Below are 285775 nucleotides of genomic sequence, written 5' to 3' on the forward strand. Positions count from 1 at the left end.
CACATCTATTTTTTTTAGTACAAGTCCATTTAAAGTACAAAATTAACTGGTGGATTTGGTGGCATGGAAGCAACCACTTTACAGTGAGGCTCACTAGCAGATCACTTTGAAGTTTTAGTTAAGACTGTCAGCTTCATTTTGCAGGGATTTTCATCCATATCAGATGAATTATGCCCTCTTTGGAAAACGTCTTCATCACCTCTAAAAATATTAAGCTGTGACTTCCCTTTCAGTCTTGATTACTCCAAGACAGCTCGTGGTTGGAGGACAAAAAGAGAAAAAGTTATAAAAAAAATTTAAAAAAATTCCTGAGTCATACAGCTGGCCCTGGATCAGTATATCCATGCCCAGAATTACATAAATAGCTTTGACAGCTATTTCTCACAGGTACAGCTGAAATCGATGGAGAGATTTGTTGAGGGGGAAAAAGCCACAAAACTTACCATGTTAAACCAAATTATTGTTGCAATATGTATTCAGATACTCACTTTGAGTTCTCCTGCTAACATTGAACCCAGAAATGTGATTCAAGCAGAACAATTACTCAAATTAAAGCTAAAAAACCTGACACGATGAGGACATGTAGCCATTGCACATGCTCGTTTTGCACTTCTCATTCAAGATCAACTGGGTTGACATAAAGAGCATACATTCTAAACCCCTAATTAAAACAACCTGGCTACACAAAAAAATGTGATGTAAGAGCAGTTTTCATATATTTCACAACAGTTAACACTATCTAGTCTAGGTATACACCAACAGGAGTCATCAGCTACAATATTCTCTAGTTTTCTTCAAGACATGACTTCCTCAGATGATTCTAGGCCCCTTTGTATTAGTTAACTTAGTGACTAAATTCAACTATTCGAGTAAATGAGTGAAAAGAAGCCAAAATGTGGTAAATGTGCAGACTGGAGCCAAACAAGATGTTCTCACTAATGAGCAGGTACATTTGAACCTTTATCATGACGCTAGGGTATTGGGGTCTGCAGGAAAGCCTTAGACATCCAACAAAACTGTATTAATTCACCAATATCCGCTTTGACAAATAGGTTGTATGTCAGAAGCAATTTTTTAATAAGAGTACCATCAATAATATCAGAAGAACAAGGTAGTCATCTATGGCAGGCCCTTTCATTTATTTTTTAAGCCCCCCCTCACTGCACCTCCTATAAATGTGTATTTCCACAAATTCATTGCTTACCATTGTAGATCATAGCTGCCATGCAGGGAGTCCAACAGGTGTAGTAGGCTGCCACCACAGGCACAAGCACTCTGGATGCCATATTGTGTCTGCTGCGACGCGCACAGTTGTATTTGCGCAGTTTAAGTCTCTGTCTCTTGGCAGCACACCACACTCTCAGGTTTGCATATGTCATGATGATGGAGCAGGGGGAAAATATAAAGCAGGTCAAGCTTAGAGTGTATCCAACATTTGTTGAGTAGGACGGATTGCAGACCAGGGATGCAGTAGAAAAATGAACCTCGATGATGCCATCTGGAAATGATATTGGCAACAGTAGAAATGGAGGGAAGCACCAGGCGAAGGCAATCAGGAGCAGTGCCCTTTTTCTTGTCAACATAAATGAGTATTGAAGCGGGTAAAACACTGCAATGTACCTCTCCAGGCTTATCGTGGCCAGTGTATACATGCAGGTGGAGTAGACGGTGGCATTGCAAAAGGCCACGAGATGACAAAGAGCGTCTGGCCCTTCAGTGTAGTCCTTTAGCAGACTCACCCAGAGATTCAAGGGCATGACCAGCAGTCCAAACGCAGAGTCTGCAGCAGTGAGAGAGAGGAGAAAATACCGAGAGTTTCTTGACCAGCCAGCCACGGAGGAAGTAATAACCAGGAGAACGGCAATATTTCCCAAAGTGATCATCGCGCCCAAAACGATAATTATGCTTATTTTGACTGACCGGTGAGTCAGCTCCAGCAGTCTTTGAGGGTCAACACCTGACGTGTTGGAGTCTTCGGAAGTTGACAAGTTGAGCGTTGAATACATTTTTCCTCACAGTGTAATGGGTGCGACAAAAACATAAGGTACGAAAGGCAAAAAAATGGTTTGAAAGACAATTAAAGTAGGCTTCACAAAACTGTAAGCAAAGATGTGGGGTTACATTAGAAATCAGCTCTGCTGCTGCTGATGTTGGCTTTTGTTTTACCTCAACAACAAGAGGCACACCTGGTGCAATTAGTGGTGATAGTCTACCTCGCCAAAAAGCCTGCAACAGTGTCGCAATTTCTTTAACTGGTATCTAAATCATGTCTTCTTAACTAAGTTCATAAATGTAATTTTGTAAATTGTATAATATGTCTCTCATTGGTAGTTCATTGTTTGTTGTTTCTAAAATAAAACACATTGGCTTTACGTTGTACAGTATATTTGGATTTGTACAGACGGTAGCCTACAACTTAAATCATTTTCCAAAATATAAATATACAAATTGTTATTTGTACATTTAGTTTAAAGTACTAAAAAGGCAATTGAGGTTGTACAACATGAATTGCAAATGGCAGATGCAATTTTTCATCAGTCCAAAATGGCTTTATTCATACATGTATTTATAAAATCCAAGTGATATACTAATGCATGTGCATGTGTATATGCATGTGTATGTATACATAGTAAGATTGATATACAACCAAGATAAAACATGTAACTTTAGGGAAAATAGCTTAGGCATCAAACAAGAGGGGCTTATAGCAGGACGGAACATTATGATGGTTTGGCATAGGATAGGATTGTATCATCTCCGGCACATCTTAATACAAATTCACATGCCATAAACAAGTTAAGAGAGTTATTGGTTGCTGAAATAATTTCTCCTGTTTTTATTAGTCATTGTCCTTGCGTGACTACTCTCTGAGAGATGGAACAAAGTTCACAGCCCTTGTTTAGTGCAAAACCAATTTTTTTATGTTAGTCCAATGAAAGTTTAGCAGTCTGAGTTAGCCAAATCAAGTTAACCATAACTCCCAAAATGTACTCATGGCAATTGAATGTATTGAGGTAGGTATACTCTGCTCTTTACTGATTTTTGCACTTCTGGTGAGATGCTAAACTGCATTCCGTTGTCTCAGTAACTCTCCTCTGTACAATGACAATAAAGTTTAATCTAATCTACAATAGACAAAATAGATAGAAATAATCTGAAACTATACTTTAAGGTAGTATTTAGGCACACAATTAAACAGGAATCCATCAAATCTTTACAGTGAGGTTATATCCACATTATGCATGTGTGCTGGGCTAATCCACACTTCAGTGATACTATGTATCTGTGGCTTTATTAATTACATTTAGCAAGCCAGTTTCAGCCCTGCAGGGCTTTCATAACATCCAGTAGGGTTGTTTTATTAATTGGGATTAATAAAGGTGGTATGTGAGAGTAAAGTGTGGCCTCTGCAGTAAATACGCTACTCACGAATAATCTATATGACAGAACTATTGTAGTACAAAATACCTTGTAAAACAGAGCTACTTTGATGTTTTTTAATTAGCATTGATATTTTTGAAATGGTTTTGTTTGTTAAAAATAAAAATGTTTGACACTATTGGCACTATTGACTATTGTATTCACAACCACCCATTCAGTTAAGCTCCACGTTTGCAAGGCAGCCCACCTTGACAGGTTTCATCACCAACAAAAACAATGAGTCAGTAAACAATTCATCACTATTGAGGTCAAATAAATGCATTGTCATAGCCATGGAAGCCTGACATCTTTCAACAAATCATGGTTTAATTTCCAGGACCACACACCATCAGTGTCAGGCTTTCCTCCACCTCCTGTTCCAGTGACAAGCTTAAGTGTTTTTGTTTTTAAAGTGGTGGCTGCCAACTTTTCTCCTTCAAAAAAAGACACTACATGACACAAGGGCAGATAAAAGGGCAGGAAATATTGTCACTGATCTTTTCCACTCAGGTACCCATCTGTTTCAGAGTTATTCTTCTGTGTTACAGTCAGTCCATTAAACAGCATATACCGACACACACTTCCTGGGCACATTCACCCACTTTCTTGCATCCCCAGGAACACTAATACTACCCATGATTTATTATTCCCCTAGGAAACAATAAAACAATTTTACACATCTTAGTGTCTCCCATTTACATGAAGACAATTTTAAACCTTGATATTACAGTAAATTTATCATGTGACCTTGAAGAAAAATAGCCTTTGTGGAAATGAATATATCATTACATAATGTATACATCACCAGAATGAACAAATATGGCTGGACATTATTCCAAAAACATTTAGATCAATGAAAAAATTCAATATTTGTATGTAGAATTCAGGTAAAGAAATCATTTTTTATCTCCATGATGACATCTCCCTACAATATGTTCATGTATACTGTAACAGCAGCATAGCAGCTGCTATAGTTTGCTGGAGGAGGAACCTTTCCTGTAAATACTATAAAACAAACACACACACACACACACACACACACACACACACACACACACACACACACACACACACAGAGAGAATAGACTGTATACAGTACATGGTTCAAAGCTACACAGCTTTTCTGTTCTGCTACCACGGCAGGATCCCCCAGAGGAGAACTGACAGCTATCTGCGTTTGATACATGTGTTTCTTGCTGTCCTAATGAGCGGATTTCTCTTGGTGATGTCTAACACAAAGCCTGGAGGGCCTTCATGTTTATTGCATACTCCTTACCTGATTCTGTCTCATTTTGAAAACATGTGAAAGCAGCAGAGTCACAGACACAGCACAATACGATGTGCTACATATATTACTAAAGTGCAAAGAGTGAATGGTAGCCTATTTATTTTCAGGAGGAAATTACCTGATCCATTTATTTCTTCTCCAAATTCTTTCCAGTTTTGCTCCATTAGCTGTCCTCGTGATGCTACAGAATTGATTTAAAACCATAAAAGTGGTTTGTCGGCCAATGTTTGTTTAAAAAGTGTAACCAAATGCACATTTAAAAAAAAGAAGAAAGTGTACTTTGAACCATTTTCTTCTCCACTCATTTCATTCATAAATCCAGCTGCTTTTAAAATATTTCTGTGTGGCACAAAAATCATGAGATGTTTTTCTGTGACAGAAAGTGAGTCTGTTTTTCTATGTTGGGTCTACATGTGTGGGTGTGCACACACCAGCAATACTTGCCCAAAGGTGCTTTTGTAAATGTAGTTGATCCCATGCGAACATGAGTGAGATAGAGAGAGGATGAATTTGTACATGCTTGCAATTGAATATCCTGTGAGTGGGTGGACTCCTCCATTGGCCAGATACAGTACAGCACTTCCTCATGTGGAGGTAGGTAGCTTGATTTTATTGGTCTGTGCATGTGTGTTTGTGTGTGTGTGTGTGTTTGCGTGTGTGAGTGCGTGTGCGTGTGAGAGTGTTTGTGTGGGCAGCAACACTATGTAATTCTACCAGTCAGGGTTGATGCAGGATGTTTAGGAGAGATTGTATAGCAGGGTGATTCTGTTTGATTTTGTGAAAACTTGATGTCTGTCTTGACAGTCTATCCAACTGATGAGGGGCTGCTGTCAGCACAGACAAAACCAACCTGACAGGTTGGAAGTTATTAAAGTGGTGTTTAAGGTATATTTTCTTTGTAGATACACACCAATGTGTACTCCTGTGGTACTCCAGGTGTCAAACAAAGCATGGCATCACCATGCTGTGTGCATAGAAAAGTGCAAAAACTTAATTTGGGAAGTGGACTGCTTAAACAAAACCATGCATTGCATATCAAATATAAATTAAATATATTCAGATTTGACTCCATACAAACAATATCCACATGCTGCTGTTTATTCTCCCATTCTTGGATAGCTTTAATCAAAAGACTGTTTAATGTTAAATGTTTTTGATGAAATGGGGACAGCATGTGGGAGGTACCCTTTGTATTTGGAAGAAGGTATACCAGAAATGAGACAGAAGCAACAAGACAACTGTAGGAGTTTATTGATCAAGTTCAGTCAAATAAAAAACACTAATTTTAGGGATTTGCAGAAAACAGGCAGCTTTCCTCAATGTGATTTGTGGACTAAAAGATAGCAATCTGGTGCTCCACATTCCTAAAACAATCCTAGGTAATTTAAGCAGCACATATTGACCCTGTTACACAATGTTTGTATGTCATAGTGCCTCTGCTTCTCTCCCTTGTACAGAAATACCAACAGCGAGGTTTAGAATTTCCGCATTGTATAACAGCCATTCACCCCTTATTTATAAGGTCTGGTTATTGAATATCATTTTAGATCTTATTACATTTAGTATTTTTCATAAATTTACCATTGAGTTGAATAAGTGTACCTCTCTGTAGTTGATATTATGCAACAGGGGTTTTATTCTTTGTCTCCTCAAAAAAGGGTTGCCTGACACAGGAAAAATGACCCGCTGCCAGAGAGGCCAAATCCTGCTTTAGTACTGCTGTGCATCGAGCGTTTCAGCATTATACTAGCTTTTAACAAAATGGGTGAATGAACAAAAGTGTGCTGTATGTGAGTCACAGGGTCTCTCTGTGCTCTCTGTGTGGTAAACATTTCTACATCGCAAATGCAAGCTGTTTTACTGCCAGAATGGCTGTACCCATTGATTTGACCTTTAATGCTGTGCAAGTAGTTGCCACTTGCACACATCCACAAAATCCTTTGGTAGGCTTGCTGGTCAGCAACAAAGCAGCTTTATTTTGAAGCTCCCCACTGACCTGGAATAATGTCGTTATATCAAGTAGAAGTTTGTAATGCTTTTACTGAAAGTAAGTGCATCATACTGTATCTCTTTAAGTTCTTTGGAGTGTCATGGCAAGTGTCTACAGTAGAAGAGGCAAGCATTTTAATTATTTCAAAATTTTAATTTACCAACATGTAAAGTATCTCCGCAGCTGCTTTCAGTCAAATCTAAAATAAGATCAAATGGCAGCTGTAGTGAATTGCACCAAGGGCCCATCCCACACGTAATTACATGACACCAATACAAAATACATTTCATCCAAAGCTTCCGGTCCATTGTCAACATACAACATCCTCTATGTTGCACAAAATAAAGAATAAAAAAAACACATTACAGCAGCCACAACACGATAGTGTAACCCATTAATTGTCCAACTAGAACTAAACATGTCATACATAAAACAAAACTATAGCCATATGAAAATAAATAACTTAGTTAATAAATAAATAAACAGGTAATGTCACTTCTGAACAGAGAATCATTGATACAAAGCCGTCTTTCTTTTAGCCCATGCTTGTTCTGTTTAAAATCATGATAATATGCACAATACAAAGAAAAATGAACTTAATTTTTAATTTCATTGAGATCACATAAATAAATAAACGTAAATAAAGTCTGTCTTCCTCCCTAGTGCCCAACCAATGACCTGTTTCAATATTGACAGGGAGCATACCAGACCTAAACTGAGCACACAAAGATCTTTTCACCTTGGACAGATTATATTTCACATATTTCTGAATACAAAACTAATTTTTCATCAACCATAGGTTTTAAATGTTGTCTTATTCCTAATCTGACCAACAGACCACTTTTCTTTTAACTGCTGAACTCCACCCATCTCCACCCATCTGCATGTCCCATTTTAACATTTTCTTTCATAATCTTTTGTCACTCATGTCAATTCTATTCCATAATCTGCACATAGATACTAGTTCACAAGGTTCCCAACCGATGTCTCATGTAATAGCTAGTGTAGGGGTGTTATTAACGTTAACATTATTAACTCCCAGAAAATGCCTTATTGCTCTATTATGCTCTTGTTCACATCCCTTATATGTTTTGTATCTACAAACCCCAGCAACATATCCAACACAGAACAGACACATGTATGATATAGTTTAGTACAGGTGGAGGAACCCACATTTCTTAAAGTTTTAATCTTGGCTACGACTCCCCTTAAAGCCCTCCAAGCAGACTCAGAAAGCACGTGGTACCCATGACCAAATGTAAATGCTCATCAAGATAAAAAAAAGAGTTTGTGTAATTCAGGTATTTATCTCCAAAACAAAATTTAAACTTACTTAGTGACTGTAATAAAGACCTAACATCCAATCCAATCCAATCCAACTTTATTTGTTAAGCACTTTAAAACAACCAAGTTGACCAAAGTGCTGTACAGAAAAGTTCAAAAGAAACATAACATTATACCACGAGTAAAAATAAGACCTGCACAATAAAAACAATTAAACTAAATAATTAAATGCAGTATATGAAGTCAACATCTTGCTACGTGTCAAAGGTGGAAAGAAGAGGTGGGGTTGTTTTGCCAGGTTGTTAAGATCAGAAGATGTATAGTCAGAATTCTGTTTTGAAACCATTCAAACTTTTTTCTCTTCAAATGCTATGAAACTGAATAAAACAGCCCAAATTCAACGAAAGTAAACATTAAATTTAACAAAGACCATCCATGCATCGATATTATTTTTAGGCATTTTGGTTGAAAGAAACTTCAGGTATAAAAAAACTTTGAAAACGTTTAATGTGCAGAGGCCGATCATTCCACAATTTTGGAGCAGACACTACAAAGGCACGGCCCCCTCTGAGCTTCCGCTTAGTTTAAGGCATACTCAGGAGCAGCTGATCATCTGACCTGAGAGAGCGTGTCAGTACGTAAGGGTGTATAAACTCAGCAAGGTAGGGCGGGGCAAAACCATTCAAGGCTTTAAAAGCAAATAAAAGAATTTTAAAATGGATCCTAAATTGAGCAGGCAGCCAGTGGAGTGAGGCTAAAATGGGGGAAATGTGCTCATGTTTACGTGTGCCAGTAAAAAGACGTGCAGCAGCATTCTGTACCGTCTGGAGACTGGCAGTCTAGTGGTAACAAAGGCGTGGATTACCGTCTCAGTGATGTCTTGACAGTATTGGCTTTAAGAAACTTGATTTGACAACAGCCTTGTTCTGACTGTCAAACTTAAGCTCCATGTCCACTTTAACCTCTAGATTTTTGATGCACTTCCGTCTTTTCATCATTCAAATTTAAAAAGTTCAGAGCCATCCAGGCCTTTGTGTCATTGAGACACATGCGTAGCAATCTGATGGAGTATGCATCTTTCTTTTTAAGAGGCACATACATCTGACTATCATCTGCGTAACAGTGGATTGAAATACCATGTGCTTCCTATGTATTGATCCAAGTGGGAGAAAATAAAGAGAGAAAAGGAGAGGGCCAAGACCTGAGCCCTGTGGGACCCCACACGAGAGAAGAGCAGTGGAGGATATACAGTCACCAAGGCTAACACATAAAGTTTGGTCAGTCAAGTGCGATTTGAACCACTCCAGTGCTATGCCCCTGATGCCCACCCATTGCTTCAAACACGTGATCAATATTTCAAGGTCCACTGTGTCAAATGCAGCCTAACATACATTATTTGAGATTTCCTAACATTAATTGAATATAATGAATGTATGTAGTAAAAGTGTAGAACATAGGCAAACATGTCCTTGTTTAAAATACCATCTCTTTTCTTTCTAGCAATTTTGTGCAAAAAGCACATAAAATATCATCTCCTAAAATAATGTCTCTCAGTAATTTTTGGATGTGGACTTTTGAATTTTGCCAAAGTGTGTTTTGAACAAAACAAAACAAAACACTGCAGTTAACATTACAAGTAAAACAAGAGCTAGCAGGAGATAACGATGGTTTATTTCAGTGAAGAATGTACACTCGCCTTGCCAGTGAGTTTTAGAATTGTAAAATCTGTTGATGCACAGTGTTTTTTAGTCGCTGATGTGAAAACCTTTTTACACTTGGTCCCCAGAAGCACATGACACGATATGACTATTCTCTCTGTGCTAGTGGAGGTCACCCATTGCTCTACAGTCTGTCTCTAAAATCCAACCCTGCCCGGTTCACTCCACTCCAGAGGAAATTGTGATTAAAAATACTGTTGTGTAACTGTAATACTAAAACCTTGTGTGTGAATCATTTTGATCACTGAAAAAATTACCAGAAGTAAGGTCTACAAATGTTGTTCTTGTATTTTCCCAAACAGCAGGCTAAATATTTGGCTCCTCACAATCTATTTAAGCCATAAAACATGACTCATATTTGGTTTGTTAAAGTTTAACAGTGAGATGACACATTTCATGTGTGAGGGTGAATATATGCTCAATCATAAACGGAGTGTATCTGTCTGAAAATGTGAATGGGAAAAAGCAGGAGAAAGCATTAATGTTCTTCAAATTGTTTAGTTTCTGAATATACCTTGCAGTAGTCAACACCCATACCATTGCCATCATGTCACAGTGGACAAAACGTCAGGCAGGGGAGAAAAAAGTTTGCAGCACTACCACTTATAGGTAAGATGTGTTCCAAACAGTGAATAATAAACCAGATGGGAATTGAACATGTATGTCATTTCTATACAGTAATACCCTGTTGTATGACCAGTTCCGAACTGAATTCCCAAAACAGATGACAATACTGGCGAGCTTAAGTAAAAGTCTCCTTCCTGATTGCCCTTTCTGCAGAGCTGATGAATTTCTCTTTTATCAGTTGGTTCCTGTTGATTATGCAGAGAAATGTTTATTATTTGACGTCATCCATGTGTGCGTCAAACCTTTGATGCTGAGTAACATGCAGTGAATGACAATGAGCCACTGAGTGGCTAAAAGGGCTGCTAGTTAACGTTATGATGTAGTTACTTGTGAATCCCAACCTATGGAAACATAAAAATACTTCAGTTACTGAAATGCAGTCAAGATCATGAGCATGGCGGTAGTTTTACATTGATCCTAATCAAACAAAGTAATAATATAATAAAAGCCACAGCGCATGAGATTAAAGAAAATCAAAAAGAGATCTTCTTCCTCTGTGGACAACAGGGTGTGCAACGAGAACTGTAGCTTGAAAAAAAATTACAAATAAGACTAGAAGAGCACATAGTAATAGCTCTGTGGGGCTATAACATGAGCTAATTTCTAATATCAGAATGCTAATATGCTCACAGTGACAATACTAACATGTTGATGTTTAGCAAGTGTAACGTTCATGTTCAAGATCTTAGTTTTGCATGGAATAAAGTCATGTGAGGCTGAAGGGAATGTCATTAGTTTTGTGAGTATTTGTTTATAAACAAAAGTATGTACAAATGAAATTAATGAAAACTTTGGCCACAAGGTGACACCAGTTGAAAGGTTAGGGGATCACCAATGTCCTTAGGATTCATCCTGAGGGGAACATGAATACCTGTGCAAACTTTCATGGCAATCAATGCATACCATGTAGACTCCAGCATAATGTATGATTCTTCTCCCCCTACTCACGCATGCAAAAATGCACACACACACACACGCACACAATCGCACACACCCTCGCACATAAAGTATGTTGAATTGGCAGATACAGAATTGTTTATTTCACGTTTTGAAGACCACATACAAAAATCAAAAGCAGTATCAATGTAATGCACGCACCGTCAACCTTTTATCCAAAGCTTCAAGACTGCTGCCAAGCTTAATAATGAGCATTTATTAAATCTGTCTGTTGGGTATAATTACTTCATTTACCATTCAAACAGAAAGTCAGATTGTAGCAGGCACAGATGAAATCTTGCCGCAGAAAACAAAAACACATCTAAATGACATCCGAATGCTCATTTGTTGCCCAGGTCTTTGGCACTAGACTATGATAAGAGCTATTTTCAGGATTCATCTGCAGGCTTGGAATGAAAACTGTTATTTGCTTTATTACCTGATGGGATGGCCCCAGTTGCTGTCAAGATTCAGTAATGGTGTTCAGCCAACAATGGTGGTCAGACAACACAGCTTTTATTGTACATAACATAGCATCTAAAAGGTTTTTCCAAGTGGTGTCATTAATTTCTACACCTAGAGTATTTTGCAAATTTCATTTGCATTAAATTAAACTTTAAAGAGTTGTAAAAGACCTTTTACTAAAAGCCAAGGATGCCAACTTGGTGGTGTCATTAGAAAAGCCAGGAATCACCAAAGTCAGCAGAGTTCGGTTCAAGAAACTGGATCTACTTCCTGCGGAGGCTTAGAGGCTTCAACGTCTGCAACAAGATGCTGAAGATGATCTACCAGTCTGCGGTGGCCAGCGATATCTTTTATGTTGCTTTATGCTGGGTCCGGAACGTGAGACCGAGAGACAAGTTGGTCTGAAATTCCAGTTCAGGGATTGGATGAAGAGTTGAGGTGGTAATCACTGAGTGAATGCTGTCCAAGTTGGTTAGCATCCTGAACAATGTCTCCATCCCCCTCCATGACATGCTGGTTGAAAAGAGAAGTATCTTCAGCTTTTATCCCCAAGGTATTCCACTAAGCCGCACAAAAGATCATTCCTGTGTTCCCAGTGGCCATCAAACTTTACAACACACCACCTCTTTACCTTTTAAATTATAATTAATTTTCCACATTTATATGCATGCACAAGCTTAAAAGGCATACTTTTTCACACCCACCAGGAATAAAAAAAGTATCATCGATCCATTCATCATCCTCTGGAGACCAAAACTGCATGGAAATTCAGACACATATTTTGGTATGGATCAAAGCAGTGGATCAACCAACTGACTGACTGAAAGACATTGCTCTCCAGAGCTATGCCGCTAGTGGCTAGTAAAAAAATAAAAAGACAAATTATCCTTTTTTTTTGTACCATACCACATACCAGCAATATTTCCTGTCAGTCAGTTACATAAATGGTTAGCCCTGGTGGCCCCTTTTCATGCCACATTTGTAAAAAATAAAAAAAATAAAAAAATAACAGACAACAGTCACTTGATGAGTTTTTTTACATTTGTTGTGTACAGATGCTGAGTGAAAAAAAGCCACAAAAAGTGAAAAAAGCAAGAGTAATGCACAAACCTTGACGACTATGTGTGCTCATAGGTCTGATGACTTCAGAGTAGTTCAAATTACAACGGTTCCACATTAAGATCATCATTCATACGAGAAAAAATCCTACACTGTCTCGATCGAAAGACAGAAACACACCAAAAAGAGCAAAACACAATATCTTCCCCCACCCCACATCCGCACTTGTCGGATCCATGGTTTATCTAAGCTATCAGGTAAATCAAAATAATCAGGATTCATAGTTTATTTCTTGTTACATTCAAAAGTGCCCTGTCATCTATAATAGACTGAGAGTATGGAGAGGCAACATTGATTTCTGTATCCACATCCCTAAAAACAACCATCTCTACTGGAACAGCTGTATACTAATAGAACAGGTTGCAGAAAAATCCCCCAGGATTTCATCTTTATGTATTTCTTGTTTACCATTCACATATTGGTGCCCTGTTCACTATCAGTATATAGCTCATGCCTTAGAGTGTTGTGGAGAAATAGGGAAAGATGGATTTCTGGTATCCAAACATTATAAAAAAACAACACATTCTCTAACTGAAAAGCGAGACTGACACTGGACCATTCTGATGTGGTTGACAGTATACATTATGGAGTTGGCAGCCCATTATTGAAAGAGAGCTTGTCAGTATGATGCAGTTTTGCTAAATCTACCTGGTTACTTAAGGAATGACATTGGGTTTATTGTAGTTTTGTTACTTTTCTTTCTCCATCCACCATTCTGTCAAAACCACAATCTGTCACTTTCAGGTTGCACAAAACCACAGGTACAGGATCTCTGTGTGTCTGACCTATGGAGACATCAGACTGTCCTGTGTTCCATTGGTAAAGAAATGATTGCGCTGTGTATAGAGATTGCATAAATTCATATACGGATTATCGCATAGCTCAGAGGTTGCATAGGCTGTTATACAAAGAATGTTTTCCTAAAGGAATATTTCCCCCAGCTGTTGATGATATCTCCTTGTGTACACCACTCAAAAACATGACATAATATAATCTTTTAGAATAGATATGTCTATATTCTGGTAAATCAATTTAAGAAAGAATATTAGAATGTTAACCCATTTAGAATAATCGCACACAAGGAAGTGTGTATGTAGACATCCAAATTAAATATCCTTTTAATATTCTCAGGCAAAGTCAGGGAAACATTCGCTTAGGTACAGCTGTTTTTGATAAATTTCACATTTAAACTTAGCATAGCATTTTGCAAAAACAAGTTTCAAAGTGATTTACCAAAAGCAGAAATTACATGCAATAAGAATGAGAAAAAATAACATAGATAAAAGACAATGAAAATGATTCTTAAGAATAAATCAATGAATAAAAGCATAAAAAAAAAGAAAAATCTTAATTAAAAGCCATTTTTTAAAAACATGTTTGGAGTGAAATAAGTGAAATGATATAAGTTTTAAAACAGGACACTGTGGGAGCTTGTCTGATTCCCAAAGGTTGTTTATAATTGCGGAGCCCTTACACCCATTGCCCCACCCTCTTTCTCAAGCTTTGCCCTGGAGGCAATTGGTCTGCAGATCCCAGAGTTCAACAAGGGGTGTAAGGGGAGATTTAGAAACATTGGTCCCAGTGAATTGTTCACTTTAGAAAATGAAGAACTAGCTTTCCAATATTTCCATAGATGGAATTTATCCTGTGATGGTTGGGCTGTGAACAAACTGACAAGGCAACAGGACACTCTATATTGGCTCCAATTAATATAACATTACACTAGAACCACCTGAGCTGACCAGAACCACCTGAGTTTAAGATTCCCTGTGGTTTTATCATACAGACAATCCAAAACTATGCACTGTTGATCCAATAATATAACGTTAGTTCCCATGTGCAGAAACTGTATGAACAAGTTAGTAAATTTTTTTCTTTTGGTTCTAGATACTTTTTACTCATCAAACACACTAGTTTTTATCAAGGCTGTCATTCATACACTTGCAGTTTACTCAGTCATGAACATCATCTCAACACAATCAAAAAATAAATCTGTTAATGTGTGTCTACTGTTAATCACATCTAGCTGCTGCATTTTAACAATGCACTGGCCATATATAGGCTGATATTCCACAAATGAGTCCATTTATTAATCATTAACACAGCAATCCCATGGCAGCCATGGTGATAATGAATATGGATGTTGGCAGCATCACTTCTGTCAAATGGAGGCCTCAGTATGGGCACGCTGGGAATGGAGCAAGAAATGTGGTTTTTGGCTGCTGCTGCTGCATCCCATGTGTCACAGATTTGACTACTCTCTTTCATCCCCCCATTTACTGTCCTTTCCACTTGTGCTCGCCAAAAAGAATATGAGATTAAACAAACAAAAATGTGTCTGTTACTTTACAATCATTTGGTGATTAGTTTGAGGGAAGAGAAAAGAGCTACTATTCAAACTATAAGTGTAGTTTGATTATGATGTAAAGCTCAAAATGATAAAAATCGTTTTTAATTCCAAAGTACAATGATGCAGAAAAGAGTATATAACTACTGAACATTTCACTCATAATGGTTTTTATCTGACTGAGACACATAAGATAACAACACATATAATACGTATAATATATATCTTTTTCTTCACAACACAAATAACAAAAGAAGTAATTACATCTCACTATTTGTTTGTTTTTTATCCATATTACACATTTTTATGTAAAAACACATTCGAGATTTTGCTCTGACTTCACGTTTCATTTGTGGCTTGGGGAAAATATTTGTAAATATTTCTCTGAATTAGTATTTCTTAACTATGGTTCTAAAACAACAACGTCAGTTGATTTAAGAATTTCTGCTCTATGCAACGTAAAGCATTAAAAATGTTCTGCCTTTGAAAAATCGCCTTGTGTTTTCTCCCAGTCACATTTCATTATTTAGTTACGTTTTCCATACAAATTAAGCAGGATAAACTCAAGTTTGCAGACCCTGTCTACGGTGTCTATAGTATTGAGTGTTCACTGCCAATCAGAAGGTTGGTGGTTCAGTCCCTGGCCCTGCAGTCCCATGTCAAAGTGTCCTTGGGCAAGACACTGAACCCCAAGTTGCTCCTGATGCTGTGCATCACTGTGTCAATTTTTGTGTTTTTTGTGTCAATGTTTATCTGATGGCACCTTGTACGGCAGCCTCGGCCACAGCGCATGAATGCGTGTGAATGATGAATGGTTCCTTAACTATGTAAAAGTGCTTTGAGTAGTCATTGAGACTACAAAAGCGCTACATTAGAACACTCCATTTACATTAGTGGGCAAGGATGGTTTTTTGAAGTAGGAGACCACATACTCTTTAGAATGTTTTCAACAGCCTTGACTTTTCTGCAAGTCTTTCATATTGCAGCCTGAATATGAAAATGATTATTAGATGAATAGAGTTTAGCTCTATCAACCTGTACTGAGGCCAAAGTCTCTGTTGGATCAATATCTTATTGTGTGTTTGTTTTGTTTTGTTGTAGGTTGACTCATTTAGGAAGATAATCTGACTCCCATAGATGCAATTCCAATTAGACTATGTAAGCAGATATAAATACTGAACTAAGTCTCAATCTCTTGGGTCATGCATTTCTCAGATTTGTCAATGCATTGCCTGTCTTTCTAATTGTCTCCCCAACTCTTCACAACAAGCAACAAAAGTGAAAACATGGCCATTGTTTGCTTTTAGAAAGAAGGAAAAAATGCATGTGTGTATCTTTGCTATTTGAAGAAAAAAAGGATAGATGGTAGAAGGGCAAGTTAGAGATGACTTGTCTGACGGTGGATATTTGGAGGCTAAGATGCTACTTTGAAGAAAACAACTACATGAGCCGCAATTAAAAAACAACTTCAACCATCAAATCAAATGATATGCCCCGGCTTAGCCCTGTACTCCCTGCAAATATTTAACACAACAGATTGTTTTGCTATCTTAATGATTATCTGGCTAACAGAAATAGAAATATTTTACCACATAAATATTCAATTTAATCAACATCGTTACAGGAAAGATATCTTTAATGGAGAGAGTGACATCATGAGCAATGACTAAAGCTGTGTTTTCCATCTTATTTGTAATAAATCAAGATGTTGTGATTATTGCTGCAGCTTCAACATATGGACTTGAGAAACATTTCATGTGGACTGCAATCTCCAAAGACGTCTGCTCCTTTGGTTTAAAAGAAGCACATATAGAAATGAGTCAAAGCCCACTGATGTCAAGTAAACTGATTTTGTTATATTTTCTCAGTATAGAATAACAAGACCTTGTCCACTTTCTAAATTACTGATCACTGGAGCATCTGGAAAATAAATCATATTCTAATATCAGGATATGAAATACTGAGATTAATGTTAGTGAAACAATAGGCAATCTCAAGTAAAAAAAAGAAAAAATAGACAGAAAACAAAATAATGAATGACTTTGAGAGTGAATGTGGAAGGAGACTTGAATGGAAATGAGACAAAATTGTGAAGGATGGAGCTGTCTGCCACTGACCAATGACTGCATGATGATGCAGTAACCCTAATTATCAGACCACTTATTTAGTCTGACAGAATGATTCACAGCCACTGGAAATATATGCGCTGTATCCATGGGGAAACTCCATTACACACACACACACACACACACACACACACACACACACACACACCAGAAATTGCTACTATATTGATTGAGTGGGTATAGAAAGTAGAGAACTAGCCAGCTTTCTTTTGCTTTCTTTCTGTCATGAAATTTAAAAGTCTTTTAGTGGAGATCCATAACTTTGTTTTTTAAACTGTGCAATTAATTAAAACTTTTTAATTCTTCTACAGTTTGTTAAAATTGAAAATTCCATCTTAAAGTAAGGACAAGAAATTGTTGTGTTTTGTTAAGAAAATTATACAAATACCCCGGAGACCATTGTCCCATCCATCTCTCTCTCTTCATTTCCTTTCATGTAAAATATAACCAATTGATAACCCTTATTTTTGGCAAGTAATGTCATTATGGAAATAGATAGTCAGTTTGGTATGCATGAGCACTGTCTGAAACTTTTAGAAAACATTAAATAGTCACGTCACATTGATGTTACTTTCACTTGCTTTTGCGTTTGCACAAGAGAAAATAACATGCACCAGGGTATTACAAAATCAGTTTCACTAAACCACAAACATAGAAACTAAAGTTTGAAAGACATCATCAATTCATACCAGTGTCACCAGCCCATGGCCAACTCCATTGTGCTAACTTCAAAAACACGGTTGAAGCACTGGCAGTGATGACTAACAAATGTCCAGCACTTTATTTTCCTTTATTTCTCTATGAAAGAGCTCAGTACTTAAACTTGAATAAACTTGTGCTCTGTTGTTATTTTACATTTATGTGTGGACACATTAGATTAGAAGCATTCATCAGAACTTTCTGCTGGCTAAATATGACTACATTTTAACACACCATTACTGTTATATGGCTAAGGCGAGATTTGGTATTGTAGCTGCAAAACCAAATAGTCTTTACTGAGTCTATTCTTATTTACTTTGTTCCTCTAAAAAACTTTTTTGAATAACAAAAGAACATAATTGAGGTCTGGCAATTGTTTTGGTAGTATTGTACGTGAACTATTTCATTGTATTACTCTTTAACTAATGTATGCGAAGTAAAAAAAAAAAGATAAAAAGCCATGGTAAAATGCAAAAATCTAAAAAGAGATTTCATAGGAGATGCCCTAAGGTACTTTTACGGTGGCCAAGACGGTTCAACACAAATACAAAAGCTACAACACTAACGCAAAAGCTACAACACAAATACATAAGCTACAACACAATTGCATAAGCTACAACACAATTACACAGGCAACAACGTGAAGTGAGCGTGTTGTTGGCAAATGGAGCCGGAGGAGGAAAGTTCTTCTATGTTTGAAAAGTAAGTGAAACACGATTCTTGGCTAATTATGATTACTGCCGGTATATGATTGTCACAAATAAGCAATGTTGTTCAATATCTTTTTATTTTTTTTATTTTTTTGCACACACACACAAACACACACACACACACACACACACACACACACACACACACACACCACACACACACAACACACACACACACACACACACACACACACACATTCCTTCGTAGCCGAATGGCAGAGTACATACATATGAAAATAAAAAAAAGATGTTGAACAACATTGCATAATTGTGACAATCACGTAGTGACAATAATCATAATTAGCAAGGAACCGTTTCACTTACTTCTCAAACGTACAAGAACTTTCCTCCACTGCCAGCTCTGTTTGTCAACAACACACTCATTTCCATTAGCCAGCCAATGAGAGCCTGGCGATCAGCATCCTTTACTCAGCGCAACTGGGAGAGCTCATGAATAGTAATGAGCTCAGGCAACATGACGTCAAACTGACCAGATTTTGTAATTAGCATGATTTCTCCACTCATTTCTTTTCAGTGGCTAGAGCTGACAGAGGAGGTAGCAGTTCATTTTCACATTCAAGACATAACACAACACATATGGACCTAACATTTCAAAAAATGCAAGTAAAAACGGTTTGGTGTGGCAGGGCACCTTTAATGTTGGTCCGGTCCTTTACAACCTAGATAATATAGCATTATGCTACTTCCACTACTGACAAACAGTCATATTTCTTCCTCAGCCAAGAGATCAGGCGGGGTGAGGACTTTTCTTCTAGAATAATTTCCTTTTCTTCAATTCTTTCTCAAATACCTTTTGTTTTTCTCAGGTGTTTCTCGGCAGGATTCAAATCTGCCCCCTCATCTGTTAATGGACCCTCTCAGCCCTCAACACCTAGCAGCCCCAAATTTCTACATTTGATATCATTGCCCTCTGAAGTTCTTTTTCCTGCCTCGAGATCTGATTCATGCTTTCAGAATATATGCAACTTTCATTTCCTCTGCAAAGAGCCTTTTTCTTCTCTTTTTCTTTGTGATCCTTTAGCACCTATCGTTTTTTTAAAGCTATTTCCTGTTTTTTCTTGTTTTTTTTCCTGGGGTCTCTGTGGCAACCTCAAGGTGTAGTTGTTCAAAGGTTCCTTCAGCATTGTTATTTCTTCCTTCACCTCTTTCAAACATTTCTCAGTTGACCTGTCTTCTCCTGGAGTATATATTTTGTGTCTGTCAGACGATGTTTAAGTGCCTCCACCAGTCGCCAGGGATATGGTCGTCTGTCTCTCTCCTGCCTTGCCCTGGTCTCTTTCTGGTGCTCCATCTGTTTGTGGAGAAAGTGTGTTTTTTTTCCACCTGTCCTTCTAGCTCTGTGACAGACTCAATCACCTCATTTTCCTCCAAGAGGCTGTGGTTCTCAGTACTTTAGAGTTTTAGCCTTTCACTCTTCACTTTTTTTATGGAGCCATCTTTTCTACTGCACAGTCCTTGAGCTGTCTGGCCAAATTGAAGGCACCCGAGCACCTCTGGCTATCAGCCTTGTCCGTCATGTCCTCAGTGTTTGGCTGGGTGATTTAGTTTCTAATAATTCTTTCTGCGGTTGCCGTCTGCAGTGGTGTTTCTCTGATGAAATAGCGGCCTCCTTTCAGAGCTGCTGCAAAGCACACAACACGCAACAAATTAAGCTGTTTTTTTGTTCAAGTTCAATTTACATTCACCTTTTCTCAAGTTTTCCCGTATAGTTTGTTTCACCCTCCCGTCACCTCTAGACCTGTAGCACACAGAGTCATCAATGGCACACCTTGCAACCCAAAAGTAAACAAATCAAGTAAACAAAAATCTTAAACGTGTTAAATCAACACGTTCAGTCCTCTATGTCTGTTATCACAGATCGTGTTAACTGGGGACACTTTACTCACTCATGGCGTTGTCTCTGCTGTCCAATGATGTTTAACCCACAATGGTCGTGTGGTCTGGTTTTTGGGGAAAGGAATTTGTTAAATCCAACCAAAAACATAAATACTTATTAGACTACAGTCAGAATTGTTCTTTAAAAGATTGCCATCCTTATCTAGACATACAGTAAAGATTGAACCACACAACATACTTTTGACTCAGGTTCTGTCCAGAGGATATGTTGTTTTATATTTATGGTTATTACAAATTAAAGTGTGGTTTTAAATGTGGGTTTCTTACATTTGGCAAAAGTTCCACGTCCACCTCAAGCTGTGTTAGGCACTTCATTTTTGGCGTTGTTGGGCAAAATTTCCATCTTAGAGCATATTGTGAGTGGTCTGAGATAAAGCTAGACTTTTGCAGCTCCTCTTGGCTGTGTTTTTGCGCTTTAGAAAATCTAACTCTCGTGGGTGACTGTCACACAGGTCATTTTAGAGAGAGAGCATTCCTATTGGCTGTTCTTTGCATGCATTGCCCATGTGAAAGGAAGGGTAGAGGGAGTGCTGTGAAGTGAAGAAACCTGCAAGCACAGAAAAATGACAACATGGATCATGTCATGGATCATGATATCATGTCACACTAGTGCAGAAAGAATTCATATCAACCATATCATCTTATCACCAAACATTGCCAAAATATCAGAGTGCTCCTCTAAGATTTGCAGTGTCTAACCTATCATCCAATCATAAAAACTAGGGATGTTTTGGTACTGTTCAGGTCTTCTTACAGCAAGATCCACTGTTGGCTCTATATTATTTTACCACATTGGGTGCAAAAATAGAAATATTACTCATTACTGAATGAACAATCTGTCAACAATGGAAGTGTTTCTTTCCAATGACATTTCCAATAGCAATGGTACATGCAAGGCTGTTTGATGGCAGGAACCTCACTGCAAGTCGCTGAAGATCAAAAATTCATTTCAAGGTATTGCTCCTTCCCTTGCAGAAATGACATTTTGGAGGATTTAGACATCTGTATTTTGAAAAGGTTGACTTTGTAGATGATTTAGAGGAAGGACAGACACATGATTGAAAGGAGCTAAAATATGACAATTTTGAAATAATTCCTGGTAAACCACTGAATGTCACAGTTGTACAGAGCTTTTAGGATTTGACAAAACAAATTTGACAAATCAATATCAAGTAATTTCAAACAAACAAACAAACACAGAGTGCATCCTAATGATTAGTGCCTCATATTAAACAATGTACATCAGGAAATATCAACTACAGAACATGTATTGGTTTCAAGAAAACTTTCCACAATGAAGTTTTGTTATGCACCCAACGTTGCTGAGTGTTATCTTTCAGAGGATCAACCTTGTCCCAGCTGGCTCCTGCTTTGTCACCGGGACTCATACCAGACCTTAAACAACCCACCTGTCAAATTATGTAAATAAAAAAATACAGTTAAAATACAGTTGGGTATGCATGCTCTGCTGCAAAAAGACAAAGGATAAATTCACCTTTTTTGGACCATGAAGCACAAAACATGGATTACATTTGAGGCCCACATTGATTTCCTACCTTCCACAGACCCATTATCTATTTCAACACACTACCACACTAAACCAATTTGCAGAGACATGAAACTTGAGATAAGCAATCCATCACTATGAAACATTTGTCACTTTTAGTCTTTTGTTATATTACCAATGTAGTGTGTTGTCCACATTCTGTCTTGAAAGACGTTGTTCAAGATAACAGAACAGTATTCCAGACCTTATGCCTAAAATACAGTGAAGATTTAGAGAGAAATGTGTCAAAAGATGCACAAAACATCTTGGGTTTTCCTTTTTTTTGCATTAGCACAACCATGGAAACTGTGTTGACACTGACACAGTGTGGGACATCATTCCTCACTTGTTCAAGAGGTTAGGAATGAGCACACACCACCGTGTTGCTAAACAAAACACAAATGTTTGAGGCACATTTTAATTAGGAATTTTAATAATAAAACATTGCTCCTCTGCCGATTAAGTAAACTATTATATTGTTTCCAAGTGAATTGGTTACATGAGTCCATTGCACGGTGTTATATCCTGAATGCAGCTCATAAATGGAATAAGACACAGAGAAAGTGACCACCGTTGTATTACATGAGGGTGCTGCCTTATGCAAAGTTCATGCTGCATGGCAGCGTCTTGTTGTTGGTGTTTTGATAATTATCAGGGAGTGAACTATGGAGGTCACTGACTCAGACCCCTGAGGAAGCTTCTTCTGTGTGAGTTCAGGTGGATGACAAAGCCTGGAGCCACAGCCACAGCTTTCCAGCTCAAAGTCACCTGTTAACATACTTTCTACCATCACCAAGCTGTTTGACCGGGAGGTTTAAGATGTCTGAAGCACTTTACTGACTGAGGCTGAGTGTTGAATAGTCCCTCGGTGTTGCTGACGCACGGACACTGTTTATAGCAGTGCAGTTTTTGTCAGTCATGGCCCATTTTCATCCCAGTTTTTGGGTTGGACTTAAGCTGTTTACTCAGATTGAGTGTGCTTGCATCCTGGCAAACAGCACAATACAAACAACAAGAACAAATATGTGTAGTATCAGATTGTTTCTGTTTGGTCAGCACGTTATAAATGTGGCTTTACACCCTCACACTTGCAAAGAACTGCCCGTCTGTCCACTAAAAGTGACACAAAATCAGCTAAGCAGTCAAGCTGGGGAATAGTGATAGCAGAGACAGACAGGGTAAAGGCATATTGAGCTAGCTCCACACATGATATTCAGCACACAGTAGACCTGTGGAGAATCAATGGCATTGATCACACCATTTTTGTACAGACTAGGAAGTATAGGAAGTAAAAAGAAAATCAAGAACTGGACCAATACGGTGCTCGACTGAAAAAAAAAATACAACTTGTTTTGCTCTCTAGATAGACAGACTGACATCCCTGATGATCAAATAATTCTCAATAAATTATCTTGTAAATTCTTTTGGTTTGTTATACCATTGGAAGAAAGCTGTCATGGTTTGTTTTGCTGAGCGTTAAATTCATCACACGCTCTTGGACAATCTCACTTTTAATCCCACCTTTAAACATTTTGTGACTGATGAACAATTACCTTAAAATCACGTCACTTTAGTTTTGTGCATATTTTTGTCATCAAAACCTTTTTTCTTTGGGATGATGTTTCACCACATCTAAACAAAGTGCTGTACCTGATTCCATGTGAGGGGAAATGAGACCTCTGAGGAAATTTAAATTAAATAACAGCGGGCATATGGGGAAAGTCAGAGGCTTGTAACGGTAGTTTTCATTCATTCATGCGGTGGGTCAGGGAATAAGTACCACAGCACCGAGGCTTTTTCCAGGAAGTGTAGAATTACAAAAATTCCACTCTCCTACTACCTTCTCTCTCAGCAATTCAGTGCTCTGACTAGTTCTCACTGAGATAAGAAGGAATCCTTTGCAACTGCTTCTGATTGTCCAGGGTAAGCAGAAATTTGATCCATAAATTGTTTAAATTGAATCGACTTAGAGGAGCTGCAGGAAGTTACTGGGGAACTGGACACATGGTCTTCTTCTCTTCTTCATATCTTGCTGGACCAGTTAACCTGAGTCACATGCATCTAAACAATAATGTACAGATAAAAAAATTGAGACAGCAGCACCGACAAAGCATTTTGAATTTTTTCACCTCTCTTATTCTCACCTCTGACCGCCTTTTTCTCTATGGCAACAGTGGCTCATGGGTATTGTAGTACTTATAGCCATCTGCCTTGCTAAAATGATTTATCTGAAACAAAGCGGAAATAATTAGAACTGGAGGTGAAAACACAAACCTACACGCTTGTTGGCGCTTTTGGAAGAGCCCAAGTGGAGAAAGATCGCTGAGTATACAATGTGCTGATGATTGGTGAATAATCGTTTGGCGACACTGAGACACACACTGTAGATAAGGACCAATATAATTCTCTGACAGGTGTTCAAAAACAGATTTGGAGAGGTTTAACGCACCAGCCAACAATACTAGTAGCCAACTCTACTTGACCATTTGTCTCTGTTTCTCAACTTAACTAACTTCATACAACTAACTATGTTTGCACTTGTGTGTGTGTGTGTAAAATAGAGTACAATTTTGTGTATTATCACATCTCAGTGTTTGTGCAGTCAAAGCCATGGCAATAACTTGTTTGTTGACACAAAGCTTATTCTGGCCCCCAGATTAATCTATAATTAAAATAAGACTCAGAGCCCTTTACTCCATCAGGACATTTTGTGCTTGCAAAACACAGACAGTAAAAACATGACTGTGGCCATAAGTGCTAATGTGGGACGGCACAAGGGATAATGTCATTAAATCACAACAGACAGTCAGTCCCAGATGAAGCTTTGACTTTTGCCACATACACACAAGGACCAACATTAAATGGACCAACAGAACAATTATGAAGCTCCTAATGGATTATTTCTGTGTGCCACCCACTTGTCCCCTGATAATTCATGACTGTTAGCATTACAAATCTGAATTAATGTTGCTGAAAAGAGAGGGTTAACTTTAGTCGAAGAAGTGGTCCAGTTTAATTAAAGATATTCTTTCTGGGTTATTATAACAAACATCTTAATATCGGGGATCTTATCTCTATAAAGCATCTAGTTATCAGAGTCATTATCACTGAGAGTTTAATAGAGGGACATAAAAGTAAAACACAGTTCCATTTTCTGACCTCCTTTTATTTCTCACACAGCTCATCTTTTCCAGGTTTATGTATCATAAAGTTGCACAAGTAAATGATGAGGGTAAAATCAATTTATCTGTACTCTGCTGATGTCCTTTAAAAAAATCGAAAGGACACGAGCCGTACAGCACACGTTGAATGCTGTGAGATATGGCCTCTATAGTTTCAGTCAATGACACCACTTGATACTGTCTGCAGGCATACACATCAGATCCCTCTACAACTAAAACACAACCCCATTCACACATATGAACAGGATGTGGTTGTGAGTCTGAGCTAGGGAAGGACCCCCATGCATATAGTAGAGGAGGTCAAAAAGATAAAAAGTAAAAAGATTTTCAGTGATTTCTTGAAGAAACGGGACAAGAACAGCGGTCTCCTGGCCCTGTGTTTGTTTGACCCATCCATCCACCCTGATCTCATCCCTGCGCAGACTTTGATTAGAAACCTATTAGTAATACATCAAAGACAAATGTAGTACTGTAATGCTGTGTTTCTGTTGTGTTTGTAATTTTTAGGGGGAACCGGGCTGGACATGAAACAATGTAGCATAGCGAATTCATCATTGTCACTTGAATGAGTACATATAGAGATAAACCAGTAAATCTACAACTGGGCTTCCGGGTTTACTTCCATGATATGCGACCCACTGAATGTGTGCAGTAGTTTGTCCTGCTGGCCTCGTCCAGGAGTTCCTCTCTTGGCTCATAGACTTTACATTGTGGCGATGTCACAAGTTTTTATGTGGCTGTTCTCGGCTGGTTTTTCAAATATAAAAATTCCATGGATTAAAAAAATAGAAAGAGTCATAACCACCTAGTTTGCAGTTTGAGGTGTCATGACAATAGTTTAACAGATTCTTCGTTGCAATACTGCCAGCGGACGCTCAACAAAATCAGCAGAAAGGCTGAGCGCTGTTTTTGGGGGCCTGGCTACAGATTGTCTCGAACCTCACCCAAGCATACTTGGCTACGTGACCTGTCCTTCTTACCAGCTGTAACTGAAATGCTGGTATTGATTTTCAGCTTGTGTGCATCATAATGGCAAAATGTGGTCCTGGAGACACCTACTGTAGTGGAAACCACCACAGTGGTTTCATGTACTTTGTTAGGTAAATACATTCCTGTCTGACACAGACAGCTTGCTAGACTATCTGTCCAATGTGAGTTTTCTGTTGCACAACTAAAACAACCTCTGTACGTACGTATGTATACATGTTCCACCAAAACAAGTTCCTTCCCGAGGCTATTTTGCAGCAGCATTGTGCTTAGTACCGCCCATGACAATTGTGATTGGTTTAAAGGAATGCCAGAAACCACAGCACGTTTTTCTCCCATCCCGGAATGCTGTGTGGCCTGCTGTGAGCCAGACCATCCTCTGCAGTGCTGTGGAGGAAGGTCTGGCAAAGCGAGACTATGCCTGTTGTTTCCATTGCAAGATGGTCTCTAGCATATACCTTGTGTCTGCAGCACTGGGTTACTTGTTCTACTATTCTTACCAATAGTCACTACAGTACTTAGCAACTGCTCTAGTATGAGAAGCTCTTCTTGACCTGTATTACCAAACAGCAGACAATAAAGCATTAATGTTGGTGTCACTGATGCTGTCAAGAACTGAATTTTTCCATTTGGGTTTCTGCCAGCTAAAAGCCAGCAGCCAGCTGTGTTACTGATCAGAAAAGCATAGTATAGCATTTGCTAAATTATACTGTAGCAATGCATCTTATTGTTGGATTCAGACTGTAAGAAAACAAGTGCTGACACATTATTGTTTTCAATTTTTTTTAAACAACGTTTTGTCGCAGCAATAAACTGTTAGCATCCTCTGTGATAGAGTGAAGAACTGTGATAAATAGCAACACAAGCATGTGGTCTGTTCCAGTAAAAAATAGTGACAGATATATTTATCAACTTTTTCAAGTCTGATAGATGGCACCTTTGTCATTGGCTTGCAGTTGGAGGCAGATACCGTCAGTGGCCATTAAAAGAAAATTACTTGTTGTAAAGTTCCCCTCACACATTGCTCAGGGACATTAAGGGAAAGATGTCAGTAATGCATTACTCCTACAAGGGATGTGCTTGGTGAGGACAGACTGCTCTGTCATGTGGACAGCACACACACAATAAGTAGTACTAGCTGTCTGGTTGGAGCATTTGTCTCATTGTTGGTTTAAGAATATGCAGCATAAACAACACCCTAAATCAGATGACTAAAATAAATCAAATCTCAATAGTACAATAAGTGACAACAGGACTAAAGCTTTTAACTCCACAAAAGATTAGACCTACACAAAAGCCAGTAAATGAGAATGCAGGCATAGAAGTAGCTCCGTAAAGGTCAGCAGAACAATACAGAACCTCTGCCCATACTCATGTTTAATTACATTTTCACTGTTATGACCAAGATCAAGCCGGTTTTTTAATAGGCTTTTCCTCTTTACGTGCTGGAATGGAAACCGAACAGAGATAATTTGATCCCACTTTATTACACTACAATTAGCTTCTCAGTAAAAATCAAGATCTAAAGATAATGATCTCAACTTTTCAGTGAAGTGGAATCATTAATGAAATTAAGAAATATCCATTTGATTTACAGCCTGCGATCATCCAACCAGTAGAGTACATTACTGTAACTGACTGTAAAAAATGTAATGTCATTCTGTCTCCTGTTTTTTCTGTCACTTTGTAATGTACTTATAGAAAAAAACAGGACCCAACTCCAGATGAAAGAGTTTCTATCTGTTGATGGGTCTGAATTTTTTACATTTGACCAGAATTTGCCTTCAAAAAGGCTATTTAACCGCCACTTATACAGTGCCACAGTTACCACCCTTCTCTTTCACATAACCAATAATTGTTAGAAAATAAAACATGTCAGAATGATGGGACTCCAGTGGGAAACCTGGGGTCACTTTTCAAGGCCTGAAATTTACATTTCCCTTTTCCTATAATTTTATCTTCTGTTTATGTCTGTGTGACTTTTTTGAGCAACAGAAGTTGCTCCAACTTTTGGGGGCCCTTTTATGTTTAGTTGGCTTTCTTGTCACGTATGTGACTTGATAGTTATTGGTTTTAAATAAAAGATTCACATGCAGCAAGAAAGAAGATTTTTCAGTCGGGAGCAAAGCATAAGAGCGTCAAACTCCACAAAAGGATGAAGGTTGGGGTCATATATTCTAGGTCACATGCGTAAATATGTCATGTCCGTGAGCACAGAAGTAAAGTAACGTGATAAGTGTCCATGATTTTGTCCCAAACTACAATCTGTTTCTAAATTTAACAAAGTTGTTTTGTTGCCCATATCTAACCAATTATAATTTGTGCCTAAAAAGCCTGTTTCCTTTAGTGACCACGCCACTGGGAGTGACCTCTACTCCGGATCTCTTCAATCAAACAGTCTTTTCAGTAAGAATCACCTTTGATTTCCACCAACTGCGGAACAGCTGCGGATCCGCTCTAGAACAGCGGCGGAATCAATAGGTTTCCATTAAAGTCAACGTGAGTATTTTCAGCAATCTGCAGCCCTCCGGAGCAGATACGCAGAGCTTCTTTTGCTGGAAGCTCTGCCGCATTTCAGCACAGGAAGTCGAGCACAGAAACAAAATAAAACATCCGGTTAATTTTCAAAATAAAATACATTGCGCTCAAGGCGGATCATATTTTCCTGCATTACACCTTGAAAATGTCATAATGGGCAGATACAGGCTTGAAGTCAACAGGTCAGAGGTTTTGTTGTTCTGTTATAGAAACTACATCTTGTTATATCACGCGAGCATACGTGAATTTGTGAGATCTCGTGGGTCCTTGTGGCTTCAGCTATCAGTCATGGCCGAAGCCGTTTCAAAACTTATCTGGACCTGGAGGGTATTGAAGGATGGCGGAGCTCCGAGCCGACACGCAGCCATTCCGCCGTTGGTGGAAATTCAGGGTCAGTATTCCAAAATGTTTGTCTCCAGCAATGGCTGGGTTGAATCAGATCAACAACACCACACCCCCTCATGTGACATATCAGTCTGGCCCTGTCCATCAACTAACCACGCCCACTTCTCAAAAGACAGACCAGTGATCTTCAACAGGGAGTCCCAGACCACTAGGGGGTCCTCAGAGTCATTGTAAAATACGTCTGAAAATAATAAAACTAATCCATCATATTATAAGCAAAGATAAATCTGCTTAGTCGTGAAAAACAACAACCTCAACACCATTGATGATACGCTTGCTAGCCTATGAGGTAGCCACTATGGTAGCCATCCACAGATACAGGTAAGCTTATGGATTCACTGTGCTTTCCACATGTATGTTTGACATTAAAACATAATGGTATGTGAATATGTAAAATAAAAAATTGAATAGCTTGGTATTCTAAGGCATCATTAAAAATTGTATGTATACAGGCTTTAGGCCTACCTATGCAACTCAATTTTATACAATTTATACAGAATCAGCTTTATTTGCCAGGTATGAGGAAACATACAAGGAATCTTGCTTTGGATTGTACATTACTCACAATGTGCTTAGAAACAATATAGACAATACACAGTATGTAGTAGGGGGTCCCTGCTCGTCTCTCTTTCAGGTAAGGGGTCCTTGGCCAAAAAAGCGTTGAAGACCCCTTCACTAGACTGATATAACACAGCATACAGTTGTGACAATTTTGGAGTTGACTCACAACATTACTGTTACACTTGACACAGATGTATAAATGTGTCTCTTCTTTAAAAAGAACGTGTCACCGTCTGCGTCTAAAAACAGACTTTGACCGGACTGCAGAGCAATTAGTTACAGCACACTATATATTATTCATCCAATTTGTGACTTTGTTAGTTCCTCCTACTTTTTATGGTAAAAAAAAAAATTGTCTCTGCATTCTACACTGTTAGAAATTAAATTTTCATGTCCATTTCTAGGAATCATTTTGTGATGTAATTTCGGATTTACATTTTCTTTTCTGCTTATCTTAGAAGAAACTGGTATTTCTTGAGTGCAGGAAATTTGCTATTTCTCTTTTATTAAACAGACCTGTCAGACATAAAGATAGAGGATATGAGTGGTATTAAACAGCTTTTTATTTATGTTCAGGTCTTGTTTTGCCACAGCATGAGGTAATGACATAATTTCATGCAACCGAAATCTGTAGTTTAATAGAAGGTCACATACAAAGTTACAGCATCTGAGGGAAAATTGTGCATGACAGTTTACTCAGTAAACTCTTGGGAAACCTTAATGTTGAACTGCTCCACCAACTCACTGTTCCTTTAAATTAATCATAATCACTGTGAAAAATGTGTACACATGTACAATCCTAATGCCCACTCCCACAATAGGTTCATGTGTACATAAGATAATTTAACCGGGTTAACACATGATTGGCGATCATCATCTTGGAAGATTCATTGTTTCCTTCGACTTGCATGAGCCTCATCTCTTAGCAATCCCAAAGCAGCCATTGCATCACATATATTACAGATGTTACAACATGTCTCTCGTTTTATTCAGAGTATGAATTATTATTGTGACATAATGCCAGCACTGGTAGACTCTCATATGGGAAGAATTGGTCCCCTCTACTACTTTACTTTACTTTCATTCGGGTTGTTCTGCTTCACTGAATCATACAGCGGTTGCTGCATCCTCATGACTGCATACACACTGTGAATGACATCATTATTCATAGCAGTTGTTTTCAACATATTTGACTCATGGCAGTTTAACATCATCAATACTAATATCTAATGCCGACCCTGCCGCAGGCAACTAGAATGCAGAGTGCTAAACAATTCACAGTAATTTCATTATCTGTTACAGCTCTAAAAATCCAATGTACACTACATGCTTAGCACCAAATGGCAGATGACATAATCAGCAATTTGATGGTAAATTTAATGGGAATTCAGCAACTGAAAAGACAGATTTTCTCCTCATTTATTAAACTACATATTGCATTCATTTTTCTGCAGGGGCCTGCAGGCTCGACACTAGCCACACACTATTCCACAAAGGAGAAAAAACAACTAAATTGTATATGTATTTTTTAAACAAGATTTAATATTACATTTGTGTTTTATAAGTGTTTGTGTTGTCTTTGTTTGTCCTTTGCCACAAATGTTTTCACAACCCCTAGTATTTGTGCAAAATAGACAATTTTAGGCTGAAATCTATATTTTTTTGCAAACCTAATTGCTTGAAATTACACACTAAAGCAGTGTTAAAGGACACAGATTTGGCAATTGAAAAATAATTTCTGTATAATACTTCGGTTTGCACAGCTTTGTATTGGGATTGTCAGCCAGAAAGTTAGCAAGTTGCTACCCTGAGAAGGCCTGTAAAACCACAGTAAAAATGCTTAAAAAAATTGTTTTTAAATTAAAAACTCAAAGTTGTTGTTCTGGCTGCTTGAAATGGGAGAAGAGGACTGCTGTTATGAGTGCAACCCAGAAAATGCCATATGAATGGCCAATCCAACTCCGGGATGCTCACTCTCTGTAGCCCACTAATTACAACCAGGTTATTTGGCTCAGCTGCATAAAAGATTCCCCACATGTGGGTCAGTTGTTTAATTTCATATCAGTCAAGGGACACAAGGCCCACACAGACGAAGTTGTGCAGTTATAGAAGGAGGTTGATGAAGCAGGGACTGAACACTGCTGTGGACAATCAAGAGCAGTCCAGCCTAAATAAATTACTGTATCTGTAGATGTCAGAGACATACAGAGGAGACCTTGAATGAGGCAAAGTCACACTGTCCTGCAATCTGAAAAGAATGGGAATAATTAAAGAAAATAAAAAGTAAGCCCACTTCCAGAGAAAGTGGTAGTTTCTCTTCATAGAGACCCTCCTTGTTAAATACACTGATACTAGTACACATTGTAGTGTCCCTCTTGAAGCTTGCCCTGTTCACACTTTGATGTCAATATGAAAATTCAATGACATCTACAGGTTTACAGTTTGACTTCCTGCTGTGTATATGGTTACTATCGGGAATTTACAAAGTATACTGTATATTTGTCACAAGGTGGTGTGAGTTCCTGGTTAACCAGCAAAAAAGTATTTACACTGATATTCCACCGGGTGACTCATAAATAACTTATTTAAAATAAAACAGGTCACTTGTTATGCCGGGGAGGAAAAAAGACACAAAAGCAGAGAAGAGGGAGAAAGGCGGAAGCAGGTACACAAAGATTTATAAACAAAAAGTCCAAGAAAAACAAGGAGCGAAACCAAACAGCCAAATATAAAAAAGGGTAAAAGACGAGACACAAAAACACACACACACACACAAAAAAACACACACATACACACACACACACACACACACACACACAAAAAAACACACACATACACACACACACGAAGAAACAACAAACACTCAGTCAGGAGTCGGTGTGGAAGGGAACACGGACACAAGAACGATCTGACAAGAGACCAAGGGAACACAGAGGTTAAATACAAGCGGTAACGAGGAACAGATCATACGTCAGGGGAAACACATTAGGGCGCGGCCAGACAGTCAGACAGACAAAAGTAAAGCTTGGCAAGACGAGACAGAACAGGAAACCAGACTATCAACATAAAACAGGAAAAAGAACATACCAACACTCATAAGGGGACACAAGACAGACTAGCACACAAAACCGGGGAGGAAACTAAGACACAAACACGAGGAGACAAGACAGGACCTAAAAAAAAACACAGAAACCACCCAAACCATCACATTACTACAGCACAGCATGAAAAGTACTCTAAACAAAAGTCCCTCCAGTGAGTCACACTTCTTTTCCCTTGTCCTTCATTTTCTGTCTGCACCTGTCTCACATCCACTCTTCTTCTTCTTCTTCTTTGGATTTACAGCAGATGCTGTAGTGGCATATTGCTGCCTACATCAACCTTCAACAAGCACAGCAAACTATCATGTGTCATATCTTGAGCCATGGAGGAGGTGTGGTCCAGTCAATCACAGCTGCTTGTCATCACCTTAATTCCCAGTCCAACATACATTGAATAAAGCAAAGCATATCAACAAAACTATGCAAATATGAACATACAACACATCTACCAATAAAACCCAATGCAAAACACCCGAACACTAACAAAACTCAAATTAGGCAATTAATGTCATAGTTAATTAATGACAAAAAAAGTCTTGAATGATGATGATACTATAACATTTTTGTCCTACTCCATCATCAGTTCAAAATTGAATTTTGTGAATGTGAATACCTCCAAAACTAATTTCATTCCCATCGGCCTTAGCTACATTTTCTGTTTTGTGTTGAATAGCATTTTTAGCATGCTAACACACTATGCTGACTATAGTACACTTGCTAAAAATCTAGCACTGTAATTGTGAGTACACAATCATGCTAACGATAGTATTATCTCAAATCACCGCTGTGCCAAAGTGCAGTCTCACAGAGCCGCTAGCATGGCTGTAGACTCTGAGTCTTGTTTTTAATCTCTTCCAATATTGTGTTGAGGCAATGTACTTATAAACTAATGTTATGAGAAAATGTATATTGAATGTTCACAGTGAGGTTTTTGTTTTGTTCTTTTGCAAGCAGAGCCAATCACTAAGTTGAATCACAAAATTAATGCAATAATTGAAAGGTGTGTGTGTGTGTGTGTGAGAGAAAGAAAAGAGAGAGGATGCGAATGGAGTGCATGAGGGAGCAGGAGAGGGAGATAGCAGGTGAGACACAATGCAAGGCTGTGATATGGCATTGATTGATGCTGTTAAATTTTCCCAGAAGGTCAACTTAACTCAACTAAAAATCACAACTAAAGTCCCTTCTGTCAATCTATTTATACTCTTCTTCTTTAGCAGTGTGTGAGCCTTGAGTTTGCAGATGACTCTATAGACATCTTTCATTAGACTCTATGCATGCTTGATTGACCATGAGTCTCATCTCATGAGTGATGAGAAAGCTGCTGGTGACTTGAAACACCAGAATATTATAATTTTGGTTTTCCTTTTCATAATGTGCTGCATAGCTAAAACAGTGCACTATGCTTGTCACAAATGCATCATTATTTGGGATGTATTCTCAACTTCATTCTTCAAAGTCTGTTATTGTGTCTATGAATATAGGCTACTTGTATGTGCTGTACAGTACACCAGAGAGACAACATCAAAACAAGTTCAAAGGTGTGTGCTGTTCCCCTAGGGGAAGGAGAAGCTACTAAGATTTCCCATTCTCTATCTTTTATTAGTCATTTCCTCATTACAGACAGGCATAAGGCCACCATGGAGAATAAAACCAATAAATCATCTGTGTTTCCTGGTTTACTTTGCCTTCAGCTAGAGCTCACAGCCATACCAGTGTGAGGGAAGCCCAACTGTATTTAAAGGTATTAAAGTGAATCTGATAACATGGAGGCAATGAGCTGATTCCACTAAACAACATCACCTTGTCCCAGGGTGCAAACCTGCTGTTTCATTGCCAGTAAACATTTGATGGTGGTGAGTGTTCTTTAATTATACACATAAATCAGTTGGTAAGGCGCAAAAGGGGCCAGGGAGAATAAGGAAGTTTCTACATGTTAATCAGCTCACCTGAGGCTCACAGTCCTGCTGACATTCACCCATCCAAAAGACAGCAGCTTTCACAATCAAAGCCTCATTGTTTTCATAATAATGTGCGTATGGCCTCCTCCCTCAACACATCCTGCATCTTTGTCCCTGAATCTGTCAAAAAGAAAGGTCTAAGTCTCCCCACAAGTAGGTGTCACCATGGTAACAACCATTATTCAGTGCTCTTAACAATAGCCATTAAATAAAAGGAGCTGTCCGATGGAATTGAAGAGTAGGCTCATTCCCTCTTCCCATGCAATAAGTGCTCACAACATCCACAGCAAAACCACACAAGGCAAATTTGTACAATACAATAACCTACATTTCATCAAGCACATCAGTCTCTCATTTCTATTCATCCCTCCTGTGCAACGGTGAGCAATGAGAAAATGTGACATGAGTGAGTGGGAGTACAGGAAACTGGATGACAAAAGACAGATGTAATATGTAATTTCTAACAAAAGTACAGAGACAGTTTCAGTTAAATGGTGAGATTTATTTACCTAACTGCAAGACAGAGAGCCTAAACTACAAGAACAGAGATTTGTGCAAAAGCAGCCTTGCATATTAGCATATCATAAAACCCAAAGGAATGACTGCACAGCACAGCTTAGCAATAGAAGTAAGCATGCAATAAATCCCTTTCTTCCTTTTTAATAAATCAATTATTTCACTAATGATGCATGGGTTGCTTCTCACCAACACAGCCTGCAGTTACACCAGTTGCATATTAGGGTTATGGGCTGTAAACCTTGTTCTGATTAACAGTGGATGGGTGAAAGAGAAAGAAAAAATTCTGTTTAATTAGTGTGGTGTAAAACCTATGACTTGGTCATTTTGTCGGACAATGGTGTGAGTATAGATAAGGGTAATTAAGCAGTTCAGTGAATTCTTCAAAAAAAAATGTAATCCACAGTGCAAGATGGCCTCATGAACTATTGTCTCCAGTGATTCAGGTCACTGTTGTTGCACCACTGTGCAAGAAATGATGGTTTCTTATTAAAACATGAATGTAGGTAGAGTTCAGGTAGCTACAGGCACACAATGATATTATTGTAATACTTCATACATGATTAATTGCAATGAAATTTGTCACTGAATGAAAAAGATAAAGAATTGAAATAAGATTGAATGTTTGGGGCAAATCTGCTGAGGCATTAAAGACCCATGCATCACTGTTTAACATTTTTAACATTAAACATCTAATACATTTTGTAATTCAGGTGACTCCAGAAGAGCATGACACAAACTGTATGCCTGGCTCATTGTATAAATGTTTAAACTAAGAAAAAACTTGTTTTGGCATTTTCTAATTACTTGTTTAATAACCAAAACTGATGAAAACAATTAAAAAAATAGGAAAAACATTGTGTATATTCTGAGGTCAATTGTTAAATCCCATCTTATTAAAATGTTAAGAGTACAGGGTAATGAACCATATGAGCTGGTGCAGCTCATAACCTGAGGCAAAGTAGCAATAAGGTGTTACAGGTAATAGGGGAAAAGAAGTGCTGATGCCTTTTAGATATTAATATGTGAGCGGGTTTGCCCTTAAGGAATTGTAATATTGACCGATATCTGCACCTCCTGTCTTATTTAGTCAGAACAGGTGGAATAGATAACATGGAGGCAAATGTGCAAAAGCATAAAGCTGGTGGCATAGATATATGCTTTCATTTTTTATGATGGTAATCACATCACCATTTATGACTGGCAACTTTTTGGTCATGTTTTTTGTTTTGTAAATCTTTTGTGAACCAAGAGACCTATAATGCCACTTATATATTCAGTCGTGAGACTAAGAAAGTCCTCCAGCATCATTTGGGTCCATATCTCGACCTGCTAAATCAATCGGCCTCATCCTGTGATCCACTGTGACAGAAGAATCCTCAGTTGTTGTGATCTTCAAAGGAGTTCAGAGAGCAACCAACAACAGAGCAATAGCTGTCTTTAGATGAATTCATGCAAAGCCAACAGTCTGTATCTGGGGAGGGCTGGTGAAGCCCTAGAGGACAAATCAAAGTCAGATTAATGTATGTGGCTGGATATGTGTATGCCAAAGTAGCTGTAAGTACTGGATATTCTTCCAATGCTTTAAATGGCTTTAGGCTAAGTGAATTAGTCACCATTCAGAGTCATTCAGAGCACAGATACACCGTATGAGATAAATGTCAAAACACTAAGCAAATATATCAAGTATAGGCCTGGAGTCATTACTAGAAGAGGCAACAATCAACTGTAGGCCAAACAAAACAATAACAGAATTTTTACTGTATTCTGAACTGCGTCGCAAATGCTTTTCAGTCAGGCTTTTATTATGGGAAACAATAATTTTGCTTTATTCACAAAATGTTTTACTTTTAGGGGACTTATGCTTTCTTTGGATCTAAAAGGTCCACATTGTAGTTCTTTAATGCATTTGAATATTAGTTTGCATGTGCAATCCAAAACCAAGGGAAGGGCAAAAAAATGATCCACTACAGAAAATAATTTCTTCAGCTCTGAGAGAGACTGTTCCAATATATATTTAATTCAAACCTTAAAAATGTTTTTTTCTTCATTTATGCTCTTAGTGATGCTTGATAAATAAATTGTCCAGTCACAGTATACTTTTGAGGTAAAATCATCTGTATATTGGGAAAATTTGCTTGATAAAGCTAAGGAAACCTTTCAAAGTTCCTTGCATAAGTAATGAAAAAGTATATTCAAATATTTTACTTCTTGTTCAGTTGACTTTTTCCCTACTCCTACTGGTATGGTACAGCACAATAGCAAAGCGTCAATCAGTTTTGATTGTGATGCTACTGAAACTGACGCAGCATTAATGTGTTCCTTTGGGAAATACTCATGGCCAAAACATGACACAGCTCACTTGTTACAGTTTGCACTCGAAACACTATGACGAAAATCTGACACAGCCCCGGCAAGGTAGGTGAAGGTTTTATCTTTTTGAATATGATAAATACGGTGAAGATCAATTGAACAGAAAAAAACAAATGCAGCCTCTCAAGTAAACAGTGATCCTTTAGGCAGAAATAAAAAAGAATAGACTGACAAAACAGTTTGTTCTGGGGATGCACAGGTGCCATGGTGACTTTGTTGATGACCACTGAGGAAATCTGGTAAAAATTATGCCTTTTTTATATTAGTAATTTCAGATGTAAACGTAACTGATATAACACATTCCAGAGCTGACTGAGTTTTATAGCACTCACTGTGATCAGCTCTGTGCTTTCGTTGGATCTATCTCTGCATTCACCAGTTAAATCCCTTACAAAACATTGAGTAGAACTAGATTGCATATAAAAAGCAGCAGAAAAAAATGATTAAACACACTGCAGAAACGTGAAGAATGCATGACGGCTGGTTTAGGGATGACAACAATAACGAACAATTTTAAAAAAAAAGTATTCACCTTACATTTAGGATGATTTCCACAGTTTATACCATAGCCACCTAACAAAAGAACAAAAATAGTGTGTGATCACTCATCTTCTTGGGCTTTGTTTGCTCTTTGCAACTTTTGTTGCTGCACAGAAACCCAAACACATAGTTCAACTTCCCAACCGATGAGTTGACTGTATTTTCTTTCTTGCTGTGATTTATTAGCTGACTATTGTAACTGAAAGAAGCATACAAAGAGCCCAAACTAAAGCAAATATCACACAATGCTAAAGTTATGTCACTTGCAGTTTCACAGATGTACAAGCGGAACAGGTCTGAAGGGGTGACACTTTTTGACGATTTTTTGCTGCTGCTGTTTTCTCACCTGGCTTTTAAGAAGGCCAAAATACTTGGGGATTAGCTAATTATTTAACATAAAACACTAATTTGGACACCTTTACCTGCTAACTGCCAAACACACTCAGCATGGCTTGCTTTTGTATTTGCTAGGTAGGGGAGGTGTCATTCGTGGTTTATGCTGTTGCAGACAAGCCAATTTTTGGTTTGTGGAGAATGGCTGGTGCACTTTTGAACAGTGCTTTTAATTTTAGCGATTAATTATAGCTGATTTATGATTTGCCTCTAGTCCATTCTTATGTCAGTTCATGGTAGGTTGACTTGAAATAGGGATGTGTGTGTGTCTGGAAATATTGTCTTTTAAAATAAGGCCAATCCTGCAGACAGACAGACGTAGGTACATGAGGCAAGGCCACTGTAAGATTAGGTCTGAATGTTGCATCCTTTCTTTATACTTCCTGTGATTCATCTATAACATCTGGATTAAGTATTGCCAGTATTTTCAGGTAGAGCAACCTAATTTTGATTGCAACATATGGTACTGCACAGTACATTTTCAAAATGATCTAAATATATAAAATATGGAAAACAGTAGACATAGACAGACAGAGTTGAGCTGCTGAGCTGCTGAATATCATGGGCAGTGAGGAATAATAAGCCTTTATCCGATTGATGGATCAGCAATGAGGGATTGGCCTGCATACATCAAAATTAGGGGTGGGGGGGGGGGAGATTTTCTCCTCAGTCATTCAGTCCAAAATCACGAGGCATGCATCCTTTCTCTCTCTTAGTCTGCTGAACTGGTGCTCTGGTCAAAGCTTGGTCCCAAGAGCAGGATGGGTGGTTATTCTCTTGGGGTGGTGGCAACAGGGCTGAGGATGGGGGTCAGTAAGTCCCTCAAAGGACTCATAGGACAGATGGCCTTATGGCTGTAGTACTCTACTACTTGCTTGGGCACCTCCGCCAGAACACATTTGGCCAGTGCTGCAGGTGAAGCCTGCAAAAGAGAGAGAACAGCTGGAGTTGTCAAAATATCGACTTTGTTTTAATCTGAGAAACAGAACAGTTTTCAGTAAAGCTTTTACATTATATTTCCTGGTCAGGGAAATACCAATGGTGTGTTTGAGGACTACTTTCATTGTTTCAGACAAATTAAAAGAGATAGGTCAGTGTCAGACATTGTATTAGTTAGTAACAGTAATTTCCAGTAGCATAAAACTCATTAGATGGTATTATTCATTACACATGCAATAGATTTCTAACAATTTAGGTGACAAGTCTAGACACATCACTTTGTGAAAAAGATGGGTGCAATATTTAATGTGGCACTTATGATTTTGATTATATTGAATGTAAGTGTTTCCTCAAACTCTTGGTGAATAATATCAATACACATTCAGGTTAACTATACAGTTGGGTGACAACCTAAAGAAAAACAACAACATAGGTGTCTGAAGATATTGGGCCCCCAGCTTCCAGACTGTATAGATTCTCTAAGACTCTGTAACTCTATTGGAGAGATAAACACCTCGTGTTCCTCTATTTGGTGTTCTGATGATGGTGGTGGGAATCATTGTTAAAATCTGTTCAAAATCTTCCAAAGATGTTTAACTGGTTTAAGATATGGTGACTGTGAAGATCATACGATTCAATTCACATCATTTTCATACTTTTCATACCCATCACCTTTCATGACCTTATTTCCTGTATGAAAGTGTCTGCATTTGTTATGTTTCTCCACTCATTTACTCAGTTTTTTTATTTGCCACCTATCTGTATATAGTAAATATTAGGGATGTAAAGATTCACTGATACAAATCGGTATCCGGTTGTATTATCATGATTTGAGCACACTGATACATAGACTACTGAATCGAGCTAAATGGACCAGGAATCGGCCAATGGCCCGATTCTACTTTGCCTGGAATCGGTTGAATAAAGCTTTGTCATTCCAACAAAGCTTTGGCTGTGTGTGCAATGCTGTTGAAAGAGACAAGGGTGTGTGCATGTCTGTGCCTGCACAACTTAGTGGCGTCTTGCAATGAGGTAACGAGAGTTGCGAGCGCAAAAACAGCCTGGAACAACAGTACAATCATACAGTACAATCTGTACAGTATGTGTCTATAAATAAACACAAGACATGTAGTTCTGAATTGATACATTTATCTTCCATTTTTTTCCCCATGCCATAAAGTAACATTTTATAGATTTTGCTTATTTGTAGGTATAATCAAAAATGAATGTGTTAACAATAAACAAATATTAATTGTATCTACTTTGTGATATTTAATCATATCTCATTGAATGAATAAATATATATTATACATCGCACATTTTGGAAAATGTTCCATGTTTAAAACATTATACATCTAGTCAACGACAGACGGCATAATTGCACAGCTGAAATGCAGCTAAATCCAAGAATACATTGTTGTTTGATAAAATTTCTGGATCTCCTCCTGTCCATGTTGTCCAAATGTGGCACTGGCAAAGCAAGCAAAAGCTTCTTATCTGCTCTTAGGATAACAAAATAGGGGGCGGTTATGTAAAAAAAAAAGTAATGTCCATGAGCATCACCAGCACAGCCGTCAGAAGGAGTGGGGTTCCGGCTGAAAGTCAACAAGTGCAGATTGACAGACGGAGAGAAAAACTGACCGTTTTGAAGTCTCTGAAGGGCACGAACTGCACAATGTCCCTGAGGACTGGCTCGCCCTTCGGTGAGCGTAGGACTCCGTCATCTCCATCCAAAATCTCCATGTCTGTGAAGTCTGCATTGCCCACACCAACAATGATTATGGAGAGAGGCTGGTAGGACGCTCGTACAATAGCTTCGCGCGTGTCTGCCATGTCTGTCACTACACCATCTGTGAGGATGAGCAGGATGTGGTATCGCTGGAAGAAGATAAGAGCTTTCAGTGTTTATTAACCCATTTTAACAATTAAGTGTGGTTGTAAGCAAGAACACCGCTTTGTGTGTGTTATGGTCTAAAGTAGGCTTTTCATGCTGTCTTGTATCATTTTAGAGCCTCCACTGAGTAGATAAGTTTACAGTATATGTGTAGGGCATGTTTAATAATATTACACAAAAAACACTTTCAAAAATAGATAAAAAGCATATCAAAAACAAAAGAAATAACTTGACGTAACTACATGTGCCCACTGAACAGGGTTAGGGTCAACATGAAAATACAATAATTGCAAAAATATTAACATGGCACAGAATACTGTAACCGTTTCTGATTGGTCCCATGGTTAGCGGTTAGTTAGTTGGTACCCTTACTGTGTGTTTATGTGTTATTGTGCATGTCTAATGTGTGCCATGTAAGCTTAATTGTTTACTGCAGCTCATTTACTGATCAAAAGAAGGACTTATATTGAGGACTAAATAATTACATAAAGGTCAGTGCAATTGAACAGGTGTAATAGTTTAGAACATAATGTATGTGCAGTTGTTGGGTAATTTAAGATATTAAATATATAAAAGACTTGTGTTCTTTCTCTCAATGATATCAAGGAAAGACAAGGAGCAGAGTGACTCTATTAGCCACGTGTTACATTGCATTTTAACAGAAGTTCATGAGGTAATTTCTAACACAAAAAGGGTCAATGATGTGGAAATATGTCTAACATATTTAACATCAATATGGCACTGTATGACTTCACTCCTAATGTGTTATATAATGGGCACCTTCTTCCCCAGAAGGGGCCCATTATTATTTGCCCCATAGGGCATCGTTACTCCAAACAGTGAGGTGAACCAGAGGCTACTCACTCTGGAAACTCAGTGGGATGTACAACAACAAAGCCTGTATTACATTAATATATTTCTAATAAAGAGACACTCACAGAAGCATCTTTGATGATGCCGTCGCCTGCTGCCAGCTTGGCTATCCTGTTAATGATGGGCGAAACATTGGTTGGGCCATACAATTGGATCTTAGGAAGGCAGTTCTGGTACGCCTCAACCACTCCTTGGATCTCTGATCAAAAAGAGCACAGAGCAAAATGAGGGAAACAGTTATCACGTGTCATTACACAAGCAACAGTAAATTAAAAGATACAGTCGGATGAATTATTTATTGCAGTCTCAAGGATTATCCCAAATATCTTAATATGTTTTCTGCCTAACACAAGTTAGAAAAGTTAAATCCTTTAAATGAAGCAAAGTTTTATTTTTGATCATTTGAATTTTAACAACCAATCAATTATGAAATCCATAAAGCAGTGGTGGAAAGCAACTGAGCACATTTAGTCAAGAACTGTACGTAAGTACAATTTTTAGGTTCTTGTAATTTACGTGGGTATTTACATTTTATGCTACTTCACACTTCTACTCCACTATGTCAAATGTAGTTTTTACATAATTGATAACTTTAGTTACTTTGCAGATTTTGATTATTAATACACAATATAAGCCAGCAATATATATACATATATTTCTGAAATAGGTCACTCTGCAAAAGTTGTATTTTTACTTTTGATACTTCTCTGCTTTTACTAAGTAAGATTTTGAATGCACTACTTTCACTTGAGTATTTTTTACACTGTAGTATTGCTACTTTAACATTTACGTAAAACACCTGAATACTTTCCCACCATAACTATGGAAATATGTAAATATCATAAGTAAGTAACTAAATAAGCATGTAAATATCAAAAGTAAGTCAATAAATAAGTATGTAAATATCATAAGTAAGTAAAAGACTAGTTCAAGCCCGCATATTTTTCCGTCTATAGACTGCTGCAATTCTCTTCTCACTGGCATAAACCATAAATCCGGCCTCCAGCTGGTCCAGAACTTAGCGGCTAGGCTTCTGACCGGTTTTAACAGACGACATCACATCACTCCTAACCTATTCTACATCCTTCCCGTTCCACTTCCGGGACTGCTCTAATGTTGCAGAAAATTCCATGTATTTTACGTTTCCTTGGGTACTGTACTATTGTTGACTGCTCCTCAGATCTTTAGTCTAGTTGGTTGACTAGCTGTCCAATCTGAGTTTTCTCTCCCATGAGTATTTTGCAGCCATTTAGCACTACCTGTGACAATTTTGATTGGTTTAAAGAAATGACATGAAACCAAAGCACGTTTTCCTCCAATCCCAGAATCCTATGTGGAGTAGCCAGACCCTACGGCGACCGACAGGGGCAAACACCCTACAACTTAAGACAACATATGAAAATAGACATAACACAAGCAAAATAAGAAAACAACTTTGTGGCCAGGTTGCCTCAGTGGTGGAGCAGGTGCACGTGTACTGAGAGGTTTATGCCTCAACGCAGAGGTCCAGGGTTCCAATCTGACCTATGACGATTTCCTGCATGTCTTCCCCCCCCTTTCTCACCTAACTGTCCTGTCAAAAATGAAGGGTGGAAAAGCCCAAAAAATCATCTTTAAAAAAAAAAGAAAACAATTTCATAATTTGACAATACATGCGCAGCATTTAGCAAACGCTCTGCAAATGCACACAATCAGGGCATGAGGTTAACTTTTTCGACCACCTGTCACTTTTTACCAGCCACTTTTTTGCCTCATAAAGGTGAAAAACAGGAATTGATGTGTCTCTACAAGCCTACCTAGCTTCACTTCTTTGGCTCCCTGGTCATTTAAAAAATGATTTTCAGATATTATTGATCACAAGCTTGTCAGGGTCTAGCCCCAGCTACATCCTAGAAAGGCTGACCCCGTTCGACCCTGTTAGCAGCCTTAGATCCTTGAGCGGGGCCCTTCTAACCGTTCCAAAATTAAGGCTCAAAACCAGAGGTGATAATGCCTTTTCCATTAGGGCACCACAGATTTGGAACAACTTTCCTAAAGATTAGTCTTGCTGAATAAGTGACTTCTTTTAAATCGCTTCTTAAAACATATTTTTATAGATATGCTTTCAGGTGATTCCGTCTTTCTATCATATTTTTCATTGTCTTTTTACCCTATTACCTGTTAATTTAATTTGGTTTATTGAGTTGTTATTTTTTCTGTCCTTTAAAGTGTCCCAACTTCTATTTTCACTATTATAATGATGTGTATATATGTACGTGTATTGGTTTGAATGTGCTTTTGTCCCTCTGTCAAAGAACTTTGCAAATAAACATTTGTAAAGGTTCCATACAAATAAAGTTAAAATTATTAATGTTGATATTTATTTATTTATTTATTTTTAGAAAAGATGCACTCAGAAATGCTCACAAAAATCAGCACAGAGGATTTTATGGGCTGAAATATGTGCCAACAGAAACTGAATTTAAATCATTTATATTTGAAACTGAATTGATAAACTTGAATTATTGCATTGAAAAACTGAATTTGAATCACATAATTTGAAATTGTGTTGTTTAATTTGAATCACTGCATTGAAAAACTGAATCTGAATAGTATAGTAGTACTGTTTGAAATTGAGTTTATTCGTTTGGATCATCAATGAACATTCAACTCTCTATATATCTTTGCATTCAGCTCTCACAATTCAAATTCAGTTCACAAAATTCAATTTCAAGTTACTGTGACAGACATCCGGGTACTTGAAGGATGAAGGAAGAGCAATTGAGCGCAGATGAATGTGTATCTTTCGCACTCCCAAATCATCTACAGTCTTATGCGCGCAGCTTTGCCGGTTTGTTAAAAAAACAAAAAAACAATGGCGGATGTAAGCGGAGCAAAGCTGAACTGAAGCGGCATCGCTGACGGCACAAAAATCATTTAAATGTAAGTATCTTTAGTTTTTGCTTTACATTTGTTATCACCGTTAATGTGTTACATTAATGTAAAGCTAAACGCTCTAATGCTGGTACAAATTGCTATTAATAATAAGGTAGATACATCAAAAGCTAACGTTACGCTGAGTGAACCTATCATTTAACATTAGGTTGTTAGCTGGGTTGCTGTCTTTTTTTTGTTTGCATTTTCATCTATTTTTATATGCCGTTGCTGTATATGCGTAACGTTAGCAGCGATTTTAAAATGTGTGTGTTTATCAGTTGTAGCTGAGGATGGGAGGTATATCTGCACCTTGTTTACTTTAATGGCAACGTTAAATGAAAGACAAAATGTATGAGTAGATTTCAACGTAAAAAGTATAACCTAATGTCTGTGTCTTTAAGTTTTTAGGTGTGTATATAATATAAACAGTTTTTCAATGTCTATTTTGCCATCAAATTATGACCTGGACACAGGAAGCTTCTAACTGAATAATTATATTCAGATGCTACCTGTTTTTAATAAAAACTCGATATACACTGTATAACTGTGTAACTCGTTATACTCGGTATCCAAGCTCTAAAAAGACATTAACAATATGTGTATCTTCATTATAACGTTAATTTAAACATTACTATATAGGCCTACTGTACACACAAGTATATTCAACATGAAGGGGCAATCAGATTAAGCTGACGATGATGGTGTTGCTTCCAGACTGCAGACAGAAGGAGAAAGCTCTAAGTTCGTCCAGTAGTTATCCAACCTGTCCTGGTAAGATTAGAAGTATATTTAAGCATACTGTAACATGAAGGAACTTTATGTAACTGTAGTGGTGTAGTTTCTTCATCATGGTCTTAACTGACAACTGTTGATCAAACAGTCAACAGTTGTCGGTTAACCCTCATGTTGTCCTCAGGTCAAATTTGACCCGTTTTCAACATTTAAAAAAGTGACAAAAATGTCAGAAAAAACGCTAACCATTTTGAAAAAAAGTGACCAAAATGTGTTTTTTTTTCAAGGTTGACGGGAAGACAACACAAGGGTTAAGACCATAATGAACAAGAAAGTAACACCTATCTTTACTGTGTTAGTGGGTGTATCAGGGGTGTTGTTATTATGACTTTTCATATGTTGGTTGAAGCATGTGTGTCTACAGTTCTATTTAACCTTTCTCACTTGCAATTTACTGCATGTAATGTGGTAGCTCATTAGCTGGTAGTGTTCACCTTGTTGTAGTTAGATCATATTTTGCACTGCATTTGTTAGAAAGCTAGAAGTTACTGAACAATGAGCAAACATTACATGTATGCAGTAAATTACAAGCTAATGTAAACTGCTAGCTACTGTAAGCTTAGTGTAATAAAGATTAATTAATTAATTAATTAATTAATTAATTAATTCTTCTTACCAGTAAGTGTTATGACAACTACAAACATGAACTCTTGTGAGTTTTTAATTTATTGGCAATGGATAAATAAGAGATAACGACTATTGCTTAGATCATAGCCTATCAGCGTTGGTAATGTTACCTACCATCGCATGTTGCAGGCAAAGTTGCCAACAGTAGATTATCCTGTAAGCAGACTGACAATGATTCACCTTCTCCCTCTCAACAAAAAAATTGAACAGCACAGTTCACAGTTCCACAACCATTTCATCCAGTGTTTTGAAATGCAGCGTGCACAAATGATGTGCACTTGCTAGCCTGTTCCATTTACGTGTTCTCCAAATGCAACAGAAGAGCCAGGCCTAGCCTCTGAGGGACCTGACGTGGAAGGACCAGTTCATCAAAGAAGGATCCTTGACTTTGAGAAATGTTGTCTATCTATTGATCTGCGCTCAATTGGTCTTACATCATTCTTCAAGTACCCGGATGTATGTCACAGTAACTTGAAATTGAATTTTGTGAACTGAATTTGAATTGACAGAACTGAATGTGAAAATATATAGAGAGTTGAATTTTCATTGATGATCATATATTATTGGATTTCAGTTCCAAATCAATACATTTACTTTCAATCTATACTATTCAGATTTGGTTTTTCAATGTTTTTTAATGCAATGATTCAAATTAAACAATTCAAATTCAAATATAAATGATTCAAATTCAGTTTCTGTTGGCACATATTTCAGCCCATAAGAGTTGTTTTCAATTTACTTTTGGACTGTATGAAAATAATCATGTCATGTATTCATTTAACTGAAATATGTGATAAAGGACCTGCTGAGTAATACTGATAATTTTCAGGGAGCTTATGAATGTAAAACTTACCTTCGCATTCATCATCTTCTGGGTTGAAATTGATAGCAAAGTCATGAGACACCTGTTGATGGAAAAAGAGAAAATTGTAAAACACTAATTTGGTGTTCGGGGAGGCTTTGTGGTCTGCCACACTTTTTGCGCCCCCCCATGTATCAGTCATGGTATGGAATCTGTGAAGGCCTAGACTTTTTGTCTTCTTCTAGTATTTGCATGTAATTTAGGCCAACATAATCAACATTAAATTATAAATAACATAATTTCTATTTCAACCATTGGTTAAGAGAACCTCACTTTTTCAGGAGTGTTTCACAATAAGACTTGGTTATGTCATGTGTATACTGATTTGTGTGTACTATACTCTGAAGGGTCTGCTTTTATTAATACCCTTCATCACACTGTGCTGTAATGAGCATATAGCATGCACTATATGCTTAAAATCTGGTATCTGAAAGAGTTTGCAACCCCTCTTATTTTATCTGGTCTATTTTTGCCATCCAAACGTCAGATTTACTTTGTTTTTCTCAAAGCTGTTTAATTGGCAATATGATAGCTCCTCTCACAAGAAACTGTATTTTCCACAAGCACCAACTGTCAGCCAGATCGGTGGCAACTGACTCCTCTCCAGCTGGCTACTTTCTTTTAAGTCATTTATGTCTATAATGTGATCAACAGCCTGTATTTAGTCACTGTATAGCTAGATATAAGAAGCCCAGAGAAATTAATAATTGTTTTTGCTACTTTTTTGCTACTTTTTTGTTTTGGCTACTGCAAAGGAGGGGATCTTGTTTTGTATCTCATTTAACAGGCCTGTTTCATGGCAGACTTTTTGACATGGAAGCACACAGGTGTAATTCGTAATACTAACAATTCTATTTAGGTGTTTCAGTTGTGAGGCTCTGGTATTGGGAAGGTTGGTTCACTGGCATGGCTTATAAGAACACTTTAAAATCGTATGTATTAGCTTTGCCTGTTTTCCCAAGTACATAAAAAATCTGTTTGTTGTCAATAGCATCTGTGCAAAAACAACACTCCTTTTAAAGGCACTGAAAACCTTTTGTGTCAGTTGTTTTCTTACGATGAGCAAAACAGCAAACATTTTCTTCCAAAGTTGGAAGTCAGTTTTGTTTTAAAAGAGAGATTTCTGTATTGTTAGATGTACATGTTTTCAACTGTACTTTTCTTACAAGTTTGAAGAAAACAGTGCTCATTTAGAAAAATATGATGTCACATACTTCAGAGCACAAATCAGGATTTTGCAACATTTAAATCTAGATCTGATCACAGTTGTGGGGTATTTACATATGTTGGCGGTGCACTGGCAATCAAATATGATCAAACCACGCACACACAGTCCCAATGAAGCAGATTAACTGAGTTGTTTAGTATTCATTTGGTGGACTTTGCTGGACTGAGAGAAAAAATAATGTTGCCTTTCCGTTCTGGTCCAGTTTGTGTTCAGTGGCTTTTTACAGACCTAAATGCTTCTTATGTGTAATTATGTTCTCTGTTGTCACAAAGAGCTCACAAAGAAACAACTGAGCAATATTAGTATAATTTGCCTAAAAACCACACGTTATTAATACTGCCAAAGTACACAGAGTAGGACACAAGCACAACAAGCTGCAGTTTCAGTTGCTTTTGTTCAAAGGAATTGCATACCTAGACACATTGCTCCCTAAACAGTTTACAATCAGTCATATATATAGTTTAGTTTATATATATAGTAGTTTAATTTATGCTAAAATTACATATCTATTGTCATAAAATCCTGTGGTTTGCTTCCTCATTTACTTTCAGACCACCAACAAACCAGACCAGAGTTTGCTTGGAAGCCAACAACTGGACCGAGACCGCCTGAAAGAAGGCGTCCAAATGAAATAGCAGAAGACAAACACAAAAGAGTCCGTTTTCACAAAACCAAACACTTTAAACCCCTGAGTACCTAATGGAAAGAGATGTTCTCTTCTAAACTTGAGCTTTTAAGGGTGCAACGTTTCGTAGAGACCTTAAATTAGGAAAACACATATTAACACATATACATATTCATTGAAATGTGAGGCTTCCCATTAAATCACACAACTCACTATCTGCTGTATCATTGGCTGACAGATAAACATCTTGGATCCTTAGTTCATGTGTATACTGTATGTTTTCAAATCACACTCAGTATACATAATGCATAATTAAGAAGAATACAAGAGAGCACAACAGCACATACTGAGAAAGAGCCCATGTCCATCAGACTTGCACACAGGTGTGGCCTATAACTTCATAGATGCAGGTCATGATTAGTTTTAATTAGCATTCACCCGCACCACCAACCACAAAGTAAAATAAAGTTGACTCCTGCGGGGCAGTTACTGTCATGGTTAATTTAGAAATTAATAGATTGTATTTACTGAGCCACAAATCTTGGAATGACAAATTGTAACAATGAATGTTTCACATCGGAAAAAAGAGCAGTACGATCTTACATTAAACATAGGCTGTTCTGATCTAATAAATTAACAGCATAGTGATTCACCTCTGTGTGTGTGTGGTGTGTGTGTGTGTGTGTGTGTGTGTGTGTGTGTGTGTGTGTGTGTGTGTGTGTGTGTGTGTGTGTGTGCACGCCTTCTTCACATGTCAGGTCTGTTCAGAATCACTGAAGGCTTTGGGTTCTCAAAGTCCAATTTGCTTGAACAAACTCTCTCACACTCATGAATTATTATGTCAACTCGGCATCAACATTACAGGGGTTTTCTTTTATCATGTTGTTTTCTCAAGACAAGTTGCTATTTTAACACATGGAGCTTGTGAATAACAATAAAATCCCTAATTTGTTAACGTTAAGTCTCAGGGTAGTGGAAAATACCAGGTTCCATATGAGTATGTGAATATATAGTATTAGAATGCATAATATTGTATGTGTGAAGGGAAGGCCAGTGTCATGGAACAGAATAGAAAAAGGGATGTTTAAAATGAGCGAAAAACAGGGAGAGCAGAGATACTGAAAAAGATACTCACTTCATAATTTGGAGGGATTCTGGCACCAAACCCCAAAGCTGAAAATCTTTTGTCACTGAAACAATAAGCAAATTAATCAGTCATTTATTACAATTACTACAGTTTTATCTGGAACACATTTTGATAGTGATCTGAAAGATATTGATGGCTAATCCATTAGTTCACGTTTCCACAGCAAACCCCCGGCTTTTCTGCATTTCATAAATGTTAAAAGCTTAAATTACAATTCGAAATCTCCCTGCCGGCAGTGCTTGCACCTGTTCAAAGAGCTGTTCAGTCTTTACCCTCTCCATTTTTCATCGTACTGTTTAGATGGGCAGATATTACTGTAAGAGGCTCTGCTATGCTGTGCTAAAGGGCAGCGTGCACAGATTTGTATAAATAACAAGACAATGGCTGTCTCTGAAACCACTCCCTGTTTGCACTATATTTACACTAAAAGTAAACTAAGACATGACCTTGTAGTCATCACCTTTCCAGCTGTCGACAACAACAAATGTGATGCTTGAGGTATACAAAGGCAACATTCTACATGTAGATCCACCAGAGAGTGAGGCTCAACAATTGCACTTGGTGGTACAATGGCCTAGAATCAATCAATGTTATACTACATACAAAAAATAAAATGCACCACAAAAGGCTATTTACTGCAGAATTTCTTAAAATGCCTGATGGTCATAAAATCTGAACAGCTTTTGGCACATTTTAACAGCTCTCTTTGTTCTGCTTGTCTTCTTTGCAATTGTTGCAGTACTTCATTTATGTTTTCTTTTTTAAAAGGCGTGAGCTTTTACAAGGCAGGAGAAGTTGCATTACGGACCATACAGTTTACTGCTTTCGACCATTCTCTTTTTTTTAAACTTTTAAATCTCTTGTAAGTCTCCGAACTTTATGGAAGTGTCATAAAAAATGAAGGGAGTACCCCTTTGATTCCATACAGTTAAAGGACCTTCTATATAATAAATACATAGACAACACATTGTGCCTACTGTATCTAAATGTTATTGTAACCCTAACCCTTGTTTCTAGAAAACCTGGTATTTAGGATAAGCTGCAGAGCTGTCAGTGGATGTTTGTCTACAGACAGCTTTCTCCAATGGCAGCCTCCCTTATCAGAACATTTAGTAAACATGCCTTTGTGACTGATAAAATAACCCAAATTCTGCACCCCAGTGCAATCACAAATAACGTCTCCCACTCAACATAATCATAAAATTATGTGATGTGTAATATATTTCCTCCGGACATAGTGTGGGTACATCAAAGGGTACACAGCAAAAAACTGTTGACAAGTATTGATTTACTTGGTGTGTTGACAAGTGTTGATTGGAGAGTTGTTTGTCCACTCATAGATCTAATATGGCTTTGAGGCCGTTTTTTAGAGCTATCAGAAGTGTTTAATTAACTCTAATGGGTGTGGACTTAAATAAACATTGGCAAAATGATGAGTCAGCGTGAGCAATAAACTTTACTTTAAGTTGTAATTGTTCTACTACAATAATTAGAAGCACTGACACTTACTGTTGTTGCAGAAGCAGCACTAGTAACACACCAAAACATCATTATCCATAAGAAATATGGAGGATACTGTGTGTCTTTACACAGAACCTTGCAGTATTATTTATTTTAACGTAGCTGCAAATGGAAATGGCAACGGACTGTGGGCTTAGTTAAAATGACATCACTGAATATGGTGCATTGGCCATTTGAGCACATATTTGGTTACCATCATTATTCTCTATTCCAAGAAAAAAAACTGTGAATGAGTCCAACTTTTATTCTCTGTAATACAACCTCTCCACATGGCTAATGTGTTGTACTGTATCCAGATATAACACACTCTAATGTGCCAAACAAATGAATAGATCTCAGTGGCCAGGTCCTGCAACTGATAGCAGTCAAATTGGCTTTGCTCTAAACTAACAATCAACATGTATAGGTTTTTTCAACTTGCTGTTTTGAATCCATTTTCATCAAAATAATTATGTTCCACTGAATACAGGTCTTACTTCCACTACTGTGACCTTTCCAAAACACTGGAATATGTTGTATAGATGCAAAATAATAGGAAAAAACTAATTATGTGTTTGGTATTATACTGTTTACCAACATAACCGATATAGAGAAAGAATTTTAATGAAAATATTCAAATGGTAATTGAGTTATTCATGCTGAGCCAATTCTATCCTGAGATGTATTGTACAGCACCCATTATCTCGACCTCTAGACTCTTTCCATACTTTTATAAATATGCCCTTGGAGCGTTAATGGATAGATTTTTATGGGCAATTGACTATTTTAAAAGATTACCAAACTCTATCTCCTGGTTTAGAGACATGACACAGTAACTTCAGCCCAGAGAAGAGGGCAGAGAAGTCTACTGACAAGTAATTTTCATCATATGAATTTTGACTGTGAAATTCATGGTGATCTTGGTTTTCTTACTTTGTCAGCACACGTGAGGAGAAACGGGGAGATGTGCTCGGTATAATAGCTCTTTCAGCAAGGTAAACGAGCCTCTGCCCACACAGACAAAAGCTAGTCACTCCAGCTCTGTAATGCACTCCTCTGCAAGGACTCTAAAATCCCACATCACCTATTTTCACTAAAGGCTAAAAGGTTTGCTTGCCCACGTTTTACACCTCAATAACAATTCCAACTTAAGAGGGAAGGGCTGCCTACACTTGCCGTCACTGTTTGCCCAAATGCATGTTTCCATGTGTGAATCTCTTGTGTATATGTAAACACGGAAATGATAAAGCTACAAGGATGAGCTGCTAATTTTGGGGCAGGTTTTCAGTGTCTTGAGTGCAGTGCTCTTACTATAATTAGCCAGACAGTGCTCCCCTGCTATTTAATAGGAGGATCTGCATAAATCAGGAGTTATAGTGTTAATCCTTATCTGGCTTAGTTTATTCAGATGAGATGGTCTTTCTCTAACACATATGATACTATAAATAATTTCCCATAACTAGCAAGTACCCGCAAGCCTACCTGCAATAACTGATAGTTTTTTTTGCACATTTCAGATAGACAATCAGACATTTTAAAACCAACATATATATGTGTAACTGAAGCCAAAAACTGTCATCATTAAACAGGAATTCTCAAACTGTAACTTTGTTCAAATAGCGTTAGTGTCTTTAATGATTCCTCAAACAGGCTTTCTGCCGCACCTTCTCTGTCTTTACATCTGATTATACACAACACTGTTATTTCACCAGCCATAATGACTCCCACTTCTTTCTGAAGTGCCTGCTATCCTGGTGTTATCTTCTGTCTCTGCATGTGTTCATCTGTAGTTTGGGGTAATGAGTCTCTGCAAGCTAAGGAGGGGGACCAGTATCTGCAACAGATGCTCAGAGAAAACTATATCACTGGGTTATTCACAGGTGAAAGCCCATGCAGCCACCACAGTGAGCATAGAGCCTGTGAAGAACATGCAAAACAGTTAGCACTGTCCTTACAAATAGCAGAGGCACAGGCTTGTGTGTAGGCATGCTTTATCAAAGTGATTCCTAAACTAGAATCATGACTTTTGTCTTTCTGTTTCCAAATGTATTTCATACACATACTGCACTTTGACCATATGTGATCTAGTCCATATTGACAACGATTCATTTAAGAGATTGCTCCATTGCCACCAGAAGATCCGCCGAATGTCCCTCACCTTCCGCTTTCTTTATTTTAGCATTCAAAACTCTGGTTGATTTATGAGTAGCCTACTATGGTTAACTGCTCCTCAGATCTCTGCAGGGGGAATCTAGTTTTCTGTTGCACAACTAAAACAACTTTTAAACGAGCACATTCCACCAAAACAAGTCCCTTCCCAAGGTTATTTTGCAGAGGCCCTATTGATGTGTCTGTCACATGAAGAACAAGAATAGGCAACATAGAGAGTCGAGTAGATGTAAAGGCCACATGTCTCTTAACCGCGTGGCCACTAGACGATTCTAGGCCCTTTTTATTTATTTGCTTATTCTTAACCATCCACTTGAGTACCTTGGATTTTCTGTTTTTATTTTTGCCTCCAAGAGCACCAGCAGTTGTAAGGGATAGCGTGCCCTCCGGTTTGTAATTCTATTGGTTTTCTTTGAAACCTGCCAAGGTTTTGAAATATCCTGTGATCTTGCAGACATGAAAACACACAAACTGGACCAATTTGCAATTTAGATCTGAGTGTTCTTTCTCTCTGTGGAAAGAAACTGAAGGTACATGACACAAGGGTATTGGCGATTTGATCATAATAACAGTTTTCTCAATAATAACCATTGATTGACAGTAACATCTAAAAATGAAAAGCAAAGGACAAAAAAATGTAAAGGTATTTGTAAAACGGATTAAGGCATCTATCATAAAAAGGAGTATTATCACTTTGGTTTGTTTTATTGTGTTATTTTCTAAAATAAAAAAACACTATGTGAAAGATTTTTCTGTAAACTGTTATGCAAGAAATAAATTAACACATTGCTCAAAAATCCTTGCTAAAAATCTATAAAGGTCAAAATGTCATCTTTCTGACAGATTGTTAAAAGCTGAAAAATAATTTTAAAAATGAGTACCTTGCCAGACTATCTGCCATGTTGTTTCTAGTTCTTAATGTTTTCCATTCCATTCCTTTTGCTATGGTTCACATGGAGTGGCTCGTTTCAGTGTGAGAGAGCACACCAAAATAACATACAAGGGGAACTCTGCAGCTCTAGTTTACAGAGACCCAGACAAACCCTATAAGCACCAAAGAGCTTACACTGAGAAACAATAGACTAACAAACCTATCATAGTCTTGACAGATCTCCCCCACTGCTATCAGAGCCTTCAGGTACTCGTTGGGCTGGTAAGGGTTGATGTAGTGCAAAGAGCAGCTGTTCCTTGGGTCTCCATTGGAGGCTGTGAAGTCAATGGCAACCTGGTAGAAAGATGTGTTCAGCATGAACAATATGACAGAATCAATTAAGTTTTTCTTTTGCTACTTTACTTTTTATTTGGCTGCTTAAGATATTACAAACAATTCTGCGTGAGCAAGCCTGAAATAAGCATAATGGCAGAATAAATTATCTGATCAGAGGTAAGAACTTGCTCTTTTTACACCCACATACTGTAGATAGAAACAGCTCAAGCTCCCGTACACCGCAGCCAGCTATGTCAACGCGAGGCACTACATCTACAACATCAATCATCATAATTAATATTCACGGATTCAGTAATCCAGCTAGAGAGTGAGAGGTAGCACCACACAGGGCAGACCAAAGGGCAAGAGTTGAAGGTTTGAATGTATTCCACGAAGCTGCCTACAAGAAAACTGTGTACACAGACCAAAACACTGTCGGGGGGTATTTCAAGGATAAAACATATCTTTAAAAGCAGTGTAATGTAACATTTGCTGCATATTGCATGATAATGGACCACCAAACCAAAGTATGTTTATCTATTAGGTATACGATCTTAAACAAAGAAGCAACATACAGAGAATTTGACAGAATCAAGTAATTCCTGCAACCAGAGCCATGTGCATTTAAAAATTCAATGACAGTGAAGTGTCAATGTTTAATTTACCGTAAAGTGAATCTGGCATCCTCCCATGATGTAATCTAAGAAGGAGTACACTCTGTGTAGCTGCAAAAAAAACATCTAGTCAATAAAACAGAATTAACCCAACAAATCTGTTGACTGTAAAGTGTAAAAAAAAAAAGAATTGTGTGAGCATCCATGCCAGTTTCTCATTTTGCTGTAATACAGTGAGAGAAACTAAACAATACAGTTCCATGTACAGTGAATAGATGCAAACAATGGATTATTACTACAATTCATTTATACTGATTCTAAAACTGTTTCATGCAACTAAAAGCTCATTGGGCCAGTTTCTTCAATTCCCATTTCATGATGTAAAATAAAACACTGATTGGTTCAAGTGATTCATACCTTAAGGTCACTGAGGATGACAACTCCTGAATTTTTATAGTTCCTTTTCTTCTGTTTGTACTTGGGATTTACACAATCCCACGTCACCTTAAACAAAGTACATTGAAGACAAAGAACAGGAGCATTTTGAACCTTGGCAATAAATCTTTAGCACCATGACATTTGTTCCATCTGGGATGGATTTCAGTGTTTCAGAGTAAAAAGGAGAGGCATATTGGAATTGGATGAAATGGTTACATGGCTGTCTCTTCTTGGCTCTGCTCAGCCTCTCTACTTACTGACCTTATTTCCACTGGCAATATTCTGCATTTCCCTGAAAGTGGCGTAGAACTCGCCAATGAAGTCGTGTTTCCCCCTGGAGTCATAATCCCACACTAGGCACTGTGGAACACACGGACAACAATGTTTTGTACTGTCTCTTTGTTGGTTTGGTCGTTCACTCATCCCTCAAATCATCAGGAAACGCCTTTATTGTATTCTCGTTAAGTACTGTTTGTACAGTCTCTGACTCCTATGTTTTTTCACTGATGTGGACTTAGTTGCTAAAGGTGCCTTACCTTGAGCTTCCGGTCCTCATCACAGCTGCACAGGGATATGAGAGACACTTTAAAGGGCTCCCACACAGGATTCAGGTTGTTTTTAATCACCTGTTGGAGTAGGAGCACATTACCTATGAGGCAGAGTGGCAGAAAACAGCTGTTTCTTAAACTGACGAAGGAACATGATGAATTTACCTCAGTTCTGTGCACAAGTTGTTCAGTTTCATCGTCATTGATTCGGTATATTTCCAAAAATGGGTCTGACTTACTGAAGAGATCCTGCGGGGGGGAAACAGAATATCAAAACTACTGACTATTATTGTAACAATTAATCCAAAGGGAAGATGATAAAGTTTGATTAAGTATTTCTTCTGGTACTGTCAGGTCAAATTTCTTTCTGAAATTTCTTGAAATGGAATAGGGAAAAGTAGGAAAGTCTCATTGAGATCCAGATGTATTAAACAAGAGACAAATAACAACAAATGACCCACACACAACATCACATTTAACACTAGAGGTTTGATTTCATTTGATTCACCCTATTGAAGCTAACGACTCAGATGATATTTTTTTCAGAGCTTTTTTGATCAGAGATGAGAGTTTGAGAATATTTTACAAGCTTCTGACTCATGCCATTCCCTAGTTATTACATTTTTTCATTCAATCACTGACCTTTTTCTTAAGCCGATAGCATTAATGACCTGCTGTTTTCTCCTATACAACCTTCATTGCAGTTTTAAAATATCTTTATTGATTTCTTCAACCAATATTTGAAACTTGCTAATAAAGAACAGAAACTTTCTTTTGCACTCCATTACTTATTACCGATATGCAAAATGCATCTGAAATGACCCAGCATTGGGTTGATATTTTTCTATTTATATCATGCATTCTATAAACAGTAACTCACTGGTGGCTGTGTCCATTTACATCATCAGTGTAAGTACCATCTAAATTGAAAACGGGTACGATTTTGCATCCTTTTAAGGCTATTTACGATCGCCTAAATCATCCTCTGAGTCTCAAGTACAGGTACCTGAGAGCAGAGCAACACTGATTATTTAGGTCAATTGATTCTTCAGTGATCTACAATGACAACATCAGCAAGAGGTCTGCAGGATAATAAATCCAATAGGTTTAAACTCCCTTACAGCAGAGTCATGACATCAAAGTTATTTTCTAAATATTCACATTTCAACTCATCTAAATAATGACTGTAATATTATTGCAAATCTTTAGCCCTATATACAAAAAAAGTGTGCGTAAAACACACTGCCACACACATACACACAAATGTGCAGCAAGGCACATATCATTACCAGGTTCACAACTCAAAAACCCTGGGGAAATCAGTTCCTTTGACCTGATATACTCATTCAATCAACTCTGCTGTTTAAAGGAACGCTGTGTGTGTGTGTGTGTGTGTGTGTGTGTGTGTGTGTGTGTGTGTGTGTGTGTGTGTGTGTGTGTGTGTGTGTGTGTGCATGTGCGTGCGTGTGCGTGTGCGTGTGCGTGTGCGTGCGTGTGCGTGTGCGTGTGCGCGTGTGTGTGTGTGTGTGTGTCTCACTGGCAGTTAGAGAGGGGGTGCGGGTGTACATCGAATGAGACTGTTAATGCAGCATTTCCCGCCACATTAGCCAGATACATCTCCTCAGGGACAGGAGCAAAAAGAGCCATAGCATCCTCTCGTTGTTGTCATGGCAACAGCTAGCCAGTGGCATCAGCGGCATGGATACAGCTGTCAAAATTCAATCCTAGGCTGGGATATCAATGATTTCTCATCACTAATCCTCCTGTTCATCTAAAGCTAGGCTGTGATCCTTCAATACCTACAGTACGTTGAGGTGACACAGCCGACAAGCAGCTAATTAGAAACACTTTGCTGCTTCAGTCATCAACTTTAGGATAAAACATTGAGCCCATTCAACAAAGCACACTGGGTAACTGGCAAATTCAACATTGGTAATTAAACCTAAACGGCTAATGTAAGTTGAAACTGTCTGTGAGCTTCTCCTGACAATACGGTGATTGTCAGGAAAAGTCGATTGGTTATGACACAAACGTTAGCCTATTTTTACAAAAACGCCTGCTACGGAGCCATAACGTGAGGTATAACATATTGGAGCCTTTTGTATATTGGCCTGTTTCTTTAAAAAATAAACACTGGCCAACAAAAGTGTTTAAACGCTTCAGATGTTAAGTTATTCGCTGTCAAAGTGGCGCCAAAATGAATGGCAGTCAATGGAATGCTAACAGCGCTCGCTTATCCCCTTGGGTCTGACTGGGTATGACACGTTATGCCGTAAACTGTTTGAACTGAGCATGCGCGACTCACATCTACACTCAACTCACATCGGGTAGTGACAAACGGGACCGAAAAGATATTTGAGTCGGGTATGGCTGCAGCCTAGAGAACTACCGTCTCATGACATCCCAGCTGCCCGCTGTCTGCGAGCTTTGACTTTTCAAAATAAATGGTTGCGTCTGGTCTGCTGTGTTTTTGATGTTTTTGAACTAAACAGTAGGCTACGACAATCATCCAAATGAATACAATTATTTTTTTAGCAGATATCTTAGTTACAACACAATGGAACTAGCAAAGCAGTTTCGTGTTTATATGTGCATGCAGGATTTATTCAGTTTGGGAAATTGCATGGTCTCTACAAAGCTACAGTTGCAATTGCCCGGCTAACTAAACAGGGAGGGATACATCTGCTAGCAATGGGGGCAGAGATGGTATAAGTTTCAGCACTTATCTTATTTCTTTCCAATTTGATAGAGAAGTAGTTTGCTTAGAATAAAATAAATTTTAATCTTGCATGCAGCTTTTCTTAGTTTGTTCTGACCAAGTTGCTAAAGGGCTGTTTTTCTAACAAATATGACTTTGTTTGTACATGAACAAAGTCAGTTTCATTTTAATTTTGTATCATTTTTTATATCAGTGCTGTTAGATATTTGACATGAAGCACCAAACTCTCTTTCTATAAACTGCACACACCATTGCTCCACAGTGATGTACCCACATCTGTAATTACATCAGGTTAAACAAAGCAAGCCAAGTCATTTTCACCAGGCAGAAACTCAATACTGCCAGTGGCACACCGGAAATATGAAGCAAATATCACATGCAGAGAGAGATGTCCTTTTTTATCATTTCCCTCGTAAAAGGGTAAGGTTCAATTTTACTGTCATAGTAGCAGGAAACTGCAAACTGCAATTTCAAAAATAAATGTATATGCTGTACAAAGAAATATATTTTTCTCCCAATACATCTGGGAGTCAAGGGAAGCCTCTGAGTGTGGCATCCTAAGGCTCGCTCGAAGAACATGGAGTGACTTTAGATCATCAGAGATGTAATTGGTTGCAAGCTCCTGCTGTCTTTTTGATTGAAATATACCTTCAGCAAAGTTTGGCAGTGTGAGAGCAGTAGCAGTTAAAGTCAATGATATCCATAGTTAAAGTAAAACCATATGAATTCAAAAAGAACAGTAAAAACAAATTTCACACGATATAATGTGCCTTGTGCATTTGTAAGTTGCCAAATGAGTATTGTATAAATGTATGTTAGAGCATAATGTTACTGCAAATAATTGTATAATTTAAACTGTTTATTGATCCCCAGTGGGGAAATTGCAATTTACACTCTGTTTTTGTTAGAATCACTACACATAGGCCTGAAATACACACACATGCTCAGGTGCCTTGCTTAAGAGCACCTGGCAGTGCCCAGGAAGTACTAGCATCCCTCCAGCCAACAATCCACACTCCGTACTTTGGTTGGTGCAGGAACTTGAACCGTCTGGTTCCCAACCCAACTCCCTACCGACTGTGCTACTGCCACCCAAAGATGTGATATCAAGTGTTATTATCATTTTTCTCTCTCCCTGTAACATGAAATTATATAATGATTTTAAAATAATACAAAATAATTAATTAAATAATTTAAATGTGAATCCCTTTAAGGCCAGTGATGCAGTGTGGATACATTCTGAGGTACAGCATCATGATTATCATTTTACTACTATCCCTGTCTAGTGCTACCAAACCATAACTAATTAAATATGAACCGTGTTATTTCCATCAAAACGTTGTGCTCTGCTCACCTTATCATCAAGCTTCTTGGCACAGAAGGAAAGCTCCACATACCCGTTGTTGCCAGAAATTTCCTCAGCGTGCACCTGAGAGGATACAAGATTTGTCAGTTACAATTTGTGCTTATGGGCTTCATTATTTCATTGAAAGAAATCACAACCAAATAATCGATATTTCAGGAAAGAAAGAGACAGCTCATAAAAGTCAAAACTCCACACTAGGATTTTTGTTTTTTAGGTGAATTACATTTGGTTGCAGAGTAAGAGTAAGCCTCTATATTAAGGTGACGGTAATTATCTGCCAGTATTTAAAACAAGCTGCTTTACTTGAGTTTTTTTTTCCTTTTCCCATTCCATTGCTAAAATGAACTTTTACTGTAGTAGCGGTTGCACTGTGATAAGCAGTTAACAAAGTGAAGTGGCTTATACTTAACGGAGGACTGCAGAACATTAAAACTAAAGAGTAGAGAGCCCCATTAGCTGTAAACTAATGGCCCCCCGCTGTTACAGGTTATTGTCTCTTGAATATTCAACTTTTCATGGATGTAAAAGTTACCACATATAGCACAGTGCAACAGTAAAGTTTTGTAAAAGCTCTCTGACGTTACCAAATGCCAAATCTTTTTGTTTGTTTATACCTGTGTTAAAAAGCATCACCGAGCACCCTCTGCTGCTCCTTCTGGCCCACTCAAACAGTACAGAAGTTTGCTCTCTTTCTGTTCTTCTATTAGAAACTAGCAGAAACTTTACATTCAGCTGCCAGAACTGTAGCAAGCACAGCCAGGGTTTGACAAGCCTTGACAGTGATGATTGGCAAAGTAGGAAACATGAACCTTTTATCAGACAGCTTGTCCTGACAGGTACCAAGTGCAGAGAAGCATCTTTATAAAAGGTGTGGGCAGATGATGTGTGCGTGCGTGCATGCATGTGTGTGTGCATGTGTGCGTGCGTGAGCGCCTGTGTGTGTTTTTGTGTGTGCGTGCATACGTGTGTGTGGGTCTCACATTTGAGACCTTAGGAATGAACACATTCTGGTCAAGTTCTGTTTAAAGGTAAATATTTGGTTTTAGGGTTGATGTCAGGATTAGGTTTTGCCTACGTGTATGATACGGGTTGGGATTAAATGATGAGTTTGTCTTGTTCTTATCCCTCAGCACAGGGATACAATTCAATAATATCATTATAATGCTGCCATTGCACAGTTTGTATTTGTATCTTCTGCCATCCTTGCCCATTTCACAGCATATATTTGTCATCTTTTTAAGTGTAGTGTACATGTGTATTTATGTTTTGTCTATTAATTATTTTATGTTTTTATGTCCTTTTTTGTGCTAATGTTTAGGTATTGGCTACATGTTGAGAACCAAATTGCCCCTTGGGGGCATTAAAGACTTTTCAACTTCAACTTCAACTTTATTGAAGAGTGCTTTTATTGGGTGCAGGTCCTGTTATCATGTCCACATTCTGCCTCACTTGTGTATACCAAACAAGATAGAGTGGAAGACTGCACGATCTAGCTCGTTTTTTTTTTATATTATACTACCACCACCGGCTTATTAACTATAAGAGGGTGGTTAATGAACCAACAGCTCCTCTCTTCCACATCTGACACATGAGTTCTTACACATGCATCATTTCCTCTTGCTTCCCTGTGTGATTTGGCATGTGTAGCAGGAACAGAGCCCCATGGCCCCAAAATGGACCCTAACATGTATAAAGTGCTCAGAAAGAATGTATGCTCTGAACAACTACCAACACACACAAACGAAGCAATGCAATGCAAAGCAGAAATATGAAGCCATTCTGTGAACGTGGTGTCTTAAACTTTATCTTTGAGACAGTATTTGGAAAAAAGTCTGAAAACATAGAGCTGCATGATTTAAGGTAATTGAAAACATTTTTCAAAGAATACAGAAATCCTTTTTACCTATCAATTTGCCATTTATTATTTCTCTCAGTGCTCACCAGCCATTGGCTACTAACTTCCATTTTCTTTATGTCCAGCTATCTAGACAATTTCACTACAGCAGGGCATACGCAAAATGTTAGAAACTACCGTGATGGTGGATTTGCCGGCATATTTCCCATACTTCAGCAACAAAGGCTTCAACATCTTCTTTTGGGCCACGATCTGCAAAGAGCAAGATAAACACATTGTGGACTTTGAGCCTTTCTTAGCAGAAAAGAGAAGAGTACAGGGATCTGAGTCATCGACACCAGCGTCAGGTATATTTACCACAAATATTTACCTCCAACATGGTTAAGCTCTTTTATGACAGACACATCTGTTATCATGGCACAAAACTAAATAATACAAGTAAAAAAAATGCGTAAGTCAGACAGTGGCATCTGCCTACCTGGCCAAGAGTGCACTCCACCCCCCCCAGAAAGTCATCATCACGGGTGCCGATGCTATGAGTGCCATGGATGTCGTAGACTTCAAATCGCAGCTTCTGAACCTCCTCAAAGTAGTAGTCCAGAGAGAACACCTTGGCAAAGACCGGGTGCAAGTTGCTCTTGATCACTTCTGTCCTGTCCAGCTGAGAGGGAACACACACTTAATATGTTTAAACATTGTAGCGCTGCTTTTTTTATCCACTGTGTGTGTGTGTGTGATAAAAGCAAATAGACCTTATGGTGTGATAGCACTTTTGCAGATTGTAACAGATATTGTTTTTCAGCAAGATTTGGAATGGAAGGAATGGAAAATATAACTACTTAATTTGGGGAAAAACAGTGTCTACAGAGGGGCAAATGTTATTTTGTCCCATCAAGAGTATAAAGTGAGAGACGACCGGAGAGCTCGGACATTTAATCTCAGCGTATAGAAAACATCCATGCTTGTCTTTCAATGCCTGACAAGGAAAAGCTGAGCTCTCTGTGGCCCCATCTGTTCATGATGTAGGATTCAGCTCTCACACAGCTCCATGGACATTTCTATGCTGCCCAATTTGCCACAAGGAGAGATTACCATTGAACATTATATTTAAGACTATAGAGGTTATTTATTTCCACATTTAACAATGATATCCATGCATCAACATTTCTGCATACTCGGAATGTTCATGTTATAGCCTGTTGTTGTTATGTTTGTGTTTATTGCATGTTTTTATGACCTACACAGAAGAGAACAGACCCATCAATAAAAATGCATAATCTGTATATGATCTATTGACATTAAATAAAACGCACACAAGTGTTCAGTTGGTTTGAGAATCTGCAGACACTGTAGGCAATAAAGCATGATTTATATCATTTTCATACCTATTGAACCATTCAACCCCTAGTTCCCTTTAAAGGGCGGCATTAGCATCACTAAAAGAGACCACTTCTATCGGGATGGAAATATTTCATCATAGAATTATGTAACTTTGTATTGCTTTGCAGTGACCTTCCATCTAATGGTGCAAGTGAAACTTATCCCACCTATATGGAAGCATCGTAACTATCTTCCAGTTTTATTTGTCGCCCATCTGTTATTGCATTACAAAACCTGTAACGTCACTATCTCTGTTTATTTTAGCATTGTGTTTCACATTGTTGCCAGCTCACAAGCTGAGGAAGGACGTCTGCCCGAAACATCCATGCATGAATAAACAATTTAATTGGAGTGCTGTCCTGCTGACTTTACTATAAATTTAGAGAATTCAGCACCCTTCCACACAAAACTCGTTAGCAATTTGCAATTCAATTTGTTCATTGGTAAATATTACATTTGTTGCCCTAAATGTGTTTTTTTTTTCCTGTCACATCTTCATCATTTTGACCTAAAAAATAAACAGCACTGGGTGGAAAATAATCAGACTTTGGTCTCTGTCACAGTAAATACTTGATTTTAGTTCTGTTAACATCCACCTCACTTTTTTTGATTTTTATATTAATAATAATAATTATCATCATCATCAGACAATACCAACTGCAGAGGATGGCTTGTAACAGGGACTGCTCTACTGCTCTACAGTTTCCTTTTCACTCTGGCAGAAATCCTAAAGAAGGAGCTTCCAGCTTCCTCAGCCTCATTCATCCCCATTTATCTTTATTGCATTCTCTTGCCTTCTCCTCTCTTTGTGCCATCTGGATGGACAGATTTGGGATGAGTCTGATTGTTAATGAAAGCTTATCGGAGCAACGGAGGAGAGGTTCTGCTGAAGTCTGTGACGCCTGTTTGTTGTTGGTGGGAGGACAGAAGTATAGAGACATCTCTTACATGGAAAATTGAGGCTTTCTCTAATCAGTTCGGCCAGGTGGGTAAAGCGTTATGTCTGTAGCTCGATCATAACTAGCCCCTTCAGTTTAGGTCAGATATCAGCAGAACAATGAGCTTTTGAATTAACTCGCTATCACGGGAGAACGTATAGTCTAGTTAACACAAAAAGAAGAGAAATCTCTTGTGGGACAAAACACTAAGTCATCTCCGCGCTGTTTTTGTGTCTGTCCTTGGAAGCAAACAGGTGGTGAAATAAGGTAATAAATAAATAAATAAATGCAGTTCAACAAATAGCAGTTGCAAGTCAGTAGGACAATACAGGATGAGCTCAGAAAAGAAAAAGAGGGTGGCTCTGGTATGAGTGGGCTCTCAGCTTCTTACTCAGTTGTTGACGTAAGTAAACAATTTCACAAGGAATGCTGCCTCCCAGTACCAAGGGATCTGACAGGGGAGGGTTGGACAACTTGTGTACACTGTCATGACTCAAATAGATGGATAGATAGATAGATAGATAGATAGATAGATAGATAGATAGATAGATAGATAGATAGATAGATAGATAGATAGATAGATAGATAGATAGATAGATAGATAGATGGACAGAGCTCTCCTTGTAATACTGCATTGTGTTTCTTAGTTATTTTGTTTCACATGAATTTGCTTCGGTTAATGGAAATCAAATTACAACCAAGAAAAATCCACAACTGGTGTCCTTAAAGAACTACTAGGCGAGTTTTTAATCATAATAGTATCTCAAGCTTCTACATTCATTCAGTCCAAACACTACAGTGAACATCTCAAACAAATGGCTCCCATGTGGCAAAAATCTAAGTTACACTTAATAATCATCTCCCATTTCCTTGGAAAGATAGCTTTTGTTGAATGAAGTGTAGCAGGGGAAAAAAATCTATATAATTAGATATCCTCTACTTAATGGAGACCTGTGCTTTGGCTTTCCTTCATGTACTAAACGACTTAATTAACAGGGAAATGAGAGAGCTGCTGCCTACGCATCAAATCAGCCTGGGACCAATCCAACAAAGTAAACATTTTCAGCTGGAACACACCTCATCACACTGCTTATTAACAACCCAGTGTTTGTCCACACATAAAGACCAGTGACAGGGCAGACTGTATAAATTAGTGAAATGTGGAGGCAGACAATGTTCAATCTTTCTCTGTAAATCTTATTCTAAATTTGACATCTTTAATTCTGAGTCAGACAGCTGTTGTGTAAGCCATGATCTTTTCCGAAAGAGTAACAAACAGCTGCCAGTTCAGCAAACCATTAACAGATTTATCTCCCTGGTCGATCATGTATGACATCACAGGATTGGGAATAACTGGAGTGGGACTGAAAATTCATCCCAATGTCTAACGTTACACACATCATCACTGCTTCATCTTCATATCTGAGCTTTTCCAGTATTTGTGACCCTGAACAACAGAGGGAAGGCTGGCCAACTGTGCTTTCCCCAGTGTCTTACTGTATAACAAGCCTGTAAGCATCAAAGTGCTCATATTATGCTTTTCAGCATTTTTCCTTTCCTTTATTGTCTTATATATCTTTTTTGTGCATGTCATAGGCTTCCGAAGTGAAAAAGCCCAAAGTCCACCCCAAAGGCACTTATAATCTCCAACAGAAAATACTGTTCACAAACTCACCTCGGTCCACTGTCCGTTGGTCTGGACCATGACTATGACACATGGGTCTGACTTATTCAGCGTGTCTCGGTCGAGCAGGGCTTTGCAAGACACACGCAGCTCTACTTTACAGACGCAGGTAGCCGGACCGCTGAGGCTAGTCGCAGGGGAGGTGGCCTCCTGAACATCATTCATCCTGGCTCAGGGCAAGAGGAGCTCCCAACCAGCGAAGCAGTGCGATGTGGTGACTCCGTGGGATGGTAAAATGTAGTGGTGGGTCGAGGGATCTCAGTGAAGACTTGGCACACTCACAGGAGACAGGCTCTTTTGACTTGGTACAGTACAAAAGAACAGAGATTCTTGTTGAGTCCCAGGTGACCAAAGAAAACCCCATCTGTTAATACTGCCTGTCAGAGCTATCCCCATGTGGGGAGTATCATCTTACCTCAGCACTGACGAGAGACAGGACATGAAGGTGGTGCTTTCAGGAGCCTCGATCAGATCAACTAGTAAGATTGATTTATGATAGTCAAATCAGGGGTTTCTTCTTTTTAAAAGCTCTTAATTCCAGTATGAAAAATAAGGAGGGTGTCACTCTACGCTACCCACAAAGATAAATACAAAAACATAGACTTGATAATGCCATTTTCTACATACCTCTATTTGTATCCCACTCCAAACATGACAGCATACAGCAGATATCAAACTATTTTAGCAGAACAAAATTGGTATTTTCTTTCCACTATTCAACAATGACCACACATAAAAGTAAAGTGCTAGATAAAATCAGGAATCCAGCAGACACACGGCTGAGTGGCTTTGTTGCCCAGAAGATAACCACAAAACTAAAACATGTACTTTGATTTGTTCAAGCTCCAATGTGGCAAACATCCGCCCTGTTGAAGTGTCCTTGAGCAAAGGATTTATGACCCTGCTTAACTGTTTTAAAGGGGGAGAAAGTATGAGGGTGGGGGGTTGAATTTCGCTACCAGCATCCTTCAATTTAAGTGTCACATTCTTAAACGAACAAGTGTACCATTAGCCTCAGCACCAGGGACAGCGCCCGTGTTTTCTTCTTTTTGCCAGCTGTGAGTCTGGAAACCAGATGTTACCCCAAAGCATCAATCTCAAACTTAACTCAATAAAACTCGGAAGACAATCAGATTCAGAAGCTATAAATAACGAGCCAAGCAAAAGTTATGCTGTAAAAAACCTCTTTGTAAAGCAACACGTCGATTACCGATTCAATCCAACAACTTAATAATGAAGGCGATACAGTAAACGCTCCTATATGGTTTCTTAACAATTCATCCCAAAACATAATTTCCGCTAAAAAAAAAAATCTGTAATCCTTCAAAACCAGTTAACGACAAGGTTCGCAAAATGACGATCTATAGCTTTAGTTGTCTCATAATCACAATGAACAAAGCGCCGTACTAAAAACGAACAGTCTACTTTGATAACACTTGTCGTTTGTCATTGTCTTACTTCCGATAAGAAGACATCCAGCTGATCAAAAAACAAGCAATATCGTACTTAATACCCTCATCAAACCCAATAGACTCTGCTGACCATCAAGTTAAAAACGAGAAACTCACTTCCTACCTGTCGTTGGTCTTTACTCTTGAACACACATGTTTTAATCCTCCCCCATAACACACTGCTTGGGGTTTTTTCTCCGCCGAAACTCATTGGTTAGACTGGCGAGGAGGGAGTAGGCTCGGCTTAGAGAGATGGGGAGTGGAGAGAGCCCAGCTGCTGATGTGAGGATGGCGCTTTCGCTGGGACTCGATTATTTGGGAGTTCGGTTGAAAACAATGACTGGATTCATTTTACATGGTAAAAAATATGGTTGAATGGTTGAAAATCGAATCTAAAAAAAAAAATAATAAAAAAAAAAAACAGGACACGAGGCTATGGAGATGCATTACAGGGGCTTGTTATTGATTAGGAGATTTGGCAGCTTTCACAGAGAATGGAACCCTGAGGTAAAAGCGGAAAATATGGGCACAGTGTTTGTTATTTGCTTCCGGCTAAAAGAATGACGAACTTGAGATATATGAACAAATCAATGAAACACGTTTTAATCTAAGGGTAAGAGATGCAATATCCTTCACACTTCCTGTAAATTGAAGTTAATTTCTTTGCACCAATAATCCCATGCGGGCTTAATTGAGGGGGCTTAATATATAGACTACATTCAGAAAGATAGCTTTCAATCAGATTTTTCTCCAGCTTCAGCCTACTGTAATGAATGTGTCATACTGAGCATTAGCATCATTGATTAGCATTATGATGATGTTTACATATGGTGTACATGGCACAGTTCTGCATACAGTAAGGTGAGCATTTTACACTATACAGTTGTTCCAACTAAATGTTTACAGTATGGGCTCATCATGTGAACATAAAAAAGGAAACCAGATGATAATCCTCTCAGTAGGATCTACTGCATAGTTTGTTAATTTGCACTCAGAAAAGAAGGCAATATGAGCATCTGGTTCTGCCATGCTTTGTCACATCTCAATAACAGGAATGCCAGGGATACAAATGAGACATTTCACAGAAAAACAACAGGAACTTAAAGTCCAGCAGCAGCACATCACAAAGAAATCTCCATGTTGGAGCTTCAGACAGACTTTGTGGTCTCTTAACTTTATTAAAAACCCACACACCCACGTGTTTACTGTACATGCACATACTAATACTCAAGTCTAATGTCTCTCACATTTAAATGAACATGAACTGATTCTTTTGACAGCTATGTATGTTACATAACTTATTGTTTCTACACGTTTGTGCTTGAACCTTTTCACAGTCCACCCACAAATGTATTATTTTCATGAATGTATTTCCAGACATTACATAACGTTTATAGATTTTCAGATTGCACTGACAAAACAGCAGCCCTTGAGTGTTTGCTTTAACAGGGCGAAGGCCATGAAAAGACAAAGGAATAGACCAAATGACTTGGGAAATTTGGGTTCATCAAAATACAGTGCAAAACCGAAAATAAAAGTTTGACTGTTTAAAAGTACCTTCCGTAGTTACAGTGCACTTTATGATAATATACATGTGTAGGCTTCAGCGTTTTTGTTCCTGAGGGCATTGAAATGACATGATTCTGAAGTGTCCTTCAAACAGAAAGAACATTATTATTCATTAGATCTTTGCAGAATTACGACTGTCTTTGATTTCAAGAGGACACGGCTAATTCTTTGAGAGTTGAGCCACTCAGAAGCTTTCAGCTGGTAAAATTATGATGTGTGCAGACATGCAGGTCAATCAAATTATTCCAACAGCTTGAAAAACAAAATAAAACCTTGGCTCCATGCTTTTTCAATTATCTGCTCTGTAAAGCTGATAACCATGCATCTTACACACCAAACAACACAACTACCACATTAATTTCTCCTACAGGTTGATATTATTAGTGAAACTCTTTAATTAAAAGTAACAAATACACGCCTGGATCTGCACTCACTGTGTTTAACGTGGAAACTGGCTGCTTTCTGACATTGCCATCCCCTAAAGTCATGTTCTCTCCTGCAGTGTTTTTCAACCCCACTGCCTCTTCTTCCATGGTTATTCAGAGTCAGTAGGAAGTGAATGCTTTGGGCCACACACCTGAGCCCTGTTACGCCACAGTTCCAAACAACGGCCATCTGCTGCTGCTGCTGCTGATGCTGCTGCTGCTGCTGCTGCGTCAGTTCAGCACCTCACAGGACGTTCCCTGTTTTTACACATGGATTATCTATTCAGATTCCCCCCCGCTGCTTCTCCCCAGTCACTGACCACATTGCGTATCTGGGGTGTTTGTGTAACATCATCCACAGTTTTCCACCAGCTGCTCCCTCGGGCAGAGGTATTTTTGCACATAGGTAGGTTTTGTTTTTAACATTATCGATTCTAAAGTCTTTCTAATTGGTGATGGCAGCTGCAGCATCCCTGTTAACGGTAATCAATCACTGAGCTTGTGTTTCAGCAGGCTCTCCGTCAAGTAACAGCTCACTGAACAGAAACGTGATCTCCACGAGTTACCTCTGTCATCATTACATTTGCCTTACTGACCTACAAACACTGTGGTCAAAATCATCTCAGTTCCCTAATAGTAAACATGCTGCACACTTCAGAGGGGTGAAGCTGATGCCAGCACATGCTACCTCATTGATTTCAGTTGGACAGAGGGATATAATGTAGGAAGTATTTAAGAAGTATTAATCAGAGCTTGTTTGGTGGTTGATAAAATACTCAATCTAATATCAAATTTGCCCATTATTTTTGTTGTCAATACACTTCTCGATTAAGTGACTAACACTTTCAGCTCTGGAACAGTCTTTAATCATATACATTGACTGAACACGATTCTCTCGTCATCCTGTTTCTGCTTATCAAAACTGAGGAATCATGAGGACTTATTTCATCTTGCACCACAAGGGATATTGACTTGTGTACCATCTGTTATTACTATTATTACTATTACACAGTTAATTATAACACATTTGTAACAAACCGGTAACACATTTAGAAAAGGTGGAAAGAGGAAAAGTTCCCATGAATTCATAGTGGCCTGTTACATGCAGTGGTGGAAGAAGTACTCAGATCATTTACTTAGGTGAAAGTAAAAATGCCAGTCTGTAAACATTTAAAAAAAAAAAAACTCCATTACAAGTAAAAGTCCTGAATTCAAAATGTTACTCAAGTAAGTATGATCAGCTAAATGTAAATAATGTATCAAAAGTACTTGATATGCAATATGGATCCTTTCAAAGTGTTATATTATAGAATGTTATATTATTCTGTTTGTATTACTAACGAATACATGTATGAGCATTTTAAGGTTGAAGATTATCAATGTAGAGCACATTTTAGATCATTTGTATACTTCTGGGAAAATATTAGTATTGTACTGAATCCTATGATATGTTTTTAAAATGGAATAAGTAACTAGAAAGTCGAACTAAAAGTGTCAAAAAAATGTAGTGAAGTATTTCCCTCTGAGATGTAGTGGAGTAGAAGTACAAACCCAATTTACTCAAGTAAGGTACAAGTATGACAAATGTCTACTTCAGTACTTGAGTAAATGTATTTAGTAACACTACTTACATACAGTATGTGTTTTAGTAAAACAGATAATTTTGCAGTTCACTATCTTCTGGATAAATATGACCATCTATTTGAGATTCCCTTTTAGCAATATCAATCACCCCTGGTCCAAAATGTCTCGACTGTCCACTCACCTTCAATAACTGAATTATTTATTTGCGTTCAGACAGCTAGAACACAGAGAGACACCGAAGGAGATACAGACAAGGACATTTGGTCTCACCCATCCAGGTTTTTCAGTCTGTGTAACATGTCCAGCTTGCATTTGGAAAATTTAGGAAGCGGATATTTTCTAGCGGCTATGATAATTAATGCATTCAAAATAGGCAATCTTACTCAATAGGGTAGTTTCTTCTTTATTAACTTTTTAGTTCTTCATTGAGAACACCACACCACTTCCAACATGAGCACATAGTTCAGAAATGTCCAGAGTCTTGGTAGTCATGGCAATGTTTCATACTAAGAGTTTGTTTTGGTTCATGTCTGCCAGCTCACTGTATGAAATTTAAAATTCCACTTTGCCCACCGTGCAGAAGCGGAGTGTAAAATTGTCCCACTGGGATGGGATTTTTTCTCGCTTCCTCTGGCTTGTGGGCTGTCATTGACCTTCATTTATATGATCTGTGCATTGACATACTAAAGATAATGTGCAGTTCTCTGGATATTAAAATAGTCTGTCATGTTTAAGAGGCTCAGCCTGGTTCAGACTAGTGCAATAGTTACTTAACTGTAAAAATTCATTGAAAGCAACACGCACAGCAGTTGCGTTGTCTCCTTTGTGGTACAGGTAACACACTTTCCCGAAGAAAATTCCTACACACACAGAAGTGCCAAGTGTGGGTGGGACACTTCATGTTACTTGCACGTTTGAATTGACATGTACGTGCTTCTATCACTGCTTCCTTCTAGCTTAATGACATGTTAACTAAATAAATTAATGTTTAATTGTATGGCAATTACGCTGTCATGTCAGTCATAACTGGCTAACAGAAAATCCAGCTACTGGAAGTAACGGATTTACAATTTCTCAAATCCTGCTCCTAAATGCTGCATTTCCCCATTAATGATACATTTTGTCTCTAGTGCCACCTACTGCTGGAAATTTTAGACTAATATTCTATAGACTCTGAACCCTAATTTAAAATTCTAGTTATTGGGTTGTAAATTTCAGACAGTTTTCAGAAAATCTTTAAGTACTGAGAGTAAACTATTTTAATATTTTGCATTACTTTTGATTTCACTCCATGTGCCCTGGATTCAAATCTTTTAAGGTACTTAAATGCTAGCAAAATAAAATTTGATCATGCAACATTTAGGGCTTTCCTTGAAGTAGACATGACCTGTCACTGCAGGAAAAGCACAGGTGTACATTAAATTGATCATGATTCAATGTCATTTAGTTGATTCAGTTTTAGGGTTGTGGAATTGTGCATGCCGGCTCTTTGCCGTGTCTTACCGACACTTGAATTTAACAGAGCTATTATAACATGCCTTCCCTACTATGACAAGATTAAAAGGTCTACTGGGATAAAAGTCTATTCAAATTAGTATTAGATCTTATTTTTTTTAGCAATCCGTTTCTGCATTTTTTTCTTTTGGTCCCAATGTAAAAATGGTATGGCTGGAATAAACTAATATTCCAAATGTTACCGTTTTTAATTGTCGACAGGTGTGACCAAAGCTGCAACCTGAACCCAACAATTTTAACAAAAAATCCGTAATCTATGAGTACACCATTAAAACTCTGAAAGGATATCATAATCATGACATTATCACAATCTTTTTTTAAACACTTTATTTTGCAAAGTTCCATAGTGACTATTTTCACTTCTTCTTTTCCACGTCCTGCTCGGCAGCCTCTTTGGCTCTCTTGGCACGTATGCCAAAGAGACGAGCATTGGCGCGGGCCATACGCAGGCTGGCGAAAGCCTTGAAGTTCTTCTCATCCTCTGAGATAACCCGAGCCTTCTCCTTCTTGTGCACCTGGGAGAGAGGAAGAAAACATTTTTTTGACCACATGTTGCTTAAGATCTCTGCCAAATAACAAAATCCAGCCAGTTTAATGTTAACTGGTTCAAATAGAAGCCCAATTTTATACCATCAATATTTTTGAGACAATCAATTTGCTTTTCCAGCTTAATTGTAAAAAGCAGTCATCAGAATAAAAGGTTCAAGTGTTTCATCAAAGAAATACAGAGATTCCGGAGATTTATCATCATCTGACTGCTGTGATGCAAATGTTATCTTATACAGTCATCACTAACATGATGGCGTATGAAGGTTAGCTGGTGTGCAATTTCAAGGATAACATTCAGGCTTATTTTCCATCTGAAACTAAATCCCATTCATTCCCAGTGATCTCATTGTAATATTTCCTAAAATACTTTTGGATATAGATGTGTTGACTGCTAGTGGAATCTTTAGAGAATTGAAACTTACTGTTTTGATGGGCATGACTGGACCAGCAAGCTGAGTGGCCATCTTGAGTTCCTCCTCCTGAAAATATTACAAACAGTTAATTCTTCACATAAAAAAAAAACATCCATATTGTTCAGCAAGGCAAGTTATGAGGCAGATAATCAGTCAGCCGCATTTGGGTGTTCTTGGGTGAAATTACTCAAATTAAAAAGCCAGAGTCTGGAAAAAGTTAGTTTAGTTATTCCTTTAAAACCACAGCAATGGGTGTAATAAAATCTTAATGAATCAAATATGGAGTGTAAAGGGATCTGATTTTTATAAGGGTGTAGTTATGAGTGAGGCATTCAGCTTCCATTGTTCTGACCGTACAATGGAAGTTTCTGTAACATAACAGGTCCTCAGTGATGTCTTATCAGCTAGACAATTCTTGATTGAATTTCACATTACCAGTATATCCGCAGTTTTATTAGGTAACCTCAAATTCCATGCAATCAAATAAAAACTCCTGCCACAACCAAATAACAAATGGCATTAGGAATGCAAATTAGCATCTTTCACCAAAGTTCCAATACCACGGTACACAGGTTAGGGCAACATCTGAGTTCCTTCAGAGACAAATCTCTGTACTTTAACATTCATGGGAAATAAATTCACTTTTTTTTTTTTTTTACAAGGTTCTTTTGGATTTTATACATTCCGATTTTTAAATAGTAAACATCTCAAATTTCTAAAAATTAAGATGAATATGGACAACATGCCTTTGATGAATGTTTAACACTTGTTTTTCCTTAAGAATATAAGACCACACGATCAAAAACAAAACAACCAACTACCAGTCCAAACTCAAATCTTTATGCAACAAGAAGACACTTACAGCGCTGTCTCCCTTCTTGGGAGCAGAAGCCTTCCTAGGGAACAGGATAAGCTTGGAGCGGTACTCCTTCAGACGCTGCACGTTGGCCTGAAGAGATTCTGTGGATCTGTTGCGACGGCGAGAATCAACTGCGATGCCGATGGTGCGAGCTGTCTTTTTGTGGATGCCAGCTGCCTAGAGAGGAACACAGCACAAGTTAAACATAAGAAATTAATAAGATACTGATGTTCAATGTTGGACATTCAATTTTGAGTAACAAAAACAGTCATCGGATATAAAGGTTCAAAGTATTCATCAAGTAAATACAGAGATTCCGGAGATTTCTCATCATCTGACTGCTGAAAGGCCAAACATAAGATGGTTATTATAATTAACATGTCATTCAATGATTACATGTAAGCCCAGGTATGTGCTATTTTCTATTCACATGGAAGAGAACTTGCAACTACAAGCCCAGCCTTTACTAGCACATTGGCCAACAATAAGTGTGACTACATATAAATTCATTTAAAATATAGCTACAAGCGGCAATTTGCAAGTTCAAACCTTTTTTCTCAATGGCGACTTCAAAGAAATTTCACATGTGGTCAAACAGTTATTAAACATACCCTGCAATCTTTGTAACGATTGGAAAGCACCCCATAGTGGTCAATTTGAACAATATTTGCAGTGTTATTGTGAGGTCAGACATTTAGAAATTTCAAGTGAATCTGAATTACTTGTGGGGGGCGTGGTCTTCCAAAGTTAGCATTTTGAAGCCTGAATTACAGCACCACCATATGGCTGACTGGAGTTCATTTTTCTATAAAAGCACATGCACACCATTTCCAGTTATTCCCAAGTTTCATGTTTCTAGCTCATTCCAGCTAACAAGAATTTGAGCCAGCTTGGCAGACAATAATAATAACTAAAACAGACAAGGGTTTGTGGCTTCGTGGTTTGAACCCTAAATATGAGCCTAGTCCCGTCTTAGTAAGGATATTGATTATGTGTTTCGTTAACATAACATAGCCTGTACAAGGGCAAACTTTAATATCAGTATTTGCAAATAAAAAAAAAAAAGTGCTCAATTACACCCCATTCATAATGATGATTCAACAATGACTGGTGCACAGCGCTCTCTACTCCTTCAGTTTCTTTAGTGGCCAGAAATATCTAGTGTGCCCATTTTAAAGGGCTGACATTTTACAGGAAATCGGTGTAATGTTCGCTCACAGACAACTTGGCTGATGTGGAGGATCAAACACATGATGGTGACTTTACTACACCTAGGGCATGTGTTTCCTTCTACAACTTGAATAGCATTTGGTGATATAAAGGGTTATCATTTATGAAGATTAGGTCATTTTACAACCACAAATCGGTACAGTATAAGCTGAACAAAGCAGACTTAACAACAGTCACTACTACTGGCATTGGAGCCTACTTCTTATGAAGAAAAGCAACAAACAGTCCAAATGTTCAAACATCATGCACGTCAGTCATTTAGCCTTCCTCCCACAGCAGGCACGTACAGGGGAGGAAAGTAAAGGTGGAGTTTGGCCAAAAAAAAAAGCGCTTTGTTTTCTTCTACAGATGTTTTTTGCTGGGTGGGATGCATGATTCATCACAGAAGGTTGAGCATGATCTGTTTTACATCCACGGTAATGGTCAATAGCATTTACGAGCTGGAGGTCACTTTGATAAAAAGCTAGTTTTAAAGTTTCGGTGCAATGCAAATGTGTTTCTACCTGACTAAATATTCATGGCAAAATCAGATACTTAAGTGCTTTTTGCCCTGTCAATAGATTAATTTGAAACACCGCCCAGTATTTGATAAAATTACTGGTTGACATTGCGAAATAAAAAATGATGCATGTTAAACATTGACAACAAGAAAGTATTACCTTGAGTTCCTCCAGAGTGAAGCCACGTCCAGAACGAACCTTGGTGTGGTACCTGATTGTGGGACACCTCACCTGGGGCCTCAGTGGTCCAGCAACAGGACGGGGAGCAATAAGACGGGCCTTAGCCTGACGAGCCTTTCGCCTAAAGACAGAGGAATCTTAGTTAAACATCTGGTTTGCATATCCCTGATTGTGTTTCCACACATCTCCACAATGACAATAAGGCAAATAACAGAATTAGGAAAAGAAATTTCAGACAAAGTCATTGTCAAAGTTCTGTATTTTAGTGTTGGGTGACTGAGGTATGAATGGATTAAATGAAGTGAGGTGGGAAAAAGGCTGCAAGCGGCAAACCACGTACTGCACCCTAACTATGTTAATCTTGGACTTGATCAATTGGGACCCTCAATATAAGAAGGTACTACAACAAGATAACTGATACTTTCACTGAACACAATCTCAATTTCTTTTAAATGCACATGCATTCACAGCATAGCAGAATCCCCATTGTAAAACTTGGTGTACAATATATATATCTGCTATGTCCTTTCGAAACTCCTGTGAGTTTAGTGTAGTCCAATGGCTGCAAAACTAAAGTTCCAAGGTTTTGACTGGAACAACTCACACATCCCCTACTTTGTTTAAAGTCCACCAAAAGATTAATTGAAGTTTGTATCGCAATGTTAAGGTATGTACACAAAATACATAACTTGACATTTCAATGTAGCAAAATATGATACCGTCTCATTTAATTTATTGACAAAATAGATTTATCTTTGCTACTCTTCCATGTTGCCACTGTAAGCCATGTTAGCTTAAATTAGCATCTTTATTTGAACACAAGGCAGTTCTCACCTGCGGATCTTTCTGGCTGGCTGGTTGAACCAGGTGCGGACTCTTTTCTGCCAGTCCTTGTGGAAGTGAGGGTTCAGGAGCATTCCATTCCGGCTTGGGGCCATGGTTGCCTACGTCTTCCCTGCAATGCAGCATGATAAACGGACATGAGCAGACTGTCATGCCGGCACACCGTGAGTACCCGGGGCTACGTCTGAGATGCTAGGCTAAAAGGTAAACGAGGTTACTGGCTGTTTTGATGGGTGATTGCCGTAAGCGGCTGCTACATCTCATAGTACTAGTCCATGCCACTTCGGCATTCGTTACGTCTGTTTACTTTTTATTTTGAGGATCACTGAAATATGTTGGCCTGTAGCGGCAATGCTTAAAGTCACACACAAACACCACTTGACCAAGGATCCCTACTAATACAGATGTTATTCAGCAACTTAACGAAGAGATCTTAAGACAATAATCACCTTATTTCAAAGGTGACAATACACTCTATTTCAGCTTGTAAGTGAAATTGACAAATACTGTTAAAATACCAAGGATTACACTAGATTCCTTTTAAATATGCAGAGAAAAAATAGCTCACCTACTAGGAAGGAAAATGGCCGAAAGGAAAAAGGAAGTTGAAATGCGGTGGATTGTGGGATATGTGTCAACCAGCCAATGGCCGAACAGACGTTATCAAAGAGTATAACAATAAAAAGTAAAATGAAACAAAAAATGTCCGATTATGAATAGATCATATAGTATTAAATGATTTTGATAAAATATATTATAAAAATACATCATTTTAATTATATAATCTATTTGACGTCTGTAAATTAAGTCGTTATATTATATCTTTGGAAGTGCACGATAGCCTACGTTCACGACCTAAAAACAAAGGTTTGTCAGTATCTTTGCTAATAAAGTTCACATGCGCTCATACCATAAACTGTAAAACCGTGCGAACCGGAAGTAAGAACGCAATGTTACGATCATAGACTGTATATTAACGGTCTATGGTTACGATGCAAAGAAATCCAACATGTTTCAGTCTGTTATGTAGCCTATGCGTAAAAATATGAATTTGCCTACAATTATTTTTTCTAAAGTTGTTGATATGTTGCCTTACACTAACACTTAAACGGCTGTGATTGTTTTTTTTTAATAGACCATTCACGTTTGCAAAGCTTTAGAATTATGTGTTCATCTTGCTACACTTTAAAATGTGTTTTGCAAGTTGATGTTTGATGGAAATATTGCATGATGCCATTTTGTGTTCATTACCCTACATTACAATAATGTAAATTTGTGTTCATAAGTTTGACTTACAATCAGATTTGAAGTGTTTTCACTGGCCACTAGATGTCGGCCTAGCACCCTTCATTAGCAGTCATCAGTAGTCTTGGCTATTGCAGTAGGCTATAAAGGCTTGGAATAGTACATACTGTACTTAGTTATTTATGGTGGAAGCGTATAGTTGTAAGAAATTACCAAAGACAACACTTTCAATCCGGTCATTTCTCTGTGTTAAGTATGATTCTTGAAAGACTAAAGAAAAACAAAACGAGTCAGTGTGTCCCTCTGTTTATAACTGTTATTAGCATTTCTTGTTGGAGAGTCAAAGATTACAGTAAACCGTAGAGATTACCTGCTTTTTTGCCCTTGCTCCTGATCCGTGTCCTTCTGTATTGAGAGAGAATATTATAAGTATGATTCAATATGTAAACATTGCTGTTTCTCTAGTAGGTAGGAGTTGAGTGAGGAGGATTTAAAATCTACAACCAGGGGCCCATTGTCTCCTAATCCATCCTCCTCACATGAAATGAGGCTTGTCTCTCCATGTGCTGTAGGCACAGAAAACAGTGGAAGCAAGCCTGCTCTATATATCAATATGATAAAGTAGAGCTGGGCAATTTATATTGATATTGGGATATGAGACTAATATGTTGTCTTAGATTTTGAATATCCATATGACATAAGTGTTGTCTTTTCCTGGGTTTTAAAGGCTGCATTTCAGTAGTGATATATTTTTCTTGCCAGCCTGTTCTAGCTCTTCTATTTGTGCCTTTATTCACTTAGTTAATATATATTTACATAACTTGAGGTATTTGGTCAGAAATATGGTGATATTTGATTTTCTCCATATCACTCAGCCCTACAATAAAGACATGTTCACTCATGTTCGGTGGTTAGATTTATATCTGTGTATGCTAAAAACTCAGGTGTGTTATATTTAAAAAATGATGACTCGTCCCGTTTATGGGAGCATTAATCAGAAGAGGAAAGCGCTGACCTGGGAAAGCTTCTGTGAAACTTAAGACTTGGATTTTAGTGGGACACAAAAACCAAATGAACATCAACTGTGAAAAACAAAGTCATGTTTTAGGGTTTAACTAGTGACTTTTACATTTATCATTGTTTGTGACTGTCTGGTTCAGGTGTTCTTCCATTATTTTTTTATTTATATCACCCTACAGATTAAATAAAACAATTAATTATACATTGGTATCAGAGACCTCAATAATCAGGACATTTCTGTAAGTCCTGCAGTTTTTTTATTCAGGACAAGACATTTAACGATAATGCACAGCACTGTGTAGAAAAAAAAAGGCCACATTAGTATTTCTTACTAATGCCATGTCTAAACACGTGACTACATTTGTACACTGCTGTCTGAACTTGTTTCTCAGCATCTCCCTGAGTCAGTGTACATTTCAAACAAAATTGACTATAAAAAATAATTATACTGGATGTCTAGATCAACTGAAACCACTTTCATAACTTACTTGTTGCAATGATCTATAATAAAGAAATTAAAAATGGAACCATGGCACCCTCAATCTATAAGCTAAATATAACAAGAAATGGCTGTTAAAATGCATTTTAAGAGAATCATGTTTATTATTGGAGTAAAAAGGTATTAGTACAGAGAAATGCTGTTTTTTGGAAGATGTGAATTATGCACAATTTGGTCAGCACAATATACCTTCTCTTTAGGAAGTTATTGTAAGAACGTTTGGTTAAAATATGTTATTTGATAAAAAAATTATTGTATTATGCAATAAACCATGTGGCAATATTTCAGTAAGTCAGTTTTAGCCCGGAAAACAAATTACAGCTTTTAATTTTCCATTATCAGCCGGAAAGTCCAGTTTTTTGTCCAGTCACTGATTTTAAAACCACTGATTCATTAATCATTGATCAACTGCAATCTCTGCCTATCTTCATGCGAGGGCAAAGGTCAAGGTGTGTGGAAACTATAACAAGCAACAAGAAGCAGCATGCTCTGTCAACATGATATGAACATGTCTACAGTACAACAAAGTAGATATTAAGTTATTTTGTCCTTGTTGCTGTGTGAATTGGAACAATCTTGACACAATTACAACATGTCTGCATGTTTACTGCAGTTGCCAAGAATGAGTTTTATTCATTTTTAAAGCTGTTGGTAGGCGGGGAAAATCCCAGGTGTCAGGACCAAATTTTATTAAATGAATGTGACACGGCTCTTACAGTCATTTGTCAGTCTTTTATGACATTGGTGCACATGGAGCAAAACACGATAAACAAGTACATTGACAGATCTTGAAAGTAAGAGCCCTCAAGGTTGGCTAGTACCTATACAAATTCTAACTGAAGTGGAGGATTTTATTACTTTGATAGCACAATTCTAGTATCAAAATAAATACCACAAATAAGAAAGTGTCACAAGATGTTAGTAACCCTGCCTACTAATCTTTGATTGCAATTACATTATAAAAAAAGCACAGTGAGCTTATCCATTTATTCTTCAAGTGACTTAATAAATTTATCATATGCAGCCTGATCCATGAGGCCTTCGAGTTCTTCAGGCTTTTCAATCGTCATCTTGATTAGCCACCCTGAAAAGTAAGAGTTCAATTAAAAAAATATATATATTAAAAAAACCTGTTCCATGGTTTGGCAACTTATGGTTTATCTTGGCAACAAATCTACTGGGAGAAATGTAGCAAAAAAGAAAAACCGTTACGCCAGTACTTACCCTCTGCATAGCAGGCTTTATTAACAAGTCCAGGATTGTCTGCCAGCTCTGTGTTGATTTCAGTCACTTCCCCTGCCAGTGGTGAATATAGCTCACTGGCAGCCTTTACGCTTTCCAAGGCACCAAACTCCTCTAACAGGCACACAGACAGACAGAGACACACAATGAGAGATACTGCTGGACTAACTTTCAAAAACCTGCAGTGTATTTCATTCCCTTACCCAATGGTTCAAGTCTTTGGCCAACTTCCGGGAGTCCACAGTATACCACGTCACCTAATGCTTCCTAAAATAAAAGAAGAAACTGTATGAATTATACAAAAGTGAGTACAAGCTGTAATCCATGAATGTGTTAAATGTAATGCTGTATTTTGAAACGTTTAGGGCTGTCTCTTTTTGCTAATTGTCAACAAATCCTATTAAAAGTCAGTCTATCAACACTTCCCCAGCCTGTCCAGCCCATTTGTTTCCACTGAAGACTAACATCTTTAAAAACAGGTCACAAATATATATAGATTAACACTATCTATATACAGAAAATACTAAGGATTAAGTCATTGTTGGTTTTAGTCTTTTCATTGGGTTTGTTGACATAGAGAATTTCAGAATTTCCTCTGGACTCTGTCTTGACTTGGACTCAACTGGACCTGGTCTTGGACTCGATTTAAATTGGTCTTGAATACAGCCCTTGATACTGGTATCCATATACAGTATAAACTGGCTGAAGCTATTGTCTGCTACACGCAAGGGAACTAGTGGGATAATGGCTGATTTTTAAATATGAAGCCCAAATGAGACCTGAGACTGTTTTCACACCTGTAGTTCGCTTTGGTTCGAATCAGTTTGTGAGTGGTAAACTTGGAGCGATTTGCCCTTGGTCGGTTTGGTTGGGTTTCACACCTGGAAAAATCCAAGCGTACCGAATTGCATTATTACAAATCAGGCAAGAACGTCCAGTCCTCTTATTGGTCGGATATGTCTTGGGGCGGGAGCAAGAAAATACATACAGGAAGAAAGTCCTGTGTTCTGGTCTAGTGGTCAAACCAGTTCATTTCATTAAAATTATCAGACATTGTTTCGCAACAGACGTTACTACATGAGCCCTAGTCACCGAGACTTAGCTCTGCTCTGCCGGCGTCTGTCTCCCAATTTTAGCGGCAGCTGGTTGACCACGGAGATACGAGTGACGGGCGGCAAGCTTAACCGCAGTCTATTTCTGTGATAGAAACCCTGCAAGCTGCTGCAGTTTGCTGCTCTGCTGCATCACAGACTGCTAAACACACCTGAGTACAGGAGACATCAGCTCAGACTGGTGGAGTATGTATAGTTGGTGTGGTTTGAGTATGCATCATGTTCTCACCACAAACGACCCGCTCCAGAGTTCGAATGAAAACGTGACGAGACCCCTCTTCAAGCATGTCTCGGTACGCTTGTTTGCTCCACTTTTGGTGCGCACCAGAGTTTGATTGCCGCATTCCCACCTGCCCAAACTAACCGCACGACAAACGAACCAAACTAAAAACTGTCCGTGTGAAAACGCCCTCAAATGTGCAAGATGTTCTACTAAACTGATGTGCGATGGGAAAACAATAATCTAGACTCCATGCCTACGTACACATCATGTAGGGATGTACACATGTGTGGACCTCACAGTTTCAACACTCTCACTCTGCTAAAGAAAATGTCTTTGCAACATTATTGGTATTTATCAAACGTGTTAATGTTTGAATGATGACAGCTGTCTGAAATATGCTTTGATTAATATACCTGCACAGCATGTCTCATTTACTACTTCTAAATAACCGCTTATAGTCAAAATGTTCCCTTTAGAGACTGTAGGAAACAAGGACACTATTTTGAGACTCTGAAGTTACTGAAGCCGTTTCAGACTAAAAAAAACTGAGTTTTAGAGAACTTCAGGAGAACTGACTTGGTCACTATTAAACCAATTTGTTTATACCTTTAACACTCCATGAAGACATGGACCCAATCCCAAAGTCTGGACTCACAGACTTTGGTGCACGTTCGTTTGAGTACACACTTACCGAGCCCTTTCCGTGATTCTGCATCGATGCAGACATCACCAAAGGAAATTACCCACAATTCAAAGCGTTGTGACGTTTACCGCAGAGATCATAGGTAAATCCAGAAATTACAAAAAGGTAAACAGCACAACATGCGAGCGACCACGGAACGGACCTGTTGTCCAACTTGTAAAACGAGTTTGAAAAAAAAAAATTGGAATCAGGCAGCCGTCTCCTGTGCCTTGGCCGTGTGGAAAGCAACAAATTTAAAGTGAAAATACCAAAACCGGCAAGTGTCAGCAACATCTCGTTATTAACGTGGCCAAGGCTACATGTGATCTCGTGAAGTGCTGTCCCAATCCCTTTAATACCTATATGAGCCCTTGTGGCCTCACACACTCACTTAGCACCTGAAATCAATTAAGTCTGAGTTTTTACCGTACGTTTATGGGCATCGGCAAAACTTTTTTTTTCATCATTCATGTCACTTCCTGTGGGAATCAGAGATGGGAAACTCAGGCTAGATTTTGTTAACAGAGTTTTCCAGTTGGTGACACGTTGACAACTGACGTTTGATGTAGGCGACTTTGGTTCACTGAAAATATTTTACTGACAATAAACTTTTTATTGTGGACAAACACAAAAACTGAGTGAGTTTAGCCTACGGAATTCTGTAAAGGCTATTTGTTGGCTTCTTGAGCCATGTGTTGTCAATGTGCACGTGTGTTTGAATTATGTTTTCATTTGCTTTTACAATCGCTTACCACTGCCAGGATTGTAACTGAAATAATAGGCTAAAGAAACAACAGTTTATGGAAAGCTCAAGTGTAATTATGGTCAGATCTTGAGCCTGACTGATAGGGACGTGATATAAGCATTGTGATTTACGCATTTACAGCGTCTGCTTTTTTTTGCCAACTTTCCTTTATGGCTTAGGAAGCAGCGTTTTGCTTGTAAACCGTGTCTGTTCTACAAATTTATGTAGAATTATAGTTTGCTCTTCTGATCTAAAATATGCAGCTCTGGTAGATGTTTGCGTTTGGTCATGCTGTGCAAACACTGCCTCTTATGTATGTGAACATGAGCATCTCTAGATTGGAAAATACTGGGTTGATTGAACTATTGTTAATCACCGTCGTGACACAGCTTATGCTGGGCCGTGGTTGTTAGGGTTAGTGGAGCCAGGTAACTGAAAGAAATCCAGGGCATGTTGATCTTGATTTGTAGTATAGGCCTTGGATGCTCTAAGCTACGCCCAACAGTTGGTAGCAGTCATGCAACAAGTTGTTATGCCAGACAGAAGAACACGCATCATACAAACACCGGCATTTTGAAAACCAACGTAATCACGGGGGCGGCACCTTTTATTCCCAGGTGGCATGAACGCACCATTTGTGCTTAGTCTTCAGGGCTCACTCTGGGATTGGGCCTATTCACCTTTTGAGAGTGGGTATAACACATGGTCCGAGTTCTGCTCAGAGTTAACATTCCCAACCAGGAAAACGACGCCTCCAAGTACAGCAATTGATTTTCTAAAAGCTGCATTAACACTGAAGACAAGACACCTGCCTTCATTCAAAGCTTCAAACGTCTAAAGGTAAGTAAGTGCCTGCCTGTGCAATTTTCTGCACACCACTGCAGTTTGGCATTAATCAATTGTCTCAAACAATAGTCATAAAACAGTAAAATTAGCTTGTTACATTATAGTACAGGTGCTGTAGGTGAGGACAAAGTACAGTACTGAACTACAGACATTAGCATATCCCCATTTTTAGTAAACCTCTGAACCAAGTGTGTCATAAATCAAATGATTAGTAAGAACATTCAACAACCTACCTGGGCATAATTGCTGATACCAACTACGCCAATTCCACCTTCCACTCGCACCCACTCATGCTTATCTGTGAACTTTAGGGCTGTGGAGAAAACAAGGGAATAATTTAGCTTGCAACAGATTAATTAATTTGTGAATCAACAACATAAAACCATATGAATCTTGACTATAACATGGCTCTTGCAATGATGAAAAATAAACACATTTGTAAAATACATCAAGAGAAGCCCACCAGCGTTAAACCAAGGCTCGCCATTTTGATGTCCAACGAAAATCTTATTGTACTATGGACTAAAGCTGAAGAGTAGGCTGTTTCTTATGCAACACCATGTGCTGTCAATTATAAAGAATCTGTAGTTTACTGGTTGCAATGAGACAACCTAAAAAATTAACTTGTCCAAAACATGAGCATTATGCAGATGCCGTTTTAGATGCTGACCGACCGTGTTGACAGAAAAGTGGTTGAGTCAGATCTGAAATAAAAAAAATCTGCTGTCATCTTTACGATACCCTGAGGGAAGAATCACAATGGCTCAACAATTCCCAGTGTTGGCATCAAACCATGCAGAAAAATACAGGTTTGAACCAGATTTTGCAAGAGCGGAATATTCCTGCTATAAAAGAGCGGAAGAAATGTTTTTTCTAATTATTAAAATGCGTGAGAGCCTTTAACATTTCACAGGGATGAAGAATGATAAAGGAAAGCGGCAGATGAAAAAAAAAAAATGTAATTGTTGAAATTTATAAATAACGTGCACATGTAGGCTACAATTCATCCCCGTTTATCAGGATCATGGGTGACTTCTGTTTAATAAACTACTTGGTGCACGAGACGTAGGTAATTTGTTGTTTGCAGTCAATAATTGCCATCCCAATTTGGAGCTCGTGGTCTGACTGTCAGTCAATGACAAAAAAAAATAAAGCTTCGGTTTATACTTTAACACAACTTAAGGTGCAAAGTTTTTGTAGGCTACTTGACAGCCACCCCCGCGTTAAAAAAAAAAAAAAAACTTTTAGCCGACCTCCCTGTCGCATTCCTCTGCTCCGTTGTGGGAAAGTAACGTTAGCACCATAGATAGCACAAAGTGCGTGAGTTGTCTATGGTTGTTTCGCCCATTACAGACAGGAATGTGTGACCAGCCCGCATGTTACATTACAGCTCCTTCGGACAGCCATGTTAATGTGTTTTGGGGTTGGTTTTTTTTACCTGTGGAAAGGGCCGAGGTCGTGCTGAGTATCCGCGGAGAGTCGCTCCTCCACAGCAGCCGGGTCGCTGAAACCTGCGCTGCCGATGAGAGCTGAGGCAGTCTGGGAGAAAAGTTTGCTGAGAGGCACCGCAGCGCTACTCTCATCGCCATCTTCAGTATGTGTGTCCAGTCTTGTCGTTCACTTGCAGTTACACTTGACCGCGGGGGCGCGCACCATCCCACTGTTTGCGGGCTCCCGCCGGGAGGCAGGAAAACAGGGTAGGTGGGTAAAGGGTAGATCAGCTCGAGTGTAAAAAAAATAAAATAAAAAAAATTCAAATAATAGATATTGTTTTTCACTTAATTGTTGTTTATCATAACAAATGAGCCGTGTCGGAAGAAGTTTTTAAATCTTTAGCAAAAGTATCAACTGCACAAATACTCTATTACAAATATAAACGTTAGCCTACTGCCTTAAAAGTACAGAAAAGGACTTAAAACTCCTCATTCTGACTGTTTAATTTTTATCTACCGGTATGTTTTCATTAAAATATTACTAGGCTACTTCATGATCATGTGAGAACTAATATCGTCAATGGATGGTCGACAGAAATGACAAAAGTATACCCGTACTCAAGTAGAAGTAGGCCTACAGATACTTTTGTTAAAAAATACTCCAGTAAAAGTAAAAGTACTGATTTAACTTATTTACACAAGTAAACAAAGTAGGTTACAGGCTTGGAAATTTACTTAATGTATAAAAGTAAACGTAGCCTTGCAAATGACAACCATTTTTTATGCAAAGCTGGACACACGTTACTAGAGTGCAAGCTGAGAAACTTCAGTAGACATGGGAAAAAAGGCTCTTTATATGGAAGATTTGTGGCAAAATTATGGATTGTTTGCATTTAGTTAATTTGTCAAAATGATTTCTATTAATTGGCTAAATGCACTTTTTGAAAGTTGAAATTAGAACTTTCACACACCACAGCACCAGAGGAACCAGGCCTCTAAAAACGAGATGGTGAAGCATATCCACCTCTTGCTGAAATGAAAAGTTGTGAACATCACCTTGATGGCTTGCATCCACACAGCCCAAGAGATCATCAAGTATCTCAAACCTGTGAGCTTTGCAAATCAAACAAATCAAAAAGATGTCTTCTTAAAGTAACATTTCTCAATTCATTCATAAATGCAGTTATCGAAAGAGAGAAAATAGTTTCTTTAGTTTCTCATTTAAAAGAAAAAGGAAAAAAGAGGGGTTATCAATGTTACCATCAGAATTATGTAAATCTAAGCCACTGTAAATCTGATAAAATGCTATAAACTCTTAGGCCCTCAGAATACATTGAATTTTGTTCTGTCAAAGACAGACCACAATCATCACAAGAGAGCAAACAATGTTGATTCATATGCACTTTATTCAGACATACCCATGTTTAAACGTCTTGGCAGAGCAGTACGTAATGTATGGAGTCTAGCTTGAAAAGTCTCAGAGACTGAATATAAGCATACCTGGTAAAATCAGATGAATATACTTAAAATATTAGAGGTTCTTGAGTTATATGATGTATCTACTCTGTATTTGGTAGCCAGAATAAAGCACCCCTTTATCTCAAAGTATATTCAAAAATATTATCCAAGTTTGCATAGAATAGCAGATCACACGTGACTTGCTGATCAAACACCATTGATTTACTGTCTAGATGACACTAAGGATTCAAATGTCTCCTTACATCAAACAAGGAGGACGCAGCAAATATGATGGCAAAAGTGTAAGAATTACAAAAGAAAAAAAAGAAGCATTCGTCATTGTTTACAAGCCAACCATATGACTGAGAAGATGACTTCCCTTCCCCAGCAAGTATCAAACATTTGACAGACTAACATTAATAAAACACTAAACCTGTAGGGTCCACTGATGACCAAAGAGAGGTGAAGGCTCCTACTCCATACGGACTCCTGCACAGATCTGATAGCAGGAGAGGTCAGAGGTCATGTCATTAGACGGAGGTGCCCTCTGTGGGCGCTGATGTCTTATTGTCGTCGGGCTTCATGGCTGGGAAGAGCAACACCTCCTGTAAAAGAACAGCAGAGAGGTTTTTCTCTTTCAGCATGAACATAAAAGAAGACGACTCCTCTTGAGATGCACTGGGGGAAGGCACCATGTGGTCACACATACTACGGGATCTTATTTTACTGTAATTTGTTACTTTGAAAATGTCTTTTTAAAATTATGGTTTGTAATTCATTTTTTGACAGCCTGTACCTAAAGGAAATATTAAACAGTTAATCATTTTAGGCTCATAACAGTCCATTAATGTTGCCTTCAAGGGCCATCCGACTATAGTAAGACAAACAAAAAAGGCAATAATTACATGGAAAAGAGAGGTGAAAGCATGACTGCTAAGTTAATAACTGATACATTTTACAATTGTGTTCCTTCATGTAACATTGGAAATGGACTTACAAATATTATCATCATTTACTAATATAATGTTTCCGTTTTCTAATTTTGAACATGCAGACTATAAGACTGTACTCGGTTCACAGCACTAATGATGGGAAAACCGACAGCACTAAACAATTTTCCAGTTTAGAATCAAGTGATTTTTAGGTTATCATAATTTTGAGTCAACATCTAGGTCTGGAGAAATTACTTTTTTCAATTAATCTCACTGAACAGATTTCTTTTTGACCCTGTTGAAGTCCAGGTCAGTTTGACTTTTGGAGCCATTTCACTGGAAACCAGCATGTGACGCTGGGGGTGGAAACTTTATTTAAATGTGGCCAAATTGGTTCAGCTTGTGTTGCGTACAGCAAGGTCACAGGTTTTTTTGGGTGCGGTTAAGCGTATGATAACGTAAGATTTAAAGAGGAGCTATTATTTTGTTTGATAAGTTTGAACTCTTGGACAACAAGTTATTTATTGGCAATTGTAGTACAAAATGCATGCATCTACACCGATGCCACGCGTTAATTACTGAACAATCAAAGGAACAAATGCGCACCAACATTGACTCTGAACATTAACACAGTGCCCTATGTTAACCGGAGCTGGGATTTACAGTGATTAGCAAGGCTTTCTTATAGCGCAAAGAAAAATTATGTTTACATTCAGTGTTACTAACCAAAAAGCATGGGGTGTACCCCTGAGGTCTAACAAACATTTGCAAGCTGCATTGCAACAGATCTTTAAAGTATTTAAATCCTGTATTGTTAACATCCATGTTTACTAGCTTGCCTACTCTTACATTGTTTTGTTGTGAATTGCAACTACCTGTGGATCAGTATAAAAGTGTGAAACCTTTAGCACTTGCATGCATGCGAGTCGTTGTGAGACAAACCACTCATAGCAAAACAGCTCCATAGCATAGTGGTTAAAAGTCCACAGGAAACAAATTAATCCTCCTAATGATTGTTTTGGAAGACAGTGACAAACAATCTAATTAGTCATTGAGGTACAAGGACTTAAAAATGGGCGCATCTGCTTGCTTCATGATTCATACGACAGCTTTACCTTGATGTTGTTGGAGTCAGTGAGGAACATGGTGAGGCGATCGATGCCCATTCCCCAGCCGGCAGTTGGTGGCAGTCCATATTCCAGAGCTGTACAGAAGGTCTCATCGACAAACATGGCTTCATCATCCCCCTCAGCTTTGGCCTGAAAAAGATCCCACTCAAATTATCAACATGCACCAATATACCAACTTTCACTGCAACAGTAAAAAATAAACACAAAATAAAAATAGATGAAATAAGGAACGTTATGCTTGTATACACACCATGGCTTGCTGCGCGAAAAGTTGTCTCTGTCTTATTGGATCATTCAACTCAGTGTAAGCATTGCAAATTTCCTTCTTCATCACAAAGAGCTCGAAACGCTCCGTTAGGCCTTTCTCTGATCTGTGCCTGTAATAAATGAGGATGTTTGAGTATAAACCTAGGTATTGCCATTTTTAAAAGGATAAATTTGAGGTTGAAATAAGTCCTTTCTCACCATTTTGCTAAGGGACTCATGATTTGAGGGTGATCGCAGATGAATGTGGGGTTGATACAGGTGACCTCAAGGAAATCTCCAACCAACTGGGGGGGGGGGGGGGGGGGAGTCATTAGTGACAGACCTTAAAATATCACAATTGAAAAAAGCAATTAAGCGTACATCCGATGGAGAGTTTTATCAATACAGAACCTTGTCAAGGAGGCGGGCAGTGGTTCGGGGTGGAGGACATTCAACTCCTTTCTGTGTACAAAGCTTGTCAAAGAATGCACGCGTCTCTGAAGGCAAATGAGTAAAAGGGAAATATAAAGAGAACTCCGAAATGAGCTTGCGAAATATATGAAATATAGAAATAGCATGATGAATAAACTACATTTGTGATAGAGACAACGAGAGAGATATAGAAAAAAAAATGAGCAATGCCGTTTATCTAAATGGAAACAAAAAGACTCTCACCGTCACTGTCGTAGCTGGTAGCAGGCGGGAACTTCACTCCCATAATCTTCTCCAGGTCGTGTGTCATGCTTACTCTTCTGAACGGCGGCGTGAAGTCAATCTCACAGGCCTGTCCCTCCGGACCATCAGGGTGATAAGTCACCTTGTATCCTCCAGTGATGTGCTTCACCATTCCTAAAGCAGAGAGGACAGCATAGTGTTTCTGCCAAGAGAACTGACAACTTGTTCTGCTCATTTTAGCGTTATCTGTAACTAGTGTCGGGTGGAATTAGCAAACTAATTTCATTAGCTAAATAACATTAACGTTAGCCAGCGGCTGCAGCGGGGGCTGCTCAGTCCCTCTACTGTTTTTGCCGAGACACAACGTTGACAGCCCTGGAGATGGATAACCTGTTTAGCCATCTCCCGATGTCCACTGCTGCTTCGGCAGGCTTTTTGCTGCTGATTTCCCGCTGATTCGGGCATCGCTGTTTCGTAGTATGGTGCCATAGCAATGACTACGACTCAAAGCGGTTGTGCGCCTCCATAACAAGGTCTATCTATCAAATTATTTAGTTTATACATGGTTGAAATTAGGATTCAAGTCTGTCAATCTTCCTGACTGTGGTTTTTATTTGCAATGTGAGAACAAGGCTGAGAGGAAAGAGAGGAATACCACCTGACAAAGAGGCTCCCCTCATGGCATGCTCTGCACTGATAGTAAGCAATTGTGACGGTCCTGCAAATGCTTTTTAGTTTCATTTTTAGTGTGCATGGCGGCTCATTGAGGTGTGGCAGTTTACAGGGTAGGCTCAGTTGTTTTACTACATTTGAAAATCTGTATTTTGAAAAACACCTGTAGCAAAGGGAATCTACTTAGAGTGCCAAAAATACGTAGGCAAGTAAAATGTAATAATAAAGCGCTTTCAGACTTTAGTCACTAAGTTCTTTACAGGGGTATAACACAAAACCCAATCTATAATTAGACATGATACACAATCAGTATTACACAATAATACTAAGAGCGCAGACCAGCTGCATCCCAGTCAACCAAACACCTAAATAGGTATATCTTTATCTGATGGGTTGAGGAATGAGACTCTGTATATGGGCGCACGCTCTACCAGGTGAGCAACCCAGGCAACCAGCTAGCTTTTTATTAACTACTTCTGACTATGTTCACTATGTGTTTTCACCTACCTGAGAGTAGTTTCTCTGTGATTTCCATCAAGTCATGGTAATCAGCATATGCCATGTAGAATTCACAGGTGGTGAACTCTGGATTGTGAGTGAGATCAATGCCTTCATTCCTGAACTGACGACCAATCTCATACACTCTGTCTATTCCACCAACCACAAGCATCTGTGGTAAAGATATGATGTGCAGCATTAATATTTGACCAATGTAAAAAAAAAAAAAATGTTTTTAATTATCTCCACAGGCCAGGCCCCTGGTAGTGAATGGTTACCAAGAAGCACAGCTCTTAAAAGTGATGGCTGACTGAAAAGCATATTACCTTGTGGTAGAGCTCAGGCGCAATCCTCATGTACAGGTTCATATCCAGCTCATTGTGGTAAGTAACAAATGGACGGGCCACTGCTCCACCAGGAATAACGTTCATCATTGGTGTCTCAATCTAAAGTAACAACAAACATGATTCAGCAAACCAGCTTACGCTGACTAATAACTTCCTTAAATGCGGAACACATTTACAAACTAGAGCATTTTAAAATCCCTATTTTTTGTATAAATTCAAGAGTAAATTTGTGTAAACACAATTTTTCCACTCAAACTTCAAACTTACGATATACATTTAATTAATTAGTTGTGTGACGTCAACCCCTATGTCTCATCACACTACAGACGCCAATTCGTACCTCCAAAAAGCCCAGCTGATCCAGGAAGCTGCGCAGGTATGTGATGATTTTGGAGCGAGTAATGAATTTTTGCCTCACGTAGTCATTGAGAATCAGATCCAAGTAGCGTTGGCGAAATCGTGTTTCCTGCAAAAGAAATTACAGTGATGAGAGAAAAAACGCTTCAACATTGGTTGTTATGACTGGTCACTGTCTTCTTCCCATCCACACAAGCTACTGTGAACATAATTCGGTAAAATTGTCACGTGTCCTAACAGCGCTGCTCTTGAAAAGACCACAGATCTTCAAGGTAACATTGTGCCAGATGAACTGGAATCTTGCCGTCAGGCACATATCAAATGTTCTCAGTGAAACTTTGATTAGTCGTAGCAGAAACACTTCCAACATCAATTATAGCTCTATTCCATTGTAGGAGTGCCAGTGAGCCATGCAAACAGGGTGGCATATACAATGAAATTGATATACTGTACTTGTCATGTTACTGCACATAGAAGTCATTACACTTACTCCAACATTCATCATCTGCCATTGTGCTTTCAGTTAAAAAAAAAAAAAAAATTGCTGCAATGGTTAAGAAGTGCTGTGCAATCGACATTTTGTCCAACAGGAGAAAAGAAACATAAAACAATGAGTTTAACATTAAGTTCCTCCAAATATTGCCGCTCTACACTTTTAATTTAGCCATGTGTTGGGTTGTTTGGTCCCTGAGTGATGGTAACGTCTATGCTCATCCTCTATACCACAGCCATGACACCAGTGTTTGATAAATCAAACTTAAATGCCAATGCCCTAAATATGTGTTGTATGTACATTGAAAATAGAGAGACTTAATAAATAATCCTTTGACTCTGTGTAGGCCACTCTCCCTTTAAAATGTGGTATTTGCCAAAACTGTGATTTTGTGTCTTTTTGAGAAAAAGGGACAAAAGTGCAGGGCATCTCTCACTAACTGAGTGTCTAATCATGATGGGCATTACCTTGTCTTTGAGGCCAAAGTGGAGGTGAGGCAACATGTGCAGACATGGTGATAGTAGGGTCATCTCGATGGGTATGATGCTCAGCTCCCCTTTTTTTGTCTTCCCCGGGTTACCACGAACACCGATAATATCACCGCGCCGCAGTTTGTTGTTGATGGCTACAAAGGCCTCCTCAGACTTGTAGCTCCTGACAGAGGGAAAGAAAATCACTCACTGCACTCTCAATTAACCACATGATGAAAAACAAATAGTTAGAGGTGCGATGATATGCCAAATAACAATTCACAACACAAAAATGTGATATCTGACTGAAATAATCACATAATCTTGATGAGGAGTAAGTTTTCCTCCACGCCCTCTGTTCTGCTCCACATCAAGTATAATTATGACCTGTAAAACAACTTCACCAAACCATGCCACTCCGTACAAACTCTGTACTAATCACCATCCGTTTGCAGTCATGATGCCTCTAAATATTTAGTTTTATTTTTTACCAATGCTATCATTCTGTACCTTGAGTTTGCCATGACTTGCAACTTGACGCCTTCACCTCGCAGGTCGTAGAAAATCAGCTTGGCACCAGAAGCCCTCTTTGCATGGACACGGCCTGTTAAATTATATATCAAGTTTAACAGGTTATCTACTGATGATTACACTGCATATATAAAATGGCAAATATGTTTAATATCATAAAATATACCTGGTACCTGACACATTGAGAACAACATCAGTCAGCTGGTCTCCAGGTTGTAGATTATTGTATTTCTCGATGAACTCTGTAAGTGACAAGTCTACATGATACTTGTGAGGGTAGGGGTCCTCTGCTGTGCCCTTCAGGTCCTCAATGGCCTGGGTGCGGATCTTGTAATATTGCTACATTAGAGAGAAACAAATTGTTGTATTTATACAAAAAAATAAGGGTGTAAAAAGTAGGGTATATGATCACATAAATCTCTCACATTTGGGTCAAGCGTCTCCTCGTCCAACCCACAGGCATTTTGTGCCGTCTGGTCATTGGATTCCTGGTTTTGCACCACCTGCTCTTTGACCTTGGCTTCTTTCTCGGCCGCCTTCTTTTCGGCTTTCATTCGTCTCTTCAGCTCACTGACGAGTAAAAAAGGAGTAATCAAAGCTGAGCCAAAGGTTAGATATTTATTTTTAATATTTATATTTTAGACTTAGAAGTTTGCTGTCAATGATGCAACTACAACTGAAGTTGCATGGATGTTAACAAAGCGTCACAACTGCACACAAATATACAATTTCCCACATAACCACATTGCACGTTTATGCTAACCAGGTGTTTACTATTTTTTTTTTTTTTTTTTTTTTTTTTTTAAACAAGGCCACGCCATAATCAACTACTAATAGAGACAAACACTCATGTGCTCATGTGGAAAGGGAAAGAGGACCTCGTTTCTCTGATGACAAAAGGTTGGTTGTTTTTCTCATTGAAATGGAAAAGCCACCAACCTTTTGTCACCTCTCCATCGAATCCCGTAAATTTGAGCGGGGACTGCAGTTGTACATGGGGGTGCACATTTTAACCACTGTCCCCTGACCCCAAAGGCTTGGCACAGCTGCTGCCTGGCTGCCCTGACCAGACACAGCATGCTGAGCTACCACAGTCAGCAGACAGACCTGAAAAAATAGACATATGTACAATAACAGTGTAGCTTACAGCGCATGCAGTAGAGGCTGTCTTTGGCCCACCAGGCTAAATTATACACTAGAATAATATAACTCTACTAGTCCGCACCAGGACCATAGCCAGATCACCAATCCAGTCAATAAGGTAAAAACACTTTAGTAAGGTTAACTCGTAGAGAATCAGATATGGTTTACTTTTACTTTTGGTTAGCCAGGGGTCTGTTAGAGACTCAGACTGCATGGTCAAAGATAGTAATATAACGTAGCAAGGTCGAAGAACAACCAGGTAGCATGATTTAAGAATTGTTCACACGCATTTTAACCTCCAAAATGCATAATAAAATACTCTGCTGGAGAAACGCTACATTAAATATACCATACGTTAAAGCCAATATCTGACACAAGGAAACAAAACCACACGATTTTGTGGACACGACCAATATTTAGAGGCAATTTATTTGATACAATTGTGGATCTTGTAGTTTTATTTATTAGTAAAAGGCACTATTGCGATTGGTTTCAGCTCATGCCCAGGACTACAACTACCAAGAGAGACAAACGAACTGAATCCTGGGATCTGTAGGCTTGTGGCATCACCATATGGAGCCCTCACTTCGCTATCACCGTTAGACCTAATGCAACGCTGAATAATATAGCATAGCCAAATTAAAACGGTCATAACTGCTAAAACAACAAATTGTTGGAGGAAAACAACACTGTGTTAAGGGTTGATAATGGTTAAAATGCGATGGAATAAAAGATTAAGCTCACTTTTTGCTGAGTTTCTCTCCTTCTACCGCTGTAACGTCGGCCATGTTGTAAATGCTGCTCTCAGAAAGATCAACCAACGCGCATGCGCCGCAAAAACGCGAGAACTTGATGGTGCGTTTGGTTGAATGTCGGAAATCAGTAGACTGAAAATAGAGAAGAAGAATATTTCACACAACATGAGTATATCCCATAGACAGTATAAGAAATCGACAATGTGACGCCGTTGTTTTCAACAGAGACCAGTGAAGTCATTTAGTAGCACTTTTCCGGTGAGGGCTGAGTGTTACTTTTTTTGTCTTCAAAGAACTTTATTATTCAAGTACAGATACACATACTGCGCAGCCTCCAACTGTTAATATAGAACATATATATTAATATATTCCAAATAGATTTGGAAGCAACTTAATAAAAGTTAAGTGTATTTTTTTTGGCGGAACACAGATGTTTCACACACATCTTCAACCCGGCTACATAGACAATCTAAACAATAACCAGAGTTTTTAAGGTGGGCACCCAAGATTAGTGTCACAAATTCAGTATCCGACAAAATGTCTCCCCTTCTCTTCCTGAGTTATGGCTTTGTATAATAGCCAGGAAAGTGTTTTTGCAGGATAATACGATGTCACAGTCGACCTTTGACATTTTGGATATAAAATGTCATTGCTTCATCATTTTATCCCGTGTGCCAAATTTGAAGAAATTCCCTCCATGGGGTCTCGAGATAAATAGTGGTCACAAGAATGGGATGGACGGACAACCCCCAAACATAATGCCTCCAGCCCATAGACCGTGTTTATATTAACGGTCTATGCTCCAGCCATGGCTCCTCCCGCAGCCAAGTGTTCTTCTGCAGTGACTTAGAATAAAAAAACATGAAAAAAGCTCAAACTGGCCTAATATTTAAAGTACATATGTTTAATATAGATAGCAGCAAGTTTACAGAAACGTAATTGCAAGAGAATGAAAAAATCCCAACTAAAGCAAAATATAAAGAAAAGTCCCCCCCCAAGGTAATAATACATGGTTAGAAACAAAAATGAAAACATTTCCCCTATTTCCAGGGTTAAAAATATGCTGTTTATTAAAAGAGTGACAGTTTAAGAAGTAACAGAAATGTTGAGAATGGATTTTGGAAAATAATAATAATACCAGACATTTTGCAAATTACATGAAAATGTATGTTTTGCAGATTTGTAATTGCTCTAAATTATAGGACACAATTCTAGTTTGCATTGAGAAATTTGCATTTTTTTACTGATTAAAAGATTTACAAATCGGTTTCAGGCGGCACTCAAAGCATCAGAAAATATTTCAACAAGCAACATAAATAATAGAAAGAACATCTATTTTGGTTTCTACTTTATGCTATTTAGAAAAATATATATTCAAAAAGTAACAGACCTACATTTACAGTATATTAGCTGCATAGCAGTTTCAGGGAAAATGTGTCTGCATCTACGTTGTATAACATAAATGCAATGGATACTTCAGTACAAACTAGTTGGATGCATGACAGAAATTGCACAACACAACCACATTTATCTGGTCACTGTTGTTGAGCATTTAAAGTACATTTAAAGTTGTTTGGCTTAAAACATTCTAGTTAATGAAGACTAATCATTACTGGCAGAACCAGGGGTATCAAACAGCCAACAATGGTAAAACATCCATCTGGTCGCTACTACAACATCTCCTTGAGGCACATGTATATTTTTTATTAGTGTCTAAAGTGACATTTTAGAAACAAAAATAACACCTGTGACAGCAGATTTAATTTGTTGATATTAAATAAATGGCTATTATACTATTAAAAGAAACCCAATTGTTCTATTGCAAGAAACAGAGAAAGTATGAGTCTGTAGGAAATGTGAGAACTTTTATCAACAAGCTCCCTCTTTTCCATGTACAGTTAGTAGAGACTCTATAATGAGTCACACTTTTACATATTTCTGATCTCCAGTTACATTGGAAACACACAAATGAGGAAACTGTAATTTCAAAAAAGTAATTACCTCCCTAGTATGTGTATAAAAGAGCATTTTGGATCCACAAGAGACATTTACAGCCATACTGTATAATCACATTCAGTTCTACTGTATATATTCATAGTAAAAACACTGACATTTGTTGGCCCTGCTTTGAAGGATTTCTAATTTTAATAATTGTTTTAACTGTTTGAATGTTCAACTATTTGGTAAAAAAGGAATAAAGGGCCAGCAATTCAATTATTAGCCTTGAACAACCACATGATATGTACATGAAGGCCTATATTATAACAAAACAATAACTGTGCACAGCAATGTGCATAATATTCGTAGTGTACAAATCACTTTACTGTCTCAAAGGCATCACCACCAGCATCACAAGGTGCTAGTATCAGCAGGTGTGGGGGGCGCCAGATCACATTGCTGTCCTCAATTTGGTTAGAATATATCTAAACATAGCTGATTACGGGAAACTATTTAGATAATAAACAACACACAAATAAATTAAAGTACATATGCTTCTCCGAAGAGAAGCATATGTACTACACAGATTAAAAAAAAAATATATATATATATACTGTATATATATGTAACAAAAGATCTAAAGTTAAAATAAACAAAAACAAATAAAATCATAAATACTCAACACTGGAAATTTTAGTTCTTCTATTTCACAATTTGAAGAAGGCCAATCACAGATAGCTCTTTTCTCCAAAGTCAGGTTTCCTTCAGGAGTAGGGTCCCTTTAAAAAGCACTCACAACCACTCAAACTGACACGCCGTAATGACTCACATTAGCCAAGTCAACATTATCTCCATCATAAAACAATAGCTCTTTCTGACTTAAAAGTGTATAAAATGTAAAGGTGTTTATGTGTTTCTAACAAACAAAACAAGACGAGGACTGAGGCATAAAACGGAGATAATTCTGTCATCATCAGAGACCAGCCCATTGTTCATGCACACACTTAGTAAAACTAAACATGACACAAACACAGTTTTTGCCAGAAGAAAAAATCACAACAAACAAGAGAAAGTGTGGCAGCAGGACATCGTTATAATGAAATTTTTATAAAAAGGAAATAAAAGTTTATGAGCCATGAAACTGGCCTGTCATCAGGATTTATGCAAAGCAAGATTTAAGTCAAACTTTGGTCCTGAGGCCACTAGCCAACTGCTGGATGAGATGTATACTGTTGTGTATAGTTGAGCCAGCAAACAGTTGCTTCTCCTCAACATTCACTAAATCAATAACATTACTAAAACTGGTAAAAACAAAAAAAGGCTTTTTTCTAGCTTGTTTAAGAGTACTATTCCAGTTCATGCGTGCCTGACGCAGAATGATGCCATTAAAATGACACTAAAACACATAATAATAATAACATTACATTCTACTCCCTCTACTGTAGATGTGTTTGAATAAAGGTATATGTTAACTGAAATGATATTAACTGAATAAAAACGACTCAATCGTCTCGTCTCGATCTAACTTACTAACTAACTCATTTCCTAATTTCTCCGGATTTCTTAGCTGGTTTTCAGGAATAAATAATGTATTAGCTTTGGGAATGAAAAGTTGATAGGTGTAACAGCATGTTAATACAAAATGTATCTTCTTCACTGTAAACAATGAGAAAGAGGCGGCCCTACACAACAACCCACCACCTCTTGTGGGACTGTACTGTACCCTTGATGAGTAAAGTGGTCAAAAAGAACAGCATCATAATGTGCTGAATTTATATGTAAAAGCGTCCGCCAATATTTGTTATTTTTCTACCGCCACACTTTCTTAAAAGATTCACCCCTTTAATGAATTAAAAAGGAGAATCAGTTATAAAAAGTACCAAACTCACATAGTTTGGTTTTGATGAATACAGACTAAATGTTAGCCGGAACATGTTTGCTTACTGATATCATAAAGTGCTATCTGTACACTGTGGTGGAGATGTTAAAGTATCTTGTCCTGAAAGATGTTTCACAGCTGAAATTGAACATCTTCACTGCACTGTCCCACCAACAGCTAAAATATTCGTTTACAGGTATTACTGCACCAAACAGGTCTAGACAAGACTAGATCTAATTTAGCCAGGCCACAAAATGCCACGTTACCAATTACATTACATTCGTAAAACACCTACTGAGCACGGTTTCCTTCTACGTCATATTATTAATAAAAATATATGCCATGTGGGCTACCAGAGACAGCTTGAGTATATTGATATATTATGTATTGATATAATCAACACATACAGAATAAAGACGCTTGTTTGTGACTACATGTCAGATTAGTGTCGAACACTTTCCTACTTTTCTTCTACCTCTCTGCCTCATCTCTAACCAGCTAACTTTCTTTTAATACACTTTCGGCACAGAAAAAAATTTCAAACCATGTCAACAGCGGCTACATTCCAATTCTTGGATGTATTCAACCATACATACCGCAGTTTTTCTAAACCTTCCTGTTACACCGCACACTCCACCTTCCACGCAACAGAAATACAAAAGAAAATTAAAGGGAACACGATTCATGGAAGCCACTAAACACTCTGGAGAACACTTCAGAAAACACCACGAGAACCGAAAGAATCTGCAGATAAAATCACTGACTATCTACAGATACACACACAACTTCACAAGTTAATGAATAACAAGACCGCTAAGTTACTGTTTTTTTAGAGGAAAAGTTGAAGGAAAGCACCAAATGCTGCTTTTCTCAAAGAACAGTAATGACAAGTTGTCTGTTATTGCCTGGAGCCCTCTCATTTTGCACCTTTGTTACAATGAGGAGTCAGTCAGTCATAAAGTTAATAGGAGACATTCTCTTTCTCAGCCAGCCCACCCAGCCAAGAAGTTCCAAACCAAATTCCTGTCTGGACATTAATTTGTCATTTTGTCCTTAAAATGAGATAAAAGATATCATCCAGGCCACTCTGGAGAATATTCATTAAAAGGAAGAGACTTGTCTCAAACCTCATGATGCAAGACCAATTTACAAATCTTTTACTGCATGGGCTTATTAACAGACAATATTTAGACTTTTTTGTCTATATTTTACAATTATTCCACATATCAAAATAAAAAACAATCCGTGAACCTGCATAAAGGTTAGTATGAACGGGTTAAGTTGCTGCCTGAGTCCTGCAGACTGACCAGCAGGTCATCAATTTTCTCCATATTTTGAGAGGCACTCATGCTGTTCTGCACAGGTCGAGACTGAGACAGGGACTGGCTGAGCAGGGACTGGATGTGTGCGTCACTCTCTCTTTGATTCTGACCAGATTGGCTGATGGCAATAATCTGATCTGACAACGTGTTTCCAGGAGTGTTCATCAGCTGGCCACATTCTGCAAGGAAGGAACAGAAGGAGTTTAAAAACCTCAGACTTATAAGTTTGTAATGCGAGTCAAATATTCATTAAAATATTTAATAAAAATTCAATTTGTTTTACAAACATTTATTAAAACAAGATCCTTAATATAGTGTCTCACACAACATGGTACAAAAACAGATAGTATTGACATGCACTTATATACACAAGAGTCCAGTTCTAATTCAACAATCTATTCATTTGCTGTTTATTGTATGACAGGTGACCACCTCTTTAAATAAATGTCCATCCTCAATTGTAATTTTGCTTTTATATTTTTCGATATATTTTCGATATTTTTCACTTTTCATATGCACACATACTTTCATGTTCAACTGTAGTTCAGTTGGATAAAATATGAGTACAATAATTTCAAGTGTATTGAAATTATATAGAACAACAATACGCCTTAGACTACTGTAGGTGAATTTAAAGACTATGGCTAAACTAAACACGATAATAAGTATTTATTTTCAACTAGCAGTATGTCTTATGTATGCAAAACATGATCTTTATATTTTATGTTTTAAACCGCTTGTTTAAAACGTTTACGTGGTTATCAGTTTTAACAGTGGATAGTGTTGTAAGATATCACTATATGGGTCCACTCAAAGACAATAATCAATAATATTACAGTGAATTTGTGGCCATTGACTTATCAAGCAATTAAGTTACAATTACAAATATCTAGCAATGAATTACAAACTAATACACTTATTTATATGGATCAGATTAAATGGACTAAATAAAAGAACTTATATATTTTTTCCATGATGAGCAACTGAGCAACTCCTTTCACTGAGGAAGGCCACAAGATGTGGCTGAAAGCTTCAAAAAGTCAATGAACCTTCTGATGATAATTGTAATGATTTTATAGCAAGAATAAATAAATATCTAAATCAATTATGACATTGGTAAATTAATGTTTTTTGGGGAATTAAAAGGGGATTTCCTTTTTTTACAGGTTGTACCTATATTTCCCGCATAGTTTGTTTACTTTCCCATTTGACAACTCTGATTTCCTTTATGTGGTGCGCGGAACTTTTTAAATTATCTGAGGTGGTTCACAAAAGTTCTCATTAGCTATCAGTCAGTTTTGTAGATGGACCATGTAACATTTGCCATCTGCACTTGTTGGCATGCATTAGCACTACCTCAAAGGGTTAATGGTGTGTACCTGAGCAATCAATTTCTTACCGTTATCAATCCCAAAAAGGAAGAGGCCAGGTTGTTGAGGCTGACTGGGCTGATTAATGCTCCCACTGACAGCGGTCTGAAACAGAGTCCCTGGCTGTTGAACAGGAGAGGAGGTGGTCGTCTGGTGGCTTGCCACGCCGTTCTGTGAGACAAACATGGCTGACTGTGCGAGCTCCTGAGCTGCCAGTCCCCCCTGCAGGGAGGCCATGTTAGACTGAGGCATAAATAGCCCCACAGGCTGCTCCTGCTGGTTGTTTGAGCTGCTGCCCAGCTGCATTGGCTGTTGCTCCTGAAACATGACCTGCTGTCGTTGATCGGTGGGGTTCCCTAAGGCCATGGGCTCAGAGCGATCCTGCTGGTTTACTGTCACCATGCTGGCCTGGGAAAAGAGCAGAGAGGGGTTTGGGGGCTCTTGGGAAACTAGACTGCTGCTGGTCAGCGGTGGCATCTGGCCCTGGCTGCTGAACAGGAGGTTGGAGGTCTGATCCGGAGTGGACAGGGGGTTGTTGCAGAACAGTAGGCCAGCTTGCTGTTGCTGCTGCTGGCCTGGAGAGAGTGTGTTTGCAGATGGATGTGGGGAGATGTTCTGAAACAGGGAAGCCTGCTGGGCCGGCTGTGTGTGGGGCTGAGGCTGGGAGGGCTGCTGCTGCTCCATGGGGCTTCTTTGTTGGATAGGGGAGAGCTGTGCTTGAGCCTGAAACACTGATTGTGGTTCAGGGGCAGGTGTTTGTAGAGCACTAAGGAAGGCCAGCTGCTGCTGCTGCTGCTGCTGCTGCTGCTGCTGCTGCTGCTGCTGCTGTTGTTGTTGTTGTTGTTGTTGTTGTTGTTGTCTGTTGTTGCTGCTGTTGCTGCTGTTGTTGAGCACTACTGGTTGTGAGCTGAGAGGGCAGGGATGGCTGAGGGAGGAAAAGTCCCGGGGTTGAGGGCCGTTGGTCCGGAGACTGTAGTACTGTCATGGTGTTTTGGAAGAGAGCAGCCTGGACCTGCTCCTGAGAGGCTTCCTGAAACAACCCCCCTTGTGGATCTTGTGTTTCAGCCAAAGAACTGGGATTGTGGAACATGGGTGGTGAAGGGTGTGAGGGGGTCTGCTGGAGGAAGTTGGTCTGAATAGAGAGCAGGTCACTCGCCTGCTGAAATAGAGCTGCTTGTTGCTGTTGCTGCTGCTGTTGTTGATGCTGCTGTTGGGCCTGTTGGAAAAGAGTCCCCTGGTTTGGTACCACTCCTTGTGATGAGCCCTGCTCTGCGTTCTTGCCCTGAGGATCATCCTGAAACATGCCACACTGCATTTGTATCTGTGACTGAAACAGCTGCTGCTGTAAATTCTCCAAAACCTGCTGCTGTTGCTGCTGTTGCAGCTGTTGTTGCTGGATGTGTTGCTGCTGAATTTGCTGTTTTTGGATCTGTTGTTGGTGCTGCATGTGTTGTTGCTGGTGTTTGGCCATTGAGTTGTCAGACTGAAGTGGTAAGTTACAGAACCCTTTGGCTTTAAGTTGCCTCACTGCCTCCTCCAGCTGGGCTACTTCATCAGGGGGGAACATCGTCAGTTGCTGCTGTTGTGGCGTAGGTTCTCCACACAGCCTCCCCACAGCTCCAGAGTTGCTGCCGGGCCTCTCCTGTCCGAGGCCCTCTCTGGGCTCCAGAAGGAACTGCTGTGATCCCTGCTGGAGCAGTGAGTCAGCAGGCACAGAAAAAGAGCTGGCGGCTGCCATGTCCTGCTTCTGGATAGTGCTTAAGGGCTCTGTATTGAGAAAAACAGGTGCCTGACCTTTGTCAGGGTCGCCTGCAGGCTGAGACAGGTTGTTGGAGAATGGTCTGTTTTCATTAAGATGTCCTGCAGACATGTCTGGGTTCTGCTGGGCTGGACACAGGTCACCAGGCTGCTGAAAACACAAAACAAAAGATCAGTATTAATGTACTTTATTTTGATTATTATTATGTAATATTATGTAATTTGAAATATCAAATGACCTCAATCCAATTTAATTAGTTTTCACTATGTAAAAGTTAAAAAATGAGGCCTGAGGTTACAGACCAATACATTACCTTAAATACACCAGAAGATTGGAGGTTGCTGGTGACCTCCATCGGAGTGACATCTTCTCTCTTCACTAAAGGCAACATGGAAGGCATCAAGGCAGCATCTAGAACTGTAGACGCAAGACCAAGTAATGCATTAACTCTTATTCAGCCATACAGAGAAGTAAGCTAAAATGTACAGTATATTAAAAAATGAACAGCTTTCAAATGGGAGGCTACAATCGTGAGCATGGAGAATAGTTAATAAAAGTGAAAATAACCTTTAATTTGCTCATCAAATGAGCAAGTCTTCACTGGAGAAGGCGCCTCTTTCTTTACAGGTACATCAGTTTTTGCTACAAGAGCAAACGCATCGACAGATTTTTATCTCTATGAGCCCACCACATTAGAAAATCAATGTAAACATAAAGCACAAAAACAGTTTAGTTACTTTAATGATCACAACTTTCCAATTTTTGTATCAAGGTGCATTTAGGATTTACAATGACAAAAAGTGCTTAGGAAAGAGAGTCCATGAATGTGAATGACCCTGGATTTGTGTATTTAGAAATGGGCTGGGTATTGTGCTCTTGTAAGAAATTGGTAATAATTGCCAATACTTTCTCTGATCCAACTAAACTGTAGATGGTGGTGTTCTCAAGTTGTAAAACTGAGTGAGCCAGCTGTGGTGTCAGCCAGTAAATCTAAAAAGTACTTTGTAAATAATGACCTTGGAATCAGAAGTAACAAAAAGAGACAGATGAAGTGAAACTTATGATATATTAAACAAACTGAAATTGACTGAAACAAACCTGAATCTGGTGTGTAGGTAAAAGGCTGAACATCATGGGATCTCCCAGCATTCGTCACCACATAGATTCCCACACACACTGAAGAGGTGATGGCTTGGTTCTGGTACGGAGGAACCTTCACTATCAAATGATTCTATGGAGGTGATCATTCAAAAAAGAATGAATACTACAGTAGGTTTAAATGCATGTATCTAATCTGAGATATCTAGTCTGAAATTGATTAAAACATAGTGAACTGAATATTGAGGAGCAATATTGCGATCACTTTGTCAAAGGGATAGTGGTGAAGTGATACACATTTGGTGACTGCAGGAGGTTGTACTATAAATGTGTGCACTAGACTGGAGGTGGAAAAAAAATGAGCAGATTGAGTTTACTCAGTTATAAAACATTTGTCTTATACATTTACAGTGAAATCTCTAAGGTTTGAGTATAAAACACACTCACTTTTTTTTACACGTCTGGATCTTAAAATGTTCATCAGTTAAGCTGATAATGTAGTTAATATCTCTAGGACATTCTTACTCAGTGATTGGGCAAACCATGTGTGGCCATATCTATAAAATGACAATGGCTGCATCCCTCAATTAAGTTTAAATTCCACCTATCAACAGCTGGGGGCAGTAAAGCTTCACAAAATGCCTCAAAAAAGAGCAGAAAAGAAGACCACCAGCCAACGTATGCAGTGTTGATTTAAAAAAACACTAAAAATGTTTGAGTTAGGAAATGCATGTTTGCTGTGCCTTGCAGATACACACCATTCATTTCAGTCAGAAACACTACATATAAACAAATCTGCTTGTTTGCAAGAAAACTAACTTCACAGTGTACCTTTAACAAAAACCCAAATCCATTGAGTTCAACACAAGAACCTTTTTCTATTAGCTGGAGATTCATCAATTCATCTTCTGACCATTTTGTTTACAAGGGCAAAGGTTTAAACGAGACTGTTGAGACACACTCAGTAGGAATGTAATTAGGTCAGAACACAATGAGACCACTCACACCTTTGAACCAGCAGCCATTTAAGATGATTACATCTAAAGCCCCATACAAATCTGAAACGGCTGCTTCTATCTACTCAGCTGATTAGTAACTGGCATTAATCATTCAGAACCAAATCTAACACAAGTGCAATCCCATTTACCTGGTGAAACAGCTCTTTGTCAATTTCAGCCTCCGCCTTCCATGATTTATCATCTGGAACAGACAGAAGATGCAGCATGTTTACTGGAGAAAATTTATAACGCATGAAACCAAAATATCCGTGGACAATCATATTCTCAAAAAAAAAAAAAAAATCTTACCAGAAACATTCTCCTGAAATATGACTTTAGTGTCTTTAAGAAAGTTTTTGCCAATGATAAAGACCTCTTCTCCACCCCTCACTGAACAGCTGTGTAGTGACTTCTTCAGGATCTCAGGCACTCCTGCAGGCTGAGCTGCAATCAGAGCAGATATAAACAGTTTTAGTAAGAATCACTTTTAATTAATTTTGACCAAAACATACCCAGGTTTTTATAAAACAAACCAAACAAGCAGATTGGTTTAAACTTATTTTCACCCATATTTGATGATGTCTATAGTGCCTCAAAGAATTTTTTATTTTATGTTAAATGGTTAAACTACAGGCTTGTGCTGGATATGCTATTTATAAAAATTTCACAAAATCGCCACAAAAAAAGATTAAACAGCTACAGCACAAAAATCCACTGTTGTGACAATCCCACTTGTAGTTTATATTATGTTATTATGTCTCCCCACAGCCTGCAATTTGATATGTAACATTTTACAGCTAATAGGGAAGTTGGAGATCACAGACCTTGCAATGTTAATGAAAGTGAAAATTTATTTTTCACTTTCAATAATTTGTGTATCTGCCCCGTGATTCTGATCTGCTCCTCAAATCTAGTTAGTTCTACCTTGACCCAACTACACCCTTTCACCAAGTTTCATAAAAATCAGGACAATAGTTTGTTACAATAGTAGTTAGCAAAGGCAACTTAGCCATTTGTGAATGCAATTCTGAACTTTTTAATTATTTCTAAGGCCTTTTTAGAAACCCAAATGTAATGCTTCCACAGAGACAAACACAAGGAGACTGACTTACTACACAGGATTGGAGATGATGGAGTCTGTAGTGTGAGCACTGATCCATCTGGACGGGGGATGTTTACCCTAAACACCAGCCGAGCGCGCGTGCTCTTCTTCTTTGATCCGGCCACACCGATGCGAGCCTCGACATCAGCATTACGTAGCTTCAAGATCCCAACACAGTCCACCCTGCACAGAGAGACGATGTTAACATGGAACATCAACTTTATATTGGAAAGACAAGAAAGTCTATGGTGCTTAGGAAGTTCAGTCAAATGTTTAAAGGTGCTATTTGGGGTCGGGAATTAAATTAAATATTCTTCACACCAACTTCAGGGTGTTAAGAGGACTGCCTGTGCCATTATGCATGAGTTTCTTCTCTCTATGTCTTTTACATTTTCTATTATGAAATAGCCAGTAAAATAAAGGCTTTTTAAATAATTTTGATAAAGAGTGCCTTGGATTTCCCTTTTTCCAACAACTTTACATTGTTTGCTAAACCAGCAGCTCTTTACAACACTAGACACTTTATTGTGTCATTACAATAACTGATTGCCCTAAAGGGATCAAAGTAAAGTATTAATCCATTACGCAATCAGTTTCTTAAGCAAATGGTTTGAATGGACTGTGAAGTACAACTGGGCACATAAAATCAACACTTGCTTTGTTTGTTTAATATAATAAAATGAAATTCTTTATTGGAGTAATATTTTCCAGAAAAACAATTTAATTTCAATCTTATGAAAGTACATACGCTAGTGTCATGTTGGTGCTTGGATCAAGGTACACCTCGATGACAGTTGTGCCATCAATGTCCACCTCTTTGCAGGCTGTGGTGTTGCGGCCGGTCACCTTGCAAGCTTGGTAAAAACCATGAGGCTTAACACGTCCAGTGTCGTTGCCAACAAACACCTGCAAAACCACTGGCTCATTTACTCCCTCCAGCTGTGTACGTAAAAACAAAAGACAAGCAGTAGATGCATGTTATAACATGTTTTATAAAGTTGCTTCCCTACCTGCCCAGCAGATGCCCTCAGAGTGTTGCCCAATAATAATAATAATAATAATAATAATAATAAATTTTATTTATAATGCCCTTTACCCTTCAAATGAAATTTCAAAGTGCTACAGTAGCAAGGAGTTAAAAACAGTTTCCAGAATATAACAAAATCAACAAGCAATAATAAAACACCATAAGACTAAAATTAAAACAATGACTCTTAAAAGGCCTTTTGAAATAGGAATGTCTTTAGGTCCTTCTTAAAAATCTCCACATTTTGTGGGGCCCTTAGGGTCTCCGGGAGTGTATTCCAGAGCCATGGGGCGACTGCCTGGAAGGCCCTGTCTCCCATAGTAGACAATTTAGTCCTTGGTTGGTGCAGGCAGTAGGTGGAGATGGAAGAGCGGAGGTTCCGTGAGGTGGTGTGTGAGGTGAGAAGTTCACTGAGGTAGGCAGGGGCAGTTCCATGTATGCACTAGCCCTTTCATGTATGCACTAGCACTAGCCCAGTGTAGTGCATGCTGGCATCTTCTCATCAAGCAATTAAGCCTAATTAAACATTCTTGCGCAATCTAGTCCACCTTTTAAAAGCCAACCTGTGTATGTTATCTTCGGCTGTCACCTACTGTTTCTGACTTTAATGCCCGTTAATTTCATCTGGGTCCACCTGCTCTTAACAAACCTGGACAGTAAAAACAGTGACTGATCCAGCAGAACTCGCACTGCTCTGTGCTAACAATGACAAACAATCAGTATGAAGTCCATGGGGGGGGGGAATAAATCTTGATTGGGGCATCCCTACAGAGCATAGGTCTCTGCAGAAAGAGTCTTTCCACTTGTTGACACAATGTAATTGTTACTCTTCCATCTTGAACATATTTTTTTTACTTTTGTTTTTGCCCCACTGCGTACACACTCACACAGACAAACACACACAGACAAACACACACACACACACACACACACACACACACACACACACACACTTCAAAGCCTCTGGCAATCACCTAATCCTTAACTTAACCTCAAAGGCACGCTATAGCGTTAGTGGCAGAGTTAGTTATGGAGGTTGTCAGGTATATAACAGTTACCTTTACAGTAGGGAAGCCCTGCTGAGTGCGGTCCTTCACTGACCCTCTGCTGCCTTCAGTCAGATAGCGGGCTCGGTGCTGAGTCTCAGGCTGGACGAGAATCTTCACCTCCTTCCCCTCACTCTTCTGTGGGTATTGCATCGATAAAGTTCCTCCTTTCTGGTTAGTTTTCTGAGGATCATCAGAGCTGCAACAAACACCGGTTTGACAAAGAAACCAGTAGATTACTTTTAATTCTAACATTTTATAGCAATACTATTTCAGTTAGTGCAACCTAGCTGACATTTTCCAAAATATATCTGGAATTTGCTTTAACGGATTATGAACCCCGTCCGTATTTGTTCACAGCCCCCCCCCCTCTCTGCACAATGCTCTGAGCAAAACAGAGTTAACAGGCCCTCCGTCAACCAAGCATATTCTATCCCCAGCTCTTAAAGCATTCACAGTTATCTGTTTATTTAATCTGCTCTGCTTATCCTAGGTCTCTGAGAGAGGCTCTGTGATTCACTGTGGCTGACCATTGTTTGTACTTCAGTATCCTACCCCGCCTTCTCTCTGATCTAACCGCTTTTCTTCAGTCAAAGCGTGGTGGGAAATTTAGAGTCAGAGTAGTTTGTGGAAGATTTCTATCTGTTGTGGTGTGTGATTTCCTGATTCTACCTATTCTGACAGTGAGGATGAGAGTTGTATGAGATTATCCACAAGGGCTTGTCAGACAAACGTAACAAAGAATGAAGTTCCTAATTAAACTTTTAACTGTGAAACTACAACCTGGAGAATATTAAATGAATTAAAAAGTCAATTAACTACTCACTAGTCAACAACTTCCTACATTAAGTGGAGTCATTGTTTTCTTTGTTTACTGATGGGTGACAGATTACAGGAAAAACTTAAAATGAAAATGAGTGCAGAAAAAATGATGACAATCATATGCTATCATACAGTCACCAGATCTGATTCTAATTGAACACAGATTTTGAGCACTGTGTTAGACTACGCTCTCTACCATCACCATCAAAACACTAATTGAATTATTGATTAATCTGCAAATTATGCTCTTGATTAATGGATTCATCGTTTTGGGAATGAAAAAAATGACATTCACAATTTCTTAGAGCCCGAAGGAATGCCTTCAATTTGCTTGTTTTGTCCGCAAGTCCACAACCTAGACACACTCATCTGACTGACAACATATCCTCACATTTGAGAAGCTGCAACCAGGAAATTGCATTTTTCATTGTAAAATCACAGAAACAATTAATTGATTGCGAAAATAGTTGGTGATTCATTTTCTGTCAATCGACTAATCGTTGCAGTTCCCGAATATCTTTTGGAAGAATGGTGTTCATCCCTCCAGTAGAGCTTCAGAGACTTTGACCTAAAAGCTTGTGGTGAAGGTAACATTTTACCTGAAAGCCATAGTGTGTAGTTTCTGTCTCCCCATGAGGAATTCTAAGTGGTGCCAACAACAATGGAGCATCAATATGATGCAAGCCTTTGGTGATCACACCCCCACCCCTTCTCCACGCAGTTGCTAACACGGAGGATTGGATGGACTCTTCAGAAGAGGAAATTATCTTGTAATTTTAGTGTACTTTGTCTCCAACTATTTTTTATATTAATGAACATCCGTTATATTCAAGCCATTGCCAAATGAGATGATTCAAAGCTAATTAAGACTATCAACTCCACAAAACTCTCTGTATTTCTCAGTATGGCTATGTTTACAAAATGGTGCCGTCCGGCGACTTTCACGCGCATAAGCTCGAGTGATGCGTTTTACGTCACCGCTGACAAAGAACAACAGCAACGGTCAACTTTGGAGACAAAGAGTACATAAAAACTACAATATAATTACCTCTTCTGAAGTACCCTTCCTGTTTTTTAATCCATTGTTTCCTTCTTCAGCTACTAGCAACTGGTGGGGAATGGGTGGGGGTGGTGCACGACCACCAAAGGCTTTAATATGTGGACAGTGTTGTTGTCTTTACTTAGAATTCCTCATGGGGGTAACAGAAACTATGTACCATAGCTTTAAGACCCCTAAGGTTGTTTATTCCTTTAATTCCTCACCCATCTGCACATGACAACTTTGACAACTTCATGAGATGTAAAAGAGGCATGACGTGGACATTACAGTCTGAAAGGGCAAACTCAGTTGTATTTCAAACTAACTACATTGACGGGTTGCACAAACCTTCCTTTTGATCCAGTCTTGTTGTCAGGACCTAGCTGTGACAGGACAAAGTGTGGACCTTTGGCACTGTCTGCATCAAACACATCCATGCTAGCTTCTCCTGCAGGCACAGACTTAGGACCAGGTCTTTGCCGAGGGGTGCGTTTGCGGGACTTTCGTGGCACCTCTGTGTTGTCATTGTAAGAGATGGTGCTCATGATACTGAAGTTAGAGAGAGAGTCTTCCATCCAGATGCTGCTACTCTGTTCTGAGTCCAGGGACGTTTCATCCTGGCAGGACATCTGGCTGTCATCAAACAGGTCTTGTGGAGGTGGAGAGATGTTCAGTATGGTGCGGCGCTTAGATGGGGTCATCTGGTGATGTGGCTGGGCCTCCTGGGATGTTATGCCTCTTCCTCCTCCAAGCTCAATGCTGCCCCTGCTGTATTTACCATTCCCAGCTTCTGTTCCGCCCAAATTGGAAAACCCTCGGATTCCCCCCGGGTGTCCCCAGGTCAAAATTTTGGTGTGTGAACTGGGTTTTTGTGACGGTGAAGCACTGGTGCATGGTGGGGGTGGAAAAAGGTTTGGGGAAAAACACTTCGGGGCCCCCATGGATGGAGGGGGACATGGCAACAGTCAAATAATTAGAAATGAATAAAAACCCCTCAACCAGTGTTGGCTAGCAGTCCGATTTAAGCTGCAAAATTTGTTCATGATTGTTTAAATTTTGTTTAGTGTGTGCTTGTGTGCGTGTGTGCGTGTGTGTGTAAATGTAAAAGTATGTGAAGCACAGTATAGGTTTGGCTAAAAAGGGGCCAAAGAAGAGATGAGGTGAGCAGTCCCCCATATTGAAAAAAATTAGATAAGACTTAAAATGCTTGGGAATAAACTAACTTCCAACTAAAACAACTGAAAGAATTGATCATTGTTATTATTAGCGTTTTGTTCATGTTCAACTGGAAAAAGTTGCCAAAATGGAGAGGGAAGTCCAAAATAGTACTATGTACAATATGATGCATGCCAATTATTGGAGCTTTTACTTTGAATTTTTTTATTTTCTCTTGCTACAAAAGTATATTTGGTTTGGACTGAACGTAGCCACAGAGACAAAATAAACAAGCTTCTGACCTATGAAGCAGAGAACTGCAGACCATTTATATGCAGACACTCCCTGCTTCAGAGGGAACTTCCTGAAATATAAAAATGAGACAGCAAATGAGCGATGAGAGCTGAACAGTATTCAGATTTGTTTTTTAAAGAATAATGACACAGGGCATTTTGTTTGTCAAAAAATGTTGCTCCAGCATGCTGACATACACTGTAATTTTAAAAGCATTCAAATAGTTGCAACGAACTAGATGAAGAATGGGGAAAAGTCTGGTTAAGTTGCAGATAGTGAAAAAGGAGTTAGATGGCTGTTAACATTCTGGATTGTTTGGTGACTCAGCTTGCAATATATACAAGAAAAAAACACACAAAAATAATGGAGGTATTGTGATTTGAAGTATCAGAACACAAAGACATATACTAAAAACATACAATAGCAACCCAAATGTATGACCAAATAGATGTTGAGCGGTGGGTTATTATGAGTTTATCCTACATTATACCCAATGCATGAAACATGGAGGAGAAGGATTTTAAAGCAAAAACTGTGCCGCAAATTTAAAAAAAAAACATTATTATAACTGTACTGCTAAACACTGCGATAATAAATGTGTTCAATGTGAAGTCTGTTTGAAAAAACATCTTTTTGAAATCAAAAAATAAACAAAGAAAAAGCTGGATAATGTTATTGGCAGTTTTCTTCTAAACTTACAGTTCCATGTGAAGTAAAATATACTTCACCTTACTCCTCTTACAGACACATTTTCCACCAGGCCAAAGCGATGCAAGTGGCTTTAATGGAGCACTGAAGTCCATGGATTTACTGAAACTTTCTGTAAAGCCTTGGCGTTTCAATGAGGAGCAGAGCAACACAGCTACAGTGAAGCACACTTTAAATGTAAGTCATTTTTACTTTTAACTGTTCTTCTGATGGCCATGTACAGTAAATGTTATATTTCAAAACATTATCTGACCCTGGCATGACAAAGGAAACCATTTATGTAAAAGCCAGTGACAAGGGTGTGGACCTCCTTTTTAATAATAGATCAAATCCACTTTACTGTTTAATCACTGCCATTAGCAGTTTATAATTTCTCTTTAATTATTTGCCATTTGGGTAGGTGGGCAGCCAGCTTCAAACAACATTGTTAAAAACAACAGACAAGGCCAGAAATCCTGGTGTAGTCATGGACTCTGACCTGAATTTTAACAGCCACATTAAGACAATTACAAAGTCAGCCTATTATCACCTTCAGAATATATCAAGGGTTAAAGGACTTATGTGTCAACAGGATTTGGAAAAACTTGTCTTTGCTTTTATATTCCGTGAACTTGATTAATGTAACGGTGTCTTTACAGAGACAGGTGCCTCAAATAATTGATTTCAAAGTACTTTTGCTAGTTTATAAATCACTGAACAGTTTAGGGCCAAAATACATTTTTGATCTTCTACTACACCACCCAGACCTCTCAGGTCGTCTGGGACAGGTCTGCTTTCTGTCCCCAGAGTCAGAACTAAACAACAAAGCAACATTTAGTTTCTATGCTCCTCATATTATCTGTTTTGTGCAATAACACTGGCCTGACGTGTGCAATTCTCAACTACTACAATTATTATTATTATTATTATTTTACATTTCACCATTGCAATTCCTTAATTATGTTAATTATGTAAATAATGTATGATAACATTTCCTATATGTAAATACCGTACATAGCCACACTCCTTATATTTCTTTATTTCTTTATTTGTATTTCTACTCTGATATTTATAAAATTAGTGCAACTGCAACACAGAGTTTCCCTTCGGGGATCAATCAAGTATTTCTGATTCTGATTCTGATTCTGATATCTGGAACAAACTTCCAGAAAACTACAGATCTGCTGCAACTCAGGCTGAAGACGGTTCTTTTTGATGTTGCCTTTCATGAAATAGGTGTTCATTTCTTTAATGTTTAATTTCTTATACTGCACTGTAACTTCTATTCTTGTGATTGATCTGTTTTTATTTTTTTAACAGTTTTTGTGTAAAGCACTTTGTATTGCCCTGTTGCTGTGCTATACGAATAAAGCTGCCTTGCCTTTCCTTGGGCCAAAAAAGGTTTTATGTTTGGACACCACTATGTATTAAGAGAATGCACAATGAAAATGTGCAGGGTCAAAGGAAAATGTGATGCAGCGTTAGTGTCTTCGACAGAAGCATAGGGTTGGATTTCTTTAAATATACTTCAAGGCAGTATGTGTCCTCTGTTGTATACGCACTGTACATTCATCTTGTTTTGTTCTTTAGCAATGTTCAATGTCAGCACAAAACCTGACAAATTTCAACTGCTCATTTTAGTGAAACATTTAACTTTTTCCAATAACTGGTAAAAGATCTGTTTAAATGACTGATCATAACACTTCCTGATTCTTTCTGATTCATCTTTAATGCAACAAACAAACTGTTCTAATGGTGACCATTTTCCATCTGACCACACTGCAAGCTAAATGATCGTGATGCTATTTCTATAAGGATAAAAATTGGCCACAGCTTAAAACTGTGGCATTGTAATTTCTCATTTCTCTGCCAATAGGATTTTCTTCTGTGTATAATAGCAATAGCTCCACCTTGGAAGTGAAAAGTGGTCAACAAAGTGATTACAGCCACTCAAAGCTTCCTAATTCTCTTTAAAAAAAAAGTATTTTGTGCTGAGTATGCAACACTTTTAAAATAATGAGCTCTGTTGGGCTTTCTCATCATTATCGGGTTCCGTGTACGGTTTAAACCATTAATCTATTTTAATGACCCACATTTTAACACTGTTGCTGCAAGAGACCCCTACATACAGTAGATCACAAGTATTCACAACAACAATCCCACTGACACGATATTTCACAAGCAGGCCTCTCCAATGCCGCAAGTTCCTTTTAAGTTTTTTTTTTTTTTTTTGGGCCTGACGTGAGGATCATAGAGCAGCAGGCTGGTTGTCTGACAGGCTTTTCTGTCATAAGCAGAAGTTTATTTATCTATGGATACAGACTGTTATATAAGTTGTTTTTTTGGGGGTGGGGCATGATCAGTCCTGCTCGCAGATGAGAAATAAAGCAGGAACCTACCTGATGCCAGAGCAGCTGAAGGGGGAGGCCCTGCCTCTCCGCCGCTCTTTTGACTCATGACTTTTGGGCTCTGCTGAGTGGTGGAAGGCAACTGTAGCTCTCTGGGAAGAAGGTCATACGCTGATTCTGTTGAGAGAGGAGGGAAAAAATAAAAGGGATGATAAGGTGACGTATTAATAGGGTTGTGAATCGTAAAATGAGAACCACAATTACCACTGGAGCTCAATGACAAAGTTGTTGAAGAAATGAAACATGAAAATGACATGACTCCCTGTTGTATTGAGTCATGCTGTTCTCAGAAATACAAACCTGATAAATGACAAGGAGCTATGTAGCGTTAGTTCTAATGCCAAATGGATTGACGCCTTTATTACTACCAACCTCTCTTTGCAGCTGGGTGCACATATGAAAGAATCATCCTACACTGTTCCCTGTCTTCTACATATGGTGGAATTAATTAAAATAAGATAATAACAAACGATCCACCGATGAATCAAAGATGAATCAGCATATTAATTGATGATGAAAATAATCAATAGTTTGTAACATATGTCCTCTTATAAGATTGTCACAAAATGGTGAGACTACTGAGGTAAAAGCAAAAGCTGTGGCATACCGAATCAACAGCACATCTCACAACAAACAGGCTGCAGGGTCGTACAAAGACTTTTCCTCTCCTCTCTGTACCTCCCTCAGGGCCAACAGGACATTCGGAGGGAAGAAAGCCTTGGGTCAACAGCATGATAGCACTTTTACTAGCAGCCTGATTCATCATCCAAATATTATGGTATGAACTAAGAGCGGCCATTACAGTCGCCTGACTCTCTTCTCTGCCAACTGCCAGCTTTAATTACTTGCAGCTGAGTCCCAGGGTTTGGTGTGTATATCAGATACTTAACCCTCCCATTGTTACCACTCGCTGTGTACAATAGACAACCTGGGACATACTGAAACAGCCCATGCCTCTTCATTCCCAAGCCCTCCAGTCTCTTACAGCTCGCTTTAGAAGAGCAGGGATGCTTTCCCAAAAAGGGGAGCAAAAAGGGGACTCAGAAAATGTACAACCACCAAACCACACTACGTCGGTTCTAGTTGGTTTGCTGGTTTTTTCAAAGTTCCCCCAAACTGTGCCCCAAACCCAACACACACAAAAAAAAAAACCCCAAACACACACCAAAAAAACACAACCCCCCCAAACAACACAACACACACACACAACACACACAACAACATCCCCCCCCCCACCTCCCAAAAACCTTCTTGCCCTGCATTTACATTTTTAACTCTAATCTTTTTGGGGGCTCCGGTGCGCACCAGCACATGGCTCTGGTGAGCAGCGGGACTCCGTAAAAGTTGCCCCCCGCACAGACGAAAATTTCTTTTCCTTCGGCCCGGGGCCCCAAAATCAGGGGCTAGCTTTTAAGTTTTTCCACCCCCTTGTTTTTTAAAGACGGGGGAAAAAATTGTTTTGTGGATTTTTTTCTTTTTCAGACAGAGTGCAATTCTTTAAAAACTTGAAAAACAGTACCTTTCACACAGGGAGAATTTGAAACTAAAAAAGTCACCCTCGGTGGGAAAAAATGTAAAAAATTACACAGCCGTGTTTTTTGTTTTTAACAAAGATGCAGTCATATTGTGCAGACCTCACACGGGAAAACCTTAATTTGTGTGCATTGTGATCATATAATAAAGTTAAAAAGCTAAACAAAAATATTCACCGAAAATTTAACTAGCTTAATACATGTTGTAAATATCAACGAAAAAAAAGTGTTGTTAACTGTTAAGTTTTTTCCCTCACTTTCAAGAAACGGGATGTAACCCTTCCCTTAAACATCCAAGTTTCCAAGCAAAAACCCTGAAAAAAGATATTTTTTACTTTCCCCTCCCCATATTTGTGATTTTTTATGGAAAGTAGGCGGGCTAAAGTAAAAAAAGAAAGCACTCCCGTGAAGGCAGGATTACACTCCTTTTCTTTTCCCTAAAATCCGTGCTTGCTCTATAGCCGGGCGGGGGCGGGGCCGGTTTTTTGGTGGTGAGATTAACTCCCTTCTGTCCCCTCCCCACCCCCCTACCGCCTCCCGTCTTGTTTCGGCCCCCAGCCCTTTTCGTACTTAAGTTCACGGGTTTTAGTGGTTTTGGGAATGGGGAAATCCTGTCAAGCAAAAATGAGAAATAAAAACCTACTATGTGTTGAAAAATTCAGGCTACTGTGATTTACAAGGTAGAATTATTGAACTTGGTGGAATAAGATTAAAAGATAGTGACAGGGAAGATACAATTAAGCTCAACATATTTGAAGATAATCCAAAGCAGCGGAGGAAAAAAAGAAACAGTGAAGGGGCTGGCACCTGCAGCAGAAAACCATGTACAACAACCCTGAAATGTTTACAGCCAAGCCTACATGAAGGCTGCCAGGGACTCCATAGCAACTCAGATCAGGGGACAAGTCTTCTGAGCGTTTGCATCTCTCGTGAGATGATGTGGAGCAAATCAGAAAATTAAATCCAAACTCAAGTGAAGAACTGGGCATTGCCATTAACAATGCAGGATATTATATGAACAACATTAAAACTTTGTGGCAAAAATCTGAATCACCTCTGTTAAATGGCCCTACATATTATCTTATTTGACACCACCCATTACTAACGGATTACACCACAGTTAATATTCTTTATGATATGAGTACATTTATGTTGACACTGTACTTTATGTTCACACTGCACTAAAATAGCTTTTGTACAATCCATTATTTTAGCAACATAAACTTTTTAACCTAATCTTACTTTTTAACCTAACCTCACTTTAATTATACTTAATGCTTTTATTTCTTGCACTTTAGCTGTTACTTTATACACTCACTCTTTTCTTACTGTTATTTTTACCTTGAATTTGACTGTGAGCCACTGCAACTGAACAATTTCCCTGATGAGATCAATAAAGTATGCTGATATCATACTTAATTGATGCATACTCTTCTTAATCTAATGCAAGAATCAGATCAGTGTATGATAGATTACAACTCTATCTTTAAAATTTAATAAACTATCAAGTCACTGAACTGGGCAATATCTTTGCATGGTATGAATATCATTATTAGAGCCCGGCTGATAATTTGTCATAGCACTGACACGTTTATTACTGAACTGCAAAATGCCCTACTCTGGTCAATTATTCTTAAGTGATCAAATATAAAGGATCCTTATCATCGTTTGTGTACGTTATATTTTTATGTTTAAAATTAAAAAAATCGGCTGATACATCTTTTTTTAATTCTCAAATATTATTTATCATGATATGTGATACGTTTCACCTAGAGCTTTATATACTGCAATATGGTGATGTAGGCCAGCCAATTAAATCAACATGCTTCAATATTGAGGTTTTTTTTTGGTGACACTTCCAGTAAAAGTAAACAAAATATCTGTCTGTATAATGAAATACGGTTCAACAGCAACACCTCAATGAAAACTGACTATAATAACCTTCATGTTGATAGGATTTATTGAAGGAGTTATTAATAGGTGTACCTAAAAATAAACAGGCAACTGAGTCTACATTTACAAGCTGTACAAACTTGTCAAGGAAATATGCGTACTACACTGTGAAAGTGGAGTGACAACATGATGAACATGAAAAGATGCGGAGGTAGGGTGAGTACGTGCGATGAAGTGAAAACATCCGGTTGTGGTCGGCATTTTGCCATCTGAAACTATTTCTTTAATAACAGGCAGCAGATGGGAACTAAAGGCTACATGCGAGAAAAGCCAAATCCTGTGACAACTTGTAACAGCACTGATAAACATACTGACGTAGGACAATTGCAGGTTATGTGGTGAGATATCAATTAATGCATGACCTGCCTGCAATACTTCTAACACTTGCTGATTTTGTTAAAACATCCACCAATATCAAATTTCCTCCCAGCTCTCATTAATAAATATTGTATTAACCTACACATACCTTACTCATTTGTTAATATTGACACGAGTGATTTATATTCCACACATGAATTCATGTATTTCATCATGACAAGTCATTAATTTAGACATGAGCTGTGAACCCTTGTCATCCAGTGTTAGCTGTTAGAGTGATCAATATTTCATCATCATCATCATCATGGTCACAAATAATGAGTTACATGAAAGCGTGGAAAGTTTAATATAATTTTACTGTTGAATACAAGTAAAGGCTGGTTGAGTCATAATTTAAGTGATAAATGGAGCTCTAAATACAGTACACTGCATTTTTTACTCCACATAAACTAATACATTGCCTCATAACAAAATATCAGCTACAAGTGGAACCCTTGTCACATAACGTTCATTTTGACTGCAAAGCCTGTCACTTATAAATGCCAAATGATGGGCATGATGACTCAAATATGGTAAAAGAAAAAGTCTACAGTGATAATCTACGGCTAAACTATATATCCACGACGTTCCACTTTCAAAATTGCTCCGGTGACGCTGTAAATTCTGCGGATGTCCTCCGGATTACCTCCCGGTTTCTTTGTATTTTATTTTTAAACTCCGGTGGATTTATAAGGACTATGGTTAACTTCTCCACAGACCTTCGCAGGGTAAATCCAGACAGCTTGCTAGACTATCTGTCCAATCTGAGTTTTCTGTTGCACAACTAAAACAACTTTTGAACATACACGTTCCACCAAAACGAGTTCCTTTCCAGCGCTTAGCACCACCCAAGAGGATTGTGATTGGTTTAAAGAAATGCCAATAAACCAGAGCAAGTTTGTTTACCATCCTGGAATGCTGTGTGGACTAGCCAGACCCTCCTCCGCAGCACTGTGAAGGAAGGTCTGGCAAAGGGAGACTACAATATCACCCATGATAACTGGAGGTGTCATCGTTGCATTTACCACTTACTGCATTCAGACAGGATCATCATGACACCACCATTATATCGGATCAAATATTCTCCTGATGAAGAAACAGATGAAAACTGACACACTAGAGGAAAGAGGATGTGAGAAATCCCAGTTGTACCTGTTGAATAGCTACAGTAGCATGAAAACCGCACACTACATCATTTGTGCATCATTTAACAGAAACATTTGCAAAGATGAGAACGATCACAAGTCTATATTAATAGAATATTAAAAACTATTTATTGCAGACTTAAATGAATATAATATCTATATGACCATAAGCCAATTTTCAAACTTTGAGCATCTTTCTAGCCTTAAAGGAGAATTCCGGTCGATTCCAACACGTAGCTCTGTTGTTTGTAAATTTAGAGTGCTGTCAGTAGAGAGAAAAACGAAAACAATCGGTGCTACCTCCACCGTGTCATCCTCCTGCTAGAGTAGGCACCCAACAGGCTTAAACAGGGCCTCTTTTAAACATGTTTTTAGCTTCTAAACATGTTCAAAATGTCATTAAAGGTGCCTACCGAGTGAACACAGTGAATCTGACTGCTGTAGATGTGAAAGAAATGCATGAAAGTTCTGCTAATTCAACTCTGTTTAGTTCCTGTGTTGATACTGCAAGGAGTGCTTTGGGACCTTCTACAAACTACAACACAGAAAAGAGATACACAATATCAATTCATAGTCCCTGTAGAAGATCTGCAAATTTACGTGGGACCTTGTCCAAGCTACACCTCAACATACGATTTAGGGTATGCGAAACCAAAGCAAAGAATGGCTGTGTTTTAGCTTTAGTTCAAGTTTGCTTCTCTTAAAAATATGTGCTCACACTGCAGCAGCTATAGTGAAGAATTTGTGGCTGCCACTTTAAATTAGGTCAATCCCAAATGAAAAGACAAATGTAAACATTTTCTATTTTGATTAATGAGTTCTGACATCTTTTTGAAAAAGTCCCACGTTATTTTCCTTCTACACGGTTATTTGAAAAAGTAAAAGTCTGCCACGTTTCAATCAGGCTAAGTCATTTTTGTCACACCAGACTCAGAGTTTGTGGCACGTAGCTCTTTCAGTCAGCTAATCCTGAAGTGACCAGGAACGACCTCCAGGCATCAGTTTACACGAGTTGCTTTCAACACACACCCACCACTATCCTGAGTTTACAAAAAAGCTCACTGAAGCTCCTGTGAGGGCCAAACCACTCGGCTACAGGTCAGGTTTGAAAACAAAGTGGGTTGTTAGTTGTATTTGATGTCCTCACAGCAGGGCAATGGGATTACTGTGTGTTATTTGGGATTGAATTCAACTGGGAAGATATAGTCAAACTGGCTGAGAATAATCTCTCCCTACATATAACACATCTGCCTTTGGCTCTGTGTTTATCAGTGGACTCAAAGAGAAGAAACAGACACTGAGCTTAACATGAAAGCGTGACATCAAAAAGCAGTGGAATTCAAACTATTACAGAAGACAACACAACACACACACACACACACACACACACACACACACACACACACACACACACACACACACACACACACACACACACACAAATGCCATGTTTCAGAGATCTCAGGAAAACCATGCGGAGGCAACAGGAAGTGACTTTAGCTGCAGCACACACACATGGACAGTGTGACATCACCAATCTGCCATGCTAACCGCATTTGGTCTAAGCCTGGAAAGGAATCACAGCGAAATATAATAATAATTATTTATTATTATTATAATTATAGTCTGTAAAATAGTGAGTTTTAATTTGTAATTTAGTTCATTTCAATTTCATGCCAAACATTTGGCCCAACCCACAAGGGATTACAAGACACCACTATATATCAAAACAGCCAGCCTGGGTCTGTCCAAAGGCAATAAAATCATCTACCAACACCTTTAAAATTAACTAATTAAACGTGTTAAATCTTGTTTGTTTAATGTGTTGCCAGGCAACTAGCTGAGACTCTGGGAATTTACTGCCCTGAGCCAAGAAATAGTCTGCACGTGGCCCCCCACGTAAGATTGCTGTCTTTACACTTCGGTTTTTTAAAGACGTTCTTTTTTTTGGGGGGGGGGGTATTCAAAAGAAAATACTGGCTTTAGCATTGTTAGAAAACAAAGTATTTCAAACTTAGCATGTTTCCTTAATATTTGATGATGCATTTTGCTCATGTTTTGATTACTGATGACAGTAAATATATTACATATTGCACCTTTAAAGACTCCAGTCCAGCACCTATAGTTGTGCTCATAAGTTTACATATCCATGCTGGAGTTAACTAAAAAGAGGAATAAAAAAAATCATCATTTGGAAATTGATCTTAATGCCTTAATTAAAAAATTTAGGAAAAATCCAACCTTTAAGAACATCAATTGTCTATGTGAATGAATAATATATTGTACATAAATAAATGTTCTTCCTTAAAATACAAAAGGCATAAGTATACACACTCCTATGTTAAATTCCCATAGAAGCAGGCAGATTTTTATTTTTAAAGGCCAGTTATTTCATGGATCCTGATAATCTTATGGAAAGTATTTTCCATAACATCATCTCCCAAGACAAATCAAACCAGCTATTAGGCCAACGGAAATCAAACCATGACAATCTCTAGGTATGGTGAAGGGTTTGTGATGATGTGGGGCTATTTTATTTAATTTTTAATTCAAATTTTTTTTTTAAAGGGAAGTTTGTCAGGATGCATTTTATCCTGGATCCATGAAATAACTGGCCTTTAAAAATAAAAAATGTGCCTGCTTCTATGGGAATTTAACATAGGGGTGTGTACACTTATGCCCCTTGTATTTTAAGGAAGAACACTTATTTATTTACGATACATTATTCATTTACAAAGAAAATTGGTGTCCTTAAAGGTTGGAATTTTCCAATTTGTTTTTAATTAAAGGCATTAAGATCTTTTTTTTATTTTTCATTTTAGTCAACTTTAGCATGAGTAAACATGAGCACAACTGTATGTGCAGTGTATCTCCAATCACAGTGAGCAGGATCTAAAAATAGCTTGTGGCATCGCAGAGGTCTTGTTTTGGAAACCTTTCAGATGGAAGCTGTTGACTCTACTGATAAGAAAGTAGGAATACACATCTAAAATAGCTGGCACTTGGTCAACATTTATTGTAGACTGGAAAGGTCTGTGGTGTCTCGAGTTACTCAGAAATTCACAATAGAACAGTGTAAGAATGTAGGACTAGAAACCACAAAAGCCATCTAAAAACAAACATCATAAAAAAGGCAGCAGGCTCTGCATAACCTTAACCTGCTCCTTCATTTCCCAAGTTTAATTCTTTAAGACTTGCCATTTTCCAGATTTCTTACAATGTGTCCTTCCAAAACTAGACTGAGCCTACGCCTTCAGACATTAATTACTTAAGAGGATTTGGCGTAAAGTCTACAGTAAATGTGGAATGTCCACTGATTAGTCAGGAAAAACGACAACAGACTGGGGAAAAGGTGGTCAAGAATCAGCAAATGCCATGACCACAAAACTGAATTACGTTGTTCTGGTCTTTACTGAAAAAAAGGAACAACTCATTTTGGTGTCCCCAAAGGTAGATTTTGGTGAGATTCCTGATACTATGGAATCAAATAAGGGTCCTTAACATTTTGAGCTTGTAAAATGTTGTTCAGATGTAGAATTATTTTGTGCATGTGTTAAAATGTTTTTGGTACAGACATACTTTGCACATGCTTAAAAAGGTTTTGTAGCTGTAGAATTATTTTGTACAATTAAAATTTGTTGAGGAACATTTTCAACAGTGAGGTTTCACAAAGTCTGAGTGATGGACACACATTTCCTATCTCTGTCCCTGAAGTTACCAGCATAAATGTTGGCCCCCGTTTTTACTCCTGAGCTAATGAGCACGTTGCACACAGGCCATCCAATTAGAGAAGTCAAACTGTCCAATCGGGGGGAAAAAGGTTCTGTTTACTTCGTCCATCTGGAGCATGTTGGAGTCAACATGGAGGCGCCTGGGCCGATTTTTCTGGGACACATGCATTCCCCCAGGAAGTGCACCGGGCTTAGAAGCAAACACAGTGGCCAAACTGTGGAACTGCAACTCTTGGCCCATCACGTCTTTCACTCTAGCCCAAAGATACTTTGTCCCATTGACTTCAAAACTCACTGAACTCAGTGAATACATTTTTTCCGAGCATCCCAACAAAATGACTTGTTACAATATTAACAGCAAAACTCTTATAAGCATGAACAGGGCTTCATCTCGAATGCTGAGTTCTTGTTATACATCCATGGACACAGGTGGGTTAATTAGAACAGAACATGCCAAGCTTTACATCATAATTAACTAGCTATATCACACAGCTGTACGTGCATCTCAGAGTTCCTAATTTGTATGTTTATACGTTTTTGTGGTCTTTGCTAATTTCTTATCAGCTTCAGTCTGTTGGCTAACATTTGTTGTTGTTGTGCCATTTGAACAAGAAACTTTAATGTTAATTTTTAACAACTGTTTCCCGACATAATGCAGCCTGCAGTTGGTGTGGCTAACCGTTACCGCAGTTAGCAATATAGCTACAGTCTGGTTTGGAGTCTGGCTGCAATCAGCACCCTCTAGAGAAGTTGTTGTGCCTGGCTGCACTGTGTTTAATGTAGCTTCATGGAATTGCCTAAAAAAAACGACACCAGGGAGCTTTGCTTTTTTATGAAAGAGACTTTTTTCCAGTAAAAAAAGTATCATCTCATGTTTAATCCTTGAAACACATTCAATTAAATTTTATTTATAGTTTCAAATCATAACAGAAATTATCTCAAGACACTTTACAGATAGAGTAGGTCTAGACCACACTCTATAATTTACAACTATTATACAACTATTGTAGTAATTCCCCCAACAGCAAGCAACTAGTGCAAGCAAACAGTGTGACATTAGCGAGAAAAAACTCCCTTTTAGGAAGAAACCTCGGACAGACCCATGCTCTTGGTAGGCGGTGTCTGCGGGGCCGGTTGTGGGGTGTGATGCACAGTGGCACTAATAGTCCCAATAAAGATAATGGAACAGTGACTACAAATGGTAGTTGTAGTAGTTCATGTCATAGCAGGGCATTGCAGGGCTTTACAGGGTGTAGCGTGGCATAGCACATTGTAGTGCAAACGTTGTAATGTAATATTAATTACCAAACCATGTGATCATGTAAGAGGTTTGATACATTAGAAATATAGCTAAAGTTCATTTGTTTATTTTTAGCGTTATTATAGTAAGTGCATGATGAAAAATTTGACTCCATCTGTTTTGGGGTAATGGGTGTTCATGTTATGACGGTCTGAACTATCCCGACATTTAAGCTTTCGGTTTGCTGAGCTGTCTTTATCACGTTTAACTGTGATCGGCACAGCTGTTCTAAAGCAATGAGACCAGTGATGTTGCTGGCTGAGAGAGTATTTTATAATCACCACGCCCGCTGATCTATATTCACCTACACCCATTTCTTATGCTGCACTGTAACTTTAATTCTTGTTTTAATGTTTAATATCTTATGCTTCACTGTAACTTTTATTCTTGTGTTTTAATGTTTAATTTCTTATGCTGCACTGTAACTTTTATTCTTGTGTTTTAATGTTTAATATCTTATGCTGCACTGTAACTTTTATTCTTGTGTTTTATGTGTTTTAATGTTTTTATTTTTAACTATCAATTCATGTGTTTTATCGGTTTTTAATGCTTATGACAATTATTTTTTATCTGTTTTATGAATTTTTTTTAGGGTTAGGGTTTAGGGATTTTATACAGAGAAAGACAGAGAAAGAAAGAGAAAAACAGACTCGAAGGGTAGCACTTTAAAAAAAAAAGTGTGAATGTGTAGTGTCGAAACTAGACACGAAAGGCAGCACTAGATCGGCTTAATTAGTGTGAAGAAGAGTCCAAGGAGACGAAAGGTAACGTCTCTAAAAATAGAGTCGTGAAGGGTAGTGACACTGAGGGTGATCACGAAAGGTAGCACTAACATTGACTAATTAGTGTGAAGGTAGTCTCAAGTGGGTTAGGGTTAGGGTTTAGGGTTTTATATAGAGAAAGACAGAGAAAGAAAGAGAAAGGCAGACTCGAAGGGTAGCACTTCAAAGAAAAAGTGTGAATGTGTATTGTCAAAAATAGACACGAAAGGCAGCACTAGATCGGCTTAATTAGTGTGAAGAAGAGTCCAAGGAGACAAAAAGGTAACGTCTCTAAAAGTAGAGTTGTGAAGGGTAGTGACACTGACGGTGATCACGAAAGGTAGCACTAACATTGACTAATTAGTGTGAAAGTAGTCTCAAGTTTACAATTGTGTTTTATTTTTTTTGAGGATACTTGTGTTTTATCTGTTTAACTCATTTTGTGTAAAGCACTTTGAATTGCCCTGTTGCTGAAATGTGCCTACAAATAAAGCTGCCTTGCCTTCACCCAGCCCTTTTGTTCGAGGCACTGCTTAGAGATGCCCACACAGTCCCTGTGCCACCACCTTGCATTTGTTATTCAAATTTTAACCAAAGTGCCAAATTTTAAACTGAGGGTGCAATGCATACTTTGCCACTGCCACCATTTCCTTTCTCTTTGACTTTCTTCTGATTGAATGGTCAGTGGGCATTGTGCTGATTGGCTACTCAGCTCATGCTGACCTTACACCATCCATAAAATGACCTAAAACATAATTGCAATTCATTATTTATTTGGCAAATAACATTTCCATCAGCGTTTATTGCATAAGCCGTTTATTGATCAAGAGAAAATCCGGTGAGACTGAACATATTTCCTTGGAGTTGATATTCATGAAATTCCATCAAATTTTCCTGTTTCCGAAAGGCATTTTTTATTTGATATCACTTAATTCTGATAAAAACGTGTGGATGGAAACATAGCTATGGTCAACAACCAATGGGTGCGCTCCCTCCAGCACCAAACAGGAAGCAGCAACACCTAGAGCTAGTGTTGTTTATGGTTGCTACTCGGGAAGCGGACAGAAAAACCTAACTTTACTTTTAATGATATTAAGGGTTAGCGTAGTCTATGTCCTTGACGTTCTACTGATCAAGCAAAAATGTAAACCATACAGCTTCTGTTGAAAGGACTTTTCGTTGCTCAAAACACCACTGCAGCAATCAAAAAGTCAATTTAAGAGCAGCTAGCCTATAACGTGTGCAGTTTTATTTTTTATGTCTATTTGAGCAGGTTTTGGCTTGCTGTGAGTCTTTAATGATGATGCCTCAATCAAAAAAACCTCCTCTTTGCCAAACTCATACATTAAAATGTGGCAAGAGGGAGACACACAATATAATGCGCTTACTACTAATACAATGATTAATAGAAAAAAAAATTCTGATTAACAATTCAAAAGAACAATTATAATTTTGAATAATTATTTTTATGAAGCAGTAACAAAAAACTGACTTCAATGAGGGAAAAGAATTAAGTTACATTGACAGCCAAATGGATAAAAAAGGACATAAGTGATGACAATAATCTACATAAATGTATTTAAAGCTATTAAAGAGAGACCCAGTTCATCTTGACTTGTCCTGAGGCAACTGATTCAACTGTGTGGGCAGGACGTCTTTACAAGGTTAAAAGGACCATAATGTAGGCGGGAGCTAAGCAGACCTCTAGTAGCCATTGCATTTTCATACACCAAATTCAATTCTTTCAATTAATTTTATTCAGTTTTCAGTGTGCAATAGTGATCTAGTTTCAGGGTTGAGTTCTTTTAACTTTTCAATGAGTGTCAATCAATTTATTACCAACAGGAGCTAACTGTTAGAGGCGTCCTCAAACCTTTCTCACACGATTTGTACTTTTTAGGTTCAGTAATAATACAAAATCGCATACAGGAGTTTTTTTACATACAGAATAGTTTTTTGCTATTTTTCAAATTCTTTTGATAATTTATACTTTGATTTGTAGAAACAAAACGCGCCACCTGTTGCTGATTGGCTGGAATAGTGTTGTTGTTTGCTGTTTTTGTGCACACCTTTCTCTTTGTTTTTGCATTTACACAGCCAACACATGAATTAATGAGTTCTACAAGGCTTACCCTCTGTCCAGGTAAAAGGTCCCATATTGTAAAAAGTTAGATTTCTATGTCTTTTTTTATTATAAAGCAGGTTGAGGTGCTATAAATCCTGTTAAAGTGTCAAAACGCTCAGAAACTGTGTTAAAATCATGTCATAAACTGTGCCTTTAAAGCTTCAGTAGGTAACTTTTGTAAAAATGTATTTTTTACATATTTGTTAAAACTGTCACTATGTCCTGACAGTAGAATATGAGACAGATAATCTGTGAAAAAAATCAAGCTCCTGTGGCTCCTCTCTGTCCTCTTACTGCCACTAGCAGAAATACACCGCTCCCGGTCAGAAACAGCCAATCAGAGCAAGGAGGACTGTCTTAGCAGTGTCAATCACTCTCGTGTACGCGCCGCTCATACCCCTCCCCCGCACAGCGCGTGCCGTGTTCAAGCTCAAGATTGCCAGTGTGCTGCAGTTGTGCTAATCGCGGAGAAATAACTTTTCAGGAAAACTGACAATTTCTCGAGTGACACCTGCTCAGAAAACAAAGACTGGCAAACAGAAGAAGACCGATGACAAAAAGCGAGCTTAAGAATTAAACCGAGCCCGAAATAAAGCGAGGGTCAACATCGAAGCGGCTTTTCAGAGGTGGAGGAAGCTATGCCTCCTAGAAGGATTCAACACGGATTCAGAGCTAGCGTTAGCCACATTTCTGCTTGACATGTAAGTATCCCTGCTTGATTTATTTCATTTTTTAAGAACTACACAACTAAGATATCGATGGTTACAGTACACTTTCAGTACACTGGTGATAGCGCAAATCTCAGTTTACTCTGTAGCTTGTTGCTAAGTCTAACAGTTAGCTTGTTAGCTTGTGGCACGGCAGGAATGTTGTAGCAGGTGAAGATTAACTTTACTTGCTAACTCCTTCACCCTCCGTATAAGCAATATTGTTTCGATACCTACAATTAGTAAGCCAAAATGTTTTTTTGTCAATCACAACAAATGTAGCTATGGTTAAACTACTTTAATTGTGCGCTGTCCCTGTCGAAGTTTGGCAAGGCGACTTCTACTTTTGATTATTTTAAACATGTTTTATCTTCCCCCTCAGGATGTAATTTGCAAATCAAATGTCTGACACAAATTCTTTGTGCTCCTTCAACAGGTCAGACATGGCCCCAGACACAGAGGCACGTGAAGGAATCGTCTTCAGTCCAAATCAAAATGTTCAGTATTTCCTTGTGCAGGAGTACTTTTCTGAAAAAGCTGATTTATTTTACCCATATGCAAAATAAAACCAAAGACATATTTCTAAGATGTTATTCCTTGGCTTATTGAGCTTCCTCACTGATTCATCATTCCTACTGAAAGTTTAGATCCAAAAGGTAATTCAGTAATGTATTGTGTAAAGTGCTACTTTTGTTGTCACAAATGAGCGATTACATAAAAAATCATTTTAAACCCTTTCATTGAAAAAATTTACAAAACTTTTAATAGAAATATTTTAAATAAGCAATTTTTTATATAAGCTATACCCTACTCAGAGTAAATCCCTGTATTGTCCATGAGGATGTGGAAAGCATCGGTGGCCCTGCTTACTAGCCTGCGCGTTCACGGCAGGCCCGCTGTGGGGGAGGAGCTGTGGAGGGGGGGCTGTAGCGCAGCAGAGAGCAAGGGGGAGGGACCTGTAAGGTGTGCTCGTTCAAATTTTAGGCTAAGTCCACGTTTTCTCAGAACTCCCTACTGCAGCTTTAAAATGAGCCGTCAGGACTTGCATACAGTTGTCACAACATTGCGATATATAGGCAGAAATTACCACTACCGTGCAGTTACAGTGAATTCCCGGCTGCAATGACGTAACAAAGACTCCGAGAGCGCAGGTGCGGAAGACCTGAAAACGCTGACCAATCAAAGCAGAATGGGTTTTTTGGAAGGAGGGCTTAAAGGGTCACTAATTTAAATGGAGTCTGGTTGGTTTAGCGATTTCAGGGAGGTTTCATGTTATACAAAAAGGATCTTACTTTTTAACAAAAAGGTTAACCTCTGTAGGGATGCTTTCTATAATGTTGTTAGACACTTAGAACATTTATCCGAGCAGCATCTGTGGGAAAACAAGCACTTTTTGTGGACGTTAATTGAAGGTGCGCAATTGCCTAATAACTTAAATTGTAGCTTGTTTCGCTACTATTGACTGCAGCGGTCTTGGTTCATACTGGACCAATTTCAGAGATTGGTGTTTCGATTAGTCACTTTGACACAAAAACATAGAAAAATACGATCCATGTTTTAAAAAAAAACGAAGTTACCCTTTAAAGTAACAGTCACCAAAATGGATGCGTCTCAGACAGAGGGTGAACACAGACAGGCAGTATGAGAAAATAATGGGTTTTTGAACATCAAAGCATGTAAACAGGTTCTAGTAGAACCCCAAAATACAAGTAAGGACCTTTAAAGGTTTGAGTGTACATACATGATATAGATGGCTAGCGCCCCCTGCAATGACACCTTCCTTTTTCTAAACAATAAAGTACCATAACGGTTATCACCGGACAAGTTAACAAAGAAAGGATATAGGTGCTACTTTAACTTTACTTTATCCTTCTTCCTGGCCTCGGTCCTACCAGGCATACCTGTTTCTTGGCTGCCCTGGTCCCACGATACATTCTGTCTTTCCACGTCTGGGTGGTGCAACAGGCATGGAGAGAAAGAAGTGGTTGCTCCTTGACTCGCTATGTTTTTCTTTTTCTTTGTCCTTATGTATTACTGGGGGCACCTAATACTGGAATGGTTACTCCGGTCCAGTGCCGTGTGAATCATATAAGGGCATGTGCGCATCTGGCTGTTCACTTAATGTTGCATCATTCCCTTTGCCCATATTCTTCCCCTCTGACAGTGTTGACTTGGTCTGCCTGTCCAGTGTCATGACGTTATGGGACAGCTTTACCACTATCTCTTGTGTGATCCAAGACTCCAATTTTGGACGGAAAAGCAATGAATCGTACAAGAAATCACTTAAGCAAAAATGTTTAATTGCATTATTACTGTTGATATCAAGAAATGTGCAGCCCAACCCAGGCCCAGACACCCCTATAAGCTTTAACACCCTGGTCTGGTCTTGTTTCTTTTATTTGAATGTTCGCAGTCTTGTTCCTAAAATGGACATGTTGCGTATCTGGGCTCACTGTACGGATGCTGATGTATTTGTTTTGTCTGAAACCTGGTTAAGTAAATTGGTTTCAGATAAAGAAATCAATATTAGTGGTTATAATGTTTTTAGGACTAACCACCCTAATAGAGGTGGGGGTGTAGCAATCCACATTAAAAAACTGTGTCAAGTTTATGTACTGCTGTCAATATCATTAGTTAAACAGTTTGAATTTTTAGCCCTAAGTCTCGTTGGTTGTTACAGGACACCTTCAGCTGTTTGCGTTGCTCTGCCCTCCTTAATGCTACTCCTTTCTGATTTTAACTCTAAGGAATTAGTAGCCGTTGGAGACCTTAACTGGAACTAGTTATAACCAGTATCTGATGATTTCAGAGCTTACTGTGATTCATTAAATCTCTTTCAGATTGTTGACAGTCCCACACGGTCAAACTTTAAAAACCAGAAAAAATCCTCGCTAATAGTGTGATTCTAACGTTCCTCATACTCAACTGCTTCCATATTTGCAAAGGACATCAGTAACCACTGTGCCGTCGCAACAGTTAGAAATACTAATACCTAAAAACAAACCACTCATTATGGTCAAGTGTAATATGAAGCACTTCTCAGAACAAGAATCCCTTCATGATTTATCTGTGACTGGGAAAAATTAATATCAGTGCAGATGTTAAAGTGCCTGGAACCTCTTTCATGAGGGATTTACCAACATAATTAATAAGTATTTTCCAATAAAGAAGTGCAAAGTCAAAGGCTGAAACAATTCTTGGTTTTCTACTGATTTAACAATAAGCCTCTATAAGCAAACGTGGGATGGGCAAAAGCCAGAAAATAGAATCAGAACTCTGACTGGCTGGTCTTCAGGCAACTGCGCAATGCATGTACTCTCAAAATTAGAAAAAAACAAAGCTGATCATTTTCTTTCTCCAATCACTCTTAACCCGAATAATCCATCAAAATTTTGAAAAAAATATCAAATCATTATCAGAAAACGGTAAAGGCCAGGGGCTTGCTTCAAGCACTGTAATAGACTCTCAAAAAGTTACTGACAAGGCCAAAATGCTCAGGATTTTTTTATTAAGTCATTCAATCCTCAACATGAGCGTTCCTCTACAGTTGAGACTGTTGGTCCGGATCCTTCTAGTCAGTCTTTTAGTTTCACAGTTTTACAGTTTCAGACCTCAAGCATTTGGACACAACTAAATCTGCAGGCCCTGATAAACTGAATCCAAACTTTTTAAAGCTAGCAGCAAATTGTATTGCCGTGCCTTTAACTAATATTTCTAATCTGTGCTTGAACACAAATGTCATTCCTCCCATCTGGAAATCAGCCTATGTGGTTCCCCTGCTAAAAGGTGGTGATCCGTCTATCTTAAATAACTGTGACTTTATTGAATCCATGGACAACGAGCAGTAGGGCTGTCCCAAACCATTTTTATTTAAACTAATAATCTAGCAATTAGTTCTTTGATCATTTTTCAATTAACAATTCTTTTAATTTTGTCTTTCATCTAAATCTAGAAAGAGGCTGGTTGCTGCCACATTTATGTCTATACTTGACTATGGTGATGTTTTATACATGCATGCTTCGTCTCAAAGTTTACATGCACTAGACACTGTATACCATGGATCTCTGAGGCTCATCACCTGTTCGAAAGCTCGCCATTGTGAACTATATGAACGTGTTGGATGGCCTTCTCTATCAACACGAAGACTTCAACACTGGCATATCTTCATATACAAGGTTATTTTAGGTCTATTTCCATCCTACCTTCTGACCTATATCAGTGTAAATAATACCAGGGCTTACAATCTTTGTTCCCAGGATTTTTTCCTTCTGTCTTTTCCACAGGTTAGAACTGAGCTGGGGAAAAAAGGTCTTTAAGTTTGCTGCTCTCTCTACATGAAACAAGTTACACAAATCCATGAAACTTTTGAGAGAATGTTGATTGACTTGGAGGCAGCCGCATCTGTCTGTATGTCTCTGTCTGATGTGTTTAGGATTGTGGTTGACTTTGAAGGATTTGCTGTTTCAGTTTTTTTATGTTTTTAGCGTTTTGGTGTATTTCGTGTTGGGTTGTACTGCTGCCTGCCTTGGCCAGGATATTATGAAAAAGTGATTTTTAATCTAAATGAGTCTCTTCCTGGTTAAATAAAGGTATGAAAAATCTCTCTCAGTATCCAAACCCTTTAGTGTCACTTCAATAAAGACAGTGAGAAAGAATCCCAACAATGACAGGATGCATGGGGAAATTGACCAGTCCTGCCAGTCTGCCAGGAAAGCCGCACATGACTCACAAAACAAATGAAAACACAGGATATTGACATACCACAACAGTTAGGCTGTAGAATGGATTGTTTGACTACTTAATGTCAAAGTATTCAACATTCTTGAAGTTCATGAAATATCTCCCTGTATGATCCTCTATGAGGAGACCTTCTGATGTGACAGCTTATAAAAGTCAACAAAGACAATCTCATTCCCTACAGAAAACCAATACTGTTCGTAAATGTGGAACAGGTCTTTGAAACCATAAAGGGACGTTGGCTGTGTCTCAAAACATCCATTGCAGGGAAGAAAAGCCTAAAGGCATTTTTTATTCCTCTTAGTAAAAAAATGAAGTGATTTTAAACCTGCAATGCAAATATCTTTACAGGTCCAAAATGTTGGACCTGAAACTTTCTTGGAAAACTTTCTCAACGTGCATAAAATTCATTAAAAAAATTAAAAGTACACCCCGTCAGAAGCTGGGGTTAAAAAAAAAAAAAAAAGAGTATATATGAATTCCATCAGAGCAGTTGGCTTATTGATTAGTTGATGGACAGAACATTAATCGGGTACCATTTTGATAATTGATTAATGGTTTAAACAATTGTTTAAGCAAAAATGACAAACAATTCTAATGTGTTTTTAATGTTTTGCTTTTCTTTGTCTTGGATTATAGTAAATTATATTATACTTAGGTTTTTGGACTGTTACAGTCCTCAAAATTAAACACAACACATACAAGAGGTTTTCTGATCAGACGTACCCTATTGTCAGGACCAAATCTTTTGCCTGTGCCTTCTCACGTTGCCAGATCTCCACAGCGTTGTGGAGTAAGTGCGGGCACTACTGCCTTTCTGAGTGTCAAAGACATGAGCAAATCAACAGTACATAAAATAAGCACAGAAGAAACATCAGTTGGTCGGACATCCGTGTTTAACTATACATCTTTAACCGTTACAGTTACGGCTGCAAATGACAACAAATAAACATATTTGCCGTATCTCTGTAATTCCAATCCACTGCCAGTTGTCTACCCAGAATTGATTAGCTATGTTTCCATCCACACGTTTTTATCCAAATCAAGAGATATCGAATGAAAAATGCCTTATGGAAACAGTAAAGTTTGATGGAGTATCATGAATATCGACTCCAAGGATATACGTTTGGTCTCATCAGATTTTCTCTTGATTGATATACGGCTTATGCAATAAACGCTGAAGGAAACGTTATTTGCCAACTAAATAATGAATTGTGATTAAGGCTGAATCTCATTTCTCTATCTGACCCCTACCCCTTCCCCTAGGTTTTGCGCGTTCATGTGAGACCTAGTGCTGTCCCAATTCTCTTTTTGATTAAGGGCTAGGGCTAAGACAAAGGGGTGTATACCCCTTCAAACCAAGTGAGTACACAAGCTTACTTGTAAACAAGGGCTGTTGTACAACAAGCAACAATGGCTGCCACATCGACCTGAGAGACCCATAAATGTAAGTATTTTTGGCTTATATTTTTGATTTAAAAATTACGACAGTCTTGTTTTGTGGTCTATACAGTCCTGTGCAAATATACTTGCAACCATATTCTTAATTAACAATGGTCCACATTTCTCTGCCTTGAATGGACTTAATGTATGTCTACAGTTTTAACCATCAGCAGAGAATTTTGTTTGATATCAAAAACATTTATATTTGTTTACTTGTATATTGTTGTTGGTTATGATACGAGACACTGATGAATTTGTTTGTTTGTGGTCTTGTGTGTCTCTTTTTACACATTTGAGTGCCTTTTTATGTGTTATGGTTCTAAAAATAATGGTTCTGTAATATAATATATTTTATGTAATGTTTTTGCCTGTTATGTTTAATTTATTGGGCAATAAAGACAGATTTTTGTTAACAAATACTTTTTTTGAACATCAATGACATTTAAAACGGTGATATACAGATATAACAGATATACAAAACACCATGTGTTTGTATACACATGTATTGCAAACAGACCTAAGTACTTCACAGATAACAACATCTGCCTCTGCACCACAAAAGTTTGCTTGATTGGTGTGCAATTCAGTGCGTAAATGAATGGAAACACCTTAAAATGTCTAAAATCAATTCAATATGCCAATTTGATCACAAAACAGCATGTGACATCATTACGCACAGGTTTTTATTCGCTTTAAAGCTGAACTTCAGATAATTCATTTGACAAGTGGATGGAAACTTAACTAGTGTTGAGTGACCACAACATCACAGTGATCTGGCCTATAGACTTGAGATGTCACTTGACCTTCTATTTTGCTCCTGTCATAATTAATACAGCAGCTGGAGGGCTTTGTCACTTGTAAACACATAAACATGTTTCTCTGGGGCACTTGCTGAATGAACTAATGTTCTTGTTCTTCTTCTAGAAAATTAACATTAGTAGATTACTTGATAATAGAGACAATCTATTGTTGCAACCCCACATGTTTTTGCATGCACTTCATTCACCCTCTTCATTTGTCGTCAAAAAACAAATTACCTCAGCCAAGGAGGTTGTTTGCAGTTCTGTAATTGCATAGAAGGATGATACATAAGCTAATGAAGATGAACTATGTGTTACAGGTCAACTAGCTTCAATTTAAAGCTTATTATAAAGCATTACAATCAAATAATACCCAACCACAGCATTCAGCCTACAAAACGAGTTGAATCAACAGCTTCTTGGCACAGTCTCAACAAAAACTGAACATGATATGTTTTACAAAGGGAGGGTTTACTGTGAGGCTTGTATATTGAATTACATCAAGCTGATTTTCTGGTTTCTAACACATATAACATTTGTCATTGCCACTGCTTCCTATTGTAGAAAAATAAAAAAATTTCTACAAAGAATTATAATAAATGACAGTTCAGTAGGTCACACTTTAGGTACCACCATTCCTTTCTTTTGAGCCCGGGTAAACCCCGGGCGGTGTACCCGGTGTTCAGTATTATGAGCCCCAAACTGCGCTTCTATTCCCAAGGGAAAAGACCCCGCCAGCCAAGATCACTTACTTTAAGGCTTAGTCGAATCATTGCTGGGGCGAGAACACAAAATTTAATGTTGATCTCACGAGTTTTTGGGTTTTCACAGAAAAGTGGTAAAAAATCCTCCAAAAAGGTGATTGGAAGCAAAGCTTGGCATATGGCCTTTGATTTTCCCCTTTTCGAAAGGGAAAGACACGTGGAACACTAACCCAACAAAATTTGGGAAAAAAAATGATCTTGGGTTCAACCGAAAGGGGTGAACCATTCTATGTTTTTTTTATTTATTTATTTTTATTTGGGTTTGCCAAACCCAGCTAAAATTTCTGGGGGAATGGGGGAAAAGGGAATGGTGTGAAGGTTATAGAAATGGGGGGGAACCCCAACGGGGGACCTTTAAAGCCAAATGAAACTTTGAAAACCCCCCCCCCCCCTTTTTAATTGTTTTATTTGCTTTTAATCTTGGCCGAGAAGACACACACACTCATCATCTACGATTTTTACAAACAGTTCAATCATCAAAACCCCCCCACCAGGTTGAACAAAGAAAATAAAAAAAAACGAGAGGGAAGATAAAAAGCATTTTTGTCCACTTTACTTTTTTCCATGTGAAATTTTTTAAAAACAAATGCTTTGTGGGGCTGAAAGCAAAAGAAGCTTCCTTTTCATGGACAAATCCTGCAAACCCAAAAAAGGGCCAAGGAGACAAAACTGCTTTGGCAATTCACATGAAAAAAAGGTTTGGAGAGCAGGAAATATTTTGTATTTTAGAGGTTTTTTGGGTTTTTGACAACTTTATTTTTAAAATTAAAAACCCAATTAGGGATCCCAGGAAACCCAAATGTAAAGACATTAGAAAGGGGTTTATGAGAACACACACCACACACAACACACACACCACACACCACAAACCCCCACACACACACACACACAAAACACACACACACCACACACCACACACCCAAACACCACACACACACACACCCCACAAAAACACACAAACAAACACAACTGGGGAGTCAGAAAAGAAACTCAGGCAAAATACATCAGATGACAAATTTTGTATTTGCCCGTTTTCCGCTTTCTTTTTTGGCCCCGAGGAGTTCCGTTTATTTTCACATTCCACCCCCCAAAAAACCCCTATGGAACCCCCCATAATTTTACAACCGCAAGTTTAAAAAAAAGGTTTTGGGGTGGGGGCACCTTTAAATTTCCCCCTTTTGCAAAAGGGTCTAAGTGGGAAAAAAATTTTAAACGGACCTTTAAGTGGAAAAGGGGAGAAAATGAAGAGCCAGGATTCTGAGCGCTTTTTTTTTTAAACCTTTTTTCCCCAACCCTTTTTTTTTTCGGGGGGGGGGGGGGTTAAAATTTAATTAAAAGTTTTATTTTCCAATATCCAATGCTGTCCAAACTGTAAAAATTTTAAAACCCAAATTCATTGGATCCCCCGGAACCAAGTTTTAAGTGCATTGGATAAGGATTTACACAACACCACACCCCAAAAACACACACACACACCACACACACACACACACCAAAAACCCACACACACCACAAACAAAACACACCACAACCCCCCCAAACACACACCCAACACACACACACACCCCCAAACACACAAACACACACAAACACATTCTGTTTTACAGTCTGCCTAAACGTTAATAAACCAAAAACGTTTTTTTTAAGCAGTAAACAAAAAAATTTTCACCCAAAACTGCTTTGACACGGACCCAGGTTGGCGATTTTTTTTTGGTTTGGGGTTTTTGGGGGGCCTGGGGGTTACAGAAACCACGGTGTTTTTGGGGGGCCGGCAGTGCGGTAGTGAGGAGGGTTTTTTGGGGGGGTGGAAAAAAAAAAATGTTGTTTCCTAAAAAAAGTGTGACATTGCTTAGATCAGCTTTAAGTCATGGTTTTTAGTTCAGTCTTTGTTTGATCCTTTGTTTTGTTATATTGAGACTTTTGCGTTGCCTAAACTAAACCTGTGATAAGGAGTTGTCTTCAAGTTCCTGTTTTCTGCAGTCTCCTGCCTTTAAGTTTACCTGCTTCACTTAACCATGAAACATATATTGATGTGATGTGGCCAAACTTAGTCACAAGTGTGCTGTAATTACAAGAGGTGGTGATATTTTAACCTTGGGCTGATTAGTCTTTTTACTGGTTGGTTAGTGTATGATTAATCAAAGAGATTTAAAAGAAGTTAAGGAGGTGTGAGTCATTAATACATTTGTTTTTGGAAAGACGCACGCACGCACCCAAGTTCATTGGATCCCTAGGAAACCAAGTGTGAAGTACGTTGGATGAATGGTTCAACGGAGAACGAACACACACGCGTGCGCGCGCACACACACGCGCACACACAAACACACACACACACAAATCTATCAACACTTGCAGCTAACATTGAATATACACAAAATGTATATCAAGTATCATTCAGTATTTACATTTGACTCATAAGATTAAGTAAATTACAATATTATCTTACTTTAACAGACATACTGTCACTAGTTCATTAACAACTTACTGCAGGAGTCAACTAATTTACTGTTGCATGACTGTGTGACATCTAATTAGATATTAAAAGGAGACCAGATAAGCCAAAAAGGCTAGATGCTTGTCTGTAAAGCAGAAAGAATCTTCTGAGCTTTTTAGTTTTTTTTTACTGCTTCAGTTATGTATCCAAAATCAAACAATTATCTAGCTATTCTTTAGATTAGTCAAAAGGCCGCTGTATGTAGCTTTGTTAATATTTTGATAACATTACAATACTGTACTGGAATCTCTGGCTGGGTGATATGGCCAAGATTTTCATCTCAATGTAGGTAATTTCTTTTCTTGATTACAATATATCATGATAGCATGTTTTCTAAAATAAATAGTCTACATAAAATAACCATATGGTAAAGCCTATTTTGAATACTCCTGTGAAAATTAAATACTTGACAAATGAAAATACATTTTTTTTTTAGTTTATTAAGAACTTTAGCGCAATGTAAACATAACGTGAAAGGAACAGAACGTAACGCATCTTCCAAATTACGTAAATGTGGCTGTAACGCAGAAAAAAATGTATAATAGACATCATTATATTGACAATATTGTGATGTCGCCCAGCCTACTTGATGATGAAAAATTCTACAGTAGCAGGGAGTTTGGGGGTCCAGTACCCAACACTGGAAGTATTACTTCAGTCAAAAAACAGGTAAAGCTCCTGAGATTTTAAAAAAGTCAACAGAAAGGTTATTGGGCCATAATACACATGCGTCTGATTCTTGGCCTGGGCTTAGCACCAGTTTGAACAACATAGAGTACCACACTACAACAACGCATTTTAGACAGAGGGTCCTGATGACAAACTTGACACAATATAATACATATATAATAATACAATCATAATATAATAATAATATAATCCAAGCGCAGCATTAGACAAGATTGGACAAATATTATTGATTTGACCCATTTTTAAGGGACTCATATTGGTGCCTCATCCTCAGTTGGATGTTGCATTATGCAAATTAACGAGAATATTGAGCCCAATCATGCGGATTCTCAAACCTCTCTTCACGAAGCGTAGCTCCAATGGCACCATTTTGATCTTAACGAGCCATTCCTTGCCGTTAGCATTCCATTGACTGACATTCATTTTGAAGTCACTTTGACAGTAAAAAAACTTTACATCTGAAGCGTTTAAAGACTATTTGTGCATTGTTTATTTCTAAAGAAACACAACAATGTACAAAAGGCCCCATTACCTTGTATCTCACGTTATGGCTCTTTATCAGACGTTTTTGTAAAAATAGGCTAACAATTTTGTCATAAGTACGCAACTTACAATCGCATAGTAGAGGAATTACCGAACACTAAAGGAAAAGCGCGCAGGCAGTTTCGACTTACATTAGCTGGTTAGGTTGATTTACTAATGTTAACTAGTGATTTTAGTTAGCAGCAATTAGCCTGTGCCTATGTTATCTCCTAACATATCCCTTTGCTCTCCGTCTCTGCAAGATTCAGAATGATTGAGATTTCTCTTGGCACAGCTACCAGAAGACTTACACGTCACATCTACATCTTCAAGCTCAGCTGGAGGATGCGCAGTAACGCTCAGCTGTCACCGGAAAAGTGCTTCTAATAGACTTCACTGGTCTCCGTCCAGAGCAACGAGATCTGTTGGTCCATTTTTTTACTGTCTGTTTGAAATCCCTGCCAAATATCCAAGCAAAGCTGTACCAATTCAACTGTTTGAAGTTTGCAGAATAGGTCGGGGTTGATAAACACGCAAATACACTGTATAATATGCTCTGATTACACTACTTTCATTGATCTCAACTTTACAACACGACTGAGTAATGAGTTAAATGTTCAAAGCAGTAAGAGTTTTAAATACAGATTGATTTCAGAGTCCATCCGTTGATGTTTATGACAGAACAGACACTGACCAAATGCAAAAGCACATTTATGAACTCTGAATACACTTTTCCTTTTTTGGGGTGTTTTCCCTCTATGGTATTTTTTCTTTCATCATCAGATATCAACAAGCTTTTAAGGTAATCAAGTATTTTTAAGCGCATGACGCTAAGTTTGCTTTACACAACAGAGTCAATATTAATAGAGTGCTATTTAAGCCCAGGTTTACACACAGAGCAGCCAGAGGGTTAATGATTAACCAGGTTTAGGTGGATGTCAATATGGAAGAAAAAAAACAATGTTGAGATCTGTGGTCTTACAATTGTTAACCGGGCTTGATAGAACTTATGGGAAAGCCACTCCATTCTTCACCTTTGATGTGAAGCTGGTGGAAAGACTTTTTATGATGTCCATTAACCCGCTGTCCTTTACCAACCACAAAAAAGTAGTATGAATAGTATTCCTATTCTGAGTACCATTGTTAGTTTTTCCTTAGTATTCCCTGAACTACTCACATGCAAAAAATATGTATTGCTCATCATGTTTTAGCTGTCCACTAAAGCTTTCTGAAAAACACAACACTATGAAAAGCTGCTACAATCTACTTTATATTATGTCCATAATAGAGAATGATTCAGTTGTGGGATTTTGACTTGTCAATACTGAGAATTTGAGGAGGTAAATGGATGGAAGGCATATTCTTTTTAACCAAAAAGGGCAATCCCACAGACAAACGGAGAGAGTTGGCCTTGTCGGCAAGATAAAAACTAACTTCACCACAAAAGTTAACTATTGGTCAAGGTCTCAAAGGCATTTCAGCTGACCTATGTGGTCCACAAGAGATAAATAAAGTATAACTGAATGCATCAATAAATAATAAAGCTAAATACTAAAACCGATCTTAAATAGCTTTATCTCATTTTGTTGCCAATGGATCTCAGTTGTTTTAATTACAGTACAGCGCCCACACATGTGCAGTATAGCACCCACACATGCTCAATATAGCAGCAGGAGCAGGGAGTTGATGCATCCCAAGAACTAGAAGGCTTATTGATTGTGATTCACTTGGTACTGGTGTCATATGCCAAAAGGGGTCATCCGCCAAAAACTGACTGCTGTCTATTCCACATGCAAATTGTACACAGACACATGTAAGATGAACGCCACGGCTCTTGGGCTCTGCAGCACATTGTTTTGTTTCCGGCTGTTGCGTTCATTTCTCTGGCCGTGTTGCACGCTCTTTAAGGCTGAGCCCAGCTGCTACCTTCTCTCGTCTGGGCCACACTGCTACACGCTATGGTGGCTTCTCCAGCAGGCTGAACCGGGCTCCCTCCAAAGTTTACTACCGCTGCCTCCATTCTGGTCTTGAACACTCGAAAAGACATTCTTGGCCATGCTGCATGCCTTTTAAGGCTAAGCCCCGGCTCCCTTCTTCTCTCGCCCGGGGCACATCCCTACCTGGATGTGTGACGGCTAGGCGAAAAAAAGTGGGCACGTTGAATCCGTAGATGAGCCGCAGCCATACCAGGGTTAGCAGAGTCTGCTAACTTAAAGGTGCAATACGTAAAACTGACTTTGAACACTGCTAATGTTCAAAATAGTTACTGTAGTACTGATTCTAAATACTGGAGTGAGTCGTCTCCCCCGCCCCCTCCTCCCAAGACTCAAAGTTTGCTAGACACTAGCCGGACATTACTCCACAGCACAGCGGAGTAGCTAACGTTAAATGCTGGCTATATTGTCAGAAAAGTCTGTGCTCATGCGGACCTCTCTACCCAACTGACAGGCACACTTTTTGGGCTTAGAACTACGGTAGTAAAAACACAACAACCTTGCTGTCCTCTGCACCCGATGTTCAGATACACTTCCTTGGATTAGAATTGTGGTGATAACCGCTAAAACTAACACTACCTTGCCCTCCTCTCCATCCAACTGAACATACTTTGTTGTCTTAGAATTACGGCAACAGTTGCTATACACACTGCAAACTCACGGTGCTCTCTTCCCAATTTACAATACAATACAATACAATACAAAATACTGGGAACCAAACAATCAGCCCTTTCTGAACAGGCACAAACTCCAAACAGGCACTGTTCTAGTTTCCCAAATTACAAAACAGGTAGCGGTACAGTTTTTATCAGCCAATGAATAACATGAAACTGCAGCAACTTATCTCATCCATGAGTACGGTTGGTGGGTGTAGTTAGTAGAAAGAAAATAGTTCCTACATGAAATTGCTTACAACAAGGTCTTTGGATTATCTTGAGTAACCTACTAATAATATTGATTTATAAATAGTATGTATGTAAATATGTATGTTTGGGGTGAACTGTCCCCTGAAGTTAATTTCTCTGTAATATATCCTGCTTTGTACAGTAGCTTTATCCCAAATATTTCATAAGTAGCCTATATTTATCGGTTAATAATTATTTTTAATTAAAGAAAACAAAAAGGATGATGGTTGTACTGACTACCAATCTAGCCACTGTTAGCTAACTAAAATGATAAATAAACCCGTTTTGGAGACATTTTTCCACTGCTGGAATAATGCAAATGAGCATTTTCACAGAAGTGTCTGCTTGGAAATTATTCAAAACTATTTTACATCAATAACCCTTTCTGTTAATAAGCGTGCTGCAATACACCAATTATACACCTGCTCTCTAGCCTGGATGCCAGCCGAACTTAGCCCCGTCCACAACATTTGAGGTCGGGAACTTCGGTCTTGACTTGGTCCGTTGTGGTGAAACTATGCTCGAACAAAAGCTGTTAGGACCAATCAAATTGTCAGGGCCATACAATGACGGACAGATGATCAACAGTAACGTAATGGTGAACGCGAGCAAACCCGCGGGTCTGCACCTGCCCATGTTGCCCTGCACTGCGCATGCTCATCTGACAGTTTCCCCGAGGTCCTGTAGCTGTAATAATGAATATAGCTAAAGGTTTTAATTCACCATGTGTTATATTAATACATCCATTATATTATCTTATGATACATCCGAGGGATGCATGCATGCTGTAAAGTCTGTAACGTGGATGTAACATCATTAGCGTTTTCCAAACTGCAGGGGCTATCAACTAGTAGCTAACATCAGGAGGTAGCTAGCAGTTGAGTTCTGTTGACAACTACGCTCAACATACGTCACATACTCCGTGCTCTGATTGGGTTTAGGTCTATCCAATTGAGTGCAGAGGCATTTTCTTTCCTGGTTTGGTTGAAACCATATACAGTTAAAGAAATGGCACCGTGTGAACTAAAAATGCCCGGTGTGTAGCTATGGCGCAGAGGACCGGTTGTGATGTGAAGTCTGAAGTTAAGAAGCCAAGATCTTTTACTAGGACGAGACGTGGATGAGAAACATAGGACGTAATACTGCGCCAGACCTCCAGACTGAGCTTGACGACCGTAGTTGTGATTTTGGGCAATGTGGTCTGAAAGTTGAATAGATTTGGTAGGAAGCCAAGAAAAGTCCAACATTACTAATACAGAGACGAGACGTAGGTATGAGATAACATAGCACAAAGCTAATTACTGCTGATAACATGCTAGTTAATTACCATTAGTAATTAAACCTAAACAGTTAATGTAAGTCAAAACTGTCTGCAAGCTTCTCCTGGCAATACGGTGATTTGTCGACTATCCAACAGCAAGTTGCGTGGTTGTGAAACAATCGTTAGCCTATTTTTTTACAAAACGTCTGCTATGGAGCCATAACATGAGGTACAAGGTAATGGAGCCTTTTATACATTGTCGGGTTTCTTTAGAAATAAACAATAAACAAATAGAGTCTGTAAACGCTTCAGATGTAAAGTTATTCACCGTCAAAGTGGCGCCAAAAAGAATGGCAGTCAATGGGATGCTAACTGCAGATGATGGCTTCGTAGCATTAAAATGGCGCCATTGGAGCTATGCTTAGAGAGGAGAGGCTTACCCCCTTGGTTGAAAAACACCCCATAATTACAGTCCAATGGATCATTATAGAATCTGAGTCAGATACTGCTCTCATGAGTTTACTCCAGTTCAGTCATTCTACCTGAGGGTTGCCCGAGGCTCCCATACTGACGATACTGTTTATGTTCATGGGCCCACTAGGGGCAGAGTAGTGTATGGCCAAGTTGGGTCAGTGGTAGAGCAGGCGCACATGTACAGAGGTTTATGCCTCAACACAGAGGTCCAGGGTTCGACTCTGACCTGTGAAGATTTCCTGCATGTCTTCCCCCTCTTTCTTGTCTGCCCTGTCAAAAAATTAAAGGCGGAAGAGCCCAAAAAATAATCTTAAAAAAAAGAAAGAAAGAAAAAAGGGCAGTGTAGTGCATGTGTGCTGCCTCTGGGGGGCAGTGGCACTAGTGGCCTATTCAAACCATAGACTTGTAGACTGTTCAAACAACACACATAAAATTGACAGCACTGCTGTTTAGCTGGCAGGGGAAATGTAAACTGGTCTGACCGGTGTACAGTACATACAACTGCTAAGGGCTTCAGTTAAAATGGTTGAATGAACACTGCTTCACCTTGTCCCAAGAAACATGACCAAGAGCAATGCTATATATATATTTATACATATATATATATAATTTTTTTTTTAACCAAGAGTTAACCTGAAGGACGCCATGGGCATCATTGTAACGTTACAGAGATTTAAAACCTTACTTTTATTAGCATGCATGCGGCAGGAGTCAGTTTATAGATGAATGACACTGAGGGGGTTGAACGCCACATGGACAGTTACCAGCAGGTAACGATAGGTGGATAAGTTACGCACACATTCGCAAACTACAACTAGAGTAGACACTTAAACATAGCGACAAAACAGAAGTGAATATAAGAGCTGTTGTTACCTTTTGAGTACAAGGATCTGGGAGAATTCAGGTCGAGGTCCCCGCTGAAAAGGGAGATAAAGTCAGAGGGCATCGCAATCCCTCGGACTGAGGAAACCAGACACCCTCAAGTGAGAAAACGTCACTTAACGAGATTATTTTCTCTCTGACTGCCACAAAAAACCTTCAATATTGTGTTGCGCCAACTGTAATGACTAAGTTGGCCCTGTCGTTATGGCTGGTTAACCGTCTCCGCTGTCACTTGGCTCGTGAGTACCCCTCGGTCCGCCTACGACGCATGTTGTTGTGGGAGCAACCATAGACAGTGAAAGCAAGGGAGCAACGCCCACACTGATGACGCAATACGTAAAAAAAACGCGCCGGGATTCATTTATTTATGAGTAACGAAATAATTATGTGAGTTCTCTCCACAATCGTCAGCTGTTTATTTAATTTTTTTCCTCATTGTTTATTTTATCAGCATTTCTTTTCTTTTATCTTTTCATTTTTTTTTTTTAAATAAACTATAGTAACATTTATTTGTACAATAATACACCATGTGTCTGGCTGTCTCCTGAAAGATCCTTATACTGTATATTTGTAGATTCTGTTCGATACTGGATAAAAAATATTTATGACTATGAGATGCGTGCAGTTTTGAATATAATTTATATAGGAATTCCTTATATTTATAAAGTAATTATTTATCTCTAAACTATTGACTTATGTATTATTACTCTACCTCTGCAAAATCCCACATCCAGTTAATTCAGTTTGAATCCATGAAAACTTTGTCTAGCACTTTGCTGTACAGTATACACAATTAGTAATTTTTGCATCAATAGTGCCACCATTTTATGCATCTGTCTTTTTTTGCTCTTATTCTTTTCAAGCACCGGTGTATTCAGGTGTCCTGGAACCTCCTCCATATTTGCGTTGTCTCAGCAGACCCTTCCATGTTAGCATACTGGCATTTGTTGCCATCTGACCTTTACATTTATTAATCAATATCTCTTTGCGTTAATGGTCATGTACTTAATGTACATACAACACCTGCACCTTGCAATTTAGATGAACAGAACTCACAGAACACAAAACAAACAGGATCAACAACAATGGATAGCCCAAAAGTTGAGCACTAGAAACAGACTACACTGGCAATAATTGGATGATACTGATCATTTGACATACTTCATAATAGTGAATCAACCTCTTGATTAAATTTAAGCATCTAGCCATTCATCAACTCAATTCCTTGCACATTAAAGCCAAAGGTAAATTACAGGAGCAACACACAGAAATGGTAAAAAGGCATTTGAAGGCACCTGGCAATAGCTATCAAGTGTATACTAATGTTTATGGTTCAGAGATGTCCAGATTGTATTACACATTACTATCCATTTTAACTATATACATACAATTTTATCTTGTTGAATCTGATAACATCCAGAGGTAGTGGCAACATATAATGCTTAATGACTGTAGTTAAATCTCTTTTATTGTGTGCAGCCACCTTGGGTTTGTCTAAGTGTAAGTTCTCGATATACTGTGTGCATTTTACTAGTCATATGGAGTGATAACAAAAGCTTGGTCTTGTTTAATAATAAGCAACTGTCATAGATTCGTCAGATTTATTCAAATACAATGTTTCACTAGTATCCACAAATAATTACTTGGAATAAAAGCAAATTTGTCATAAATAACATAACATAAATAACATAACATAAGAATCCTCAGTTCCTACTTTCTCTTAGTGTTTTAGTTTCTCCTACAAGAGTGACAGATCTGCAGCAGTAGACAGAAACACTAATAGTTAACAGACTTGCAAGGGCTAATATTCTGTCACAAAGAAACAAAGGCAAAAACTGAAGCAAAGCATTCTGTGGAAAGATGTCAACCCTCTTACAGATCCCCAGAAGAAATCGTTGAGAGTCCATTATTTGAAGCAGATGAAACAACTGGGCCCTCAGTGAGGCAGTCGCCACCTTGTTTCTTCCATTTAAGTCCAAACAAACAGAAGAGTTTCATCAGCATCAGGTCCACTATCTCATCCTCTTCTGATGGCTGCAAGAACAGTATGCATAACACAAGGAGTATCAAGTTATCAATAATGGTAAGCTCTCACTTCTTCTACAACATGTGTACAACAATTTCAGACTCAGCATGGGTGAGTTACCTTGTGATGGATCTGCTCTTGACTGAATGCCACCAGAATGACAGAGATGAAGAGGTTGAGCACCACAAAGGTCATGAACACAATGCAGGAGCCAATGAGGAAAGCTCCAAGCACAGGATTGTAATTCAGAACCTGAAGGATTGGGAGGAAGACACGCACTGAAGAAAAGCCAACTGTCATAATCTGCTGTGGTACAGTTCTAATAGTCCCATACTAACCTCTTCATAGTTGAAAATGCCAAGCTGTAGGCTGACCATGGTCTGTGCAGCATCCAGCAGTGTCCGATAGGAGTACAGCTTCCACCCGTACATCAGATTAGACTGTAAAGTAGAAAGTTATGTTATTAATACAATCTATTTCACAAAGTATAGCTAAAATAGGGAGAAATGCAGTGACTTGAGCCGCATGTTGATGTTGAAGTGTGGGAAACTGCTCACAGCAATGGAGTAGGCCAGAAACATGATGGTCATGACCAGCAGAAAGCCTGAGATATCAGTCCAGGCTCGCTGCAGCGTGGCTGTGATCATGTGTAGCTTTGGGTTCAGTCTCAGCAGGTGCCACAGTTTGACTGTAGCCAGCAGCACCAGGAAGGCAATCAGATACCCCAGCACCGCATCAGCCTTGGCCGTTTCATGGAAACTGGCGTATCTGGAGACAGAGCATGAGAGTACAAAGCCTTGTTTTTACAATCTTATAAAACATGTTTTCAATGGATTATGGAAATAATAGTTGCCCCAGTAATGCTTTCCTGTTTATTGAAGTGAAATGTAATTCACATAACAGATATTCTGTGTTCATATTAATTTCCAAATGTTAAAATTAGGTATTTTCTCACCACATTTGTCAAATAACACTAATTATAAAATGTAGAGTTTCTAATTTGTCTATTTTGGTCTGAGCAAAAAGATCAGCTTTCACTAGCTACTGTAAAAGCTGTTTGCAAACAACTCAAATATTTCTCCCACAAATATTCTGTGTCAACCAAATTTTTCAGGTTTTATGTCAGTGAGTGCTTACTATTAATCAGAACAGTTATTGCATGCTGGTGATACAGTGAAAGAGGTATCTCCTGTACTGCAGAGAGGATGCGCTGGAATACAAGATGGATGTAAACTAAAAAGATGTAGAGTACAGAGAAGTTGATGTACAGATAAAACATACATAAGCAAAGTGCACAGTAAATGAGCAAAACCTGTTGTTCACACCAATGTTAAGCTAAAACCCTGTCTTGTCTGGGTCTTGTTATTCTTGATGCTTACTGGTCTTTGTTGTTTTGGTAGTACTCTATGTCCCGCTTTCCCAGTAAAGTCCTCTTGATGAAGACAGACAGCGCGCTCCAGCTGAGGATGATAATCGCCAGTTCAAGCAGGTTCCATTTACTCTTGAAATAAGCCGATCTCTGCTGCTTAATCAGCTTTCCCTGTCAGGAGAGAAGTTTGTGTGAGACGTTGTTATCACTAGTGATGTTAGTAGATTTGAGGTGTAATGAATTCATACCTGGACAAACATGTAATAGATGATGAAGAGGAAGTAGATGGCTTCAGAGGCCATGACAAAAATATGGAGGCCACCGGTTGACTGGTAAAGACGCACACCCTGCAGCTCACTGCGGAACTGGAAAGCTCCTGGAGGAAACACAAAGTATTCTTATAACAGTACATGTTCTGCGCAGCTCCAACGCAGTAGCTGTACATAGATTACTTACCTATGGCTGTGGTCTCTAGCATGAGAGTGACAATGCAAAAGAGGTTGATGTTGGCATTGTACACAGTAAACTCAACAAAGACCGCTTGGGTGTACCCATCAAACCAGGTGTTGTCATAAAGGTACTGAAGGGATCTACGAAGAGAACATGGTTAAATGGTATGATTTGTAAATATTATACCTTAAAACACAGTTCTCTCCTTATGTCAAGAAACAGCTAGTTCTGATGCAGATGCCAACTGTGTTGCACATTTTTGTGCTGTATAACTGTCGTTGCTGCACTAATTTAAGGCTCGAGTTTAAAGCAAATAAAAATACTTTACTAAATCTAAATATGTATTAATTAGTATTAATTTATATTGTTGACCATACAAATGTGAATTTAGTTTTTGCATGGATGTACAATAAATGCTGTCACCTGTCATCATGTGGAGGAATGCAACTAACACTTTTGTTATCAAATTGTTTTGTAAAAAAGCTATCAGAACATTCCTTACACTTAAGGAGCTGGAACCTATACATGTTTGACATTCATTTTCTGTCAATCAAACAATTGATTAGTAGACTAATTGTTTCATGTTTCATCATCTGTCATCATCTAATGAGATAATGTCAGTAGGCTCTTAATATTACATTGCCTACCTTCTAGAATTATGTAAATCTGGCCCCAGATCCACCACAAACCCTCCTCCTCTGTAGAGCATCACGCTGCCCCAGATAGGGAAAGCCCTCAGTTTACCCTGGGACTGGTACATCCATGGGCTGTGAAGGTTTAGCGAGACGTTATCACCCACAGAGCTGCTCCAGCCTGGACTGTAGGAGCCCATGTCCTCCAACTCCCATGAGTACGGAGCGTGACAGTCGCGCTGAGACTGCTGCATGGAGGGAGCCACAAGGCACGAGTTTTGATGCACCCTCACTTGGCGAAGACGAGCGTTACCCACCAGCTTGGAGTTTCCATCTGTGATGAATCCTGTGACAGATTAGGAAGTAATAAGAACAAACACATTTAAAGGAATTATCAGTCAAAATGGTCGTTATTTTCTGTGGAAAAATGTTTGCAGATAAAACAGTCCATATTATTTCCATATTATAATCCAAATAAATTGTAGCTTTGGTCACAACTAATTCCATACTTTGAACCACACTAAGCCTTTTTACACAATGTTAATTACAGGCAATGTTTGAACAGACTTTATACTTCACTACATAAATATACTGTTAATATAATGTAGAATAGTTGTAAGGAACAAAAGGCAAAAATGAGAGTTTGATTTGAGGCATTTCAAAGTGATGTGATATAATATATAAAAAAACAGGGGATGTTAGTAAATCTTTATATGTAGTCCAACGTATATTATCATCTTCACAACTCTGAATATTTCATTGTCAGATCAAATTTGTAGTTGTTTTGGATGAGCAATTGAATGAATTGGATTTCAATTATGTTTTGGTTATTATTTCCTTGCATTTAAAAAAGTAGCTTTACAATACAAGGACCAGACTGTCCATCAGGCACCCAAAGCAAAAATTAACGTATATTATATTAGGTACGTATTTACTTAACAAATGATGACAACTGAATAATTTGCATGTGTTTTCTATTTTGTTAATAGCAGACAACAACACTTTTGCCCATGTTAAAGGAGATTCACGCAATATACCAAAAGCAGTCGTTGTTGACCTTTAGGACGTGGAGACCACCGACTTTCTGTGAATTGTTTGTTAATAACGTTGCAACATACTGACCTGGGTGCTCTCCAAACAGGTTGCTCAGCAGAGTTGTGTTCGCCCAGTTGAACACATCCTGAATACTCATACTGTCTGAGATCCCTTTGCTGAAGCTCTGTCGAATGTGTTGGGTCAGAAAGTAAGCGTTGGGATCTCTCTGACCATATGCCACCAGCAGCAGCATCCACATAAATCCCATGTAGGCTTCATCACAAAACAAAAATCTCAAATCAGCATATCAAACCATATCACATTGCTTCCTATGTTGTACCAAAGTGGTTCTCCTACCAAGAATCTCCCTTATGAGGGCGAAGACCTTCTGTTCTTTAATCATGTTGTTCCTTATCCTCTCAATGTCAGTGGGAGGTGGAGGCTGATAGAAACTACATGTGCTATCTCTTCTTGCTGCGCGCACAGCATCAGGATCATCTGAGAAAGGGATATTGTACTACATACGTTTTGTTTTTGCCACACAAAACAATACAACAAAGATGGAGAAAAGAGGTACCTGTGTTTCTCAGACTCTCATCTATCTGAGGCTCTCCATACTCCTCCTGGTCAACATTCTTCAGAACAAGAGCGAAGAAAGCAGCAAAACCTAGAACCTGCAATGGAAGATTTATTAAAACTTCAATACCAGAAGACCTCATGGCATTCAATCTATTATAAATACAATATGTATGTTCTGAAATACTGGGAGATACATCAGTGGAGGACCCAGAAAGCCTTGCCAATGTTATAAAGCAGTTTAATATATCTGATAATAAAAACTAAAATTATAAAAAAATAAATACTGAAACAAATAACAAAATATGTTTAAAGCTGAATCAAAATAACATTGTAATCATTTATTTATTTAGCATTTTAAATGTTGTCTTAAGACATACTTTTATCACAGAGTTTATCCTCATTTTATTGTCTTTTGTCTCTTTAGTCTTAACTTTTTAAAATTAATTAATTTGATCCTAAATGTCTGAAATTGGTTTTATCTGTGTAAATGTAAAATCTAATTAATTGTAGAATGTGTTGATTTAATTAGCTGCCTTGTATGAAGCACTTTGTAACTTTGGTTTTTAAAGGTGCTCTCTAAACAACTTATATTAGTTAAATTAACATTGAAATCGTAATTGGCTTTAATGGGCCAAAAATTTGCAAACATGTTGTTGGATTGGACAAGAATTGACGGTTGTATGCATGAACTTAGTTTTTTGCCATAAATGAATCTTGTCTTTAGAATCACATCAATATCAAATTTCAAAAAGAGAATTAAAGCCGGCATGTCTTTAGTGTAATGTTTTGAGTTAGTACATCAGAACTATATCTATCAGTACAGGAACATTTTAGTAAACACAAAAAAGACTGGACATTGGTTGGAAACGTCTGAAGCTCACTTATGGAATGACTTTCTAAACATTTGCAATGTTATCCATATTATCTCTGTATGCGCACTCGCCTTCAGAGGTTGAGTAATAAAGAGACTCTCGAAGAAGGAGACCACCATGGAGATAAGCCAGCCTATAGAGCGGTCTTTCCCATACGTCAGTCCATACATCATGGTGAAGTATCCTGACACACCGCTGGTTGCCATCACCAGTATCCAGCCAACAAACACAAACCACCACGGCAGCCCTCCTCGACAGCACTTCTTGGTGGAGTCCCTGATGATGCTTTCTTCTGGACTGGGGCTGCGGTCCAGCTGGTCACCTTCTAGGCTGGACGAGGGAAGGTGGAACTCCAGAAGACCCTTCATTCCCTGAACTTGCTGCATGGCTCGGTTGTAGCTGTCTGGGTTTGGAAAACGAGAAGGTCCCAACAAACCCAGCTCCTTCTCAACATGACGCAGCTGCTTGTAGAGGAATCGACTGTTGTTGCTGCTCTTCTTCTGAAACTCATCTGAAGTCTTCTCAGGGCTTGTCCACACGCTGTTTTCTGTCCACGCAAAAAAAGCTGTATTACTCGGTCAGGATACTATATGCATTATGCCCAAGGTTTTTGCATTAATTATTTTGTCTTTCAGTATGCAAATGAGACCACAGATACTGTAGGCCATAATCAATCTAAAAACTAAGGTATGGCCTAGTTTAGACCATTGACAATATCACAGATTACATCACCCTAATCAGATCACTCTATGAAAAGTATCAGGAGAGTTTGTTTGACAACTGTTTAGTTTTATGTAAAATGAAAGATACAGTTTGTCCTAAACCTTAATTGAAGAAAATAAGGATCCTTAATCATTTTTTATATCCGCGTACCATCAGGAAAACAATGCTGAAAAAAATAAAGCCTGAAGAGACAAAAAGAAGATACAATATGGTATATATCTTGTAAATTGCCATTACATTAATTCATTGCCTAAGTCATTGCCTGACCAAAGTCTGGTCCTCCAAATGGACCAACCAATAAAATATGTAAAACACATGATATCAAGAGCGTTGTAAAGCTTATGATGTTGTTTACCTTGTAAATTAACTGCACGTAAACTAAGAATCATCGAGCCATCCCTCTTGGAGGCGTCGGTGTAGAAGTATCCAGCCGCACGGCTCTGCTGTCTAATGATGTCCTCCACCAGAGACAGCAGAGTGTTGATGTCTGCCTGCTGCCCAGGCCGGAGCTCCAAGTGAGGCAGTGGATTCTTCATGGCCTTTGAGAGTGACTGAGCAATTCTCCTTATGTCCTAATGGAGAAACCATCTTAAACACTTTAGACATATATAACAATGGAGTTATTATCGCTTTCACAATGTTCAAAATCACTGATATGGATATCTGTTACCTCACCTTAATCACAGTGTCTGGTGTGATATCTTTCAGCTCTTTCTGAGGGGAAAGAGTTGGCGAGGGAGAAATTCGACCAGTCTTTCCTTGTTTGGATGTGTCTGTTTTGGACCCCTTCTCTCGAGGACGAGTGTTCCGGAAGATACTCACGATAAGGAGATTGATGGGAAACATGATGATTGAACTTTGAAGGCCAATCATAACCTGTTGCCATGTGAACTCGATGTGACCTGCAAAGTATTTTAGAGCAAAGTGTTGTTTAAATGGATGTGAAGTTACTCTTTTAGTCAGACCTTATTTGTATTATTTTGGATACTTATCTATCCATAAACCCTCAGCACGCTTGTCCCAGTTAAACTCTATGCAAAAGTTCAGTGTAAAACACCATTAAAAATATTTTTTTCTTGTTTGCATGTTATTATAGAAAGCAGGCTAGTGCTCAAAATTAGGGATTGTCACATATTTTCTATTTCTGTATGGGGGTTAATAGAGTTGTATTTGAACAAATTTGGAAGTATTCTATTGTATAGTAAAATAATCCAAATTTTACTTTTTAATGACGTAATGTAGGGTCTTGAAAGCTTTGAAGCTCTATGTTTGTTACCTACCCAGGTCCATTGTCTGCTCAGAGGGGTCAGTGGGGATGCCCCAAAACATGATGCTGGTCAGCATGGTGCACAGCAGCAGGGAAAAACAGCAGGACACTCGCTGCACACGTGTGAACGTGCTGCAGGGAGGCCGACTAATGACAGAAAACCAGATGTGGCCGTCCTGGAAATCCTTGGCTGTCTTCATGAAGAACAGGTTACTAGAAAGAAGCATTGGGGGAAAAAACAAAAATTTTGATTTAGGAGAAATACTAAATTACAAATTCCTTGTTAATGTAACAGATCCATGGCCAGTCTTACCTAAACCTTTTCAAATCCATCTCCGTGGCTACTGGGAAGACCTTGTCCAAAGTGCACTCTCCCACATCTACAGCCAGCCAGGAGTTACACAGGAAGTGCCATTTCCGACCACTTTCCAGATCCTGCACCATTACTTTGTTGACATACCTGCATGTAACATCAATAGTTATCTTGTGTGCTTATAGCAACAGTACAAACTACCTTCATGATTTAATTGTCTTTTGTGTCACATCACCATGTCCTGCCCTTTAACCCTTACCATGCAGGGTGTGCTCCCGAGTTGTCGTGCCACAGCCGGATGCTCTGCAGATCTCCAAGCGAAAAGTGTGTGGTCAGCAGGAACATGTCCACCCCACCCCTCTCAAACACTGGCTTTTCAGGGTCCGTCAGGTGATGGGGCTCACTTTCTCCCTCTGTGCCCAGCAGGGTTATCGTCACCTAAAACCAAAAAAGAGTTGTAAGCATCATAAATGTTGTCCAACAGAAGTGACAGGTTTGGTTTCTCTGAGTCTCTTCTGAGACTTAACAGGCATTACTGACCTGAGATGATGTAGATGCACCATGCCGATGTCCTGTGCTGATGTTCAGCATATAATGATACTCAGCCAAGCGGTCATTATCCTCGAGCACTGTTATCTTGACCTACAAGTGAATGCAAAGACACATTTTTTAGTTAGTAAATTCAATGACGTACAGTTAATGCTATACAACTTAATGTCAATTATAAGAAACATGAAGCAATGAAAAGCATTTAAGTCATAGACTGCTTAAATATTTTAGTATTTTGAGTGCATTTTGTAGTAGGTCAGAGAGTATTTGAACATGAACAGGGGATGCAGCAGTTTACACAGTACAGTGACATCTCAAATGCAGAGTTTTTATTGGGGTATTCTGCTGTGGTACTCATAATTTAACAATTTTATATAATATGTGTGAGCAACTACGTCTGAATTAGACTTTCCAATTGGTCTGTTATTTCAAATCATCAATATAAATTGGTACAAGTCTTTACTGAGAATTACCTTGGCGGAGTCCTGGATGTCTTTCCTGCGTGCCCACACAACCACCAGGAGATAAGCAGCAAAGATGGCCCCAACAAAACACACCACCACAGGATTGTTAGTAAATGTAGCAAAAAGTTCTGCAGTGCGTGAGACGTCCACCAAGTTTGGCATGACAAAGAAAGAGCTGCCAAAGAAAGTTAAGTGGTTACAGAGGCACTGGGTGACCAGAGGCGTAGTGAGCGGACCGACCTACAAAAAAAAGAGAAAAACAGACAGTCAAACTTGACAGCTCACTTTTTAAGGATGTATTGATGCCACCACTGTGGATGTGTGTTGTTATTTTTTAATCACCCTGCAGCCATCTTCACTCCAAGTAGACTCTGTTTCATTCCAGTATTTGCACTGGGCAGCGATGGAAATGACAGTGACAGTGGCATTGATGGATTTGACGCCTGGCTCAACAATGGGCTTCATGACAAGGTAGTGCTCTCCAACTTCTCCTGTTCTATCTTTGGGACTCAGCACCCATGTGTATTTTTCCTCTGTGTTGACATATTCGTATAAAAAAACACACACATGGAGGCTTACATAAGTAAGTATCTAGCATACTCTCTTATCATGATATACCTTTAATGTCATTTTCAGACATGTTATTTAGTATGTAAAAAATAAATTTACCTTCTTTGGCATTCTCTAGAGGGATCTGAGTCTTGGCTACATAATTTACATCATTTGGATAATCCTTACATCCCAGGAATAGCATGAAGGAGATGTTTTCAGACGGCTCAATTTTCAGCACCAGTGTTACATCCGGAGAGGGAACGTTAATTATTAATGTGCTGAAATTGGCCAGGTCCAGGACTGTGCTGTTCTCCTGCCCAACATCATGCCTGGGTAGGAGGATCTGAAAAACCAGAAGACACATTAGTCTAAACAACCTACCAATATGTTCAAAGTAAAGTAACTTAAAGTGCCTTTTAAAACAAATATTACCTCAATCTCATCAGGTAAGTTCTCTACAGTAATGACCGTGCCGTTCACTCTGGTGAGAGAGACAGATCCTACAGTTCCTGTGATGTTTTCCTCCTTCCAAGAATACGGGTTCTTCTCAAAACTCATCATCTAGAAAGGGGGTAGACATACATTGGTATATGTATATATACATAAAACAAAGTGTGCAAAACTGTGACTCAGATTTATTTAAAGAAAGGAGACCCAACCTAATTTGATATGGCCATTATCTACACTTTTCTTTTTTTTTTCTTTTTTTACAGACAATAGCCTAGTCTTTTTCTTGTGGGTCCATAGTTGTCGTTGATATCAGATATTAATGATGTTTTGAGTTACAATCCTTCTCTGCGCCTTATTATATTTAGCTTTCTCAAAATTAATTGTATTGACCACAGAGAGTGCAAACATTTTAGGTAAGGAGGCATATATGTAACTGATCCAAATACAAATATCATTATTTATGAGGAATAAACTAGTTTTTTTAACAGGTACAGGCATTATGGATGTTCAACAGTAAGGAGGTGCATACTGTCACACACATAAACGCAGACTTCTACAACTACAAAGGGTATAAACACATTATGATGACACACATTGCCTGTATAAGCACATGACATACACTTACTCTAACATCCACTGGATCCTCTGGAGAGACAACATGAGCCGGCAGTGAGGGGAAGGAAAATCTGGATGAGCTGTTTTTCTGGACATTTATATCCTGCATTTGCATTTTTTCTGGAGACACTCTGCAATAATGAGAGTCAGAATTAGTTTAGTCATTTCAGAAAACCCTAGTTTATTCTTAAGTACATGCTTTAGCCCCTGTCAGTCATCACTTACCTGTTAACATACACACTGATCTGACCAGAATCAATGATGGCAGGGTCTCCATCCAGCTTTTTATTATTCAGCAAAGCACTTTGAACATTGCTTATTCCAGTAAGAAGAAAATCTGAGACTTTTTCCTGAGGAAAACAAATTATACGTTGTTTGGTATCTGGAAAAACAGATATTTAGCAATATCAGTCACAGCTTTTTTCTTACATTTGATGAGGCATTCAAAATATTACTGGCTGCTTCAACTATTGGTGTAGCTGCTTGCACGACTTCTCCGTCATCTCCGTCCTCCTGACTAACACTGATAGTGTTGAGGAAGGAGCTGAGGTCTACCAACAATGAACCCGCTTCTTCCTGGAGAGAAAATGCAGCAGATGATCTGTGTCCGATTTGATCAATGAACTGATTTTTCTAAAAAAAAATTGATTTGCTTCTCACTTCACTCAGGTTGGCAAAGGCAGTTAAACAACTTTTTCTTTCCTTCTTCATTTGCTGTTTTGCATCATTAAATCAGACTTTACCCTACACTTACAGTGGTTGAAAACAAAGGGCTGTCTGTACTGCATTTTCTTAAATTTCCTTGTAGATTCCTTTTTTAAATGTAATTTGCAATTTTTTGACACAACTGGACTGATCTACTGTACTGTACTTGAGCAGCCAGGCTGAGCTCGTCAGCTCGCTGGGTGAGTCCGGCCACAGCTCTGGCCGTCACTTGCACTTCCTGTGTTGTGTTGGTGGGTGAGTCCAGTAGAATTGTGGTCATTTTGGTCAGCATTTGCTTTCTGAGCTAAAAAAAAGGCAGAAGTGCTGATTAACATCACGCTGTCCTCCACTTGGGCACAGATGGAAACCTCACAAATATCACAGCAATATTTTACTGAAATTTAAACATCGCTGGTATTTTGTTACCTTTGTCCTTGCATCCTTCTGATCTTGTCTGTCTTCGGTATTCAGCATATCAGAAACTGAAGAAAACATTTGTCCGAGTGTCTCACCAGAGAGAAGACCCTGCTGCTCTAAGTGACCCACAGTATCCTCCACTGCAGTTTGGAGATCCTCCACAGTTGTACTGGAGCTGCTTTTTCGTACCTTGAGGAACACAAACACAGTCACTCTGAATTATTCAAAAAAAAAAAAAAACATGGAGAACCTGTTTCTGTAATCCTCCTTCTTGACACTGAAGATGTGTGTGTTCTGTGTATATCTGTATGTTTCTGTGTATAGGCTGTGAAAACAAATCTCTCCCAATTTAAATCTGCGGATACTTGTCGATGACAAACCTGAGTGGAGACAGTTGTGGTGGCTTTCTCATATTCATTTTTCACAGTCACTACAACAGACAAACTGTAATTGTTGTTCTTGTCACCGAGAGGCAGGAAGACCGATTTCACCTCATTTGCATTACTGCAGCGCAGATGTTTGCCTTGTGGACAAAAGAGAACATTTTGTAAAACTGTTGAAATTCATTCTTAATTATTTAATTGCATCCAGGTTGCAGAATGGCCAAAGCATTGACATAAATAACAGGCACTAAATTCTCATTTCTAGGGCAAAGCACATTCCTTTAAGGGTCAGGCATCATCATAACACTCATCCTAAATTTGTTTTTATATGCAACACTTTTAAAAGGGCTCAAATATCCCCTCCAGACAGGTTTTATTACATAAAAAGTACTCTGCTGCTTTGAGTATTATATATATATATATAATTAGCCAGTTAAAAAAATCCTAAAATCACTTCTACCTCTTGCGTAGCACTAGTTATCCATTCTCAACGTTTGCGCACTGCACTGCAAGTTTTCAAGTTTCCACATCACACTTGTGTAAGTTTCATACTGGACCTTTTGGCTTCTGAAGTAAAAGCGTGCTGGTACATTCACGTCTTGAACTGAGATTTAAGATAAGCACAGATAACTTTCCCCCTTCAGCAGATTAATGTGAAAACAGACTTTTAGTGTCAAACTCTGCACGATGAAGGTCAAACACCCAAGTGAATTAACGATAAGCAATCTCGTTCTCACCAACCAAATTCAAAACTTTTCTTGCTCTTTTCTTGCTTGTTCTGGGATACTTTTGTAACATGTATAAAATAACTAATTGACACACATTTTGATGTCCCTTTTTCTTACTCCCTATCAACAGATTCATACTCCTCCTGCTTCCTTCTCTTTCTGTCCTTAAAGTGTACCTCGTAACACGGTTTTCGTCTTATTAGTTTAAAAGTGAATTAAATCAAGAGGTAACAGTGTTTTACCTGTGTCTGTTTTGAAGCAATACAAACAGCCTGTAGAGCAGAAAGAGCTTGCTTTGCAGGTGATGTCGAAAGCATCGAGAACTGTTCCTGACGGTGGAGAGACGCTACATGAGGGGGGTCTGGGCTCTGCAGGAGCATCAGTTGCAGCTGGTTCAGTTGGCTCAGCACCTGGTATTGGAAAAGTGTACTTTGCAAAACCTGGTACACTCTTTCCTGTAAAAAAAAGAAAAACAGCCAAATGTTCGAAAAACTTTAATTCAGTTTAAGTGAAAAAAGAAAAAGAGTAAAATATAGTTTTGAATTAAGCACTGGGTTAAACATTGCCCAAACCTCTATTCATGCTACTATATCTAAAAATCGGCACTGCTGAAAAGAACATTATGACTGACTATGGAATAAAAAACCCACCATAAGCAATCACACTGATGTTGTGCAATGTATCCCTTGAAACTTTCAGATGTTGGCTATGTACAACATATTCAGTGTTGCCATCTTGCCTCTCAATAGGTGGCCTTCTTCCTGCTTCGGAGTAACATTTTTCGAGGTCATCCTGTGAAAAATCATCAGTTAATAATTGACACATTAATCTCTGACATCACAGTTTAAAATCAAGTGCTGTTCCAGACTTACTGTAAAGGGTTTGAGGTCCTCAATATACCAAACAACATCTGGGCAAGTTGTCACACAGCTCAGTCTGAGCTTTACATGGTCGTTGACATTAATCGAAGCACAATCATGACAACTGCAAGAATTAAAGTAAACGTATAGCTGTAATTTTCAGTAGGCCTACTTGTAAAATCTGCAAAGAACCTGCAGAGTAATTACTGTTTAGGATATATGAGCATTTATTGTAAATTACCCCCTTTTACCTGATGGTGACATCTGTGAATTCTTTTGGAGTCACAGTGACGCACTTTGAAGCAGAAGTCAGATCAACCCATTCCCTAAACCAGGTTCTTCTGCTCACAGTTAAAGTGTAATTGAAAATGTCAAAGGGATTTGGAAGGCAATCTTTTTCAATAACATGATTTTGATCCTTTGTTTTGTTTGTGCATTTGCAGTTTCCTTCTGTAGGGAAACAAGCAGAAGTAGAGCTTTAAAATAGCTGGATACTGTTACAATCATGTATACAGAGAGATAAATTACCAGGTGCGTCATGTTTGATGTAAAATTCCCAACACAAATTCAGGATGAGACTAAACCCAGAACTCATAGTGTGCATGAAAAATGTCGCACTGTCACAAACACTGAAAATTAAAAAGCCTGTTGTTCTTAAAATGTTATGGTTTTGGATTGTCTGTGTTCTTCTAATTGTGTTCACACCCTGTAATCACTTTAATTGTGGTTTTAACCGTTAAAACACATTTAAAATGCTCAGTGGTCAATTCATTGTTGTACTTACCACATCTCCATTCAAATGTGAGTCCTCTGCTGGACAATGATTCAGTTCCAGTTACGCTCAGTGTGACACTTTGGGTGTAGTCAACCAAAGTGTCTGGAGTAGCAGTTATTTTCAAGTCGTCTATACTTACACTACCTGTCTGAAGATGAAAACAAAGACATTGTGCTGTAACAGAAAAAAGCGAATACCTAAACATATGCTCAGATCATTTTTGATTGATACCAATCTTTCACTTACTGTGTTTCGATGTTTATCTGGTGAGGAGTCAGAGTCATTCTGGCAAGCCCAAAGTATGTTCTCTAAGTCCACGTCTACATCAGAGGCAGAGATGGCATTCACGGCTCGTATATTCACCTTCAACGGTCCTTTACCAAAAGAGTTTGTATTTAGGAGCAATGAGCACATAATTTAGACGTATCGGTATTTTCGACTATGGGTGATTGTTTTCATTTAATCATTTCAGCATGGCTTAAGTTGTATGGTACCTTTAAGTGGGCTGGAGAAGGTATAAGCTTGTAAGCTGCCATTGAGAATGTGTCTGGTCTCATAGAGTGTGTCCCTTTCTCCAGTCAGATTAAAGAGCAGCTCCACAGGGGCTCCTTTGTCCAATGAAACACCAATGATGAGATCATTAGAGTCTGGACATGTGTCTTCTTCTGCTATCACCGAGGCCTGCAGGCCTTCAACGGGCTCCAGCAGACACAGCTCCAGATCAGTGGATACTGTGTGGGCTGTGACCCTGTTAGAGGCAGTTACAGTCAGGTTGTGGCAGCCATGTCCAAGCTTCTCCACCACACTTGCACTCAGTGTAATGTTGTGTGGTGTGATTCCTCTCTCCACTGATGATTTTGCAACCAAATGGCCTTCATGTTGAAATGTGTAGGAAACATTTGTACCTATTTACAGAAAAAAGGTAATCAAATAATTTAGCATTTTGGTGTGTTTTTTTGAAAGCATGTATCACCTTGTGTTGGACCAACTCACCTGCCTCCACCATAACCTGGATCTGAAGAGGCCCACCATGAAGCGCATTGCATTTGGTGCCATCTGTTGACATATTACTGCTATAGCACTTGATGACACCAAACTGTCTAATGGGCTCCTGAATGGTTATGGCTTTCTGAGCTGTAACATGCCAGTCACTGGTAGTGCACTCCACTCGAACCATGAAAACACCGGGGCGGCTGAATTTGTGCATCACAGTGCTCTCCATCCTGTGAGACAGTTTTAGTTATAGCTTAAACACAGCTACATGAATACAGTGAATGAATAAAACATATTTGTTTTTTTATATGGTTGAATGCAAAGTCTTGCTCACTCTTCTGGGCTGTATGGATCAATGATGTGGCCATCACCAGCATTCATTGTGCATGTGAGGTTTCCCTGAAAAGGATGAAGGAGCCACTTCACAGTGACTGTGACATTATCAAAGACAGCTGCCAGCTTACTCATCAACAAGTGGAGTCCTAAGAAGAAATCACACTGTTAATTTCAATCATGGAAACGTTGCTTCAGATTTTCCAATCTGCTCCATCTAATAATGACCTTCAGAATTATTTAACAGTCTATGTGCAGTGGAAGTGAAATCTGACCATGTTTGCAGCTGTATTCTACAGACATGTAACTTCCCAGCATAGGACATGGTTCACCAAAAGAGCTCAGATCCACTGGAGCCTGGCAAGTCTGCCGTCGGTGGCAATGGGCTGGAATGACACACAAATTAAGTAAATGATAATGTGTTGCAGAATGTGTTGCAGATATTTTCAGTGTTGCTGATTCAAAGGCCTTGAAAATATTGTGTCAGTAGGTTTAAAAAAGCATGACACTGTTCCATTTTTATCCTTTTAAATATAAATAATCTTGCTGGTGTCTAAAGAGGTGTATTCCAGTTTTTCTCAGTCGCTTTGGTACATTTCTCAGATAAGAATTGAAATTCTCAAAACATCATCAAACAATCACTTGTGCACATCAAAGAAGCAGTTTCTCATTTCAGTAAGCAAGTTGCAAATGCTTTGGTACATCAATGCAAATCATTATGTACAATTCTCTGCTGTTTCCTACATTATCAATTGGTTATGTTGATCAAAATGTAATCTAATCTCTGTTGAATAGTCTCACCCCCACAACTTTTGGTATTAGTTCATAGCATAAGTCTTTACATGCAAAATGGTTGAACAAGTTGTTGCATATTTCTGTAAATTTCCATTAGACTATTTTTCAAAATCTGTACTGATTTGGTAAATTGCTCCCAGTTGAATGTTCACATTTTTACTTTTGTTTTTTTCTTTGTGCTATGCAGTGCTGTCTTTTCTTTTCTTTATCGCAATGACATGGTCTGCAAGCAAATTACAGAACAGTAAAAGCGTAAATGTAAATCTTGTTCAGTCTCTTGCAATCAACCTCCCACATACACTAATGTGTAACTTACAATTTAAAATAATTGCCATCAAAACTTTAGCCATAGTTTAAATCAGAACATCCCTCCAGAGTACACTGCTGTATTGACAACCTGACTAAGTAATTTGACTGTCTTATCCGTACACAGTGACATCAGGACTTGTTATTCTGATGGCATTGACATGTTCGTTGACACAGATATTTACTTTTGAGAGATGAACTTAGACTTTTGAGCAAGAGACTGGCTTTTGCAGGTAAGCCATGGTGTTTTGCTATTTATATGAATTGTTTTGATAAATGCACTTACTGTTTTGAAAATGTCGAGGATGATTCAAGAAATGTACCAAAGCGACTGTAACAAACTTTAACAAAAAGGAGAAAAAACTATTTGTTTAGTAGTCGCATGAACTAATCCTTGACTGATATGAATGTGAATGTATATTTACCCCAAAGCCCATCTATTCAGCTCCTAGGAGGGGATTTGTCAGATGTATTTTCTGGAAGTGTAATCCTTTTGTCTGCACTCACACGGCAATGATGTATTTTGTGTTGGACACAAAGCATTAAACAAACAGGTAATTTGTGGTGATTTTAGTATCTGGCCAACAAAGCCAAATATGTTCCCATAGCTTTCACTGTAAATACACACTTGTTCCACCAGGTAGCAAGTTAAATAAATATTTGTAATGAGAAGTAACCTGATTTATTATGCGTGTATGTTTGTGTTTCTCTATCGGAGCCGCTATTATGTTTGCAGAATACAGCAGGCCGGCTCTCATTTTATTTTTCATGTTAATGAAAAAATACTTTATGTAATTCATAATACCTGTAACAGAATCTATCACATCTATCCAGCTGCACTCCTCCTGGGAGGATGTGGGTGAGGATGTAAGTTTGGATCTGCAGTAGTGAATTGTTTTTCGACCATAGAAGCTGTCGACTATTTCTATAACTTGACCAGAACCGCATTGCAATGTTGCATTTTGGCCATCACATGCGATAGATCTCCCAGAATCTGAGAAGAAAATCAAGAAATATTAAAGGGGAGCAAACACAACATAAGTTTAATGCTATTTGGTGATTTCTTTTAGGAGTGCATACCAAATTGGCAAATGAAGTTGATTTCCTGGCTGCAGTTCTCCGCGGCTTCCCACTGGAAGCCGGAATGTCTCAGGATATGTCCACAGGCTGCTTGGGTTTCTGGCATGTTCACCCAGTTACTATAGCTGACATCTGAACCATCCAGCCACGCAAGAGAACCTGGGAAAGGACAAAAGAGGACACAGCATTTATTTGATCAATCATTAATTTTGAATTCTGCTTAATACAAAATGCTAAACAAATCACCACAGATGTTAAACGTTGTCGGTCGTTTTACTTATCTTTTGTTTTCATTAGGTAAATTTTTACAATGCCATTCAGGGATCATAAAAACAACAAAGCAATAGATTGAGCTGGGGACAGCGTGAATGAATGATAAAGACTCGTTCTTTGTGAAAGGACAAAAAAACACATTCATAAATCAGACCATTTGACAGGAAGCCTTTTGTAAGTTCATATGAATGAGAAATACTGTATCTATCTTTCAATACACATGCTGCTTGGGGGAGATATCCACATGTGATAGTTTTCTAACAAATGTCAGTAAACAAACACATTACAGATCTATATAATGGACATGCATGCTGTCTAATGAGACAGCAGATAGATAATCTCCCTTTCTGACATTATTAGATATAAGTTCAGATTTATCAAATTTGTTACTCACATATGCTGCAAAGTACCTTAATATGTACGGATGTATGGAGAGAAATGTACTTTATGTGATTTATGAATAATCTTCAGCACTTGTGACTCAACTGCAGGACTTCTAATGGCTATATACATTAGAAGTCATGCAGTGTTTACGCAATGCCCACTCACCCTCAGTGGTAGCAGAGTCGAGTGTGAGGTTTGGAGCTGCAGGTGCCAGCCCAAGCCACCAGTCCATCTCTGGGTCCAGGTGCTTCTGGAGGAACTGCTGTGTTTCATCATTCAGAATAAAGGCTAGGTGTCCGCCGCCTCGCTCACACCACCCCTGGGCACTGAGGAAGGATCGCTGCAGACCCAGAAACTCGTAGCAAGAGCCATCAAAACTCTCTTGGTTTTCTGGGCAGGATAGAACCTCTGTATCCTCCTGAGCATAACAAGTGAGGAAGAGAACCATCAACGTCAGTGTGGGGAAAGTGGTGCTTTCCATCTCTGCACCTGCACACTGTTCAGACTCTCTGTTGTCATCATGTCTTTAAAGGGTAATGACGTCAGCAATTCTGACACTGGTCTGCACTCCGGATGATTTCTGAGATTAGGATTGCTTCCTTGATGGCTGTCCAGTATTTGTGTTTCCACTATAATTCTTGTGCACAAACAAAAGCTCAGGCCTGTAGTGAAAAGGGACGAAAGCCCACTGTCAACAGTCACTGATTACACCTCTGCCTCGATTAATGTACATGTAAGTCTCCACAACCTGCAGAGTGAGATAAGCTTCTCATTCAGACTTGTTCCTTCATACCACGAAAATGCCAATTTGAATTTTAAAAGGAGCATTCAACTTCCCATGGGCCTGTTGTTGTTCAGACTGATATGTAAGGTTAAAAACATTCAAATTGAAGATGTTGGCCTTTATTTTGAAATAGGGTTAACTTTCATAATGTTTTAAAATGTTAGTATGATGAATTCCCCAGTATGGAAAGAGCAATGGACATTTTACATTGCAGACAGAAGACGGCTGTGTTCTAATAACATAATAACAGCATTTTATTTAGGTATGCCAGCTCCAACAGTCCCAAACCCAACGTTTAAACAGGAGCAAATGACAGGGAGTTCTTTGGGAGATATAATTCACAGTAACCGTTTGTAGACTTAGAACCTTTTGTCTCACTATAATACAGTATGCATGTCACAGATTTATTACAATCACATTCCATACATTATTGTATTTACCTTAATCATATATATACATATATATATTGTTTCTATTAACGGTTTGTGTAGCCTATAACTTATCAAGTATAAAATTCACATTTTTAAGCATATTTTTATTGGTGAAAATTATAAACACACACCAGTGTGTTGTGTGATTAGAAATAATATGATTAAAAATTGTATCTGACAAAAAACTTCATTTATTGTTTTCTTTGTTATTTATTAGGTAGGCTATATGCTTTTTTTTATTATGACCAAAAAGGAAAAAAGCGACTCATAAGTACCGCCCCGGATGACTGACGTCATATTACTGAGACGATGCTCTCGAGGACATGACTTGTGGAACAACTAGTGTGGATTTTATAAACGTCCCTTGATTAAACCATAGATGAACTAGCGCAATGTTGGCTTGTAAACGTAGCTTGGTGGCCTCTGCTCTCCGGGTTCTTCGCAGTGGTCAAGTAAATACACTTTAACGTTAACAGTCCGGGCTCGCACTGCAGTTCATAGGGTCGATTTGGTATGCTAGCAGTTTGACAAACTTGACGCAGCTCATCGCTCCTCCTCGTTTCTGCCTCCTCAGGTTGCTGTGTCTGGTCAGAGATGGATGTCCACTCAAACAGACGGAGAGGCCCGCATCGCGAACATACTGAAGGAGAAGTTCCCGTTAGCAGCATCGCTCAAAGTTGTGGATATATCAGGTAAACAGAGCTATCTGGCAGCATCCTATTTCAGATGTCCAATAATACCTAAAATATAGACTCCATAAAAAAAATATTATGTAGATCTGTTGTAGTGTAGAAAGCAGATGGTCACCACATACACATCTGGGAAATGTCCGTGTTGTTTGTGTGACCCTGTGCTGTGTTTAGGTGGTTGTGGGGCCATGTATGAGATCCATATAGAGTCCAGTGAGTTCAAAGGAAAAAGGACTATTCAACAACACCAGTTAGTCAATCAGGTAAATAACAAGAATCACAATCAGCCCAGCATATTACCTGTGGCAGTGTAAACTATCAAGTGGTGCAACACTATGTGTTACAAGTTGGATTTTGTCTATGGTCGTATCTATCTGTCAACCATGCCTGTGAGATTTTTAAGATTATCGCCTGACCTTTGGTGGACATTGTACACTTTGCAGGTGTTTATACTTCTTGTACCAGTTAAATTTTGTTCATTAGCTGTTGTGTTTTGTTTTCCACAGGCACTCAAGGAAGAGATTCAAGGAATGCATGGACTGCGAATATTTACTGATGTTCCAAAACATTAGAAAAAGTCCTTCCACTGTTGACTCACAACTTTTTCCTTTTGTTCCCCCTGTCTATTATGAATGTACAGTTTAAAAGAGGATATTGTGTAGTAAATTAATTACATGATTGTTAATGTGTCAGTGGCAGAAAAGCAGAGGGACATCAATCTTCTTATCGTCTCTGGCATACACAGTATGAAATGTGAATAAGATGATTACACTAAGTTATCATTAAACAAGTGAGATATCTTCTACTCTAAGATAGTGTTGAAAGTACGCACAAAGACTAAATAAAATGCAAGTCAAATTTTAAGTCAGGTAGATTTCTGACCAATTTGGGGTCTTCTCAGGGTTGATCACAATGCTGGTGTAATGATAAGCAGTCGAAGAAGTAATAAACTCAACCTCCTGAATGTTGGAGACTTACTACACACCCTTGTTTGTGGAGCCTTGTTTCTCAGGGTTACTGACACTGTTATCACAATGTATGTGTTGTGGTCCCATGAAAGTTGATTGATTCTAAATTGATAACATTTCTTAGTTGATTGACTATGGATGCTCATGTGATTAAAAACATTATACAATGGCAGCGGCCATTATTCTGTCAAATTCATTATTACTGATAAATTATTAGTATTTACATATGTTGGCTGATGAATAACAAGAAACTAAAGTATACATGCCAAAGAGATGTTTGAACTAAAACAGAAACTGTCGGACTTTCTTTTTTTTTATTTAAACTGCTCAGTATTTTAAATCATAATTCTTTACTAACCAAAAATGAAAGTATTCTTATAAAAAAATGTATGGGCCTATATGCATGGCTCAGGCTGGTTATTGATTGGACTTTTTGAAGCCTGTGTAAAAACTTCTATAAAAGCCTCACTGATCAATATGTTTCAAATTACGGAGTGTGATTTAAATTTATATAATCATATCACAAATCTAAACTTAGATCCCCTTTTAAACTCTTCATATTCAGATTTACTAAATATTTAAATCTCTGTTCACTTATGCTGCTTTGCATATGACAGCCACAGCAGATTGAAAAAGCTAATCTTAGCAACATTTTTTTCAGGTGGTACCACAGACTGTGTAAATGGGTGCTACATTAGGATAACCGAATAACGGACGGAGCCACTTATTCTTTGTAGTCAACTGAGCTTAATGGAACAACGAAGTTAACGTAACGTTACTAGGCTTCGCTTCTCCTGGACGTGCATGCGACTGTTTGTTACCACATTAGCCACGATAACATTATATAGTGATAATATGCCAGAGACGATTAACGTTAATGGTGTCGTGTAATTTGGACAAGTGTAGGCTATTTAATGTTTAACGTTTTAATGTAACGTTACTGAGCCTTTTTAAGCTGCATTAACGCTGTTTTATCCATCTTGTTTTGCCCATTCTCTAAAACATCAATAACTACCGCTAGCTAGCTAGCTTACCTGCTCAGCACCTTTGACAAGGCATGACATGGACTTGTAGGCGGGGGAGGATGTTAAACATTTGCAAGAGCACATGAAGGCACCACACTTGTTGAGGGGTTTTCAGTGGCACCCATAGACTGTATTTTAATAATGGATTATATTAATTGATATACAGTCTATGGTTGCACCACCGTTGGTTTTATGCTGTATGCTTTGCATTATAGCAGATATTATCTAAATTAGAGGCTAGTTAAATAAAGATACGTGTACATACGATCGCCAGCAGATGGTGCACTTCATACTTTAGCCCACTGCAAGCAAAGGCAGCAACGGTACACAGGGATGAATAATATACCATGTTCTTGACAAACTTTAGTTGAATTAATCAGCATATTTGTGAATTAAAGGAAAAAAGAAGATGATCGAGAACTTACACCCAGCATGTTTGAATAAAAGTGTAGACAGTACGGTTTCAGGCTCCGCCGTGGATAACCAGCCATAGAGCGCGTGTCTGTGCACAGGCTGCACACCACATCACTCTGAGCCCCGAGGAGGAGCGGAGAGGCAGAGCAGCTGGTCTCCAACATGGCTAAAGAAGGAGCAGATATGACGGAGGAGACCGAGTACATGATAGGCAAAAATGTGGGGAAAGAAACAGAAAACGTGGAATCGTCCTGCGATGCCAAAGAAATGCGAGCGGTGGTACTGGCAGGTTTTGGAGGTCTTAACAAACTCAGGGTAACCAAGAAGGCAATGCCCGAGCCTCAGGATGGTGAAGTGAAAATACGCGTCAAAGCATGGTAAATATAAACACTTAGTGATGCATTGTATATGTAGGCTACTTATAAATTGTGGTGTGCTCTGGCCTCCCCGTTACAGGGCCGTGCTTCACTATATTTCTGAACGCTGAATCTTATTAGGAATTTTCGCAGTCATGAAGCTACAGGTCTTTCGTAGTGCAGCAGGTTGGCTGACTGGAGAACCAGTCATACCAAGCAAACATGAAGAGCAGACTGTTGCCAGCCAAGCCAGCATTTTTCAGGCAGATTTAGTTATTTTAAATATAAATTTCTGTTTGATATGACTGCATTTTCAAAGAATTGATTAGCTCATAATTACTGCAAAAGATTACAGCTGTATCAATGCCAAGTAGCCTATGGCTGATTCAAAGTTAGGATATTATTGTTTAATAGAAAATGCCTTACATTGCATTTCATTCACATGTGTATAGCCATTGACTGATTGTTGATAATAATGACATAATTAATCCCTAAATCTATTAACAGCTCATACTAAGTATTTGTATTATTGATTGAATAGTTGTCAGTGGTTGGAGACAGTTCAGATGCCTGATTTCCATCCGAATATTACTTCAGATGGATTTAATGTCAGCAAACTGTAAAGTCCTAATTGTTCTTTGTTGCAGTGGCTTGAATTTCCTGGATCTGATGGTACGTCAGGGAACTCTTGATAATCCTCCAAAACCCCCTCTCGTCCCTGGGTTTGAATGCTCTGGAATAGTAGAGTCAGTAGGTGAAAACACAACAGGATTTGAGGTTAGTGACATGAAGGATTGGACCTCTGTAGCCTAATGCTGTGATGAATGAATGTTAAAAGTCAGTTCATGAGCAACCAAATTGGCATCAACAAAACTAGAAACGTGCTGTAAAAATAATAATGAGATACCCATTAAAATGAATCTATAATCTACTATCAACGTCGTCCTTCGTGCCACATGCTTGTTTCACATTACTGTTTCACATGTTTCTTTCAGATAGGCGACAGAGTCATGGCTTTTGTCAACTACAATGCCTGGGCAGAGGTTGTTTGCACACCTGTGGATTTTGTCTACAAGATGCCAGAGGAAATGACTTTTGCTGAGGCCGCTGCATTCTCCCTGAACTTTGTGGCTGCCTACATGATGCTCTTTGAGGTTGCCAATCTGCGAGAGGGGATGTCAGTGTTGGTTCACTCAGCAGGAGGTGGTGTAGTAAGTCCATTTCTTTTATAACTTTTGCACAGCCAAAGAACAAGTTCATCAAGCTCTTGTTAAAACTGACTGCTTAACTACAAGTGGAAGTGTTTCCTGCTATTACTTAATATCTGTTGTTTATGTCACAGTACAAAATGAAATTATTTTTATTATAGTATACATACTAACTAGATTTTAAATATTTTCTTAATAAAATGTCTTGAACATTCTTTTGAGTGATTTAAGATTCAAAATGACTGAAAGAAATGCTTACAACAGTTATTCAAAAAGCAGTTAATGTCGTTTTAACTATTTAATCATAATTAACACAATGTAGATATTCTACACCACTCATTTTCTATGACTGTTTGATTATTATTTCATGGTGCAGCCTACATACATACTGTTGCCTTTGTGTGATCATGGTATATTTGGAGTTAAACCCTTGTGTTTTCAGGCAGTGATAATTTGTTGCAACTGTTTGTTTTTTTCAGGGTCAAGCTGTGGCTCAGCTTTGCTCCACTGTACCTAATGTCACTGTGTTTGGGGTCGCCTCCTGTTTCAAACACGCAGCCATCAGAGACTCTGTGACTCACCTCTTTGACAGAAACGTTGATTATATACAAGAAGTAAAAAAGTAAGCATAGAAAGTTTTTCTGTATCATGATTCATTTGAGGCTAACGAGTCTGTTTTTAGTTCCACAATAATTTGTTCATGTTAAAAAAGGAATTTCAAGGTATCATCAGGCATTGTTACTGTAGCATGTTATACATGTGCACTAATGTGATAACGTGGACTTCACTGAGCGCAGAGGGCTGTGTGAGGAGGCAGATGTTACCTGTTGCCTTATTTGGTCTTGTGTGGCTGTGGTCCCCATGGTAACTCACGGCTCATCTGAGAGAGCAGCAGCGTTGTGTAGGGCTGAGGTTTGCACTGGCAATGTGGAACAACGGAGCCAATTAGGGCTGAGCATTGATGCCCCACACATTCCTTTCACTGTCAGCCAGTTTGCACTACAAAGAGAACACCTTGTAGCAAACACTGCCTGAGATTTGATGTGGTATGATGCAGGATTACTGCTATTATGCTGTGATGTTTTCTTCTTTTTTGAAGCTTTTGATTATTTAGAGAACTACAAAACTATGCAGCCTCCTCTGCTTCCACAAGCCTTAGCAATTTGTGCCTATACCTATGAGTCATTTAATCAGGTTACATGCACCATATATGAAACACACTTTACGGTTATATTTTTCAGATTATAATACATGGGGATTCAAATATTTTTTCACAAACAGTGATTGTTTCATCTTTTTTGCCTACATATCCACAGTGGTAGGGGATTAAATGACTTTCATCTCCCTGGCCCACACATTCTTCTCAGGATCAAGAGCAAAGTACAATTAAATGAGTCTTTTTACAAAAGGCAAAAACCATGGGAATCACAAGACCACCAAGCAGTTTTGCCAAGCAGGTATCCAGGGCCCCAAGGCAGAATGCAGTTGCCTTGATAATAACGTGCCTTTCATTCTTTAATTTCTGTGTATTTAATGAGTATGGCAAACGTTTAGGTCTCATTGATGCTGTGTGCCATCATGAAAGCTTTTTTGTAACATGATAGAAAGCATGTTACTAATAAGGAGTAATGTAGGCATTACAAAACATCAAGTTCTTTATAAGAAAACTGTAGCCGGTGTCCAAAGAAAACGTGGGTTGTATGTTGCAACTTCTTCTCAGAGTTATACTCCAGAGAATCCATGCTCATAACTTATGAATCCATGATTGGTTGAAACCTGAAGCTGCTACACAGTATGACTCACAGGCTGAATTTATGGATTTATAGAATATGTTTTGCTCTTTCACATTGTGCTCACAGACATAAACAAGGTAATAAAGCCACATCACTGTAAATGTACGAAGCTGACTTCCGATTGTACTCTATCTCAACTGAAAGATGAAAAATATTTTGTTGATCAATAGACAGAATAGACTTTTTTTTTTAAATCATGTTTCCTAAAGCTTGAGAGGATGTCTTTAACTTGTTTGTTTTGTCCAACCAACAGTCCAAAACCCCAAATATAATCAGTTTGTATAATGTTAATAAAGGCTGCAAATTCTCACATGTGCTCTGGGACACTGTTAGGCATATTTTACAATTTTTTGACATTTGACGGATCAAACAACAATTGAAACATAATCATTAGTTGTAGCTCTAATGTTCAGACAGTAAATTGTAAATGTAAATGGTAAATTAAATGATATTAATAATTCTTTTTCAGTGGACTTAACCTTTACTTTGTTGATGTTTTAGGATTTCTCCAGAGGGAGTAGACATTGTGTTGGACTGCCTGTGTGGGGAGAACACAGCGAAAGGCCTGACTCTGCTGAGGCCTTTGGGAACCTACATACTCTATGGTGGGAACGAAACCTATGCTTTTTGATTTAGTACTTTCAAAGTGGAAATAATTAAATTCGCAGTGTATTTGTGTGTAGTCAATTTACTTCAACTTACAACCTTACTATTAGCAGTTAAAGTGTTAGTCCGACATTTTGGTATATACGCTTTTCTTCTTTGGGTGGGTTATATGGGTAGATTGTACCTCTCTGACATCTGTCCATAAAACCTGGTGACAACAAGCCGTCAGGAAGTCACTGCTCCAGTCCAAGAAACGGTCTGGCAAACAAGATATGTAAGGGATAATGTAGAGCTAGAGCACATTAGAACCTGACAGGGGGATGCAGTGCCTTGAATCATCCTGAAGGGGTTTAAACTCACAATATCAGAATCAGAATCAGCTTTATTTGCCAGGTATGAGGACATATATGAGGAATTTTGCTTTGGATCCTATTGCTCACAATGTGCTTACTCACACAAAACAAACAACAAAACAAACAATGTACACACACTCTAAACAGAAACAATATAGACAGGTTGAGGTAATAGTGCATTGAAGAGTGCAAAGTATGCAGGTGTAAATTATAATTATGATAGTTATAATTATATAAAAATTATAAAATAAAATTATAATATAATTATTTTAATTATGGAGCATAGTGCAAAGAGTGCTGGAATAAATAATACTGCTGATTACACGGCTAAGAAATCAACAATTTGACACAATATATATATATAATATTAAATGGTCCTTCCAACTCAGAGTCTATAATCAGAACTGTGTCCAAAGCAAATAACTGTGTCTGTTCTTCATAGCAGGGGTCTGCTATTCAGAAATAACTTTAGAGGTGCTTGTAGGTGGATTTTGTTACCTTTGGACAGAGCTAGGCGAGCTGTTGCCCCTGTTTACGGTCTTCATGCTAAGCTAAGCTAACCATCTCCTGGATAAAGCTTCATTCTCAATGGACAGACACGAGAATGGTATTGGTCTTCTCATGTAACTCTTTGCAAGAAAGCAATACGAGTATTTCCCATAATGTCGAACTATTCCTTTAAAGAGGAGTCTTGCATTCATTAAATGTGTTGGCAGCCGGACTGAGAGTAAGATAGTAAGGCTCACTTGAATAAAACATACAAAGCCTGCTAATTAAATGTATTGTCCTTCACAGCTACCATACTTATCTGATGTCTGTTGTGTGAAGCCTCACGAATCAAGTAACAGATTTAGAGGGATATTATTTCATTAGTTTAATTTAGACATAATATGTGCAATGGCATGCTTGCACAGATCTAAGGGTCTAAAGGTGCCAACTGTTTTCCCACATCCACCCTTCATGCTTTGTGGCTGCCTGTTATTGACCAGTCACTTCTGCCCAGCCTTTGCACAGCATACAGCAATCCTTTTATTTTTGTTTTTTCAGGCGCGTCAAACATGGTAACTGGGGAAACAAAGAGTTTCTTCAGCTTTGCAAAATCTGTGAGTCAGAGATGCAGTCTGTCATGAACATTTGAAGGAAACAGTACTACCCAATGAACATTTCATAATTTCATGGCAAATGAAACACACACAAATGAGTCACTCGGAATGAAGTGTCTCTCTGTGTTTTTGTTTTTTTCTCTCCAGTGGTGGCAGGTGGAGAAGGTGAATCCTATTAAACTATACGAAGAGAACAAGGTCATAGCAGGATTCTCACTCCTCAACCTCCTCTTTAAACATGGGAAATGTAGTCTTGTAAAATCAGTGATGGACAAACTCTTGTGTCTATATGACCAAAAGAAGATCAAGCCAGTAGTGGACTCCCTATGGGCGCTGGAAGAGGTAAGAACCTGGGGTGATAAGAGGGTTTAACACAGTGAATAAAGTCAATGATTAGCACATTAAAATGATATGGTCACAGTGGTTATATAAACAGGAAACATCAGGTTTAAGATTTAAGAGAAGATTTTATGCAAACATATCGGACAGCATGTCATCTGTTGTTTGTCAATTTTGCTTCATGTGGGACATTGTCAGCTGTTTCTGGACAATCTTCCACAGATGGTGGGTAGGTTGCATCTTTAGCTTTCACAATTATTTCCCACCCACACAAAGCCCAACAGGCACATAAGTAAGGTTGGGCATCGTTTGGATGTGAACATTTCGGATTACAATTCCGATTCTTCCTTTCGATTCTGGTTCTCATCGATTCTCGATTCTGATTCTTTAAGGGCTGAAGTTGAAATGAGTCACATGTCTATTTTCACAAATAAGAGTAAAGTTCTATTTTGATTCAATGGTGGTTTGCAGTTTTACTGGGCTTTTTTTCATTTTCCATTTTTTAGCCATTTCCTTAGTATAAAATTTGTCCTAAAATCAATTTGCCTTATTGTTTCCATCAGTAATATCAGAATGCATTTAATGCCTCTGTCTTTACAAGCAATATGCTCAAAGAATTCTGATAGACAGTGAGGCAGTGCAGGTAATCCATCACGAGAAGCTGATAATAAGGCATTCTGAACTTTGTATCTACAGTCAGAGAGAGAAGAGATTGATAAAATGATCTCCAGATTTTCATTTCTCATGGGAAACTCCCCTGGTTCTTATTGTCCATAAATTTGGCAGATCTGTAAGGCCATTCACTGGAACCATTGCCTCTGAGGAATCTCATTAGAGGGGAGGATGGCGTGGGATACAGTGTCAGGGACACTGCCTGCCTCATTTGTTCATATGCCTGGATAGAGAATTTAGAGGGCGTCAGTTTGCATGTTGACCATGGCAACCTTTTTTTCTGGAGTGAAAAGAATAACACTGCTGTTGGACAAACAGCAGTTATAGTTAGGAAAAAAATGTATCTGTCACTTTCACCTGAGAGTCCCAAGGTAAATACTATTTAGGATACACAAAAATTAAAGTGAGACTACATAAAGAATGTTGCAGAAATTGTTTGAAAGTACCAGGTAAGCCCCATTACACCTACATTATAAGTGGATCTTATTCCTTCTTGCTAACTAGCAGCAAAGTGCTGGAGTTTCCGACCTATTTTTGCTCTTGGCTTGTTTTCTGCTATTGCTTTTAGCAAATGAATGCTTGTGACACAATGGATCACAGACAAAGGGACGCATTCAGTTGTGTCTTTGTGTGGACTGTAATGAGAAAACAAGATACGGCATCCTGAGTAATGAGTAGTATTATTGTTTTATTGTTTACAAGTTTGGACCTGCAAGGTGTGTTGTTGGGCTGAGAGATTGTTGTTGGACGTAGATGAGAAAATGTCACATTAAATTATTATTAGTAGGTAATGTCATGCAGATGCAAACCATGTAGACTCCACTTCTTCTATGGATTCTACCATAATGTGATCATTGATGGCAGACTAAAGATCTGGTGAGCACTGGTGTGTTGTTGAGTTGGAGAAAATCATGAAATTGATTGCACTCGCTTTGCTTCTCCCGTTACTGCAGCACCCTGCTCCTATATCAGACTGCAGTTGATTAACAATATGACCCATTGAAAGTCTCACTGACTAAATCGGTTTGAAAAAGGAGATTCAGGTGTAACACTGTGTTCGAACGATGTATCTAGTAGGTAAACGTTGCAATAAATCATCCTTATTACAATTAGTATAAAGTTTAATACTACTTCATTCATACTCACATAAATTAAACAAAAATAAACATATATATGAGGATAATGTGTCTTTACAGAGCTGATGACTTTATTATGTTAAAGTAATTTTTTTTAAGAATGTGAATATTAAAATCCTTTGTTTTTGCAGAATGTGACTCAATTTTAAATTGTATGATACATAATTTATTTGGTATTAGAGCCTACTTTAGACAGCAGTCTAAAGCTGGATAAATGAATCTTCAATGCAATCTTCCAGCCTACATCATCCTTGCAATCATAGGTGAAATGAAACATGTGTACTTGTATGCTTAATATCAACCAGTCAGACTTTATTTGTACAGCACTTTTCATACAGAAAAATGAAGAACAAAGTGCTTCATACTTTTCTCACAGAGTAAAATTAAATTATATCTGCTCTGAGGGAGTGTTTCTGTGTCTGTAATGACCAGGAAATGGTTGTCATTGTCAAGAGTCATTATTTTATGAGATTTAATTTGTGATATCAAAGTTGATGTATGTATGTATGTTGTTGTTGTTTTTTTTAAACAGTTTCTTGAAAGTAAGTTGTGTTGTGTTTTATTTCAGGTAAAAGAGGCCATGCAGAGAATTCATGACAGAGGCAACATAGGAAAACTCATTCTGGATGTCGAGAAGTCTCCCACCCCTCTGGTAACTTTTTAACTTTGAAAGTTAATCGCATGAACAAAGTTATCCGAAAGCATACATCAAAACAATAGGGCTGTTAAACTCTTAATCTAAAGTGCAATTCTACAATGATTTACAGTGTTTTTCAACAGTACTTTTCTTCTTTTACTTATTTTATAGTAAGAGGGGCTGATGAATTAATTTAAAATAACTAGATAGTTAACTATCTATATGCCATCTTATGATATAAACAAGCATAAAACAACAAATTTAAAATATATGAATTAAACAGGAGACACAACAAACACTGTATGCCTAAAAATGTCACACTGGACAGCTGGCTGCATCATATAAAGTATTATTTCTAGATACATGTAAAACTAAGATAAGAAAGTTAATCCTAGTCATAAACATTAATGACAAAAAAAACATTAAATTAAAGTATTACATGACATTGATGGTAGAGGGTACAGAAGAAGAGGAAAGAGTAGATAAGATAAGAAATTGGCAGATCTAAAAGAATGCACAACACAAAACAAGTGGTGAGAATAACCAGCACCGCGTTTTTATGGAACCCACGCAACTTCTAGGCAAGTCCTGCCCTACAAAGCAGCTGGACTGGTAAGCGTTAGGCATTGACCTTGAGTGGTTAAGGTTAGAATAACTGATTGGTCAGTGGATAGGACCTAGGGTTTGGCAATGTCCCCTGAATTGGTAGTTGACAATGTTTTCTTTAAAGGGCGTGCGCCTGTAAGCACCCACGGAGGAAAACATAAATCGTGGTTATGATAGAGAAAGACTGACAGCTCTAATATAGATATTATAATTTATTTACAAGACTGCAAAAGGGAGACAGTACATCTCTCTGCCCTGTCAGACGCTGCTCTGCCACCCCTTTGCCTGCTCTGGCCAGTGTGTGTGAGGCAGACTGTCACATCAGACGGTGGAGCTTGTAAAATTTGTAAAACGGCCCATATTTGAGCTCTACATAGTTGATTTCTCGCATTAAAAAATCTCAGAAATGAATTTAGTGATGAAATAGCAGATGAACAATATATGAAGTTTCCAGTTGTTGGCCACAACAGCAATCCATGGTTGTTGTGGTTGTTGTGGTTGTTATGCCGCTTTGCACACCAACACACTTGACTTTGAATTTCTGATTGTGCGGGCCAGCTGTCAATGGGTCTGTGTGTATCACGGTGGTGGCTCTCCATCGTGATGTTGGTCAGCTGTCCATCAGCATAACCCAACCTCCACAAAGCGTAACTTATATGGCGCCATTTTAATGCTACCTAGCAATCACCCGCCGTTAGCATTCCATTAACTGCCATTCATTTTGGCGCCACTTTGACAGCGAATAACTTTACATCTGACAATGTTTAAAGCACATCTATAGGGAAAATGCTTTTTATGGGAATACTTTAAACATACAAAGATGATGCTTATCATGGGCGTTCTGATCTCTGTGTTTAAGTAACCACACAGCTAATTTGCTGACTGTAACACTGTGAAATATATATGAATATAATTATGTTGTTGTGGATGAATAATTACTTTTGACATTTCTGATGCCTACAGCACATTTTCAGGTCCAGTCAGGGTCATGAGGAGTCAGTGAGTTTGTGTTTCTCCTGTTTTATAGCAGTCGTTACCAAAGTGATATCAACAAAAAACCTAGAAACGCTATGTGATATGTAGACACCTTGTATTGAAAGTATAGGCCCTGTACATAGCTGTGCAATAGTAGAAGACAAATTTTCTGTATTGCTTGAAATCACATTTGTGTTCACCTCTGTTTCTCTGTATATATAGCTAGGTACACAGTTAATGACAGCTGAATAATATTTTACCAATAGATGGCCAGCGACAGCACAGAGACCAGTGAGGCAGGAGAGGAAGAAGAGGAGCCAGAGGGAGACAATGACAGCAAGGAGCGAATGCCTTTTATCCATTAAACTCTTCAAACCCCAATTAATATGCCTAGAGACTGCAGAGCAACCCAACCCCACACAAGTATTGTGTAGTACAGTATGTGTGTGTATGTATGTATGCATGTATGTATGCATGAATGGATGGATGTACAATATAGGTTTGTGCCTCTTGTCTGTTACCTATTGTTTGTCAGTTGATTGTTCATGCATAATTATTGGGTAAATGAAGACTAACATCATGTTTGTCACCCAAGCAACAGGCGTAAGTGCCATTCTGAACATAGTATTATTATATTCTTTTGGTATTATGTTGTAATTTAATGCTACCTAGTAATGGTAATAGGTTTTTGTCCATTTTACAATTTAATTAAACTGCCAACAGTTTATTGACTGAATAAGCATTTAAATCTGCTGGCCTGCCATTATCTATTTACGATTTAAGCACATAAGTGCCATATACTATAGAAGCTATAGAAAAGTGTAATTTGATTGCCACCTGTCCTCCGTGATGACAGCTGTAACAGAAAACAATTGACATATTTTTGAGAAAGTGCCCTCAATGTTTCAATGCTTCTGACCAAGAGATGAATTACTTTCTCATGTCGCAATAGTAATGTATAAGCCACAAGAGGTTAAAGTCTGTGTGTAGATTATTGCATGATATTTTATTCTGAGTTGCCAACCTTGTAATATTAGAGGTTCACCAGTGCCTTTGAGCTACAAACAATCGTTTGCTACTCAAAATGCTTTCCTCGTTCACGTTGAACAAACCAACAAAAAAAGGTATTTTTAAATGAAATACAAAAATGGGTGCATAAACTTTTCACCACCAGAGCTGTTTATGTAGTAACTAATTGGATTGAGGACATATTTTCCCTCTACGCTGTATATTCTGAACTTTTACTAAAATAATATACGCCATACAGTGTTGCATTTATTGAAAGGTCAACATTTACTAAGAATATATGTAAATACAAGAAAACACAAGACAAATCGGTAAATTCAGAATTGTCTTAGGGAGGATCATGACGTGGTCAGTCAGACTGCAGACGGAGGTTTGTGGGGTCTCTGCTTTGCTTGTCTGACTAAAGTTGTTTACTTGCTGGTGCCTCACAACAAAAGTGCCAAAAGACTCCAACATGAATAAATTTCTTTTCACGATGAGCTGATGTATAAAGCCAGCAGGATGTAGGTCTGAGTAACGCTGTGTATTCCTTTATTTAAGTACGATTCCCTCTGCTTTACTCAACATCTGAGAGTTGTTAATGAAATAACGGCTGACAAGAAATAAATGTTCACACTCACATAGTCAAATAATTGATCTGTTTTTATTTTGATGTTTTAAAGTAAAAACAAACTATTGTTTTCACTATTTCTTTGGCCTTGCTTTTTCTGTGTATATTACTTTGGCTAGTTATCTGAAGTATTTATTATTTTACTTGAATCATTCAAATGAAACCAGTGCATACTACTAAAATTATTTTTTCAACTATCAAAACAAGACAACAAGACTTTTGTAATAATGCAATTTTAGGAAACAAAAAATGTAACAGCAAAACTACTGGGTAAACAGTCCATGCTTTGAAGTTGAACGACAAACAGAGAGACAGCGTTAATGGGTGTACAAAAGTCATGAAATAAGTAGTTTTAGAAGTTGATTTATAGACTTGGAGTAAGGAGGATGTGTAGACACTTTGGAAATACGTCTCAATTTTGATGCCTTTAAAGTCAGGCCTGTTTGTGTCTGAGAGAAAGTGAGAGAGAGAGCATGTTTTACATCCACATTGCCTTGTGTCTAAAATAAAAACGTGTTAAAAGAAGTGTTTAGCATTGTAGTGTGTTCACGACATTCCTTGGTAAACTCTGGTTCACTAGTGGTTGAATATTTTTGTCGGTTTTGTTGTGTACCTTCTTTGAGTACAGCTCGGTTTACTTGAATAAATGTATCTGCAAAGTATGATTGTGTTTTTGTCTTGGTTTAATATTTGATTATATTTCACATGGTATGAGTTCTGTCACCGTCCCTGAGGTCCCTTTGTAGATTGTTGTCCCTCTTCTCTTTTAATATATCATGTAAATATTTAATTTGAGTTTATGTAATAAGTTTACCTTCATGAACTTCATGAGAAGTTTTCTTGGTGTACAAAATATGGGCTATAGTACAATATTTCCTTTGAATTGGTGACACTGATCTTGTGTTCCCACCTTGCACTGTGGTGATTGTATAGATCTTCTGTGCTGAAGATGTTGGGAAGCATCCATGTTTTAGAATTTGTAGCTTCTTTACATCAACATTCATATTTAAAGCATTGTCTCCTTTCATGGCTACAACTTTGTGTTCTATTAAAATAAGTTTTTTTGGCTAAGAATGTGAACAGCTGGCCTTCTTTTACAGCTTGTTCAGACTGCTGACCTCCAAGCCTTGATGCTACCAGACCAGCACACCAAAAAGAAAAAGAAAAAGAGAGAACAAGCTATACAGACTGATAGAAGATATGCAGGAGCCTGTTGCACACACTGAAGGATCTGAGTCTGCTCTGTCCCCTCCTGAAGAGAGTATCAATGTTGTGATATCAGTCCATCTATCCATTCATCCATCCATCTTCGTCCGCCTATCCGGTATCGGGTCGCGGGGGGAGCAACTCCAACAGGGGAGTCCAAACTTCCCTTTCCCGAGCCGAATTTACCAACGCCAACTGGGGGATCCCGAGGCGTTCCCAGGCCAGGTTGGAGATATAATCTCTCCACCTAGTCCTGGGTCTTCCCTGAGGCCTCCTCCCAGCTAGATGTGTCTGGAACACCTCCCTAGGGAGGAGGCATCCTTACCAGATGCCCGAACCACCTCAGCTGGCTCTTTTTGAAGCGAAGGAGCAGCGGCTCTACTCCGAGCTCCTCTTGGATGACTGTGCTTCTCACCCTATCTCTAAGGGAGACGCCAGCCACCCTCCTGAGGAAACCCATTTCGGCCGCTTGTACCCTGGATATCGTTCTTTTGGTCACGATCCAGCCTTCATGACCATAGGTGAAGGTAAGAACAAAAACTGACCAGTAGATTGAGAGCTTTGCCTTCTGGCTCAGGTCTGTTTTCATCACAACGCTGCAATACAATGAGTGTAATACCGCACCCGCTGCACCAATTCTCCGACCAATCTCCCGCTCTATTGTCTCCTCACTCATGAACAAAACCCCAAGGTACTTGAACTTCTTCATTTGGGGTAAGGACTCACTCCCTACCTGAAGAAGGAACTTCATTGGTTTCCTGCTGAGAACCACGGCCTCAGATTTAGATTTAGATCTTCATCCCAGCCGATTCACACTCGGCTGCAAACCGATCCAGTGAGTGCTGAAGTTCACAGGCCGATGACGCCATCAGGACCACATCATCCGCAAATTGCAGCGATGAGATTCCCAGCCCACCAAACTGCAACCCTTCCCCACCCAGACTACGCCGCAATACCCTGTCCATAAATACTACAAACAGGATTGGTGACAAAGCTCAGCCCTGGCGGAGGCCAACCTTCACCTGAAATGAGTCCAACTTACTGCAGAGAACCTAGGTACAGCTCTTGCTTTGGTCATACAGAGATTGGATGACCCTGAGAAAGGACCCCCTCACCCCATACTCCTGCAGCACCTCCCAAAGTGAGGCTGAGAAGTGTGATATCCCTGTAATTGGCACACACCCTCTGGTCCCCCTTTTTGAAGAGGGGAACAACCACCCCGGTCTGCCACTCCTTAGGCACTGTCCCGGACTTCCACACAATGTTGAAGAGGCGTGTCAACCAAGACAGCCCCTCCACACCCAGAGCTTTCAGCATTTATGGACGGATCTCATCTATCCCTGGGGCTTTGCCACTGTACTTAACTACCTCAGCGATTTCCACCAGGAAAATTGACAATCCCTCATCATCCTCCAGCTCTGTCTCTACCATAGAGGGCGGATTAGCTGGATTTAGGAGTTCCTCAAAGGGCTCCTTCTACCGCCCATTACCTACTCAGTTGAGGTCAACAGCATCCCCTCTTTACTGTACACAGCTTGGATGGTTCCCCGCTTCCCCCTCCTGAGGTGGCGAACGGTTTTCCAGGAGCACCTTGGTGCCGACCAAAGGTCCTTCTCTCTTCTCGTCTTCTAAGAACTTCTCACACACCTGCTTCTTTGCCTCTTTCACGGCAGAGACTGCAGCCCTTCGGGCTCTTTGGTACCTTGCAACTGCCCCTGGAGCCTTCTGGGATAACATATCCCAGAAAGACTCCTTCTTCAGTCAGACGGCTTCCCTAACCACCGGTGTCCACCAGGGTGTTTGTGGGTTACCGCCCCTTGAGGCACCTAAGACCCAAAGACTTCAGCAATGGAAACTTTGAACATTGTCCACTAAGGTTCAATGCCCCCAACCTCCACAGAGATGCACAAAAAGCTCCGCCGGAGGTGTGAGTTGAAAGTCTGTCAGACAGGGGCCTCCCCAGACGTTTCCAATTTACCCGCACTACCCGTTTGGGCTTACCAGGTCTGTCCAGAGTATTCCCCCATCCCCTGACCCAACTCATTACTAGATGGTGATCAGTTGACAGCTCCGCCTCTCTCTTCACCCAAGTGTCCAAAACATACAGCCTCAGATCAGATGAAACAATTATAAAATAGATCATTGACCTTTGGCCTAAGGTGGTCTGGTAGCGCTCCACCTCCACAAGTTCCGGCTCCTTCCCCCACAGAGAGGTGACATTCCACCCTCCCAGAGCCAGCCTCTGCCGCCAGGGTCTGGTCCATCAAGGCCCCTGACCTTCACCACCACCCGTGTGGCTACACACCCGACCCCAGCGGTTCCTACAGGTGGTGGGCCCATGGGATGGAGAGAGAAGGGGCGCCATGTAGCTTTTTCGGGCTGCGCCCAGCCAGACTGTGATAAATCCAGCCACCAGGCGCTCGCTGATGAGCCCTCCATCGGGGCCTGGCTCCAGACATGGGCCACAGGGTTCCTCCGTGCAGGGTCACTCTATCGCTTCCTCGTGACTCATAAGGTTTTTGAACCATTCTTTGTCTGGCCCCTCACCGGAGACCACTTTGCCATGGGAGACCCTATCAGGAGCACAAAGCTCCAGACAGCACAGCCCTCAGGTTCATAGGGACACACAAACCCCTCCATCACGATAAGGTGATGGTTTCCGGAGAGGCCAGTCCAATTTTTTTTTATTGATTTGGACCCAAAGGTATGCTTGTATAAGTCCATTTCTTTACTTTCTCTCTCTGGATGATAACCAGGACAGTTTATGTTCCTCTTTTAGCCCACCACAAACTCATTGGTTTTGCTGATATTGAGACATAGGTGATTGTTGTTGCACCATGTGGCAAAGTTCTCTGTTGGCCATTTGTACTCAATTTTTAAATAATCAACATAGTGCCAACCATCCTACAAAGTCATTGCATATAATATATGAATCTGGTAAGACATGGATGTAAACTACAACTTGACTGATTGGCAGAGGCATACAACCGTGAGGCTGTAATTTTAGTTCTTATTTAGCTCACCCCTCCCGTCTGTATACAACATCTCACTCTAAAAATAGCTTTGCCTGCACCAGAGCCGAGAACTGAACTTCTTTGGGTTCAATTGAAGCTTTATTTTAAAAATATTATACAACTGCTAATATGAGTGATCAAAACTGTGAAAAGCACTTACTGAATGTTGTAAATGAGACCCTTATTAGTGTAGATTTATACCACTTAGTGTACAAGAATGTTATACATTTTCTGAGTTACCAAAAATATGTTAGATTATTTTTCTTGTTAAAAAGTGACTTGGCATGTCCAAAACTGACATGGAAAATGGATGTATTTAGGAAAACTGTTTTGTGAAGCAGTCAATGAATTTCCAGTTTGTTTGTGAAATGAAAGGGAATATTGTTTAGTGCACCTTGTCCCAAGTAAATATTTATCAAAAGCCAGACACAAGGAAATCATTATTTGCCACTCTACACGTATAACTCTCTCACCTCCTCCTGATGTTTGGACAAAAACAGAGTCGGAGCCAAAGCAGGGAGAGTACCCAGGAAGGCATACAGAAGGGCCAGTATATATTGAGCTGCCTGCAGGGTTTTTGGTTCCTTTCACGGCAGTACAAAGTGTGTCCTGTCACTGTAGGATCCACTGGCTTCAGACATGGCGCGTCTGGCCCTCCCTGTCCTCCTCGTTCTTTGCTTCTCCTTGCTCCACTTCAGCTCCAGCCGCCCATCTCGCACCAGGAAGGCTGTGTTACCCCGTCAGTCCGGAGGTGACTATACACACAGCTTATAAATAACGTGCTTGCCATAGATTTTCATCTGACCTGTTTTTCTTGCCTCTTCATTGAGATGCAGCTGCAGAAGAAGATGATGTGAAGTCCCAGCTTGAGAGGTTGTGGCAGGAGGTGAATTCACTGAAGGAGATGCAGGCGTTGCAAACAGGTACTGCCCTACCTAAAGGAAGATTAAAGTCAGAGGAAATGGCAGTAACAGATTAGATTAATAAGCATTACTGCATTCCTCAGAATGTTTGTTTAAAAAGTAAGTTAAGAAGAAATAAATTATTGGACATTGGTTGGTTAATGATAGTCATTGTGGTTTTGGGTTGCATTATAATTATGTCATGGTGCATTTCCTTACTGTTACCTGTTAATTTAGGCCACTGGGCCATCTTCTAAGACTGTGGATTTTTGTTGAGAGATAATTGGTAACTTGATAACTAGATTTTGAGCTGAATCTCCAGCAGAGGGCACCAGCACTCATATCAGCCATTAGATCATGACGTAAAATTGAATGGGAAGATTGTAGGTAACACACAATTTATAAGAAATGTTAAAACATCTAAATGATGATTTCCCATTATTTTGTGTGTTTTTCTCTTAGTCAATCATATAAAAATTCTACAACTTTATTGTTTTTATTTTTGAAATCTCTATTATCCCCTTTTTTCCTTTCTTGGCTGACTTACAGCTCACTATTCACACTGTGAACGCTCTAAATTATGAGTTAATAAAATGTATACTTTTACTTCACTACATTTCCCCTAAGCATCTTTGTAACTCGTTACTTGCACATTGGGGTGAAAGATTCTTTTTCACAAAAAAAATAAATTCTGTTGTTTGAATTTGATGTTCAAGAAGAATGTGGAAACCCTAAATATTTGCTGCTTGATTCTGAACCACAAAAAGGTTCAGAATCAAAGTTTTTATTTACCTACACTTTCCCTTCTAATCATTAAGTACATTTAATATCAGAAAATGACTTTTGATACTTAAGTGCAGTAAATATCCGATACTTTCAGACTTTTACTCAATATATTCAAAAAGGTGACTTTAACGTCTAACAAAGTCATTTTCTGGTAAGATACTTGTACTTTTACTTAAGTATTGCTTTCAAGTACTTTATACAAGACTGGAGTTAATGAATATGGCTGCAGCTTTCAGTTTCTATGCTCCTCATATCTGGAATAAACTCCCAGAAACCTGTAGATCCGCTGCTACTCTCAGTTCTTTTAAATCAAGGCTGAAGACCTTTCTATTTGATGCTGCCTTTCTTTAAATGACTAATCATTTCTTTAAATTTCTTATGCTGCACTGTAAATTTTATTCTTGTGTTTTATGTTTCTCTTTGTTTTTAACTGTCTATTCATGTGTTTTACCGGTTTTTAATGCTTGTGATTTTTAACTGTTTTTACTTGTGTTTTATCTGTTTAACTGATTTTGTGTAAAGCACTTTGAATTGCCTTGTTGCTGAAATGTGCTATACAAATAAAGCTGCCTTGCCTTGCCTTGCCTTGCATGAACTGCTAAAGATTCTGACAGAAGGGGGAATAAAAAACATTTTTGTACAATGTCTATCATAATCTTTTTTCTATTACTGAGGAAACTAAACATTGCAATAGTTTTTTTTTTAACTCTTTAACCACCATATAGTTCTACATTATAATTCAGTTCACTAACGATGGAAGTGCATTGTGTTTTCAGTCTGTCTCCGTGGCATCAAAGCTCACAGAAAATGTTATCTTACAATTGAGGAACCCAAACATTACCATGAAGCAAATGAAGACTGTATTGCACAAGGAGGAACTCTTGCAACGCCACGGGACATGATGGAAAACAATGACCTGAGAGACTATGCAAAGAGGAGTGCTCCAGGATCCAAGGATTTCTGGATTGGTGTAGCAGACATAGTGAAAGAAGGTCAATATGTTGATGTCAACAGCCTCCCAGTCAGCTACTTCAACTGGGACCGCTCCAAGAAGCAGCCCACAGGAACAAAAAGGGAGAGCTGTGTTGCTCTTTCAGTGGTTGCACAAGGAAAGTGGTACGATGAGGTGTGTCGCAGCCTCAAAAAGTATATCTGTGAATATATAATTCCTTGAGAAGACAGGACCAGATAGGTTGTTGGCAACTTATGAAGTATTTCTGATTTCTGAACTTGATAATCATTTATGCAAGTAATTCATTAAATTATTGTGTTGTCAAATCTGTGCTAATTAATAACAGAAACATGACTTATTTTATTAAAATCTGTCTCAATGGTTATTAAATAGGTTGTTAATTAGCTTTAATACACACAATCCTGTAATCCTTAGTAATCAGGGGACTACAAGATGACTTCTGTTTTATAACAGATAACAGAATACATATTCACTTGTGCATATCCCAAATCCTCAGGTGATGACTGAACTAAAGAAGACATTATGTTACATAGAAATAAACAAGAATGTAAACTTTGTTATTTTGTTACAACTTTTGTTTAGAATTTTGCACATACACTTTTCAGAATTTCACAGTTATCTTTCTGCATTAAAAAAGTATTTTACCGCGGGAATGAGTGTATTTTCATACAACTGGGCTGTCTATGCTGTAGAATTACGCAAACATTATTTTAACTGGTGCTAATTGCCATGTAACACATGCTAGAGAAAACAGAAAAGAAGCTATGATATTCCCTTTCACTCAAAAGCTAGAAAACCTTCAACTACCAGAATGCACTTCGCCGCACCGCTGTTGAGTGCATAGACAGTTAAAGTGACGTAATGCGAGCTCAACACAATGGCGGTCGGCTGGTAACAAACAATCTCGTCATACAGTTAAACGGTAGGCTAAAATATGTTTCTGAAAACATTTTAGGCGGGAAATAGGCAATGCAATAACAGAATGTGGGTTCATATTTGATCGGCGTGGCCTAGTTTAACAGTTTTATCTTGTTTTTTAGCCTCCGTTTTTCCACCACGGGAAACAGTATAGCACCCACTTCCTGTTTACAATCGTATTTCGGTTATCTTAATACATCCAAGATTTCAGCCAAACGGTGCACGGAAATATGTTTCTGAAAACATTTTATTCGAAAAAATAGGCAATACAGTAACCGAATCTTAAATATTTGGTCAGCAATGCCTAGTTTTTCAGTTTAATCTGAGTTCGGTGTGAATTTGAAAGCAAGAGAGAGAGGGGCGGGTTTTTCTCTCGATCCGCTTCTTCACACTTGTCCGTATGCGGAACCAAAATCTGTATTTCAAGCCAGTGTGTAAGGCTCTGGTTCAAGCAACAGGCCGTCGCTATAACCTGGGGGTCAGTGCCTTAGCTTGAACTATTTTAATCCAGCTAAAACTGACTTGGTTGCAGATCCATACACCAAACACCCATATTCAATTCTTGCTCTAATTAAATATACATACATTTGCTTCAAATATGCCACATCTGCTCATTCTGTTCCAGCAAGACATCTCATTAAATTCATTACCCTTTTACATGTGTCTACTACTTTTGAAATATGCTCCCTCCATGTAAATCTTGTGTCAAGAAACACACCAATAAATTTAAAACTTTTGACTCATTATGTTGAATAGCAATGGACTAATAACTAGGCCTACTAACCTCGTAGCGTCACATTTTCTACCAAACACCTTCTAGGTGTTTCTGTCCCTATTTTCACCTGAATACTTCTAGTATTTAAAAAGTCCATTACCCAGGTAAACATATAGTTCCTCCAATTCCTAGCATATGCATCATGATTATAAGACCTACCCTTAGCATGTCATATACTTTTTCCATGTCTAAGAATACTGCCACAACCGTTTCTTTATTTATCTGTGCTTTTCTTATTTCATCCTCAAGACATGTGATTGAATCAATAGTACTTCACCCCTTTCTAAAGCCACTCTGACAACTAGCCATCAATCCCTTTCTTCAATAAAGTGCATTAATCTTCCATTTACCACCTTTGCCATTAATTTACCTAAGTGAGAGGTTAAAGCTATTGGCCTATAGAATATGCTGGATTACTAGCATCTTTTCTCGGTTTTCTTATTGGAATAATATCCTGCAGGAATCTTTTCTTCCTCCCAGACTGTATTAACAACATTTAAAACCTTCGTAATTCCCTTATCACTTAAATGTCTTAAAATACTATAACAAATTTCACCTTTACCAGGAGCTGAATTCTTACAGTTACCCAATGCATTTCTTATTTCTCTGTGTGAAAGGCACATTTTGTCTAATGTTTCTTTCTTTTGAATAACCTCAGCATATTGACTCCTTGTTTCTTCCCTACCCCTTCTTTCTTCTTCTGATAGATTACTGGAACTACGCCTTACTCAGTGTGTTCACCATCATGTCTGCTTTCTCTAGGTTTGTTATAGCCAACTGTTCTCCATCTGAAAGGATTGGATAATTCTATTCCCTTCCATTTTCTTGATCTTTTTCCATACATCGCTTATTATAATAGTACTTCCTACTGAGCTACAATGATCCCTCCAGTATGATCTTTTCCTTTGCCTTATACTCCTTCTCACTACTGCATGTGCTTGCTGATATTCAAATGTTAAAAGTTGTGAGTTCTTTTTGATGTTCTAAAAGATAGATAGATAGATAGATAGATATTTATTGATCAAAATGGGAAATTATAGTGTTACAGCAGCAAAATCAGTCACACAGCACAGAATTAGATTAGATTTTAGATTAGATTCAACTTTATTGTCATTACACATGTACAGGTACAAGGCAACGAAATGCAGTTTGGGTCTAACCAGAAGTGCAATAGCAGTAAGTGCAGGATATACAATGGTTCCGTAAGTGCAAGACATGGATATGTAATGAATAAATATAGAAAAGAATACTATTATAAACAGAGTTTTACAGATGGGTTTGTCCTATGAATACAAAATATAGATAACAGGTATTGTGAGCAAGATTTACAGCTAGGAATTTGGTGGATATTACTATAATTGCAAATTTTTTACAGATATGTGCAAACAGCATAATATACTAATGAAATAAGGTAAAGTTTGGGCAGAAACTATCCGAATTAAAGTGCGGTGGAAAGTAATTGCATATTACAGTTAAAGTACGGTAGTGCGGATGTAAATGTAAACAATTGGTACTGTAAATAAATAAACAGTCAGCAGTGCAAATGAAATGTAAGTAGTGCAAAAAGGTAAGTAGTGCAAAAGATGCAGATGTAAACAGTCGTTACTATAGTAACAGTCAGCAGTGCAGATGAACATTATAATATTGCAGATAACAAAATGGAGGCAGGTGTGAGGAGGGAGAGGAGAGTCTGTCAGTATATGAGGGGAGTGGGATCAATGAGGATTAGAGTTCAATAAAGAGACAGCTCTGGGGAAAAACTGTTCTTTAGTCTGCTGGTCCTGGTCCGGAGGACCCTGAAACGCCTGCCGGAGGGCAGGAGAGAAAACAGTCTGTGGGCTGGGTGAGAGGAGTCCTTCAGGATGCTGCGAGCTCGATGCAGACAGCGTTTCCTCTGGATGTGCTCGATGGCGGGCAGTGGAGTCCCGGTGATGCGCTGGGCGGTTTTCACCACCCGCTGCAGTGCCTTGCGCTCTGCAACAGAACAGCTCCCATACCACACTGTTGCACAGTTTGTCAGGATGCTTTCTATTGCACAGCGATAGAAGTTCACCAGGATAGTTGAGGAAAGCTGATTCTTCCTCAGTGTCCTCAGGAAGAAGAGGCGCTGGTGAGCCTTCTTGACCAGGCAGGAGGTGTGGTTGACCAGGACATGTCCGCCGAGATGTGGATCCCCAGAAACTTGAAACTGGAGACACGCTCAACAGCCATTCCATCGATGTGGGTGGTGTCGTGCGTGCCTCTTGGCTCCTTTCTGAAGTCCACGATGAGCTCCTTGGTTTTGGTGGTGTTGAGGAGCTGGTTATTTTCAGTGCACCATGTGGCCAGGTGCTGGATCTCTTCCCTGTAGGCAGTCTCATCGTTGTTGCTGATGAGACCAATCACCGTAGTGTCGTCCGCAAACTTGATGATGGAATTAGATTCGTACACAGGCTTGCAGTCGGAGGTGAAGAGGGAGTAGAGAAACGGGCTCAGCACACAGCCCTGTGGTACACCAGTGTTGAGTGTGATGGACGTGGAGCAGTTGGAGCCTGATCGAACATTCTGGGGTCTGTTGGTAAGAAAGTCCAAAATCCAATTGCACGTGGAGGTGTTGATGCCCAGGTCTCCAAGTTTGGCTATTAACTTAGCCGGGATGACAGTGTTGAATGCTGAGCTGAAGTCAACAAACAGTATTCGTGCATAAGTGTTCTTATTGTCCAGATGTGTGAGCACAGAGTGCAGTGCCATGGAAACCGCATCCTCTGTGCTCCTATTGCTACGGTAGGCGAACTGGTGTGAGTCCAATGTTGATGGTAGCGAGTCCTTTAGGTGTGCCAGGACCAGCCGCTCAAAGCACTTCATTACGATGGGTGTGAGTGCTACAGGGCGGTAGTCGTTAAGGCACTTCGGGCTGGAGTGTTTTGGCACTGACACAATGGACGTGCATTTAAAGCATGTTGGTACAGCAGCTTGGGCAAGAGACAGGTTGAAGATGTCTGTAAAAACATAAATATAAATATAAATGAAATTCTAGGATACAATATATACATACCTACAATATACTTGAAAGAATAACAGGATAAAATACAAGAACAACAAAATGTGCAACTGCTTAAATAGTATGGTAAATAGTAGATAAACCTATTGTGCAGGTTGCACTTAGTGCAGTATTGTGGTGTCTCAGAGTCTTATCTAGCACCCAGTGATGAAGTGTTAAAAGGTTCTATTGCCTGTGGTAGGAAGGATTTTTAGTAGCAATCTGTGTGACATCGAAGCTGTCGAAGCCTCTTAGGGAAGGTGCTCCTCTGATGGACCAGTGTGGGGTGGAGAGGGTGGTCGGGGTTGTCCATGATAGATAACAGTTTGTTCAGTGACCTCCTCTCCACCCCAGCTTCAAATGTCTCCTCTTTGCAGCCAATCACGGAGCCAGCCTTCACGATCAGTTTGTTCAGTCTGTTTGTGTCACTGGGTCCGATGAGCAGATGGCCACAACAGACTGGTAGAACATCTCTAACATTCTGCTGCACACGTTGAAGGATCTCAGCTTCCTCAGGAAATAGTCTGCTCATCCCCTTCTTGTAAACAGCAGTGCTGTTGGTTTTCCAGTTCAGCCTGTTGTCAATGTTGACACTCAGGTATCTGTACTCAGGTCTCTGTACTCTCCCTCCTGTCCATCCCTAATACACCCAACAACTGCAGAGTCATCAGAAAACTTCTGTAGGTGACATGACTCTGAGTTGTACTGGAAGTCTGTGGTGTATAAGGTGAACAAAAACGGAGACAGCACAGTCCCCTGTGGGGGCCCCATACCACTCACCACCACATCAGACAGAACACGGTCCAGGCGGACAAACTATGGTCTATCTGTCAATTAGTCAGTGATCCAGGAGACTATGGACGCACCGACACCCATCACCTGCAGCCTCTCACCTAGTAGCAGTGGCTGGAGGGTGTTGAATGCTCTGGAGAAATAAAAAAAGGTGATTCTGACAGTGCCACCACCGCCATCCAGGTGCAAAAGAGCTCGCTGCAGAAGATAGAGGACAGTGTCGTCCACTCCCAGACGAGGCTAGTAGGCAAATTGTAAAGGATCCAGAGAAGAACTCACCTGCGGCCTCAGGTAGGCCAAGACCAACCCCTTCAGCACCTTCATCACATGGAATGTGAGAGCCACTGGGCGGTAGTCCTTAAGGTCAGATGGATTCAACTTATTGGGGACAGGGCAGGACATCTTCCACAGCAGCAGCACCCTCTGCAGGCTCAGGCTCAAGTTGAAGAGATACTGGAGAACACCAGACAGCTGACTTCAGGACCCTGGGGCTGATGCCACCTGGGCCAGCAGCCTTGCGCTGGGAAAGCCTCTCCAACTGTCTCTTCACCTGGCCATGTATGAATGTAAAGGAGGGGAGAGGTTCAAGTGTCGGTGGGGGTAGAGAAAATGTGCTGTAGTGGTGGGGGGAGTGGGCTGACTACAGGTGAGTGAGGGGGGAAGTGTGGGAGGCAATGAGGGGGTGTAGGGGGTTGGTGGAGTGGCATAGGAAGCAGGGAATGGCTGTGAGCTAAAACTATTGAAGTAACAGTTTAGCTTGTTTGCTCTCTCCCGGCTGCCTGGTGTTTGTCTTCTTCTCCCCCCACACCCTGGGATCTCTTTCATCCCTGTCCACACCTCCCTCATGTTGTTCTGTTGGATACTGGCCTCCAGCTTCCTCCTGTAGGTGTTTTTACACTCCCTCAGTTTATCCCCCAGTTTGTGCTGTACTTCCCTTAGCTCCTGTCTGTCCCATGACCTGGCCCCTTTCTTCTTCTCATTAAGAAGAATTTTCAGGTCACTGGTGATCCATGGTTTATGATTGGGAAAGCAGCGTACAGTCTGGGAGGGCATATGCTGCTCTCACAGAATTTGATGTATTCTGTGATACGGGCTGTCATGTAATGATCACTTCCAATAGTACCTTCTCCATGCACTTCCCACTCACACTTTGGAGTCATTCAACTGAACAAAATTGTGAGGTCTAATACCGACTCTTTAATAATATCAATATCAATCCTCGTCCTTCTGCCATCAGTCAAACAAACCAAGTTCCTATCATTCATTACCTCCTCAATCACCTTTCCATTGTTGTTTGTCTTCCCCAGTTTATAACCCCAAGTGTAAACACATACAAGTAATTTGGCTTTTTTTATCTCAAAAGGTATCGAAGTACCTACCTTTTGTCTATGTACTTTTTAGAACCATACCAAAAAGCCATAGTCAAATTCCTTGTATGTGTTTACATTTACTTGGTGCTGATTCTGATTCACTGCGCCACTAAACAGTTAAGTCTGAGCAAATGTAGTGATTTGCTAGCACAAGAGCATCACTGTGAAACTAGACTAACAAAGTCCCTCAAAAAGTTTTAAACCATTTTTTGTGTAATGTACATCATTAAGTAATCTAGCCTTGGCTATGGCTGTACATATTGCATTTGGTAGCATTTCTTTAAGTGTATGCATAGACAAAAAATAATGGACGTAGCAGCAGTGACTTTACCCACTGGCTTGTGGACTACCATTTTGAATTCTTGAGTTTCTTGAGATTCACACCTGTTTCTTAATGTCAAAAAACTGTCTGCATGTTTTTTTTTTTACAAAGACACACTCTGCATCTGACTGTGATCCTAAAGTTTATGTGTCTGGTGAGAACATTCAAGTTTTCTCTCATGTCAAATATCTCTGTATCATCCCTGACTCCACCTTAACCTTCAAAAAACAAGTGAAAACATAATGCAAATAACTAAATACAATCCGACCAATTTCTGGTATATAAGAAGTTGCCTAACAAATTTAGCAGCAAAACTATATTTTGATTCAATGATCACCCCCAACTCACTCTATTGTATGACATGACAAGCTGGACTCAAGTAAAAGATACAACACTAAAGCCAGTTCTGTTAGACAGAAAACAATACTTTCCATCATTGTAACATTTTTTTTTTTTTAAATATTGACTTTGTTATAGGGACTGGATATCGTCTTAAATTAGATGTGTTTGGTAAAATAATATTGTGATATTTGATTTTCTCCATATCGTCCAGCTCTACTTGTCAGCAACCGGTCTTATGGCCTTGTGTGCTCTGAATTTATTTGGCATGCAGTTAACACACCATACATTGTTTTTATTTATTTTTTTAATGAAAACTGAACTCCTGGCTGTTATGGAAGAAGGAAATGACGAGAGTGAACTAGCTTTAAAGGTGAGTTTTCTTTAAGTGTTTAAGTAGCCTAGTAAGAAACTGTATTTATTTAAGAATTAATTTTGTACATTTTGAACAAAGCTATGGACAATCATACGATTTTCCGCTTTTTAATTATATTTATTATTGTGTGTTGTTGTGTGTCTTTTACTTTTCCTCTTATCCCTTGCTGCTGCAACAGTGTACATTTTCCCATTGTGAGATTAATAAAGGATTTTCAATCTTGAATCTTTGATTAATCACGAATTAAATATTGTAATCGATTGACAGCCCTAATTTAAACTGTAGCCTATGTGTGTGTTCTAAATCTTTAAACCAGAACGTGGTCATCCAGGTGACATTTTTATGAAACCAGGTTGTGCACTTCACTCAGTGTAATCTATCAAAATTGCTGTGTGATTGGATTGAACACAGGGCATTGTTAAATTGAAAGCATTGCCGAACTGACCCACAGCACTCTATCACAAAAGCTAACCCATATAACGCCGTGTTTACGTGTGTTCCTGTCAGCGCTGTGTCCCTAAACACACACATACACACACACAGACGTCATCCTGTCCGCACACATCACGCACGCTTGTCTGGATGGAATGTGACGCCAAAGCTCTCGCGGAGTAAAACACCGGCCATTTTTCTCCATGTAGCTATAGCAGGGCACTTTGTGTTTGGGTAGTGTAACGAGAGTGTTGCGGTCTCTTAGATAAGCACACAAGTTCTGGCAAGTTTATTTTTGTTATCCAAGCATCCAAACTTAGAACAAACAGGACACAAATTATGTTTGTGTTTACCGCTGCGACGTTGTTTCGCTGACATCCCTGTCCGGATAGATGCTTCTTGTCTAAACTGTCGCACAAATGGAAATGGTGCCTAGCCAGGAGAACCAGTTCGTACCCAAAGAGGTGAGGTTATATCGCGTACCCTGCTGCCTAGGTTGGGTACTCAGGCCCTTGGTGTTAGCTGTCACCATTGTAGACCATGCTCATTAATAATGGCAAAAGTTTTGCACCACTTTGGGAGTTAGCGATCTTGGTGTAGCTATCGTTCAGAGGCTATCTCTCAGTTGCTAACACTTGGACGGCCTATCATGACATGGCTAACTAACGTTTTAACGCTTGCTAACATCGGCTAGCGGCTAGTTCCAGTGCATCTCAGATAAAGTGAGTTAATGACGGCCAGTTAAAGCTTTAACACAATTATCATTAAGTTATCTAGCCTTTGAATGTGGCTTTTTGAACATCGGAAAACTCCTGAGCTTTTAAAAATGTGGTTGACATTATGTTATCCCCCAAAACAGACATTTGTCAACAGTAGTTAGCCCCAAGTAACATTAGCTAATGTTAGCTTTTTAAGTGGTTGATGGCAACAACTCAAGCTTATCGAACGTTAGATGTTTTTGAAGTTGCTAAACCCAATGCAAAAAGCTACATCGATGAACAAGGCAGACAGTGTTGAAGTAACGTTTAGCTACCCCTAATGCTAGCTTTATAATGCTGCATAACGTTACTTTGATTCCTCCTTGTCCGTGTTTGCAAATTGTTTTGAATAGAATTTGTGGCATAACTGAACGTTAGCTTGTCACATTTGCAAGCTAACGCTAATGTTAGCGGATTTCACTAGCTAACGTTTTTTTTTAATTTCGTGTAATACAACGTTAGCATCAATATAACCGAAGTGTTCGCCCTTCCTATTTTGAACTCATATGTCAGTGTTTCTTATGTTAGTATATCCTGCAATGTTTGCCTCGGTGGGAAGCTGCCGACGTAGAATATGATCCTTGCGTTACATGTTACAATCGATTACTCTACGATGGTAGTATGTAGCCGAAGTAGAAAATGAATTTGCTAACGTTACAGCTTCTGTAAACCATTAATGGTAATTTGTATGCTGTCATGTTGGCTCACATTAAGAATGGATTTTAGCAAAAAGGTCCTAGAGTATACTTTTGGCATGGCAGTCATATTCAAGTGTTATTTTATATTTATGTATATGTGTAGGGTAACGTGAAGTCCTATTGTTTGATTTGTTTTATAGCACTTTGCTGCATTTACGTCAGCTGCAGAGTCATACATCAAGCATAGGACGTCACTCGTTGACATTAGGGCTGGTGGGAAAATTGGATTCTCTGATGCAGCACTGCCCACACTTGAATTTTCAATGTTTCATAGTCATAGTGTAGCCTTTAGCTACTAATGATCAAATTTAATAAAACTGCAGGGCAAGCTTGTAAGGAGGAAATAGGTTTGTTTACTTAAAACGTTGACCGCAAATTAGTAATTTTCAGATCTTCAGAATTTCAGCAAAGTAAGAAAACTCTCTTGTTTTCTTTTAGTTTGAAATAGATGTGAAACCTGTTGTTGCAACTTTAGCAGCAGTTTTCCTGCAGTTAAGTTTTTATTTTTCTTCCAGCAAGTTAAGTAGCCTACCGTGCGTTCACGGGTATCAGAAAAACATTTTTCCCATTGAAAACGTCATTATTCACGTCACTTCCTATGGGAAACTCGGGCTAGATTTTGCTAACAGAGTTTCCCAGTTGGTGACGTGTTGTTGACAACTGACGTTTCATGTAGGCGGCTTTGGTTCACTGAAAATATTTCAATGACAATAAACTGTTTATAGTGGACAAACACTTCTGCCAAGAAACCTACACAGACATAACATGTTTCAAATTATTCATATATAGGCCTATGTATAAAAAAATTGGTCCTTTCCTGTTTGTTGTCCTGCAGATAACACAAACAAACACCAGTGTTGATGTGTTGTTTGTATGCTCGCATAAGAAAACAGCAGCAAATCTTTGTCATTGCGGCTTCCATGTTTTCACACTCCTGATGCTCTAGGCTACGCCCAACAGTTGGTGGCAGTCATGCAACAAGTTGTTATGCCAAATGCCAATATAACAGAAGAAGAACACGCAGCGTGTGAATGCTGGCAGTCAGAAAAACAAAGTAATCACGGGGGGTGGTCGCTGAGGTTCCCAGGTGGCATAAACACACTATTAAATCAGCTGGCCGTCAATATACATCAGACTATTTTTTAGCTCTGTAGACATGCTAGTAGGACAGGAACATAAAGTGAAATATAACTTCCAATATTCCAATATACTCTGTTGCTGAAATTGATGGTGAGGTTACAAATTATTGACTAATGTTGTAGAAAAAGACATGAGCTCAAGGGTTGGTAATTTAAGTTGCAGTTTGGTGTTGATGGTGGTGTGGGATTCCAGATGATACTCAGAGCTTTGTGTTGATTCCATGAAACTTGTGAGGAGAGACGCTCATTTAATAATCACCGTTATATAATCACACTCACACAAACAACCCTGTAACATTTAAGGTGGGTGGCTAGTGAATGGCTTTGTATTTTTGATGGAATTAAAATAGTGTTAAAGTAATATTGGCATATCCTCATGCTCTGTTATAAGAAGAACATTTCAATTATCTTGGATTTTAAGATGCTTCTTGACTTGTCAAATTGCATTTTTTTGGATACTGTAGTTCATCCAAGTTGATGGCTGGTTACTTTCCACCATTGGAGGAATATAAATGTATATTTACTCAAGTACTGTACTTAAGTACAAATGTTAAAGTACTTTACTTGAGTCTTTACTTTTCATGTCAGTTTCTACTTCTACTTCGCTACATTTCAGAGAGAATATTATACTTTTTATTCCACTACATTAATCTGACAGCTTTAGTTACTGGTTACTTTAAAAATTAAGATTGTAACATGTTGTTTATCAAACAGGATTCTTTGGTATAAATGAAACTACCCAACAATATACAGGTACAGCTGAAATGATTAGGCGATTAAACACTTAGTTGATTGACAGAACTGTTTTGATCATTTCCTTTTTCTAAAATGTGAGGAGTTTTCTGCATCAAGAACTTTTTATTTGTAAAACTTTAAGTACAGTTTCCTGATGAAACACATGTTTACTTAAGTAACATTTTCAATGCAGTACTTTTACTGGTAGTAGAGTATTTCGACAATGTGGTATTAGTACTTTCATTTACGTAGAGGATCTGAATACCTCATCCACCACTGCTTGCCACAGTGTCAGGTTAAGTTGATAAATATGCCACCAGCAATAAATTGAATTTTAATTAGAATATTGGCTTTAGGTAATTTCACAACCAGCATCTCTGTTCTTTTATGTTTTTGTGTGTGTGTGCCATGTGCAGTTGTAGTTAGGTTACATTTTGTGAAATTAAGATTTCATGGAAACTGATATTTTACAACCTTATGGCCTGTCATTATTTTTGTGCCATTTAGAATCTGTTGCAGCTGTACAGAAATGCTGTCTGTGCTTTGCAGTACATGTGGTTTTATGTCGGCACCTTGTGATTATATGCACGGTAAAAATAACCTTTAATCTCATAATACACTTGTGTGTTGTCAGCTGCAGCTACTTCATAGGACCTGTCACATTTTGCGAAGATCACAAACCTCAAAGAGAGGTTGCAAAACAGGAATAACTTGAATATATATTCCTTTAATTATGAACCTTTAATCAGGCAAGAGGTTGCTTTTTCTAGCCAAACAGTGATGGGTGTAGGCAGACAGGTCAGGCTAATTTAGCCTAAATTTGTTTTTTTAGGGTAGTTAGACAGGCATGTTTTACAACCTATTTCCTTGTTGTGTTTGTTTTATATTGTTCTTAACCCTGACTATCTCCATATATCATTAGGGTGTGTTTTGGAGTTGCAGACAGAATATTTTTGATGAGATGAAGAGGATTTCTCAGGTAGCCTTGCCTTGTGTGTGGTGTGGGAGAGAGAAAAAGCATGGCGTTAAATAAAGTACTGTAGATGCATGTAGCAGCACCGTGAGAACATTCTCTATCAAGAGTCAGCCTCACAAACAGCTTTATCAAACATAAGAGACATGCAATGTAATAATCACCACTTCAATGACATACTGGAAGTTGTGTCCGGTAAAAAAAAAAGATACAAAAAACTATAATCATATTTGAAATTGAAATGCCCATATAAACCTACCAATAAAGTACTTGATTTATGGTTCTGAAACCAAAAGGATAGTTTTTTTGTTCCTTACTCCATTGAGCAATAAAATGTTTGTCTTCAACTTCTCAAATACAACTGTGTTTATCATTGTTATTACAATAGTACAGTATTATTATTTAAATTAGGCAGTATCTGATCAAGAAGAAAAGTACACAAGATTAGGGTGTGGAACAGTTTTCATTAGCCTAGGTAAGTATTCAATGTAAAAAAAAAAAAAAGTAAACATTACAGATACCAAATTGTCACCATTTTCATTTAATTGAAATCAACTGATTAAAGAATAAGTAAACATTATTCATAACTTAACACATTTTCTTTTTTGATGCTTTGACAAGTTACAGTATTGAGGCATGACATGATGTGGCATTTTTCTTTTGTGTACTGCCGTGTTTCAGATATTTATCATCTTCCTAACCGTTTATTCTAACAACCTTTTGCCAGTACATGGTGCATACAACACGAAATACAGAATGAAAATGTAGCCAATATGTTTTGTTAATGTTTTACCTGTTTTTGATTTGCAGATCCAAAATGCAGCCGAGGAGCCCAGAGTGCTGTGTATCATTCAGGATATCACCAGTGCAAAGACGGTCAATGAGAGGCTGACCCTCAACCTGCCTGCTTCAACCACCCTCTCCAAACTATATGAAGATGTTGCCCACAAAGCTGGATATGTGAAAGCCACTTTTGACCTTGCTTGGGGAAACTCGCCCGACATGGTTAGGAAATTCATTAATCACTTTTGTTTTTATTGGGACTAATGGCTGCCACCATCCATTCTGTGCTATGGAGAGAGAGAGAGAGAGAGAGAGAGAGAGAGAGAGAGAGAGAGAGAGAGAGGTGTAGTTCAAGCAACAAACGAGTCAGAATCACATGGGGGGGGGGTTACTGTAGTTGTTTTACACATACTACCCAAATTGTTATGACACAAAGTTAGTTGAATATTGCCAAAGTGTCTGGGAAGAGATGGTTAAAGCTGCACTAGTAAACACCGTAGACTGCCTGGCCAGTACCAAATGACAGACGGACAAAGTCTTGTTAGGATTCATAGCCCCTACCACTTCTTCATTAAGAGGGCTGTGTCACCAGATTGTTGCCTCAGTGAAGCTGACTGGTAAAGATATATGTTTGGAAACCAGACAACAGTTTATTTTTCATTCATGCTATCAGTGTTCAAAAATGGATTTTGCCATACCATTGTTCTCTGCCATAAAGAAAACAAAGTGGATAAGAATGGCGTTGCTAAGAGAGAGCACCCTAATATGAATGAATGCATTCTTAATGCGCTCCCTCAGTGTTGTCTATATTTGTGTGCATATCACTCCCTTTTCTTAAATGAGCACAAGCTAATCCTTCTGCTGACCCAGGCCAAAGCCCAGTGCTGTGTCTGTTGTTATCTCACTGATTAGGTCAGTGGATTAAGCCACTGTATGTTTCCATTGCAGCACTTTGCTTGCATGTCCCCAGCACGCCCAGGAGAAAGACAGAAAGTCTTTTGCTACATAGCAGTACTCTCATGTTGGCTTCAAGCAACTTTCATTGCACCCGTCAATACCGAGAATTTGCTGAAAATGATATCGGGGGGGAATCCAAGTCTTCTTGTGAGCTCATACAATTTGTAGACTTGTTTTTGAAGGTGGCTGTCTACGTTTGTCAAGGATGGTTGTTTTGATGGTATTTTTGTTTTAACTCTGCCCCCTTTAGGTGCCACTGGACCACAGCAGTGAGATGCCCCTCTCAGATTCTGGGTTTGAGCCTGGTGGGAAGAGGAATTTCCTCCAGCTCACGGACAAAGATGGAGAGCAGCCCCAGATTGCATCGGTGAGTAGTACAAGATTACCAATTAGTTCCTAATTTCCTAGTAAAATATTTTTTTACCGTTAGGTGCTAGTGGGGTGAGATTGTTTTTTAAAACTAAAGTTGTAAAAGCGTTATTAAAAAGTTGCTTATTGTATTTATGCGTGCAGGATGAGTCAGGAACAGCAGACAGCAGTGGGCTGGATGACAGTTCCCAGGAGCGAATAATCGGGCCTCTACCGAGAGATGGCACTGCAGGCTGCAGTGGTGACTACAGCAGTCCGTCTTACTCCTACTCGTCCATCCTCAACAAATCTGATACGGGTGAGGTTTTGTCTCCTGTTTGTCATCTTATATACAACTCCAGGTATCCTCTTACTTCTTGACTCTCCCCCCCAGGTTACGTAGGCCTGGTCAACCAAGCAATGACTTGCTATTTGAACAGTCTTCTACAAACGCTGTTCATGACCCCGGAGTTCAGAAATGCGCTCTACAAGTAAGTAAACTCGCAGAAGTCCTTCTGAAGTTTTGCTTGCAAATTACACCTTTTAATATTTTTTTTAACTCCTGTCCAACTTCAGCTGGGAGTTTGAGGAGACTGAAGAGGATCCAGTCACCAGTATACCCTACCAGCTGCAAAGGCTGTTTGTTCTGCTGCAGACTAGTAAGAAACGGGCGATCGAGACCACTGATGTGACGCGGAGCTTTGGGTGGGACAGCAGTGAAGGTGAGCATTTGTACTCCCCTGTGGTTAGGCTCACATGTCCTGACTGCATTTTTTTTGTGTGAAAGGAGAGACCATATGCCTCTGTATCTGTACACTCAATTACACCTTTTGTGCGTTCGTCTTTTTAGCTTGGCAGCAGCATGACGTCCAGGAGCTGTGCAGAGTCATGTTTGATGCCCTGGAGCAAAAGTGGAAGCAGACGGAGCAGGTAGAAGAAAGCAAGAAGTTTTCCTAGACTTATGGCAACAACAACAACTCCCCCCACCCCCCCAATGGAAACAAAAGAGCTACTGTGGGGAAAGTGAAATGGTCTAATAAGCCCCAGGGTTAGCTGTTTCTTATCTCAGGAGTGAATTATAAACTGCAAACACTTAATCCAATGTGCGTATTCACAGCCATGTGGTCTGTACACACAAGCTCCTGGTTACCACAGAATAAATGCATGTGATTGAGCCCCATGAAAAAAATAATGAAAAAAATAACAAACTACTATAATGGATACAGTACAGTTAGTTTACAGTGTCTGGTAACTGTTTAACTCTTTTTTTCCATCTCAGGATGACATATAAAGTTTTAGCATTCCTTCAAGCCCCAATCCAGAGTTTGGATATTCATACATTTTTAGCCTTGTTGGTGTACTGTTGGTCCAGAGTCTGTGAAAAATGTTGTTCTGTTGAGCTGTAGATAAGTGGACTGTTACCTGTTGAATTGCAGTAAGTAAAGTGGGCATTATAGGCAGATTGTTTGTTTGGAAAGTTACAGAAATGGTTTCCCCCATCTCCCTCCATTAGGCAGGTGGTTTCGGCCAATATGTGAGGTGATTCAAAAAGCACTTGTAGAACACTGACAACTCATCAAGCCAACATGCTAAATGTAACATACTACATGTCAACATGTTAACATTCAATTTTAACTTAAATGTCAACATGCGAAGTGCAGCTGTTAGCTGTAGTTTGAACATTTGGGGGCGGACAAAATACAACTTAGACCAATGGAAGTTGGGCTACAATAAGCTGAGCCTGATGAACTGAGTCTGAGATGTCTCAAAACGGTCACTGTACAGTAATCCCTTTTGAATTTTTTTAACCTGCAACTAGGGATACACTGATTGCTAATTTCTCAGCCAATACGAAAACCGAATTTGTAGAATTTTCATTTAGCAGATGTCAATACCGATGCTAATGTTTGTTTTTTGTGCCAGTTAAACAATTAGGTAAGCAAGCGTCGATTTGCGGGTTCAAATCTTTTTTTCTCAATAGAGACTTCAAAGTAATTTCACACATGTGGTCCAACGTTGTTATAAAACATATCCTGCAAGCTTTGTTACCATTTAAAATTGTAAAATGCAAATAAGATTAAGAAAATAAATCCTTATGCAAGTACTTTTAATACTTAAAGTACATTTTAAATTAGGTACTTACTTACTTTTACTTAAGTAGGCTTGTCATTGTGGTACTTCTACATTTACTAAAGTAAATATGTCTCTGGTTATTTTTACTTTTACTTAAGTAGTGAGATTCAGTACTTCCTCCACCACTGCCAGCTCTCCACAGGGATTTCACCTTCTTGAGTGCCGTTGGGCTCCTTGAGTCCATGAGTTCTGTTCGTCTATGCTGTCTTGGCCTCCACGTCATCTCTGTTTTTTATTAGCTTGCGGTAATCAATGTACACTTGTTGACTTGAAATACCACAGGACTGTCCTTTTTTGCAGCTGGGTAGGCTACTGTTGTATGAGTCAGGCCAATGAACACAACACAGCACAAAGTCGATACATATTGATAAACAATGACAGAAAATGGGGCGGACATTGTAATCCCAATGAATCGGTGCATTCCTAGATAAAACTTTACTATTCTTAGATTCTTACCACTAGTGGGGCAATACATTCAAAGTTGTTTTTGATTTATTGTATCTATTTTTAATCTATCTAACCGTTTTGGATGGCAGTTGGTTTCACAATGGTGCCTCCTTTTTAGAGCGCAAATGTAGCAGGGAGAGAACATTTTGCAGCTCAAGCAGATGCTGTCTTGTTACAAGTGAAAAATGGCTGAGAAGGCCTGACTGTCATGCCTCATATCCTCAGGCTGACCTGATCAACCAGCTGTACCAGGGGAAACTGAAGGATTATGTCCGTTGTCTGGAGTGTGGCTATGAGAGCTGGAGGATTGATACTTACCTGGACATCCCTCTTGTGATCAGACCCTTCGGAGCCAGTCAAGCCTACGGCAGTGTGGTGTGTTTTCTCTCCACATTTCATTCCTTTAAACATTTAACATATTGGCAGCGGTGATTTAAATTAACACTAAACATCAGTCACAATTACTGCCTTCAGTTCAGTACTGGCAGCTTATTTTAAAACAGTTTATGACTATTTAGTATTTTGGATTCCATCTAAATGGGCCTGAAACAATGTTTTCTTCCACAGGAAGAGGCTTTGCAGGCTTTCATCCAACCAGAAACTCTTGACGGGCCCAACCAGTATTTCTGTGAACGCTGCAAGAAGAAATGTGACGCTCGGAAGGTGAGCACACTGAAAATGGGATGTGGGAGTTGTGTTCAGTAAAGACAGTGTTCTGCTATTGACCCGCCTGATTCCTCTCTACACAGGGTCTGAGATTTCTACACTTACCCTACCTACTGACACTGCAGCTGAAGCGGTTTGATTTTGACTACACCACTATGCATCGCATCAAACTTAACGACCGCATGACTTTCCCTGATGAACTCGACATGAGTCCATTCATGGATGTGGAAGATGAGGTGAGAGCAGAAATGGCATTACCTGTTCCCACCATTTTTTTTGATTTTACGTTTGATTAATAGGTCTTCAGAGTAGTGAATGTTTTGTGGCTTAATTCAAATGTGTTTTTTTTTCTTCTTTACTATCTCCTGTTTACCATCAATAACACAACATAAGCAGTGGTCATGTTTTTATGCCAGAGGCATTATGTTTTTAGGTTGTCCGTCCATCCCATTCTTATTCTCGTGAGTGTGATATCACAGGACCCCCCCTGGAGGGAATCTCTTCACATTCGACGCAAACATCCACTTAGACTCTTCCAGATGATATCTTATACAGCAAAATATTTTCCGTTGTAATCTTGTGTAATCCATTGGGTGTTGACATTCTCAAATGTTAAATTCACTATAGTGTTCTGTCCAGGAATGTAATGCTGGTTACCTCCCGCTGGGGAAATATTTATACCCTCTCGATACCAATGCATCTAGTAGTGAGGGAACAACATATGATACCCCTGGATAATTCCTTTTTTTTTTCGGTGCATATTATGGTGCTTCTGTGTTTATTAGTATGAAACAACACTAGTGGAAGATAAATGTACAAACACCTTTTAGGCCACAACGACAACACCAGATGTGTAACCGGTATCTACTTTTTTTTAATTTGATCAAGTAAAAAGAATACACCTGGTTTTTGAGTTTGTGACACATTTTAACCCCTCCCAATTATTGTTTTTGAAATGACCGCCTCTCTAGAAGTCACCTCAGACAGAGAGCTGCACTGACAGTGGAGCAGAGAATGAAGGAAGTTGCCACAGCGACCAGATGAGCAACGACTTTTCCACCGATGATTGTGTGGATGAGGGCATCTGCTTGGACAGCACCGGCAGCACAGAGAGGGTGTTGAAGCCAAAGGTAATCCTCTTGACCGCTTGCTAAATACAGTAGATATTTGTGTATAGTTGTTATTATCCTTGTTTTTTGAAGAGTGTGTGAAAGTGCATATAACTAGAGATGTCCCATTCAAGTTTTTGAAAGCAGTGCTGTACAACAGCTAAAAATGAAAAAGCTATTACCTGCTGCCAGGATATTCTTATAACCTGTATAAATAAAACAAGAAAAAACCCTGATAAATGGAGATGCTTTCATACTGGACATAAGGGATTTATTCAGTATGAAAACGATTTGAATCGCTGAGGCAATGACTTCCGCAGGCACAAGATCTCAACAAATTGTGGATCACTGTTTTATACACCACCATTATCAAAACTCCAAATTATTTATTTCAATTTCCTCAGTAGAGTTTCAGAGAGCAGTTGAGCTCTACTAAAGGCCCTTAATGCCTCTCTATGTTGGTGTTTCCTTTACATTATCTCCCATCTGTAGTTGCTGTGGGAATATTGTAGTGATGGGGGAGACTCCTGGAAATGTTATTGAGCAACTGTCTGCTGGCAGACAAAGCTGAAAAGTTTAGTTTATTTGTTTCTCAGAACATAAAAAACAAACTACATAAAAAAACACATAAAAACCACAACCAAAGTACATACGCAAATGTTGACGAACAAAATAAATTTTAAGTGCTAGTGTGCAAAAGAATCATAATGCATAATAAACAATTATTGCCAAGTTATGTCATGCATTACGTCCCTCTTCTTGTTACATGAAATGTCTGTCTTTCATTCATAATGTGCACTGCACTTTCCAGATGATGACCCAGCCAGCACTTTGCAGGTCACAGTGTTTTTGTTTCATAAAATTGAAATATGAGCTGTATCTCCCTGCTGTGCATGCTTTCTTCTGCTTATCCAATGTGACTGTAGCTCTGCAAAAAAAGCGTATCTTCAGCTTATATCTTGTTATTGCAACTGTGGTATCATTAGTAGATGTCCCTGTTGTCAGCATCAGTTAATCCTGCATGTTGAGCATCCACAAACCAAAGCTTGGCTGTTGCTTTTATGTGAACAATAAGATTTTCTCTGTCTATTCTCAGAGTTTACTGACCTTTGAGCTGTTCTCCGTCATGGTCCATTCTGGGAGCGCTGCAGGTGGCCACTACTACGCCTGCATCAAATCCTACAGTGATGGCCAGTGGTACAGTTTCAACGATCAGCATGTTAGCAAGGTCAGCCTCAGCCCTTAGTAACCGGTTTTGTCCTCCTGCAGCTCTTCAAATGTCGGTCAGAAAGACTCACCAGACTATATCAATGTTGCTAAACTAAGCAAAAAGCGTCTGTGTCATTTTAACATTGTAGTTATCATTAACATGGTAATATCTGTTGAATGATTCAGTATGGTTCTGTGCATTGCTGTTTGGCAGATCACCCAAGATGATATCAGGAAGACACATGGCGGGTCCTCAGGGAGCAGAGGCTATTATTCCAGTGCCTTTGCAAGGTGAGTTGTCTATATCAAAGCCAAGAGGGTTCATGTTCATTCTTTGTTCATTTTCTTTCATGTTTCTTTTGAAGCATGTAGCAGCTTCTCTTAGGGCTGACAGAACTATATTTTCTCTCTCTCTCTGACATGTATTAATATGACATTCTTTTTTCCCAACAGCTCTACAAATGCATATATGCTTATTTATAGATTGAAAGATCCCTCAAGGAATGCAAGTAAGAAATTAATTAAATTCAATCTGCTGTAGGTAATGGCAAAATTACTTTTGCCTCTATGGTAGTGTAAGAGACTTGTTGGAGGCATTGTGATCATGTGATCAATTGGATAATTCAGTGCTATTATGTTCATTTAAGTGATTATTTTTCCAGCCCTGGCGCTTTTTGAGCCAATAGCTTGAGATCTTGTCCTGTAACGGGCCCCACACCAATAGAAACAACACCACTACATCTTATGCAGATGTTAATTTTAATGTTTCTATAACTAGGGTTGCCTTGACTGTGCTGGTCTTAGAATTAGTATGCCGTTTTAATGTGTACCCTGTCTGTTCCGTCTGCAGAGTATTTAGCTGCAGAAGACTTCCCAGAGCACATAAAGAGTTTGGTTCAAAAGGAGAAAGAGTCTGAAGAGCAGGAAAAGCGACAGAGGGAGATTGAGCGCAACACCTGCAAGGTATATGGTCCTTTTGGATCTGTTCAAGATTTATTGTTTTGCTTCTGAATGAGGACCAGTTGACGCGTTGCCTTTCTTTTAAAGCAAGTTTAACTGTTATTGCTCTCTCCATTTTTACCTCCAGATTAAGCTTTTCTGCATGCATCCTGTAAAGATGATGATGGAGAGCAAGCTGGAAGTACACAAAGACAAAACTCTCAAAGAAGCAACAGAAATGGCCTACAAGGTTTGTTGGTTTATTGATTTTTCCAACAACATAGCTAATCAATACATTTTTTCAGCTCATCTTTGGTTGTTAAATGTAAAAGTAAAAAGTATTATTTTTTGCATTATTGTGTACTACCACTGTGTGTGTGTATTCTATACCTCAGCTGATGGAGCTGGAGGATTTGGTGTCTCTGGACTGCTGCCGCCTGGTAAAGTATGATGAGTTCCACGAGTACCTGGAGCGCTCTTACGAAGGGGAGGAGGACACACCGATGGGCCTGCTGCTTGGAGGAGTCAAGTCCTCATATATGTTTGACCTGCTGCTTGAGACCCGCAAACCAGAGCAAGCGTTCCAGCCTTACAAACCTGGAGGTCAGTAGCCTGCTTCTGTTGGATTATACTCATCTTGTTTTACAAGAGTTGTCCCAAATTATGTGCAGTTACTTAAAAAAAGTTTGATTTAAAGCCCATGAATCAGAGTCCTAAGTATGTAGTCTCCACTTAATGCAGACCAACGCTGATAGTTGTGAGCAAATGGACTGTACACAACAATGATGGATGTAGATGGTCAAGTACTAGTGCTGCCAAACGATTAAAATATTTTATTGTGATTAATTACATTAATGTCATATTTAACTCACAAATAATCACAATTTTTAATCTATTCTAAATGTCCCTTGATTTTGTTTTGTCCCATTATTTTTTTTTTTTGTCATTTAAATGCTCTTATCAACATGGAAAAGTGGAAAAGCTGGCTTTGTGCAAATGTTTTTTTTTTAATTGATACAACATTGTCATACAGCCTACTGTAGTGTTCAATTTTAAACATAACATTCTCACTTGGAGCAAGTGATCTCTCTCACAATGTCGTATCAATGTCCATCAATAAAAGGGTGAAAAAAAAAATACTTTGACGGGGGGGCGGAGAATTGGCATCAGCTGTGTGCTTGGTCATCAAGTGGTATTTCAGACTGGACGTGCTGCGATGATAGCTCAGTTCACAACAACTAAACACACATATCACTTTGGTCTTGTCAATGGAACCATTTGGCAACTTTTAAAGAGTAAACTTTCCATTCATACGCTGAATGGCATCCATTTGGGCATCTCCCGTTTTCCATCCACTCAAAACTTAATGTACTACTCTTTGGCCGGCTTGCAAGCCCAAACAAGTGTGTGGGGCGGGCCTGTTGTTTTATTTCCAGTCTAGCTTGATCCGGTGTGGTGTTGTAGTTTTTCTAAATTTACTAGTTGTTGCAACAGCATGTGAAAAAAAGTTTCAAAAGTTTGCTAGGCCAAAAAGAACTTTAATCTCTCCATAAAAGAATTCACGCCATTAAAATGGGTTTGCGTTAACACTGTTAAGAACGTGTTTAACTGACAGTACTGTTAAATACCAATCAAATGAATATAATTGCTTTGTCTGGGTGGGTTTCTGACTTTCTACAGAGGTAATGGTGAAGGTCCATGTTGTGGATCTGAAGAGTGAGAACATCGCCTCACCAGTCAGTGTTCGGGCGTACTTGAACCAGACGATCACTGAATTCAAACAGCTAATTGCACAGGTGTCCTCCTCTGCTCAGTTTCTTAACTGCATCTCTTCTTACTTTCTAAATTTTTAAATACCAAAAATTGTGTAAATTAAGTTGTATGCATTAGCTGTAAGAATGTGATCAGTCTGTCAGACCTTAGCCTTATGTATGTGTCTCTTCCCAGGCTACAGGGCTATCTGCAGAAAGCATGCGTGTGGTCCTGGAGCGCTGCTATAATGACCTGCGGCTCCTATATGTTCCAAACAAGACACTGAAAGCTGAAGGGTTCTTCAGGAGTAACAAGGTCCCCACATTTTCTTTTAATTCTCACTTATGTGCCTCCATGTTTCCCTTGTGTTGCACCATTTTTTTTATATCAGAAAATCTACTTGAACACTTGTTCACATTCGTGTTTCATTTTGTTTTTTTATCAGGTTTTTGTAGAGAGCTCTGAGTCGACAGATCATCAGGTTGCTTTTACTGACTCAGTCTTGTGGAAACTGTTGGATCGTCACGGAAATACGATTCGGCTCTTAGTCTTACTGCCTGAGCAGTCTCCTGGTACCTTGGCCAACAGAACTCTTTGCCAAAACGTAGGAGGTGACTGTGATGTGCCCCTTGAGGGTTCAAAAGGTAACAGGAAATCCGTAGAGGCCATCCTCGAGGAGAGCACAGAAAAGTTAAAGAATCTGTCGCTGCAGCAGCAGCAGCAGCAGCAAGGCTCTAGCCCCAGTGACAGCCAGAAAAGCTCTGAAACCAGCGATTTTGAACATATCGAAAGCCCAACCCAAGAGGACTCAAACTCTTCACTCTGTGTGGCTGCAGACAACAGAGAGTTAGAGAACCGGATCAGGGCCACAGCGGGGGGCAGCAGCAGCGCCTCCTCTGACCCTGAGAACCACTTTGCCTGTGAGGAGCGCTCAGACTCTGAGGTGAACAATGACCGCAGCACCAGCTCAGTGGACAGCGACATCTTGAGCTCCAGCCACAGCAGTGACACACTCTGCAATGCAGACAGCGGGCCCATACAGCTGGCCAATGGCTTGGACTCGCACAGCATCACAAGTAGCCGTCGCTCCAAAGCCCATGAGGGCAAAAAAGAGACCTGGGACACTGCTGAAGAAGACTCTGGAACCGACAGCGAGTATGACGACAATGGGAAGAGCAAGGCAGAGGCTCAGTACCTGTACTTCAGATCAGAGCCTTTTTCTCAGGATGACTCCTCATCGGAGGCACAAAAATGTATGAACCTTCTGTTTATGATGCAGTTTAAAGGGTTAATCTTCCTTAAGTAAGCACAATTTGTTCAAATTACATATCAAGGGGCAAATAACTACAATGACCTTCTTGCAGAACTTAAACTAGCGTTGACAATATTGGGCAAATGAAATGTGTTGATCTGTGTTTTATTTCCTCAAGAATGCTTAATTGTTTCTTGTGATCTGCTTCAGGTTTAGTGGTTCACGTGGACAAGAGAATAACATTAGCAGCATTTAAACAGAACCTGGAGCCATATGTGGGTGTCACCTCCACCCAGTTCAAAGTGTTTCGGGTGTATGCCAACAACCAGGAGTTTGAGAGTGTACGGCTCAACGAAACGCTCTCATCATTCTCTGATGACAACAAGGTCAGAATCCGATTTAGAATTGATTTGTCAGATTTTTTGTGTTAGAGACGGAAGGTACTTGACTTAACTTGTACATTTTATGAATTCCCATAGATAACTATTCGGCTAGGAAGAGCACTGAAAAAGGGTGAATACAGAGTGAAAGTGTATCAACTACTGGTGAATGAACCAGAGGTATGACCTAAAAGGCTTTTCTGTCATTATGCTCAAAAATATCGGTAGTCGATATGACCTGACTTGCTGAACACAAATTGTGTGTGTGTCTGTGTGTTCGTCCGTCCGTCCGTTTCCCAGCCCTGCAAGTTCCTCGTGGACACGGTGTTTGCCAAGGGCATGACTGTCAGACAGTCTAAAGAGGAGCTGCTCCCCCAGTTGAAAGAACAGTGTAAGCTTGACCTTAGCATTGACAGGTAAGACTTTTTGTTAGTATACATTCATAGAAAAAGAGGAAAAAGTGTAGGTGTTAACGTGTGCGTGCGTGTGTGTGTTTAGAGTCCGTCTCAGGAAAAAGACGTGGAAGAACCCAGGAACAGTGTTTCTGGACTACCATGTCTATGAAGAAGACATCAGCATCTCCTCTAATTGGGAAGTTTTCCTGGAAGTTCTCAATGGTAACACTCATTCTGCGGTTTCTTTCTAACATGTTACATTGGGTTATGTATATTAAGTTTTTTTTTCTCTGGGACTCCCAAATTACTACAAAAGTTGTATTGCTAAATGGACAGCTTAAAGCATAAACATATTTACTTTTTAGCTACGGGGAATAAAATCCCAGAAAGCCTTTTTTTTACTTTGGCATAAATAAAAGTAAGTTCCAATGTGCTTCGAATGTTATTAATAGAGTTGGCTAGTGGAGGCAGGGGCTCACAGTAATGAGCTACATTAATGTAGTAAAACAAGAATCTCTGCATTTTACAAGCACTAACTGTCAAAGGAAAGTGGCATTACCAGAACTACAGCTAATAATCACTGAAGTGACTGTAAGCGAGAATGTCCTGCTGTGCGTCACCATGACAGCTTAAGAAATGTTCGTTGTGGGGTTTTGAGCCCTCAGCGTTGTCTGTCAGGTGATATTATGAGTTTGGTTGTGCATATCTGTCCGCAGCAAATGTTTTTTAGACTATGACAATTTACCTCAAGGAAGCTCAAGAAAGTCCTGAAAATGAATAAATATGGCTTAAAAAGGTGCTTAAAAGTCCTTGAATTTCATTTAGACGGACAGTTTCTTTCTTTCTTTCTTTCTTTCTTTCTTTCTTTTCTTTCTGAGGAATTGTAAGTCTGTCTGTTTTTTGGAAACCATGACATGAAGTTACAAATATCAACAGATACACTAGTACCAGAATACAGAGAAGCATGTTCTTTCTGTAGGTAAAGTTTGAGGCAAAATAAAATCCTCAACCTATGGTCTGTTATGATCTATTTCTCAGAACCGGAGAAGATGAAGTCCATGTCACAGCTAGCTGTCCTGACCCGGAGATGGAGACCCGCTGCAATGAAGCTGGGGCCCTTCCAGGAAGTTATTCTGGAGAGCAGCAGTGTAGAAGAACTCAAGGAGAAGGTATGGCTGTGTCCTGCTGGATGCTTTTCACGGTTTGTCACATAATTTAAACTGATAAAAGGTTAAATTTGTTCAACCAAAAAAACAATTACAGGGTTATCATCCTAGTCAACCAACATTGGTAGGCAAAATGCAGGAAATAAATAACACATAGATTAAAACTACATCTCACTACATTCCTTAATAATAAACTGAATGTGTGGACTATGTTCACATTGAGATATGTACAATCATTGTCACTGTAAGCAAAACCTTTACTTTAGGAGATGAGGTGATGCTCCAACTTTGTAAAGATCCGCTCTGCGCACCATTCAAAATTATCCTGGCTTACACTCCACTACATCTCAGAGGCAAATATTGTCCTTTTTACTCCACTATAGTTTGGTCTGCTGGCTACTCAGCAGCTGACAAAAAGCCCTGCAGAAGATTATCAACACTGCACTGAAAATCATTAGCTGCCCTCTTGCCTCACGCTACCTCTCAGAGCAAAAAACATTGTTAAGACTGTTCTCACCTCGGCCACCATCTCTTTGATCTCCTGCCCCAAGGAGACAACACAGTTCCATCAGAACACCAACCACCAGACTAATGAGCAGTTTCTTTCCAAAAGCCATCCCAACTCTAAATCTACACACACATAACTCTAGTCTGCACCCATTTTTATTAGTGTTCTAATAGTCAGCCATTTTGTGTGTGTGTGTCTGTGTGTGTGTGTGTGTGTGTGTGTGTCTGTGTGTGTGTTTGTCTGTGTGTCTGTCTGTCTTATAGCAACTACCTACCCTTGTTTTATGACAGAATGCTGAATCAATGTTTGTCTTATATGTGGATGTGTTCAATAGTTTTCTTTTAAACACCGCCGAGAAGGGCACTTGTAGTTTTGTTGTTTCATTGTAATATAAGGACAATGAAGACTTCTTATATTATCGGTTAGTTACTAACCTAGTTGCTTTGCAGATTCAGGTTAACTATACAAACTAAATCAATAAATTAATTATGGTATTATATCAATAAGGCTTTAATTGTTGTTCCCCAGGGGCAAATTCCAAAGCTACATAGCAGTATGCAAAGTAATGTACAGTATATAAATAAATTAAAAGCCTGCACAACTAGATTTGTCTTGTCACCTTTTTTCACTACAGTTTGCAGATCTGTAGCTTGACCATTAAATGGCCTTTAGTGACTAATTTCTTTCCTCTGTTTCCAGCTTAGTGAAATGAGTGATGTTCCTCTCGAAAGCCTAGAATTTGCAAAGGTATGTGAAATGCAGTGCCTCACATAGGACACTTATTTTCATCTTCAAATCTATTCCATTACTGATTGAGAATCCACCCGTCTGTTCTGTGCAGGGTAGAGGAACATTCCCTTGTGATATATCTGTGTTGGAGATCCATCAAGATTTGGACTGGAACCCTAAGGTGTCAACTCTCAACGTATGGCCTCTGTACATCTGTGACGACGGAGCTGTGGTCTTCTACAGGTAAAACAATTACAGTTCACAATTAAGTACTGATTAATGTTTCTCTTCCAGTGCTCAGACACAGAACTATGGTCAAGCAGTAATTTGTCATGAATATCTGATGGTATTTATTAGGGTGATCCGTATCCGGGTACGAATTAAAGCACTTTTGCCGAAGTCAATATCAGTGCTCGATTGATACAATCCTCAACTGGCCGCGCAGCGTTCTGATAAATCACAGCGCACCCCGCTAAAACCGCTGGATCTATCACACACACACACAGAACATGGAGAAATGCGCTCATCTCTCTCGCCTCTCTCCCCCCCCGTCACCCTCGATCTCTCCACATCCCTCTCTTGACGTCGCTCCTCTTCCTCTTCTCTCTCTCCTCTCTCTCTCTTCTCTCTCTCTCTCTCTCTCTCTCTCTCGCTCCTCTCTCTCTCATCTCTCTCTCTCATCTCTCTCTCTCTCTCTCTCTCTCTCTCTCTCTCTCTCTCCTCTCTCTCTCTCCTCTCCTCTCCTCTCCTCCTCTCCCCCTCCGTCAGTCAATCGGGTCTGTGGGTGGTTCGTTAACGTTAGGGTTTCTTCAGCTTCAGTTTTGTTTTTAAACTTCGGTTTGTAGTCCTTAATAGTAACCAGTAGATTTCTGGTGAACGTGGGTTTCAGACATGCGGCTTGGTTTAAATGCAACTCCCGTTGCGTCTCTGCCATTGGAGATTTTAATTTTTTACTGTCAGCTGCCCCCCGCCCCACTCTCTCTCTGTGTCTCTCTCTCTACAAAACACACACACACACACACACAACACACACACACACACAACACACACACACACATATACCTGTTGTGGAAATTTAAAAAAAGAACCAAAAACAAAAAAAATCACACTGATCATAAAAAAATAAAAAGTTAAAAAAAGAAAGTTATACTGAGTATGAAAACTCTTGTTCATTACATTTTACTTCATAATTGCAACCGCATGTGTTGTATTCATTGTTGCAAAACGTTCTGTATATAGTTTGTTTGTTACCATGACAACACCATTGATCTGAAGCTCGATGCTGTCATGTAAATAGTTTTCAAATCAGCAATAAATATAACAATTTTTGATCAACTCATATCAATTGCATGCTTGAATAACATACCGGTTAAAGCCCCGCACATTTCAAGAGAACCCGACCCACTTCCGGGTTAAATCTGACCACTTCCGGTTTAGGCCCCGCCCAGTCCGAGTACGGATCCGGATACAGATAATTCATGTGGTAAACAGATACAGATAATGCTGTACTCGCTCATCCCTAGTATTTATTCATTTGAGTTTAGTGATTTGGGATTAGGCATGTGCCAGTATATTTTTTTAAATAATGATGTAAAATGTCTGTTTTCACAAATATTATTACAATTGCTAATATTAAAGCATAAATTAAATAAAAACAGTTCATTCAAAATAATACAATTTATTTTCTTTATTTGGAAGTGAACCAAAGCAAAACTGTATTGTACATTAGCAGCATAACTGCTTTTTCCATCGTCCCTCATAATTAATGCGCCCCCTTCTATTTTGTTGAACCCTTCATTAATCCTCCAAAATAACTTAAAAGATGGAGATGAAGTCAACAGTAGTGTATTTGATTTCAAACATGTGTGACTTGAGATCAACAGTTCTGTCATCTTTGTGCAGGGACAGCACAGAGGAGCCTATGGAGTTGTCGGAGGAGGCGCGTAATGAGCTGATGAAGAAGGAGAGCAGCCGTCTGCTCAAGACTGGCCACCGTGTCAGCTACTCGCCACGCAAGGAGAAGGCACTCAAGATCTACCTGGATGGAGGCCCTGCCAAGGACCCGGTGCAGGACTGAAGCACTGAGCACCGCTCCTCATATCTGGATCGTCCGGCTGCTGCAGCAGAGCCACCGGGCTATGGGACTTTTGTCTGCGTGTCGGGCTGATAGTTACTTGAACATCAAGCAGCGTTGAGAGGCTGATATGCTCTCACCCTCCACTCTGAGCCCCAGGACTGGCTCAGAAACCCTATTGTGCACTGTAGTGTATTGTACTGTAAAGTTTAAAGGGAAGTACAAAAGCTATTGAATACAGATAAAGAATCAAATACTGTATAGACGAATCAATTGGACTTTAAAGCTCCAGAGACGGACGCAGAGGTGTAAGGACTGTGAAACTGGGCTGGAAAGCATCCATCCTGTCTATTTAAGTCTCCTCACATCCTTTCACTCTCCTCCCTGCCACTGTGTTTCTCTTCCTGTTTTAGGAATAGTGTTGATTCTGATTCATCTGTGAGTGTCTTGTGAGTCCATATACTCACACACCCTGAGCACTGCAGAAATCATTCTTACATTGCTCACCTTCCATTAAATACTTTAAAACCAACAGCACACACAACCAAGAACTACTTATTTAGCCTGACCTCTCTCTCAGTGACTCTGACAACTTCGTTTTCAGGATTTGATGAATCAATAAAAGCAACAACTAAGAATTTGTAAACTGTTAATCACTTCCACTAGATTAATTGATACTTAGACTATTGGTCCTTGGCTACAAAGTACAATGAAACCAAACCAAGTAGTTAAGAATCTCCCTGTTTTGTTTTGGTTTATTGTAAATTATTTTGCTCCAGATGTAATCATGCAGGTAGGTCCTGTGAGGCACCACGCACACGTCTGTTGTCTGTATTGACTTTTAGTTTAGAAAGTGGAATTTGTTTTGTCTTTTTTTTTTGGCCACCATATGAACTGGGTGTACATCTCTAGTGTCATCCGTGTGTGTGGTGTTGTACTGAGGAGGGAGTTCTCTCTGGGGTTTTGGTGGAGAGTGTGAAGTTTTTTTTTGGCGCTTCTACCTGCTGCTGCCAGCTAGACTGAGGGTATAGAGAGCCTGTTGGACTTCTCAGTCAGGAAGGGCAACTGGTCTGAGGACTGAAGCTCAGCATCCCGTCCCCTCCGGGTTCCTGATGCTCCCACCAGCTATTTACTGTAGAAATGCCAATATCTTTTGTTTGTGTTTATTTCTTTGAGATTTAAATCCTGTGTGAAAATAGTTTAAAATGATTTTAGAAATTAATTAAAAATGCTTTTTTTCATAACTGCAGTTTTCTGTCTTTATATTAAAATGGCTTAATTTAACACACTTTTTTTATTTTATTTTTTCATAAAGGCTTTGGTTTTAAAAAAAACAAACTTATTAGGCCAAGAGTTGTACAAGCTGCACGTCAGGTTTCAAGTGCTAAAGAACAGTGCAGAGATTATATTTGACATTTACATGTGAGTTAACATCCAGCACAAGTTGCTAGTACAAAAGCTATATTCACACATACATCAGGTATTGTTTGCATTCATATCATACCTTCCTGACTTGATGTTGCATGGAAGACACAGAGCACATACAAGCAGGAGGTGTTGGGGACTTATGGCATGTTTGGTATGGCACCACAGAGGTATGCAGGCGTAGACAAAAACTCTTTGACAATTGAAAACTCGCATTGGATGATTATTGCTCCAAGCAGAAATCTAGTGACAAAGCTGCAGCCTGTCAGTTTAGTAATATCTTATTAGGTATATAAAAATGAAGGTTTGTTATAGCATTTCTAGATGCTGATATTTGTTCATTTTCCATACAAGGTCTGAGTTTTATAATGATGTAGTTGTATAAACTATAGAAGAATTTAAGTTTAATTACTTTAGTCAAATAAGCTACTGTTTTGGTCGTACTTCTAATATTTTCTGATATGTTGTTGACAAGCTGCTGGACATCAGATACTGCTTGAAAGACAAAAATGGACAATTGAAAAAAGTGATACAGAATTAAGTACATGTATAAAAGAAATGGCACATATAATAAATATATATACCATACATGAAAAAAGTATAGATAGAATGAATCACAACATGGCATATTAGATAGTTTTTCCTCTTGTGGTGCATGTGATAACGTCATCTTGGTGCCATAAACATGTTAGGGTTAGGGTTAGGGCCTAGATCTTGGCAAAAACATCACAGTACGTAGAGCAGAGTATATATTGTTAGGATCAAGCAACAATGTTTGCCAAAACATTTCCTCAGGAATAAAGAGGAAAAGTAAAGAGGAAATGGTATTACAGCAGCTAGAATTAGATTTACTCTTAAACAAACTGAGATTTTATCAGACATGTATATAAGGATGCAAATGAGCTTCCTACATGACAATATGACCAACTGTTATCTTTTACCAAAGTCTGCTGACATCTCATGGTAGTGTTTCTTGTAGATGAATATATGTGTAATGTTGAGAGGAGTCTTGGAAGCCTGAACATAATTAATTATTGTCTGCTTCTGTGGTACTATTTTATTGATCATGCAGTACATTAAGCCTGATTGTATCTGGGTCGTTTTTCTATCTGGTGCATAGTAAATGCAGTGGGACTGCAAACTGGGTGGGGACTTTGTTCTACTTTGGTAGCACTTTCTTAAGATGATGCCGTGCTGCTACTAAACCTATCAGCTGATGATGTAGGTGATGCAGTGACAACAGTGAGGTGAGCAGTCAACAGATATTCACAAACACAAAGTGCTATTGTTCTTTGCGACAAAGCTCTGGAGTCAATAGAGACCCCTGTCAAGTTGTTTACAAGGCAATGTGAAATTGAATCCAATCACGCTGCGTCTAAATGATATAGTCTATCTCGGAGTATAGACTGTCTGTCTGATCCTCTTCACTCGAGTCCTCTCCTTCAAGGCACATGGACCCTCGTCTGTCACAAAGCAGAGCCCCAAAGTGTGGGGGGTAAAAAGTCGGTGAGTAACATGCGTGTAAAACTTTAATATTTAGTTTTTATTGTGCTTTTAAATTTACTGCACTCACCCCAGGTGCTTGCATTGGAGATCTCCTGCACAGGGACAATGTTTCCTGGGTCCCTTGTCCTGAATGTCCCATGACAACAGCTCCAACAGGTGGTTGGAGGCACCAAAACAGCGCTCACGCTCAATGGGCTTGGCGGAGCAAACAGGGAAGAGCAGGGCTAGACACACAAAGAAAACACACAGACACATTTTGCAAGAAAATGTAAAGAAACACTGAGCAGCACACTCTGAACTGTGTGTTGTACTCTACCTTTGTGGAGAAGACAGCAGAGGTCTGGGCTGCAGTCAGTCTGATACTGACAAGTGCTGCCGGCCTCTCCTTTGGCTGCATTCAGACTGCACTGTCCCCATACACACAGCTGCTCCCCACAGCACTCCGTATCCTTAGTGCAGGACTGAAAGAATAGGAAAAAAAAATGCTTTTAATATTTCTAACATTTAATTTTAAACATGTCCGCACACAGCCAAACCTTTCAGGAGATATCTTACATCTAATGCAACAACAAAAATAAAGTAACATATGGGTGTCTTGAAGGTCACAAAAATGAGATCACAGCATGCACCTTCAGTTTAAAAAGGCTTTAATTGACATTAATTATTCTCTAAGCATTAAGTTTGCTGGGTTTTTTTTTGTTGGTTAAATATAAATGAGATCAGCAGGTCAACAGGTCTCTAATAGCAGTGAGTTCATTCCCACCCACTGTTTGCCGTTTGGTTTACGGTGCTTATTACCATGCAGAGTTTTCCAGTGCAGCGCCTTTGACGAGTCACAGATCCTGTCCTCTTTGTATTTATTATACATGTACACTGTACCCTAGTGTGGCAGACTGCCAGTATATTAATCCCTTTGCTTTTTACTCTATTATACAGAGACCAGTTCATCCAATGAAGAAAGAATTAGTAATCAGCAATAATGGAGTCTTAAAAAACCCAATGGGTGACTCTCTAGAGCAGGGGTCTTCAATGTATTTTTAAGCCAAGGACCCTTAAACTGAATCAGAGATGAAGCAGGGACTCTCTACGACAGATATCGTATAAAATGAAGTTGCATATTAATCTGGGCCTACAACAACATGTAGGGTGGCCGAAAGCTTTTATAGAGAATGCTAAGGTATAAAAATACCCTAATAATTGTTGGCATGATTTAATAAATTATGTTTTAATGTTACACATACATGTGGCACAGTAAATCTGTAAGATTAACTGTATCTGTGGATGGATTTATGAACGTAACTACCTTACCAATAGGCCAGTAAGCAGCGAGGATTTATATTTGCTTGAAGTATGTTGAGATCATGTTAAGACATTTAAATTTTTGAAAAAACTTTCAAAAATTAACAATAATTTGGAGGCCCCCTTCATTGACTCTGAGGACCCCCTGTTGAAAATCCCTGCTCTAGAGAGAAGACTCAGATTACTAACATTATTTTTGTTTTGGACATTCCCTGAGAGAGAGAGAGAGAGAGAGAGAAATAAAGCAACGGGATAGATGAGCTTCTATTTAACCTTGACACGTGCTGTTCTTTCATGCGAAGCTTAGTGGACACACTGCAATGCAGACAAAGCGAAACCCCAGCTGGCCGGAAGTGTGTGTGTGTGTGTGACAGCGCATTAAAGTAAACTGACCCAAATAGCGCAAGCGGTCACTTATATCAACATACCATATCGATTGCTTTGCAAGGCAGACACTTTGAGTCGTGCTTGTCATAAAGGCAATACCTGCCCTTCCCACAGTCCTCATCAGCAATGCACCCCTAAAGAGAGAGAAAGGATTACATCTGACTACGTGGTTTGGTGAAATAAGTTTTGTCAGATAAGGATGGCATTGTTTATGTTCTAAAGAACATATGTGCGTTCCTGATGGCCTACTTACATATAGAAACAATGTGTTTTTTTGTGAAATATGCCAAGCAAATGTTAATAGATCAGTCTTAGAAACTCTGGATTAAATACACATTTGCGTCAAAGTATATTCTCCAAAGTGCAATTCCTGAATTAAATTCCAGTCACAAGCAGCTGAAGCACAAAGCACACGTCATCACGTATTTATCAACAGTTTTGAACAGTCATCATTTTGAATTGACAGGTCAGCTGCATATCAGCATTTCTTTGAACTTTGAAATTCTTACATAGTGCGAATATTGATTAGAGCTGAATAAAGACATGAAAGCACATCCTAAACACACTTCATTCATTTGCAGACATTATGCCAAGTCAGTGGCTGTGATGCTGCTGCCGGACATGCAATCTTTTTCATGCTGTTTCATGTTGAGAAATTTAAACTGAGCAGTCAAAGGTCATATGAAAATATTAAAAGGCAAACTTTCTTTCTGAGCTGCATCACATACTGTAAGTAAACAAGATTAACTTACATAATCAATATTGTTCTCCAGGTCACTGGACTGGACGGCTGTGGAAATGTTGTTTGTCTCCTGTGTAAAAGTGGGACATCTGTTAAATTGAATTCACAAACACAAAAACAACACTTTCTCCTTTGTGTTTAACGTTTATAGGCTTACCTGTTCTGCTGAGGTGTGGACAGATTCGTTATCAGTCACTTTATCAGAAGCACTTTCATTGGGATGACGACTTGCAGGAAGGTTATTAGGGTGAGGGCTGAGATTTACACTCTCGTTGTTCCTCTAGAAGAATTGGAGAGATTACCAGAGACAGATTTTAGGTTTAAAAAAAAAAAGACGCATTATAAGTCACTCCCATATTCTAGCTCCTTCCACTGCTGCCTCTGCCTTTACGCTTTGTATACTGTATTTCTTACCGAGACTAGTGCTTTAATTTTAGTCCTTATAAAATATCCTCATAACATCAGCCAATAACAACGGCTGTGCTGTGAAGTGAGTGAAATAATGCTATGTAGCCTAATGAATAAAGCTGACTGAGAGGTGCGACTCTGCATACTTTGTGAAACGCATCGGGCTTTTGCTCCGGATCCTCTGGCAGTTGCTCCACTTTCACAAACATGCGGTCCAGCTCCGTTTGTCCCTGGGAGGAATTATCCTCCAGGATGGGACTGATGCCTAGATCCACTATCTCAGGGAGGATCCCATTGCAGACTGCCGTGAGAGCCAAAACTAGCAGGGCAACTGGCATCATGCTGCTGGCTGCTGCTGCTGCTACACTCGACAAGGGTGTGGCAGTGATGCTGAGACACAAACAGCGACACTATCACAGCTGATATAGCCTACTGTAGATCTCCGTCACTGAGGGGCAGTGTTGGGCAAGTCAGGCCACTTCCAAAATGTAGGTTAGGCTACTTTATACATTACTTTATATATATTATATCAACTCTCTGCATTGCATTCTTTACACTAGGCTACTTCTGCATTAGCTTTGAGTTACTTTCACCAAAATAACCGCGGAAATGAGGGAGGGAACGTTCCCCTGAAGGTTAGTTTTTGGTTTGGCTCGAATTTAACCTTTAGAGAACCCTAAACTAACGTTCCCTAACGTTCTGTGTTAGTGGGATAGAGGCTTGGCAGGTGTAGACTCAAGAGACAGACGCTAAAAACGGAGCGTTTCAGACCGAGAGGGAATACATGTTTAGGCCATAAAGTCTAATTGTTCAGGCAGACAGTAGGCTATGAAAAAAAAGTATGTGTTTTTGAACATTAAATCAAACAAATATTTTCTAGTAGAAACCCAAGATAGCCTACAAATGAACCTGGAAATGAACATTTGGAACCTTAAAAAATGATCTAAAAACTTGGACCAATTAAATCACAACAATGAGCTTGGTCACTTTAGGTAGGCCTAGCCTACAAACCAATAGGCCTACGGTTAATTGGGTGAACTTTGAACCAGACTTCCTGAGCCTGTAGTCTATAGGCTATGGGTTATAGAAGGACCACAAGATGGCGGCATTTGCATTAAATATTGGGCCACGGACTCAAGTTTGTACGCACACGTTTTCAGTGTATAGTGTTTTTTTAACCCATAGACTGTAGTTTTGTCCATGTGCAGTGTAGACTACAGTTTCTGCTGACAAGTCGTGAAATGTATCTAGATGTGCCGACTGACTGTGGCCAGGGGACCCGTGGCGCCCAGGTGGTCAGTGGGCCTAGTCATACGTGCTTCTCTGCAAAATGAGAAACTATAGGCTAGGTTACCTGAACAGTCTGTGTAGTGGCCGAGCGTAGGTCTATCAGAATTAAGATTCCCTATACTTGCTGTATTTTTGAGCTAGGCTACGTATAATCTTAAAATTTCCGTTTAAGCTTATGACGTTTTTATCTAATTTGATTCAACGTCATTTTATCAGTCCACTCCTCCCATAAATCTGCTGTGTAGTGATTTATTCCTGTGGAGGCGAACTCGCTGGCTTTAAGCAGACGGCGGGTGGTCGGTAGACTGAACTTTTGTTTAGCATGAAAAAGTCTGGAACCTCTGGATCTAACAGCAGCAACAGAAGCTACCTAGCTACTGCTCAGGGATGTGTCGACTTTGCAGCCCCGCCCTCAAACACTGGAATCAGCTTCAGAGAAACTGCTGCCTGTCAAACTGACTGAGGACCGACAAACTTCCCCCCCCCCCCCAACAGTCCAGGACCGCGTTTCACCGAAGAAGACACGGGAAGGAAGACGAGTTTGGACTGGGTTGAAATATGAAGTAAGTTCTTTTGTTTTACACCTTGTAGTTAGTATTGTGTCTGAACCTGATCAAGTGCATTGTGAGAGGCTCTGACAGAAATGCTGTTTTTGTTTTTTTTTGAAAATACATCGTTAACCTGTAGCCTATTCCGCAGGTTTGACATTAAACATTCAATTCCTGAAGAGAAATTCTTGAAGCGGACACAAATATAACAGCCACAACCATAGAGGAGGAAAGCCTTAACACTGTAGCATGGAGACTGTGCCATTCTGTGGTCCTCAAGGGTTTTCTGTTGATTCAGTGAAAAAGCTGACTAAATTTACCAAAATATTTTTTTAAACCATTTATTTATTTTTAAGTTGTTTGCAATCTAGCCATAATAATACCTTTAACATAATGACTTATTTTGAAAAAGTGTCCCCATATAAAAGAAATACAATGCTTTTGTACACTTGTTAATGTAAATTAGTGAGCAACTGGTAAAGCTCACCTGCTCACCCTGACCTCCAAAAATATGAACTAAGCTCAACGCACTTAGCTGAGACTCTACACCTGACTGTCCCTGGTCTCCCTGTTCCTCACTTCTTTCTGTCTCCTTTGCCTTTGACATAGTGATGTTAGCATTACCATAAGCACCAATTCTTATAAAGATGTTACCAAATAGTCTTGATATGAGGACTTATTGTACTTACTTGGCATTTTGGTCTACTGATAAAACATCTTCTGTCTGTTTTTCTTTTCTCTGTCAATATATCTGGGCAACAACAACACAAATCTTTAATGTCAAATGTCTATGAGTTAGGTTTATAGGTTCAACACGCCGTCATATTATAATTCTAAAATGATCTTGCGTCCTCCATGTAAATATTAGGTTTTGTCTGGGACAGAGGATATATATTTAACTCCAGCAAACCCACTGATCAGCCACTCAACATCATATTGAGCAAAACACAACTGTAGATCTTAAATATTAACCCTAATATCAGTTCACATACATAACGTTAGGCTTGAATCGCCGTGTTAACAAGCTATTTAACAAGCTAGCTAATGTTACATTATATTTACGCCTATGGTTACGTATAAAAGTTATAGCAAGGGGGATTCTAGGACCAGACTTTTAGGGGGGTTCAGCCCCTAATGAGAATGTGACACGGATACATTGCCTTGCAAAAGTATTTAAAGAAACCCCCTGCTAGTCATTTCATTAGCTGATCATCTGAACAACAACGTCAGCTAACGTTTTTTGACACTACGATGGAACTAACCCTAACACTTTATAAGTCAACAGATTTTTGTTAACAAAATGTTTTTCTGAACATCAATGACATTCAAAACGGTGATAACTGAAACAGATATACAACACGCCATGTGTTTGTTTACACATATGTATTGCAAACAGATATAAGTACTACACAGATAACAACATCTGCCTCTGCACCACCAAAGTGAACATAAAATAACTAAAAAATATATAAATGCATATGACACCGTTATTAAAACCCACTTAATTGACATAGACAGAGACGGCATCTTGGAAGTTTGCGATCAATACTATATGGTGATGTAACCAAGTGGTGTCCCGTTTAAATGTTGTTTTTTTCACCCCTACCCCTTACCTCTTGGTTTCAAGGGCTAGGGGTAAGGGGTGGGGGTATGATGGAGAAATGGGATTCAGCCTAAACTTCACAACCGCACTCCTGTACTCCTTCTGAAAGATTAGATAGAGACTCAGCCAAAGGCAGGAGTCTGGCACAACCACCTCCGATTGGCCAACACTAAGTTTCTGTAAACCCTTTCCTTGGCTGCGTTAGAGGTGCATAGCATCGACGTCAGCGACACAGGATACTAAACCTGTTTCAAGCCCTTTGAACCTGCTTGAGCCACCCTAAAAATGGTCTAATATCGCCAATGAGTTATGGCACAGGGAATGTATAAACAGGCTCTTATCAAAGCAGCCCAGGTTCAATGTATGAACTTACACTGGCCATTTCACTAGTATCAATTGGTTGATAGTGAGATAATCAGTGCCTCCAGGATTTCACGGCCTTTTTTTGAGATTGTTGTGGCCCAAAATGCCTGATGTTGCGGGAGGTTTTGTAAAAAAAAATTGCAATAAAAGTTGCGATGTCTCTTGTATGTTTTGTCTTTTGTATGACAGAAAAAGTTGCAAAAAAAGTAGCGATTTTTGTTGTTGAGGAAAATAAAACTACTCTAGGTTGAGTTTTCCTAGTAACCTTACCAAAAAGGCTCAGGATGCAGCAAATCTTAGTATAATATGAAAATGGCTGATGGGTTTAAGACATTTTGAATGAATCAAATTTGAACATATATGTCAGTGGCTAGTTGATCTTTACATTGTTAATTTCCTAACCTGGCGTGGGACACACATTTATACATTTTGAAAAGTACTTATTGGACTTTTCATTGCATAACGAGCGTAGCTGTCCTCAATTTAGGTCATTGTGTTGTCTCATCTTTGTTTTTTCCTGCATCCACCATGTGTGTTTGTGTGTGTCTGCACATGCGTCAGTCTTGGGGGGAACTCAGCAGCCCCACCCACTGCAGAACCGTCAGGATTGACACATCAGCCGCTTTCAGCGATTTCAGAGTGAAAAAAATGTTACGGCGGACTTTGACGTTAAAATATATACAAGTTGGCAGGTTTGAAATGTTTTGCACGGCCTTTCGTTGTACGTTTTGTTGGTAAATGTGAGCTGTTCAAGTCACACACGTCTTGTCTTCATATCAGAAACAAGGAAATTAATTTGGCAACGTATGTGTGACGTCAACCCGTTCTCACTCCTTCTTTGTCATTGGCTCTCAGAGTCACATGCTGATACAAAGTCTGGCACATGGGACTGCACTGGGATTGGATAAAGTCACGGGAAACTTTGGTTATTGGTCAAATTTGGGGAAAAGTAGCAGTGATTGGCCATAATTGCGGGTCGCACCAAAGTCAAGGTGATTGGTTGAATTGGCGCGATTGCACCATTGCGAAATCCTGGAAGGACTGGATGAAGCTGATATGTCGTGCTGCCATTTGGCTGTAAGCAATTGTGAGTTTGGAGTTTCATTAACATGTGCTAAATCTTGTGTTTTATTGGTCACAGTGATTAAATGCTGTCTGAGAGGAGTCAAACATCTTGGTTTGTCGCTGGCTCGCTTCCTGATAACAGAAATGTTATCTCCACTTGTGCAACCTGCATTTTTGTAATGCTGATGTCTATGCTATAAATCACTTTTGAGCAACTTTGTGCTGTTATTCAAACATGCCTCAAGGCCAAACCCATTCAAAACACTCTATACATTAAAACAAAGCAAAAAGATTAAGAAAACGGGACATCCAGGTTTTAATAATCACTCACCCCTGCTTGGATTATTTTTTAGTAATCCCACCATTAAATAAAAGCTGTCCTGTCAGAAGAAGTTATTGAACTTGGCCCAGTATTTTAATTCTTTTCCGCCGGTTTGCTCAAGACTGACTTCACCTGTTAAACAGCTTCCAGACCGTAAATAGCCTCAGCCTGTATTTGGGGTTGTAATGACACAAACTGCTTAGTGATAAAAGGTGTGGTGTTGACAGGCTGCACTGTCCGTTTACTGAATGAAGCTCAGTGAGTGACAGATACTGCCACTGTTAATGTTGTGTAGTGTGTTTACTGTGTAGCTGAAGATTTGAATCACCAAATTCCTGATATAGCAGGAAACAACTGAAATTTTGACTCAGTGAGGAAAAAAGTGTATCTCTCTTCCACATTCCAACACTGCATGAGCACCCAGTCTATGACTCGTGTCTTGCATGATGATGAATGTTTGTTAAGCAACTTTTATAAGAAGGGTCAGAAGAGTCATACTGTACAAGCAGTGGTAGTTCTTCCCACTGCTGTGTAAGCAATCATTTCCTGTGTACTTTACAACTGTGGGATCCAAACTTTATTTCAGAGTGACTCTACCAGTCAACGTGCTAACACATAAACAGTGTTCATATATATAGTATCTGACCCAGATACTGATGGTCCATGTGATTTATGCTCCTTGTGATTAACAACCTCTTTGTGATTCAACAGTAACTACAATATTCTCCTATTGCTGGAATTTCCCTTTTTAGTAAACCTTTTTTTTTTTTGAGTCATTCATGTTCTATGATATAAATGTATGAAAAGACACTGTAAGTAGTGTAGTCTTTTGTCGAATACTTTATCAAGCAGTCTTGTGTTTTTTACCAAATAGCTGCAAGGCTTATGTTCAAAACATGCTCAATGATTACAGGTTTAGCTCTGAATCATGTTCTCCTCCTTTCAACAAATAGCTGCCTTAGAACCGAGTGAACATACAAACATCTCGAGATCACAAGGCTGTGTTAGCGCTGTATGAACAAATGTTACCAATGTAATGGACTTCACTGTAACACAGTGAGAAACCGGTGTAGCAAACTACTTCTGTTGACATTACATACAAACTTCCACATTTTTCAAACTGTCCTTTGACTGTTGGCAAAATGTCTAAAAAAAGCTCTTAGCATGATACGCTTCAACACTGCTGCAGGAGCTCACAACTGCAAATTCTTGTTCCTGCCTTTCATTTTTAGTTTGTAATTACCAGCTTTACTGGAGTTTAACTTAACAACAGTGTGTGGAGATAAAAACAAGCATTACAGCATTACAGAAAGCTGCACTGGTCCCTCCAATCACACAGCCAAATGAGGCCTAAATTATGATGATGCTTATGGAAAATTAAAAAAATGATGTTAACTACCTTGTCTTTTACATATCTTGACTTTGGATTTAGTAAGATTGATGAAAGATTGCTAGTTTGTTTGCTACTGTGTGACTTTGGGGAATTCGAACTGACTCATTAAAACAACAAAGTTGCACAACAACATAAACTTACTAACTGATCAAGGCAGCACTAGACAGGCAACTCCCAGTGGGGGAAAAATGACAGTTTTTCGTAAAGGAGTCTGGTGGCTTTAAAGAGAGCATAAATAACATCGGAAAGGGCTGTCTGATGTCTAGGTAAAGGCATGAAAATATTTTTATTATAGCGTGCACTTACACATTTAAAGCATAGACTTAAACTGACCTCAAATAACCCGTAAATCATTAGATAAACCAATGACCAACTAGATTAACGTCCATGTAAAATAGCTTGGAGGTGAACCAAATGAACCTTCAATTGGCAAGCATAGACAAAACACATAGTTTTATGGTTATCTTTCTGAATCCCAATGACACTGTAATTTGTTGAAAAAACAAAAATAAAAGCACAAATGTGAATCCTGTCCAATCTCTTTCAATCCTAATCTCACATTAAGGAATGTGTGAATTTCTAATGTTGAAATGTATGAATTCCATACAGAAAAAGTGCGTTCTTGTACATTTTCAATCATTGTCATCAAAAATGTAGCCATAGTGTCTATCAGAAAATACCTAAACAGTACAATTTTATATTGATAGCAAAACTAAGCTTTTTGACAAAACTAAGTATCTTCTTTGTGAACAATGACACAAGTACTTGACATTCCGATGGCACTGACATGATAATTGACATAAAGAGGAATGGACTAGAGATTATGAGCAAGTTACAGGCTTTTGCAGGCCATCCATTGTGTGGTGCTGTTTGTAATAATTGTTTTGAGACATAAACTTACTGGTTTGCAAATGTTAAGAATGATTAGAGAAATGTACCAAAGAGACTGAGAAAAACAATTGAAAAATGAAAATGATTCAATCAGTAAATACATCAGAGTAATAAAGCAATTTGAAGACATAATGTTGTGGATGAAAACAATGTGACCGTGGTTCACGCAGCCAATGAAGTAACTGTGAGTGGAAGCTTGTGCTCATTATTGCCAGGGAGGTGTTGTAAACTTTCTCCTTCCTCTTTGCAATATGTTTCCTTTATTGTCCCACAGCATAAAAATGAACACGTGTGTCCAGGCATCAGCCACACAAAAGAGATAGGAACTTTCACAGATAGGTGGGGCATGTGGGCCTTTTTGCCCGCTGTTCTGAAAAATTTAACAAAAAAAAAGAAACCACATTTGGGCCCCCCTTTAAACAACCTAACTAAAAACCCTCACAATATGACGCAAAAAAAAATCCCCTTTTGACAGGGTACGTGAAGTTTTTGAAATTTTGGATCACCCAACCCGAACCCAAAAAGGTCCTAATTGTAAACGCCCGGGTCGAATTTAAAAAACCACGGACTTGTTCTGGTTTGAACCCGCCCCTGTTTACGACATGAAGGACGTAATCCAGCTAAGAGGGCCCTTTTCAGAGGGGGATTGGTGTGTAGGAAAAAGCAAAAAAGAGATCACGGCGGTCACTGTTTCCGATTAAAAGACTCCACTAAGTGTTTAAGTTCATCCTTTTACTATCCATTACCTCTCCTAAATATTAGCTTTTTCAATCTCTTAGCCTCTATTGGGGGTACCATTTTAAAAAACACAAGTAGCAGAGTTTTTCTGTTTTTTTTCATACCGGCAAGTATCGTGAGGGAGAGGCGTGTCCCCGTGCCCCGGCGGGGCCCCCACGGACCCTGTCTTTGAAAACGAGGGGGTGGGAAAAAAAGAAAAATTCACAAGAAAGATTGACATGGGAACTTTTCCCTAATCATCTCTCAATACAAAAAAACCCAGCTATTAAAAAGAAAAAAACCGCCTATCTTATTTTAAAGGGGAGGGGGATTGGGACATTTAAAAACCAAAGGAAGGGAATTTTTCAGGGCTGTTTTTGGATCCGAAATAAGGGGCCCTTTAAAATTTAAAAAATGGGCCTCCTCTTTGGAATTTTTCTAGGGTGTGTATATTTGCCCTTGTATTTTAAGGAGAAAAATTTATTTTTTGTAAAAGCCCGCATTATTCATTCAAAAGAAAATTGGTGTCCTAAAAGGTTTTATTTTCCCAATTTTTTTTTAATATAAAGGGATTAAAAATTTCCAAAAGTTTTTTTTTTTATTCCCTTTTTAAAACAACTTTACTGGGTTGAAACTATCAGAGAACCCTTTTGCCCCTAAAAGAGACCTAAGGAATTTTTTGTGTTAAAACACGCCAATACACAACCCTTTTATCTGGTCAGGACAGGAGCCAAAATGAAAAAAGTTTTTAAAAAAAACCCAAACTAGTCAGGCAAACTAAAAAGGGGCCCAGGGGGCCGAAATTCAGCCAATGATTGAAAGGCCTTTGGGGTTTTTGATTCAATTAAATATAGAAAAATCCCCGCAGTCTTTTTCAAATGATTTAAACCTTATTTTACTGGCTGTTTAAAAAGAAAAATTTAAAAGCTGTGATACACTCGAGCACCAGACGCCGTCTTTAGGGGGTTTTGAAATCTTTGTCATGCTTTAAAAAAAACAGAGCAACTCTCTTCCGAGCTTTGACATGTACAGGAAACCAGACACACTCCACAGGAAGAGTTTGGATGGTAGGCGTCTGAGGGATTCTCACGCACTCGTCGTAGCACTCAGAGCTCTTTAAAATGTAAAATGAGGCATTGTATCTTTTTTCTTAGGCTACATCCACACTACTACATTTTCATTTTTTTTTTGTGTATCACCATGATTCAGTTTCACTACCAAAACACTCCTGGAGTTTTAGTCGATAATGTCCAATGTAACACTCTGTGTTGCTACCAGGCACTGCTACAGTTTAACACCGGGAAACCCTGAACACTTTACTGTTATTGATTTGAACTTTGAACATTTCTAGGTAATCTAGTTCAAAGAGTGTCTTGTTTATAGAGTCCATGGCCCTGTTGATCTTTTCATGTCATGTGCTGTTTTTTTCTGCAACATGATGCTTGTCTATTCTGAGCCTGACTTTTGTTGGCTTACAGAATCTGCTATTCCTGCCAGTTATTCCAGTAATACCGCCATCTAAACATACACCGTGCTCCCCTGTGATATGGATGAATGAAAGACGCCCACTGATCTTTGACCCACAGTGCCAGTCCGTTTGCAGCTTATCTCTGCCTTGTGGTTTATATTTACTACATTTTTTGACGCTTAGGAGGATCCATGTTCACTAGTGAGTCTGTTTTCTTTGGCCATATCTCTTTATTTTCAAACATTGGACGCACTCTGTAAATTATAACAGATTCAGTAGACTCATAATTTGTAAGAGATGAGAATGTGTAGTTAGGGTCAAAATAATTGTTCAAGTGAATTGTTTGTGTCAGTAGCTGGGCAGGCATTAGTCTGTGCTCAGTGTGTCCAGATAAATGATTCTCTAAGGGAGCCATGTGGCGAACACACCGTGTGGGATAGACGGGCCTGCAGACAGCAGCCCTGAAACTTCACAAGCCTGTTCCTCTTGACAAAGGTGTTTTTCTCTTAAGTTGACTGACATTTACTGTATTCTGCCAGTGATTCCACCTTGCTCGTGACAGATCTTCTTTGGTTTTGGCACTGGTGCCCGATCACGCAGCCAGATTTCAGAGAGCTGAGATAATACTGTGGAGCTCTGGGGCCTGTTGAAGGGCAGTCCACATGAGTGTACTGTTTTCTGAGGCACACTGCCCGCTTATCGAGCCTATAGAGGGTTCCTTCCTGGTTTTCTTCAGTCCAGTCTGTAATTACTTTTGCTGGCAGGCTACACTACAGTATGTGCATTTCCCAGCACTTCCAATGTTTTCCTTGTGTTGTCAGCTTCCTTTTGTATTCTGATAGCTTGAAGCTATGTGCTCTGCAAAAACAACTGAAGACATTGTGTCACTAGTTGAACACTTGGTTCAGTGTCTTTACACTTTTGTCATTGTCAGAGTCATACTATGTTATGAATAGGACTGGGTATTGTAAGGAGCTGTGGAAAACACATGGTTACTTTTGGGGTGGTCATATACTGTACATAGTAAATTATAATTTGTGGATAAGATTACTTACTAACAAGTATAATCTGAGTAGCCAACGCCTAAAATACATATTTTATTCCTCTGTGCCATAGACCTCCATTTTGTTAAAAAAACAAAAACACTGACACTGAAGTTTGTTTGAGTCAATCTCTACACCTGGTGTAAATATTTACAAGGACACTATGTGTATTAATCTGCTGTGAAATATAGTCTCCAACAAATGTTCGACATAAATAGAATTTATTATTAGAATTTATTTAATTAGTATATAGAATTTGTAGACAATATGCAAAATGTAGAATAATGCCAGCTTTTAATGAGACTTGAAATTTACTTGGTTGTTCCTTGTTTGGCCATCCATGTTTTAGACCAATAATAATGAGTTTCATTAGTGTATAAAAAATAAACTGTTTAATATCTGGAAAAAAAATTTGTATGTGTTTTGGAGGGATGTTGGAGGATATGTGAGTGTATAAAAGTGTGTAAATAAGTGCATGTTTTTGATATTGCTGTCCATGTGTAACAGATACATTTTTCACATTCCTAAAATTCCCCCTCTATCATACTGGGAACTGGTAGCTTTCAATGTCTCTCAGACACACAGCAGTGCTTTTATTTCTATACACTGGATCTCTTGGGCTATGTGGGCAATGTGTCACAGTATAGGAATTACATGAACAATGGTAAAATTATACATAAGTATCAGGAGATAGAAGTGCTTAAGTTGTTAAATAAAACATAACTATATACATCACTGTATAAGTTCCTCACTGCTTACAAAGAAATTAATCATGGCCCTTCACTTTCTCAACTAGCCGCAGGCAGTTTCACTCAATCAGATAATTTTTTAAACAGACAGGAGATTTAAACTCTCTGATCCTCGTGTGTGTGTGTGTGTTGTGTGTGTGTGTGTGTGTGTGTGTGTGTGTGTGTGTGTGTGTGTGTGTGTGTGTGTGTGTGTGTGTGGTGTGTGTGTGTGTGTGTGTGTGTGTGTGTGTGTGTGTGTGTGTGTGTGTGGTGTGTGTGTGTGTGTGGTGTGTGTGTGGTGTGTGTGTGTGTGTGTGTGTGTGTGTGTGTGTGGTGTGTGTTGTGTGTGTGTTTTCCACTTCATCTGACATTAGTTGTATTTTTACAGCCTTTCTGTGGGTTTGTTCTGTCTGCCCACAAGTGACTTTCCATTCAATCAGACTAAGATGGTGAAGTCATTGGCCTCTGCCGGAGACAATGCAGTTTGAATGTTGAGCATTGACTTGGCTATGAAGTCAGAGTAAGTGGTACCTTTCATTAGTCCTCACAGACTCGTACAACAGATGGTTCCAATAGTTGTGCCTTTTTCACCGCTTGCTTGGACTGAAACGTGAAAGCATAAGTGCAGTCAACGTGTCTTTGTTTGAACTTTTCACCAAAGGCTCAAGAGATTATTGAATGCTGGCCAAAGTTTAGAATTAAATGATTTCAACATAAACGTAATAGTAGCTGATCTTGTGAAAGGACAGCCACAAACAGCAGTTATGAAAATGTAAGGGTAAATGTAATGTTTGCACAATACATTTGATCCTTTTTCTGGCAGAAATGAACATATCACTACCTCACACAAACTTATTTTAAACTCAACTTTCAAAAGATATGACTCCACAAAGGCTTTGTAGAAGATATTATGTAGGCCCCAAATAATCCACATGCTACAATACACAGACATTTTCCCATCACAGTCTGCTGCAATGCATGAAAGTTTAAAGCACCTGCATCATATATCATGCCTGTCTCAGTCATCGCTTGTCACTCATTGACAATCAGAGAGTAAATTCCACCAAAAAACTATTGATGTGGTCCTGTGACTATCTGGCTAGTGAGGCCAGTGAGAGGACTAGCAGTGTTTAGGACTCCTGCTGATGGAGCAGTTAAGGGCTTTCTATGCACGTGGCAAAGGAATGTCAGCTCTCCGAGTTTGAAGCTGAATGTTTGCTGATAAATGCCTCGGGGGTCCTCAGTATTGCCCCACAGGATGGGCTTTTTGAAGCTACAAAGATGTATTAAGCAAACTGAGGGTCACCTGGGTGTACAGTATATCTACGGCCTGGTTGGTGTTCCTTTTTCTGCCAGAAAATTTCTCTGAAAACAGGATGCAAACACAGAGCTAAACAGGATATTGTGCAAATGAGTATGCTAATTGTAGCTTGGGTACAAACTGTTGCTGTAGGAGCAACATTCAAAATCTCACCACATTCAAATCACAAACAAACATGTTGTGGCCCAAGACTGAATGGTGGATGGTCGAGTATAACGACTAACTTTTGCATTGTGCTGGTGTATTGTCCCAGACTAGAGCTCACTGTGAACAGTTCCATGGCATGGTCACACTACCACCTGAGGCCCTGGGGCTGGGTGTGACAGTAATAGTGGATTACTGTGGGGGGGCTGTTAGCCTGACCTCTCCGCCTACCCTGCCCATCCCACTCCATGGGACATTAAAATATCAAAGGCAGACTTCTCCCCAAAACTCACAGAAGCTATGGTCTCCACCCAAATAAGCTCACACATGCTTAATGCAGAAAATTTCCACATGTTGCTTTGATGTTGAGTTTTGGCACGGTTTTCAAAATGCTTGATGGTTGATTGGAGGCAAGAGAAAACTACAGTGCATTTCATTCTGTCAGTACAGCTCTATTCTGACACAAGTGTGTGTTTTAGTAAGTGTCTTTCACACGCAGGCTCATATGTAAGCATACTGAATGTAGAAGGTGTACCATTAAGCACGCACACCCAATCAAAGGCAATCAATGTGTGTTAGTGTAGGTTTGCTTTACAATTAGTTTCAAAGTCTTCTCTTTTTACTGCTGAAATCATTGTTTGGTTTTCAGCTGGAATGAAAAATACCACAAATACTTTTCCGGTCTACTCATCCATTGTTAGTGCTGCGCACCAGGAATGAAAGGTTTGCATTCCTTGCAGGTTGCAGTGATAGGAAAACCACGTTCTACCCATTTTAAATACAATATACACAGTAGACATGTTATTTATATATAATTGTTGATTCCCTGGAGCCATTACATAAGCCTTCATTGCAAATTTTCTACTAATATATGGAGGAGATAATGATACAAAATAATGTATATATTACCTGCAATTTAAGACTACTACAAAAATATTAAGCCTAAATCCAACCAATTAATTCTGCAATTTTAGCAAAGTTTGTCCATGGTGGATACCGCATGTTGAAACTTCCCTGGTTTTGTTCGTGTAAAGCTGATGGAAAAGTTTGGTTCTCTGTTGAAGCAATAAGTAATGTCAAGAACCACAACCAACTCCTTTTTATAGCCTCACAGGGTTATGCCTCTATAAAGCACAAGTCGTGAAAATGCTCCACAGCTGTCTGACAACGAGCAACTGGCTCATTTTACTTTCTGGCTTGATTTTTCTCCCCAGTATTTAAATCCTCGTCTCTACTTGAAATGTTATCTCGTCAATGTGGGTGTTAGCTAACTGCATGGTTACTTAGACATTGACTCCTTAACGAGGACTGGTATTGAGCGGCCTTTTCATAATTCGATAATGTAAGCTTACGTCATTGAGAAGATAAAATACAGCTGTGTTGTCAACATAACTTAAATGACTTAACCATTCTAATCTATAAACCATTTAGATGAAATAATGATGAAACGTCCTTTTATCAGGCTAATGACAGAATATGGAAAAACATCAGCTGGCTAAAGCAATCTGAGAGATTTTCTTTCTGCCATGAGATGACATCAGACTGTTATGTGTCTTGCCTCTGCAGACTGGGCATGACGGTGCGGGCCAAGCTGAGGGTGTAGCCACATCTGGCAGAGACTGCTGAAGTAAGCAGGAGCCTTAGCACACCAAACCATCTACTGCAGCGGGGAAGATGGGAGAGACAGAGGAGGAGAAGGATAATGTGGGAAAGCTGTTTGAGAACTTCGTCCAGGCCTCAACCTGTAAGGGAGCCCTTCAGGCCTTCAACATCCTCTGTAGGAGGCTGGACCTCGACCCTGCAGAGAATGACACCTTCTACAGCAGACTGAAAGCGAAGGCCACGTCTTGGAAGGCCAAAGCACTATGGAGTAAGCTAGACAAAAGGATGTCCCATAAGGAATACAAGAACGGCCAAGCCTGTGTGGGCACCAAGGTAAGTTTAAATCCTTGTAGAGCTGCACCACAAAAATATTTACCAATCAGAGGCTAGAGATTAAGATGATGAATTTACAAAGGATAGAGAGCAAGGTATAATAATAATAATAATACATTTTATTTAAAGCGCCTTTCATGGCACTCAAGGACGCCGCACAGGGAATTCATAAATTAAGAACAGCAAAACAAATACTATACAACAGCAAAACAAATACTATACAACAGCAAAACAAATACTAACAACAGCAAAACAAATACTATACAACAGCAAACAAATACTATACAACAGCAAACAAATACTATACAACAGCAAACAAATACTATACAACAGCAAAACAATACTATACAACAGAAAAACAAATACTATACAACAGAAAAACAAATACTATACAACAGCAAACAAATACTATACAACAGCAAAACAAATACATACAACAGCAAAACAAATACATACAACAGCAAAACAAATACTATACAACAGCAAAACAATACTATACAACAAAAAACAAAATACTATACAGCAAAACAAATACTATACAACAGAAAAGGCGGAGCAACAGACATTTAGGTGGAATACGCAGTTATAAACAGATGTGTTTTTAGTTGTGATTTGAAATGGGGGAATGAATCAATGTTTCTGAGTTGGGGGGGTAGTGAGTTCCAGAGACGGTATGTACACGATATGTAAATGATTTTGACATGTTACGCACAATACATTTTAAAAGGTATACCAAAGGTATACCATACCTTTTTTTTTTTTTTTTTTTTTTTCCTACTTTCCAGGCAGGCATCGTTTTCTTTTCGGTTTGGTAAGAAAGTAATTTCCGCATGGTGTTCGTTAGCTCATTTTTTCAGTTCACATGGACAAAATGTGCACTGTTTTGCCAGAGTTATGTTATTTTTGTGTGGTCACCTAGCTAATTTAAAAGGTCTACTTAGTGCTGCATTCAAGGATCCTGCACTATCCCAGACTTTGGAGTTGCCTGTCTAAAAGCAGCCCTCATTAATAGAAGAAACAACAACACATATCATCCTTTTTAATGTCCTTATGTGCTTGACAAATATACTTCAATTTTTAAATGCATCCAACTCTCAAATCTTGACTATTACGTTACTATACATTTTCAAATTCAGTTCAATTTTATTTATAGTATCAATTCATAACAAGAGTTATCTCAAGACACTTTACAGATAGAGTAGGTCTAGACCACACTCCAGAATTTACAAGGACCCAACAGTTCTAGTAGTTTCCTCCAGAGCAAGCAACAGTGTGACAGTGGCGAGGAAAAACTTCCTTTTAGGCAGAAACCTCGGACAGACCCAGGCTTTGGTAGGCGGTGTCTGACGGGCCGGTTGGGGTCAGTCTAATGTATCTGTTATGCTAGGAGATTGTTGAGATGTTGTGTGAACTGCAGTAACATCACAAAATAAACGGACTAAATGCTCACCATGATGGGTTACCAATCTCAAGCATGTTTGTCCAAGTTAATGTGCTGAAAACAAAAAAATGTGTTGCGTGCCGACACAGCCAAAGCCTAAAATCATTGGTATGTGTATCCTAAAAAGGTCTAAGAATATCATAAGGTTTGTTTATACATCATTAAAGTTGATGATTCATGTCTTAGTGACCTCACCTCAGGCACTAACAGAGTGCTATAGCACTTTTACCATCTATTTGCCCAGAAATAGGTCAGCGACTACAGGAACACTCATTCTTTCACTGCAACAACTCCCAAAACACAGGACAGGAAATTAAAGAGATGTACATTTACTTTGCTTCTGATCTGTCCCTCTCAGACAGGTGCTACAAGACAAAGCTGTACAGAGTGAAATACAAACATAATGTTGCATTATGTCATAGACAAATGCTTCACTGACCCATTATATGTCAATATTTAGCCATACAAACAATGCTATACATCAAAGTTAAGAAACATACACACTGTACATAAAACACAGCAAGCAACAGATGTTCAAATGAAACATGACACAGAATTTCAGAAAGACACAAAGAAAAACACCATGACAGCTGTTTGCTGCTTCATCTAACCCTGCAGCCAATCACATTCAGAGAGCAAATAACACATGTAAGAAAAGAGCTGTTGAAGAGCTACTGAGTTGAATTATCAAGAAATAGCTGTAATGGGGACAAAGATATCATGTCAGGGTTGTGTGGTGTGGGGGGAACTTGGCAGTAAAGGTGATGAGGGAAAGGAGGAAAACCTGTAGGAGTGTGATTACCTTTCAGGCATCAGCTGCCTCCAGCTTAAAACAGTGTTTTTATTGTGCCGAGAAACAGACAGCATCCCTCAGCATCTATGATTATTTGGCCCCGGTTGTTCTGAGGGTGTGCTCTGCTCTTTTTATGCTGTTCCTAAAAGGTTGGATTGTTATTAAAGTGTTTTTTAACTGCTTCAACGTTTCAGTTCTAATGGTTCTGTCTGATTTAAGCCAACACCAAAATAGGTCAGAAGAAAGAAGGTAAATGTTTAAAGAAAGTGTGACTCTCCTTCTTCTCTTAACTTCTGAGCCAAAAGTTTTTGGTCAGATTTAGAAAATTTGACAATCAACAGGTTTGTGTTGTAAAATAAAACGTGGCACTGTACTCCTACTTTAGTGGGACCAGAGCAGTAAACCACATTAACACACAGTGGATTGTGTTCATTATTGAAACACTAACATGTTGTGAATTTATGACATTGCCTTTTTCTTCTAAAAGCCTAAGGTTTAATAAGTTGCCTATTAATTTCTACACATGTGCAGTATGAAGTCTGTTTCAATCGCAAACAGGGCGGGAGTTTTGCTTTTACTCGATCGGAAATTCCCCCTGTCCCTGGGAGAATCACAAGGTGACAACTCAGGGTTTTATGGCAACTCGGCTTTTTAACAGCGAGTGACCGATATATCACTCGCCGCCTCATGCTCATGTTCCAGCTGTAGGAGCAGTCTTTAAAGGATGTGATGCCATTCGTGTTTTATTGCCTGACGCAGCTGGCTGCTGTGACACCAACATGTAACATGTGTTTCTTCCTCCATAAAGTTTCACTGTACACAAAGAAATTGCAAATTGTTCTATTTTTTCTATTATTTATTTTTGATGTGATGTTGTAAATCATTCTCAGCACACTTCATCAGAGCTTTGTGACACACAGTGCACGTTTAACCCTAAAACTGTAACACATCTTGACTCACCGGAAAAAATGCATTTAGGGTATGTAGTCTCATTTAAAATTGAGTGACTTTCATCTCAATCGTGTTAAGCCCCAGATTCAGTATGTTGCACACAGATGTACACAGATGTTTTGTCAGACAGCCCTTGCAGTCACGCAGTTTGACAGTTTTTTATGTTTGGAATGATATTCTTTACGTCCCCTGAAGAGCTGAAATAATTAGTCAGTGAAACGATGTGTTGATTTGCAAAATAATTTAAAAAAATGTAATTGATTTATCATTTCAATATGTATGCCCCTCAAGTGTGAATATTTGCTTAACTTGAATATGATTGAAAACAAAATATATATTAGATTTTTATGGTTTGGTCAACCAAAACAAACAATATAAGACATCATCCTGGGCTCAATTAATCGTCAGATTAATTGATAACAAAAAATAGGGGTTAGTTGCACCTCTAGTTTCCCAACATTTAAACCAAGAAGCTGGGATAAAAAGTGCTCCTTGTTAGTAATTCACACTTTCTGCTGCCATGAAAAAGTAAACCGTGCAACTTTGACGGACTGACAGCGTTCATTACTAAGGCGGGGCACAAATGTTACCAGGGCGAGGTGGAGATGGGATGAGAGAGGGGTCAGGAGTGGGAAGTTGAAAGGAAGCATGTGTGTCCTGACTCAACAGATGTGGAGCAAGCAAGCTGTCAGGAAAAGCCTCATATCTGGGGTAATATATCAGCAAATGGAAACGGGCTAAAACAAACAGCCTGTCACTGCTAACGGCTGATAGATGAAAACAGTTACGAGTTAAAAATGTGCACAAATGTGCAATAAAAATGTGCACATTGTGAACGTACATATGACTAAACTGCGTTATTACTGTGCACATGAATTACATTTTCAGCATCCTTTCATCTCTGTCTCTGGTTTAGTAAATACACTTACTCCCCCTTTGTTGAGAGAAAAATAAAACAACATAGCCAGCAGGCAGGCATGTCCAGGCAGCGCTTCCACCACCTGTGTGTGCGTCACACCTGAGAATACCTCCTTATATCCTCAGGCAACACACCTCATCCTCAGTGATGACACACTGTGTTCCTCATCACCCACATCCCCTGTGAAGCCCCCCCAAAGTTTAACCACACACTCCCAGAGGGAGAATGTGGAATGACTAAAGCCTCAATCATCGTGTTTTTGGTGCAGGAGCAGAGAGCCATTTAGGGTATGATTTGGGAATGAGCTGGCATTGGGTGATCTGTAAACGGCAACCAGGCTGATTGTCTCGCAGAACTGATATGGACAGGTAGCACCTAATCGCACTATCCTCACTTTGTGTTGTCTTTTTGGTAGACACAGGATGTCAGGAAGTGAGTCCTCCTGTTCAAATACGTTGCAAACCCCTGTCTGCATGCTGGGGTGATTTAGAGGTCTGGCAGATTGGAAGCTCTTTGTGCTGTTGGATTAAAGGCTTTCCTGGGAAGGTGAAAGAAAAGATATTTTCAGCGCTAATTTGGTGAGGCTATCGACACGGGACTGTCCACCTTGTTAAGCACAGCAGGGGCAACATTCAGAAGTGGTTTGGTTCTGGATTAAAAACTCACTCAAGTAAAAATACGTACACAGCTCTCTACACAATTCTCTATAATGCCTCTTAACGTGTTTAGAAGGAAAGAAGATCAAGTTTGCCAGCACACATGCGTCAGTCTTTCAAGAGGGTGATGTCATGTTAGAGCCACACATTCTCAGACAGATGCTGTAACCTCAACGAACTGACTTCATGCATTTTTGGGTGAGGCCCATGCATGAATAACACGGTTGTATTAATGGTTTTGCGAGATGTTTGCAAACATTCCTCTTGGCAATTTCCTGATAAATGCACTTTATGCACATTCAGGCACTTGTAAACTCTCTTCATGTTTTAGTAACAATCCTTACACACACAAGGTGGCATGTGAAATAGTCTTCTCAAGACTGGAATAAGCCTCAAAGTCGTTGTCTATCCTGCTGAAGTGTCTTTGAGTGAGACACTCAGCCTCTAAATGCTCCAGTGGTGCAGTGAAGTGCTGCTTCCTGTCATGACATGGCATAATGCTCCCTGGCATGTTAATAAACAAGTAGGACATAAACCATTATTTATTTCAGCCTCTTCTGCAGGACAATTATTAGCCTGGGATTATAGATGTCTTCATGATGTAACTCATTCCTCTGTGCATTGTGTAGTTAATAAGGTCAATTTGTCATTCTCTCATATTTAGTGCCTTATCATCGGAGGAGGCCCCTGTGGCTTGCGAACAGCCATTGAGCTCGCTTTGATGGGGGCCAAAGTGGTGGTGATTGAGAAGAGAGACTCCTTCTCCAGGAACAACGTGCTGCACCTTTGGCCCTACACCATTCATGACCTGCGGGGCCTCGGGGCAAAAAAGTTTTATGGCAAATTCTGCGCTGGGGCCATAGACCACATCAGTGAGTGCTTTTGCTTTTCACTGACCTGTGATTAGGCCTGCACGATTCTGGGAAAAATACGAATCTCGATTCTCTGCCAAGATTTTTTTGTGCTCAAAGTGTAATGTTTATTGCACACATGACAAAGCCAATTGTCAGTACCAAACATAGATTGTTTTGGGACCTATAGCACATTGTGCATCACCACAAGCCAGTAAACATAGAGGCTTCAACAAAGGGAAGGGAGAGCATTGCAGCGCTTGGGAGCGCTTTAAAACCTATTTTATACACTCTGTTAGTCTGTCAACTCGCAGAAGAAAGTAGTTGCGTCTGTGATGCCGTCGGCTCGTAAAAATAAATGAGAATCAAGGTCATTTAATAAAAAATAAAATTTAAATTGTGAACTGGGTGAATCGCGATCACGATTTTATAACGATTAATCGTGCAGGCTTACCTGTGATCACATATTATTAGTCTCTCTAAACATGAATCTTTTCCTTAAGCGTATAGTATTTTGTTCGACCCTAAAATTGTACAGTCCAAAGTATATTCAGTAGTAGCGTTAAATAGTATGGTACTTTCTAAGATCACTTCTCAGCTTTAACTTATTTTAGATCTAACCATTTTGTTTGTATGTAATCTATTGTTATTATATATTATTTGGCTTTTTATTGTGACTTGTTTGTACATTTTTCCTTGTTAAACGATGATCTTTTTTATTCCAATACAAGAAAAAAAGCCTCATCAAAGATCCAAGAGAGTAATGGAGTTCAAGCCTTGCTGTCATGAACACAAACACAGTATGGCAGTGTTTTACATCTGTATGCAAAGACTAATGTGTGTGTCTGTGTCTATTAGGCATTCAGAAGCTGCAGCTGGTCCTATTGAAGGTCGCCCTGATTGTTGCAGTAGAGTTTCACATCAATGTGGAGTTTGTCAAGCTGTTGGAGCCCCCAGAGGATCAGGAAAATGAAGGTATCCATCCACACGTCCAAACAATAGATTAGTAGTGCTTTTATACTCACCCACTGACGGTTGTTTTATGGTCGGCAAGCTTTGGGAAGATGGGGAGATTTAAGCAGCTGGAAACAATACAACTGGGACATGAAGTGAGGTTAAGAAGTTTAATAATGTGTAAAGCTAGATATAGACATAAGTCTGCGTCGGTTTGGTAGACGGATGCGTAGTAAACTGCGTAGTTTACTGGAGGATCTGTATTTGCTCCCCCACTCTGGAGTTTGGCACTCAGCTTCAAGGCTGGTGAGGCAGCAAGGGACTTCTCATCGCTGCAGTATTTAATTTCCTTGACAGCCACCAATAAACAGGAGACAAACATTGGCACTGATTTAGTTTTTCATCATATTTAGATGAGGTTAGAGGAGTATTTTGCTTGACCTCCCTGTTGGTGCTCAAATGTATGCCTACTATATTTACAGCACCCACCAATCACATTAATGCCAGTGAATAAACATTGTTCTCTTTGCTAAATGTAGTGATTATATATTTTACTCCCATGTGATGATATATTTTACATTGGCATATATACTCTCAAGAAGAATATGACTATCACGCTGTTGTCAGGTGTTGTCTCCTTAGCTGTAATATCTATACACTGATAACAACAAGTGCCTTGCCTAAATTTAGACACACACTTATCCCTCCTGTTTTGCTGTGACGAACTTAGCTCTGCCCTGGACATCATGGAATGCATTTTCCACATGGTGATATTACACAACAAACTGCTAAGCTGTTATCGTGCTGGTCTCACACTCATGCAACACCCACACTGCGTACTTCAAATGACTAGTATTGAATCTGAAACAATGTTTTGCTTGTTAGTCAAGTTTGCAGGCCTGATCTAGTGGGCTTTTATTAAGCATTCCTTTTAAAACCAGGACATGAAAAGCCACATCTTTCTGTACTTTACTGGCAACGAAACAGCAACAGATTAACACATTTAGAAATGTTAGAAAAGCAAAGCAGTTGGCAGAATGGTCCAGGAAGTAGAGATGCTTTGACTGAGACATTATTGAAGTGTGCTTCAGCAAAAATACTAATCTTTATCATTTGACATTCTACATTCTGTGTGCTGATTGTTCTGTGGAGTACAGCCCAAAGGGAACATTCCTAGGATATATATCATCTATCTTACTATTTCTCTGTCTTTGTTTCCGTCTCTCAGGGCTTGGATGGAGGGCTACAATCCAACCTGCTGATCACCCGGTGGCTAACTTTGAGTTTGATGTTGTGGTGGGAGCTGACGGACGCAGGAATACTCTGGAAGGTGAGAAGAAGGCAAACAAAAGGAGCAAATATTATGCAAGTGCACTTCAAAAAGTACGATGAATGTTACCTGTGTATGATCATGCAAGTAACAATCTGTGACCCAAATGTATATTTTCCCATCAGCAACAGTCAAAGCACAGGGTTAGAGTTTTGTTTCTTGAAACAACTTGGAGTTTATTTAATACTTTCTGATTCTGTTAAATGTTGAATGAAACACTGTGCAAAACATAGAGCAGAGCTTGGGCTCGGTGCAACAGCTGATGTGATTGGGTGATTGGACTCTCTCTCTCCTCTCTCTCTCTCTCTCTCTCTCTCTCTCTCTCTCTCTCTCTCTCTCTCTTGGGTTCTGTATTACAAAATGCTGTCATCTAACAACCAATTCAGATCAGATGCTTATTCCTAAAAAGGGCATTTTTTGGTCTGGAAACATGTTTAGCTCATTCTTCAATTATGATGATGTCTGGGGGAAATGATTTTCCCCTACAGTTCGCCCGTTTTTTTTAAGCTGCTTTAATGGCCTAGCTACGGTAACACAGTTAAATGCAATCAGATCTGCATGGCAATAAAGCGACACAGAGGCGAAAAGGTCCTCCGTGGCTTCAACACTGACCATATGGAGGAGATGTCTTGTTTTCTGCACCCAGAAAGTACTTTCCCTGCCTCATACATCACTTTGTAGTACGCCATTTTCTTTTACTTACTGCACTTATAGCTAGAATTTTTAGAATTCTTGCTGGTTTGAAAAGGTCATTTAAAAAATGTACCAGTAAAATCTTGAACCTTAGTGTTATTCTGTTTGATGTCTGCTTCTGTTTGGTTATGTTTTGTTCGGGACATAAAAAGTTAACATTGAAAGAAAACCCTTGCATTTTGTTTCCTATGTCCCTGTTTTGTCTTTCAAAATATCTGCAATAGACCGTTGTCAAAAGAACAATTTTTATGGTTTTATTGCATATAGTAGCATCCATTGAATCATAATTCCTCAAAGATATGAATAAAATAAAAAACCTGCTTACTCATAAACCATAGAGTACATTTTTAATAAAATTAAAGACAATTTTGCAAGTTGTCTGTTTTACTGCTACACTTGCAGTTCAACAGGTTAGTAAGAAAAAGGCATCTAACTTCAAATTAATTACTTAACTTAGAATCCATTGGGTTTGTTCCCTCGGCTATTTAAAGGCTCACCTTGGTAAGTTGCCTCTTATCCTAATATAACTAACTTGTAATTATGGTTAAAGGGTAAATTTCCTTTGGTTTTAAAGTGCCCATATTATGAACAAAAATCAGTTTTTCTGGCATTTTGGGTGTTGTTTTGTGTCTCTGGTTCTTCCACACGGATACAAATTTGGGGAAAAAAAACTTCTGAGTGAGAAACGGGTTTCTGAATGTCCTCCACCTTCAGTCTCCGGGTGAGCTGTTCAAAATCTGCACAGCTAACCGTAGCATGCTAGGGCTAGCATGCTAGCTTGTTCTCAATGTCAAAACACTGCTACAACACACACTAGTTCACCATAATCTACAAAAGAACTACTCCCATGTCCCTGTTCTGCAGGTATTCCACAAGTGTGTCCTCGTTTAGAAGAAGTCTCCCAGCTAATCCTGACATGTACTGACCAAAGTTGGAGAAAGAGTTATCTAGCTGCTACAGCGCATGTGCAACTCCCAACAAAGATAGTGTAGAAGTAAGATCTCTCACTCTGTAGCTAAAACAGAGACCTAAACACACAGGGTGAAAATAGAATCTGCGGCAATGTTTTTTGAAAATGAAACCATGTAAACCTACTCTGGTACAACCTCAAAATACAATTATGAACCTGAAAATTAGCATAATATGGGTGCTTTAACAGACAAGTCGATAGGACAGGTTTGCTTGGGAACCCCCCCTGCCCCCTATTTCTCTGTTTCATTCTTTTATTTGTATTTTTTTTTCTATCAGGTTTCAAGCGGAAGGAGTTCAGGGGAAAGCTGGCGATTGCCATCACAGCCAACTTTATAAACAGGAACACTACTGCAGAGGCCAAAGTAGAAGAGATCAGCGGCGTTGCCTTCATCTTCAACCAGAAGTTCTTTCTTGACCTCAAAGAGGAGACAGGTGGGAAAGAAGCTCAGTCAAACTGCCTCATTGTGGTATTAGCTGGCATGAAGATGCATTAGACATTGATGGGTTTGAGTTACTGGTTAGATTGTCTGCAACAATTTGATGTCCATTTAGTGCTTTTCAAAAATGTTTTAGCTAGTCTCAAACCATATTATTTTTTTGCAGGTATCGATCTGGAGAACATTGTGTACTACAAAGACAACACACACTACTTTGTCATGACTGCCAAAAAACAGAGCCTGCTGGACAAGGGAGTTGTCATTAATGTAAGCAGAACATGTCTTCAGGGATCCATTGTGTCCTTTTTCACTGTTCTTCACTTTTTGAAAATGTGCTTTTAACCGTTAATTTTCAACATAGTTTATATTTGATCATGATGACAAGAAATCAACATCATGAACATCATATTTAACAACATAATGCAATCAAATGCAACATCCCCAAATACTGTCTTTACTTCATTTTTCTTCAGACTGTGTTAGAGAGGTGTTGAATTAAGTAGTACTGTAAATTATTAACATGTTGGCCTTGGAAATAGCATGGTAGCCAATAATTGTATCACTTAAGATTGATTAAGACTAATAATCAGACTGAATTTCCATTTTGTTTAATTTGATTATTTTATCTAAATCTTTGCACTTCAGAGGTCTAGAACCAGGCTAGTTGTATACATTTCAGTATATCATATCCACAATCTGTAGTTGTCATTTTTGTTATTTTATGCATTTTATACATTAGGGCTTTTATTACACTTTTATGTGCAGAATTACAAAAAAAACTCTTAACTCTTAAAGAACAGATCATAAAGAAAACAATCTTGGTCTTTTAGTTACACTCCCTCTTACTCTGTGTGAACTTCTCCTGACTGTCGTACTCCTGTTCACCAGGATTACATAGACACCCAGATGCTGCTGAGCAGTGAGAATGTCAACCAGGATGCTCTTCTGTGCTACGCCCGAGAGGCTGCTGACTTTGGCACCAACTACCAACTTCCCACGTTGGATTTTGCCATGAACCACTGCGGGAAGCCAGATGTAGCAATGTTTGACTTCACAAGCATGTACGCCTCCGAGAACGCTGCTCTGGTCAGGGAGAGATTTGGACACCAGCTGCTGGTAGCACTGGTTGGCGACAGTCTGTTAGAGGTAAGGAAGAGCAAGACATATCAAGTCAAGTGAGCTCAGTTCAAGTGAGTGTATGAAGTTAGCCGGGTGTTAAGGAAGAGAAGCTGTTACACAACATGTAACAGCTCATCCTTCATGTTCACTGACACACATTTATATTCATACACTCATATTTTTGTTGTGTGTTCCTGTGCAGCCCTTTTGGCCCATGGGAACAGGTTGCGCCAGAGGCTTCCTGGCTGCCTTTGACACGGCCTGGATGGTAAAGAGCTGGGCTCAGGGTAGGACGGCTGTGGAAGTGCTGGCAGAGAGGTACACACACACACACACAAACACACACACGTTGCTCTATGCTACATATGTTGGGTGATTTCACTTGTTGACGTTCAAAGTATTGTCAAACAAAACGGAGGCTAGCTTGCCTCTCCCTCTCCTCCTCCCATGCCCTCCCCCTACCTTCCGCACACTAACCACCCAACCCCCACCCCCAAATCCTTCTTGTCGGTTATTGGCTGGAACACTATTTATGTTTTGTGGTGCAGGTTGGCACAGTTTGTTTTTTGTTGGCATTTGTGGAGCCTGGGTGGTCTACAGAGACTATTTTTTTTTTTCTAGGGGACAGGTAGCTAGCAGATAGTGGGAGATGTTTGCTGTATGTGACAAAAAGAATTTGTAGCCTAAAATATGCATGTCTATGCATCTGTCTTGTATTGAGCCAGATTTGTTTCTTTATTACATGCAAGAAAAAAATGATCTGAGAGAAAAAAAATGTTTGAGAGAAAAAGTGATCACACTGAAAGCAAAAAAGCCTTTTATGAGAGAAAAAAATTATATTTGACAGAAAAAAGTTTTCATACCAATAGCAAAATAAATCACTCTCAAAACACTTTTTTAAACTCTCAAATATATATTTTTTGCTATCAGTGTGGGAAAAAAAAAGTCTTTCAAAAAAAAAAGGCATTTCTCTCAAAACGTTTTTCTTCTCGCTCTCAAAACCAAAAGTCTTTGCTCTCGTTTCAATTTTTTGCTCTCGTCTCAGGATTTTTGTCTTGATGTGAAAATAGTGTCATGGTGTCTTGTCTTGGGAGTCCATCTGAATCATTACACCATTGTCACCATCATAGATAGATAACTAGCATCCAGCCCACTTCTAAATAAATACCTTTTAATTCTCTAAACAATTTTTAACAGTCAAACTGAAACTTGTTCATCAACGATGATTATGTGTGCGGGCTGGTTGGTTAGTTTGCTAACGCCAGCTTGCTATTCCACCAACACTGGCGCTGAGCTCCAGGGGGTTGCGCCGCTCCTACCGGGTCTGGAGCTCTCCGTGTCCGGCTGGAGCTCCGTTTAGATAAGGTCGAGATCGGCGGCAAAGCTTTCTAGCAATGTTTTCACAGTGCCCGATCCCCACTGATGGTGGTCCGTCTGCGGCTGCAGGACTGGAGGTCACCGCCAGTGTTTCAGAATGACTGTTAAAAAGTGTTCAGATAATCAAAAGGTATTTATTTAGAAGTCGGCTGCCTGCTAGTTATTTATCTATGTCAATGACAATGGTGTAATGATTCAGAGGGACTCCCAGGACAAGACGGTGCTCACCCAACTGACCAATAGGAACGTGGCCACACCCATGACACTATTTTCACATCGAGAGAAAAATCCTGAGACGAGAGCAAGAAATTGAATCGAGAGCAAAGACTTAGGTTTTGAGAGCGAGAAGAAAAACATTTTGAGAGTTTTTTTTTTCACACTGTTAGCAAAAAATATATATTTGAGAGTTTAAAAAAATATTTTGAGAGACGTTTTTTTTTTGCTATTATGAAAACCTTTTCTCTAAAACATTTTTTTTCCCTCTCAGATCGTTTATTTTCTCACATATAATAAAGGAACAAGTCTAGCTCCATAAATTGCTCTTGTGTTTCAATAGGGAGAGTATTTACAGGCTACTTCCACAGACAACAACTGAAAACATTGGCAAAAACTTTGACCAGTACACCATTGACCCTGGGACTCGATACCCCAACCTCAACTCCTCTTGTGTCAGGCCACACCAGGTGAGAGGGAGTACCCACTTTGACAAAATCAGATTCTTACCATCTGTTCATCTGTTTTTGTTTTAACAAATAAACACAACTTCTTGAGTGTCTTTATTATAATAATTTTTCCTTTTCTTCCTGTTTGAGGTGCGTCACTTGTACATCAGGGGAGAGGTGAATTCCTGCTCTCTGGAGCGTGCTGCTACCATACGTCGGCCTGTGAATCTCTGCAGACGAGGTAAGTGTAACTTTACAGATTCCCATGGGTTGTTTCTATGAGTGGATCTGTCGTCCAGAGCACAGATTTGCTCCTGACCCTTTTTTTAGAATATTTACAGTAGTTATCTGACTGACTAATAGGGGTTTCCACTCTGTTACTTTTTATAAGGATTAAAAAAAAAAAGCCTTGAAGAAAGAGCCGGTTGTGGGAAGAACAGTGAAACACAATTTTCTTGCTTTCCAAGTTCAGCATTACTTTATGTACCTCTCCACACGCTGAACTGAGCTGTTCAAATAAAGTAACTCGAGTCACTGACTCATCAAAGGCAGCGAGGAAGTACGTGTCCAGACAAAAATGACAAAGATATGTACATACCTCAGCTTTATTTCTGATATGGCCTTACTTACTGGCACACCATGTGTTGGTCCATGCTTGTGACATCAAATCTTCTTCAGCATAAACTTGTGGGAGCTTTTTTCTAACACAGCCTGCATTGATGTGAGAAGTTATTTAAGGAATTGCATTGTTTTACCGTGTTTCTGTTGTAGAGTCAGAGATCAGACCTGCGAGGCTTCTTACCTGGTGCCAGAAACAGACAGAGGGCTACAAGAATGTGATGATTACAGACTTGACGTCTTCTTGGAAAAGTGGCATCGCCCTCTGCGCCCTCATCCACAAGTTCAAACCCCAGCTGATGTACGTAATACACATCAGATAATATCAGAAGCAGCATGCAGCTCTGAATCTTTCCATCTTAAACCAGTGTTTTGAATGCATACGCATGAACACATTAACTTTTGTGTTCATGTTTTGTGTTCATTTGTTTTTTAAAATGAACTCTGCACCCTTTTTTGTAAAAACTAGTCGTGAGGAATTTCATTTCTTATAGCTGTGTTAAAGATGCATGCCATGGGAGTAGCTCTTTGATCTATGTGTTTTCCGCTGCACTCTCTACCCTTCTTTGAGCGCTGATAGATAGCTGCACTACTCGTAAAGTTAGCTGGCAGTCTATGTTGCAAACAGAGAAGTTTTGAGAGTGCAGCTATGTACATTTCACACATTTTTACTAAGGCCATTTTGTCAGTGAAATTATCAACTCAACTGAAATAAATACTTGCTGTTGTACCTGTATTCATTTTTTTGAGAAGGTCCAAATTGTGGTCATTTCTGTGAGTGGATCTGGAGCCTTGGACACAGTCCTTATTCAAAAATAGAAGAAACTGTACCTTACTTTCCACTTTTTAGGGTTAGACTGGCTTGCAGAGCATGGAATAGCCAATGCAACTGTAGATTAGTACTTTTACAAATCTAATTATATCGTATCCACTCTTTAATTATTGCCTTCATTCCTCGCCACATGCCACTACAATTTCATGTGGTCCTGTAAGTTTCCAGGAACTACTGTCATTTGCCCCCTTCCCTCCATATGCATGCCTTTCAGCAGAGCACGCTGCAGAGAGTTGAGCAGGTTCACAGAAGAGAAAGAAAGGAATAAAGTGTGAGCCTCCGTACTTATGACATAACACCAAAGTTTGTGTGTGTTGCTGCTAGGTGACTGTTCTCTTCTTTACATTATTTATAATGGTGCCTGCTCAGGGTAGGTAGAGAAATCAGAACTAGTTTTTTTTCTCCCATTAGAAGTAATTTGCTGCCCTTTTCTCCTGCAATATGAGAAACAAGTTCTTCTGCAGGGCTAAAAATTGATAAAGATAATTTTCTGTGTAAAGTCATTCCATTTAGGTTACGTTAATGCTTTCTTATCAGGATGCGTATTATCTTATCTTGAACGCTAAACATCAGTCACACTAGAGATGACATGAAATGGAAATAATCCTTTTAAGAATCTCCGTTACAAACATTACTTTTACATTCTTGTCTCATTATTCAGGGTATCTTAAATGGTTATGGTACTACACTAAAGTAAAAATTTGTTTAAAAAAAATTTAATTAAAGAAGTCTCATCATGTATGCATTGCCAAGTGATCAGGGAAAACGTAAACCAGAAGTAAATGGCCTCACCATAAAAATTTAAACCCTACTATAGGCTGGCAGAGGAACTTTATACTTTGCCATGACATACATTCTCTAAATCTTTTTTTATAACTTTCCTTTTACTCAAGCCACCATTACTCTCTTTTTCCATCAGAGATTTTGACTCTTTAAAAGAGCAAGACCACTGTGCAAACCTGCAGCTGGCTTTTGACATCAGTGAGCGTGAATTTGGGATCGGACCATTCACATCTGTGAAGGAGCTGAGTGACGATCAGGAGCTGGATAAGACAAGGATGATCACCTACCTGTCCAAGTTCTACGAGCTGTTCCGGGGCACACCTCTACTTGCCTCAGGTACTCTACTCTTCTTTACTCTACTCTACTTTGATCTACTCTACTCAGCTCTTCTCTAATCTACTCTACTATATACAACTTAACTGTCAGGACTAAATTGTCCTGAACGTGACTCTACTAAACTCAACTCTACTTAGCTCAACGCAACTCAACTCTACTCTACTTGACTGCATTCATCTGTACTTTACTGTGTTCTTTTTGACTCAACTCCAATGTACTTTGCACTTCCCTGCTCTTTACTTCTCAAGTAGATACAACTCAGCTCTACTGTACTCATTTCATTCGAATCTAATCAATTTGATTCTACCTCACTTGACTCGGTTGGACTTGACTCTACTTTGCTGAATTGTAATCTACTCTGTAATTATAGACACTGATGTCTGTTTCTGGTCTTCATCTTCTTCACTGTATTTTATGATTTAAAATATGTACAAACGACCACAAAAAAACAGAAACGACAGTATTGAATTTCATTTGGTTTCCTGTAAAAATGTGTATAGTGCAGTCCTATTAGTCAAGTACAAGTACATAAGAGGAATGTGTATCTGTAGCAGATCTGTGAACTGCTGTAGTCTAAGAGTCTTGACAACATGAAGACAGCTGCCTGTCTCTACTGAAGGGATATTTAATGAATATCTTTACTATGTTGTTTTATTTAACACCAGCCAACCGTTCTCCTTCTGACATGCAGCTGAACAATTCAAAGGCCTTTTTATGTAGTGGAACATTTCTTAAACAAATACAGCAACTTTCTTTATTCCCATACCACTCATATAACTTTACTTATCTATATTGTCTGTCATTATTCATTGATATTATCTGAAAGTTATGACTGTGCACCATGGAAACTACGAAAACTCTGATGCAGTCATGTGTTCTACTGCAGGTTCCAGAGGACTGGATGAAAACAATGAAGATTATCCATCTAAGGAAGTCAGAAGTAATAATAATGTGCTCAATCTTGCGCTTCCCAGGAAACGGGTACCAAAGGTAACTCAACACTGAAATGTTTAAATCTAATGTACTAAATATAACAAGTTGACTGACTTCCAATATCTTTGTTTAATGTGGGATTAATTTATATACATGCATTTTGTCGTTGTTAAATTAGTTTTTAGGGGCCATTTATGAGATTTTCTCCAGCCTTTTTTGGCTTGGAATTTCTGCCCTTCTTTTGACTGTTGGATATTCAGTCTTATCCCTTTGTGCTGTACTTTTAGGATGAAAAGAAATCAGACAGTATAGATCCAATTTACAAAAGGAGGCGGAAGTTCTGCAGTTACCTAGAGGAGGTTTGTTAATTAAACTACCTACTTGTAATTTTCAACTTATCTTCTAGACAAATAAGCATGTTCAAATATTAGGATCTTGTCTATTGTCTTTCTCTCGTTAGGCCACCAATCTGTCGAGTAATGGCTCTGCAGTGCGAGATGACCAAGAGCCCAAGGAAAACAAAGTGCGCTCAATGGCTACTCAGTTGCTGGCCAAGTTTGAAAGCACACCAAGCTCCACCATCCGGAAAAAACAGGTGAAAAAAACACAATAAACACATATATTTTATTTTATTGTAGTAGGGCTGCAGTTTTTACTGTCATCCCTTAAGGCTGTAAGTAAGTATATTTGCATGTATTTGTTTAACTACAGACCAATATTTTGTACATCCTTCCTACCTGCATATTGTTAAAAAGAAATTGCTCAAATGGATCAAAAATACAGTATGTTTTACATTTCCCTTGTTGTGAGCTGGAGCTCTAACAGTGGTCTGCTGTTTCATTCTGACAAAACTTTTCCTTTCGCTAATGCCACACCACTCTCTTGTCTTTTGTTTCCAGCATTTAATCTTTTCAGTCTTTTCTATTTCTGTGCCTTTTCATTAACGATCTTCCTGAGAGAAGTCCTTCCCGCTGCAAACTGTTGAGCTGGCTGAGAGTCTGCACATTAAACTCAGGCCTCCAGTCCCACCTAAACCTCCTTCAGAAATGCAGGTAGTCTGGAGCGGTCAGACGGCAGTGTTTGTACCCACAATACAAACAATTAGCAAACATCAAGTGTAAAAAAACAGATAATATGGATCATCTCATTTGAATGTAGCTGTTGGCTGTTGACTCACAAGTCTCAGATGTCACAGCCTGTTCTCAACAGCGTTACCATATGATGACTACAGAACTCTGGAAAAATATAAAGCAGACAGAATATTCATTGTAATGGATTATCTAACATTGCAGCACAATGAACGTGAGAAGTATCCAAGAGCGGGCACCTCATTTTTTTAAGCTGAAACATATAAAAACACTTGTGGTGTTCTTTAAATGATTGCCTAGTGGGTGAAAGATAATAAATCAATTAAAGCTTCACAGTTTGGTTGCTTGATGAGAAGCTTCACCACCGCTTACGTGTGCACTACTGTATATCATCCCTTTCAGTTTGAAGTCAGTATCAGAAAAGCAGCAGAACACTTAGTTCGCCTGCCTCCAAAGACGCTGCCCAAACCTCAGCTCCAGCCTGATGTCCAGCATCTGATTTCTGTAGTGAAGCTCAAGCATGTTGATCAGACGCACATTGAAACAAAGCCCCAGCCTCATCCTGAGAGTGCAGACGCCCCTGCTTCATCTCCCTCTTGCCACTCAGCAATCCATTTCATGTCAAGAGTTCTCCAGCGCCTCAGGGAGGTGGATGCACATGTCTCTGAGGTGATCTCTATCTCCTTCATATCTTTAACTTCTACTTTTTCTTTCTGTCCCTCTTTTTAAACCTTGTGATCGCTGCATGTTCTGATCCCCCAAAAAGGCCCCAGAGTGAACGTTGATTATATATTATGCTATGATTATTCATTTAGGCTAATGTAATGTGTAGTCAGATGGTGAAGTCAGCCCCTAAATTATCCGGCCTTATGAAAATGGCAAGAGCAGGCGTGCAGACCTGGCCTCGAGCGGAGACAGGCACACAGGCAAATCATTGGCCTGTCTGAGTGCGGGAGGAACAGGTCTGCCAGGGCCGGTCTGCAAATAAGCTATTTTGATTATTCAGATTTGCCAAAGCATGCCTGTATTGGCTCAGACCAGCACTGCACAATTGTTGTCCTTATCAAGTCATTAAGTGTAGAACTGATGTGTGAGATATAGTACCATCAAATGCAGTTTCACTTGTTTAGAGAATTTTCTTAAAATAATGAAAACAAGAAATATATTTCAAGTAAATCACTATGACAAACATGAGTTATTTTCTTAACCACTGCTCATCATTGTTAAAACAGCTTGTCTATGTTTGACATGGTCATGATTTATAGGATCTTCTTATATATTAAATCTTCTCATTTTGTTTTTTGACAGATGCACCTGCAATTTGAACAGAAATGAGCTCTGTTAAATGTTCAATGTCTTCTTCAAGTATTGATTGTCAGACCCCTTTTATAGCTGACAAAATGCTGCTAGTTGACATATAGTATGATGTAGGCTAACAGCATTCCATACTTATGGAATGCTAAATACTATTTTGGCCTTTACTCATTTAAGCCTTATAAACTCAATACTTTACTATGTAATGTAATAACGTAGATATTTATTTGGCTAAACTGCCAGGTCTGTAAGCCTGTCTCAGTTCTCTGCTCCAGTGTAGTATAAGTAAACACAATAAGTCGGGTGTAAAATAGGTGTAATAAGGCAGCCTTTGTTCCACACAGCAACGTTTTTGTTTTCCTCCCGACAATGCACACTTAGCTGTCAAATCCTGCTTCTTATTGTGAAAGTAGAACAGAAAGGCCTTTCATCATTTAACCATGTCGTGCTTATTAAATGGGTATTAGTATACCTAATTATGCCTACCCACAGAGAGCTCCACTTTAGATCGGAGAATGTGTTTCTCTGTACAGAGGAGGTGAGACTGATGGCTTTTCTTTTTTTCCTGTGCTCCATGTCATCCTGCAGAAAAAAGCTCAGACACAACAGGCTAGAGAGTTTCACACAAAGAGTATAAAGGAAAAAGCTGTTCACCTTAGAGGGTTGTTCTCAGCAGACAGCTCTGCTGTTCTCAAGGTGACTATGTCAGGCTTGGCGTGTGACCCTACCCTGACTGTGTGTGTGTGTGGTGTGTGTGGTGTGTGTGTGTGTGTGTGTGTGTGTGTGTGTGTGTGTGTGTGTGTGGTGTGTGTGTGTGTGTGTGTGTGTGTGTGTGTGTGTGTGTGTGTGTGTGTGTGTGTGTGTGTGTGTGTGTGTGTGTGTGTGTGTGTGTGTGTGTGTTCACAAGTTTTGCATGCAGCTAATTTGCTCCCTCGTCATTTTGTACAACACAATTCTTTTTTTTACACTATATATAACTACATGCAGTTAATTATGTCTTAATTCAATGACTTTTTTTAAAATCAAGGTGAACTTAAAGCGACTATAATACATTTTTATAATAATATTTCAAATGACAATATGAAAACAATTTGACAATGTGACAGGGGTTACTCGAGCCTCTCTTTTTAAGACAACTCAGAAAAGTGTCCAAGGCTGGGATGCTCAACTTCTACTGGGCTGTGATAGAGATTACTCTTGCTTTCTTCATCACTGTATGGTGGGGTAACTGCTCAGTGGATGATAAGTCTGCACGGGACAGGGTAGTCAGGTCAGCATCAAGAATAATTTGGCGGGACCTCCCTAAGATCTGTGACATTTACAACACCCGTCTACTCAAAATTGGACTGAAAATACTCAAAGACCCCTGCTAATTCCCTTTTTACCCCTCTGCCATCAGGCAGAAGGCTAGAAAGTATCAGATCTAGATCTACCCGTTTTTCAATTAGCACTTACCCGCAGGCTGTAAAGGCCCTCAAGTCTCATCAACAAATCTTACTGTATCTTCCTCCTCCTCAGGGTCACTAAATTCACTAGCACTTTGTCTATCTATTTGTTTGTTTAACGTTACTGTTTTGGTTCACTCTTACTGCTCTCATAGCGTTCTAGCGTTTTAGCCAACCTGATCTCACAGAATTCCGTGAAATGAACACTAGGGTTGGACATCGAGAACCAATTCCTACTTGGAATCATTTAAAAAATTATGATTCCAGTAGAATTGTTTCTTTAATGGAATTGTTTGGAGGATTTAGTTTCAAATCGGATCATCAGATCCAAATTTAATATGCTGTTTGTCAGTATGTTTTGGTTTCCGTAGCGGCAGGCGCTTGTTGTGTTGCAGCAATGGAGCACAGTAAGCAGCGCTCTAGTGTGGCTTTATTTTACATTGACAAAGCACTGTAAAACTGCAACCCACTATTGAATCAAAACAAAACCTTCCTCTTATTTGTAAAATAAGAACATGACCCGTTTCAACTCCACCCCTCAAAGAATCAGAATCAAGAATCGATAAGAACCGAAATCAAAATAAAGAATCGGAATTGGAATCAGAATCGTTTAAATCCAACAATGCCCAACTAATGAACACGGCCCCTCAACTCAAAATCTGTGGCAGTTTCACAGAATCACAAAAAAATCTGTGATGGGCCCACGGAAGACTTCCATGAAATAAACACGGCCCCTTAAGTTAAGAAAAAGGTTGTGGGTGGGCTTAGGAAAGTTTAGGAAAAGAAGACGATCCCCAGTCTCCCAGGTGAAAGTCCTGTGTTTGACCTATTCACCACCCCAACCAAACTTCTTACGCGGATTTTCGGGCTTTCATACTACTCGCTACCATTGTCACTCCTAATGCTAAGTCACCTTCTCATTGACTTTACATTGGCATTTTTTTTCCCTGGAGGCCACACAGACTTTTCACATGTTTTGTGCCACCACCATGTAATGCGGTGAACAATTTGTGATCATTTCACAGATTTTTGCGAGACCAGGCTGGTCTTAGCCTTAGTTGTATCTAGGTGTACTTATAGAACTGGCAAAAAGACTTAATGATGTGTGTTTTAGTAGTGAGGAGTCAACGTATCTTATTTACCCCAAAGGCAGCACGCATAAGGCCTGTTCTAAAACAGCTTATAAAATAAGCATCATAGCCCAAGATTTACATTGTTGTCACGTATCTTCTTAATTATAATAGACAGATTTATGCGAAAGGGCTGCTGCTTTGCAAGAAAGCTTTGCTTTAACTGCTGTTTCTGCCCCGTGTGCTTTTAATTACCAGCAGTCCTCGTAGAAGAGAAGTGTGTGTTCTTGTGGTGGCACTGTGTGGGTTTCTCTGCTCCACCCATCCCAAACAGCCTGCTCCAACTCAACAGCCAGATGTTATAGCAGGACTTATACTAGTGTAATACAAATATACACAACTCCTGGTACACAATTTTTGATTCCTGTAGAGCAATTGGGGAAACAGATTAGACATGACAAACTTTCTCACTGACCCAACCTCAGTGTTTATCCATATAACCTTGGGATTATCTCTTGTCTATACTTCTCTTTTTTGAGTGTGTAGGCTTTAAAGGTGTAGACAGTGGTCACCCTCTCTGAAGATGACCCCACATACAGAGCCTCATACAGCTCGCCCGCACATCAACTGTCACTCAAAATATCCCCAAGATAACATTGAGAATTAAAGCACGCATTACAAACAGCTGTGTGTTCCTCATCTTGCACTCAAAATCTCACACTGTCACTTGTTTGGCATGTCATACCACCTGCGTTTCCCCCAAGCATGCCGACACTTCCAAGAGTAACTAACTCAACACTGAGTTAAAATTTCTAGCTGAAACATTTTGGGACCTGTCACAAAGAAAATCTTAACTCAAGTACGTAGACCAAAAATGAGGACTGGCCTTGAATTAAAAAGAGAGATAAGAATATAGACACAGTCTTTCCTTTAAAATAATATTTGGAGGAATCTTTTTGGTCAAACAGATGGTAAAAATTGTTAGCACAGTATATGATTTTCTTAAAGCCACCAATAGGTGTTAAATGCATGACTGTGTCAGCTATTTCAGGAATCTTAAGGTTATGATGTATTTAATTACCTGAGCTTAAGTAGTGGGAAATAGTAGCTGAATAGAAAGATTAAAGTCCGTGTTAAAGACTTTTTTTTCTCAAAGTGTGTGACATGAGTGCTCATCTTCCCTGTTTTCCTTTTCCATCATCGCTGCCTGTCCTTTGTTTTCCAGGGTGGCTCACTACGAAGGGCGTTCCCCCCGTCAGGTGACCAGTGTCACTCATGCGAGAGACGTGTTTATATGGTGGAGAGGGTCTGTGCCGAGGGGGTCTACTTCCACAGAGAGTGTTTCCGCTGCTCTACCTGCAGCTCTGCCCTGCGACAGGGAGCACATGCCTTTGACTCTGAACAGGGTACGTGTTATCCCATATCAGCTCTTCATCAGTATTAAATCCGCATTTTACTAAAACAAAAGGAGCAAAGTTCAGTGTTTATTTGGCTACTTTGTACTGACAGTTCTTGTGATCGTGCAGGAAAATTGTACTGCAAACTTCATTTTGAGAAACGCAGCAGCGGGACAAATCTACAGAGGACTTTTTCTGGACGCTCAGTGAGTACTTTGCATTTCCAACAGTATCCATCTGATCCTAGCAATATTTACTGTAAGATGTTTAACTCCTCTGTCCTCTGTCTTAGAATCGTTCTGGAGGTGGAGTTCAGGAGCGATGTGCTGATGACAGACAGAGCTCAGAGTCCAGCAGCACAGCAGACCTGCATAGTCAACCCTCAGCAGGTACCTTCAGCTCGTTCATGAGGAAACACCTGAGCTGGCCCCTGAGTGTGACTCGCGCTGTGTGTAACACCCCTTGGTATCTGTCCCATTGTGTGCGTGGTACAGCACAGGCCCTCACCGGCCACCTCAGGGACAATGCCCAGGACTATGCGTTACTGTATGAGCTACTGAGCATGAGCTTACCCTTGCTGCTTGTCTTACAAGAGGTACTGCTGCAGATGTACACAGAGGCTGTGTCTGATGGGCCCAGCTGTCTACAGCCTCTGTTGCTGTGGCTGCAGGAGCATATTGGGCACAGGCTCATCTAGACGCTCAGTAGCCCTCAGCTGTTAATATTTGACTTCAAATGCTATTAAATCTGTGGCTGAGGTGCACATTAGCAGGAATTTTCTTGTCAAAATATAATTTGTAGCTGTGCACAAGCACCTTTTGTAATGTTTACTTGCCTTTTTATGATGATACTGCTCAGTGTCTTGGATGTACTGTACTTGTGCATCAGCCAAAGAAGAGACACTGTAGGTCGCTCATGCAATTTGTTGCAGTTTACTACAGGGGTTATTAAAAGCTGCACCAAATATGTTTGCAGTGGGTTTGATGTGGAAACTACATTATTTGTAAGGGTTAGAATAAGTTAAACAAATAAGGCAGTTAAAATGAAAATAAAACAGGCCACAGTCGGTGCGTTAAAGACTTGAGACTGCTGAAATCATCTTTGCTGTAAAAGTCTATCTTTTCCAAACTGTCTTGGAAAATGGATCCTGCAGTTAAAATAGCTCAACTCAGGTTATGAATGACTAACTTGATGCACTTTATCTTTGAGAACTGCCTTGTCGGCGCACCAGTAAACTGTCACATTATAAAACCCAGTTCTTGTGTTTAATAATGCTGGCCACCAGACAGGTTTTCTATTGACTATGCATATGTGCTCTCGCCATATGTGTTTTTGTTTGAATATATATATATAGTATATGTATTTTACGCAAACATGTCAATAATCTGCTCATTGTTTTTTTTATACTCTGACTCAGTTTACCTTCATTAAATGTTGTCATTGATTCTTGAATGGTTAACACCAAAGAAACTCAGTATTTAGTTCTACTTTGCTGCCATCTACTGTGGACTCAGAATGAAATGCCCCACCCCTTCGTTTTTGAACCTCCCTGTATACCATAACCGGCAGTTCCGTTTTAAATTGATTTGATGATGTTTTAAGTTATGAAATATTTTTTGATTTACTGTTGACAATAGAAGCTGGTGAGCATGCTGTGATGTGTTTGATTGTGCTTGCCTTTCTTGCCATAATTTTAAAGCATGTTGTTGGAAGACAAGTTGCTACCCATTTAGATACACTATCTAATGATGCCTATGAAGCACTTTCAGAGTTTCACACTTTTTTGTTTGTTTATAAACTATTTGAAAATTATATTTGCAAAGGCTTCAGGCATTATTTTATGTGTTTACAGCATGATGTGCTGGATATGCAAGATGATTTTTGTGTTTTGTTGTCAGCTACCTAATATTTCATGTTAGATTACTGAATTTGCAACATGTAATACTAGCTATTATTTTTTAAATACCAAAGAACTTTTTCTCATCACTGACTGGACTTTTGTAACATTTATCTGTAAGGCAAGACGACAATCATCAACATGTGTTATGTTGCCAGCATACAAATATCGTCTTCATTCTGAATGTCAGTATTTTGTTTTGTTTTTATAAACATTTTCTATTTTTGTGCTTTCAGCTGTACTTGTGTCTGTATGTTCTTTGTGTTTTAGATCATGTTTCTCTTTTCCTCTCGTTCAGCTGAAGCCTTTTATGAAGTGAGTGAGCCAGCAGGATGGTTAAGAGAAATGACATTTTGAAGGTGATCACCTGCATGGTCACGTTGTGATGTGGCTGCAAATACTGACGATAAATAACTGACCCAAAGTGTCTCATATGACTTAACAACATTGCTGAAGTGATTGAAGAGCTTTGTTTGTGTGATGCAGAGTTTTGACTAAACTAAAATTACGACTAATGAATGGCCTCAGTGTCTCTCATTGATCCTCCAGCTGTTGAATGAACTGGTACCAACTAAGTCTGGTTCAAGACCTCTGAACTGCTGCCTCCATTTCCTATTTTTATCAGTTTTTCAAATAATATAGATAACTAAATTGTAAATCAATTTTTTTTAGACCCTTAACCTATATATAATAATAAAATAGAATTTTATAATATAAATGTAGTATGTTTCAATGTTTTGCCAAATGAATAAGAGGCCTTTTATTTTACCTTTAGTGCCTGGAAATGTTTTTTTAAGACATGTTTGGTCATAACTTCCTCAAGTAAAGGTTTAAAAACTGCTTTTATTTGTAGAGACCTTTTTATATTGGTTGTCTGTGGTGTCTGTGGTTTTAGAGAATATGTTGTCTTTCAATTTCCTTGCGGGAGTCCTCCCAAAAAGGATTAATAAGGAGAAGTCTCTAAGAAGTCTAAGTCTGTGACAAGGGTGAGTAATTAATGAGCACATGATATTCCCCTTGTGGATAATAAAGTTCACCTTGACCTTGACCCATTTCCAAGACGTCTGACAATAGCGGCAAGGAACTACTTCGCATAACCTTCCATACAGAATATAGCAGCACTTATAGAAACCTTCTCTTTCAGTGTGTGCATTGACCCCTCTAACCTTATATTTTCATTGTGCAAAACCTTGTTTACAAAACACTTCTGTCTTGTTTTCCTCTGCCTCCTCTTAAGTAGTTTAAAAAGAAAAAATAGACTTAAGAAATTTCTGGTATACATGATTCTACTTGTGAAAATGTCCTTGTCTCTACAAGTTTATATTATGTTAAAACTTCTGTACTTTTCAAGATTGCTTTATTGTCATTTCACAGTACACTGTAGTTCGAAATTACGTGCAAAGTTCACAGCCTAAAAAATATAGCACAGAAACCATTAAAAACACCGTAGAAAATCGAGATATTAGCTATATAAATGAAAATGCTTTGACTGAATGTTGAAGGTTAATTACACTTTTGAAAAGAAACACCATTTAATAATAACAATACATCAGACTTTGACATCAGCGCTTTTGAGAGTTCTCAAACACGCTTTTCAAACTGTAAGATAAAAAAATAACAACAATGTAACACACACACTGACTGAATGGAATAAAGGCATGACTTACTAATCCATCACGGTGGATGAGCGTGATGAACTGTATTTCACACTCAGAAGTTTTTTAATTTAACAAAGTTGTCTAAGTCTAGGATGACGACACACGGGTGCATATTTTGAGTCATTTGGGCTTTTAATGGTTAGTAGAGAACAACATTTTAACCAGAAGTTTCTGTTCATACACCAAAAACTCTACTTCTTCACGCTCCACAACATCCAACAAACTGACACTAAACTTTGCTAATGAATCACTCCTTGATGCAGCGTTGTTTCTATGTTAGCTCTAAACTTCCAAATATATTGGTGCATCTGTGTTGTTCTTCTAATGCTCCTCTTGTCCCATTTCCCTCAAATCAACCCAACTAAATAAAATCCAAAAATGTGACGGGCTAAATATCTTAACATTTAATATAATTTAATATGTGTATCTCACAATGTATCAGTGAATCTACATACTGTAGATTTTCAAATCTGTAAATGTTGAGGACAACACACCCTCAGGGTCTTACACAGTAAAGTTTATGAGCTAAAGACATTTGGTCATTTATACAATTAAAATAAAAGACTGCTCTCTTCTGAGAAATAAACGTTACACCTCAAAGATCCTTAACAATTTCAAGATACACATCAATATTCTATTAATAAGCTTTATAAATCCCGCTTTCAGTTAATCAGTTTTAACTCGACCTAAAACTGTACAGTCAGAGTGTGCGTGTCTAGTTATACACAGATTTTCAATGTTTGTTTCCTGTTTTTCATTCAGAAGCTGCCACACAAGGGAGGTGTTACTTCACCCAGAGAGGGCTAAGAATTTAGGAATAATCAAAATTCTTCATGACGTAGTTGTATATAATTGTTTATAATTAATGCTGACTTCTTGAAAGTGTGTTATAAATGTTTTTCTTGTGTCTTTGAATGATTGCTAAATTGCTTTTTGTGCGACAGTGTTTCTCAATAAATGAATGTGTTGTTACTGACGTCTGACTTTTTTATCAGATATGAAAGACTTCAATATTTTGAATGAATTAGGCATTTTATTGCCTGTAATCTACAAATGCAATTATATATTTAAAAAAAAAAATCACGTCTGTTTGTCTGGAACTGGTTTCTGCCTGGTTAAAGCTATAGTGAGTAGGGTCTGTCGCCCCTATGAGGAATTCTCAGTAATGACACCCCCCCTCCCCCCACCACTACCACTACCACTACCACCACCACCTCCTTCACCCAGTTTCTATAGCGTTTATCCGGTCAAGTCAAGGAGGACATGGAGGACTTAATGAAATAAATTCTTACTGAGCTTGACCAACATAACTCTCCCTCTCAATTAACAAAAAAAACAAACAAAGCTACTTTACTTTAAAGCAAATGTTCATAGACCTACAAACTATATAAAGTATTATGTTACAGTTCCACAAAGACCTGAAAATAGCTGTGAAGAACCATTGTTGTTTTCTGGCCATAGGTTCATGATAGCACCATTTAGCTTGTGAATACCCCCACATTGCTTTCAGTGAGCAGATAATGACCTCTGTGTCTTTGCGTTATTATCCCTTGTATAACTGGACTAAAATCTAGTTATAAAATACAATTTCCCTGTGTCCTGTGCCTGTCTCTTTAGTCCTGAAGGTCTAACATTTTAAAATGAAAACACTCTCCTGTGTGGTGAAGAATGCACTTAGAGCTGGGAGGGTTAGGCCTCTGTATTGACTTTAGAAAATTGATCACTAAAAAAAGATTACTTTCGTAATACATATTGGGCAATTGTACTTCAGAGTAGGACTACTGCAACCTAAGTTCTCCAAAGAGAAGAAAGAACCGCAATTTGACTCAGAGTTTGATGCCGGCACTTTTTGGAATTAAATCATTTCAGCTTAATTCATTTAGGATCCTACTGGCCTCAGGGTAAAAGTTCCTCCCGAGCCTCTCAGTGCTGTCCTGGTGTATTGGACCTTCTACCTGACCTCAACAGGGAGGAAAGGCTGTTACCTGGGTGCTTTGGATCTTTAAAGGTCCCATAGCATGAAAATTTCCCTTTATGAGTTTTTTTTAACATTAATATGAGTTCCCCCAGCCTACATATTGTCCCCCAGTGGCTAGAAATAGTGTAAACCAGGCCCTGGGTATCCTGCTTTACCTTTGAGAAATGCTCAGATGGGCCGGTCTGAAATCTTGCCCTATATGACATAAGGGGCAAGTTTACCTCCCCTTTCTCTGCTTTGCTGACCAGAGAATTTGGCCCACCCATGAGAGAGAAACATCATGGCTATTGAACAAGCAAAGTGGCAGTTGGTCAGACTCCGAAATGGCACGTACTAAGGAATGCTCATTGTGGGACTGGCTCTAGTGGCTGTTATTCTGCACCAAGGCTGAATTTTGGATACAGATACAGTATTATGGGACCACTAAGGTCTATATAAAAGCATCCAAAGAGAACCATGTAATGGGACCTTTAATGATTCTCCAAGCCTTTTTCTTGCAACACCTGGTGTAAATATCATTTAGGCAGCGTGGGGCACCGCCTATACTGTGTTCAGCAAAACAAACCTCTTTTTACAAGGACTTGCGGCCCTGTTCAATGCAGTTTCCGGACCAGGCAGTGATGTTTCCTGTCAGGACGTTTTCAATGATGCATCTTGTTGTGCTGACACCAGCAAGTCAGGCCCTGTATTTCGTTCAGGTAGCGCTGTTCATTGTTGTCTGTGATCACAATCTCCACAACTGTGTCGCAAACTTGATGATGGTGTAGGAGTCCAAAGTGGCAAAAGAGAGTGGAAGAGGTGTGTGGACACCCTCAGCACCTAAGGGTCTGTCTGTCAGGAAGTCAATGATCCACATGCACAGTGAGGTTTAAACCCAGCTCCTTGAGCTTTGTGACGAGCTGGAGGGAACTATGGTGTACTTTATTTTATAAGGCTTCTCTCACCTTATTCATTAATGGGTAATTTAAAAACACATTCTCCTGATATTCATGAGTATAAAGACATCCAGTGTTGTCATTAGCAGCAATATTTATCGGATTACTTGCTGGGCAAGATATTTAAAGGAGCTCACATTAGATACTTTATTTAAGTCATGTTTTTGTAAATATGTTTGTCATCCCAACCTACAAAAACAGCAACATGATGGACAGACAATCACTTTATATTTCACTAATTTTGAGAGAGAATTTATTATACAAAACTGGTGATCTGACTAATTTCTGACAGAATGCTGGCAGTCATGAAGGCACATAATATTTCTCTTTTTAGTCTACCCCACAGACCTGTAGTGCAGTGATGTGAAGTGTGATTTTATAAAACACAGTCCTGCAGAATCCGACATCCCTGCACTTTACTGTGTTCATCTCTTGTGGAGTGTCATCTGTTTACTGACCTCTTGTAATGTTTTCATTTTCTTTTTTTTATCATGCAATGACCTTTCTTTAAATGCAAAAAGAGCAGAATAGAAAACAAGTTTTACGGTAGCAATGATTAGCATTCAAGCAACAGAGCAATCAGAGTCTGAGATTGCATTGAAATTACAGAAGCTGTGAAAGTTGATGAAAAAGATTGAAAAGCTGGGATGAGATGAATCTAAAAATATAATGTCATTATTTTAGCACTTTCACGTTAATCATCCTGTTAAACAGTCAAACACAAATCTCTTGCCAGGATGCTGAAGTGAATAATCTATATTCTATTCGAACATTTACATTTACATTTCCTCTAAGACAAAAATGAGAAAAACAGAACAAACAGACGTTTATTCATTTCATTTAAGGTTATTTTTGTAGCCCATACTTACAACACTTGATCATAAGGCTCATTAAGAAGGCTTTATATTGTGCAAATGAACAAACACCTGTTGCTCTCACAGGTTTTCTTGTGTTTCTCTATGTTTTTACCCTTGCTGCATCTCATGTCGCTTAAATTGCCTCCTTGCGGCCTCCACTTGCCTCCCTTACTTGCGTCATAGTCCCTCCCACCAAGGAGGCACGGGAGAAATGCAAGGAAATCATGGGAGATGAGAGGAACTGAGCAAATGTGTTTTAGCGGGATGAGACATCCTTTCCTCTGAAGTGTTACATGAATCCGTCAGCTGTTTGGGCCGAGTTAGGAACTCCTTCAGGTTCACGGCTTTCGGGAAGGCTGCTCTTGTGTGTCCTCACCTATAACTCATTGATTCTCCCTCCTCAAAACCCACTCCTCGGGGCAGAAATCTTTGAGATAGCCTTCACCGAAGAGGGACAGAACCACTTCCGATTCAACCGAGAACCGAGGAGTCGAGAAGCTATCAAATAAGTGACATGACAGCCAATGTCCCTCCCATCGAGGAGGCACGGGAGAGACACAAGGAAATCATGGGAGAAGAGAAAAACCAAGCAAGTGTGTTTTTAGCCGGATGACATGTCCTTTCCTCTGCAGTGTCACATGAATTCATCAGCTGTCAGCTAGCTATACGGCTTCCGGGAAGGCTGCTCTCATGTATACTTGGCTAAAGCTCCTCGATGATCTCTCCTGGAGGCTCGAGGAGCCATCAAATTAGGGTGATGTGTTGCTGTGTTTCTGTTTCTGTGGGCACGGACACTCCTCTGCTCTTTCCTGGCTCCTATTTGCTGCTGATCATCCACACCTGCCTTCCATCAAGTTCATAAAGCTATATCAACAGCGGCCATTCAGCCACTCATAGCCAGATCTTCAGTTAGCTTCCGTGGTAGTTTCACCTCAGGCCGTTTCTTGTTCCAAGTAGGCCTGTTAGCCTACTTACTTTTACTTTTCAAGTGTTTTTGTGTCTGATCTAAACCCATTCTTGTATGCTTCAGGATTACTCTCCTCTGGCCATCTGCTTCCACCTGCATCCCCACAGCTATACTGCAGAAAACCACTTCAATCGCTGCTCACTCATCTGCCTTGCTTCAGCATCTCCAGCCATTACCCCTTCCTGCCAACCCAGTGGGTCTGCCAGCAGCCTTCTCGCTCATCCCACCTTCAATCCCCTTTGTCCCTTACAATGTAATCCTTTGTTAATTCATCAACTTCTGAGTCTGCGTTTGAAATCTGTATGAAATCACAACAGCAGCTTTATGCCATAAAAGAAAACATGGTAAAAAAAAGAATGCCAGTAAGAACAGGCTCCACTCATAACAGAGCATCATGTAAACAAGCTCCCTGTTTCACATTGACAAATGTAAGAAAAGGACTAATGGGAGCAGATGTTATTCTATATTTTATAAGCCTCAAAAAACATACCACTCAGATTGAATCTGACCATCTAATACTAAATAACAAAACAGAGAAATACATTTAGGGCCCCTCTCTCTTGGCATGTTCCTGTCATGAAGGACAGTGCGTGGCGCTTTTCACATATTATCCCATTTTAATTCTTGCCCAGCTAACAATTTATGGTTCCCAGAACATTCTGGCAACTTTAGTTTTTGGTTGCAGGAATGTTCCCTGAAGGTTAGGTTTTGGTTCCCATGGAAAGTTTTCTTGATGTTCAGGGAACGTTAGTTTTTAATTGCATCGAACGTTCCCAGAATATTCCCCTAACATTGCAACCTTTTGGGAAGGTTCCCCTAACATTCATTTTGTACATTCCCCTAACCTTAAAAAACTTTAACAACAATGGTACCAATTTTATTATTACTTTAAAGGTCCCATGACATGGTGCTCTTTGGATGCTTTTATATATACCTTGGTGGTCCCCTAATACCATATCTCATGTCTCTTTCCCAAAATCAGCCTTGGTGCAGAATTACAACCACTAGAGCCAGTTCCACAATGAGCTTTCCTTAGGACGTGCCATTTCTGAGTTTGTGGCTTTTGAGAAAGAGAGAGGGGGGGGCAAGGTGGAGGCTGGGGGCGTGGCCTTGACTAACTGCCACTTTGCTCGTTTGAAAGCCATGATGTCTCTCTCTCATGGGTGGGCCAAATTCAGGTAACCTTGCCCCTTATGACATCATAATGGGCAGAGTCCAGATCAGCCCATCTGAGCTTTTTTTCCCCTCAAAGGCAGAGCAGAATACCCAGGGCTCGGTTTACACCTATCACCATTTCTAGCCACCCCCGGGTGGGACCATAGGCAGGCTGGGAAACTCATATTAACGTTAAAAAACCTCATAAAGAGAAATTGTCAAGCCATGGGACCTTTAAACATGAGTGCATGAGCTGGAATGAATGAACAGGCAAACTTGATGGGATTTAAAACTTTAATATACAATATGAAATTAACAAAATGTAAAAGACCTAAAAATACATGTTAGAATCAGAATCAGTTTTATACAGGTTTAGTATAGAACTATACAAATAAGACATAATATAGATACATCAGTACACACGGAGTGGGCAAAGATGTCTCTCCCTCAGTTTCTGTTGGTTCCTTGGTCATATGCTCTACCATGGTGGAGGCTTGTTCTCCACTGGTCATGATTCCGTGACAGTGTTGTCCAGTTCTCAGGTTTTAAGTCAAAGTCAATGAGATCTCTCTTTAACATATCCTTGAAGCGCAGTTTAGGTCTACCCGTATGCCGAGTTCCCTCCTCCAATACTCCACGTAGTGCTGAGTGGGGAATGCAACAAGTTGTCTTTCCTCCACAGCTTGTGGTATTTAATCATAATCACTGGGCAGGAAAAGGCCTGTTGTGCTTAATGTTGCTCAGTGTTTCTGGAAGGAAAACACAGAGCTTTTTCTCACCATGAGACTGTAAAATACAGATTTTACATACAAAATGTTTGATCAGTTTATAAAATATGATGCACTGTTATAGATTTAACTTCCCAACAGTATATAAAATAACAGTAAATTGCTCTAACTGTGAGTGCTTTTACTTTTGATACATTTAGCAATTACACTTAGCACACAATTAGCTAATAATACATACTATTTCTTAAATGCCATATTTTCTATGTGGGACCTCTACTTGTGGAATATTTGAACTTCAGAGATGCATCTAAAGAATCAGTGTCATTGCATATGGAGCCCAGAAGTTGACAAAATGTGGTAAAGGGTTATCAGACATGCCAAACACAAAAACTGAATATATTATCAAATGATATTGTTAAATAGTTCAAAACGGAGTGTAAAACAAATTCACTCAGATGATTGAAAGTGTAAAACTTTATTCCCACATAATTTTTCAACTATCTAACTAGTTGTGTTATTCATTGATGTTAGCGTTTTGACTCTATATAGCTGCACACTATATTCCAAACTTACCTCTAAATGTGCAAATATGCCACAAGGTATCCAGTAATCATTTTTTAAAGTCAGCATGTTCTCATTAAGTGAAAGAATGCTGTTGATCCTTGAGATGCTTGAACAAATCGTATGCTGCCTCTCCTGAATTTAACTGGTGCTAAGAGCATAATACAAGCATTTGTAATTGCATTTTTTTTTAAAGCAAATCAGGAAGTTCAATCACAACAGCCTTCACAACGAAAGTCCTTCACATTTTTTACTTTTGTCTGAATCCTGAAATCCATTAAACTGCTCAAATCAAATTGAATCTCAGCAGCTCGTCTGTTAATGTTAAATATGCTACTGGTTGGGATGTCATGTTTTGACATTGCCTCAGACTGACTGTTATAGGTTTCCAATCATATTTGTAATAATTACTTTTTTGCACGAATTTTCATATTTTTCTTCCTTTTCCTCTTAATTTTATGTTTTATTTACATTAATCTACTTTTAAATTAATTAATTAAACTCTTACTATTATTCATTGAACCATTATTACATCTCTGTCACTTAAACTGTTGTCATAACTATGACTGCGATAATGGCAAGCAAAACCCCAAAAGCTCTTGACTCAAGTTTTTACAAAAAGGATGAGGAAGAAAGAGAGAAGTATTCTGGCGGATACCTTCCATACTCTCACAGCCAGTTTGAGCCCTTTATCTCCGGGAGGCGGTATAGAGCCCCTCTGGCAACTAAAAATGTATTATCCCAAATGCCATCAATATTCTCAACTCAACAAATGATTTAGGCCACAGACATTGAAATTAAAAGTGTTTAATGTATAACATGATTTTATCTTTGTGTTTGTTTAACTGCTTGTGTGCTTTTCATGTTGTGTTTCCTTGTATTTGGTGAGCCAAAGACAAATTTCCATCCTAGTGGACAATAAAGGTACATTCTATTCTGTTCTATTTTAGGGTAAAATCTTAGAGGCATATCTTTAATATTTGGGAAGTAAAAAACCAAAACTATCTTCATGGCCAGATACTGGGTTAGTGGGTATATGTATATCTACTGTAGATAAACTGATCCTTTAATAGGATTGCTAAGCATGCCATTGACAATGGTTCAGTTTCAAACTGTCCAGATAATTTCATTCAGATATCTCAGAGTGACAGTGAGTTTGGCCAGACCTCACTCAAATATCACAAAGAGATACTGTATGTGCTGTAGGTCTGGCAATATTCATTTTTTTCTTTTTTCTTTTTTTAGATATCTGGTAAACATTGAGTAAGAAGGAAGATGTATGTCTGAAAATAGTAACTGAATAAAACCTTGAAAAGTACAGCCTGTTATGCAGAACGATCAAAACACTGTTCTTGTGACACACATGGCATTTGCGGAGGGTTTCTTACTGGAGACAACTATTGTACATGCAACTGTGTATAGAACCACACAATCAAATGTAACAGCTCATGTACATGAAATTGGTGAAGCTAAAGTCTCAATTCTGGTAAATCAATTGGCAAAATGTACCACAAAAAATACCACATATTCCATTAATTTCTTTAGTTTTGCATAGAATTACGAGTCGCTTTCTGTATTGAGTCAAAAAAACATCACACATCTCTCTGGAGAAACATTTAGTGTCATCAAGTGATGTATGATTTTTTTCATGATTTTAGCAAACATAGCAAGCTCTATGAGAGGCTGCAGCTCAGCAAGCATGCCTGTTCCTCTGCAAGGCAGTCAAGTATTGTAGATGTACCTCTCCCAACCTTGTTTATGTCTGGCCTTTCTCGTTAGCCCCTTTGTGATCAATAGGTAATCATTTGTTGAATCTCTCTTATTCCGATGTAGTCATGAAATCCAGCTTTCAAGAAACAAGTAGGTTTTAAATACACCAAATGCACTCCACCAAGTTTTGAAAGCAGATTTTGTTACACCAGACCGTTTTATTGGCCATGCACAAAACTAATATCACCTATTCAAAGATTGTTTCCCGAGGAGAGATGCACCCGTCAAAAAAATTAGAGAGCTTTCTTGTAAATGAATATGATTGTAAAGAGAGCGGTGCATCTTTCCTTGAGAACATTTTAATATAAGGACATTAATTCTACAAGGACATTAATTCAAGCCAGTGAGCATGTGCATAAAGTGAATAGATGTTCCAAAAATACAGGGATCATAATGAATGTTTAGGTGACAAATGTCTATCCTTTCATCAGACCATAAGTGTGTTTGAACGAGACAATTTTTATTCTGATCATAATTGAGCTAATGATTGCATTTTTCTATAGATCTGTATCATTTCCGAGTCTAAATTGTGAAACAAGTTTTTTTTCTAGTTTTGTTGTTGTTGTAATAGTAATTTCTATCCAAAAGAAAGACATGACAGTAATGTTACATAACCTGCTGACACCCAATGCATGTGCCTTGTGTTGAGAGTGCCCGTAAAAATGAAGAAAACATGATTGTTTCAGTCTTCTTTAGATCTTCAGCCTCTTGTGGCTGATATGAGTGTTACAACAACAAACACTACTTTTCACAGATGGAAAAAAAACTAACTTAGAAATATTATCCTGGGATAACGTTTTTACACCTGTTATTCAGTCATAAACACATAAGAAAAATGTTCCTTCTCGTTTGCCTCTCAGGGCTTTATGCTGAGGATTTGATTGAGTGAAGATTTACAGGTAGGAGTGATAATTAGCTGAAATACTGGGGACTAGTGCAGAGCAAGGAGGGAATAGCATGATCTGAAATGATAAGGAGTGATAGGGAAACTATGGCAAAAATCAACCAAATTGTCATGTACGCCTTTTCCCACTCCACAACACGTCAATAATTATCTTCATTTGACAAGTTCCCTCCTTGTCAACCTTCCCTGTCCTGCCTGCTAATCCTGTTAGCTGCTTAGCGTGCCAGTATCCTGCGTCAGCCCGCCAGTTTGCTCATCAGCCTCCTGCCAGTCTCATCCTGCAAACTCCCACCAGTCAGCATTCAGTGGTCTCACTCTCATCAGGTGTCTCACAGCCCCTTAAAGTCATTAATCTGAACTTTTCCTCTGTTTTCTGCTAGCCATCGCCTGATAAGAATTCAGTTTGTTTCAGATGAACGGGTGGTGTGACTAAAGGCAAAAGCCTGCAACAATAGCCTCCTTGCTGCACAACAATACCTCCCTGATTTATCCTAGAAATCTTTTGTGCAGTTTCAAATCCATACATTGTACAGTTTCTACTTGAAGGCAATCATGGTGTTACTCGCTTGCTGCAACACAATGCATGATTTAAACTTCAGTAACATTTTCATTGTAGGACTTTTAGTTGTAATGGAGTATTGGAGTAATTGAGTACAGATATTGCTACTTTACTTAAAGTGGCTATAACTGATTTTTCTTATTAAAACAATGTATCAAATGACAATGTGAAAGCAATATGAAAGGGGTTGCTTGTAGTTATGAACCTGAGAAAAAAGAAGTTAGGATCTGAGTGGTATACTGTTTTCAGTGTTGTTCTGTTCCTGAGGTTTCAACAAACCTTTACTTTCCACTTAACACTTGCTTGATTAATTACAGGGACCTTTTATGTGTGACAGCTCTACTTTAAAACAATCACAAGAATTTGAGTTCCTTATTGGGACACTGCAGCCAGTGACAAGAACATACCAGCTCTTAGTTGTGGTTAAGGATGCTACAATGAATTGAGTCCTGGAGTTCTTGCCTGCCTTATCCTCTGACACTTAAGCTGGGGTAGTGACAATGCACTTCAATAGCCCATTGTTCTGAACCCCTATCATCAGTAAAGCCCAATACCTGGGAGCTGTGCTTTTTCACCAAAAAGCACAAAATGATCACCCATAATCAGACATCATACACCAAGATGTCTTGAACAGGAGCATTTCCAGCCATTAAGTGTAATTACACTCCAGTATCTGCCTTTATATACCTTTGTATTCATATCAAATAAGCCTCCCCTTACATGGTAAGACCATAGCCCTGTCTGTCCTTTATAGAGCACAACAGTAGTTCTGACAGCAGTTAACTAAAAAACACTCTCGGAAAGGTAAGCTTAGCAGGGCCGACACTGAGGATGAGTAGTTAATGTCTATTGGAGGTTCAGAAACTTGTATGCGTTTGTTATTGATCTGTGCCTAAGGACACAGAACAGGAGAATCTAGTGAACGCTATCTATGTTCCCCACTATCACCAGTGCTCTTTGAACATGCACATTTGTGTTTTGTAATGTTTTTCTTTTTTGAAATTACTGTACATCAATTTCACTGCTGAGATTGTGTGCCAGAATTTGTATTTTTACAACATATGCCTTTATTATAAACCCCTACACATGTAGCAGCTGAAACCACAGCTTCTGCAGGAATCATTCCTTCTTAATCTTTTTGCATCATACTGTATGGTCCAAAAAATGTTTTTGCCAGATGGCAGAAATTCAATGGTACGCTGATTGTCTTTGATGGCAGGACATAAAGCTCTATTCGAAAAGCATGCATCTGTCTGATATCACAAAATCCTCTGCCTCAGATACAATCTGTGCGCACATCTGGTCATAATCACATTTTAAACATTGGTTATGCAATAATCTGTCTTTAATGTCTGTGTCCTACTGGCAGAGTTTCCCCATTGAATGTACAACTGAGCTGCCACAGAGATAAAGAGATTTGTAGGTGCCTAACAGGAATGCAAACTGTTTGAAACTGTGATGAAAAAAACAATCAAACTGCTGCAGCAGTATAATGAAAAATTTGAAGCATGTACTGTGTTTGGGAGGATTTTGTTGGGACTTGGTTTCATCAAGTGAACCATTTGTCCTTTATAACCTTTACATATAGTACTGTATGTTCATGTGCTACCAGTATGTGTTTTTCTTTTCTTTCACATTGCTACGGCTGATTCAATTTATAAATCTTAACTGTATTGACTGATGTACAGCAGTTGTAACTACATATTTACAGTCAATTCTTAAACAGAAAAAAAAATGATACAACATGCTTTTTTTCTTCCATAGATGCTGGAGTACTTACGTAAAAAGCCATAGCATCTGTGCAATTTAACCGAGTCAGTGCAAAATCGGCAAACATATATATGTATACATATAAATTTCTACATTTATTCACATTAAAAAGAACCATAATCAGTTGAGAGTAAAATAAATTTAGACTTCAGCTAGATGTGGGAAAATTAAATGAATTACAAGTATCTGGATTCCTTTTCTATGGAAAACACAAAAGGAATTAGTAATTTCTTTAATTGTACAAAAATACCTTAAGTCACCTCATATTGTCAAAGTCTGCAGTGATGAAATATTGAACGTGATCATTGAACCAACTACTGTTATTGCACAAAGACACAGTGCAACAGTAATTTGCATTCATAAGGACCATTGATGGTCAACTACAGACCTACCTGCAACTTTGCTTAATGACCAGAGTGGAGGACAGTTGATTGTACCACAGACATATATTAAATATTGCATTAAATTAATCATCACAGGCAGAAATGGGATTGTGCCAGTCTAAAGGCATGGCACGCTGCCGACAGGCTTTGTGTATGTTAAGCCAATTTTTGATCAATCAACTTTGATTTGAAGGCAGTAATTTAGTTTTTCATGTTAGAACCCTAAAGGAATGGTTTCTTAATGTTTCCAGAGTTGATTGGTTATGAGGTGGGCCGTGAATATGTTTTGATCCGATCCTTGTAAACTGGTACAGCATAGGTTACCATGTAACCAAAATGAAGCAGAAAGATTCAATACTGTAGTTCCATTTATAGTTAATAGAAAATAGGATTTGTTGAGCTCACACTAAACTAAACAAACTGTACACCCTTATACAGTAACCACTTTGGGACCTTTGGTGGTATCATTGGCAAACTTAAAATTAACAGACTGTAGTGGGAAATGAATGCGTATATACAGTACATAATGTACAGTGGAGAAAAAATTCATGCCTGTAGGGCCTTAGCAACAACATTTAGAGAACTTGTTGTTAACCCTGACCACCTGCTTACTCTCCTGCAAGAAGTACAAGCTCCACTGACACAAAGACTTTTGGAGGAGTTTATTATTACACAGCCTGCACCCAGGAGAGTTTTCTTTCTTTTCTTTTTCTTTCTTCAAAAAAAAAATGTAATCCTTCCCCTGAATGCTGAGTTTCTTTTTTTATTTGGAGCATCCACTCCAGAAACTTTTCTTGGACGCTTATTAGGATTTTCCTCTCTAACTTCCGCCATAGGCTACTCCTAGTTACAGCTTCTTCACTATTGCATCTCCCCCCTTTTGTGTCTCCTTCAGCTCTGGCTGGTTGAAGTAAAATGCATCACTCCGGTGCACCACTGCTCGGATGTTGCCACAGACATCAGAAACCGCAACTCTGGCATACTGCAATTCACAGATCGCTTTTCCTGGCTGCAATAGGCTTTCAAATTTAAACTCCTGCTGCATAATAATTGCACTGAGTTTCTTGGAGTTTCATGGGACATCAATTGTTTCAAAGTGGTATGATCACATTTCATCAGATTGTCCCTGAGAAACATGATGAGGCAACTTTTGGAAACAGAAATGTTCTAAAAATCCAATCAACATAAAAATGAGTCTTAAAATCCACAAAGAAAGACAATCTGATAAATGGAAGTATGTGTGAAGTGCAGATCAAATGAGAAAACCTTTGTAGTATCAGTGTGTAAATAAATTTGGATCTCACATTGTCGGCAGCAGTGGCACTTGTAGGAGAAATTTCACAATGCTTTACGGTCCACTGCTTTTATATCAATAAGGCTGGACATTCAGAATACAAGGAATATGTGCATTTTGAGGTCATAAATGATCAGATAAAAAAAGAAACCTAATTTAAAAAAAATTGTTTTATTTCATTATTTATGCCCAACAATCTTTATTCTAGTCCAGGCTGAGAAACAAAGTTGACATAATTCTGTTTCTACCATATAGAAATCTTTTGTTTTATTCCTTATCCATTATATAGACTTTTCCAATTTACAATAATTTATTCAAACACATGTTTAAAATACAATTCATTCTTGTAATATAACATCAGAATGACAGATAACTATTTAAATGGAAACTTGAGCAGATTGAATAAGTGGAGCAGCTTAAAGATGTATGAGCTGATAAGTGGAACAGAAAACAGGGTTCTAAGTTGCCACAAGGGGGCATTTCTTGCTTTAAAAGTGTTCATGAGTTCATCTGTGATCCTTAAAAACAACATTTAAATTGGACCTTAAATTGACATGGTGTTCATATATTTATAACATACAGGACATTTAGACTATTTTGATGTAATTTATTTGTGGTTTAAAAATCTTCCATGACACAAAAATAAATTCAACAAGCTGTACAGTGACAGTAACAAAATACTTAGGTAAACACAGGCATACTCAAACAAAAGAAAACAAATGCACTTAGGCACAAATACAATGTATGAAATAATCAGAAGCTCTGCTGATTGGGATGCTGGCTCCCCGACTCCTATTCATGTAAGCAGTAAGTGGCCCTCACTAGTCCTTCTCTTATCTCTGAATAAAGCAAATCAGCACGGCTGGCTGAGCAGTCAAAGCAGAGAGCCAGCAAAGCACCTGGCCTTACACGGCTATCTGATTAGAGGAGGTTGCAGGCCAGGTTGAACCAGACCAGGCCAAGCAGTGGCAGATCTGGAGCAAAATGAACTAAACCAGGCTAATTCTATTGTACCATGGCCTCCCTAGAGGCTTAGAGCAGCAGGGTCAAATCAAAGCAATTCTATAGCACAGACCAAACTTATCAACCAGGAGTGAGAAGAGCAGTGGAGAAACTATAGCTTCATTTGTTCAGAACAGCTGAGTGGTGTTTTTTGAAGCATGCACTTAATGATTAAGGTGATATTATCTGCGGTGTCCCCAAGCTCCCAAATTGGCTTACAAAAAAAGAGCCCTCTGACATGTTTTATCTCTGCTGAAAACAGCATGAATGTTGAAAGTGACACAGCAGAGTGAAGACATTAGTGACAGAGTTCTGCACTCACAAAAATGAAGATTACAAAAGGGTTTGGAATTTGGTCTGCTTTTATCTGTTTTTTGCTGTTTGCAAACATTGTACCTTGATGACAGTTTATAATGTACAAAAGCATAAAAAAGAAGCTTAGTCAGTCTGACCTATGCAACACATTGCATGCTACTGTCATTTAGACAGTAGTTTAATACAGACTACACATGGCTAACATGTTCAGATGAGGCATTGCATGACACATTTTGCTCTTGGTCAATGCACATGTGGTCTTTGCTAAGGTTGATATATTTGGATGCTGACGGGCTTGGAAGCGCCAACTGAACAGGGTGAACAGAAATCAATTATTTACTTGTTAGGGAATTTAACCCAATTTAGAAGTTTGACAATGAAAGGGGAAACAAAATTTGACAGTCAAACCAGATGATACATGTTTGGAGGTTTAAGGTGAAAGACTGGATAATAAAAGCAGACATTATGTATACTGTAGGTCATGACAAGAAAGCACCGTTGTAAGTCATGACCTGATGTTGGACCTATGATCATTAGTCATTGAAAGTAAGGTATACTATCAGGAAATGAAATTGTCACAAAAGCAACCCAAAAACAGCAGCCTGTTGTATAGACAGAAAGTGTTTGTTATTACAGTGTTATTCCTGAACAACTGCGAGGCTGCTTCATGACAGGGTCAGTTCCATTAGCCTGTTTTATGTTCAGTTTGGGAAAAATTGTTGACCATTTGTGGGAGAAGAGTACACATGGTGCAGTGTAAGTGCAATACAGGAGAGTGTAGGTCTGAGTAATGCAGGAGTAGTTGAACATGCATGGTCTAGGTTTCACTTTTGCGTTAATAAGGAGGGGCATAAAAACAACCAAAATGACGTCAACAACCACATCATATTTATTATTTTTAAGCTACATATTAGCTCCACTACATTAATTAAGGGCAGCAGAAAATGATTTGTTTGAAGTTATTTTTGTTTTAATTTCTTCCTTTTTTCTTCTTCCTTTTTCTTTTTACAAGTTTAGAAGGATTGTCTAAACATTGTTTAGTGGACGTTTGGCCTTCAGGTTCTGTGGAGGACAAAGTTTATGAAGCCAGGGCCTCTGATCAGTTCTTCCTAGGCTGGATTGCAAAGTGGGTCATTTCTCCAGGGCCCTATAATTCTCCAGATTTAACAGTTTAATTGACAATTGGTTTGAAAATGTGCACATCTAAAACAAAAAATAAACTGGCATGAAGTTCTATGTTAAAATCTAACTTTAAGATGTTCTTTATTTCAGTTTTGTTCTTATACTTTGGATATTTCTAAATTAATGTTTAATCAAATTACCACACAGTAAATCAAGGATCATGCAAGTATTCTGGCATAGAAACTATGTACCTGTTGCACAGAGAGAGGGAAGAATAAAGGTTAACTGGATAGATCCATCAAACACAACCCCTGAACTGGTGTGCTCAATGACCCAGAATGACCCAACAGTGGCAAATGAATATCATCATCAAACTAATTTGCATACAAAAAAGCTTGCAGGAGTTTAAAATAACTGACTTATAGTTAAGATATTTACAATGAAATGTATCCTTCCTTTAAACTACGGCTCAACACAGCTACAGATACTTGATATACACAAAATTATCTTAAAATAAATCACAAAAATAAGGAAACATTTGGACAAGACTGGGACAAAGTTTAATTATACTTAAGCAACACAGTATCTGTTCAATGTTTTAAGTGTTTAAAAGCTGGCAGAGGTGTGTGTACAGTATTTACTGAGGTGTGGACCTTAACCACCTGTCTCTAATTAGCGGAACACGCATTCAAACAGATGACTTTCCCACTCTGTCTCACATCCGTTTGCTCATTCACCACTGGTATATTTATCCAAATGTCTCATTTGCCACCTTTACAGCTTGTACCACAGCACCGCTCTTGTGTGGCCACACCCTGTTACACAACAGCTACACTACACACAGGAATGATGAAATGCAATAACTGCAAACTAGAGAGATAAGAACTTCCTGAATTCATATATCCATAATTTATCTGTAATCATTTGGCTCAGTAACTTACAAAACAAAGTCTCCTCTGAGTGCACCGACACTGAAGACTTCTCAAATTAGAGCATTTTCTGACTTCTGACACACGTGATGAGAGCTTCTTTTTAACATTTAGCTTTTAAACACTCTCAGCTGATGACCACTGATAAATCTGAGCTCCTTTAGTTACATACTGCTGCATTCATCTTTTAAGGAGGGGGGGGGGGGGGGGGGGGATGATTTTAATAGTTTGTTGTTGAGGGAGCAGCCAACACACAGGACAATAGAGAAAGTGATACGACAGCTTACAATGTCTTTGAGTGGCTACTGCTCAGCTGTAACATGAATTGCACTTTCAACAGATTACGGAATAAAAAGACTGACTGAACAAATACATTTAAATACAATCCAGTATAAAGAACATTTAAATCATACACCTAGCTTTTTTTACTCTCTCGGCTAAACGTGCACAGACAGGTGTTAAAAGTTGTTGATGGATGTTCTTGGAGGGGCAGTCGTTCATCTTCATAGATCCTTTTCTTTTGAAGGATTGGTGTCGAAACACTGGCTTCTAATGGATGACTTGTTCAGACAGGACCACAGACATGTCTTTGACTGGGTTCTCTGTCTTTAAGTGTTTGAACTCACACTTGTAAATCTGGCCAACACAACCTTTGTTTTATACATAGAGCAGGTCTGGGAACATAGTTTGGTAAAAGAATATACGGTAGATTTAATAGACTTTAAGATGACATAGAAGCTAAAATTTGGAATGAATCCATAGCCTGGTAAGTAATAGATATATCACTGTTCTGATGAGATAGAGCTGTTAAGAGGTAAATACATGATAAAGAAAATATATCTGTTTGTATAAAATGATACCCAGTTCAATTCAATTCAATTTATTTATACAGCGCCAAATCACACATACAACAACATTTATCTCACAGCACTTTTCATAAAAGAACAGGTCTAGACTGTACTCTGTGATGTTGTTTATAGAAACCCAACAATTTCCACCAAGAGCAAGCACTAGGTGACAGAGGCAAGGAAAAACTTCATTTTAAGACGCAGAAACCTCGAGCAGAACCATGACTCATGGTGGGCAATCATCTGCCTCACCCGGATGGGGGTGAGAGAAAGAGACAGAGAGAGACAGAAACAGAGAGAGAGAGAGAGAGAGAGAGAGAACTGTAGGAGAAGGGCAAGAGAGCACAAGACTACAGGAAAGGGAAGAAGTCGAGTTAGTAACATGCATTAATGGGATGAGGTTGCATACAGATTGAGAGAAGGAGGAGCAGAAAGGTGCTCAGTGCATCATGGGAAGTCCCTCGGCAGTCTAGGCCTATAACAGCATAACAAAGGGATGGTTCAGGACTCTCCTGAGCCAGCCCTAACTACACTCACCTAAGGGATTATTAGGAACACCTGTTCAATTTCTCATTAATGCAATTATCTAATCAACCAATCCCATGGCATGAATATTTCCCAATCTGCTCAGTTACTGGGATTTTATAGCACAACCATTTCTAGGGTTTACAAAGAATGGTGTGAAAAGGGAAAAACATCCAGTATGCGGCAGTCCTGTGGGCGAAAAGGCCTTGTTGATGCTAGAGGTCAGAGGAGAATGGGCCAACTGATCCAAGCTGATAGAAGAGTAACTTTGACTGAAATAACAACTCGTTACAACCAAGGTATGCAGCAAAGCATTTGTGAAACCACAACATGCACAACCTTGAGGCGGATGGGCTACAACCGCAGAAGACCCCACCGGGTACCACTCATCTCCACTACAAATAGGAAAAAGAGGCTACAATTTGCAAGTGGTGTGATGGCATGTGGTGGTGGTGTAATGGTGTGGGGGATGTTCATCCTCTGATGGCTACTTCCAGCAGGATAATGCACCATGTCACAAAGCTCGAATCATTTCAAATTGGTTTCTTGAACATGA

The 285775-nt window shown here is 39.0% G+C and overlaps 13 protein-coding genes, 2 long non-coding RNA genes and 2 other non-coding genes across 36 annotated transcripts in view; 6 read left to right on the forward strand and 11 right to left on the reverse strand.

The window, feature by feature from the left end:
• Positions 1-2192, reverse strand: part of zgc:162592 (probable G-protein coupled receptor 21) — a 3236-nt gene extending 1044 nt beyond the window's left edge. The window contains exon 1 of the mRNA XM_032521720.1: positions 1205-2192. Coding sequence (XP_032377611.1) covers positions 1205-2006 — 802 coding nt within the window. The 5' untranslated portion in view covers positions 2007-2192. The remainder of the gene's footprint in view (positions 1-1204) is intronic.
• Positions 2193-35411: 33219 nt separating this feature from the next.
• Positions 35412-68805, reverse strand: cpne7 (copine VII). Of its 4 annotated transcripts, none has more exons than XM_032523024.1 (17): positions 68643-68805; positions 67483-67543; positions 67059-67368; positions 63544-63726; positions 63243-63317; positions 61199-61273; positions 57291-57374; positions 57114-57203; positions 56839-56937; positions 56557-56643; positions 56191-56250; positions 55410-55543; positions 50638-50692; positions 47641-47692; positions 42518-42651; positions 41327-41563; positions 35412-39668 (listed from the first exon to the last, which is right to left on the reverse strand). In XM_032523024.1, exons 3-17 carry the CDS (start codon positions 67230-67232, stop codon positions 39516-39518), a joined length of 1692 nt encoding a protein of 563 aa, XP_032378915.1. In that variant the 5' UTR covers positions 67233-67368; positions 67483-67543; positions 68643-68805; the 3' UTR covers positions 35412-39515. The 4 variants fall into 4 exon arrangements, with proteins under 4 accessions (XP_032378915.1, XP_032378971.1, XP_032379058.1 ...); XM_032523080.1 differs by having other exon boundaries at positions 68636-68769; XM_032523167.1 differs by having other exon boundaries at positions 67483-67529; positions 68643-68717.
• Positions 68806-73924: 5119 nt separating this feature from the next.
• On the reverse strand, positions 73925-78850 carry rpl13 (ribosomal protein L13). Of its 2 annotated transcripts, none has more exons than XM_032523380.1 (6): positions 78754-78850; positions 78177-78297; positions 77322-77463; positions 75436-75609; positions 74583-74639; positions 73925-74126 (listed from the first exon to the last, which is right to left on the reverse strand). In XM_032523380.1, exons 2-6 carry the CDS (start codon positions 78278-78280, stop codon positions 73968-73970), a joined length of 636 nt encoding a protein of 211 aa, XP_032379271.1. In that variant the 5' UTR covers positions 78281-78297; positions 78754-78850; the 3' UTR covers positions 73925-73967. The 2 variants fall into 2 exon arrangements, with proteins under 2 accessions (XP_032379271.1, XP_032379352.1); XM_032523461.1 differs by having other exon boundaries at positions 78758-78785.
• Positions 74282-74361, reverse strand: LOC116694358 (small nucleolar RNA MBII-202). Its single transcript, XR_004333131.1, has one exon. It is a non-coding gene; the product is annotated as a small nucleolar RNA MBII-202 (small nucleolar RNA).
• Positions 75686-75765, reverse strand: LOC116694362 (small nucleolar RNA MBII-202). The gene has a single exon (XR_004333132.1). It is a non-coding gene; the product is annotated as a small nucleolar RNA MBII-202 (small nucleolar RNA).
• Positions 78851-81667: 2817 nt separating the features above from the next.
• gcshb (glycine cleavage system protein H (aminomethyl carrier), b) lies at positions 81668-87495 on the reverse strand. The gene is made up of 5 exons (XM_032523587.1): positions 87238-87495; positions 86033-86112; positions 82395-82458; positions 82174-82305; positions 81668-82033 (listed from the first exon to the last, which is right to left on the reverse strand). Exons 1-5 carry the CDS (start codon positions 87386-87388, stop codon positions 81936-81938), a joined length of 525 nt encoding a protein of 174 aa, XP_032379478.1. The 5' UTR covers positions 87389-87495; the 3' UTR covers positions 81668-81935.
• A 1123-nt stretch (positions 87496-88618) lies between these two features.
• Positions 88619-97200, reverse strand: kars1 (lysyl-tRNA synthetase 1). Of its 2 annotated transcripts, XM_032522812.1 has the most exons (15): positions 96929-97154; positions 95981-96148; positions 95467-95611; positions 95215-95380; positions 95021-95114; positions 94508-94694; positions 93531-93656; positions 93170-93289; positions 92853-93015; positions 91674-91847; positions 91410-91495; positions 91218-91303; positions 91003-91129; positions 90738-90881; positions 88619-89295 (listed from the first exon to the last, which is right to left on the reverse strand). In XM_032522812.1, the coding sequence occupies exons 2-15, from the start codon at positions 96118-96120 to the stop codon at positions 89221-89223; spliced, it is 1833 nt and encodes a 610-aa protein (XP_032378703.1). In that variant the 5' UTR covers positions 96121-96148; positions 96929-97154; the 3' UTR covers positions 88619-89220. The 2 variants fall into 2 exon arrangements, with proteins under 2 accessions (XP_032378703.1, XP_032378793.1); XM_032522902.1 differs by lacking the exon at positions 95981-96148 and having other exon boundaries at positions 96929-97200.
• A 627-nt stretch (positions 97201-97827) lies between these two features.
• nfat5b (nuclear factor of activated T cells 5b) lies at positions 97828-147788 on the reverse strand. The gene is made up of 14 exons (XM_032514938.1): positions 147452-147788; positions 116875-117000; positions 112688-113858; positions 110491-110677; positions 109154-109344; positions 108416-108588; positions 107613-107747; positions 107453-107505; positions 106306-106438; positions 105775-105849; positions 105521-105624; positions 104339-105357; positions 103478-104277; positions 97828-102257 (listed from the first exon to the last, which is right to left on the reverse strand). The coding sequence occupies exons 3-14, from the start codon at positions 113278-113280 to the stop codon at positions 102019-102021; spliced, it is 3702 nt and encodes a 1233-aa protein (XP_032370829.1). The 5' UTR covers positions 113281-113858; positions 116875-117000; positions 147452-147788; the 3' UTR covers positions 97828-102018.
• On the forward strand, positions 121010-134795 carry LOC116688856 (uncharacterized). Its single transcript, XR_004331872.1, has 3 exons — positions 121010-121020; positions 126166-126170; positions 134584-134795. It is a non-coding gene; the product is annotated as an uncharacterized LOC116688856 (long non-coding RNA).
• A 980-nt stretch (positions 147789-148768) lies between the features above and the next one.
• LOC116689267 (polycystic kidney disease protein 1-like 2) lies at positions 148769-171371 on the reverse strand. The gene is made up of 42 exons (XM_032515741.1): positions 171295-171371; positions 167554-167806; positions 166732-166890; positions 166457-166645; positions 164826-164936; positions 164552-164699; positions 164218-164447; positions 163719-164129; positions 163471-163598; positions 163234-163372; positions 162701-162899; positions 162462-162573; positions 162240-162381; positions 161832-162044; positions 160859-161001; positions 160488-160667; positions 160228-160365; positions 159786-159932; positions 159582-159706; positions 159367-159487; positions 158724-158852; positions 158409-158634; positions 158082-158272; positions 157749-157979; positions 157267-157368; positions 156986-157164; positions 156727-156873; positions 156427-156626; positions 155822-156048; positions 155502-155718; positions 154495-154970; positions 153550-153646; positions 153330-153470; positions 153060-153245; positions 151953-152283; positions 151312-151445; positions 151104-151231; positions 150866-151026; positions 150044-150254; positions 149825-149926; positions 149607-149738; positions 148769-149494 (listed from the first exon to the last, which is right to left on the reverse strand). Exons 1-42 carry the CDS (start codon positions 171367-171369, stop codon positions 149333-149335), a joined length of 7473 nt encoding a protein of 2490 aa, XP_032371632.1. The 5' UTR covers positions 171370-171371; the 3' UTR covers positions 148769-149332.
• bola3 (bolA family member 3) lies at positions 168882-170274 on the forward strand. Its single transcript, XM_032515731.1, has 4 exons — positions 168882-169055; positions 169178-169295; positions 169467-169555; positions 169799-170274. Exons 1-4 carry the CDS (start codon positions 168996-168998, stop codon positions 169862-169864), a joined length of 333 nt encoding a protein of 110 aa, XP_032371622.1. The 5' UTR covers positions 168882-168995; the 3' UTR covers positions 169865-170274.
• Positions 171372-171596: 225 nt separating the features above from the next.
• Positions 171597-183781, forward strand: vat1l (vesicle amine transport 1-like). Its single transcript, XM_032515718.1, has 9 exons — positions 171597-172076; positions 172703-172832; positions 173051-173266; positions 173743-173885; positions 175558-175661; positions 177063-177118; positions 177266-177460; positions 179834-179917; positions 181750-183781. Exons 1-9 carry the CDS (start codon positions 171862-171864, stop codon positions 181846-181848), a joined length of 1242 nt encoding a protein of 413 aa, XP_032371609.1. The 5' UTR covers positions 171597-171861; the 3' UTR covers positions 181849-183781.
• A 4055-nt stretch (positions 183782-187836) lies between these two features.
• clec3a (C-type lectin domain family 3, member A) lies at positions 187837-190653 on the forward strand. Its single transcript, XM_032521839.1, has 3 exons — positions 187837-188090; positions 188176-188262; positions 189804-190653. The coding sequence occupies exons 1-3, from the start codon at positions 187979-187981 to the stop codon at positions 190199-190201; spliced, it is 597 nt and encodes a 198-aa protein (XP_032377730.1). The 5' UTR covers positions 187837-187978; the 3' UTR covers positions 190202-190653.
• A 7828-nt stretch (positions 190654-198481) lies between these two features.
• Positions 198482-220214, forward strand: usp47 (ubiquitin specific peptidase 47). 3 transcript variants are annotated; one of them, XM_032513148.1, is made up of 28 exons: positions 198482-198807; positions 203457-203651; positions 204637-204753; positions 204900-205053; positions 205129-205225; positions 205311-205456; positions 205585-205664; positions 207540-207689; positions 207882-207977; positions 208064-208216; positions 208952-209110; positions 210186-210317; positions 210513-210589; positions 210752-210807; positions 211149-211261; positions 211386-211487; positions 211633-211840; positions 212918-213033; positions 213185-213304; positions 213435-214242; positions 214452-214627; positions 214721-214801; positions 214922-215037; positions 215120-215238; positions 216055-216185; positions 217390-217437; positions 217532-217662; positions 219322-220214. In XM_032513148.1, the coding sequence occupies exons 1-28, from the start codon at positions 198763-198765 to the stop codon at positions 219494-219496; spliced, it is 4101 nt and encodes a 1366-aa protein (XP_032369039.1). In that variant the 5' UTR covers positions 198482-198762; the 3' UTR covers positions 219497-220214. The 3 variants fall into 3 exon arrangements, with proteins under 3 accessions (XP_032369039.1, XP_032369050.1, XP_032369060.1); XM_032513159.1 differs by lacking the exon at positions 198482-198807 and adding an exon at positions 202634-202652; XM_032513169.1 differs by lacking the exons at positions 198482-198807; positions 203457-203651 and adding an exon at positions 204351-204533.
• A 432-nt stretch (positions 220215-220646) lies between these two features.
• Positions 220647-225672, reverse strand: dkk3a (dickkopf WNT signaling pathway inhibitor 3a). The gene is made up of 7 exons (XM_032513181.1): positions 225407-225672; positions 225010-225132; positions 224863-224922; positions 224152-224244; positions 222741-222885; positions 222492-222648; positions 220647-222381 (listed from the first exon to the last, which is right to left on the reverse strand). Exons 1-7 carry the CDS (start codon positions 225599-225601, stop codon positions 222294-222296), a joined length of 861 nt encoding a protein of 286 aa, XP_032369072.1. The 5' UTR covers positions 225602-225672; the 3' UTR covers positions 220647-222293.
• Positions 225673-226775: 1103 nt separating this feature from the next.
• mical2a (microtubule associated monooxygenase, calponin and LIM domain containing 2a) lies at positions 226776-267570 on the forward strand. 13 transcript variants are annotated; one of them, XR_004331762.1, is made up of 24 exons: positions 226777-227113; positions 239723-240091; positions 245516-245723; positions 246561-246677; positions 247885-247986; positions 249928-250083; positions 250255-250355; positions 250977-251234; positions 251410-251525; positions 253141-253267; positions 253397-253487; positions 254018-254165; positions 255616-255815; positions 256702-256805; positions 257036-257107; positions 257209-257343; positions 257711-257800; positions 258239-258505; positions 259739-259846; positions 262891-263071; positions 263192-263268; positions 263355-263451; positions 265230-265318; positions 267380-267570. XR_004331762.1 is itself a non-coding variant. In XM_032514303.1 (24 exons), exons 2-23 carry the CDS (start codon positions 239831-239833, stop codon positions 265314-265316), a joined length of 3075 nt encoding a protein of 1024 aa, XP_032370194.1. In that variant the 5' UTR covers positions 226777-227113; positions 239723-239830; the 3' UTR covers positions 265317-265318; positions 267380-267570. The 13 variants fall into 13 exon arrangements, 10 of the variants coding, with proteins under 10 accessions (XP_032370154.1, XP_032370176.1, XP_032370169.1 ...); XM_032514303.1 differs by having other exon boundaries at positions 265258-265318; XM_032514310.1 differs by having other exon boundaries at positions 265258-265318; positions 267383-267570.
• Positions 265756-266124, reverse strand: LOC116688359 (uncharacterized). Its single transcript, XR_004331767.1, has 2 exons — positions 266009-266124; positions 265756-265816 (listed from the first exon to the last, which is right to left on the reverse strand). It is a non-coding gene; the product is annotated as an uncharacterized LOC116688359 (long non-coding RNA).
• Positions 267571-285775: the final 18205 nt, after the last annotated feature.

Source organism: Etheostoma spectabile, chromosome 1, assembly GCF_008692095.1.
Source record: "Etheostoma spectabile isolate EspeVRDwgs_2016 chromosome 1, UIUC_Espe_1.0, whole genome shotgun sequence".
NCBI lineage: Eukaryota > Metazoa > Chordata > Actinopteri > Perciformes > Percidae > Etheostoma > Etheostoma spectabile.

Bases quoted from the DNA above. Each gene is read 5' to 3' on its own strand.
- cpne7 (XM_032523024.1), bottom strand. From the start codon at position 67,232: ATGAATGATGTTCAGGAGGCCACCTCCCCTGCGACTAGCCTCAGCGGT. The intron at 57,204-57,290 runs GTAAATTCATCA...CTACTCCAACAG, and splicing joins AACTTGTGCACAGAACTGAG to GTGATTAAAAACAACCTGAA. The intron at 47,693-50,637 runs GTGAGTATCTTT...TTCCATCAACAG, and splicing joins GAATCCCTCCAAATTATGAA to GTGTCTCATGACTTTGCTAT.
- rpl13 (XM_032523380.1), bottom strand. From the start codon at position 78,280: ATGGCCCCAAGCCGGAATGGAATGCTCCTGAACCCTCACTTCCACAAG. The intron at 75,610-77,321 runs GTAATACTTTCT...GTTCCTCTCTAG, and splicing joins TCACTCTGGAGGAACTCAAG to GCAGCTGGCATCCACAAAAA. The intron at 74,127-74,582 runs GTAAGTTTCAAT...CCTCTCTCCCAG, and splicing joins CAGTCATGCCCATCAAAACA to GTGCACAAGAAGGAGAAGGC.
- gcshb (XM_032523587.1), bottom strand. From the start codon at position 87,388: ATGGCGATGAGAGTAGCGCTGCGGTGCCTCTCAGCAAACTTTTCTCCC. The intron at 82,306-82,394 runs GTAAGGGAATGA...TGTGCCTGTTAG, and splicing joins CCAAAGACTTGAACCATTGG to AGGAGTTTGGTGCCTTGGAA. The intron at 82,034-82,173 runs GTAAGTACTGGC...CTTACTTTTCAG, and splicing joins TAAAGCCTGCTATGCAGAGG to GGTGGCTAATCAAGATGACG.
- kars1 (XM_032522812.1), bottom strand. From the start codon at position 96,120: ATGCTGTGTCTGGTCAGGGCAGCCAGGCAGCAGCTGTGCCAAGCCTTT. The intron at 95,381-95,466 runs GTGAGAGATTTA...TCTCTAATGTAG, and splicing joins AGGAGACGCTTGACCCAAAT to CAATATTACAAGATCCGCAC. The intron at 94,695-95,020 runs GTACAGAATGAT...TCCCTCTGTCAG, and splicing joins CAAGTCATGGCAAACTCAAG to GAGCTACAAGTCTGAGGAGG.
- nfat5b (XM_032514938.1), bottom strand. From the start codon at position 113,280: ATGGGGGCCCCGAAGTGTTTTTCCCCAAACCTTTTTCCACCCCCACCA. The intron at 109,345-110,490 runs GTAACTGTTATA...TTACGTACACAG, and splicing joins AGGGCTTCCCTACTGTAAAG to CTGGAGGGAGTAAATGAGCC. The intron at 102,258-103,477 runs GTAAGAAATTGA...CCTTCCTTGCAG, and splicing joins CCTTTTTGGGATTGATAACG to AATGTGGCCAGCTGATGAAC.
- bola3 (XM_032515731.1), top strand. From the start codon at position 168,996: ATGTTGGCTTGTAAACGTAGCTTGGTGGCCTCTGCTCTCCGGGTTCTT. The intron at 169,056-169,177 runs GTAAATACACTT...CTGCCTCCTCAG, and splicing joins GGGTTCTTCGCAGTGGTCAA to GTTGCTGTGTCTGGTCAGAG. The intron at 169,556-169,798 runs GTAAATAACAAG...TGTTTTCCACAG, and splicing joins AACACCAGTTAGTCAATCAG to GCACTCAAGGAAGAGATTCA.
- LOC116689267 (XM_032515741.1), bottom strand. From the start codon at position 171,369: ATGTGCTCTTGCAAATGTTTAACATCCTCCCCCGCCTACAAGTCCATG. The intron at 164,448-164,551 runs GTGAGCAAGACT...ACTGTCTCACAG, and splicing joins GATCCATACAGCCCAGAAGA to GATGGAGAGCACTGTGATGC. The intron at 149,927-150,043 runs GTGAGCAGTTTC...TCTACTTTACAG, and splicing joins TTCTGGCCTACTCCATTGCT to TCTAATCTGATGTACGGGTG.
- vat1l (XM_032515718.1), top strand. From the start codon at position 171,862: ATGGCTAAAGAAGGAGCAGATATGACGGAGGAGACCGAGTACATGATA. The intron at 173,267-173,742 runs GTAAGTCCATTT...TGTTTTTTTCAG, and splicing joins ACTCAGCAGGAGGTGGTGTA to GGTCAAGCTGTGGCTCAGCT. The intron at 173,886-175,557 runs GTAAGCATAGAA...TTGATGTTTTAG, and splicing joins TATATACAAGAAGTAAAAAA to GATTTCTCCAGAGGGAGTAG.
- clec3a (XM_032521839.1), top strand. From the start codon at position 187,979: ATGGCGCGTCTGGCCCTCCCTGTCCTCCTCGTTCTTTGCTTCTCCTTG. The intron at 188,091-188,175 runs GTGACTATACAC...ATTGAGATGCAG, and splicing joins GTTACCCCGTCAGTCCGGAG to CTGCAGAAGAAGATGATGTG. The intron at 188,263-189,803 runs GTACTGCCCTAC...TTGTGTTTTCAG, and splicing joins GATGCAGGCGTTGCAAACAG to TCTGTCTCCGTGGCATCAAA.
- usp47 (XM_032513148.1), top strand. From the start codon at position 198,763: ATGGAAATGGTGCCTAGCCAGGAGAACCAGTTCGTACCCAAAGAG. The intron at 198,808-203,456 runs GTGAGGTTATAT...TTTGATTTGCAG, and splicing joins ACCAGTTCGTACCCAAAGAG to ATCCAAAATGCAGCCGAGGA. The intron at 211,262-211,385 runs GTATATGGTCCT...TTTTACCTCCAG, and splicing joins TTGAGCGCAACACCTGCAAG to ATTAAGCTTTTCTGCATGCA.
- dkk3a (XM_032513181.1), bottom strand. From the start codon at position 225,601: ATGATGCCAGTTGCCCTGCTAGTTTTGGCTCTCACGGCAGTCTGCAAT. The intron at 224,923-225,009 runs GTAAGCCTATAA...ACTTTTACACAG, and splicing joins TCCACACCTCAGCAGAACAG to GAGACAAACAACATTTCCAC. The intron at 222,886-224,151 runs GTATGTTGATAT...CTATTCTTTCAG, and splicing joins CTTGCAAAGCAATCGATATG to TCCTGCACTAAGGATACGGA.
- mical2a (XM_032514263.1), top strand. From the start codon at position 239,831: ATGGGAGAGACAGAGGAGGAGAAGGATAATGTGGGAAAGCTGTTTGAG. The intron at 240,092-245,515 runs GTAAGTTTAAAT...TCTCATATTTAG, and splicing joins AAGCCTGTGTGGGCACCAAG to TGCCTTATCATCGGAGGAGG. The intron at 251,235-251,409 runs GTAAGGAAGAGC...GTTCCTGTGCAG, and splicing joins TTGGCGACAGTCTGTTAGAG to CCCTTTTGGCCCATGGGAAC.